The following is a 288,358-nucleotide window of genomic DNA, read 5'->3' as shown; positions in this document are numbered from 1 at the left end:
TGGAACCGAATTTTTCAAAAATTCAAAATACAATCTGCCAAAGAATGTCCCTAATGTCTTCCAGAGAGAAACTGCTGGCTGTGGACCAGCCCTTCTGAATTGATCCTAAACTGTATCGAACAAACCTGGAGTCACAATTTTCTTGCCCCCTTTGTGCTCCTATCCTCTAAGTAAATATTTAAGTATTCTATAAATGTGTGTTCATTCAAAACTAGAAGCATAAGTGGAAGGCTCATCATCCCTACCATACATATATTTTTAATTTAACAGTTTAAAACAGGAGAGGCATTCAAACAACAAAAGCTTATCTTCTGGCATTTCCATCATTCTTTCTTTCCAGATGGATCCCCAAATATTTGCCAGGAACACTGCCTTATTCATAACCCAGAAAAGAAATACATAGACAACCATAACAATTGGCCCCACTAAAACTATTTTCTGCAATTACCAACAGAAATAACAGAAATGCTAACTAAGAAAACACATATTCATCAGAATAGCAGATTTTTTGTGTGTGAGCTGTAATTAGTTTCTGTGCCAATTTCCATTCTCTGCATTGCATACTCAATGATAGGCATTTTTATTTATTTATCTTTTTTGGTGAGAAAAATGAATGTATTAGCTCATAAGCACATCCTGAGAAGATTACAAATTAGTTTCTCTGGAATGCATAAGTAAATTTTTAAAAAGTCTTTCTGAAAGAGAATCTTTTTTCCACCCAGGAATTATGATTTAGGAACATTAATTTTTACTCTTCAAATACTTTTATATTTTTGGTTTACGTTAGCCCCTGCAAAGTCATGGGAATAAGGGGACCCTTTCTAAATACAATACATATGCATTGCATGTTAACAGAAGTCATTCCAGAATAAAATAAGAATTATTTCATTGCAGTAGTCCTTTCCTACCCCATTTCCCTTATCCTTTTCATGCCAGTAAGCTCAAGTTAATAACTAACATGGGAATCTTGGTTACCTTTTAATATAAAAATTATTGAGCACTTACTATCTACTAGATACTATCCTAGAGATTTAAAAAGAAACATCATAACCCTGGCCAATATACTCAGTGGTTAGAGCACTGTCTCATGCACTGAGGGGCCCTTGGCTTGATTTCTGGTCAAGGGTCAAGGATCTAGGGCACATACCTGGGTTGCAGGTTCAATCCCTTTGTGGAAAGCAACTAATCGATGTACCTCTCTCACATTGATGGGTGTGTGTTTTTTCTCTCTCCTTCACTCCCTCCGACTCTCTCTAAAAATCAATGGGAAAAATATTCTTGGGTGAGGATTAACAAAAAGGAAAAAAAAACAGTCCACACACCATAAAATTCCTTCCTCAAGAGCCCCTCGTTTAGGAGGTGCCTGTGAGCAATGGGAACCGCATGCCCTGTCTGAAGGGGACAGGGATGCCCACCACCTCCAGTTCATGGTGCTCTATGGGAACGTTGTTCCAGTGCTGCTAGACTTTCTAGTGTTTGTTTTTTTAAATATAAAAACGTAGCATTTTTATATATAGCTATTAATTTTCAAACATTGACAGTGAATTAAAAAAAATTAAAAACGTGTGTGGGACAAACAATTTATATCTGTCTGAAAGACTAGTTCCAGATCTGCCTTTTAAATTTTTAAAAAAATAGTTAATACATGAATATAACTCAAAATCCAAAGGGAACAGATGATTATATAGCGAAAATAAGTGTCCCTTTCATCCCTTCTCGCGTCCCTCACAGGCTGTTCTCTCAGAGGAGCCTCAATTTACCAGTTTCTTCTAGCCATATTTGCTCACATACAAACATGCGTGCACGTAACCTGTATGTGTACACAAACAGTGATGTTCTATTCACACTTCTTACAGCTTGCCTCTTTCACTAAAAATACTGTAGCCCGAGTGGTGTGGCTCAGTGATTAAGTGTCGACCTATGAACCAGGAGGTCACAGTTCAAGTCCCGGTCAGAGTGCATACCTGGGTGTGGGCTCAATCCCTGGTAAGATGTGTGCAGGAAGCAATCAATCAACGATTCTCTCTCATTGTTGATGTTTCTATCTCTCTCTCTCCCTGACTCTTCCTCTCTGAAATCAATATGTATTTTAACTGTACATATAGGTGATTGCTCCAAGTCAAAGTATATAGAATTGCCATCTGCATAGTTTTCCATTATGGGGAGGCACCTGGGATCATGTAGTGGGTCCCCACTGCTGTTTACTGTGTTGTGTTGCCTGTCCCTGCTACTGAAAACCACTCTTCCAAAACAGTCCTTTTGGTGTATTATTTTCTATGTGTGAGTATGTCTGCAGAGCCCAGACTCTGATGGAGACTCCCTTGTGCTTGAAGGAGGAGAGACATGGATCTCTACAAGTAAGTTTCCACTTCCATCTGGGGCTAAGTGTGGTCTGCATGACTCCCATAGCAGTGACAGGGGCACATATAAAAAACCTCCTTTTTGGCTTGAGAAACCAAAGTAAAGCCAGGAAACTGAATGCTGGAGAGGGTGGGATTATCCTGGAAGGGAAAGAGGCACGAAAGGGATCCCCAACCTCTGTCCACAATATCTCTGACTGACCCTAAGTACATATGTGCATGGAATAGGCTCAAACCAGCTGAGCTGGAGACAAAAGACCTAAACTGAAACTGAACTGCTATCCAAAAACAATTTGCAATTCAAAAGAAGCCAAGAAAATTACCTGCTAAAACCAAGAAAACAACACAATCAGAGAAAATAACAGTATATAGGAGCTGTTAGCATTCATAACATCTACGATACAATCCCAAATTATTCAACATACCAAAATCCAAGAAAATGGAACGCATTCTTAAGAGAAAAGAAAATGAATTGTGTCTGATCTGGAAATGAACCAGATATTGGAACTAACAGATAAAGACATTAAAGCAGTTATTATAACAATAGCCAGTGAAGTCAAACAGAACATGTTTTCAGTGAGTGAGAATCTCATCAGAGAAATAGGAAATCTCAGCAGAGAAATAAAAACAATAAAATAAGAAGCAAATGGAAGTTACATAACTGATCATTAGAATTGTGTTGTTTTTTTCCCCAAAAAACATTAGAACAAACTAATCAAATGGACATAACTGAAGAAAGAGTAAGCGAACTTAAAGATAGAGCATTAGAAAGATCAAAGGTGAAGAACAGAAAAAAATAGACTTGAAAAATGAGCAATGTCCTGTTACATTGGATAAAATGATCAAACATACTTATAGTAGGAATATCAGAAGGAGAAAAGACAGTAAATTGGGCAGAAAAAAATATTTCAAGAAGTAATAGCTGAATGTTTTCTAAATTTGATGAAAGGAATGTTTAGATATAAGATGCTATACAAACAACAACTACAATGAACAAGAAAACCCAGGGCTAAGGCGCATCATGGTAAATTGTTAAAAGCCAAAAGTAAAGAACAAATCTTGAAAATTGACACAATGCATATAGAGAAACAATGATGATTAACAGCTACCTTCTCATCAGGAGCCGTGAAACACAGAAAATAATGGAATAACCTTTTGAAAACACTGAAAGAAGAACAATTGTCAAACCAGAAATCTATGTCCATTGAAAATACCATTTAGGAGTGAAGCCAATAGCTCAGAGCAGTGGTGTATTCTCCCAGACCTCTTCATTTTGCCTTTTGCCTACGGCAAGAGCAAGGCATTGTTTCAGGGCTAATGGACGTGTTCTGGAACTCTCTTGATGACTTTTCAATTCCATTGGACATTCTGTTCATTGGGATTGTCATTGCAAATATACTATCTAGTACTAACTATTTAAAAGAACTAAAGAGGTAGAATCATATATATAAATATAAGAAAGGTAAAAGAATGCAACATATCTGCAATCAAAGACCTTATAGTGACAGCAATGGGAAATCACATGAAAAATTCATTAGTGGAGGTCACATAATTGGATCAATAAACAAAAGATAACCAGTTGTATGCTGAAATTCTATGTGGAGAGTAAATGGAATTGAATATAAAAAGAAATGTTCAGATAAGATATGCTGTCACTTAAGACATCCTCACCGTCTGTGATTGCGTTTTGCTCTTTTCCTGTTTAAGATTTAATATCCTATATAATAAAAGGGTAATATGCAAATTGACCAAACGGCAGAACAACTGGTCGCTATGACATGCACTGACCACCAGGGGGCAGACGCTCAATGCAGGAGCTGCCCCCTGTGGTCAGTGCGCTCCCACAGCAGGAGCACCACTCAGCTGACCGAGGGGTGCTAGATGCCGAGCTCACGGCTGGCGAGTGCAACTGTGGCGGGGCGAGCCTCACCCAGGGACATTCCCCTGTGTGCCCCCACCCCCATCTGGACTGGGACCAGGATCGGGACTGGCATCCAGACTGACTGGGCACGAGTCTGCGGCAGCTTCTTGGTCATGGGCACACAGGTATTGCCCTAGGATGCTTCACACACTATTACATCCCTCGGGGGATGTTGGACTGCTGGTTTTGGCCCGATCCCCACAGGCTATGCCGAGGGACCCCACTCGTGCATGAATCTGTGCACCAGGCCTCTAGTATATAATAAATATAATGACTAAGAAAATATAACTTCTCTGGCTCGCACAGTGAGCAGAACAGCAGGCTCTTCTTAAGGTAATAAAGGAAGACTTCATAGAAGAGATAATATTTGAATGGCATGTTAAATATTCAGGATAAAATTTCCACTCAAAGGACTGGTTGGTAGAGGAAAAAGGACTTACTGTTAAAAAAAAAAGGGATATGCAAAATACAATGTAATTTCAGGTAAGCAATCTACCTCATAAAGAAGTTTAGAAAGATAAGATTTAATGTGTTTACTTAATCTGTATTCCTCACACACAATATTTTTCAAAAACAAGAACAAAAAAGACACTTTCTGATAAAGAAAAATGAAAATAATTTGTCACCAGAAGACCTGAATTATAATAAATGCTAAAGGGCATTCTTCAGGCTGAAGGAAAATGATGGCAGATGGAAATTTGGATTCTTGGGACAAAAAAAGGAAAAAAAAAAAGAGCATTGAAAATGATGAATATCTGAGTGATGCAAAATAATATCCTTTGACCCCTTTCCTCCAAATTTCTCTGTGAACACTTGAACTATTTAAAGAAAAATATAATCTTGTCTTGTAGAGTTTATAATTTATATTGCTGTGGCACAGATAGCAACTATTACCTGAATTAGCACATTTTTACTATTAGTAGACAATGAAAATTTAAAGGGGTATATTATAATTCTTAGGGCAAATACTGAAAAATTGCAAAGAGCACAATAAAGAGTCAGCAGAAATATTAAGGTATGATTTTTAAAATATTCAAATAATCCCAAAAAGGCAGGAAAGGGAATATAGGAGAACAAAAATCAGAAGAGACAAATAGAATGTTTAAAAAAATAGACCAAACCAAACTATTAATAATTATATTAAATGATAACAGAGTAACATTAAAAAAGATTGTTAGAGATTGTCAGAATGGGTTACAAAACAAGCAAACAAAACCAACCAAGACACACCTACAGGGTTTCTACCAGGATTACATCCTATATAATAAAGGGCTAATATCCTAATTCGACTGAACAGCAGAACGACCGTCTGGATGACCTTCCGGATGAAGCCAGGGCTGCAAGGGCCGGCCGAGGCTGGGCATGGCTGTGAGGGCCAAGGCAGCTGGGTCTGCGAGGGCCAAGCCCCTTGCACAAATTTCGTGCATTGGGCCTCTAGTTTAAATATAAAGGTATAGAATGGTTGATAGTAAATGGAAGGGAAAAGATGTGCAATGAAAATAATCAGCATAAGAAAGCATAAGTGTTTATGTTACGACAAAAAGAATTTCAAAGATATTGTATTACCAGAGATAAAGAGAGACAATGAAAGTAAAGGGTTAAATTAATAAGCAATACATAACAGTTATAACTATGTGTGCACCCAATAACAGAGTATCAAAATGCATGAACCAACTTTGACAAAATTAAAGGAAGAAATGGTCAATTCCATACTTGGAGAATTTAATACCCATCAGCTAGCAATTGATAGAACAACTAGAGCAAAAATAAAAAAACACATCAGAATATAGAGTATGTGAATGTTATCAATCACCTTGATTTAATTGAACTCATAAAACATTCCACCACTACCAGCAGAATAAATACTTCACATTCCTTTCCCCCCATTGCTTTTTAGAGAGAGAGAATCATTGATGTGAGAGAGACACATCGACTGGTTTCCTCCCGCATGTGCCCAGGGAAGAGAACCCACAACCAAGGCATATGCCCTTGACCAAGAATAGAACCTGCGACCCTTCAGTGCACTGGCCAACACTCTAACCAATGAGCAACACAGGCCAGGGCTTCACATTCTTTTTAAATTCAGATAGAGATTTACCCAGATAGACTATATTTTGGTTCATAAAACAAGCCTCAATGAATTTAAATAGATTGAAATCATACCAAGTACATTCACTTAGCACAATAAAATTAAACTAGAAATAATAACAATAAGGCAACAAGGAAAACCCAAAATACCTGTAAATTAAATAACTCACTTCTAATAAACATCGGATCAAAGAAAAAAGTCACAAGGACAATTAAGAAGTACTTTGAACCAGATAATGAAAATCCAACATATAAAAATGTATACAGCTAAAGCAGAACATGGATGAAAACAAGGTTTAAATGCCTATTTTAAAAATAAAGGTCTCAAATAAATGATCTAACCTTCCACCGTGAAAAGAGTAAATTAAATCCAGAACAAGTAAAAAGAAGAAAGTGATAAGAATTGAAATCAATAAAATAAAAATTAGGAAAACAATAGATAAAAATGTTTACACCAATAGATAATATTTGAAAAGACTAATGTTAATAAACATTAACCCCTGCCAGACTGCTTAGGAAGAAAGAAATAACTGTATTATTTATAATAACATCAAAACCCAAAATATTTAGGCATACATCTTAACAATTAAAATATTGAAACTACAAAGCTAATGAAAGAAAGAAGAGAAAATCTAAAGAAATGAAAGTTCTAACATATTAATGCTTTAGAAGAAACAATATTGTCAGCATGCCAATCCTCCCCAGAATAGATTCAATGTAATCCCAGTCAAAATCCCAAAAGGATTTCTTGGACATAATTACAAGTTGATTCTAAAGTTTATACAGAGAGCTAAAAGTATTAGAAAAGCCAAAACAATTTTGAAAAAGAACAATCAAATTGGAGGGCTCACTCTACCTTATTTCAAGACTTATTCTAAAGCTACAGCAATCAAAACAGTGTGGTTCAATGAAAGGCTAGATACATAGGTCAATAGAACAAAATAAGGAGTCTAGAAATCTAGCCACACATGGTCACGTGATTTCTGACACGGTTAAAGGGGCATTTCACTATGACAAGTTGTGCCAAGACAATTGGATCTTCACTTGCATAGAAGTAACCCTGCAATTATGCCTTGGCACTTACATAAAAATTAACTTAAAATGGATCATGGACTTAAATGCAACATGTAAAACTAAAACACTTTTAGAAGACAATAGAGGGGGAAATTTTTGTAACCGCAAAGTGTTCTCAGATAAGATGCCAAAAGCAAGATCCATAGAAGAAAAACTAGACAAACTGGACACCATCCAAGTGAAAATATTTTACCTTGTGAAAGATGCTCTTAGGAGGATGAAAGGACAAGTCTTCCAAGATTGGGAGAAAAAAATGTATGTAAATTACAAATATGACAAGGTATATGTATCGAGAATATATAAAGCACTTTTAAAACTCACCCAATATGCAAAAAAACAACAACACCCAAGCCCATTTAAAAAATGAGCAATCAATTTGAAAAGACATTCACTAAATAAAATATATGGTAGGTAAATAAGCCCATTAAAATATTCTCAACATAATTGAGTTCTCAGGAACATGGAAATTAAAACCCCAAAGATGGAGCACCACTCACATCCATCAGAATGACCACAGTAATAAACAGTGACAACACACAATGCTGGCGAGCGTGCAGGGCAGCTGGAAGGCCCGGACACGTCTGCTGGACGAGCAGAATGATGCAGCCCCTTTGGAAAACAGAATGGCTGTTTCTTATACAAGCAAACATGCACTTATCATGTGAGTCAGCACACCTACTCCTAGGTATTTACCCAAGAGAAATGAAAACATTCACATAAAAGCCTGCATGTGGAAGTTTATAACAGTGGTTTTGTTTGTTTGTTTTTCAATTGACCAGAATCAGAAAATCTTTTCTTTTAAAAATATATTCTATTCTGCCTGTCAGCATAACTATTATTGCTCGTCTCACATTCAGTTCTCATAAGTATATATCTAGTGACATATGATCTCGCTCATCTAGGGGAAATGATGAACAACATAGACTGAGGAACAAGAACAGAACCAGAAGCAAGGAGGCATCGATCGGACTATCGGGCCACAGAGGGAGGATAGGGGAGGGTGGGGGGAGGGGGAGAGTTCAACCAAAGGACTTGTGTGCATGCATATGAGCCTATCCAACGGTTAAGTTCAACAGGGGGTTGGGGCATGCATGGGGAGGGGGGGGGATGGGAATGGGGGGATGAGGACAAATATGTGACACCTTAATCAATAAAGAAATTAAAAATATATATATATATTCTATTGATTTTTACAGAGAGGGATAGAGTTACATGGATAAGAGAAACATTGATCAGCTGCCTCCTGCACGCCCCTTACTAGGGATGGAGCCGGCAACCAAGGTACATGCCCTAGACTGGAATCGAACCCAGGACGCTTCAGTCGCGGGCTGACGCTTTATCCACTGAGCCAAACCAGTGAGGGCTATAACTGCTTTCTTTATAACCCACCAAACTGGAAACAACCCAAATGTCTTTCAGCTGGTTCACCAATAAACAAGTTGTGATATACCGTATTTTCTGGCATATAAGACGACTTTTTAACCCAGGAAAATCTTCTATACGTCCAGTCGTCTTATATGTAGGAAAATACGATACCTAAGCAGTGGGATACTACTCATGATTCTATGACGTGCTGGGAAAGGCAAAAACAGAGAATAGCTCAGCAGCTACTGGAGAGAGACAGTCACCATAATGGGGTGGCAAGTGGGATTTTTTTTTTTTTTTTAGTGATGAAATTGTATCTTATGGTGATGATTATACAAATTTATGCATTCATCAAAACTCATAGAATTTGTACACCAAAAAGTTAATTTTACTATAAATCCTATAAATTAAATAATTTTTTTTAAAAAGGCATTCAAGAGATGTAACAATCAAATGTAACACATGGTCCCTGGTTTGATTGTGACTTGAACAAACCAACTGGAAAAAGACATTTTTGAGATTTCTGGAGAAACTTAAGTCTGGCGTCTATATTAAATGACAGCAAGGAATTATTTTTGCTTTTATTAGAGGTGGTATTGACATTGTGATCGAGTGAAAAAATGTCCATATGTTTAAGAGATGCTTACGGTGGTATGGCACACAGGCATTCGTCAAACCATTCTATTTTAGGTATGTCTAACATTTTTCAAAAGTTAAAAAAAATAATCAAATAGAAAAAACTTGCGTGTCAAAAATAAGCAAAGATGATTTTTTAAAAGTGATGGATCTAAGATTTATATTCATTTCTGAATTTTGCTGAAGTCTGTACAATTTACCACTATGCTATACAGCTACTCTGTGTATTCTGTCTTATTTGTTGCAATTTTTCTCTTTTCGTATTTGAAATACCAAGTAGATAACAATCTAAGACTGACTATTGTCATTAATAAGACCATACCTGGCCTCATGGATTGCTTTCATATGCAGTTCTCCACATTGAAAAATCCCCTCCCCACCCAGGGAATGTCACTGAAATGACATTTTTATGTTTCTAAATAATAAAAAATTGTCAGGCATTTAAAACTCATTTCTTATAAAAACCTCAGACACTTCATTATATTTCCCCTCTGTGGGTGTACCTTACTTAAAAACAATCAATTCAAAAATATTTCAGTGGAGTCAAATAGGTGGTAGATAGTTTGAAACGTATGAGAAGGAACCTAGTTGTTCACCTGGGGGTGGCGCACCAGGATGTGGAGGGCAGGGAGGCACTCCATCCTGCACTCTTCTCGTGGTCTCCCACCAACATGCCCCTGGCTAACCTGAGCGTGGCTCTGCAGACTAGACCAGCCAGGCTGCTGCACTGCCAAGAGAAGGAACCTGCTGCACACTCTTCAAGGTGAACCCGGAAGCTTCCCAAGGTAGGATACAGAGAAGCCATCTGCACCCACAGCACAACCACCATCTGTATGCACCTTTAGGTCCCATTTGCTGCTGCTTAGCCATCAACATGAAATGTGACCTGGGAAATACTGTAGTAATACAAGCACAAAATCATCTCATAATAGACTTTCTCCTTTGTGAGAGGACAATTTTTTACCCCCATGTATGTAAATATGCATGAACTATGCATGTATGTATCTGTGTGTATTTTTATATATACACTAGAGGCCTGGTGCACGAAATTCGTGCATGGGTGTGTGTATGTGTGTGTGTGTGTGTGTGTGTGTGTGTCCCTCAGCCCAGCCTGCACCCTCTCCAATCTGGGATGCCTTGAGGGATGTCTGACTGCCCCTTGAGGGATGGCCTAAACTGCCAGCCTGATCACCCCCTAACCACTCCCCTGCCAGCCTGATCGACGCCTAACTTCTCCCCTGCTGGCCCAATTGCCCCCAATTACCCTCCCCTGCAGGCCTGATCACCCCCAACTGCCCTCCCTTGCAAGCCTTGTTCCTCCTAACTGCCCTCCCCTGCTGGCCTGATTTCCCACAACTGCCCTCTCCTGCTGGCCATCTTGTGGTGGCCATCTTGTGTCCACATGGGGGTGGCCATCTTTGACCACATGGGGGTGGCCATCTTGTGTGTTGGAGTGATGGTCAATTTGCATATTACTCTTTTATTAGATAGGATATGTCACATATGTATGTATGTTTATGTATAGCTATACAAACATATTTCAACTATACATGAGTCTAGACCAATTGAAAAATAGTTAATACTTACTGAGCATTTGCTATGTACAAAGTACTGTTGTAGCACTTCGTATGTATTAACTCATTTCATTCTCACAAAATCATATGACAGGCCGGGTACTACCTTCATGCCCATTTTAGAGATGAGGATGTAGGTGGATAAGAGTGTAAACAACTTGGATGAGTCCACATAGATGATAACTGGTTATGTCTGAACTTGAAACCAGGCAGTCTTGTTCCAAACCTTCACTCGTCACCACTCTTAGGTTCAACATAGATTTTAGCTTGGAAACTTTCTCCCTCCCTCTTTTCTTACCTTCTTTCAAACATGAATAGAAGAGTGAAAGGAGACTGAGAAACATAGGGAGCAGTAGACCATCAGAAAGGTGCTGGAGCCTGAGACAAGAGCCTGGAAAAACAGGGTTTCCAAGGCAAGGGTCATGGCCAAGAGCAGGACAGACCTGAATCCTGAACAGATTTGCTGCAGCAGAAGCAAGGCCCTATTCTGGTATCCCCTAAGGCTTCCTTTTAGAATGAGGCCAGGTATAAAAGTCTAGACAAAGCAAAAGAAAGACTGATGGGAGAGGAATATTTGTGGTCCTAAAAATTACAGTTGGGACTGGAATACAGGATGCAAGATGGAAGGCAGGGCTTTGCTGGCAAGGGGAGGAGAGAATGAGTCTCCAAAGATAGTTGATGCAAGAATGCTAATTAACTTTGACTTGATTCTAGAGGAAGTGAGAGGCCAGCAAGTTTTAGTAACTAACCCATGGTAACCTAGCAAGTTAGCAACAAGCCAGATTCTCTCCTGAATCTCCTTCCTTACTGTCCATCCGGGATCCTTCCCAGGACGCCAGGCTGCTTCTCAGCTAGGTACAACAGGCTCCAATGGCCATTCAGAATTGTATATGGAAGTTTAAACGTGTATTACTGAGAATTGTCCTGTGGAACTCTTGTGAGACGTAAAAAAAAATGCATTTAAATATATAAAGCAAAATACTACCAGTTCTAGAAATAATTTCTGACCCTTGAATATGTACTTGTACTATGGCCTGGCATGGTAAACACTTGTGTGGACACTGTACCAGCCATCTGCATCATGTGCTCCCATGAAAAACGACTCCGGCTTGGACTGGTAGTGATGGGACATCTGATCTGGGTTGTTCACATAGAAATCTGTTTTAATCATGGTTCTCCTCTCGGACTTTATAACCAGAAGTGGCGAAGAGAGGGAGTCACATCCTGCTGGGGAAAGCCACAGAATGTAAGACTCAGGATCCAGAAGCAGGTATGTTTTCTGCTATGAGATTAATTCAATCTTTGGGGGGAGATGAAGCCAACACCTACAGATGTGAAACAAATACAGAGTTCTAGTTGTGCAAGACTGTTTCCCACTATTCTTAAAGCCCAACTATGTGTCTACTCTGTAATTTACTTGTTCATCCCTTTATTTGTTTATATGGGATACCCCAACATGGTCACTTTTAGCAAATTCCCCCTTTTTTGCCAAACTACATTAAGCTGTTTTTGTCATTTGGCACCTACAATAAATTTTGCTATTGTCACAAAGCTTCACTCTTCCCTTGAATAAAATGTTTACCCATAGATACCCTTTCCTATGTGATGTTCCTTCCTCTTAGTGGTGATGGTGGTGGTGGTGGGGTATAGATCCCTGTCCCATTGACTTTGGGCTTGGCCATGTGACCCACTTGGGTCAGATATAGTGTGAGAAGCAACAGGGTGGCAGTTGGAGCATGATCTTATTTAAGAGGTGGTGTGCATTTCCACCACTACCCTTGAGTTTCTGACCCCTACCATGTGAACAACATATTTAATAGGGCCATTCTCTAGCCTGGCTCCTAGCAGAAGCAGACATATGGAGCCAATCCATTGTCCATCTGCTACCCACAGCAGAGCCTCAGACCCACAGAGTTCCTGATGTGTAACCTGAGTGACAAATAAACCTCTGATTTAGAAGTTGTTACACAGCATATCTCAGCAAGAACTGACTAATATAGTACCATTCCAGTCTTGGTCAGTTTGCCCTAGGGGATGTGCCTTTATATGCCATACATCTTTCAGGATGGGGCTATTGATATCCCTAATTTTTTAGCTGATGAAATGGAGTCTTAGACTCCACAAGCAACTTTCCCAAGGCTACTGAAAGAGGTGGAATCAAATATAGCTGATTCTAGAACACATCTTCTTAAAGATTTTATACTGCTTCAAGTTCTATCACACTTCTACAACCCACAGACAAAGCATTTTAATTGCTATGTGTGGGGAAATATGACCCAAATTGAAATATATCTAAATTGGTGTAGTTTCTTAGGAATTCTAAGTGACTTATATTATACTAGAGGCTTGGTGCATGAAAATTTGTGTACTTGGTGGCGGGGGGGGGGGGGGGGGGGGGGGGTCAGAGTTTCTTCAGTCCGGTCTGTATCCTCTCACAGTCCAGGACCCCTTGGGAGAGGTCCACCTGCCAGCTTAGGCCCGCTCCCCAGGGGATCAGGCCTAAGCTGGCAGTCAGACATTCCTCTGGCAGCCCGGGAGCCATCAGGGAATGTCCGATTGATGGCTTAGGCCCACTCCACAGGGCAGTGGTCAGCAAACTCATTAGTCAACAGAGCCAAATATCAACAGTACAATAATTGAAATTTCTTTTGAGAGCCAAATTTTTAAAACTTAAACTTCTTCTAACACCACTTCTTCAAAATAGACTCTCCCAGGCCATGGTATTTTGTGGAAGAGCCACACTCAAGGGGCCAAAGAGCCACATGTGGCTCACGAGCCATGGTTTGCCAACCACTGCCCCAGGGCATCAGGCCTAAGCTGGCAGTCAGACATCCCTCTGGCAGCCCATGAGCCCTCGGGGGATGTCCAACTGATGGCTTAGGCCCGTTCCCTGTGGGGAGCGGGCCTAAACCGTCAGTCAGACATCCTTAGCACTGCTGAGGAGGCGGGAGAGGCTCCCGCCACTGCTGCTGCATTTGCAGCCCTCAGCCCAGCTTGTGGCTGAGTGGAGCTCCCCCTGTGGGAGCGCACTGACCATCAAGGGGCAGCTTCTGTATTGAGTGTCTGCTTCTAGTGGTCAGTGTGTGTCATAGCGACTAGTCGTTCCCAGCCCTTAGTGTCAATTTGCATATTACCCTTTTATTATATACGATGATATGCAATATATGCATACATCTTTGTAAGGCTATACTATTTTATATAAAGGAAATTCAAAAGAGTAAGATAAAAATACTGAGATCAAGTAGGCAAATTTTATCTGTAATATTATATTCTTGCTCCCCCTTTCAAATGGATTCAGTATGGTCTTTTTTATTCCAGATAGAAAGTTCTCTAAGCATATTTAAAATGTTAAGCAATTTACAAAATTAGATTGCTATGCCTTTCCCCCCCAAAATTATGTAAAACTTGTTTCACCTGTAATAGACTGAATAACTCTGCAACAAATTATGTCAAAGAGAAGGTTTTATGGCATTTAACAGGTGGCTTAAAAATTTGATAATTCAATAGCATTCCTAACTGTTATTTTTGAAAGAGTTTTAGACATTTTAACAAGCAGCATCAGGGGTAATTTTTACTGTTATTTTTAGAAACATGGCAGAGTCTAAGTACCAATTTGTTCTGCTATCTACATATTTATTTGCTCAATGTCTACAAGTGATGCAATTTACCTGTCCTCATAGGAGCTGTCCTTTGGCTGCAGGTTGGAATTTAGGGCATAAGGAGGAGAGAAAGGGGCCAATTTACACAGGCTGACACCAGGTTCTCACCACACCCCTTAGTCTATGTGCTTTTTGGAATGAAAATGCATTGTGTCAAACAGTTTTATATTGTATTGATTGAAAGACAGAATTCTAAAAACATATTTAGAATCCTCTACTCTTAAAAATCTAGCCCTCAAAGTATAAATTCATTTCAGATATATTTTGTAAGACTTCCAGAAGCTGTTCATTCAAACATCTCTTCCCATAGGTCAGGAAGAGGTTGACTCAAGAACACCAGAACAGTACTTTCTTGTGTTCATCTTTTACTTCTCATTGGTTGGGTTGATAACTTTTGACTGGCCTATCAATTCTTTGATCCACTGGGGATAAAATTTTTTACTATCTATAATAATCTAATCTAATAATAGACAAATATGCAAATTGACCATACCTCCGACACACCCACAAGCCACGCCCACAAGCCACGCCCACAATCCAATCAGAGAGAGTATGCAAATTAACCCAAACCAAGATGGCTACAGCCACAGAGAGCAAGGTTTCCTAGGTAACAGAGGAAGCCAAGCTTTCCGCCTGCCATTTCCAGACCTAAGCCTCCACTCAAGCTACAAAGTTTCAATTATAGAAGGTAAACAAATTCAAACAAATGGCGGCAGAATGGAGCTTGAGAGAGCAGGCCAGGGTTGCCGCCGGCAACAGGGGAAGCAAAGCTTTCCATACACTCTGGCTGGGCTCACCTGCTTAAGGCAACATAGTTTCAATTATAATCCCAACACAATGGCTGCGGCCTCGGAGGGAGCCCCAGGCTTGGCTCTGGCTCCAGGCTACAAAGTTACAATTGTAGAAGGAAAATAAATTCCAGATACCAGGGCCTCCTCTTGGGTTACCAGGGGGCGTGGCCGGCCTGCAAACCACCACAGGCCCCTCACTCAGGCCGCCCTACACCCCAAGGGAAACCCCACCTGATCCGGGACACCCTTCAGGGCAAACCAGCTGGTCCCCACCTCTGTACCAGGCCTCTATTCTATCTAATAAAAGAATAACATGCAGATTGATCATCACTGCAACACACAATATAGCTGCCCCCATGTGGTCAAAGATCCTGCCCCCATGTGGACACAAGATGGCCAGCAGGAGAGGGCAGTTGGGAGGCACCCGGCCTGCAAGGGAGGGCAGTTGTGAGGGACCAGGCCTGCAAGAAAGGGCAGTTGGAGGTGATCAACCCTCCAGGAGAGGGCAGTTAGGGGTGACCAGGCCGGCAGAGGAGGGAAGTTGGGGGCAAACAGGCTGGCAGGGGAGCTGTTAGGCATCAATCAGGCTGGCAGCGGAGTGGTTAGGGGGTGATCAGGCTGGCAGGCAGAAGCGGTTAGGGGCAATCAGGAAGGCAGGCAGGCAAGCAGTTGGGAGCCAGCAGTCCTGGATTGTGAGAGGGATGTCCGACTGCCCGTTCCTCCTAAACGGGCAGTCGGACATCCCTCTAGGGGTCTCATATTGGAGAGGGTACAGGCTGGGCTGAGGGAGAACCCCCCTCCGTGCACGAATTTCGTGCACCGGGCCTCTAGTCTATAATAATAAAAGGGTAATATGCTAATTAGGCTGGAGAGCCAAACGACCTTCCAGATGACCTTCTAGACAAAGTCAGGGCTGCAAGGGCCGAGGCAGCCACCGCAGCTGCGAGGGCCAAGCCCCTTGCACGAGCCTCTAGTCTATAATAATAAAAGGGTAATATGCTAAGTAGACCAGACATCCTTCTGGACGTCTTTCCAGACAAAGCCAGGGCCAGAGGAAAGCCAGCCTGGGTCCCAGGTGCCAGAGAGAAGCTGGTGCTGGCAGCTGGGGGAAGAAAGACCTACTATTGCACGAATTTTGTGCATCAGGCCTCTAGTAGTAAGAAAAGAGTTAGGACTTGATGATAAAAATGTAACAAACAAGTGAAAGTCTTGAGGCAAGAATGAGAAGGACCTACATGTGGGTAGGAGGCAGGCAATGTTGGGCTTGAGAGTTCTGACTCTATCTATCCTATCTATCATCTATCTATCTATCTATCTATCTATCTATCTATCTATCTATCTATCTATCTATCTATCTATCTATCATCTAATTTACCTACCTACCTATTTTTCCATCCATCTATCTCCATAGCTGGTGGATCTGAGGCATCTGGGAAAGGCATTTTCAGATGGGTCTCTGTGTAATCCCTGTAAATTGCTGTTGTCTGTGACCAAACTTTAGGCAAACATTAGACAATGGAAATGAGTGCAGACGTAATTGCATGATCTCTGTGTGTTATAGAAACAGAACGAGGCTGCTAGTTGATTAGGGATGGGAGAAATCTAGTTGCAACCACACATGCAAGCAGTAGCAGGTGGAAGATATTAGCAAAGCATGCATGACTTTGAAGGAAATATAGTTGGGAGATAGAATTTAACTTGAGCATTAACACAAAGCCTTCCTTATTCTTCCTGACGTCTCCATTTGGGTCACTTTAGGACTGTGCCAATTTTTCTCAATGGAGCTATTTAGGACGACACAAAATTTTCGTTCAAACAACAGAATAAGCACTTGTAATTTTTCATTTTCAAGATCACCTATAGAATGTATTTGGATTCTTTTTTCAGTTGACGTGAGCTCTGTATCTCAACTATCTGTTTAACAAGATTTGAAACATTTAATTAGTATTTAGAGTTGGGTTTTGGAAAAAGAATAAAAACTTCTTGAAACTATTCCTTTCATTATTAGTAATATATTAGAAATATATTGAAAAATATATTGAACATACATATTTTAAGTGGCAATTTTTTTTATAGATTTAGTCATAAGCTTATTTTCCCAAAACAGGGGGAAATATTATTATCATAGTGAAGCCCTGGCATTACATCTTAAAAGAAACTTAAACAATTTTGTGTCTATTCCTTTAGTCTGAAACCCATTAAATTCTATTGTGATGTTTTCTATAGGGCTTTTCTTGAATCCATGTTTATATCTAACTAAGCTGTGGTCTCACATATTATTAGTCTCTTATTGACAGTATCAGGCTCCAGAAAAAGCCATCGCTCATCAAATACACAATACAACAGGTTAACTGGAACTGACATAGAAAATATGCAAGGAAACTAGTTAGAGTACAGACAGGCTCATGCCTGTTCTAGAAATGGGTGATGTCTTAAACAATAGTGCTGTCAGACCCTACTGCAAATAAAGGGACTTAATCATATCAGGAATTAGTGCACATGACAGGTGATTGCTTGCTGGAAACCTGCCAGGACAGCTGTGATGCTGCACATTATTTGTAATCTCAGTAATTGCAGCTTTGGGGGAAAATTATTGGAGATAAGAAAACCTAGAGTTGGGGGGAGAAGTGAACAAAAACCACATACAACCCATTTATTTCCACAATAGAGGTCTCTATACATGGGATAATTTCAACCCATATTATAAGTCCATCCCTTTCTTTCCAATTCAACATCATAGCAATAAAGTCCAATTATAGTGTCTCCTTGCAAATGAAATAAGCCTGCTATTACATACTTACCCATTTGAGATGAAAATTCCTCCTAAAATTGTTTAGGCTATAATATCAGGAAAACACGGGACCCAGCTGAAAAGGCATTTTTCCATGTTCTGCTCTTCAGCTCTGGATAAATATTTGATTACCTGCTGTCGGGGTTTATAAAAAGAGGTAATTCTTTAACTCTGAAACAATTTGTGGAGGACAATCCAGTTGAAACCAGTGATTTGGTGCATTCCAGACATGAGAAACTGGAAAGCAAAGAGAAGCTGAAAAGCAAGTAACAAAGTTCTACAGTCAGGAAACAGACTTCTAGTCTCATTCTAAACCAAAGGCCACAAGGCGGAATATAAAAACCAGCTTTGTTTCAGCTCTTGATTTCTAGTCTTATTTATCAACTGCTTTCAATGGAAATAAAACTTAAGAACTTCCTATCTCTTTACCCAAATTCACCAATTGTTTACTTTTCTCCCATTTGAATTATCATTTTCTCACTATACATTTTTATTATGCTTATTTTTTCTGAACCTTTTGAGAGTAATGTGGAGACCTTGAGCCCTTTGCTCCTAAAAACGTCAGAATATATGTCCCAAGAAGGATATTCTATATAATTGCAGTACAATTACCAAAATAGGGGAATTTAACACTGATACACTACTATTATCTGATTCACAGACAAAAATGCAAATTATCCCAATAATGTTTTTACAGCTAATTGTATTTTCTCATGCAGAATTTAATCCAGGATTACAAATGATCCTTTGTTGTCATGCTAATATAGTCTCTTTTATCCCCAAATACCAGCTTTTAAAAAAATCTTTCTGAGCATTGCCATTTTAAAGGAGAAAATGCACTCATCTTCCTCACTTTGGGCTATTTCCTCGTGATTAGATTCTAGTTATGTATATTGTCAGGCATACAAAGAAGTGATGATGTGGCTGTGGCACAGATCAGGAGGCCTGAGTTTGGTTTGTCCCACTATTGATGGTGTTAACTTTAATCTTTTAATTAAGATGATGTGATCCAGGGTCCTCCACTGTAAAATTACTATTTTTCTCTCTAATTAATTATCTGTGAGAAAACACTTGGAGACTGTGTAAATATCCTGGTCCTCACTAACCTTTATAGAGTTTTACACTCCACTGATGACTTTCTAACTATTCGATTCCTTCTACATTTATAAACTGGCATTCTACTGTAAGGAAGAGCTTTCCCATCTTCTCACTCTATCTATCTATCTATCTATCTATCTATCTATCTATCTATCTATCTATCATCTATTTATCATCTATCTATTCACATATATATGTATTAGAGGCCCAGAGCATGAAATTCGTGCACAGAGGGGGGTTGTCCCTCAGCCCAGCCTGTACCCTCTCCAATCTGGGATCCCTCTCACAATCCAGGAATGCTGGCTCCCAACTGCTTGCCTGCCTCCCTTCCTGATTGCCCCTAACCGCTTCTGCCTGCTAGCCTGATCACCCCCTGACCACTCTGCTGCCAGCCTGTTTGCCTCCAACTTCCCTCCTCAGCCGGCCTGGTTACCCCTAACTGCCCTCTCCTGCAGGGTTGATCACCTCCAACTGCCCTCCCTTGCAGGCCGGTGCCTCCCAACTGCCCTCTCCTGCTGGCCATCTTGTGGTGGCCATCTTGTGTCCACATGGGGGCAGGATCTTTGACACATGGGGGCAGCTATATTGTGTGTTGCAGTGATGATCAATCTGCATAGTACTCTTTTATTAGATAGGATAGAGGCCTGGTACAGGGGTGGGGGCCAGCTGGTTTGCCCTGAAGGGTGTCCCTGATCAGGGTGGGGTTCCCTTGGGGCGTGGGGCGGCCTGAGCGAGGGGCCTGTGGTGGTTTGCAGGCGGGCCATGCTCCCTGGCAACGCAAGTGGAGGCCCTGGTCTCTGGAATTTATTTTCCTTCTACAATTGAAACTTTGTAGCCTGGAGTGGAGCCAAGCCTGGGGCTCCCTCTGAGGCCCGCAGCCATTTGTGTTGGGGTTATAATTGAAACTTTGTTGCCTTAAGCAGGTGGGCCCAGCCAGGGTGTGTGGAAAGCTTTGCTTCCCCTGTTGCCGGCGGCAACCCTGGCCTGCTCTCTCAAGCTCCATTCTGCCGCCATTTGTTTGAATTTGTTTACCTTCTATAATTGAAACTTTGTAGCTTGAGTGGAGGCTTAGGCCTGGAAATGGGAGGCGGAAAGCTTGGCTTCCTCTGTTACCTAAGAAACCTTGCTCTCTGTGGCTGTAGCCATCTTGGTTTGGGTTAATTTGCATAAACGGTCTGATTGGATGGTGGGCGTGGTTTGTGGGTGTGTCAGAGGTATGGTCAATTTGCATGTTTGTCTATTATTAGATAGGATGTCCATATAGAAAGATAGATTCTTACTTTTTTCAATGAGTTATAACTCATTCTTTATTTTGATGCCCCAAATTCCCATATTGGGTAGGTTTGGAACCTCTTCAGGCTATGTGCTATATCTATTTCATTGGTTATCATCATTCTGAACTCCCTTACTATATCAATTAGGGTTATACCAAAGAAACAGAACCAGTAGGAGATAGATGATAGATCGAGAGGGATAGATAGATGAATAGATAGATTACAGATAGAAGTTTATTGCAGACAATTTACTTATATAATTGTGGATCTGCCAGGGCAACTCTGAAACATGGAGGGCACTCCAGAAGACTGGAGACTCAAGTAGGAGCTGAAGCTGCAGTCTACTGGTAAATTTCTTCCTTTTCTGGAAAATATCATTTCAACCTCTTAAGGCCTTCTAACTGATTGGATTAGGCCCATGCAGAGTATCCTGGATAATCTCTTTTACTCAAAGTCAATTGATTATAGATGTTAATCACATCCACAAAATACCTTCTCCACAACACTAGTGTTTGATTAACTGGGTCCAGCCACGTTGATACATGAAACTGACCATTATACATATTTTCTGACACAAGACCTTCCAGTTTCATCTTGTTTCTCTGTCAATCCTGGAAATCAGCCCTTTCTAGCTTCTTTAAGAAGACAATGGTATTTTTAAAAACCAAGATATAGGTGTCAGATGTGCTTATTGCTTTGGGGTTACAATTGTTTATAGACCCGAGCAGACAGAGCTAAGAAATACATGTGTGTTGAGTTGTGTGTGTGTGTGTCCCTCCTTTTCTGCCTTCTTTTGATTTATTGGATACCTTTTAGAGTTTCATTATACAGTAACTTCTCTATTTGCTTTGTAGCTATGCCTCTTTGCAATGTGTGTGTGTGTGTGTGTGTGTACACCCTAGAGATCACAACATAGTTACATATCATAATGTACTTAGTGTAAATATTGTACCCCTTTAGGTCAATGTAAGAACCACACATTGAATTTGTTGCCCCATCCTTTGTGTTTTTGTTTTTGTGTATCTTATATTAAAAACATTTTAAATTTCACAGTACATATATGGTACACTATTATTCTGCTTTAAACTTCATATGGCTTTAAAATCCTATATAATAAAAGGCTAATATGCAAATCAACCGAAAGGGTGGAACAACTGGTTGCTATGATGCATACTGACCACCAGGGGGCAGACGCTCAACGTAGGAGCTGCTCCCTGGTGGTCAGTGTGCTCTCACAGGGGGAGTGCTGCTCAGCCAGAAGCTGGGCTCACGGCTGGCAAGTGCAGCAGCAGGTGGCAGGAGCCTCTCCCACCTCTGCGGCAGCACTAAGGATGTCCAGCGTGGGGAGTGGGCCTAAGTCAAACATCCCTGAGGACTCCTGGACTATGAGAGGGCACAGGCTGGGTTGAGGAAACACCCCCCGCCCCCCTGAATGCACCAATTTCGTGCACGGAGCCTCTAGTATATTAAGAAAAGCAAATATACATACTTTATACATGCATACATACATACTACAAAAAGGGGGGAAAAGTATCCAAATAATTAGCATGTCAAACAGTCTATTTACTTATATAACACTAATTATATCTGGCAGCATTTCCCTTCCAAGTAAAGAATTTCTGTTAGTATTTATTTATAGTGCAGGCTTGCTGATAAAATTTCTTTCTTTTTTTCTGAAAATGCTTTGATTCCAATGTAACTTTTTATATTTTTGCCAATTATAATATTCTCCACGTTATTGTTTCTGATGAGAGAGAAACTGGCCATTATTAATGTCATTGCTCCCTTATATATAACATTTTTCTCTGTTTTCTAGATCTTCTATTTATTTTTTAGTGTTCAGAGGTTTAACCATTATGTGTTGCATATTTACTTCCTCCCTCCCTTCCTTCCTCCTTTTTTCTTCATGCTCACTGTTTTCAGAGCTTCTCGGGATCTTCATTTTGTTGTTTTCACTATAGCTGAAAATTTAATCATCATTATTTTTTTCAAATTTTGTTTTGCCTCATTTTTTTCTGCCTCTTTTTCTGGGCTCCAATTACACATATGTTAATCCATTTGCTATTGTACCACTAGCCTCAGTTCAAATTATTTTCCATTGTTCTTCTTCCTTATTTTCCATTTGATTTATCTTCATATTCACTGTCATTTTCTTCTGCCATCAATATTTTTAATTCTATACACTGTACTTCCTATCTTCTAGAGTTTCCATTTGGTTATCTTTTAATTGAATTTCCATTACTCTGCAGGTTTTTCCTTTCTGTGCATTTATAATGACCATGGCTTTCTTAAAGTTATTGATATATTTATTATACCAACTCTAAAATCCTTGCCTTCCAATTCAAATATTTGTGCTATGGAATCTGTCACTATATACTACCTTTTATAAAACTCTTGTTCTCATTTTCCTACTCTTGTCTAGTAATTTTTTTATTGTGTATTGGGCATTTTAAATGATACATTCATTTGCAGAGACAGAGGCTTTATACCCTTTCATCTTATAACTATAGATTTTGTTCTAGTAGGAAGTTAACTTTATTAGAATCAAATCTCAATCTCTATCTTCTCTAGAATGGATAGCAGCTGAAAATGTTCAGTTATTCCAACTTTCCAGCTATTGCTTTTCACTGGGAATCTTGGTGGTATTTTTTTTCCAGTGCATAGCCAAGGAATTGGGCCAAGGTTATATGCAGTTCTAAAGATTCCCCTTCTGTGGTTCCCTAATTTATGAAATTTCTTATTTATTCCCTAAGTTTCCTAGCATCTCCCAATTCAATATTCTGACTCCATCAGCCAGTAGGACATGTTACCTGTTTTAGTGTTTTTGCCTCATGACACACAGTCTAGACTGTTCCCTTAAGTGAAAAGTCATAAAAATACAAATTTTTATTCAGCAAAGTTCTTTTATTTTAAGGATAGATTTCTCTCCATATTCTGGTCACTATCCACTACCTACATATAGTTGTTTGTTTATTTTTTCAAAAGATTTTTCTAGCTTATCATTATTGTCTGTAGGAAGGTCAGTCCAATAACAAGTACTTTGCCATTACCAGAAGTGGATTTTCCATTATATAATTTTTAAAGATGATACTTTTGGAGGTTATCTAATGTATTCAACTAAACATATTGATAAAAATTATGTTATCTTTTAATGAGTGTGTTTCACCTGTTCCATTATATTACAAGTCCAGTGAGGGTTGACTTTCTGTCTTCTAACTCTTTGTCATCTTATTCTGTGATACTGGTACTCAGCAAAGATTTTATGATAATGAAGAATGCCAAGTGCAAACTTTTAGTCTTATTATCTTTATATCCCCCCAAAAGAGATCTCAGTTCTGAAATGTACGTCAAGTTTTACTAATGGCATTAGGGATTCCATAGCTCTAGTTTACAAGTAAGCAAACTATAGCCTGCAGGCCAAATTTAGCTTACTGCCTACTTTTGTGTAGCAATATTTATGGAACACAGCCAAGCTCTTTCATTTATGTGTTGTCAATGGTTGCTTTCACACTGCAATGGCAGAATTGAGTAGTTGTAACAGAAAGTGTATGGTTGGCCAAGCCAAATATATGTAGGGTCTGGCCCTTTACAGCAAAAGTTTGCTGATCTTTGCTTTAGATCAATGCGAAATAGTCATTAGTACATAAAAGAAGCAGTTCAAACTCATGCTTCATTGCACGTCAATATTTTGAGAAGCATCATCTTATTTTGTTAATATGCTAGACAATAGACTCATTGTGGTAGGCAGAATAATAGCCCTTTAAAGATGTCCATGGCCTATTTCCTGGAACAGGTAAATATGTTACCTTACAGGGCCAAAAGGACTTTACAGATGTGATGAAGGACATGACCTCAAAATGGACAGTTTATTTTGGGTTGTCCAGATGAGCCCAAGATAATAAAAATAGCCTTTAAAAGAAAGAATCTTTACTGGCTGTGAGGTGATGATGGAGGAAGGACCAGAAAGATATGATGTTGCTAGCTTTGAAAAAGAAGGGAGCCATGAGCCAAAGAATGCAGCTGTCTTTTAAAAAATGAAAAAGGAAATGAAATAAATTCTGCCTTAGAGCCCCAGAGAGGAACATCACCCTGCTGACACCTTGATTTTAGTCCAGTGAGATCTGTCAGACTTCTAACCTACAGAACTGTAAGATGATAAATTTTTGTTATTTTAAGCCACTAAATTTGTGGTGATTTATTATGGCAGTAATAGAAAACTAATGTATTCATATGCTCTAATGCACAAAGGAATGAATTCATTTCATAATTATTGAAAAATTATACTACAAATTAGAAATATATTAGCTAACCACAGAACAGAGCAGAGTATCTCTCACTGAGTCAGCTTTATTTTCCCAGCAACATATTTGAAGCATGTGTGAAAGGAAGGCAGTTCTTAGGGCTTTCATTGGGTTATGGTTGCCAGGGAAACCATTTTACTTGGCAATCAATATGTTCGGTATGTCTCTGTTGCTTTGTGCTTAACTTCTAGACATACTATTGCAGAATGGTCCATGGAAATCACTGGAAAGAATAAAAGGAAAACCCTAAAATATTAATATCAATAAATAGTCTGAATAACTTATTCCTATTCTTATGAAGCTGAAAAAAATTAAGAAAGATGAGTGGATTTGTTTTATTTTTGTGCAAACTGAATAGACAGAGAATTATTTTTCAATAGTAATTTAGCAGGGCTAAATAAGGTCCCTGAAATTCTCTTGCAATGACATAAAAGCAAAGGTACAGCTCAACCATCAGCAAGACAAGGTTTTCTCTTTTAAATTCCTCTTTCTCAGTATCTATCTATCTATCTATCTATCTATCATCTATCTATCTATCATCTATCATCTATCATCTATCTATCATCTGTCATCTATCTTATCTATACCCCCCTCCATCTTTCTCTCTCTCTCTCCAACATTTTTCCTCTTAACTATCTTTCAATTAAGAAACATGAAAATATAAAATAGACTTGTATGTTAAGGACTCTGATCAACGCAGACTGTTAAATTCTATTCACAGTCACAAAGACTCATGGGCTGCTTTAATAATTCCCTTGAGAGACAGAGGAACGTGCTATTATGTGCCCTAGAGAAAATAAAAGAAATGCTTATGGAGAGACTTGGAGCACCAAGGGACTATTGCTCGTGCTATGTCTTTAGGTCATTAAAGTACTATTACTATTTCTTAAACAATGTAAAGTTGACTCTTGTCTGCTTGATCACAGCCACACAATTTCAGGTTGGTAGATAGCAATTTGAGAAGAGAGTCAAAGCATGATAGTGACACAATTACTCTTTCCAAATTAGCAAAGGCTAGTTCTGGAGACACATTCTAAGTGTAGAAACCTGAGGGATGTAACATTTTCACATCAGTGCAGTTGCTTTTACTTTTTGCATATGAACCATTTTGAAATACATTGTTGTGAGAGCATATAAATTTGAAATCATCTTGGTCAGAGATAAGCAGGCAAAAAGAAAAGACACAGAATGACAAAACAATAGAAAAGCAAACATAAAAGAGACTTTTAAAATCCCTCTAAGGAAAGTGGAGAATTACAAGTGGATAAATGCATATTGTATCTATGTTTATTAAATTCAATATAAATTTTACTTCTGCATTACTTTTTCTTGAACACAATAAAACTCTGGAACTGTGCTGTTATGAAAGATGAAGTCTTTCAAAAGGTAATAGCTAATAAATGTGTAAGACTAAATTCAAATTTGTACCTAGTCCTAAAAGGGTTCAAAAAGGATGCCAGAAACAGGTTAAATGGAAACAATTAACAATAAGATTTTTGCACTGTTTAAAATAAGGAGAATAAAAATTGCTTTAAAAATATTTAAGAGATTTATAGTTATTTAAAAGATAAATAGTTTTAATAGTTTCCACATATTTGTTCCCTGGCATTCTTATTTTTTAATCTACAACATTTATTGTTTAATTTGTGTATTTAAACTATTCATATATGAAATGATTCTTTATTCTGATGATAAGACTGCATGGGATGATACTCGAATCAACTGAGCCTCACTGGCCAGGGCCAAACTGTGCTTTTTTGGGGGCATTTCTAGCATGTCTTGTAACTTTTCATTGAAAGCCATATGTTCTGTATCAGGTAATAAGAACTGAGGTAAAATGGGGCTTTAGTATGAGGTTTTACGTTAATCTAGGTACGAGTTGGGATATGCTTAATGGTTGTTACTGCATATAGAGAACCCCAAAGATTCCACCAAAATCTATTAGAACTGATAAAGGAATTCAGTAAAGTAGCAGGATACAAAACAAATATCTAGAAGTCAGTTGTAATTTTATATACCAATAATGTACTATCAGAAAAGGAAACTAACCCCATCTACAATCGCACAAAAAAATACACCTAGGTATAAATTTAACCAAGGATGTAAAAGACCTGTAATCAGAAAATTATAAGGCACTGAAAAAAGAAGTGGAAGCATATTTTGTGTTCATGAATAGGAAGAATTAACATCATTAAAATGTCCATACAACCCAAGACAATCTATAGATTCAATGCAATTCCTATTAAGATAGCAATGGCATATTTCACAGAAGTAGAAAAAATATTCCAAAACTTTATATGACCACAAAAGACACTGAATATCCACAGCAATCTCAAGAAAGAAGAACAAAGTTGGAGGAATCATGCTACCTGATATCAAACTATACTACAAGGCCTAGTAATCAATAAAGCATGGTACTGGCATGAAAACAGTATACAGAACAATGAAATAGAATAAAGAGCCCAGAAATAAACCCACATTCTTATGGTCAATTAATATTTGACAAAGGAGGCAAAAACATACAATGGGGTGAAGATAGTCTATTCAATAAATTGTGTTTGGAAAATTGAATAGATATGTGCAAAAAAAGGAACTAGACCACCTTCTTACACCATCCATAAGAATAAACTCAAAATGGATTAAAGACTTTAATGTTAGCCTCAAAACCATAAAACTCCTAGAAGAAAACATAGGCAGTAAAATCTTGGACATTTCTCATAGCAATATTATTTTTCTGCTGTATCTCCCGAGGCATGGGAAACAAGCATACAGAAATAAACAAATGGGACTAAATCAAAATAAAAAGCTTTTGCACAGCAAGGGAAACCATCAACAAAATGAAAAGACAAACTACTGATTAGAAGATCATATTTGCCAATGATACATCTGATAAGGGGTTAGTATCCAAAATTTATTTTAAAAAACTTACAAATGTCAACACCAAGAAAACAAACAATCCAATTAAAAAATGGGTAAAGGACCTGGATAGACACTTTTCCAAAGAGGACATAGAGATTGGCCAATAGACATTTGAAAAGATGCTCAACATCACTCATCACCAGAGATGCTAATTAAAATCACAATGAGGTATCACCTCAGACCTGTCAGAATGGATATCACCAATAAATCAACAACCAACAAGTGTTGGAGGGTGTGGAGAGAAGGGAACATGGGAGCACTGTTATTGGCAATGCAGACGGGTACAGCCACTGTGGAAAGCAGTATGGAGTTACTTCAAAAATTAAAAATGGAGCTGCCAATGACCCAGTGATTCCACTTCCGGTAATATATTAGAAGAAACCCAAAACACTAATTCGAAAGAATATATGCACCCCTATGTTCATTGCAGCATTATTTACAATAACTAACATTTGGAAACAGCCCACGTGCCTATCAGCAGATGAGTGGATAAAATAGCTGTGGTACTTTCACACAATGGAATACTTCTCAGATGTAAAAAAGAAGAAAATCTTACCTTTTTTGACGGCACGGATGGACCTGGGGAGTATAATGCTAAGTGAAATAAGCCAGTCAGAGAAAGACAAGTACCATATGATCTCACTTACATGTGGAATCTAATAAACAACATAAACTAACAAACTCAAATACAGACTGTCAGCTGACAGAGGGGAGGAGGTTGGGGGGCTGTGAAAAAGGTAAAGGGATTAAGCAAAATAAACCCAAAAAAAACCCTCATAGGCAGAGACAACAGTATGGTGATTACCAGAGGAAAAGGGGGTTAGGTGGAGGTAGAAGAGGGTAAAGAGGGGGATAAATGGTGTTGAAAGGAGACTTGACTTGTGGTGGTGAACACACAGTACAATATATAGTTGGTGTATTATAGAATTGTACACCTGAAACCTATGTCATTTTATTAACCAATGTCACCTCAATAAATTCTATTAAAAATAAATAGATAGAAAATTGACATTTTACTAGATTTCTTTCTAGTGTTCATAGATTACCAAAGGAAACCAAGAGGAAGTCACCACTCATACCTTCAGACTCTAACTCCCCTTGGAGAAAAACCCTCTTTTGCTGTCGCTGGCCCAATCACCCACCCCAGCTGGAGTTCAGAGAACGTGGTTTTCAGCGGTCCTCTGTCCGTTCTCCTTCTGTCACTGTTACACGTTTTCCTCTTACCTTTGGATGGAACATTGTGAATAGCGAACTAGTTAAAGGCAGCGTGTGCTGCGTTGAGAGCCAAGACCTCTCTCTTCACTCTCGTAATGACATTTCCTTTGTGAGATGAAGTTTCCACTTTTCCACAAAAGCCCCAATTTTTCACTCAAAAAAAAAAAGTCTAAAGAAATGTCACAGCTGAGGGGAAAAGCCTCAGTCTGACACAGCTTTCCTTTATGTGATGTAGGGTCACTAAAAGCTTCAAGCCATTTCGTATCTCACATAAACAATACCTACTCTCTCCATGTTCTCTCTCTCTGTTCAGCCCGGCCCAGCCCTCTGATACCACGTTAGAGAATCTGGCTGATCGTGTACAAAATGCATCAAAAGAAAACTGCTGATGGTGGGATTTGCCTCCGCCTTGGCAGAAACGTGGACGGGGACAGGCTGTAATAAAGTTAATTTTTATACACATTGCTAAGAAAGTTGACGCTGAAGGGCTTATTATTAGAAAATTTTTAAAAAATCACATACCTAAGAGGAAAGGGGATTTCCTTTAAACAGCATTAAATATCATTCGATTCCCATGAACTTCCTGAAGCTGCCAAAAGCGTTAAACAATGACTGTTCCTGTCTTGCACCTGAACTCCGTATTTTTTAAAAGGCTCCTCTCTGCAGGGAGACTTTACAATATAACCCGGCTAGAGGAACACTTTGTGAAAAGGTTAAAGAGATTTAAAAATTTCAAAGATGATGAAAAGGGAGAGGGGTAAATAAAAACTGACTAATAATCTGTTGGGATTATTCATAAAGAAAACTTAAAAGAGGATGAGTCTTTCTAGGGAAAAAGAACATAAAAGGTAAATACGACGATATTAAGTAAAAGTAACCAGGCCCCTGACTTACATGGGACCTTCCTTTCTCCCCACTGTCTGATCTGAGGCTCACAGCCATTACCGGGGGCATCTCCCCAGGGCTCCCACCAGGGGGATGGGGAGGGTCTACCCCCTGCTCACAGCTGGAGAAATGAAATTCTCCCTAAGGTTTGCCTACTAACTTGTGGTTTGGCTCTCACAGTTAAATTTGTTACAGTCCCATATTTCCTAATCACTGGCTTGCAGGCAGCACTGGTTTGAGATAAAGTTTCCACAAGTCCTTGAAAAATAAAATAAAATAAATGAGTTTTCATAAAGCCAAACTCATTCAGTTTGAAAGGCTGACCTCTGCATTGCAATTATGTCCTTCTTACCTTTCCTAGGAAACTTGACGATTTTTCTCATTTAGAAAAAAAAAAATGGGGGCTCTAAATTCTTTTTATTGGTCCTTAATCCCCAAATTGGAATATCAATACTGCCTTGCCTCACAATCAGAAGTAACAAAACACATAGAAAAAACCGCCTCCGTATATCAATAAAGGTAATACTTTTCCTGTTGAGGTTTCTAAGGGCCGGGCTATTATTTATCGTGCTATTCCGCTGCTTCTGGCTACTGCATACTGAACACTTACCTTCTGCTGGGCACTGGGGTAATTGCTGGACATGGATTATCGCATTTAGTCTGAACCTAGGAGGGAAATACAACAATTATTCTCAATTCACAGATAACGGAACTAAGCCACGTGAAGTGTGGCTTCCTGTCATACAGCTAAGAGAAACAGAATTCAAAAGCGGGCCAAATTCAGAGCATTCCATCTTACCTACAACGTAGTTCTAACTAGTTGACATGTTTATGTGGGAAATATTCAGAAGGTAATATAACCATTAAACAGATTCAACTAAAAAATCAATTGGCTACATAACCTATTGTACATATTTTCTTGTTTTTATGGTTCTGTCAAATTCTGGTCATGGGCGGAGTCAGGGTAGTAATAATAAACATATGTCAATATTTACATGCTCTTCTATCTGCCAGGCACTGTGACGATCATCACAAACAGATTATCTGACTTAATTCTTCCAGCAAGGCCATGGGTGAGAAACCTTTATTACCCCAGGTGCAGATAAAGAAACTGAGGCTGCCAGAGAATAACTTGACCAAGATCCCAGTTAATAAAATGAGTGCATGACACATTTCTTTTGTTTTAAGTCACCCAGTTTGCGGTGACTTGCTACAGCAGCCACAGGAGACTGGCACAGCTTCTAAACTTACTGTTATTTCTACCGTCATTCAAACAAAGCAAACAAAACGGAAAAACTCTCTTAAAAAGTGGCCCCCTCCAGCTGCCACTTTTTCTTTACAGTAACATTCCTCAAGACGGTTATCTATACTTGTAGGCTTTAATTTGTCTCTTCTCATTTTCTCTTGAATCTATACCAACCAGGATTTTGCATCTCTCATGGTACTGAAATTGCTCAATATTGCCAATGTCTTCTTCATTCCTGAAGGCAAAGGTCAATCATCCTGACCATCCCCCCCCTTCCCCCCCCCCCAGTGACAGTGCCTCAGTGGGTCCCTCTCTTCCCTGAAATATATTCTTCATTTGACCCCCAGGACAGGGCACAGGCCTGGATTTTCCACCTACTCTTTCTTGGTCTTCTGTGCTTGTTCCACTTCCTCTTCTTAAGGACGGAGTCCTCCGTGGCCTTTCTCTATTCTCACGTATTCCCTCTGAGACCTCATCTGGTCTAATGGCTTAAACATCATCTGTTTCCAATGACACCCAGTGTTATATCTGTAGCCGGGATCTCTCCCTTGCATTCCAGACTTACGGAATTCAACTGCTTATTCAACTTGTCCACTCAAATGGCTCATTGGCATCCCTAAGGACCATGACCAGAGCTGATCTGAATTTCACCCCAACTCCATTACCAACTGACAAGGGAGAAACCTCAGTCCTCCTCCTGTCTTTATCCTTTGCTCTCACACTACTCACAACTCACAACACTTCTGACGCCAGATGTTTTCTCCCCCACCAACTCAGTCTCTGTGACACCAGCTGAGTGTCCTTCAGTTTAGCTCGATTCTCACACTATCTCCAGACAGCATCAGATCCCATAGGTTAAGGGCTCAGTCCCAAAAGGCTGTGCCCATCCCCGCTTCCGATGCCAATCATGAGTCCATCTGTGCTTCTGACCTGATTGGCTGCAAATTGGAAATTACCATAACTCCTCCCCCCCCACCCCACCTCCATTCCAGTTTGAATTTGCTGGAGTAACTCACAGAAGCCAGGAAAACACAAATGCTTACGGGTCTATTAAAGGATATGAAAAAGAATACAGATGAACTTCCAGATGGAAGAGATGAATAGGACAAGGTATGTGGAAAGGGGTGTGGAGCCCTCAGCCCAGTCTGGGCTTGACACTCTCCCAGCACCTCCATCTGTTTCCCACCAACTTTATTGCTAACGCCTGGGGCCATTGCCACCTTTCTTTTCCACCCAGGAGCTCTCCAAATCCCGAACTTTGGGGATTTTTTATGGAGGCTTCCTCACGTAGAAAGGATTGATCACTAACTGCATTTTTTGCTCTTCTCCCTTTTCAAGTGAATGGGAAGCAGGGTTGGAAATTCCAAACGTCTAATCATGTCTTGGTCTTGGTGACCACTGGGAGCCCATCCAGAGTCACCTCATTAGAACAAAAGACACTGCTGTGACCCAGGACGTGTCAAGTGACTTAGGAGCTCTGTGTCAGGAAACGGTGGGCAGGGACCAGTAGATATAAATTCTAGCCTCTCCCACCTGCCCTGCAGTTGCTCCTGTCAAACCTTTGGGGTCCTCTTTGCCTCCTTCCCTTCACATTTCACGTCCAACCACCAACCAATCCTGTCAGCTCCTCTGTCAAAATACACTTGGAATCCAATCATTTCCCACCGAGTGTACTGGTAACAGGCGGGGCCATGGCACCTCCATTTCCACCTGGGTCACTGCAGTAATGCCCTCAATGGTCTCCCTGCTCTTGCCCTTTTTACACCACTCACAACTGGCAGCCAGAGTAGTGCGCCAGCTACCTGCTCAAGTGCTCTAGCACTTCCTGTCTCACTTCAGCTTTCCACGACCTCGTTTGACCTTGTCTCCTGTCACTCTGCCCGCCTCTGCACATGGACTCAGCACTGCAGCCCCTCCTGGCATGATCCTCCCTCAGCTTCTGGTCCTTCCTCAGGAAGCCTCTCTCCAGACAGCTTCGTGGCTTCCTCTCCATTCCTGCACGTCTTCACTCGAACATCACATTCCTGATGAGGCCCTCCTGACTCTCCCGTCAGAAATCCTCACTCCCCTCCCAACACCTCCAAGGCACTCTCCTTGCTTTAGTTTTCTCCTTGGCATTCATCATGATGTGATATGCTTACCGTTTCCCTATTTCTTGTTCTAACACCCCACTGGAATGTAAGCTCCCTGAGGGAATTGGGTTTTACTAGTGCACTGCCTGGGGCATAGTAGCACTTATCACATATCTGTTAAATAAAAAAGTATATGAACTGCGAGCTGTATGGAATATTAGAAATAGCACAAAACATGGGCAAAGTAAATGCACTGTGAATAGACATTAAGAACAGTTATTACAAAGTCCAATGGAGTTAAGGTGTAATTATCATGCAAACAATGGGATGATTATATATAGACACAATAAATTGGGCTTGCACTTCATCTAAACACCCATCTCCTAGGTGATGTAAGGGCTTCACATTATTATCTCAAGAGTCCCCGGGAGGTGGGCCAGCGGTGTTATTTCTATTTCCGTTGCTTGTCAGAGCTTCTTCAAATGCGATCTGTATCTTTCAGATGGAGGCCTTAATTGTTCCCTTTGTTTTAGTTGTGGAGACAAGGCCAGTTGGCTCTTAGTTAACTGAAACAAAGCCTCATCAGGGATGCAGAGAATCTTTATAACCTCTTGAACAGAAACTTGGATTCCTGTCTCATTGTTTAAAGACGGATTTCCCCTGCTGGGGGGCTTCCCCATCACAACACTGCACCCTCAGAAATCAAGCTGCTCCTCTCCACTGGATGGGACGTTAGTGGAAATACCTTTGTTGACAGAAACTAGCTTCGGTTTCAGTTTAACAAAGGCCAAAGTCAGAGTGATATGGTACAATCAATAGTATCTGAGCCGAAACCGGTTTGGCTCAGTGGATAGAGCGTCGGTCTGCAGGCTGAAAGGTCCCAGGTTCGATTCCGGTCAAGGGCATGTACATTGGTTGCGGGCACATCCCCAGTAGGGGGATGTGCAGGAGGCAGCTGATCGATGTATCTCTCTCATCGATGTTTCTAGCTTTCTATCCCTCTCCCTTTCTCTCTGTGAAAAACCAATAAAATATATTTTTTTAAAAAAGTATCTGAATGAAAATATTGAGAGAAATACACAACTGCCCGCTTCTCCTGAATAGAGGATACAAATAAGACTAAAACAAGGTGCGGATAAGCCACTAGGGGACACGTCCATGTGTTGATTGCACCATGTGCTCATAGTCAGAGAGGGGTAGACAGAGTGTGAGAACACTGGGCACATGACTGGGCACATGACTGGGCACACGAGGGCCACAAAGTCTCCAGCCAGAAAAACAGTCTCAGATTTCATTCAGACTGTTAGGCAGCTTTGCTTTCTTGAGCATCTGTTCTGAGGGCTATATTTTAAAATGCCTAAATGAGACTAAAGTGAAATACAAATTATTTTAGGTCAACTACATTTTCCCAGTCTGGCACACATTTTATTTTGTTTGTTGTTTCTTACATTTGGGTTGTGGGGACTAAACGGTTCATACCATGCTACAGGTGCATCACAACGTAGACTGGGCAGTTTTACATTTGGACCCATTTGCTCACATTTGGTGGGTTTGCAAGCAACTTAAAAAAAAAAATTTACAACACACTGTTGGTTATTCTGTATTAGAATACATAGCCTTGATTGACTGTAAGTGATTTGAGGTTTGCAGACAATTATGACATGTGACAAAGAAAGCAGGTTTATATGATGTGGATTTTAAGCTCTTTAAAGGGGAGAAATGTATTCAATGCAAGTATATCATCTTCAACGAGGAAGAGCAGGTGAGGGGGAACAAAACTCTTATCAGTATTTTTAAAATCTATAAATGTTGCTGTGAAGCATAGTAGCATTCATCTCGGGTAAAAACTGCTGTTTAAACTTTAACCCTGCTATTCTGGCTTCTGTAATCGTTTGCTTGCTAAAATAGAGAAGTTATTTTGATCCCCATTCAGTTGTGTACCCCATTGATTGGGATCTTTACCTGGGAACCAGAACAGCAAAAATTTGCTTTAATTGCTTCAAGGGCTCCAGGAATGTTTTTCGTTGACTCAGTGGCTCCAAGAACTAAAACTATAATTAATCTTTAGAGATAACTAACTTGCTTAATTTAGCTTCTGTACAAAACTGCTTTTGCAAAACAGTTCCTCATTCCAACACTAGGGACGTAATTGCTACCTTTGTGATTTTTGCCTTTATAAGCCTGATGTTACTGCCATTCCGCGCTGCGAGACTTGGAATGCTATTGCCCCCTTGTAGCCGCTGGCTTTTGAAACAAATGTGGCTCCTTAATTTGACTTCTTGAGGCATCCTTGTGTGATGCGTGGTGTACACTACAACAGCTGTTCCTGTGCCATTATTTATAGCTATTTACCAAGGTACCTCCCCCTTTCTCTTTCTCTCTCTCTCTCTCTCTCTCTCTCTCTCTCTCTCTCTCTCTCTCTCTCTCCTCTCTCTCCTCTCTCTCCTTTGCTATACCATCCTCATTCCCATTGACTTTTTTACTTTTTAAAACATTTCAAAGCTTTGTAAACCATGTAGTCTTAGCAATCATTTATTTAGCCAATATGCAGAGTCCAGAACAACACATTTCTGTTTCTTTCCATTTGGATAATTTCAGTGCACTTTTTTCCTTTTTTTATTGAATATTGGGGTGACATTGGTTAATAAAATTATATAGGTTTCAGCCCTGGTTGGTGTGGCTCAGTTGATTGGAGTATCATCCCATACACCAAAAGGTGGTGGGTTCAATTCCTGGTCAGGGCACATACCCAGGTTTTGGGGTCAATTCCTGGTGGGGTTGCATGTAGGAGGCAGCCAATTGATGTTTCTCTCTCTCTCCCCCTTCCTCTCTAAAAAAATCAATAAAATTTTTAAAAATCACATGTTACAGGTGTACAATACTATAATACATCATCTGTATACTGTATTGTATGTTCACCACCCTAAGTCAACTTCCACTCTTATTCATGTAATATACTATATTAATTAATTTCAGGGATGTAAGTAATAATCTTACTTAAATCATTATTCTAAATGTAAATTTGAGAATTATTTGTAAAACCAGAACTAATTAAAATTGGAACTGTTTAAAATTTGTCTGTTTAAAAGTTTAACAGACAAAAATTTTTGGAACAGGAATATAGAATCCATTGTTTTGCTTTTTCTAACAAAATTATTTTGCTGTTTCAGTACTGGTTTATTTAGCCTGATAACATTTCCAGAGGAATAATGCTCCTAAAGAAAATGGTAGCTTTGGTCTTTATATTTATTATTCCTTGGGATTTCCTATATTTCCTAGAAAAATTAAAATTGTTTTATAGGAAAACCGAAAGAGTAGTTAAATATTTTCAATAACTACAAAAATGTTAGATGATTTTTTGAGGAGTCTGGTGGGTTTTGCATAACCAACTAAATAACTTCTATTTGCATACCTGGATAATGATAAATTGGTATTTTGAATACTGTTAAAAAAAAGAATAGCCAATATGTTAATTCTTTCTAAAGAAGACACTCATACTTTACCACATTTAAGAGGTAAATTTGCAGCTAATATTCTGTGTAAAGAATTGCTTTGGCTTATTTAAGTATTGATGCACAAGAAAAATGCTTATTTTCTTCTCTTTAGAGATACCCCAAGTAAATTACTCTATAAATATGGAATTGTCCAATTCTGTATTATCCCTTTTTGTGAATTTACTTAACACACAAATATTACTTATCGGAGGCTGTAGAGTTGGCCTGTATATATAATGTGAAGCTCATTCTCTAAAACGTTCAGAGGTGGCAGACTTAATCAGCATTCTGCTATAACATTTTCTGTGGAGATGTGTAATCAGAGGTACCATAAAAAGCATTATATATTTCTTGAAGCTAGGCAGAGTAAGAAAAACTTAAATTGGAATTGTCATGTCTTTAGTAGAAATATGGTTTCAGAGTCTAATTAGTATCATTAAAATATGAGGTTCTGATAAGCACTACAACCACTGTCTTATTGTTATTACCTGGATTTGTTTTCCAGGTAATATATTCCTTTGATTCATTCTCTTTCTTGCCTGTAAAGGGAGCCAGCCTAGGGGCTGATTTTACTATCTATTTTCAATTATCACAATCACACAACCATAAAAACGAAGATAAGAAACATTTCAAGTTTAATAGCGTCTCAAAAATGAGCTACTAAATTGCCATGTTCATTTATCACCTAGTATGAGACATTCAAATTACTATCCTTTCAAATCAGCAAGGATTGTGTTGTAGGAAAAACACACACAGTATTATAGATTTTGTTTACCCCTTTGTTAAAAGAATAAATATCAGCTGCTTGTGTCGGTTGGGAAAGAGATGATTAAGTGTATGTGGGGTCTCCAGGAAACAAGAGGAGCCTTCACCTGAACTCGAAGACTGATGGCTGTCCCCTCTCATCTGTGAGCTGCCTCATCCACAGGCCCTTAGTCATCACTTTCCCGCTCTTTGCTGTCAGCTTGGGCTCAAGTTGTAGTCTGATGGGTATTTGTAAGGACAGATTTAAAATCATGAATGAAGTTAGGGTCTAATATGAGGCACTACAAAACCTGCTAGCACTTACTAAAAGAAATCTGAAGGACTTCTGGGATAGAATGAATGTTTTCCTTCAAATTGTTAGGGAAAGCCTACATTTTTCATTAGAGAAAAAACAGCACTCTTCTTCGACAATACTGTCTTTCTTGGTAACACTCTTTCTAAATAGAGCATTTTCCTTTAGAACAGCTCAGAGGACTGACTTTTATACTTTCTTAGAGGATTTAATAGAAAAAGAAGGACTAATTAAGGATAGAGTGTTTTGTTTGTTCTTGTTCCTCTCTGGGGTTTTGGTTTGGAAGAAGTAAGGCTTTGAGGAGGTAGAGACTTTCAGGTGAATTGGGATGGTACATACCCCAACATACATCAGATGTACTCGTTTGTGCAAGTAGGAATATAAGGACAATAGTTGCAGAGTGTCTGGCAGCACAGCTTTCCCTGTGATATCACATTAGATCAAGGGCCCATGGGAATCACTGGTACTCACATACAGACTGCCGGATGGCACAGCTGAAGTGCCAGCTCAGTGGTGACAATTTATGAGACGGGTGCAGTATGCACTATGCATTAAAGATCTTAATGTGGTCTGTGTCACCAATAGGAAGACTACACGAGTCCGGGAACCAAGGATGGACTTCAAGTTGGCCCTGCTGACCATCACTTCCAGTGATCCACTCAGGCAACTGGTGCTTCCGGTTCCCATGACTCTTGGTTATGGTTGTTTAGAAGGCCCGGTTCTGAAAGACAGACTATTTCCACTGGAGGATACAGCAAGTTTCCCATTGAATTATAAGCTGCTACTGCCTCCTGGACACTCAGACTCCTTGTGCTCCAAGAAGATGAGTCACCTTCCTGGAAGGGGTCATGGGCCTTGGTCATCAGGAGGAGGTGGACTGCTGTCACACCACAGAAGAGAGAGGATACATATGGTGTCCAGGTGGTCCCTTGCTCAACTTTGATGGTAAATGGACAAGTGCGGCAGCCATGGCCTGAGAAGCGCAGGTTCCCCAGGGGCTTTGGCCTCTCGGGGATGAGAGTCTTGGTCATGCCATCAAGTAAGCCACCAAGAGCAGCGGAAGTGCTACTTGAAGGTAAGGGGAGTCTAGAATGGAGAGTGACAGAGGGAAGATGAGTAATCAGCTGCAGCCCTGAGACCAGCAGTAGCGACAAGCATTATAGTTTATGCAGCTGACCTCTTCTTCCTCTTCCCCGAAGAAGAAAGGCCCTCTAAAATCCCGAAAGAGCTGCTTCCCGGCTGACAGGAAGCAGTGGGACTAAGTGGTACAAGGCACGGGCTGCAGTGAACATGCAGGGACACTGCCTAGATGACTCTTGGGGAAAGGACGGTGCCCAGTTATCGCAGACCGTCTCCAGATGTCAGCTCCTAAAGGGTTTGCCTCAGCTGCAGAGTCGCCTCTCCCAAAGGCATGCCCATCCAACGACTGCATGAGGCAGGGGCATAAAGGCCCAGCCATTTCCTCCCAATACCAAACCACTCAGCTAGTCTGTATATGCTGTGCAGCTTCTTGCTGGATTAGCTGAGGCTTTGCTGTGCCCTCACCGTGCTGGACTTCTCCATCTGCCCAATTCTGCTGCCTGTCCCTCCTGCCCACAGGCGTTGATCTTGGGTAAGTATCCTTCATGCCAAACTCTATCTCAGCATCTGTCTCTGGATAATCTGACTTGCAACAGCTGATGTCACCAGTGGCATTTAGCATGTTGAAAAGTGGTGTTTAAAATCTCTAGTGAGGATTTTGATTTCAAAAGGCACCTAATTATCATGCCCTTAATATGAACTCTCCAAACTTCCCTTAAAATAACTGTGTAGCCCCGGTTGATGTGGCTCAGTTGGTTAGAGCATCACCAGTACACCAGAAGATCAACACTTCAATTCCAGGTCAGGGCACATACCCAGGCCGTGAGTTTTTATGGGAGGCAACCGATAAATGTATCTCTCTCACATCAATGTTTCTCTCCCCGTCTTCCTTCCCTCTTTCTAAAAATCAATAAAAAAGAACACACACACAACTGTGCAGATGTAACAAAGAATAAAAACACACAGCATTGATGATCAAACTCTTGTGGAATTTTACTGTGAGGCCAATGAAATTGGGTTAAAATATTAGGCTGGTATAATTCAAAACCTAGCACCATTTTTCTTGGTTACAAGAATGGCAAATTGCTCATGCTACTGATGTAACTAGTATATTCATGCCAGTTGTATAGCTCACTGACATTTCAGCCAATTTTTCATGTGCACTCGATCAGGTAAGTTACGAAAACAAGTACCTTTCTCAGCCTTACCTTGATAAACGTGATGGCTAGTCCTATTGCAGAAATTAGGGGAGGAACATGGTGTGGGTGGTTGGGTCCTAATAGAGGTTTGTTACTGGGGGAGAGGGATATTGTCTCCATTCCCTTTGAAGATGTAGTAAATGTTCTCGACCTTGGCCATAGACAAATGCCCAGACTCATCTACATTCACATGAAATTGAAGTTCATCGATGACTGCCAGGTATCCGTAGATCCTTGCTTAAAGAATGCTTGCAATGGGAATTTAATAAATTTAAGTGTAATTTCCCACTAACCAGATATTTATTAAAAAACAATACTGAATCAAGCAATTATGTATTAGATGCTATTTTCCTTTTGATTGTTTCTACCCAATTTTCCTGGATTACAATCTGACTCTGTTATTTACTTATGGCATGACCTTGGGCCAGTTACTAAACCTATTGGTGCCTCAGTTTCCTCATCTGTAATATAGTGGTAAATATAATTCCAATTTCAAGGGATATTGTAAGAATAAATAAGCAATTCATATAAAGACCTTAAAACGTCTTTGGTGCATAAGCTCTCCAAGGGTGTTAGCCACTGTTGTGGCTGGGGGTATGGTTAAGTTGTCTGCTGTTACTCCCTCTTTGTCCCTGTGAAGAGTAAAATTCACTTTTTATGTCTTATCTATGACTATTTGTAGGGAAAAGGCAATTTTAAATTCCAGACTTCACTGCAATGTTTTTTTATTCACTTGCTGCTCACAGACACTGTAAAAGCAGATTCTGAGAGATGGCACATGCAATACCGTAATTATCAGAAAGTCCAGATTTATTAGACTCCACTTTCCATGATGCAAGTTCAATGATTTTGCATGGTGACCTTGTAGGTCTCATGAAATCAAAATGAAGGGAGGGATTAGCCACTTACTAAGTCCTCAAAGATAACATGAAGCCATATAAGAAGGGATTTAGGTGGTGGCTTGTCTATTTAATACAACCTCTAAGGAGAAGAATCCCTTACTTAAACTTGTCCTTGGTATACTGTGGAATGTAGCTATTAATATATAGTTCATTTGATTGAAGAAAATCAGCCAGAATCCAGTTGGTAAATGGAAAGAAATGGAGATTAGTCATAATATAAATTAATATAATATAGTATAAATTTAATTATTTATTTCTCTTCCCCCCTGAAATGGTTTACATGGGCCAATTTAGGAAAATTTAACAAAATAAAGGTTTCCACGGTCTTCAGGATTTCCCCAGAGAAAGAAATGGCCAAAATACTATATCCACGTTTACCTCCAGAGGGAAATGGGGGAGACAAAATTGCTATACCGTATTTGCTGGTGTATAAGACGACTTTTTAACCCAGGAAAATCTTCTATACACTGGAAAATATGGTAATTGGATTTTCTCCAAAACATATCAATGTACTCGCTTTTGCAAAATTGTTCATGGGTCATTAATCATAACTTAAGAACTGCATCTCACCTGAAAACCAAAAAATCCTCCTTTGGCCACAGTTCAAATGAATTCCAAATGGCATAGAATATTTAGTTTTCAATTTTCCACAAACTTATTATTGACCCACCTCTGAACATGTCCAGAAATAAATTCAATTTCCCCAAATGGTGAGAATGATTGAACTCTAGACCATTTTTTTCTCTTGGTGTCCATAGCACAACCATGCTCTCTTCAAATGTTCCCAATGGATTCCCTGGCACATGAAGCATCAGAAGCAGAACAAATCCTTCCAGAATGTTCTGACACTAAAGAGCCTGCATGCCCAGAGCTGTGGCAGGATCACAGCCAGAGGACATCACATTCCTACCTTTCAAGGTCAAAGAGAGGCCCCAATGCTTTCTGAAAAGTTGTGTCTGCTCATGAGTTTCTCTTCAGGATGTTCATCGAATTCTAGAGACAAAATCAATATCTAGGTTCTGGAGAATTTGGCTACTACCTTTATTCCATACCTCTCACAGGGACAGGAGCTGGGTAGAGGGGAATATTTTAACCTTCCATTTACAAGCTGTGTGTCCTGTAGAGCAGTAGCTTTTTTCCAGGCATGATTTTTGCATTTTTTAAAGCCACATACTTTAAGCTCCCTCCCAATTTTTTTTGTCTGACAATATGCCTATACTCTTAGGATGTATAATAACTTACATGGAACATTAAGGTATCTATTTTTGAGAAACCTAATACATATATACTAGAGGCCCAGTGCACAAAATTCGTTCACGGGGGGAGGGGGGGAGGTGTCCCTCAGCCCAGTCTGCACCCTCTCCAATCTGGGATATCCCTCTCATAATCCAGGACTACTGGCTCCCAACTGCTCACCTGCCTGTCTGCCTGATTGCCTCTAACCGCTTCTGCATGCCAGCCTGATCACCCCCTAACCACTCCCGTGCAAGCCTGATTGACGCCTAACTGCTCCCCTGCTGGCCCGATTGCCCCTAACTGCCCTCCCCTGCCAGCCTGGTTCCCCCTAACTGTCCTCCTCTGCAGGCCTGGTCGCCCCCAACTGCCCTCCCCTGCTGGCCTGGTAACCCCTAACTGCCCTCCCCTGCCAGCCTGGTAGCCCCTAACTGTCCTCCCCTGCAGGCCTGGTTGCCCCCAACTGCCCTCCCCTGCAGGCCTGGTCACCCCTAACTGCCCTCCCCGTTAGGCCTGGTCCCCCACAACTGCCCTCCCTTGCAGGCCTGGTCACCCCCAACTGCCCTCACCTGCAGGCCTGGTCCCTCCCCAAACTGCCCTCCCCTGCAGGCCTGGTGCCCCCAACTGCCCTCACCTGCAGGCCTGATCGCCCACAACTGCCCTTCCCAGCTGGCCATCTTGTGTCCACATTGGGGCAGCCATCTTTGACCACACATCTTGTGTGTTGGAGTGATGGTCAATTTGCATATTACTCTTTTGTTAGATTAGTTATTAAAAATGTGTTTTTATTGATTTCTGAAAGAGGAAGAGAGAGGGAGAGAGATATAAAAACATCGATGAGTGGAAACATTGATTGGCTTCCTCCTACATACCCCCTACTGGGGATTAAGCCCACAACCCGGCATGTGGCTTGACCAGGAATCACTGAACTGGCCATCTCCAGGTGCATAGATAGATACTCAACCAATTAAGCCACACCAGCTGGGTGAGACCTACTATATTTTATAGTAAGAACATAGTTTTGTATTATTCTCTTAGAACTTGTAGCACTTTCTATAGCTTATTTTATAACCCCAAAATATTTAATAATTTGATAAATCACATATCATATGCATTTTGTACTTGTGCAAACGGCATGTAGAACCAAAAATAGAAATGTGCCTTTGAGCTTTCTCCTTGAAGTTTATTCCACAATGCAGGGATATCTCAGAGTGTCACATTTTCCTACAGATCATCTCAAAACTCCTCCTCCAGATCCATCAGGGAGGCAGTGATGAGAGAAAATGTCAATATTGTACATTTATGCTTAAATATCATCTTCACCAGAGCCCGGGGTTTCTGGCTGTTCTGAGTGTATTGCCAGCAGTTGGAATTTGCACAATGCTTTGGTTCAGGTCTCTTGATAAAAAAGAACTAGGTACGTGGGGCAGCTTTGCCACTCTGGTTTATAAGGAGGCAGTGTGTCTTGTAAGAGCAGAAAGCACCTAGCCCTGCATGGAGGTGGAGAAGTGATGAAATGCTCTTACTCCAGATAAGATCGTGGATTTATGGATTATGCTCTCTGTGCTCAGCATAGTTTCCCAGAATGTGCAAACAGCAAAGAAGATTTCTTCTGTCGGGCCCCGAAGGAACGAAGTGATTTCTTCTGTCTAGTTTGTGACCTAACTACTCTATGTCAGACCAGAGTTCAGTCTGGGATGTTTCACAACCCATGTCCCTTTGGTGTGAGGATGGCAAACAGTACTTATTTCCTGTCCCAAGTAAATGTCAATCACCCCCACGCCCATCAAGTGAGGCCTTGCACTTTTGTGCCCAGTCTTATTCAAATGAGCCTTAAAATCCTCAGCTGTGTTGCTAATATGGCTGAAGATATTGATTCCCTAGGTTTGGGCTGTGAGTGGCTTTTTATGGAAAGCATCGACTCAGCTGTTCAACCTCGGCTGAACTACTTTACATGCTCAGAATGTGTTGCTTTTGCTGCTGAGTAGTGAAAATCAAAGAGGATCTTTTAGTCATTGGAAGTCTATTCAGATAACTGTGGAGGTTTTAGTTCTTCCTTGCAGAGCTGGGAAAAGAAAAGGAAAAATGACTGCTTTCACCGTCAGGGGGTCCTGCCCCATGCTTCCCTCCACACGGAGGCATGAGATATCTTGTGAAGACACTTGTGATGTTATTATAAGCTTTCAGAGACAGTGTTCATAAAACTTTGCTGGAGTCACTGACCACCACGCTTGTCTGTCAATAGCCAGCTTAGCCCTGCAGACGAACGGTTGTGACTTCCTTTGATTTTCTTTTTAATAATCCAAACATTGCTGATTAATCAGGGTGCAGAGATCTTGATAGACAGGACTTCACAATGTAAATAAATAAACAAAAACCCCCCACCACACACACCATTTACTTCTGGAATGCAGATTGCAAATTTCCTCTGGCCAGAGATGGCTGGGGTTAATGAGAGTCAGTAATAATCGGAGCGTACCGGGGGGGCTCAATAAGCATCTTGATCATCAACATCATGATCAAGCACTTAAGTCCTACTCTTGAGACCCAAAGTATCCTCTGAGGCGTCAGTGACCATTAACCTTCTTTGGGAACCAAGCAAGGGCAATAAATTCCTTCTAAAACATTAAGTGACAGAGTAATAGACTATATGACATCAGAGACTCTAGGCATTCATTGACCCCACACGGCCGAGCACTGGCTTTAGGTCCTCAGTGACTTACCAATAATGTGAATAGTCCTAAAGTGCTGGAGAGGATTGTTTGCTATTCCTTATTACGGGGGTGGTGTGCTTCAGTGCCAAAAGTTTTCCCACTCATAGTTCTCAACATGAAGTGCAGACAAGTCCAATCTCAGTAATGCATATATGTTTCCAAACCTGAACAAAGAAAGTGATGTGTTTCAATCTTCATAGAGCTGGATGGCACCTCCTGGCATAGACGTGTGCACACCTTCTCTATGTCTGGAACGAAGAAGAGTCTCCAACATTAGAATAATTGTTTTTAACTAATTTAAAAATAGTAGCTGCACTATAGTAATCTACTCCGCTGTACTTCAGAGTAGGACCTACAGAGTATGAGGTACGGTCACAGGCCAGGCCCAGTGAAGAGTTTTACATACAGCATTTATTTTAATTCTCACAAAACTCTAGCAGTTAGATGTTATTCTCTCCATCTGATAGAGAGACAGAACTCTTAATCTTTATGCTAAACCTGTGCTGTCTGGTGTGGGAGCTATATGACCAACAGTTACATATGGCTACCGAGCACGTGGAATGAGAAATATGGCTAGTCCAAGTTCATATGTGCTGTACACACTGGATTCAAAGACCGAGTATAAAAACACGTAAAATGTGCCAATGATTTTGCATATTGATTAGATGTCAAAATGATATCTTTATACAGTGGGTTAAATAAAACATAATATTAAATTTTACATTTTTCTTTTTAAAATGTGGCTACTTAAAAAATCCAAAGGGCATCTGTGCCTCTCATTATCTTTCTAAAGGACAGAGCTGTGCTAAGCTGTATTCCTTTTTGAAGCATCTTCACTCTTACAAATAAACAGTATTTTGGACCTGAGAAATTATTTTCTTACCTTTAAAACAAAACAAAACAAAACATCCTATGATTTAAAATAAAAGGAAGAGTGATAGTCTACTTTTACAAATTCAAATTATATTATTTACAAATTATAAATACATTTATAAGACAAGGATGAAAAATAATTTTCCTTATAACTTTCCTCTTTTAAGACATTAGTATAATTACTTCATAATGTAATTTTCTTAATTTGCCTTAATTTTCTTCAAGTGTCCACAGTTTGTTTGTTTGGTAGACTAAGTCCAGGAGTATGGGAAAAAGTCTTTTACCTTAGTACAATGTTTTTCTCTTTCAAGGTGTCTTTTGTAATCCATTCATTCATTTGAAAAACATGCACAGTCATATGAAGCCTTTCTGAATTGCTGGCAAAACAAGACAGGAGACACATAGCAGGAGTCACCACAGCAAGTATTTGAAGTCTGCATGTCTCAACTTTAGGAGTATGACATTCAGAATATTACATTTTTTTAATACATTGCATAGTAGCATTTCTCTGGTGACTATCAATCATTGTGTGTGCTGGCTGAAAACCGAGTTCTGATATTAAATTACATGACAACCTCAGGTGTTCTACGCTTTTCTGTCCTCTCTCCAATGTCCCTTTATTGCAGTCAACAGAGGTTCTGCACCTCAGGACTGAATGGGAACCACCATTTCCAGGTATCTGAGAATGGCATATTCAAAAACTGCTGCAAATTTTTCAGACCAGAAGTCCCACTAGGTTAAAAATACACACATAATCCTAAACGCTTGCTGGTACCACTGGGAGACAGGCAATAAAAATCAGTGTCCACATTCACTTATTTCTGAGTTGGGCATTCTGTCTTCAGAGACAGCTTTAACCTGATTCTTAGAGAAAAAGACACCCCCCACCTCCCCAAGTAAGGCACACCAAAAAAGCATTGCTCTCCACATCCAGGCCAGTCATGTACCTCTCTTCCAATCATCACTTTTTAAAAAATATGTATTTTTTATTGTTTTTAGAGAGGAAGAGAGAGGGATATATAGAGAGAAACATCAATGATGAGAGAGAATCACTGATCAGCTGCCTCCTGCACGACCCCTACTGGGGATGAGCCCACAACCCAGGTATGTGCCCTTGACTGGAATCAAACCTGGGACCCTTTAGTCCGCAGGCTGACGCTCTATCCACTGAGCCAAACCAGCCGAGGATCAATCATCATTTTTAATGTGTGAGGAATTTGGGTTTCTTTATTCTCATGATGCATTTTTTTTTGTATACTGCTTATTATTGTTGATCAAATGATTTAATCTTTTTCTAAATTCAGCTACAGAATCTGAACCCAAGACCTCAATGGCAATGAATTTTCCAAGTTCTACAAAATAGAGTATATGCTCCTTACCAAGAAGAAATGTGGTGAGGCAACCAAGTCTGTCTTATGACAAACCAACAAAAACAGAGACCCACCATCATGGGTCAGTACAAAAGACTAAATTGCTAAGTGACTTTCTAAGTCTATTCTCTTTGCTACATAGGAAAAGCCATATATAATAAGTCATTCTGTTTTGTTTGTTAATCCTCACCTGAGGATATTTTTCCATTGGTTTTTAGAGAGAGTGGAAGAGAGGGGGGAGACAGAGTGAGAGAAACATGGATGTGAGAGAGACACATCGATTGATTGCCACCTGCACTGGAATCAAACCTGGGACCGACCATTCAGTCTGCAGGCTGACACTCTATCCACTGAGCCAAACCGGCTAGGGCAAGTCATTCTTTAAGATACCAAAATGGATAATTTCTCTCTTATATACTGCCCTTTTATCACAGGAGAGGGTGAGATAATGGTGCCACTGGTGCAGAAATGACTTTCACAAACAACCTGGAGTTTGCATTGATTCTTTGTTTTTGTGACGTTTGATAGATCCTCCCTTCCCCCAACTGATGGACCGAGTATGACGTAAACTCCACCTGCAGCCCGAACATTCCTGAACACCTTATATGGACTGTACAATGAACCACCAATCAGCACCTGCCAAATACCCTAAGCCCCCGATTCCTAAGTCCCTAGGTCCCTAATCATGTGTCTTACATGAAACCACCAATCAGCGTGTGCTGAGTGCCCTAAGCCCTGTCCCCTCCTTTCCTCCCCTCAAAAGGCGCTCTCACCCCGGCACGCCCTCTCTTTTCCCTCTGGAAGGCAGCCGGCAGGGTCTTCTCCTCCAATAAAGCCTGTATCCTGGTCCCTGGTCTCCGGCCCTCTGTTTGATCTTTCAACTTTCATTAATTATTTCCTAGGGAATGATAAAGACCTCATATCTTCCTATGGGAAGCACATTATAATCACACTCTTTGCTTTCCATGTGTGTTCCAGGAGCCCTGCACTCTGTTTTCCTTCTCAAATAATCTGAGGACACAAAACACCCTTAGACGAGCTTTTTTGTCTTGGTATTTGGTAGGATGCTTTTGTATTCCACCTAAGAAAATGTGCCTTTTACTACTGGAGCTGGTTCTGAATATTTGAGTCTTTATAGTGGCTTCATTCTTTACCTGTTTACCTGGTGTGTGTGTGTGTGTGTGTGTGTGTGTGTGTGTGTGTGTTTAATCAAGCAGTGAAGCAAAATTCATCACTGCAATATACTAGGGCACATATCCCATGAATAAATTCACAACAATTTTATGAGAATGCTGACATCCAAGAAACATGGCAACACAGTGTTAGAATGAATGATAGTTATAGTGTAGGTGTGAAGTGGGACTTCTGGTCTGAAAAATTTGCAGTTTTTGAAGATGCCTGGGAGAGATATAGAGTTGAAAAGACACCCGAATCAGGAGCAACTTTTAGTTTCTGCTGCTCATGTGAACTAGAGAAAGCTGGGAAACATGACTGCAGAGTTTCTAGCCTCACATATGTAAGAGCCAAGATCTTCAATCTATGCAGATCTGCTCCTCTTGCTTATCTCTCTCTAAGATCCCAAGAGAAAGCACCAATTTTAAATATTCGCCAGAATGGCTTTAATTGTGCCCTCAACCTAGGGAATCAGTGAGCCCTCTTGGACAAGATGCTAGACATTTCTCTATTCACATCTTTTTCTTCTCTCCTCTCAACCGCTACTAAAACAACTTGCGATAAGAATGGAGTTAGAGAAAGGGAGTTTTTACCAGGTGTATGCTAGTTGCATCCTACCTAATAATAGACAAATATGCAAATTAACCGTGCATTCGCTACGCCCAAACCACGCCCACCAGCCAATCAGGACGAGTATGCAAATTACCCCAACAAAGATGGCGGCTAATTTGCATATCAAGACAGCTTAGAAAGAAGCCAAGAGCTGCAGAAGGGAGCAAAGCTGCGGAGAAGCAAGCAAGCCGTGGGGAGGAGAAGGGAGGAGCGGAGGCAGGGCCAGGGGAGAAGGAAGAAGAGCGGGCGGGCTGGCAGAGAAGGGAGAAAAGCAGGGGGGCTGGCGGAGAAGGCGGGGCGGGGGACAAGGGAGGAGAGCAGGCAGGGCGGGGTAGAGTGTAGCAGGAAACCCTATTGCAGGATTTTTCCTGCAACGGGAATGCTAGTTATGATATAAAGAACTTTTATAATCTTTGCAGCAATAGAATGTATTGCAGTAAATAAATTAGGATAATTAAATTATAAGCCCTTACTTCAAAAGGAGCACATATTAAAGTAATTCCATGCAAGTGTACCAGCTGTAACACTTTCTTAATTCCTTCCCAAATATTAGCATTAATAAATATATTTTTAAGTTTGAAAGCAAAATAAAAATTATTTTTGAGACTTTTAGAACTGTCATTATTAATTCACAGTTTATATCTTAATAACTTTATAAAGACTGAATTAATCTCTTCCTATAGAGATAGTATTAGGCTATCCAAAAGGTGAATTTAAAAAAAGATGAATGATAACCTCAAAATTACTTTCAGCATCCTTCTAAATAGTAAAGCACTAATACATTTAGAGGGCATGTAGTTAAAGCATGGGGGATGGTCCTGATTATTGAGGTTCAAATCCTCATTCTGAGATTCAGTTGCAGGGTCTGTAACCTCTCTGTGCTCACTTTCCTCATTTGTTGAGTGGGGGTCATAGCAGTATGTGATTCATACAAGTTGTTGTGAAGAAAATGTTAATACATTTTCTGAGCTTAGAACAGAATGTAGAAGATGTAATCATGCTCAGAATATATTAGCTGTCGCTATTTGTAAAGCTGGTAGTAAAGTGAAAACAGTTGGAAACGTCTTCAAACTCGGTGTCAACCCATCTGATAAAATGGAAAACGAATATATCTGCAGTGTCACTTGCTCCTTTGTTCCTACTGAAACTAGTAATGTTCTAGTGCTAACCAAATACCTATCAGCATATATACAAAGTAGAGGAGGCAGATAGATATTTGGAAAATATGAAAAAAGTGGGAGCATAAGTTACCCTGTAATATAGTATTCTTCATCATTTAAACATTGAGCATATTGATTATTAAATTGGGGACCCAATGAATATCAATGTTCTAGAACATTTAGAAAATATAATTGGAATATTTTATTTCTGAAAATTCTTTTTTCTTGCTCTATCTCTGATCAGACACAAAGCAAGTAATTTTGCTTGAGATATGATAATAATAAATGGAAGGCAAAAACTTTCACTGATTGATTTAGACAACAAATAAAAATCTGAAGTTAATTAAAGTAAAATGGTAAAAGCTTTCCACTCTGCAATATGAGTCTCTAAATCCCAGTTTAATTTTTCCTGTCATGTAAAATACCCAACTTCAATAAAAAGAAGAAATGTTCTAGTCTCTGTTTTTGTTTATAAATTTTATACTCTCTTTTCTTCACTAAAATGTCATCAGATAAAAAAAAATCACTGGTCAATTAAATCACTATTCCCAAAACAAATACCTATTTGCCTTAAATTCAACAGAGCTTAAAGTTTAAAATAATGAGCTGCATTTTTAATAATTAAATAAAAATGGTAATTTATCATATTTTATTAACAAGATGGCCAGAAATGACTTCTTATGAAAGAAATTTTTCAATAATGGTAAAAGTAATGTAGAAAATGCTCTGTATACTGAGAAAAATTTTAATAGTAAGTGGTTAAGCATTTCATAGTTTAGTATTGTTTATGAGAAACGATACTTTAGATTCTTCAGGATTTGGGATGATTGAAAAAATTTTAAATAGAATGGGAATGCAAAGTGCAGCATAAGAAATACAGTAATTAATCCTATCTAATAAAAGGGTAATATACAAATTTACCATCACTCTGTCACAAAGATGGTGGCGCCCATAGCCACAAGATAGTGGTGCCCAGTCCTCTCAGCCCCGCCAGAGCCCCCCAGTCCCAGGGGGGCGGTTGCTGAGAGCAAGCAGCGTGAGCAGCCTGGCGGAATGCTTGCTTCCTCGCCGCAGTGACCAGGCAAGCGTTCGCGCCCGGCTGCGGATGGGCCTCTGGGCCGCAGAGAGCCTCTGGGCAGCAGGTGCGGAGTGGCCAGGCCCCGCAGAGAGCTACTGGCACACGGATTCGTGCGCAGGGCTGCTAGTATTATAATAACTAAGTATGGTGCCAATTGGGTGCTGGAAATCAGGGGGAACCCTTTGTAAAACATATGATTGTTTAAAAACTGTGCTGTACACCGGAAACTAGTACAAAATAATATTGAATGTAAACTTTAATTGAAAAAAATTTAAAAACTGGAATTGTCCCTGTATGTCCATATTGGAGGAGGAGGAAATCAACCTAAGAGCACAAACCGATTGATTGTTGATGCTACTTAACTAGCCATTGTTGTCCATGGGCAAAGGCTGTTTGTACCAGTGAACTCCAAGTCAGATCGAATAAAGGGAACCTTGAGAGGTACCACAAGGATATGACAAGGAAATGGCACACAGTTCAAATAATGACAACTCTCTGGGAACAGGTCTTGAAGGCGCTTCACTAGCCTCATTCTGCCTCCAGACCCTGCCAGGTTGCTGCCTTTCACCAAGATCTCTGACTGTTCGTTTTTAAGGCTCCCACAGAACTCAAGGGAGAGAATGAGGATCGAGTAAGTGAAAATGCCAAAAAGCTCACTGTTCTAAGATTCAGCGTGTTCCTCAGACTGCTGCAAGCTTTGTTTAATTTCCAGAGTGTAGAAAAAAGAAGTTGATTTCCCCCCGCTTTTGCCAGTGTTTTCATTACTTTTATGGAGGAGAGACGTCTTGGCTCCACTATTTCTGTAGGTGTCCTCCACTTCTTTGGTCTGATTGAAACAATACTAAATCTGGTCTTTCCTAGCAAATGCGTAAGAAAAATCTCTCCTATGTCTTCCTTGCTTCCTTTTTGTTTAAGTTAAATTATAGTACCCTTTAAAAAAGACTCCTTTTAGCCAAAACCAATTTGGCTCGGTGGATAGAGTGTCGGCCTGCAGACTGAAAGGTCCTGGATTCGATTCCAGTCAAGGGCATGTACCTTGGTTGTGGGCACATCCCCAGTGGGGGGTGTGCAGGAGGCAGCTGGTCGATGTTTCTCTCTCATCGATGTTTCTGGCTCTCTATCCCTTTCCCTTCCTCTCTGTAAAAAAATCAATAAAATATATTTTTTAAAAAAGACTCCTTTTAAATCTCAACCATATTTAGAAAATATTCTCCTTCCCCCACTCTTTCTTTTATTTTCTCCTATGTTATTTGAATCCAAGGACAGAGTAACTATCACATCATACACATTTGCTCCCTCCTGTTATTTTTTTTTCTCATGATACCCATTTATCTCTAGCCCCAATTTTTGTAGCTATCTCTTCACAGGCCCTGCCCTTCAAGGTTCCTGCCTGTGCTGTTTGCGGGAACTCGCCATGCCAAGGCAGGAAATACTTCCAGATTGTGTCCCTCTCACATCCCGCTGGCCTGCAGCTGCTCCTGCAGTTCAGAACTTTATTTTCATTCTCCCTCTGTCTGATTCATCTTTTTCTTTTTTTCTCAAGGGCAAAGGCTTTCAAACGCAAGGCTGCTGAACTTGGGATGTGGGGATGGGGGAGTCTGGGAAAGGCCATGGGGGCAAAGCTTCAAGCCCCAGTCACGCTGATCAGATTGGCTCAGCTTTTATCTGTTTCGTTTGCTTAAATCTCCCTGTAGCACTTCTTAACAAAGTGCTCCTTGGCAAAAGAAAAAAATATTTGAAAATTACTTCTCGAAGGAAAACAACCCCATTGTTGCCACAGATGAGATTGATAGACCACAGAACCTAATAACATTAAAGGAGAGCCCACTATTAAACAATCCTTATTTCAAAGACCAACTTAAAACTGCTGGATTCTCTAGACCTCTACACAGTAAAGTTAAGCCTTTTATTTTATAGATAAGAATATGAATGCCCAGAGAAGGTAAGTGACTTATCCAGGGCCAAATAATGGTGTAGCTGGAGGTAGAAGTGAAATCAACAGTCTATTGGCAGGCGTGGGTCTTTCTCAGGGTTCTTAGTCCATAACATGCTTCTCGGCCTTCCTAGTTCTGAGCCTGTGAATGTGTGACTCTCCTTCTCCCAGTCTAAAGCCCTTCTCACTTTGCTCTCCTCTCCTTTACGCTTTACTCTCCCCTTCCCGTGCCTTCTTTGGTTAGCCTCCTGTGGGTTTAACCTTTTGCACTCGGATGTCGAGTGTGACTTGACAAGGTTAGCATTAGAATAAAGGAATCGAGAAAAAAGCAAGCGAGTGCAAAGGGCTAAAAGATGGCAGCAAATTTTCTGATTATTTCAATGTCTCTTAGTTCAAATCCTTAAGATCTTAGATTCAAATCCTTAAATGCCTATTTGGTTCAATCTAGTCAATGGATTAGCTACCCTCCAGATCCCTAGTCCATTATCCACTCCTGTTGCAGTAAATTGTAGCCCTGGGAGTTGGCTTACCTAGTATAATCATGGCCATCCAGACCTGCTCCTTCACTGGGTGGCAAGTATGCCAAAAAGTGATTGTGGAGCTAATTTTCTAGAACAGTCATCTTTAGTGTGGTCTTAGAGATCAGTAAGTTTCTTAATGAACAACTGGTGTAATTGGTCTGTTGATGAATACTGTCCTATCTTAGTCCAGACTTTCTCTCTTTCCCTCTTCCCCCCCCCCCCCCCCCCCGTCTCTCTCTCAATTTATAAGGAATTCAACAACGTGGTTAAGGAAACAGGAAAATCTAAATCCGCAGTGTGAGCCAGTAGGCTCAGACCCAGGAGAGCTAATGAGAAGTTCCAGTTGTAGGCCCAGCAGCCTGGCACTTGGGAGAGCCCATGGGGCCCATTCAATCCAAAGGCAGTCATCGGGAGAACCCCTCTTACCCAGGGAGGCTCGTCTTTTTGTTCTATTCAGGCCTTCAACAGATTAGATGAGGCCCATCCATATGATGGAGAGCAATCTGATTTCCTCAAGTTCATTGATTTAAATATTAACCTCACCCCAAACACCCTCCAAGTTTACACCTAAAATTAACCATCATACCTGAAATACCTGAAACTAATACAAATAAATATTGAATGTAAACTGTAATTGAAAACTAAAATTAAATATACATATAATCAGCCAGTGGGGGGCGGGGGGGGAGGGATTAACCATCAGTCTACTTTCTAGGATTAAATCCAAAACAGCCCAGGTTCCACAGAGTGAAAGTGATCTGACAGTCTTCCTCAGTAACTCACTTCAATTCACTTTTTATTTACCTCAAATCATTCTTCCTTTTCCTTACCTACATTTCTTGAAATTTCACATGCATAGAACTGTCTGGAAGAGCAAAGGGACTGCCACCACGAAGAACAAAAAGAGACTTAAGGGGGTCCTTATACAGAGGGAAGTGGTTGTGTAATTTTCATAGACTCTTCTTGCTGAAAGGCCCACTAAGGTTCCTGGCAGGTAAACAGAGTCACATTTTGGCCAGTGCATAAGTGAGTGTTTCAGAATGATTCAGTATATTCTGGAGGGCTGGAAATTCCTTGATTATTCACTAACTTTTACATGAACTTCAATAATAAACAGACTTCCAACTAACATGACCACATGGTGAGATTCCTTACTAAAAAATGCCTTGTTCTACTCCAAGCATGTCAAACTCCTGGCCCGTGGGCCACATGCCCCTCATTTATTTGGCCAGTGTTAGCCTTTGAGTTTGACATGCTTGTTCTACTCTCTCTCCTCTTTCCCTTGCAAATTAGAGCGACCTGTTTACCATCAGTGCTATATGAGCTATAAAAATTAAATAAGGCCATAAGACCTAATTCATAGAAACCTGGTAGTGATTAACTGATTCATGATTAATAAATCTTTTTAAGGTATGTGAGTCTGTTATACAAGTGCTAAGTATTACTATTGTCACTGTGAAGAGATTATGAGTCTGACAGTCGGGGTCTTCATTGCTCAGAGGAAGAAAAATCCTATCAAAAAACGCACCTTTGTAGATATGTGGGCTGTAAAGGTAGGAGTAAATGTCATGCACTGTAAACTTGGAAAGGACATAACCATTCTTAATATCATAACCAGAGATATTAAACCAGTAATGTTTAGGCATATTACCCGTTACATTCCTGGGGTAACCTGAGGATCATTTTCTTTTTTGGCATGTAAATAAATTATTTGTCAGGGCTTAAAAAAAATAACACAACTTTTAAGATACTGCCTTCATCTCAGAACTTCTAGACCAGGGGTCCTCAAACTTTTTAAACAGGGGGCCAGTCCCTCAGACCGTTGGAGGGCCGGACTATAGTTTAAAAAAAAAAAAACTATGAACAAATTCCTATGCACACTGCACGTATCTTATTTTGAAGTAAAAAAAACAAAATGGCAAAAACACCCGCATGTGGCCTGCGGGCCGTAGTTTGAGGACACCTGTTCTAGACAGAGCAGTGTTTTATCTACTCCATTGTGCTGAAGGGTATGACAATATTTTAAATTATACTAAAAAGAATACAATGTGGAATTCTTTTTTTATGTCATGACTTATTCAATGGCTAATCTGCTACTGAAACAGTGCCACTACTATCAAGTTGTGTTAAGCAATGTATAGGGGGAAATGAAAAATTAAAATCTGTTAAAACAGCTATTCTGTTTGTACAATGGAACAGCATGGCTTCAATTTAAGCAGGTGACTATGATAAAACTACAGAGATTACAATGCCTGAAGCACCATAGACCAATAGAGACACGAACCGCTGATTATCTGTGGACACCATAATTTTCAAGCTCTGCTTTTGGCAATCCTTTTAAGTTAGACCCTAACTTCAGTGTTTTCTAATATTGCCTTGAAATTGCTTTTATGTCATGTTTATACATTGTGTTATGAGGCAGCATCTTGGGAAATAAATTCTTAAAAATTTACTTTGAAGATGTTAAAATTGTAGTAAATCCAGTAGAGCTCCCATCTTTGTTCTTTTAGGTTATTCAATTTTGCAATATCAGCTAAACGATGCTTTAGAAGTTTGAGCATGTGGCCTCCTTCCATTGCTAGATATGGCTTCAAGTTACCAGGAATACTTCTAGGTGACTTATTTCCCCTCCCAACGCCAATTCTATAATAGCTACTGAACATGAAGCAGTAAGTTTTTCGCTTGGTTCAGTAGTGTTTGTTGAGATTGTACAATGGGACCTCAGGCAGATGTATACTAAAGTAAGTACGTTGTGCTCCTTATCTTCAAGAAACTCCCAGCCTGGTGTCCGAGAAAGACCCAAACATGAATATTTACTGTATAACCTGGTACGTGCACTGATTGGGTATATGCAATGTTGGATATAAGCTCAGATAACTGCGTGCAGATGATGGGGCCTCAACCAGCATAGATTAGAATTATAAAGCACCTAATAAAGCATGCAATTCTGATTTTTTTGTGTTTCATAAGTCAGCCCAGTAGTAGCCGTGATATCAACTTAATTAATCACAACCCCCATTTTTATTAAAGAAAAATAAACTAGAAAACTTTTGCTTCCAGTCTTACCTTCCTCCAATCCATTATCCACCATCTCTCTGAGATGCAAATTTGATGTTAGTTTTTCTGATCAAAACCCTTCTGAGTCTCCTACAGCCTGACTGATAAGGTCTAAATTCCCCTATCTGGTCTCCTTCCCTTCCCTGGCTCTCCTAACCTTCCAACCTCATTGCCTGTTACTCACCTTTCTTGTCCCAATTCTTCGGCCATACTCAGACTCTACATATTTTTGTCAATTCCCTCCCCTTAGAATGTCCGTTTGCTCTAGATGATTTCTGAACAACTGTGTAAGATACAGCTCAGGAGTCTTCCCCTCTGGGAAGCCTTTCCTTTCCTCCCAAGCAAAGTGATCTCTGCCTCCTTTGTGCTATCACTGTAGCTAATTTGTACCTCTGTAGTATAGCAGTAAGTGCAGTGTCTTTCAGTTATTTGTTTATATATCCACCTTCACACCTGGCCTCTAAGCACCTTGACAGCAAAGAAAATATTTTGTTTTTATCTGCTTGACATCTAAAAAGTACTAAAATAGAAACTTGTAATGAATAACACATTACTCTCTTTGCTTTGTCATAGCAATTCAGTGTCTTGTGAGTATTTATTTACACAATCCATTCCACTTCTAGTCTAAATATCTTGAGGGCAGAGATTAGGCCTTAAATATTTTTATCTGCCAACCATATGAATAAAGAAACAGATGAGTTAATTTGAGAAACTGACTATCAATAATAATTCTTCACATCTGCAATCACCATTACATTTTCCTCATAGAATTACTGCATTACTTGAGAAAGGTATATCAGGAATGTTGCTCTGTGAACATTATCCAGGAAGGTGATTTGGAAAGGATAATAATAACCCTGTCATTTTCCTCACCCACTCCTCTCTCTCCCCCCCCCCCCGCCCCCAGCTACCTGCCTATAGATAATGATCTGGAAGAGATGTGGTACTAGATACCCTCAAAATAATCAATAAATGGATTAAAGTAAGACTTTAGTGACATGAAAAACAACTTTTATTTGGCCATGCCATCACTCGTAGGGCTTGGGAGAGATCTGAGTCCTGGAAAGTCTGCCCATCTTGATTCTTATGGCAATCTACAAAAGGGACTTACAAATTACCAGGTGCCCAGATTTAACCTTTTGCACTCGGATGTTGAGTGTGACTCGACACGGTTATCATCAGTAGCAGGAATCGAGAAAAAAGCAAGTGAGTGCAAAGGGTTAAGAAAAGATTCAAGTCAAGAGCAGCACCTGCCCTTGGTAAGACCTTTCTTCCCTCACCAAGTCTCAGCCCCAGAACATTAAAGGATCCCACAAAGCTGCAGGATTCCTAGCTTCCTGTTCTCACAATGGGTCCTATCCAAGGAGGGCATCACCTCTAACAGCTAGATGCCAAGCAGCAAACACTATAAGTATTAACTTCTCTCTTTTTAGTTCATTTTCATTAGTATCTCTATTCCAATAGTTCACTATTGGGCCCCATCAAGACCTCCAAGCCATTGACAAGCCGTCACATCCTCATGTGTCTACTTCATACATTACCCAGCTTTGAGTTACCCATGCATTTCCCACTATAATAGGTCTCTTGGATATACTCTCAATTCCCTAGACCCGTGGTCAGCAAACTGTGGCTCGCAAGCCACATGCGGCTCTTTGGCCCCTTGAGTGTGGCTCTTCCACAAAATACCATGGCCTGGGCGAGTCTATTTTGAAGAAGTGGCGTTAGAAGAAGTTTAAGTTTAAAAAATTTGGCTCTCAAAAGAAATTTCAATCGTTGTACTGTTGATATTTGGCTCTGTTGACTAATGAGTTTGCCGACCACTGCCCTAGACAATGGGTCAGTAAACTAAGGCCCTCAGGAAAAATCAACCCACTGATTGTTTTTACAAGCAATGTTTAACTGGAACACAGATAACCCCCACTAGTTTATGTATCATATATGACTACTTTTGCACTATAATGGCAAGCTAACAAGTTGGGATAGAAACTGTACAGCCCACAAAACAATCCTAAAATATATACTGTCCAAGACTCTTTCTCCATCATATTCACTTGGAAGAACTCCAATTCTCCATTTACTCCTAATCTGCTCATGAGTAGCAGAATAAGCTGAACAAAAACCCACATGTAAGCAGAGTAAGCTCCATTTAAATGTATGACCACGATTTTCAAGTCAGCCTTCAACACTGTCCAAAAATTCAACTTTAGTTCTCTCATCAATTAATCCTTCCATTCTCTGAAATTACTATTTCATATCTTCTGTTCCCTCCAAAACTCTACCCTTTTTCTCTTCTCTTAGAGGATGACTTTACTTCTCATTTTACTTACTAGTAAACAAATAATAACTATTTGGAAAAGAACTACCCTGTCTATCCCCAACCAATTCTACCAACCTGTTGACATCTCTGGCCATTTTTTCTGTGTACCCCTTTCTCGCAATGCTTAAACTATGTCTACTCCTGAGGTTAACCACTTGGCATGTGTGTTGAATCTTGTCTACTCAAGGACTTAGATCTGGTAATTAATCCCTCTCTTTCCCATTTTATCAATTCATCTTTCTCTACCAGATCATGACTATCAACAACATAATAATTCCCATAAAAAATGCTCTTCCAAGAATCCCCATTCCCTTCAGCCTCAGCCCTGCCTTGTACCCATCTATCTAGAACGCATTATCTCTATAGACTCTGTCTACGCTTCATCTTGAATTATCCCTTCAATCCACTCCATTTCAACTTTGCTCATGCCTCACAGACTGAAAACAAAGTCACAAGTTCATTGTGCTGAACCTCTCGGGAACATATAAGGATTATTCTCTCTCCGCCCCCCGCCCCCCAAACACTTTCTTTTATTGATTTTTAGAGCACTGTAACTTTCTGGTGTTTTTCCTTTCTCCCTGTGTCTCCTCCATCTTTGTTGCTGCCTCCTCTGTTCCTCAATTGCTAAATTGTGGGAGGTCTCAGAGCTTCGTGCTCAGTCCTCAAACCTCTTCTTTATTTATACTCATTTTCTAGAGGGTTTCAACCCATTCCATGGATTCAAATATCATCTATATTCTGATGCTTACCAAATTTTTATCTCCAGCCAGACAACTTTTATGAACTCTATGCCAACTTCTCTAATAGGCATCTCAGATTTAACAAGGCCATGCAAAGCTCCTGTCATGCTTCTTCCCCATTCTTCTCTGTTTCCATAAATAACTTTATTCTACCAGTTATAATCCCACAAATATCCTAGACCTACTATTAATCTCTCCCTTATCATCCTGTCCATCAGCAATTCTTATCAACTTTTCCTTTGAAATATATCTAAGTCTCCACCATTATCTCCTATCTGACTTTCTTTGCTTCTACTCTTTTTCCTTCCTCTCCCCCTACATTCAACTCTTTCCGTAGCAGAGGGATTTTATTATAAATATAAATCTGTGAATGTCATTTCTGTGCTGCACACTTTTCTGTGGCTTTCCATGATGCAGAGAGGAGAATGCAAACTCCTCCACATAATACAGAAAGCCCTTCATGAACTGACTTTGGTCAGTGTCTCTGACTTCATCTTAAAGAGGGTCTCGCTTGCTCCATCTTAGCTTTGTTAGTGATTTTACTAGCCCTTTGATGTCAATGTTCTTTCCTCTCAAGGCTTTTACACTTGCTGTTCCCTTGGCTTGGGCTACCCTTCCTGAGACCTTCTTCATGTGGCTTATCATTGTCCATATAATTCTGTTCAAGTGTCGCTTCCTCAGACAAATCATCTCTGACCACCAATCTATCTTCTGCCAGGTCATCCTTCACCCACCTACTTTGTTTTTAGAGCATTTATCACCAGGGCCATGGCATTACATATTTCTTATTTTCTGGATCTGCCTGTAGAGTGTAAACTTTATGAAGACAGACAATGACTGTCTAATCACTACTGCATCCTGGGGCCAGGAATAGTGCCAAACATGTGGTAAGCTTACAGTAACTATTTTTTAAATAAATAAATAAATAAACTTGTTTATATATGATTCTGTGTCTTTGAAATCATTATAAGGGGAAGAATGAATTTCTGCAAACTAAAAATCAACAGGGGAAGAAATGATTGCTTTCTGTAAAACATTGAAATATAGTTTTAGAATGACTTGATATTCTATTGAAGGCCCATTAAATCTCCACAATTTACTTTTGTTAAGGCCCTTATGATGTGCCAGAGATCCCTTTCTCGGTTAAGTTTGTAGGTATCAGAGGATTTGATCAGGACTTATATTAGGAACGAGAAAAGAAGGGTTGTTAAAGAGTAAATGAAATGACCTTCTCAACATCAAGGAGTAAAGGGACCATTCTGGATGTGTTTGGCTGCCATAGGAGATATTTAATTTTGTTAATTATTACTTGCCAACAGTTTGTGACTTATACAAGAATGCATTTTCCTCTCAAATATCCATTGAGGCAGTAAAAGATTCTGTGCAACAGCTAACTTCTATCAACTTCTAATTCATGGGGGTAGGTTTTCCTTCAGAAGAAGCCTCCATAGGTCAGACCTTGCCAGATATACAGCAGACATTCAAAATACTCCTCATCTACTATTTCTGATAAACGGAATTGCATTTAACAGAAAACATAAACCCATAGTTCCAATAAAATGAGCCTTTTGTAAATACTCACATAAAAAAATGACATATTCAGAGAAGAAAATTTACCCATCTGAAGAAAAGCACATGCAAATTATTCACATTCAAGAATTTAGTCACAAAATACAGTTTTAAGAACCAACATATGCATTAGATTATCTCATATTCCTACAATTAGAATGTCCTTTACATTCTTTTCCAGCACAGACATTTTTCATGATTATAATTCTGATATACAAACAATCTCACTATTCTACATTAACAGTGTCACCAAGCAGCCAGTATAAGGCCAACAGGAAATGAACTACAGTTCTGACTTTATCCCAATAGGAAAGAGATATGTTTATAATTTCCCAGCAGGAAATCAGATCTAGTTCTCTGAGTAGCTTGACAAGATGATGGTATGTCTCTTTTTTCTGTATTAATATCAAAATAATGGTAACTCAGAGTTAAACAAATAAGAATATATTTCAATCAAATGTACTTCTACTGTCAGTTGCATGAAAATCAAGTTAATTACTGAAACTATTTGTAATTTTCTTTCCTCGTTTTCTAAATCAGAGAGAAAAAGACCAGGCTACAACTTTATCATATCATTTGAAAAATTATTTGAAAAACAATTTTCTCCCACCTGTCCTCAAACAACTGACCTGCCAACCCATTTTTAGCTGGAAGGTGACATAAGAAATAGGTGATATGCTGCTTATATAGTTACTTGTAAAAGTGAGCATAAATCAATTTATGCAAGAATGATTCCTTAAATCAAATTTCCAGACTCAGAAAACTCCGGTTTAATTTGCAGAGGCAGACTCAGATTAATTTTCCTCAGAGATACATTCTGTTGCTTTCCAAGCTGAAAAATGTATTCTAGATGACTAATGTTTCAGCGCTATTTTTCCCTAAGCAACATAAAATGGACTTTACATTGGAAGGAGCCTGATTTACGGACACAGCTGTCTCTCAGAGGGGGGTATTGCCAAGTGCCTCCATATGTGCTGCATTTAATATGCAGCTTCTAGGAGGCTTTCATCAAAACAATGTGTGAAGCAGTGACACTCCTGGGGGAGTTACTGGATAAGGAAACAATGAATAGGTGCCCAAGGCTGGCCTGAGCTCCTATTAGAACATCTATTAATTCCTCAGCTAAAAGTTGTCTTTCTCCTGGATAGGTGATCATGTGGTTTGTGCTAAGTATGGGGTTGAAATTTAACAATGGAGAGGAGAAAGACTCAACTTGGACTCAATATTGAACATTTACTCAGTGGACACAGAAAGAAAAAACTGACAGACCCTGTGTTGCTGGATTCCATAGGGAGTAGGCAAAGGGTAAAGGAATAGAAATGGGATTGGTTATATGTCTTCATATAAAGGTGCCTATCCCTATATCTACTTATCTATCATCATCATCATCTATTTATCTATCTATTCAAGGGAGTGTACACTGATAAGATTTATTTATTACAGAAATATCTTTGGAGAATACACACCTAGGAAAAATTTCTCCACTCAGTGCTCACACTTCTTAAATATATTACTGTGTGATTAGCTAGGTAATGATTTTATAGCTTGAATGATAGCCAAACTCTTTTCAGCTCTACTGCTAAAAATATTTTTGGAAGAAAAAAATTAAAATTGAATTGTTTTCTACATCCAAATTGTTCTCCTGTATTTATTATGTTCTTGCGTAAGACCCTTGATATGTTCTCTGACTTTACACCCTTCTGTAAGCCTGATGAAAGCTAAGAGGAACTCTAAAGTTGGCCCAGTCCACTGTGAATGCTGCCCCCATTAGCGGTAGCTAGGCCTTAAATTAAATGAGGCTGTAAGATCTTCTAGAATCTCATATGCGATCTCTTCATATGGGTAGCTCCTTGAAAGGGGCTCACACAGTTAACACAATGTTTTGGAAGAGTCATTAGAATCATGACTTCTTTTTTAATTTTAAATATAATAAAAGTAATCTATACTAATAAAAGAGAAACATGCAAATTGACCGTCACTTTGTGATGCCCATCAGCCAATCAGGAGTGAGTATGCAAATCAACCCAACAAAGCTGGCGTCGGCCCTGTCCCCCAACCACTCCAGGCCTCTGGGCAGTAGACATGCAGGTGCAGAGTGGCTGGGCGGGATGGGATGCCTGCTATGAGGGGGAGAGCGGGGGGGCGGAGGGAGCTATAGGAGCGGCGCTCTGGCTGGAGCAAAGACTGAAGGCTCCGGCCCGAGTGAAGACGGAGGAAGGCGGTGGCCAGAGCGAAGGCCTGGGTCCCAGGTGCCAGAGGAAAACCGGTGCCGGCAGCTACAGGAAGGAAGGCCTATTGCACAAATATTCCTGCAACAAGTCTCTAATTAAAATGTATTTTCAAACTTGTAATGTGGTGATACGTTCTTTTTTTTCTCTCTCTCTCTCTTTTAAAACATATTTTTATTGTCGACAGTGTTACAGATATCTCTCATCCCTCTCCCCTTTTCCAACTGCACTGTGTGCTCCTCCCTCCCCGCTGCCAGCACATGGCTGGCACTCTGCCTGCTGATGGTAAACCAAGGCAGGCTCTCCACAGAGCTGCTGTCAGAACCACCGGCAGTGAGGGATCGCTTCAGTTTTCTTGTCTTCGTGTGTTGCTGTTGTTTCCATTTCCAGTCTGTTGCAGACCAGTGTTTTTTGTTTTGTCTTTACTCTGTTCAATGAGACATATCCCTGGATCATATGCTTGAATGTCCCAGCCATGTCAAATTGCCATAAATGTTTCTAAACGTCCCTCATAACTTCCACACTTAGCTGTTTGCGAACTAGTAACCATCATTCTGAAGACCAGCACCAGTCCCCAGGTCCCCCTCTGAATAGTGCTGCTGTATCTTTTATGAGTTTCCTCAGTATAGAGTCCCAAGGAGAATCTTGGCCAAAGAAAGCATGCAGATAAGCAGGTGCGCTTTCCTGAGAGCCTTCCAGCCACTGAGAGCCACGGGGCAAAACCATCGTTTTCCTTGTCAGTGGTTTTCTCTCAGATCATTTGTCCCTGCTTTTTCTGCACAGCCTGGTTTTCTTATAAAATCACTACAGAAATGGCTACAAATGCAGGTACATGAGTCTAGTGTTGGGCCAACTCCAACAAATTCTCCATTGTGCAGCTCAGGGGCCTCTGAGAATGCTTCAAGCCCTGACACCTTTCCAGCGAGGGACTGTCACCACCCGGGGAAGAGCGTGGCCTGTGCCAGACATGTGCGAGCACTTTCTCAGAAGCTCCTGGACTGTCAATAAAAATTCGCTGAGAAGCCAGACAAGTGCTGCAGCCTGAGCATAAAGTATTTATAGGCTGTTTCACTACTGTCTACTTCTGGATGCTCCAATAGCTCACCACATAACCTAAGTGGATCTCCCAACGGCAGCTTTAGCTTCAGCTCTTTCTAACTAACGTAGGCCTGGGGTGGGATCCAAGCCTGGAGCAGGTGTCCAAGTCTCCGCATCCCTCCCTTCTCCACCTTGCTTGCTGTCCATCACCGTGGCTCTCACAGGCCTGGCCTGCCTGCACTGGAGATGCTCTTATATGGGGGGAGAAGGGTGGCACAGCAGCTTGGCCCCCCTACAACCTCCAGGAGCTAGGGGAAGGGTGTGTGGCAGGGTCACATCCCCTTCCTCTTGTCCTCTGCCCCAGGGGGAGGGTAGCCTCTCTCCTTCCTCATCCCTCTAATGCCCCAGTCCCTCTCTGAACACCCCCATTCTCCACCAGTTGGGGCAGGGTGCTCCTTGACCCGTCTAGATTTGACATCTCAGGTGGGTGCCCCTGCTATCCCTCCTCCCATCCTGTACCTCCCATTTCTAGGGCCTTGTCACGATGGGTGATGGGGATGGGGGAGGGGGCTACTAGTGGGTGGGAGGAATGGGAAAGGTTTGGAGTAGAACAGGTGTGTTTATGAAGGTGGTGACAACATCCGAGGGAGGGGTGACCAACCTTGTCTGGTGGATGAGAAGGTGTGTTTATTTTTCACCCTGTAGCGCCATCATGTGCCACATAACGTTTTTGTCAGTGGTGGACTGCATATATGATGGTGGTCCTATCTATACTAATAAAAGGGTAATATGCTAATTAGACCAGATAGACCAGACATCTTCCAGATGTCCTTCCGGACAAAGCCATGGTGGTGGGGGCCGAGCAGAGGTGGTTAGGAGCGATCAGGCAGGCAGGCAGAGCAGTTAGGGGTGATCAGGCGGGCAGTGGAGAGTGGTTAGGGGTGATTAGGCTGGCAGGGAAGCACGGTTAGGGGCATCAGGCAGGCAGGCAGAGGTGGTTAGGGGCAATCAGGCAGGCAGGCAGAGGGGTTAGGGGTGATTAGGCAGGCAGACCTAGGCAGTTAGGGGTGACCAGGCAGGCAGGCAGAGGTGGTTAGGGGTGATCAGGCAGGCAGGCAAGTGAGTGGATAGGAGCCAGCAGTCCCAGATTGCAAGAGGGATGTCCAACTACCGGTTTAGGCCTGATACCAGGGATTGGGCCTAAACTGGCAGTTGGACATCCCCCGAGGGGTCCCAGATTGGAGAGGGTACAGTCCAGACTGAGGGACCCCCACACTGTGCACAAATTTCGTACACCAGGCCTCTAGTGAGATTATAATGGATCTGACTTTCCTGTAAGAAATGGAAGAATGTACTTCCAGAGGAATTTTTTTCTATGATGGGAGCAGTATCTGTAAGGCATGGCAATAGATTCCCTTTCACTCCAGCAACTCAGTTTTGAGCACACAGATTACTTCCCCATCAGCCAGCCACTGACCTGTTTCAGCATGTAGCCTCACCAGAGCTACACATTCAGAGGGCACTACAGCCCTCCCAGATCTCACTGGAGGGTCCTCAGAATACATTGCTGCAAATTCTTTGTTGAGGACCCGAGATCCATACAAGGACACAGGTCCCCAGGAGCTACCTTAACCAGCATTAAGTGCCACTGCAATTTGTTAGTAAAAAGCTTCCCGTGGTAGTTGAGCCAGCCTGTTCCTGCACTTGAGAAATATTTTCAGGTTGTAATGACGTAAGGAATAGATAAGTTTTATTTCTTTCATCAATTCAATGCCAAAGAGAATCCTTTGTGCCAGATAGGGTCAATGGGACCAAAAGAAAATGTCCGAAGTCGAAATATTCAGTCCTCAGCCATGCAGAGGAGTGAATCATACTCTTCTCTGTCAAGGCTGCTGTGAGGCTAGAGTGTGCTGATGCCTGAAAAACCCTTAGCTCAATGTCTGCTCCTAACTAATAAGACACATGTGTTAAAGACTGGCTCCTGTCATTATTAGTATTATCCTCACTTAGAGATAGGTGTATGTTGGTGATTGCTATTAATAAGGCATAACATGCCAACAATTAATATATTTATAGGATAGTTAATACACAGTGACACTAATGGCATCACATAATATTTTTTATTTCAATGTAGCATTTATGAAAATAGTTTTTAATATAATTTTACATCAGTTAAAAAGGAAACTTAACATGGTCTTTAAACTCTGCTTTATTTCCAAAAATAAATTTGAAAAGTCAGAGCTGCTTGAATTTAGGTTCAGATAATGCTATTTCAGGTAACAAATATAAAAATTAAAGAATAAACTTGCCCCTCATTGCTAATGATTCTAGTTAGGATTTTCCTGAAAGCAAACATCTAAAAATTGTTCCTTGTAGTCTCTTCCACACCTGGGACTAGGTGAGGCTGAGCAGAGCCACTAGGCTCTGTTTGGGTGAGGGGCAAGACAAAGCATGTGTTTATTGGCTTTGTACCACCAATGCTCTTTCAGATAATAAGTCAGTGTGACAGTGAGAGGGACTCGACCCAAAACAAACAACACTTTACCTGTTCCCAAGCTAATATGATGGGGTATTTCTGAAAAGGTTGGAGTTGTATGATCTATATATATATAAAAGCCTAATATGCAAATTGTCCCCTCAGGAGTTTGAGAGACCAGGAGTTAGATCGCTCACTATGACATGTGCTGACCACCAGGGGACGGCATGGAATGAAGGAAGGCCCTGCCGGCAGCTGGAAGGCCCCCATCGGCCCTGATCACCGGCCAGGCCTAAGGACCCTACCCGTGCATGAATTTCGTGCACCGGGCCTCTAGTATTACTAGAAGGACATATACTTTCCAGTAAACTGGCTGGAACTCAGACATCTAAATATGGCTTACCCTTCAGAGTATTTACTATGGGAGATGAAATACACATTCTCACTGAGGTGCCAGTTCCTAAAATATTCTGGAGCTGTTTTTGGAATGGTTCTCAAGATACATTTTGAAAAACTGCATAAGAATTATCAATGTGTCATTTACTCTATAGTTATATCTTATTCTAAACTAAAAATAAAATTTGCTGACTCACATTATTCTCTTCTGGTTGTCTCCCAAAATGGATCCAATTTCTAAACATGAGCCTGATCCATGCAAAGTGAAAGGTATCCTATTTCAGGTCTGTGGTCCAAGGTCATACAAGGAGGACAGTCCCTTTCCTGGGATGAGGGCTAATGGAAGCCACTGAGCAACAGAACTTTGATCCTTAGCGTAGAAAGAAGAATCACGGTTCGGTTGGGCATCCTGGGGGAAGAGAACCCAGTGCATGCGATCACTGCATCTAACACTGAGTGAAACTCAAAAGCCTAGTAAAGTCTCTGAGCCAAGACTGAAGGCAGGTCTGCTTTAAAACCAATGGCTATTCAGAACCCCACCTGAGCTCCCCCAAATTCTATTCTGCGGGCAGCTCAGTGGGGCTTGGGATCTTTTGTTCTTGTCTCTCGCTGCAAAGAGCCTCATTTATCCCTGTGTGTCTTGCAAATATGACTTCTCACTGGGGCTTGGAAGAACTGCATTGTGCTGAACATCATTCCATTCATTCATTTGCTCACTATTTTCATTGACTATTATGCTTATTAAGAGGCAGGCATCTTGGAGCTGTCTGTGTGCTTAAAGTACAATGGAGGGATAGACAAGAATTAGCAACCTCTTCATCTGTGTGAATAGAGAGACTTATGGAGAAAGGATTATTTTTTCTTTTTATCTGATCAGGTTTTTCCCCAGTTTTCCTATAATTATTATGTACTAGGAGCCCAGCGCACGATTCGAAATCGCACGGCACTGCCCACCATTGAGTTGCCGGTGCAGCTCTGCCTCCCTCTCCAGCCCTTGAAGCAGCCGCAGCTGCTGCTGATCAGGCCCTTCCCCAGTGCAGGCACGTGGAGGCCCCTGCCGTCCTGCCCCTGATGCTGTGCGTGAAACCTCCTCCTGTCAGGTCGACCTGTTATGGCGTCCTGGTTAATTAGCATATTTCTCTATTATATATATATATATATATATATATATATATATATATTGCTTGCATAATGAGAACAAACAAGTTTATGTTTTAAAGTGCCCATGATTTCAGAGGGAGCCCTGATTTGGAGTGTCTGAGGGGCCATTCTTTTTTTTTTTTTTTAATTTCAGAGAGGAAGAGGGAGGGAGAGAGAGGTAGAAACATCAATGATGAGAGAGAATCACTGATTGGCTGCCTCAAGCCTGCAATCTGGGCATGTGCCCTGACTGGGAATCAAACCAGGTTCAAAGGTCAATGCTCAACCACTGAGCCAAGCCAGCCAGGCTCTGAGGGACCATTCTTAATACAGTAGCCCACCGATGGTTTCTGCTGGTTCTACTCTATGTGCTCTTCATGTGAACCAATTTCCAAGGACAGCATGAGTCTAAGAAACTGGCTGAAGCCCGATGCGATTACCCAGTGTCTTTAAACTGACAGACTCTCAAAGACACCATACAGAGGGCATTCGTTCAGCTCCAGCTAATGCATGAAGGTGGGGGGAAGCTGAAGGTCAGACGGGCTGACTTAGTTGGGCCTCACTGTAGGTGGTAGCCACCAGGAGCTCCAGGGTCCCCACGGGCTTGCTCTAGCAGAGCCTCTCTCCATTTCTAAGTGGCCAGGAGATGGGACACTCGAGAATTGTCCCTGCATAGTCATAGGCAAACCCTGAGTTGACAGAGAGCTTGCTGGGGTGAGTGGAAGTGGTGGGGGTGGGAGGGTAGCCTTGGCATCTTAAGGAAATTAGGGGTGGGTGTTGTTTGGGGAAGATGGGACTGCACAGACAGAACCAATAACGTCCACAGCATGATCTCTGAGGATGGTAGCACACAAAGGAGTAACTAAAACTAATGTGGTTTACAAGAGACCACTTATACCTCCCTCATCTATAATAATAAAAGCATAATATGCTAATTAGATCAGACATCCTTCTGGATGAAGCCGGGGCTGTGAGGGAAGCCTGGGTCCCGGGTGCCAGAGGGAAGCCAGTGCCGGTAGCTGGGGGAAGGAAGGCCTACTCTTGCACGAATTTCGTGCATCGGGCCTCTAGTAGTAAATGAAACAGAAACAGTGCATGAGAGAAGGACATCAGTGTGCAGGCCTGGAGTGCACCTCCCTGTCAGTGGCCATGTGGCCAGAGCTCCAGGGCTAGGCGCCAGGGAGCCTGGTCATCTCCACAGGCTGGCTGTCCTCGTTCTGTTGAGAATCCATTCAGTGCTTTCTCACTGTAGCAATCAAATCTAAGCAGTGACATTGTTGCTTGACAAAATATTTAGTTATTCATTTTGAAAGAGAAGAATGGTTGTTAGAGGCTAACATACTCTGAACACTTACAAATCAAAACAACAACAAACTCTAGGCTAGCGTCACTGTTTAAACTGGTTAGGCTGTTAGTCCTAGGAGTGTCCTCGGCTTGCCTTCCGCACCCATTCCTGCCCCTGAAGTCCTTGGGTGGATGTCCCTGAACCATTCCCTTTGTTCTGTGGAGAGCCCTGGTGTCCCATCATTAGCTGTGCATCCTTAGGAACATCCTCTCTTCTACCCAATGACACACTACTGTCATTTACAAGAAATGCCACCGCAGTATGCAGGAGTCAGTGTTGGAGTTTTAAGAAGCTGTGCTGTTCACTGTGTGCTGTTTGAAAAGACAGAGCCATCATTGTTGTTGGTCTGGAACTGACTGGCGTACAGGGACCAGTCCTGGTGAGGACTTCTTTGCATTTGCCCCAGGCTACTGAGCAGCCTATATTCCAAACTTGTGTATTATCGGCAGGAGCATCGATTTCATCTGCAAGGGCTCCAGTGGAAATAAGATCAGCATGCTTAAAATATTGGCTCCGATGGAGTAAGAATCAGCAAACATAAACCACCTGTCAGAGTCCTGTCCCCTCTATTCACACCTTCAAAAAGCTCTAACTTACAGAGCACCACTTCTCTAATAAAGTATGATTACACACGCATAAACATGCTCACGCACCCACACGTCTGTATAAAAGCATCCCCACAGAAAATCCCATGGGTTTAACACTTCTAAAGTGTTCTAACGTGTTCACTGCCAAGAGCATCTGAGCACCATTGGATCCTGTGCCGCGGTCTTGCAGCTCCTCCGGCTTCCTGGGCTGGCAGCCGGGGATGTAGACATGCGTGATCTCAGGCAACGTCTGCAAATGTGCTTGTTATCCCTGAGCTGCTGCTCTTGGTCTGTTTCCCAGCAAACTGCCTCTCTCTGTTTCAAGTTCGGGGCCATAATGTAATTCTGCACAACGGAGACTTGCATTACTGGGCAGCAGTGTAAATTTCTAACCGATGGGAAGTTGTAACAGGAGGAGTTCTACAAAAAACTTTATTTCAATAAGCCAAGTTCACAACAGTATACAGCACTTCGCAAAATTCTTTCCCTCTCCTTACCCCACCCCCAAGTCACTAAAGTTCCTATTACTTTGTCCTAGCTCCGTGGTCGGCAAACTGTGGCTCGAGAGCCACATGCAGCTCTTTGGCCCCTTGAGTGTGGCTCTTCCACAAAATACCACGGCCTGGGCGAGTCCTATTTTGAAGAAGTGGCGTTAGAAGAAGTTTAAGTTGAAAAAATTTGGCTCTCAAAAGAAATTTCGATCGTTGTACTGTTGACATTTGGCTCTGCTGACTAATGAGTTTGCCAACCACTGCCCTAGCTGGTTTGGCTCAGTAGATAGAGCGTCGGCCTGTGGACCGAAGGGTTCAATTCTGGTCAAGGGCACATGCCCGAGTTGTGGGCTCGATCCCCAGTGGGGGACTTGCAAGAGGCAGCCAATCCATGATTCTCTCTCATTGTGGATGTTTCTATCTCTCTCTCCCTCTCCCTTCCTCTCTGAAATCAATAACAATACATTTTAAAAAACAAAGTCCCCATTACTGTAAGAATGCAGCACAATGGAAAACCTAATAGATTCAAGTGATGCAATTCGACCGCAGGTGGTCACAATAAAAGGAGTCGCAGTGTTCAATTCAGAGTATAGATCGTGGAGCTACGTTTTAATTAACTGCACATGTCTACGTGTCTCTACACTCCATTTGAGCCCAAGCGATTTTTAGGACTCCAGTTAATTTTGTAGGTAGAAAAAAACCAGCAAGTTTTCTGAAGTGAATGGGAGTTAGTGTTAATGCCCTAATGCCCTGCAGCATGCATCCAAAGTGGGTTTTCCCGGAGCAAGCCACAGTGGGAGCCTTTACCTGGGTGCTTTTCCCATGGCCTTCTCAGCGGGAAAAGCTAATAGACAAAGGTAAGGTTTAAAGAACAATTTAAAAAATGGAAGACTCACTGGGCCATACAAGATTTAACGCCAAATGTTTTCTACAATATACAAGTGTTATAAACATATGCAAAGAGAGGTGTTTTGTGCTGGGAAGGCTGGGGGGGAGGTCTGGGGTGTGGTTTTGTGGCAGGAACACAAAGACTGGAAAGGAGGTAGTTGGATTTGTGTTTCAGAGGATTTGAGCTGCAAAGGGGCCAGAGGATCTTTGGGACAGGGAGCTGCAGGTGGCTGGGTGTCTCCAGGCTTGTGTCCTCTCTCCCACTAACCTGTTTGACTTCTCTTTGTGTTTTAAAAAAAAAACCACCACACTGGAATCTGCAGGCCAGCAGTGGTAATTCTTATTTAAATGAATGAAAGGTGTTTTCCCTTGGCTAATAATTTCCTAAAGCTCAGGCCCCCATTCTGATGACAACACTTTCTGTTTTTCATGGAAGGGTACAGCAAAGAGGCGGGGAGATACCAGGCCCCACTGTGAGCTACTATGTACACAAATGTAACCCTCACAAAAGGCCTACTGTGTACACACATTTAACCTTCACAAAAGGATTGCTGGTACCCAGTGTGGACTGTAGACCTGTAAAATGTCTCCATTTTACAGATGATGAAACTGAGGCTCAGAAAATAAGTGGCTGGAAGACCATAGCAGGAAGAGCAGGAACGCACCTCAGATCCCCACATGGGTTTCACCCTCTCTGCTGCCTTCTGGCAGGAGTGGGGAGATGGGAGGGGCCTGGCCCTTTCCAGGAGCCAACAGGGGAGTGTCAGATGTTGCCACTGGCTGCACTGCCAAGGACTGGAGTTTCAAGTTTTCAGATGCCTCAGCCTCTGTGGTTGGCTCCAGTCTAGGTTCCAGATGTTTCTGGATCTAGCAGACTCCACCCTGCAAGCTTCTGCTCGTCTTCATTGTTTGGTTGGTGTCTGATGTCTATTCTCCAAGTGGGGTTGGTGTGAACACTTTCTCCAGCTCACCACTGGAAAAGAACTCTGAGCTCAAGTAGGGTGGCCAGCTCTCCATATATATATGAAAATAGGGTTTATGTATGTTTTATATATATATATATATATATATATATATATATATATATATATGATATGTATTATGGTATCTGTGTGTATCTATAGTTATATATGTATGTTATATATGTGAATATATGCTAAGTGTATTATTTTATGTATGTGTGCATTGTATGTGTATATATGGTATATGTAGAAGGTAAATGTATACTCACTACATACACTGAGTGGCCAGATTATTATGATCTCTGAATGCATATTAGAGGCCCGGTGCATGAATTCATGCATGGGTGGGGTCCGGCCAGCCTGGCCAGGGGGAGGGGACATGAGCAGTTGGCCAGCTTGCCTGCTGGTCCAACTCCTGGTCGAGGGGACAATTTGCATATTAGCCTTTTATTATATAGGATATACACTGAGTGGACAGATTATTATGCATTCAGAGATCATAATAATCTGGCCACTCAGTGTAGATATATATATATAAATATACACAGGTGCTATTACTTTATTATAAAGATATGAAAATTGGTGTTTGTTTATTCTGTATTATTTTCTTTTCCGTTTCATAAGTACTGCCAATTAAACAAATAAACTAGGACTCTCTAACAGTGGCAACTGTAACAGTAGAGTACAGTAGCTAACAGTAGTAATTAATAATAGGACTAGGTAAACAAATATATATGTAAGGAAAACATAATATTTTTATGATGTTTCTTTTGTCATCGACACGGCAGTTCACTTTAGCTTGGATATCCTTCTGGGATAGTTGACTGTCCTAGGCTCGGTGAGGATGCATGAGGGACAGCAGTCAATGAGGGTAGGCCACAGCATCCTCCCCTGCCAACCCCCTCCCAGCCCCTCAGCGTACTTCTGCGATCTTTGGAGAACCGAGTTCCCCCAAAAAGGATTCCTGACTCAAGTGCACTTAGGAATCAGTTTGTGCTCACGGTGCCTCTGAGAGAGTCAAGGCTCAGACCAAGACCAGAGAATCAGCTTGTTTGTTTAGCCCGGAGTCTCCCCAGGATGGCATTGGATTTATAGAACTGTTTTGCCCCTTAGGCACTTATTACTAAATAGCTAACAGGCCCGACCTGATCCCCCTTTTTCCTCTTCAGCCCTACTGGCCTCTGGCAGTTTATGTGTTGGGTCTACTGCCTAGATTGCTTTCCCCAGTATCTGCAAGGATCTACCCTCACTTCCGTCTTTACTCAAATGCCATCCCACGTCAGCCCTCTTTTATCACTCACCCCTTTTCTAGTCCTAAGCGTGTGTCTTCGCCCAACATACTATGTATCTGACTTGGTGAGCTATTTCTTATCTGTCTGGAGAGGAGACCAGAGCTCTTTGTGGGTGGGCGTTCTGTCTGGTGAGCTCACTGCTGCATCCCTAGGCCTAGCACAGTGCCCGGTACAGAGTGGTGACTCCTGGAAGGGAAACAGATGGAGAAGGCCGTGTGCCTGGGGAGCTCTGGGAAGGGACAGGACACAGCAGATGGGAGGCCTCTCATTAAGCCTTTCTGGTCTCTCCCCTAAAGTGACCTTGGGTTCTCTCTGCCCCACATTCACTCAACAAACATTAAGCACTGACACCCAAGAACACCAGACCGTGAACTGGGCAGCAGCAAGACACTGGTGGGAGCAAGAGTGTCTGTCTTCAGGGAGGTACCTCCTGGCGGGCACATGTAAGGGGGCAGCGAGAGGAGCGTGGAGCAGCAGGACCTCACGGATCAGCTGCAGCCTTGCCACTTGGCAAAAGGTTTGCTCAGCTTTGTTTTCTTCCCCCCTAAACATGAATGTGCGAAAAAGCCACTCAATCGCCAGAAGAGGGTTCAGAGCAGATAAATGCTAAAGAAAAGAAGATGCTTTACATTTCCTTTTCCGCTGCAAACCAGCCTTACTATCAGCTGCTCAGCATAGATTCAAATCCCCTGAACGGCCCCCCAAAATCACCAGGATCTTAATTTTTAAAATAACCGGAGTGTCATTTGACCCTCAGCACATTTGTCTGGAATAAATTCTTCAAGAAACCCAACATGTGCATGCGTCTGAGCACATAATCATGGAAGTGCAGAAAGCACAAACAGCCATTTCAACGGTTATACGGGGTTTAAACGGCATCAGGTGGTGCATTAAATGCTGAAAACAAAACCTTGGGAACCCGGGATGCGGCGCAGCTCCCAATTCACGGATTCCTTCAACCAAAGAATTCTCAGCAGACGGAAGCAAACCCACAAACTCTGAGCAAGGGGTCTTTCGGGGCGCGGGTTCGTTTTATGTCAGGTGCCGGACACTGAGATGCTCTGAGACATTTGAAACCTGCACAAAACACATCGAGCCTTTGTCCAGACCAACCGGAGTCCTCTCCTGTGGCCACAGACATGGCCCCGCTTCCCTCAACCCGGTGCAGCTGTCAGTTCATTGGGAAAAACAGGAAAAGCCTTTCGTGAAATACCCCCAGGCCCATGAAGTTACAAATGAAATATTTCACCATTTTCCATTAAAAAAAAAATAAAGCTCAGTAGCTCAAGTCCTTCGCATGGTCTAGAGCTCAACAGAGGAAAGCGATGCGACTGAACAGAAGCCGAGCTGGCGATGCACAAAAATAACTCACCTGGCTGCTGTCCTCCTTCCTTAGGAAAAGGGAGAACCACCGGGAGCGATGACGTACGCCTAGAAATCCTGGAAAGCTCCAACTTATTTACACTCATGAGGCAAAGCATGCGGCTCAGCACTCAGGGAGGTGGTGCCATGTGAGTTCTCCCCCCCTCGGGTCTCCTTCTCCCACTGGAGCTTCCATATGTTATCAATTAGGAGCCACCAAGTTTAATTCAGCGGAGGGAGCAATTGCATTCACACGCGCCTTGCCTTTCTCTTTCCTCCCTCGTTAGCAGACTTTTCAGAGAGCAGGGTGGTGAACCCGTGGCTGGGAGGTCAGTGTGCACACAGTGAAAGGCTCAAATGGGAGCTGTTTCTGCAGCAGATCTCCCTTTGGAGACAGTCAGGTGGAAGGGGGGACGCCTCAATGGTTAGTATCCAGTCGTGTAACCTTGAGTATGCATTTTCACATAAAGGGGAAACATTTGTATTTTGGCAAAGAAAAGACGTGTGTTACTCCTTGGCTTTTAGGACAAATATGAGGGAGTCAAGATCAAAATCATGTCTGCAGTCTTGGATTGTCCCCTTCCTCCACCCCCCCACACACACATACACACACACACACACACACACACACACACACACTCGCACAGCTGCACATCTCCCTGCTTGGACTACAGAGTACCTGGTGAACAGAAGACTTCTCTTCCTTCCTAGGTACATGTACAGTGAGTGAAAAATACTCCTTATAAATCCTGTTATAGGAAAGGTCCATACCATGGGCTCCATTGCCTTAAACAGGCTGTCTCTTCAGTTTCCAGGAAGAAGCTTTTAGTTGGCAACCCCAGTGCCCATTCATGGAATGATGGAGCCACTGATGGAGACAGGAGGGGGATGAAGAGAAGCTGATGGGAGCTTCCGCTGCCATGAGGCGGGATTAGATGCGAAATTTGGTTTGTGCTCATTCATTCATTCCAAAGATCCATTTTATTCACCAACCCTGTGCCAGGCACCGAACTAGTAAAGGGGGTGAAAGAAAGCCCAAGAAAGACAATAACTTCCTGAATAAGAGAACGTCGGGCTGTGGCAAGTGCCAGGAAGGAAATAGGCAGGGGACAGGTTAACACAAGGGGCCTAGTTTACAGAGGGGCAGGCAGGGTCCTCTGAGGAATCACAACTGAACTTTTAAGACTCTCAGATGAGAAGTTAGCCCCTTAAAGGTGGAATGTCAAGGGGGAAATGGTCTATGAAGAAGAGGCAGCATGATCCTGGACCCTGGGAGCAGGGTGAGAAGAGCTTGTATGTTCTACAACAGAGTGAGAGTAGAGAGAATGGGGAGCCCCAGGGTCAGGAGGCAGGGCGGGGAGGAGACACATCTATGGGCCAAGATATAGCATGTTTTAGTTTGTTATAACTGCAATGGAAGATCACTGGAAAAGTTTAAGCAGTGGAATGACACTGAGTATATCCATTTTTCAAAGATCACTTTCTTAAAAAAATGGGAATAACATGAAGGAAGTGAGAGCACGTGGGCAGCCACTGTGAATCTATGGGAGTGGTCCAGATGAAGGGCCCGGGAGGTGGGGTGCATGGACAGACTCCATTGTGATTCCAAACTGGCCGGTCTTTCTCTTCCCTCCTTGACCTCCTGCTTCTCATGGAGCATCTACCCTCTGGAACTCAGACAGCTGGCAAGCAGTCTCCAATGCATTTTTTCATTTTTGAAAATAAAAACTCCAAAAGGTTAGTGCTTGCAATTCTGATTCTGAAACGTATCAAAAGTCTTTTCAAATATCTGGCCAACCATAGCTTTTCTTACCTGTTTTCCAGTTAGTAACACTGAAAGTTACCTGTGAAAGTAGAGACTCTGGAATTTAACATATCTAAGAATTTCTGGAGGGCATTTGTTGAAAAGGCAGGCCCCTGGGCCCACTCCCTAGATTCAGTCTCAGGTGGTCTGCAGTGGAGTTCAGGAATTTGCTTTGTATGGAGAACCTCAAGAAATGGAAATATGGCGTTTGGGGCATTCTTGGAGAAACTGTGTTAAAGCTGGCCGCTGATCCTGCCTCCGGCCTCCTGCTAGACTAACATGGCACTCTTTTATGTGCCTGCTTCTACACCTGGATAGATTGCTTTTCAACTGAGGCAATGTCAGGATAGCTTAGGTGGTGCTACAGTAAAAAGAATCCCCCAAATTTTAGGGAGATTACAAGGACAGGGTTCACACCTAGGGGTTTACCTATCCATTCTGGGTTGGGGGTGGAGGGCTCTGTTCCACGCTGTCCTAGGTCAGGATCCTGATGGTGCTCTACCCTCTCTGGAACTCAGCGCTGCAGTGTTAGGGAAGGAGAAATGCAGAATCTGGGATTGGCTGCGCCTCCTCCCAGCTGTTTCATGAGTCACTTCCATTCATGGTTCATTGTCCAACCTAACGCTATGGGGTGTGAAAATACAATCGTCTGGTGAATCAGGAAGGAGAGGGAAATGGATGCTGGAACCATCCCCAACGTCTGCTCCAGGGGACACAAGAGGGGAAGAAATCAGGCCTAGAAAACAAGGTTCCTAAGCTCTTGAGGAGTTCTGAGCATCTCTGAACTGTGGAGGTACTAAAATCATATTAAAACAGTGGTAATCATTTCCAAACTTCCCAAACACTTCTTTAGAGAAATTTCTTAATCTTTGCTAAGTGTTTTATTATCTGCTATGGCTAATTGAATAATAATTAATGTATATTAACAGAAAATCTCCGAGTTGAAGTTTCTTTAAATAACTAACAGTTTATGAGACTAGGAACACTGCATAGGAATAACAGAGCATATGTTGACCAAGTTGCTCCCACTTCTCATGTTGGAAGGTTAAGGTACTCAGTTCCACAGTTTCCTGACCAGGTACTTAGTGAGGGCCTTGGAGCATCCGTCTCCTCTTCTCCCGCCCCATCCGCAATCAACCTGCTCTACTGCCCTGGCTGACTCCCGCCACCTCATTCATTTCCCTGCATCTGTTTCCGCCTCTGTACAATTCCATGGAGAGGGACAGTTGATCACTAATGCCCCTCTCAGAAGAACCTGGAAGCTTCAGTCCTGATGTGATCAAATAGAATGGAGAGTCACTCGCTGAATAGAAGGATCACAATACAGTACACACACTAGTGTGTTAAGTTTCTGAGAAATAGTCTGCAATACAACTTACTGCGGAGGAGCAAGCATGGCCCACACCACACTAGGTGCTAAAATTTCATGATGGAACGAGTCTGAAGAGGTGCTTTACTACCTTTTCCACTTAATAGATGTGTGCCTGTGAGAAGCTGCTTAATCCTCAGATCCCTCATGGGCAAATGGGTTCTAATTTACTTCTAAGGCTCTAATGAGAATAACATGAGATAATGTGACAACTTAGCATCACATCTAAGACATGCTGGTAGTTGTTTCATGAACGTGAAATGAATGAGATGCTCAATGAGCGAAAGATTCTACCATTATTACTATTCGCATAACTTTGTACATTGGTGTGTACTTGGCCACGTTCAATTCTGCCTGCTTCTGACAACTTAAAAAAAGTTTTTGGAGATTCCTTCCATTTAGAGAAGAATCCTTTGACAGATTTCATTTCTTCCCCCAACGAAAACTCTCAAGCAGCTGACACATGAAACGTTAATTCAGTGAGCTGCTTGGGCCCATCAGGCCTTGCCTGCCATCCCACCTGCCATGACACTGTGAACCCAGTCTCCTCATTTTCATATCCTCACACCTCAAACTGCTGCTCCAAAACCCAGCTCTCAGCGCTGTCCCAAAGCCCCGAGGCCAAGGGAACACGTGCAGCAAATGGCTTGGCTCCCATTTTACACATGAGAGAGTGGAGGCAAACTCTTATGCAGATGGGTCTCAGGTATTGGACGAAGGGGTTCCAAAAGGCTGCGGGGGCCCTTGTCTGTCTGGTTTTTCCTTCTCCCGGGTTTCTGCCAAAGCTAGGGGGCATGAGCTAAGCACATGAGAGAAACCCTCTCGTTCAGAACCGAACGTGCAGGCTCTGAGCCTGTGGTCCTCACAGTTCTGCTCGTGTATAGCCCTGCAGAAGCCCATGGAACTCTGTCATTGCATAGGACAAAGGGGAAATGTGACATTTTCAACATGGCAGTGCCCTCCCTGAGTTAAGAATCTATTCAGTTCCTCTGGAGCACGCTTAACTTTTTTATTCCTTCCCCGGTGCATCTTCTGGTCTGACCACACCATGAAACTCCTCAAGGATGGGGGAATGGAGTGATGCCGAGTCACCAAATTGTCCAAATGTGTTTCCTGATTATTGAATTGTGGCCAGGCATTTTTCTCTACCGCTTGCCCTTCTAAAAGTCCTTGATCAAAATAGGCAGGATGTGGCTTCAAAACATAGCACTTTCAAAACGGAAAGAATGCAATTCCAACAGCCTTGTCTCTTTGAACTCAATGGGCTGTGTGCTACTTCTAATAGAACAGCTGAAGTCTTTTTTTCTAACTTTTATTGGTTACCGTTTAGGTAAGAGTGAAATTGCTGTGTCTAACTGAGACATGTTTATATATGCAGGCAGCAGATAAAAGCATGAAGATGAAGATGAACTTGAGGACACTTCTGTTCTTAAGTACAACACTCAGTCTGCTTCTCCTTGTGAGCTGGGCTGCAAGAGGGCAGAGGTGGACTCTGAGACTTTAGTTCAAGTGCCATTCTGTCACTTACTTTCTCTGGGGTCTTAGTTAAAGGGCTTAATCTCCTTGCAAATCGTAACCTCTAAAATGGGACAACTACCCCCTTAGGTTCATTGTGATAACATTTAAAGAGTAAGTAGCACAGGATTTGAATGTGATAGGTTAGAAAAAATTTACTCAACACTTAAGTATTGACCATATACTCTGGGCTGCGTGTTATGCACTGCCCAACCCTGGGGCCATAGTTTACATCATAATTCTCTGGTATTTGTAAATTTACTAGGACAGGTGTGTTCTTTTCTTGGCAGAAAATAAACCTTTTTGAGAAAGGCATACCATTTAAAAATTCTCACAAAGGCACCATTTGGCTACCTAGCCTAAAGGGCAAAGGCAACATAGAAACTTAAAATAATCTCACTGGTTGATAGTTATATCGGATCTTGAAAGAGCAAGGATCTGAAGGTCAAGGAGGGAAGAGAAAGCATTCCTCACAGAATGAAAAGCTACTGAACCTCAGCAGCAGTGGCGATTTCAAAACATGTCCACACCTTCTTGAATATTTCTTCCTTTAAAAGATGAGGTCTAACTCCCCTCCACGAGTGCAGGCTGATTTGGTGACACACTTCTCAATGAACTGAATGTGGTAGGTGGGTGTGCTTCAGCATACTGGATCACAACAGGCATCGTGACTTCCTCCTTGCTTCCTTGTGGATTACTCTCTCTGGGGGAAGCCAGATGCCACGTTGTAAGGATTCTTGCCAACACCAAATGAACCATCTTGAAATGAGATTCTCCAGCCCCAGCCGAGCCTTCAGATGATAAAGCTTTGGCTGATGTCATGTCTGCAGCCTAATGAGACACCCTGAGCCAGAACCATATGGCTAAGCCACTCCAGGGTTCCTGAACCACAGAAACGGAGATAATAAATATTTATTGTTGTATATTGTTGTTGAGGAAATTTGCTACATAGCAATAAGTCATTAACACAGTGCTAACATGTTTCCAATGGAAACTTCCTTTGCTTGGAGCCTGGCACCTCAGATGGGTGGCTGAAGGGGACAGAGAAGATGAGGTCTGAAAGGTAAGTGCCCAACATTCTCTGTTAAGAAGTTAGGATTTATACTTATCAGCAAAATACTCCAGCTGGAGGATATTTTTACATAGAGGACATTTTTACATAATTGGAGTTGATTTTGATATCTCTGGCATGAAACGGGCTGTGAAGAGCCTGGCTGAGGGGGAGGGAGACTTCCAGTTAGGAAGTTCTAGGAACAATAGTTCAGGTAAGAGAAGATGAGAGTTAGAACGAAGACAATGGCAGAGGAGGTGCATATGGGAGAATTGTCTTAAAAATTGCTGTTTTTCAGAAAGAAACTACAGTTTCCAGGGCCATCTAGTGCAATCACTTCTCTCTACATTGTAGAGGAGGAAAAAGTGTGCTGAACTGTATGACAATCCTATATTCATACCAACATCATCATCATCATCACACACACACACACACACACACACACACACACACACACACACACACACGATACTTACTTCCATCACTAATAGAATGAGCATTTTGCTTAAAAGACTTCACCATTAGGAAACATCTCCCTCTTAGGATTTACTATTAAGCATTTGAATTAGTCCTTTATAGAAACTCTAATTTCAAGAACAAAAAGAAAATGAGTGCCTGCCTTCCATAAAGGGAACCAAAAATAAGGCCACAGAATATTAGACTGAATTATAGTGGGATGATTTATAGCCCCGTTGGAATACAATTTAATGTGGTTTCAAAATGTTGAGGGATTCAATAGAATTTATTATTAAAACAGCATAGGCATAGATATCAAATTAGCAAAGAGGTGCTCATCTCCCAGACAAACTGGTTTTCTTAGAAAAAGAATATCTATTTTTGGTATTTCAATAGCCCCAGAAAAAGATGGATATATAAATGCTAATAAGGCTTGAATATTTTAAATGGCCACATTTCTATCCCAATGGTGAAGGAAGTGTGTGTATGTGTGTGTGTGTGTATTTTCATCCCATTATCTTAATTGCACTGTATAATCACCACTCATAGATGAATTTCAAAATGTTTCTTTTGGGAAGTACAGTTCTAGTTGAACTGAAAGTTAATCAGAGAAGCAGAAAGAATTCAAAACCAGTAGAGAGAGAGAGAGTCAAGGAACCAAATTTGATTTTCAGAAGAAAAATGTTTATGTACAGTAATAGCTGGGAATCACATAATTTGTTTCTGAAAATGACGTCTTAAATAATACTTTCTTTTACATTTACATATTATATGGAATTTTGAAGAAATGTTAACCTTCAAATAATCTGATTCAATAAATACTCATTGAATACTCAATGTCCTAACAGGAGATAAGACATTTCCACTATGAGGAATATTTCTCTTAAAATAAATGTGAAAATCTAAGTTCCTTGAGGCAGAGACTCTGTTGTTGACCACAATAGTCACGTGTCCATTGTGAGGCCTGAAAAAGGGACTTACTGGATAAGTGACCTGTTGAAAGAAGAATGAATGAATGAGTGACAAATGTATGAACACGTGTCATGTTAAATGATGTTGGGCCTGTATAAAAATAAGAACTAGGCTATAAATTTCCAAGGTATGTCTCCACTGGAAGAATTCATACATAGTTACAACTCCAGAGTCTAGTGGAAGATTTAAAAGGTTTTGTTGTTTAAGCAAAGATAAAAATAACTGAAGTGTGAGCTAAGTAACAAAGAGGCCGCATATTTTAGGAGCCTTGATGCAACTATTTAGGCAAAAGCACACTGCTGGAGCTACAATTAAGAAAACTGATGTTCAAAATAACTGTGATATGGGGAAAACAACTTAATAAAACAATGTTTCTTGAAGACGATAAAAAATCTGCTTCTGGCTCACATGCCAGAGCTAAACTTCCAGGAAAGTACAAAGAGAAACCACCACCATTAGTGCCTGCACCAGAGCTATTTATTAGCATAAGTTTTCCTTCATTTTCTTCAAGTTTTCATAACAACTGAAGTATGTACAAAGTCTTACAGCATTTACACCATAAAAAGTTTCTTGTTAGCTGACGAAGTCTAAGGTAGGGCTCCTGAATTTCAGAGCGTAACTACAAGAGCAATGAAGCAGACCACTGCATGTGTACCTCTTGCTACCACACCACAACTGTCCGCTGGTTGACAGCTAACTGGAAGACAGGTTATTGGGGGAGAAAGGGAACGAGTTGATATGTAGCACTAGAGACCATGGGGGCGGGGGGAGCTATACAGTGTGTGTTTCTAGTTTCCTAGAGCTGTAACAAAGGCCCAGAGCCTGAGGGAATAACATAGGCAAGACAATACCATCACACTGCTCAGATATGATTCAGCTACCGAAGGCGTTCACTGTTGAATAGGAGGCTCTATACTAATATGGCTGGTATTTCCATGTGTGTTCATGTCTTCAGACAGCACAGACCTGCACAAGCCCCACTCCCTTGTCCTCTCTCCCAAATAAAACAACCACAAAGGAAGGGAAGGAAGGAGGGAAGAGAATCAGCATGGAATTAGTTATTGACCAAAAATGACCAAAAAATAACCCCCCCCCCAAATTTAAAGACATTGAGTAACAACTTCAGAGTGGCCATTCCTGTCAAAAGATTAATAGTAGAAACTTCTGAATCAACCCAAATCAGAAGAATATCAACAGAACCCCGGACATTCAACCTCCTAGATATAATCGCCTTCATTGTATCTGATTGTCTTTTCTTGGGGGGTCAGTATCACACAGAGCCACCAATATTTATTTACACACTAAATAGGACACAGAACGTAGCACTGTTGCCCCAACCATTACTTTAGCAAGGGCCACGAGAATTGCAGTATGTAAGGAGTTAACCTCAGGCTCCCCACTTCCTTTCCTCAGAAAACCCAGCCTGGTTCTATCTTAGGTCAGCTGCCCTATCCGTTTGGTGAGCAGGTTCCATTTATTTCCCTCCTGTTGGGGTGTCACACGTAGGCAAATTGGCTTTTTATTTCAAAAAGATGCTCCTCTCAACTTCAAAGCCAGTTGATAAAACTTTTAATTAAGACACAATAGCGCGGGATATAAAACACAGGAACCACATAAATATATTGAAGAAGTTGTATACCGTTTTCATGTGTAAACAGTTTTGCTTGAGATCAAAGCCCTAAATCCGATTCTGGCCCGAAACTTTTTTTGGCAGGTGACGCGTGTTCAGCCAGGCTCTGCAGCGATGGTTGACCGGGGCGCCAGGTCAGTCCCCCTTGTGGACAGGCATGCAACTTGAAGACATTGCACAACAAGCAACACAAAGAGAGTGGAGAAGCTCACAACACTTCAAGGAGACCTCACGACCTTCACAACTGCGGATGCACAGACAAAGAGACCCACCCCTCTCCCTCCTTCGCACACGCGCGCGGTCTCTTACACGTGGGAGACCTTCTGTGACTCTCTAGCTTGTTTGATGCTATATAACCACTTGATGATCCTAGCGTTTCTTTCGATCGCAGAAATGCCATACGGCACCCGGTCATTGGCACTGTCATCGTTTCTAAGGTCACTGTTACTGTCCTGAGACTGTTCGCAGTCTGAGCTGATCATGCTCGCACTGCGGAAGTTGAGGGAGATGATGTCCGAATTAGCCCTGGCAAAGTTTTCCATCCCAAGGTTTTCCAGCTCTTCGGGGTCCAGTCCGCAGTAGTTGAAGAACCTCTCCACGTCCGCGTCCACGCGGAAATACCTGTCACTCAAGTCCGACTTGGACCGCTGGAGGGAGGGTCTCCGGCTGACTCCGCAGGCTGGTTCCACGGGGTCGCCTTCGGGGGACTTGATGGGGGCGATGGCCGCAACCTTGGGCTTGGGAGGCAGGGGAGGGGCGGAACTACTGCAGGGGATCGCTTTCAAGGGCTTCCCACTGGTCACTTTGCGGATGTCCGAGGAGCTGTGGGAGACGTGCAGGAAGGACTCGGCGGTCTGCTCCAGCAGCCTCCTGCCCACGTGGGAGCTGCTCTCCTGCGGGCTGCCGCGGCCCTGCGTGGGGTAGACCTTCAGGGACTCGGCGAAGGAGTGCCGGTGCAGGTCGGTGGCGTCGGGCCGGTGCGGAGGCCAGTTTCGGGAGCTGTGCTTGTGCCCGGAGCCTGCGCTGGAGCCCTCCGAGCTGTTGATGATGTTCTTCAGGATCTCGAGCTTCAGGGTCTCCCGGTGCACGCCGCCCTCGGTCTTGGCGCTGGGCCCGAACACTCGGAGCGTGGGGCTGCCCAGCGCGCGCTTGGCGCCGGGGCACACGGGGGGCTTGGCCAGCACGGCGGGCTTCACCGGCTCCTGCTTGGCGTTGATGACCTCCTGGCTCTTGACATACTTGGCCTTGTCGGCCTCCAGCCTCTCCACGGCGCTGAGTCTTTTGGGGTTCGGCTCCGCCTGCCGGCGGAAGTAGTCGGGCCCTTTGTTGAGGATGCGCAGGGGCACCGCCGAGGTGAAGGTGCCCGCGGGGCTGACCGGCTTCACCATGCTACCTGTCTGTAGGGTCTCCGTGGGCATGGCGGGTGGTCTCTCCCCGGCGGCCGTGTTGGATTCTCTGCTGGGCGCCTCCGGCTGCGCTGGGTAGACTCATGTACACGAAGCACAAAGGGCAGCGGACGGACCCTGGAACCTGAGTGTCAGCGGCAGCGGCAGCGGCAGCAGCAGCGGCGGCAGCGCCTCATCTCACAGCCCATTCACCGCCACTGTGGCTTGCCACTCACTTTCCCCCGCCGTCCAGGCAGCCCTGGTACAAAAAAGGCCACGAGCCACGAGTGCCTTTAATCTGCTTCGCCGCCTCCTTTCTCCTCCTCGAGGATGTGGGAGTTTCCTCCAGGTCTTTGTGTTCCACTGCAGGCAGAGCTGAAACACAAAACAACCAACCGCGGGTTAGGATGGGCGAGTGACATCACGGCTGTAGCAACCGGGAGCCCCGCGGCGGGGGCCCCGCCTCCGCCTGCCCACCGCCTGCCCCGGCGCCCGCCAGCTCGGGGAGGCGATTCCCCCCGGTCCACGGAGCGCACCGCGGGCCTGGGGGCGAGCCTGCTCCCCCGGCCCGGCGTCTGGGAGAAAGCTGCTGACTTTTCCCACGCGTGAACGCTTCCAGCCGCCTCCCCATTGGTGGGAGCCGCCTCGGATCACGCCGGGTTGGTATTGCTTAGGTCAAAACCCAGGAAATGCTAGATGAATGTAGAAATGCTGGTTTAGCAAAGCCCAGTTCCCAGTGCATTAAACGCTGCTGGGTTCCTAAGGATCCCTATAGGGTTTACCCTGCAGCGTCTGCGAGTTTTGTCTCCTTCGCAAGGAAGCAAAACTTGTGACTTCGTGCTCCCCATCTCTCAATTAACACCTGAAACAGGCACTTCTTAACTCTTCCTAAACTAAAACGATGGGCAGAAATGGGATTGGCAGTGAAGATGAAAAATCTTTTAGAAATCAACGTTTCTGTTATGTCTTATTTTTGCCAATCGATATATCTGAAAATGCTTTCTCCTGGAAACCAAGAACGCTTATGAAGTTCAAGCTTATTTTTTAATAATAATAAAAAAACTAGAAACACTTCTAGATTAACTATAGAAGTTGTTTGATTTTAAATGCTCCATCATTTTTTTTCACACGTAATGAGCAGAAATCAAGTTTCTTTGTGGAATGTATTCCTCCCCCCGCCCCTCCCGCCCCAGGAAACGAAGAACAAGCTCTTAAGATGTCAACCATACCTAAAATGTTACTGTATAGCGAACTTGTATAATAGCTAAGCATTCCTGGAACTAATTCATGGTTTTCTGAACCTGACTACACCCTCTGCACTCCCCCCCCCCCCCCAAATCCCCCCCCCCCCCAACCAACCAATATGTATCTATAGGGAGTTTTTCTACTTGCATTTACCTCTGCAGTCCTGGGAACAACTCCCTTTGCCTGCTACTGCTGGCAGAGAACACTTAGGAATGCATCAGCATTTGAAAGTAACTGGCTAAAGACCTTTTTAGCTTCTCTGGTTATAATAAGGACTATGAAGAGGGTACTGTATTCATCTAATATATCAAAAAACTAATGTACAAAATAAGTAAAGTGATATTAACTATAAAACATCTGCTGTCATGGTAAGAAAATGAAGTGTCTATTAATAACAGGGGGGCGGGAGGGCTGATATTTCTCCTTATCATCTTTTGAAACTCTTAATCTCTAAATACACCCATTGTCATGTTTCATTAGAGCCGGTTTTTGTAATCTGCAAAAGGATTTGTTCTAGCAAAAATATTTTCCTGTGCAAGATTTGAGAAGCCCCAAGGCAATTCCCACATAATGATTTTCTTTGATGGTGTGGTTCTGTTACAATACTTTAATTTAGTTTAAAAAACCACCTCCTCTTATGAAGATGAAGTGAAATTGTTTCTTTGAACGTATTTGGAATGACACGCCAGAAGAGGAGCCGTGACCTCTCTGTACATCCTCTGGGTCTGCCATCCGCCACCCTGGGCCCGCCTCACTGGGAAAATGACCTGGGACCCCTCCACTAATGGGGTCACAGCCTGGGCTCGCAGACAAAACCCTCTGGATCACCCCCAGGGCACTTGAGAGAGGTTTGTCCCCAGGACAGGCCATGTTTCTCTTGCACCTTCACTGATTACCTCTGCAGCTTCCAAAATTCATCCAGGGAAGGGACAGCACCAGAAGGCTCAGGGGCAGAGCGAGGGACAGGACTGGCATCTGCACTCAGCACCTTGCTGCCTGCGGACCTCAGTGAACCCCCTGCAAGCAGGAAGAAGGCCCAGCGGGCGACAGGAGACAGAGCTCAGACCTCTTCTTCTGCAGCCTTGTCCCCTCACCTATGAATGACAAGAGGTGCTTGGACGAGATTCTGATCCCCTCTCCATCTAAAATCATGTGGTTCTGGGGAGCTAACAAGAAGTGAGTAATTTCCAATTTCAAAAATGGCCCTGGGATTGAACTTGTGTATGGTTCCTGCACTTGCCGTTCTTAGGAAAATGTTCTTTGAATGCTGAGCTATAGTTAACATAGAACACCCACTGGCATTAAAGTGCGAAATGGCCTGTTTTCTAATTCCATCATATTAGGACCAGAAGTCCAAAATGTCCACCACTCCTGACCCGACTTGCCATCTGGCCGTGATGTTAGGGCAGGCTTTGGTACCATTTGGAACACTAAATAACAATCATTACTCTCAACTCACAAGACTGAGAAACACCTATTTTGAACACAACCCTAGCTTCACCCATAGAAGTGAAAACTGGTCATTGCTCATGTGTGTTATGACAGAGGAAAGGTGGTATATTGTTTGAAAGAGGGTGTCTGACTAATTCAATTCTAAGTCAACTAACAGCTCAGTGTCTTGATCTTAACTGTGAAAAGAAATGTGCTGAACCAGTGAACTTGAAAATGTCTTCAGATTAAACATTCTTGGAGGCAAAGAAGCAATTTCAAGAATTCTCAAAGAAGTGATTTTCCAGTTTCCTAACATGTCCGATCACAAAACATTTACAATATGAATAAAATTGTCCCGTGTTGCCTTTTGATTTTGGCGAATAGTATTTGTGCTTACTGACTTCAGTCTTAAGAGTCCAGCTTGACTGGGGTCACTCTCATGCTTTTTTCTTTTTTTTTAAATATATTTTTTTATTGATTTTTTTACAGAGAGGAAGGGAGAGGGACAGAGAGTCAGAAACACTGATGAGAGAGAAACAACCATCAGCTGCCTCCTGCACACCCCTGCTGGGGATGTGCCCGCAACCAACGTACATGCCCTTGACCGGAATCAAACCTGGGACCCTTCAGTCCGCAGGCCGACGCTCTATCCACTGAGCCAAACCAGTCAGGGCTTGTTTTTCTTTTCCCATTTAAAAGCAGAGAAACAGCCTGGCCATTGAAGTAAAAATGCAGTTTACTGGGACAATGTTAACTTGAATTCTTTACAAATGTAATAGAAATGCACTAAAAATGTAAGATTGCTTACTGAAGTATGGACTGTGTTCAATCAATTAATTGACTAGTACTTACTAACTGAGCAATTATGTGTAAGTAACTCAAAAAGTTTTTTAGTAGAAGATTCATAATACATCTGATGACTATTAATTTAATAATGTTGATGAAAAATGTGGCAGGATTGTCACAAAGGACTTCCTGTAAACAACTTCTCAGTAGTTAGATGAAAAAAACAATGCTGAGGGGAAGAACTGGAGTTAAAGGCATGGGAGACAGGGCACCTGTTATCAGAGCAGCTCTCGTTGGAGTTCATGGTACATCCAGGACAGTTGAAGGGCACTGACGATGGCTGGCATAGAGTGTTAGGGGACGTCAGTGAGAAACCGACTGAGGGCGAGGAAAGGGGAAGGTGGGCTTGGATTCTATGTTGAGTAAAGGGAGAGCACTACAGGGGAATGAAGCACCGGCAATATCCTCCAGGCAGCACTGTGAATTGAACAAGTCTGGAGCGAGGAGTGGAGGGGGACAAGTTCTTATTCCCCCCCCCCCGCCCCCCTAGTTTTCACTGATGTCAGGTGGGCCAAAAAAGATAGCAATGGGTACCGGGGACAACCACGCTTCAGCTGAGTAGGATCAGCGCAGTCTTAAGCTCTTCGCTCAGGGCTGTGTAAAGGGCTGTGGCCAAGGGGGCCTGCCCTCATCTCAGGCAGGCGGAGGTTGGACTCAGGGCCCTCTGAAAGCTGAGGAACCTGGAGACTGGCTGATAGCTCAGGCCTGAGAGGTTCAAAGGCAGAGCCTGCCATGGACTCTCCAAACACAGGATGCAGGCGAGGGGAAGCTGCGTTTCCATGAGTGCGGGGTGAGGGTGTTCTGGGACCACGCGTGTACCTGGGGGAAGGAGTCGATGGTTATCTTAAAAGGAACTCTCACCAAAGATTTTCCCACCCAAGCCAACAGCCCTACCCCGAGGAAAAGGCAGTGAGCTTCCCCTAGCGGTGGGAGGCGTGGTTGCCCCCAGGGAATCCGAAAGTCCCCCAAAAGAAAGCTGTCTGAAGAACCCCCATGCCCAGGGGACACCAGATTACAGGAGTCAGAGGTATGGAGAGGTATGCCATCTTCCCTCACCAAGCTGCCCGCCCCTCACATTCGTACTCCCACGCGGGGCCCCGAGAGGTTAGAAATGACGCCCAATGCGTGGGAGAAGAGCTGGAGCAGGGAGAGCAGGGAAAAAACAACCTTTCTTGAGTTCCCCATCCCCTCCTCCAGAGGTTTCCAAGCCAACACAGGCCTGCGCTGGGAGAGGGAGGAGGTCATTTAAACCGAAGAGGCTGGAGTTTTGATCATGATGTTGCACTGGGCTCTTTGCATGCCTGAAACTGATCTGAGGACTTTGAATAATTCACAACTAGCTGAAGAGGCTCTGGGTTCTGTCTGAGATTTCAACCCAGGGTAGAAAGGAGAACTCAGCCGAGTGGATTCCTGGGGCACTGGGAAAAGAGGACACTCCCTTCTTCTTTATCCTAATGAATCCAGGCCAGACAATAAAGCGGGCCCCGTAGTATTCCCTTCAGGTTTTCTGTTTGTTTCTCTGTTGACTCAGCCCCCCCCCCCCTCCCGTTCACAGCCAGGTCACAGGGTCAAATGGGTTTCTGTGCCCGGCCACTTACAGCCCTGAGACCCTGAGCAAGCAACTCAAGCTCGGTGCACCCCAGTTTCCTCATTTATGGAAGGCTGACCGCAATGGTCCCTACATTTCCAGGGGCTGATGTGAGAATTCCGCGAGGTACCACGTGGCAAGTGCTCAGTGTGGGACTCGGCACCAAGTTTGCTCAGTGGACGGGAAGCTGTTATTAAATTTCGTCCCCGGTGTCCACAAGTTGGCACTGATAATCACCGTCATTAGATTTCAAGCTTTAGGGTAACTGAATGATCTTTTGTCCTAAAACGATTCCATTACTCTCCAGTGACAGTGTGTGCACTATTTCTGTCAAAGTGGGTTGACTGTGCAGTTTCTGTCTCAAAGGTCACTCGCGTGATCCCATTTTTATTTGAGTTACAAAGAAAATATGCGGTTGCAAATTTCAAAGCTAACACTTATGTGAGTGTAACAGGCTACAGTAAATAATAAAGCCATTATTGGAAATGAAATCAAACCTAAAGTTGCTCGGAGAAAAATAGCAGGTCAAATCTCAATCCATGATGGTGTCTCTAAAGTCATTTAAGAAAACTCGTTTCCTGTGCTTTGTAAGTAAACCCATTATTTAAAAAAGGTTATGGTTTCTCTTAAACTGTCTTCCTCCCATTTAAGACACTCAAAATGAAGTAGAGAATAAGACCAAAAAATAAAAATAAAAAATCACGCTCTGGTTGAACACCTTCCCTTGGCCGAAGGTAAAGAAAGTGTTGCTGTGAGAGGGCTGACTTGAATGAATGTGAGGGAGTCCCACCTTTCACCTGAGATTACAAAAATGGATGCTGTGCACAGCCAGTGCCCAAATCATTTGGAAGTGGAATGATTTGCTTGATGAAAATAACTAAAAGTAATTAAAGAGCAGGGCCACTAGAATTTGTAATGAAAATCCAATAGGACTGCTTGCCTTACCCAAACAAACATAAATTGACCTCACTTTGGGCCACTTTTGCCCCCTCTCAGAGGCAGCTGTACATGGCTCAGTTCAGTGGTGAGAATGTGTGAGGCAATGGCCAAACTTTAAATCAACATGGAATTCAAGAGACCATCGTCTTTGTCATAAGCCAATACACTTAAATCACAGGTTTTATTTATTTTTAAAAAAATATATTTTGTTGATTTTTTACAGAGAGGAAGGGAGAGGGATAGAGAGTCAGAAACATCGATAAGAGGGAAACATCGATAAGCTGCCTCCTGCACAGCCCCCAATGGGGATGTGCCCGCAACCAAGGTACATGCCCTTGACCGGAATCGAACCTGGGAACCTTCAGTCTGCAGGCCGATGTTCTATCCACTGAGCCAAACGGGTTAGGGCTAAATCACAGGTTTTAGAAGACTCATTAGGTGCCTGAGTCCAAGTGTTAACTGGTTCCCCCAGTTAGAGGGACCAGGAGTACCTTCCTAGTGGCAGTAATTACATCACAAGGAACGCAAGGATTATGAACTCTAGAAGCAATTCATGGAGTTTATGGAAATGTGTGCTGGGAGCTCACACTCACCAGCCCATCCATCCTCACAATTACCCCTTTAGGGAGTGGTCTGATCCACCTTATCAAAGTAAGAGGGTAAGTACTTGTGAGTGGCACCCGCACAGCCCTGCCCAGAACCCAGGGCTGTGCAGATCTGGGGACCCTGCATCCAGTTCTCCCACCAACACTGACTTTGAGCATCTGCACTTTGCATACTGCTTTCTCCTTTAACTGTGTGAATGTATCCTCTACGGCAACTGCATAGCACATACAATAAAAAAGGTTAGGATGGCAATAGAGACAGAACATTCAGTTCTGCAAATATTTTTAACTTCTAGTGGACAGCCTTGGGGCAAAGAATAAAATAGGCTCTAAAATAAATATTAAAGTATACTAAAGTAAAATTGTGAAATACTTAAACTTGACAAGAAGGAAAAGTAAAGAGCATTGTTTTGGAGAATGAACCATGTTCATTGTGTATATAGTAGGTAAATTGATATATGAAATTGTTTACAAATTACCTGTTAATATGACCATTTCTTATTAAGCATCTATGATGCCCCCAGAACCATACTAATGCATGTCAGAGGTTTTTAAATTCAATCCCACCAATATCTCTAAAGCAGGTATTATTATCCAAACTTCGCAGGTGAGGAAATTGATGTCAAAGACACTAAGAAAGTTGTCTAAGATATTCAGCTCCTATGCAATGGGCTTTATATTTAAATATTATGGCTCAGGAATCCACACTAATTATACTTTAGTTCCTAAAATCTACTCTTTTGGCCATTCACTGCTTAGTACCAGGTTCTCCCATAAGGAAGAGGAGGAAAAGAAATCATTTAGCTTGTTACAGCAAATAACCATGCTCCTTGCTAACAGCGTGAATGCACAAGCATTCACGGAAGATGTTTACAAATTGGGTTCTATTCATTCAGTTTTCTTTCTTGATAATACTGGCTGCAGATGTACCAAAGTTAGCTGAACTTTGACGAAAATAATGATTATTAAAATGAGCAATCAGACAACATAAGACTATGGTTTCAATCTGTCTTACTCCACAGGACATTTGGAGAGCAGGGAATCACATGTTTTTTAATGGCTATAAGCACTAAAGCCTCCAGCCATGCACATCACAGACCCTCACTAACATGTGCATGGAGTTAAGTAAAATGCTAAGCACTCAGAAGATCTAGCACATCATTTTATATTGTAAAGGCTCGATAAAGATGCCAGAAAACAAGCTTTGGATTTGCAATAGCATTGCAAGTACCTCCTGTTGATTGGAGAGCATGGAGTAAACGAATGCACAGAAACTGCTTATTCTCAACTTGACGAACATATCGGCACTGAATTGTACTTAGAACACAAATCTGGTGCAAAGAGAAATCAATGCAAGATAGAATTTTAAAGCAGAACCAGTAGGTTCACTAAAAAATAAATAAATACTGTTGGTCTCATTTGCCAGGAACACCTGGAATTATTTTCCATCCCTTGAATAGCTCTTAGCACATCAATTGTTAGAACGATTAGTTCTTTGCCTCAAGTGTGCTCAGAAAAGACAAACAGTCTATTTTCATTTTTCAGGACTCAAACTGAATGGTGGGACAAATAATAAAGTTTCAAAATAAGACATGGAGTCGACAGACACCTTTGTCTGCAGCACATATTTTAATCTTTAGCACTTAACACATCTGACGTGAATCATTTTCAAGCTGAGAGAGGTACAGGTAAGGCTTCACCACAATTTGCACCTGAAATACTATTTTTGGGGCCAAGTGACAAGGAGCTGGGAATGACTCATAAGTGCACTCCACCTTGTCTGTGAGCTCGCTGAAACTTAAAGCAGCAGGCGGTGTGTCCAGTTGTGTCTGGAGGCAGGCAGAGGGGTTGGAGGGACAGGGAGACACTGGTGATCGAGGGAGGCATCCGGGTCTCCATTCACAGGTCCTCTCCATTCTCTGCCTCCATCTTCTGCTCCCTGCCCTGGAACCCCTGCCCTCCTGGGCCAGACCCTGACCAGAGTCTTCACAGCTGGAGGAACTCCCCAAACACACTGGGATGCTTTTTCTGATTTCTCGGTTGATGTCCACTCCTTCCTGGCCTTCCTCCCTGGCACTTCTCTTACGTTCTTTATTATGAGAGCGGTGGTGACCCCTGCCCCCTCCTGGCTCTCTCCCACCCCAGCCCAGTAGGGGATGCTGATGGACAGAAGAGTTCAGACTCTCTTGTAGGAACCCTTGTCGGACATCTGTCCAGTTCAGGATGTGTCTTTGCCTCAGCTTAAAAGAATAAAAAGTTTAAACTACCAAAAGGCTGTGCTTACTTCCCCACCTTCCTACTCCTGCTGCCCAAACAAACAAAGCTGGCTCACCTCCTAGGCTCTCTAAGGGTTATGACCACTGAAAATCTACAGTCAAAAAGCAATCTGATAAATGCTTGGAATAAAAAACTACAGACATTGTGACATTGCTAGATGGACACAACAAGTCTTTCATTGGATCTGCACCCTCTGCCTGCAGTATCCATCCTAATACAATGTACTTTTCTACTCTGTTCCTTGATGCTTTCACTTTAAAATGATACTATCTGCTCATCTTGACTCATGTTTAAGCTTCTCATTCCTGTTTACTAAAGAAAAATGACTCATCCAAAGTGCAAAAAGGGACTTAGCTTTTAGAAATAGTTTCCCGCCCCCCTCAGTCTTGAGTATTTCTTCTGTTTGTTTAGTGAGAAATGGCACATTTTTTTTCTATTATTTTTTAACATAAAAGAGAATAACTTTGCTTGTGGATATTTTGTGCTTCGTGATCCCTCCAGATTCTGTGCACAATCTCGTAGGTCTGAGAATACAGAAGCACCGGTTACCGCGTGCCTTCCCCTGCCAGACCTCATGCCAGACGGGACGGGCACCGTGTGAATATCAGCCTCGCCAACAGGGACCATTTACCCCACTTAGCAGAGGGGGAAAGTAGGGCTCGAAAGGTTTAAGAGACTTCCCTGCAGCGAGTGAGTGGAGGGAGCTTGCTGTCAACCTCAGGCCTGTCTGCCTCCCACAGCCGTGCCCTTGGACTGCTGCAGCCGCCATGGACATCTCCGTGGCTGGGAAGGGGGGCCGATCTGGACGTGAGCCAGAAAGGAAGGGAGGAAAGAACACCCGCTCGTGCCCTCCTCACCACCTCTCGCCCATAGGATGCCAGGTCCCCAGGCTGCTTTCATAACAAAACCTCCTTCCTGCTGCCAGGGCAGAACCTGTGTGCCCACTGTGGGGGGAAACGGTATCAGCAGTACGTGCTGTGCCGGAGGACAAAACGGTGAGGGGGAGTAAGAGGCAGGAAGATGTTCTGAAAACTCTGTGAGAAGCAGGCATTCGTGAAACATAAAATAACAGGCCCCATAAATCCAACCTGTGGCGGTGACAATGAAAGCTCTTTGTTTGGTTAAGATTCTGTGAGGGGCTGTCCACATTTGACTACACCCTCCTTAGTGAAAAACAGTTATTCTACAGTCTTCCTAAGGAAATGAGGCTGCAGAAAAATAACAACCCGGGCATCACCCGATTCTATAAAAATCAGACTGTCTTGAAGAAGCCTGAGCCCACCTCTGGGCTTGCCTACAGAAGGGCACGGATCCTTCAGACCACGAAGACCCCCTGAATGCGACACAGACAACTTCCTACAATCCCCACCCTCAAGGGAAGGGACCCCTATCGGGACACGCTTAAACATGTTTATACAGACATGGGACCTCGATGCAGGAAGCGCCACTAGTGTTTACTGAGCATCTACTATGTACCGGGCAGTGACCAAAATGAACTATATGTGGAGCTCACATAATATGGCAATGAATAAGTTAAATAAAAAAATATCTAGTATGATAAGTACAGGTGCTAAAAGGAAAAGGAGAGCAAGGATTTAGAATGGTGGAATTTACTATTGACTTCAAAAAGAAGAGTTTTGGTAAAGTGATTGGCAGGGTTCAGGACAGAATGAGAAGACACTGGAGACAATGTTGACGGCTTATTTCGGGAGTTTTAAGATGCGGTGATAGCTGGAGGGGTGAGCAGGATTGAGAGAGAGCTTTTTTTTTAAGATAGAAGAAATCACAATATATGTGTATGTTGTTAAGAATAATACACTAGAAAGAGAAAAATGCATATGATGCAGGAAAGACTTCACACTAATAGGAATAAAAAACAAGAACTAAAAGCTTTAACACGGGTGGTAAACAATGGCTTCAGGTGTCAGAAGACGTGGGACTTTTCATAGCTGCCTCGTGACATCGGAAGAGACATGTGTAGATGATACCAGCTCTGCAGGAATGTCCAGGGAGAGTGCTGCCGTGGGTCAAGGCAGCACCTGTACGGGACCCCTTTGGAGCCTGAGGGCGGGCACAGGACAGAGAGCATCTGGCTGATGCTGAAAGATGAAAAGAAAAACAGTGATGTGACCCTGGCCGGAGTGGCTCAGTTGGCTGGGCATCATCCAGTGCACCAAAAGGTTGCTGGTTTGATTCCTGGTCAGGGCGCATGCCCGGGTTGCCAGCTCCATCCCCAGAGGGAGGGGAGGGTTGTCATGCAAGAGACAATGCTTCTCACACATCAATGTTTCTCTCTCTCCCTCTCCTTTCCTCTCTCTAAAAATCAATTTAAAAAATCTTAAAAGAAAGAAAAAGAATGATGTTGTTGTGGGAATGTGTACGAGACCCAGTGAGTCAGTAATTACCTTCTAGTAGATTCTAAACTGTCACTGAGGCAAAACCTAACAGTGACAGGAAGCAGCAACTCTCCATTTCCTTCTCCTTCTGCCAAAAGCAAATCATCTGGTGAATTATAAGTTTATCTCCTACAAGACAGAGGAAGAATGTATTGCTTCTGTGAATTTAAAGTTTACCAACAGGGAATCAGAGACCCTAGAGAAAAATCGCCTAGAATTTGTAGAGTATGTAATAGCTAAGGGAGGAAATTCAATCATTCGACAAGTAGCAGTCAAGTGCCTCCCATGTGCCGGGCACTGTTGTGGGCACTGGAGATAGGGATGTGAAGGAAACAGACGCAATGTGGCATTCACAACATTCCATCAAGTACACAGCAGATTCCGAGTGACGGTGGTGAGATTCTGTGGCTGGATTCTAAGGAACAAAGGCAAGGAGCACCCCAGTAGGAAGTGGGAGAATACTCACAACCTTTTCAATGGAGAGACAGAGGGCAAGGTGTCTGAGAGAAGCAGATTATAGAGGGCCTAGTGGGGTAAGTTAACAACGTGGAAAGGAGAGAGATAGGTCCCTGGAGGAGAGACCATAAGGAAGGGGCGAGTGTGGCTGCAGCCTCCAGGTTGTGGGCTCAGACAGTCCGATTCCCCACCCTGGCTTGTTCCACCTTTTACTACTTGAAGGTCTCTCTGACCTTCAGGTTCCTTACCTGTGCCATGAGAATGACACTGGGACCTGTCTTAGCACAGGGGACCATACATAGTAGCCACTGTTCCTTCCAATGAGCTGGAGAAAGTACTTTTGCAGACCGATTTAAGGAAGAATTTTTGAACAATTGAAAGTGTCCCTATTGGAATTAACCCCTTTGTCAAGAGTGAGCTTTTTATCTCAGGAAAGGTTTGTGTAGACACAGGCCTACCATCTGCCCAAGAAATGCTAGCGGGGATTCCTAATGGGTGGGAGGGTGTGGCAGATAAATGTCAAGTTCCTTTCCAAAAAGTTCTGTGTATCTTTGGAACTTTTCTCACTGCCCAGGTTCAAAGCAAGAAGAAAGGAACAGGAGGACGGGAAAGACATGAAGACAGAATGTGAAGACAAGAAAGATGAAGATAAAATGTAATAAGCTATTACGCACAGAAAGCATAGGATATTATAAGAAAGTGGCAAGAAGGTTTTTGATAAGTGGATCAAGTCTCCCAAGAAATAGACAGCAGAGAGGAAGCACGAGCAAAGTGGGCTAGATGGATGTGAAAGAGAAAGGAAGAGGGAGCAGGACATCTCCTCAGTGAGGTCCACGGACACCCAGCTGTAGCCAGTAGGCTGCCCACCTTCCTTCCCACACTGCTCCAGCAGTCCCGGGTCTGTGCCACGGTTGATCCCTTACATTCTATTTGCCCTGAAATTCTTGTGCTTCTCATACAGCATGTTTCTATGTATAGAATCTGTAGAGTTCTTCAAGCAGCGCACAGACTCTTAAAGTGTCCAATGAGTTTAAGGGTTGACTCAGGAAATCATCACACAGCAGCCATTCATTGATCTACGGGGCAACAAAGGGGTGGTTGATTCCTGGAGGTCAGAGGCAGCTGGAAGGTTAATACAGTAAATGTGTTAAGTTTTATACCTGCATATAATGTGTCAGCCTTTTTTGAGATCATGTCAACTTCAATTCTTTTTTAAAAAATATATTTTTATTGATTTCAGAGAGGAAGGGAGAGGGGAGAGAGACAGAAACATCAATGATGAGAGAATCATTGATTGGCTGCCTCCTGCATGCCCCCCCCGCCCCCCCCACTGGGGATCGAGCCCACAACCCAGGTATGTGCTCTTGAGCAGAATCGAACCCAGGACCCTTCAGTCCACAGGCTGATGCTCTATCCACTGAGCCAAACCAGCTAAGGCCCCAATTCTTTAGGAAACATTTGTCCAACAACTGCAGTGCAGTAATAGTTATTAACCTGCAGTCAGGACCTCATATGCTCACGACAGGAGGCTGCTGGCTCCAAACTGAGAGATGTTGCCAGAAGCCACTTCAGATGCAATGCCTGCATCTCCAAATGAATGTTTTGATTCATGTAATTTCCTCCTCCATTAGCTTAGAGGGACTCTAATTCTTCTGTGACATTCTTTTTTCTTTATTGATTTCTAGAGGAAAGAGATTGGATATTTCTCTTTTGTTTAATAGCTTTAAAGATAGACAGAGGCTTTTAAACCTTCATCTGTTTTACTTACTAAGGCACCCCAGGATGACTCCAATCGTTTCTAAAACTCAAGGAGGTTAGAGCCTTCCTGTGTTTACAAGAATAGCTAGAAAAACATTTCAATAAGTGAAGCCAATATATATATATATATATGAAGTCTAAATTACCCCTTTTATCAAGCCACAATTGACCATTAAAATAAAATTTATCTTAAGGAGACATTGGAAAAAAAGAAGCTATATTTAAAAAGCTATTGTCCCTCTCAGAAAACAGTTCAGTAATCCACTGCTAGCCTTTGGACAAAGAAGTACTCAATATTCAACTTCTCATTTTTCAATGCCAGCTTTTTCAAACATTATGATAAACACTCTAAAGTGACCTACTTCTCCTGACACCTAAGAAAAGTGATGTGTCATTCCAGACCCATTCTTCCCACTTGCAGGGAGGAGAGAATACTTCCAGAATCATCCTTCTCTGACAGGTGGGAAAGGCTCTTTTACATGAAAATTCCAAAAAAAAAAAAAAAATCTGAAAAGTATCTATGACATGTTCCCTCACAGCTGGACAATGTAATATCACCTATGGATTCAGTTCGCTCCCTGGAACTGGAATGTTCTGGTAGTCTGGGAATACTCAAATCAAAGCCTTACAGGGAACTAGGTAGTGAAGTGATATAAGGATTGCAGTGATTTTTCAAAAAGCATCATTATCTGAGGGAGGACATGGTGTGAGTCTCCGCTGAAACCAATGAAGATCCCAAGACCTCTAAGAAGCGCGGGGGCACTGAATGCACGCAGGGCTCAAGGTGGTCTATGTTTCCTTCCTGCTTCCATATCTTCTAGGTCAGTGATGTTGGGCAGGTAAATTCCCTCATATGCTTCCAGTTTCCCACCTGTTAAATGGGAATAATAACAGCACTTTCCTCACAGGCTGGCGTGAAGCTTACATGTCACTGGATGGAAGGCACTGAGCATGGGGTCTGGCATACAGAGGCACCACTAAATGTTTTACAGAAAAAGGGTTTTCTCTAGTCAAAAGTACTGAAAGTATTTGGTATTGTTGGAAAATCATTTCCCTGGTCAATTCATCATTTTCAAAGCACATGGAAATTCTAGATGTTCTTGTGGAAAAGAAATTCATCAAAAACAGAACTGAATCTATAAAGTTCTTTCTTGGGTTTTGAGAGACATTTCATTAAATTCGGGGAGAGCTGCCATCTTTGCTAGGTTGAGTTTTCAGAGCATTGATTTCTCTATTTAATTTAAAGTCTGACTTTTTTCATCAAAGTTTTATAGTTTTCAGCACACAAGTCTAATAGTGTTTTGTTAGCTTTACCCTTAGTTATTTTATTTTTTGAGCCATTGTAAATAGTATTATTTTTATAATGTTGGTTTCCATGTGCTCATTGCTAGTATATAGAAACACAATACCTTTTTATGTTGACCTCACATTCTACAACCTTATTGAATCACTTTTTTAGTTCTAGGGTTTTGATATTTCCAATTAGACAATCATGTCAGACAAGATAGACAACAAAGAAAAAGTAGGTATGAGCAAAGTGGGGAAAACAATAGAAAGGAAAGAAGACTGATTACCAAGCAAAACTTCCCAACAGTTATATGCAAACACAGATTATTTTTAAAATTTAGTGGAAAGGCAAAGGAACTATAATAGCTAAAACAATTTTGAAAAAGAAGAATAAAGTGTGAGGAATCACTCTGCTCAATTTCAAGACTTATTAGATGGCTATAATGATCAAGACTGTGTGGTACTGTGGAGATCAATGGAACAGAGTAGAGAATCCAAATATAGACCCACACAATACAGTTAATTTATTTTGACAAAGGTACAAAAGCAATTTATTGGAGGAAGAATAGTTTTTCAGTAAATAGTGCTGGAGCAATTGAAAATCAATAGGTAAAAATACAAAACTCATACCTATGCAAAAATTAACTCAGGGTCATAGACTGACTTGTAAAACATTCTGGTACTATCTAATTTTTATGAGAAAATGTGGGAGACAATATCTTTGGGAGCTGGGGCTGAATGAAAGATTCTTAGATATGCTATCAAAAGCATGATTCAGAAAAGAAAAATATTGATAAACTATTTTTTAGACTACCAGATTGAATCATGCACGTGTAGGGTCCCCTACACGCTTTCGCTTTCGATCGCGGGGGAGCTGGGTGCCTGTCCGCTGGTGCACTAGGCCTTTCGGAAGCCTCCGGCGCAGCGGAGGCTTCCGAAAGGCCTGGTGCTGGAGCAGACAGGCACCCAGCTCCCCCGCTTTTGATGGTCCGTGGTGGGACGTGAGCTCGCTGCCCCAGAGGCCCTTTCTGTTCCGCAGCACAGCCATGGCGCAGACGCTGAGCTCTTGAGCAGAATCATTTTGTCCAACAACTGCAGGGTCGCTGCATCCTGCTGGCCCAATCGGCTACCCCAGCCACCCCAAGTCCCGCCCCCTGTGCCTCCCGCTGGCCCAATCGTGGGCGTAGCGGAGTGATGGTAATTTACATATTACCATTTTATTAGGTAGGATTTGATTTATCAAAAGGTAAACACTCTTGCTCTGTGAAAGACCCTGTTGCAAGGATGAAGACACAAGCTATAGATTGGGAGAAAATATTTGCAAAACACATACCTGAAAAAGGTCTAGAATATATAAATAACTCTCAAAATACAACTTGAAAAGACCAAATGATCCAAATAGTAAAAGCAACTAGAAACAGCCAAAATGTCCTTTAATAGGTGAATGGTTAAATAGACTGTGGTATATAGATACCATGGAATGCTACTCAGCAATAAAAAGAAACTACTGAAACATGCATCAAGTTGGATATATGAGATACATATGATTCCAGTTATATAATATTAATGAATTGTACAATTATAGAGATGGCAAACAGATATAGTTGTCAGGGGTTAGAGATGGGTATGTGTATCCTATATAATAAAAGGGTAATATACAAATAGACCGAACGGCAGAACAATCAAACAACCAATCAAAGCGTAATATACTAATGATATGCTAAGGCTGCTCAACCATTTGCTATGACATGCACTGACCACCAGTGGGGAGACAGTCGACTAGTCTCTATGACGTGCACTGACCACCAGGGGGCAGATGCCCTGACCAGTAGGTTAGCTTGCTGCTGGGGTCTGGCCAATCGGGACTGAGCAAGATGGGCTAGACATACACTGTAGCCCTCCCATGGTCCTCCCTGGACCAATTGTGCACCGGTGGGGTCCCACAGCCTGGCCTGCACCGTCTAGCAATCCAGGACCCCTTGGGGGATGTGGGAGAGCCAGTTTCAGCCCAATCCCACAGGCCACTCCTCTTGGGAGGGCGCCAGATGCAGGGCTCATGGCTGGCGAGCACTGCTGTGGCAGTGCGAGCCTCTCCTGATTGGAACTGATTAGGCGCGAGCCCACGACAGGCACAGTGGGGCCGGGATAAGTGGGAGCGGCAGGTAGGAGCTGCAGGCAGCATTAGACTGCGGGTTTTGGCCCGATCCTTGCAGGCCACCCAGAGGGACACCACCCATGCACAAATTCGTGCACTGGGCCTCTAGTGTATATATAAAGGGGCAGGGAAAGGGAGATCGTATTTTGGAATAATGTCTTGATTGTGGTGGTGGTTACATGAACCTCTATGTGTGACAAAATGACTAAAACTATACACACACATTGTACCAATGTCAATTTCCTGGCTTTGAACCTGTGTTATATAAGATGCTAGAGGCCTGGTGCATGAAAATTCATGCACTGGAGGGGTGGTCCCTCAGCCCGGCCTGCCCCCTCTCACAGTCCAGGAGCCCTCAGGGGTGGGAGGCGACCTGGCAATCAGGGGAAGGCGACGCCCTCATCACACCTCTGCTGCTGCTGGCAGCTCAAGCCTTGGCCAGCCCTGGTTACCTGAGCCTCGGCCAGCCCTGGGTGGCTGGGCAGCCACCATCTGAGGCTTGCCTGTGCCTCGGGCATCAGCTGGGCAGCCGCCATCCGAGGCTTGCCTGCGCCTCGGGCTGGCCCTGGGCGGCTGGAGGCTGAAGGCGGGTCCGGCCGCACTGTGTGCCTGCCGCCCACTCTGGCTGGGCTGAAAGAACTGGGAGACTCTGGTGGGGCTGAGGGGTCTGGGTGCCGCCATCTTGGTGATGGCATGACAGTCAATTTGCATATTCCCTCTTTACTAGACAGGATAACCATGGTGAGTGGGGGAGATACTGAGTGATGGTACATAGTTTCTCTCTGCTATCTTTCTACATTCCTATGAATTTTTAATTTCAAAAGAAAAAAAAGCCTGGGGGAGAATGACATTTGCTACCCAAATAAATGAACATTTATGATTTACAAAATAACACAGGAGTTCATTACAAATGAACATGTTTGTGGAGAAATGGGCTTTAACATTTCTCTTATCTTACTATTGAGAAAACAATCTAAGGCTCAAACTTTAGCCTCAAAATGAGAAATGGAACTGTTTCCTAAATTGCTCCAAAATTCTAAAATGAAATTTTACTTTGAAAAAAAAGAAAAGTTTCCCCCTTATTATGGTTCAGAATATGGCCCGGATTGGAAAGTTATTTAAATAGTGCTGGAGGCAACATGGCACTATCAAATGAACTTCCTCCTTCATGACTATGAAGATACCAAGCTGAGAGTCTATGAAATGAGATTAGAAACACAAGAAATTTAATACATTCATCGTATTATTTGAAATTGTTTCTCAAAAATATTTTTCATGTATAAATTCCATATAATTCATACATAACAATTCCAAACTTAAATGATTTCCTACTCCAAAACGAAGTGCTTTAAACTTATTTTGACAAGAGATGTTAAGAATCACCATTCAAGAAAAAGGATTTGGGGCAGAACTGACTTCTTGGTCTCCCAACTTTAAAAAATTGAACCATTTTTCTTTTTAAATTCCCCAGTTTCCCTGTAATCTACTTAGAACAAGATTCAGAAATAGCATATTTGACATTTCCTAAGTCTTTCTCATAATTCTATATTTTAGATGACCATACTAATAGAGATGTGCGTAAAGTATTGGGAAAAATTTTAAAAACACAAACTTCACAAATTTAAGTCCTATCTACTTATGGAACTCTTTTTCTAGAATTTATGATTAAAAGGGGGGTTTTCCTATCCTCTGGGGCATTACTTAAAACATCCCCAGGCCAGTTCAGGATACATCCTTCTGGTCCCAAGGCTATTACTGCTTTTCCAGGACTTAAAAAAAAAAAAAAAAGTATAAGCAAAAGATAATAAAAATGTGTAATGAGAAAAGTTACATGTGCAGTGTGATATGAAATCCTAACCTCTATTTAACTAGCCTGTTATCTCTGTTGGGCTTTGAGGATGAAATTTTTCTGCTAGACAGGGCAACCCCAAGATGAATCCATCAGAGCTTTTCTTAGCGATGGTCCTCTGTGTCTTGCTATCAGGAAGCGGAGGATCTCAGTCAGATCTTACTGTCAGAAGGACCCATCCAGTCCAATTCATTTTACTGTGGGGTGACTGAGTATCCTAATTAGTTCAATACTAAAGGTTCTGCCAGGACATGTGGTCTCTAATCTGTATGCAGAATAAGACCAATCCTAATTATTAGCCCTACTGGCCATGAAGATGTCACTCGGGATGGTCTTCCCTTTTACGGCTGAATGATCTCTACTTCCATTATCACTTTTTCTAGTTGACATTTTTACTAATTACCCAGGCACACCCCCACCTGCATAAGAGCTTGAAATAGATAAGAGCCAACTTACCAGAGATGCAAAAGAGAACAGAAAATTAAAAAAGCCTTTTTTTCTGTATGGATATCATATCTTCCTCATTTGTAAAGAATCGGCAAAACACATTTTCTATATAAATAGAACAAAATTGAATCCCTGTCACAAACACTATTAATTAACTTAGAAATCTGCTTTTATTCTGTCTTCCAAAGGAAGTCTGAATAGGAGGAAACTGTATCTCAGAATCAACAATCAGGACAGCTACAAAAATGTCTGGCAACTGACAAGTTCTTTCTCAAGGAATCCATATAAAGCACAAGTCATGTTAATCAAATAAGTTATAATTGCTAACAGCATATAAAATCTTTACCATATCATGTTCACATTTAGCATTTTCTAAATTATGCACAATGGTTTCCAAAGTGGAAGCTTCGTGTGGAGAACGTTAGCTAATGGTACTGACTGTTATAAGTGGAAAATAAGTGAAATACATAAAGAAAGTAAAAAAGAAAAAAATCCCAAATGATACTTTTCATTCAGAATGGTAGCATGACTTCTTTTATCTCCTTTCAGTCTCAAAAAAAAAAAAAAAAAGCCTGTGAAAATGAGAATAAAGTCATAAAAGGGACAAGAAAAGCACAAGAGAGACACAAAGCAGACAGATGAGCAGTGACTACCCTAAGGGGACAGCCTGTGGAAGTTAGACTCTGGGAGTCTGCTAGAAGATCCCAGGAAAAAGCCAGTGGGTTTTCCCTCACCTGAAAAAAGAAAAATGTTTTTACTGGTTTCAGAGAAAGGAAGAGAGAGGGAGAGACAGAAACATCAATGATGAGAGAGAATCATTGATCAGCTGCCTCCTACATGTCTCCTACCGCAGATCGAGCTAGCAACCTGGGCATGTGCCCTGACCAGAAATCTAACTGTGACCTCCTAGTTCATAGCTTAACCACTGAGCAACACCGGCCAGGCCTCAAGAAGTCTTTCAAGTGTCAATAAGCAGCCATACCTCTAACACGAAAGCCAGAGACCCAGATCGCCCAACAGAAAAAAAGGAACCTGGAGAACCACGGAATATTCAAAGGACATTTGAAGAAAACTTCAAAAGGCCTATGAAATTATTTAAAGACATAAATGAAGCCACTGTAGCCTTACAATAAAAACCAAATGCTCTTTTTGAAAAAGGCAAAATAAGCATTGGAAATTAACTACTTAACAAAAATAAAGGTTCCACTGAAGGGTCTGAAGGAAAATAGGAAAACTGCCTGAAAAATAGAGCAAAAACCAAAAGTTAGAAAAATAGAAACAAAATGATAAAAAATGAGAGTATCCCCACCCCCAGAAGTTTCAATATTTAGGTAATAAAAATTCTGGGCAAAGAGAACAGAATATGAATGGGGTAATTTAAAACAATAATATTAAAAAGTCAGTCAAGTGGAGGTATACAGGCATCCAGAGCCAGAAATAGCAGCCCAAAGAATAAAGAAACAAATGAAAAAACTCCACACTAAACCATGTCCCTGTTAACTTTCAGAACATCAGGTGAAAGAGAGGATCTTTAAAAGCTTCGAGAGGAAAACAGGCCACAGGCAGGAACCAGGATGGTATTGTTCTTTTAAAAAGCAGCGCTAGATTCCAAAAAACTTATGGTGCAATGTCTTCAAAACTGAGGGCAAATAGCTTTTTAACCTACAGTGTTATGCCCGGGTGATCCTTCCTCAAACACAAGGATGGAATAAAGAAACCTTTCAGACATGCGGGCATTTAAAAATATACTTCCCTGGCACGTAGGTGGCTTACAGAGGATGTGTTTCGTAAGGTGGAAGACTAAACCTAGAAAGAAAAGATACAGGAACCCAAGGAAAGAGATCCCCACCCCAAAGCCAGGTGCGGTCAAGGGCGATTCCAGGGTTCTGGTGACCGGAAGTCCCAGCCCAGCAGCTCCTGAGCAGCTTAGAGAGCAACTGGCCCAGAGATGGCCTTGCGGGTAAAGAGCTCCGGGAAGCAGGCATGGATGAGTATTTTGAGGAATTACCAGAGGCACACAGCAGAAAGGATGGCACATTTGGGGGAAATGGATTCTGGGTATGTTAGAAAATAAGGCCAAGGACAAAAAGGGGCCTTGAATACCTCTATGACCACCGGAAATTTTTCTAAAAGAGAGGAGCTGTGCTTGCAGTATGTGGAACGTGTAGCTATATTATATTACCCATAATAAAATCAACTTAAAAATAAAGAAGTTATAAAGATTTTAAACTGTATATAATTTTTGCTGCTTGGCACATTCCCTGGGCTATTTCAGGGGGAAAAACAATACAACATGGGTTTAACACATCACTATGTCATATCTGCATATAGGACAAAGTAAACTTTTTAATTCAAAATGTTACATACAGAGCATGCTCAGGTGGTTGTTTGGAATCTGGGCACCTCCTACTGACTAAAATTCAAATAACTTTCCCTTAATTTTGATGAACTCTTCTAGACTCTCAGACCCACATCAGAATTAACCAAAGGTGTTATCATGCTGTCCTGTCAGGGAGAGGATTTAAGCTACACAGTGGGGGGTGCATATGGACAACAGAGATCAGTGACAGTCTTACCTCATTTGACCTCTCCTCAGATGTCACTTCCACAGACCAGCAGCCACACAGCCTCTGGACTCCCATCATGCCCCATCCTATCACCAAGTTTATTTTTCTGCATGAACTTGCCATGTACTGACACCTTATTCATTCATTATCTGTCTCCTGCACCATAATATAAGCTCCATGAAGACATTATGGTGTCTGTTATTCACCTTTTATCTCCAGCACCATTGATATTCAAATGACTGAGTGAACAATGGGTAAGTGGAAAGGAGAGAGAGGTGTCTGATTTGCCTCCAAAGCAGTGTCCATTGAGCATCCCCTACACTTCTCATGGCGGGCACTCCCCATCACGAACCTTCAAACCACACCCCATGCGGCTGTTGTCTGGATGGGGAAGGCATGGGTGTACTGAACAGCTGCCTCAGCTGATTCAGATTCTAGTCACTCCCCCAGGGTTTTAAATAACCATCACCTACACTTAGAGCCCAGTTACTTCCATTCTTGTTTGCTCACCTTGGATATCTCATGGATCCCAGAGTCGTGTACTTACTATATTGCTAGGGTCTCTATAACTCAACTTTTGGGTAGACAAGTCAAAACTTCAACAATGTGGGCTGGTATCCCTCCCTTTGAGTTCTCCAGCACTTATCCTCATCTACAGCAAAGGGGCAGCCACTTCAGGGATGGGGTCCAGCAGTATGTAAGGGCATATTCTGACACAACTATTACTTAGTGAAAGAAGTTCACCCGTTGAAATACCAGCAGTGTTCTTGAGGTGCCCTGTCTGGATTTCTCTGGGTAGATAATGGGTATATCTGTGCAGTTATTCACATTTTTACATTCTCCATCATTTTTCACTATTCAACAACTTACAGGATAATTCAGGCAAGAAAAGATCAGAAAGATCAAAAGGAATGCACCCAAAGGTACAAACTTCCAGTTACAGAATAAATAAGTCATGAGGATGTAATGTGCACATGCTGACCATAGTTAATACTGTATTACATATTAAAAAGTTGCTGAGAGATCTTAAAAGCTTTCATCACAAGAAAACATTTTTTAACTATGTGTGATGATGTTAACTGGACTTACAGTGGTCATCGTTTTGCAATATATACAAATATCAAATCATTATGTTGTACACCTGAAAACTAGTATAATGTTATATGTCGATGATAACTTAATAAAAAAGGGAAGCATCCGGAAAAAGTGACCCATAAAGATTTCCTAAAGCAATCTCAATAAGAAAGCAGCATATTATGCACAGGGTATATATTTTTAAAAAATATTTTTATTGATTTCAGAGAGGAAGGAAGAGGGAGAGATAGAAATATCAATGATGAGAGAGAATCATGGGTTGGCTGCTTCCTGCATGCTCCCTACTGGGGACCGAGCCTGCAAGCCGGGCATGTGCCCTTGACCAAAATGGAACCCAGGACCCTTCAGTCTGCAGGTCGACGCTCTATCCATTGAGCAAAAACGGCTAGGGCTGCACAGCGTATCTTAAATAATGATAAAATATTTATGTGTAAATGTAGTGTGGTTATTTTCTTTATATCTAACCAAAGGGATGTGTCTTTCCTCAGTCCTCATTCTATTAGAAACCACATGCCCTTGCGGAAGTTGTCCTTGCAGTCACAGAGTCAAGGACACAAGTCTGGGCGGCAGGATGCTTTGCCCACTTGTTCAGTGACAGTACAAAAGTTGACTCAAAGTATGAGCTTGGAAGTCAGAATGACCTTGGCTTAACCTTGGGCTCCATAGTTTACTGGCTGCATGTCCCAAAGCAGATTATTTACCCACAGCTGAGTCTTGGCTTTCTTGGCAATGGAAGGATGCATAACCTCCCTTACCAGATGGAGGCAGACTTAAAACCAGACTTAAAACAAAGCACTAGGCATCATGCCAGGCCCAGAGAGGGCCAAAGGGCTGCATCACCTACCCTCCTTTGGTACATGTCAGCCTGGGAAGCAGTACAGACCTGAAGAATGTCTGCCTCAGGCCAGGAGGGGGAACTACAAGAAGACCTCAAGGACCCATGGAAAAAAGTAAGGAACATATTTCAACCAACTTCTCAAAACCGTGCAATGAGAAACAAGCTATCTGGAGTGTTAGATCTTCTTTTACAATGACAAATTTCTCTGCCCCTATTTCCTCCAAATTCAAATGAAGAGAAAACAAATTAAGAGAAGGGAGAGGGTGCACACTGACTTGCTTCAGCAATGCTGCCTGATTTTTGCTCGCTCCATCTTGGGCTCCCGAGCAGCCTTCCTGAGATACAGGGCGTGTGGATGGGCATGTAACACACTGTGTTTTCTGGCTCCTAAAAACAGACCGTGATCCCACTTGTTCAGAAAAATCATGAATACTATTAATTCAGAATGTTCAAAGTAATCTATAGGAATGCTGTCTGTAGGCAGTGTTGAAATGAGAATCTAAAAATGAGACTGGACGGCTAGAAGCACAAATGCGGTTGAGAGGTTTTACCATTTGTCATTGTTACTGTTGTTCCTTGTTTCAGAGTAGCAAAGGGAAAGTTTTCCCCAGGCTGCATCAAACTAATGTCTGAAGTTATATCCGTGAAAAAAAAAAAAAAAAAAAGAGGTACTTTTCAACCCATACTTTTAATGTTCAAAGAGGAACTTTTGGAGTTTTTAATCTATAAGTGGCCTGGAAAGTGTCCACACGGAAGCTTCTGTGGAGCCTGCTGTTTTGCAGTTGAATAAAAAGCATACACCTTGGTGCAGCCTTTCCAGAAACATCTTGGTTCCTTATGCCATGGCTGTGCCCCCCTAACCCCTGCTTCATGAGGAGTCTCTGTTTAGAAGTATCGACCTGTGATAAAGCTTCCCACTAAGCTAGCCACTTGGCTGAACTGCCCTCCACCATTATGCCAAGATGACGCCCTGACATGCCCCTTGGTTCCCCCAAATCCTGCACAAAAGACTCAATTTCAGGATGGGAAGAGTTTAAAATCTGAAATCCCTGGACTATGTGGCTAGTATCCCCTCTTATCAGTAGCTCTCCAGAGTTCTTTGGCTTTTGAGGATCGACTAATGCTTCTTGGCTGTATCTGCCCTTACTAGAGGTACCTGCATTTTCAGGACAGAACGCTCTCATTCATCAAATGTGTGGAAAATGATGTCACAGGACAAGGTTGATGGGGAGGGGAGGAAAGAGAAAAATAATACACTGTATTAAGCCCCTTGGGATAAGGGAAATGGCATTGTTATCAATACAATGAATAGATAGATGACAACTGGATAAACTTTTTAGAAACTTAATGACATTTGCCCAGCCAGTGTGGTTCTGTGGTTTAATGTCAACTTATGAACCAGGAGGTCAGGGCATATGCCAGTCAGGGCATATGCCAGGGAGTTTTGGGCTCGATCCCTAGTAGGGCGTGTGCAGGAGGCAGCCGATCAATGATTCTCCCTCTCCCTTCCTCTCTGAAATCAATAAAAATATATTAAAAAAAAACCCAAAATAATTAATGCCATTTGTACACATTAGATATATCTTTTTCATAGCTAAGAATCTTATTCTAGAATCCTGATACAGTACTCATATTTTGGAGGCCAAAATATTTCATAGCATTACATAATTTTTTATTAAAAAGAGATATTTTGATTTAAATTTTAAAAATGTTGTGCTGTATTTAATCTCTTTTTGTTTTCCAACAAAACAGAGAACCTAAGTCTCTATTAAGTTTAATGTAGATTAAATCAGGGAATTCCAAAAATGCCTTGAGTTATAAAGACAGACTATGCTTATTAATGTACTCATTAGGTATGTACTACATAATAATAACGATTATAGCAAGAAATCCTAGATGGTGCTTACTATGTGACAGATCTGTTCTAAGTTGTTTTACAAATATTAACATACTAGAGGCCCGATGCACGAAATTCGTGCACGGGGTGTGTGTGTCCCTCAGCCCAGTCTGCACCCTCTGCAATCTGGGACCCCTCATGGGATGTCTGACTGCCCAGTAGGATCGGGCCTAAACAGGCAGTCAGACATCCCTCTCATAATCCAGGACTGCTGGCTCCCAACTGCTCGCCTGCCTGCCTTCCTGATTGCCCCTAACCACTTCTGCCTGCTGGCCTGATCACCCCCCAATTGCCCTCCCCTGCACTCCTGGTCACCCCTAAGTGCCCTCCCCTGCAGGCCTGGTCCCCCCCAACTGCTCTCCCCTGCAGGCCTGGGTCCCCCCCAACTGCCCTCCCCTGCTGGCCATCTTGTGGCGGCTATCTTGTGTCCACATGGGGGCAGCCATCTTTGACCACATGGGGGCAGCCATCTTGTGTGTTGGAGTGATGGTCAATTTGCATATTACTCCTTTATTAGATAGGATTAACTCCTACAATAACTCTATTAAGTAGGGGCTATTCCTCTCCTGCATTTTACAAATGAAGAAACTAAGGCCCCGATATGTTAAGACAGTCAATAATTTGCCACGAAAATGCTGGCTCTACGAGAGCTAGGAAGAGGTGGAGCTAGAATTTGAACAAGGCAACGCGGCTCCAAGCTAGATGCCTCTGCTGATCACCGTTTGGCCAAGGAAGAAACCGAGTTGTTGAGGGGTGAAGGGTGCCCCCATGGCCACCCCGGCTTTGGCATGGTCGGTGGCTCTGTGTTCAGACACAAACACTGAGGGCTCTGCGCTTTCCCCTTCCTTCGTTTTCTCTGGCTCGTCTCCTGAGTGTTAGTTCATGGATCGTTGAACTGGGGAGTAAACTTGAACAAACTACTCTTTGTTCCCATATCCATGTCCAGCTGCCACCGAAAAAGAATCACAGAATCATGTCAAGTCTTCCCGTGGAGCTCAGCGCGCCTTCTGCTTTATTAGGCTCAGAGAAACTGCTTCACTTAGATGCCCTAATTGGTTTACCTACTATCGATTTTTCTTTTTCCTGCTTAAGGGATTCTGGACAGAACTGCATAAAAATGCGATACAATAAACCTGCCACAAAAGAAGCTCTTTGCTCTAAGCCATCCCATGGGGTCCCGAGACATGTACTTCCCGGCCTTCTCACTGCTTTTCTTTAGGTCTTGAGGGAGCTGCTTGGATTAGAGTCCTGGAGACGGCCCCCAAATGCTGTGTGCATCAAGTTAAGGAGAAGCTTGAAGTGGTTTTGGGTTAGCAAACCGTTCCTGATCCTCTACAATCTGTTATATCCTCCTGTTGCTGGAATCCAGAATTACAAGCCTGAAGTGGAATAAATTCTGGACAAGTGTGACAAGTGAGGTAATTTACATGCTTGTCTTTTCCTAAGAAGCTACATGTTCATTCATTCATGTTATCTGGTTTATTATCATGATGCATCCAAATGTCAGTGTCCGATTGGAAGAGAGAACTCCCAAATCTTGAAAGGCTAATTTACTCCACTCCTGAGTTACTGAACTAGTAAAGTATTAAGGAACCTATCTGGTCTGGATTTTAGGGTTGGCATTTTGTATAGTCAATAGATATGTGAGCTCTCCCACATTCAGGATGGTTCTGTCTGTCAAGCAGAAGGGGCTTCACTGGAATGTCTGAACCAAGTTTTGAAGGAGGTGAGGGAGTGATCACAAAGATGATGGACAAAGACAAGTGCAGAGGGCTGCAGGCACACGTGCAGCCGGCATGGGCGGAAGGAGGCAGGCAAGCTAACAGCATACCGGGTGCATGCCGTGGGCCACTCTAAGGACCATGACCAACTCCACGTCCAACGGGCACCACAGTGGCATTTTGAGCCCAGGAGTGAGGGCATGGGCTCATGAGTTAAAGGGGCCCCTCTGGATGCTCTGCTGAGAAGAGGTAGAAGAGGTAGCAGGGGGCCAGGATGGAAGCAAGGACCAGTCAACAGGCTATTGCAATGATCCCAGGGGGTTGTATACTGGTTACAGTAGTGGGGCATTTTCTGGACAAATATTAAAAGTGGAGCCAGCAAGATTAACATGTATTTATTTATTTACTGTCTGTATTCCACACTAGCATTAAATTCCACTGGAGCAACGTTGGTCTGTTGTTGTTTTGTGTGTGTGTGTGTGTTTTTTTTCTTCTTTGCAGCGCAAGAGCCTAGAGCAGTACCTTGCACATACGAGTCCTCAAATATCTGTTGAATAAGTAAATGAACCTGCCAAAGTTCAAAGCCCTAGCCAGTGGCTAAGCCAGGATTCCAATCCAGGCCTTTCTCACTTTCAAATCCCAGTTTGTAACCGTTGCAATTCTGCTTCTAACATGACTATTTATCAAGAATAAAAATCCCCCCGCCCTCTAAGTTATACTTTGTGTAATGTGTTTCTCAATGTCTGAATGAAGCCCCTGCATCATCGTCGATCTGCGAACAGCACTGACATGGGGAAGGTAAGGGCCAGAGACGGGGAAATTCCCAAGAAGCTCCTACACAAAACCTGAGTCTAGCCCAGCTCTGGCTTCAGTCTGTGTGAGTCCAGAATGTATTTCTAGTAAAGATACCATATGAGTAACATTCTGCAGTTACACAGAGTGCACGCAAGGGGAATTCCTTTCTGTAGTTCTAAAGAACATGGAAAATGATCCAGGAAAGCGGTCTTTAAGACACTCGATGGGGGTGGTGCACAATGGAATATGTTAGAAAATAGTGTTAATCCAGATGAGTCACAGATTCTGAGGAAGGTGGATTTTCCCAGCATTTACAGAGACCCAACTACTAATTGGAACAACCACCACCAACAGGTAGCCCCAGAGCCCCGGCTCCTCCAGAGGTCTGGTGCCCATTGAGACCGGCTCTCACGCTGCCGTTAATCAGAGGACCGCTCAGCGTGAAGTCCAGAGAGGAACCTGCTGGGCTTAGACACTGCCCCTCCCTGGCCAGCTAACTGTCCTTCAGCAAGATACTTAAATTCTCAGTGTCTCAATCTCCTCACCTGTAAAAAGAGATAAACTATTATCCATCTCCTAGGATTATTAAGTCAGGATGAAGTAAATTAACACATGCCCAACATTTAGAACGGTGCTGGGCTCATACTGATAGCTAAGCCTTACTGAGCCCTGGTTATATTACCCAGTGTGTGGGTCTCTCACCTCAAATTCGTCTAAAGTCTCCCAACCTTTCCAGGTAACTGAGGAGGGAAGTCTCCTTCTGGTGTCTGAGTCCAGAAGGGAAAGCTTGCGTCCTATGCCTGGGGTTGAAGAGAGAGATGAATGTGGAGTCTCACATCAAGAACGTAGAGTCACCGGGGCCAGTGGGAGGCTGGCCGTGAGGACAGAGGCCATGGGATGAGTGCACTCGGAGAGAAGGCCAATACCTCTTTCTGAGTGTTACACACTCCAAGTCCTGAGAATCCATGGAGCTATGGATTCTTGTATCATCAGTGGAATACATAATTACTCGCTGTACATCTATGGGACTCCTGAGGAGCTGCGGCTGTGGCTTCCAGGAGAAATGCTCTCAGACCAACACAAGCCCTTCTCCTGGAAAGGGGACCATCACGGACAGGCTCTGTCAGGACTGCTGATTCTGCCTCCTGTCACAGCCATCATTTAGGAGTAGAATCTCCCTGTGCAAATATTAGCCTTGAGTTGTTAGTATTTCCCTTCTGAAGGGACAGGGCATGCTCATGGATGTCCCAGAGGGCAGGCTAGAGCAAACTTGTTGAGTTTGCAGATGACATTAAGGGCAGGGCCAAGTGTGAGTTACTTTAAAACACAAATACCAAAATAAAGGGACAGGAGGCTGTGAGGGAGCACGAACCTTTTCAACAATGATGGGGAGGTCACCGACACTCTCCTCTGACATTTATCTTCTTTGTTTGCTAAGTTGTAGCCAAGGCATGAAGCAAAGCAGTTTGCAGATATGGACGCCAATGAAATGCCATGAAGATCCGTGCCCGGAGGCCCTTCTGTATGAATGAATCACTCCTAGAGATTTGTTCCCTTCTTTCGCAGGAATCTTAAAACGATCCCTTAAAACCATAAAGCCAGATGATATTTTCTACGGGTCCGTTCTTGGGAACACACTGCTAGAAACTGCTCCCAGGTTTAATGGGAACCAGTGCCCACCTGGAATGAGGCCGGATTAGGCCAGGCTATCACCACGAGGCAGGGCCACACGCCTACCTGAGAGCCCTGGGACCGGGCTCAGTGGGCTCTCAGCACCACCTTGCACTGTGCAAAACAGAAATCGCAGCCATGTGAAACTGAGCCACGGGATGAGTGGGAGTCATTACTAATGCCACAAACCAATGCTCATGGTACAGACTGGATACTCAGACTGGAAGTTTAGCTATAGACAAGGTGATATTCATGATTTTAATCCTCAATTACTCCCTACATTAGGGAACAAGAGACTTGTGTACACGTGGGGGTTGGGGAGAATGGGAAATGGAAGCTTATGTCCTTCACTCACTCACTAATCTTGTTTAAGAATCGAAACAGCTTTTTAAGGAAGCATTTGTGATGGAATCTTTGAAAAGTAGTTTGCATGCTTGCACGTCTTTCGTGGGTAATTCGTGGCTATTGCATTAGTACAGAACACACAAGCGCTGCCCACAGATGTTTACTTTCTTAGATTTCTGGTGTTCCACATGGAACTATTTTGTTAGTTACTCATTGTCTTGTTATTCTTGTGTCCAAATGTCTCCCAATCCATTCGTAATTCTTGCTTCTAATCTACTAAGTCCAAAAATGAGATAATGAAAAATTTTAAATTCACATTAAATATAAGCCCAAAGGCATAGAATGAACAGTTTAGGAGTGAAGAGCATTATTTTTGTGCCATTATATTGAGAGAGCCATTTTATGAGCACAGAATTATTTTTTAAACAACAAGTAGATGAGGGTTGGGTCTGGTACAAAATTAATGTATATATTTAGAATGTTTATGTTTTCAAAAAGAGATATACAGGATTGTAAATACATATAAAACATGAAATTATTTTCATAAAGATTAATTCACATTATTCAAACATCCAATATTTTTTCTAACATAAAACTTATGAATTGCTATAATAATACCCAATCAAATCAGTTTTATAGAATTAGAAATAATGCTACCTTCAGAAAAGAGAACTTCCAAAGTGACATTTAGAAGATTATATTTGGCCTATTATAATTTGGACTCTATTTTCCTATAAGCATCTGTGTCACTCCTTAAAGTGTTTGGCACAATTTCACAGCAGTGTGCCAGGGACACACATTTGAATACCTAGTGTCTAATTGGCTTTCTGTGGAAAATGCCTCAAAAAATTAAAAAGAACTGTCCCTATTTTAATCTCATTTTCTACCCCGTTTGTTTGCATTTGAAAGAGAAAAGGAAGTGTAATACTTGGCTTAACAACACAATCCAAGTCAACTTTTGAAGTAAGTTTTCCAGAATAAAAAGAATCCTTGGTCAGAGGCTCTGGTTTGTGGTAAAGAAGGAAATGATAAATAAAAATAATGCTACCAGGCAAAATGTATTTAAAACACTGTTCCCTTTCCATAAAACGGAATTAAATTTTCATTATACATGCATCAGTGTAACATTTCCGACTGTATTCACCTTCTGAGCCATTTTGAGTTATTCATTCTCCAAAGAAATTTAAATTTTAATCATCCTAAACACTGCCTTCCCTTTTTCTCCTCTGCAAATTAAAATGCATAATAATGGCATAAATTTCATAAATAAATAAACACAGATTTCTTTCTTTCTAACCATAGCATTTAGTAACACTTTCTGGCTTGAGGCATATTAGACTTGTAAGTACATTTCCCCCTCCAAACAAATGAGTCTGATAATATAATCATTTGCCTCGAAGAATTTCTTGGATAAATAATTCTAAACAGTGCAAATGTAAAAGAAGTGGATATGAAGTAGATAGCAGGTTTACTTCTTGCCAGCCCCAAATTACGGATGACTTCTTTCGGATGGAAGCTTCAGGCCTTCGTGGCCCTATCTCAGTTTCTCAGGGAATTCTGTGCACCTATGCTTGTTAGCAGATAGTAATGGAAGACACATCGGAGTAAACACAGAGGCACAGTGTTCCGAATGTTCAATCTGGCCGTGACTCTCGCTACAGCCTCTGAATCCGTAAATAAGTAAGTTACAACAAGCTGTTTCCTCCAGGCCCGCCCCCCGAGCCCATAACAAACTAGGTGCACGGAAGGGCAGATCCATGACTGCAGGGTGGTGGCGTGTTATTTAGTCTAAGGCAGTGGTTCTCAACCTTCCTAATGCCATGACGCTTTAATACAGTTCCTCATGTAGTGGTGACCCCCAACCATAAAATTATTTTCGTTGCTACTTCATAATTGTAATTTTGCTACTGTTATGAATTGTAATGTAAATATCTGTGTTTTCCGATGGTCTTAGGCGACCCCTGTGAAAGGGTCATTCGACCCCCAAAGGGGTCGCGACCCACAGGTTGAGAACCGCTGGTCTAAGGGTTAGCAACCACCGCAGGCTGGGATGACGCTGGCTCAAGTGGCCACTCTGATGTCAGTGGGAATGCCTGCTGGCCCTGCTGGCCCTCCATCAGTATCCTGGGCACCTTGCCACTGTCCAGGATTGTTGACCCAGTTCCCCTGTGTGTCCTTCAACTGTGGCATGGGAGCACACAGCTGGGGAGGAGTATAAGCCACCTGGGCAGCAACAAGCCCTCTTCCCCAGACTGCCCGCATGTCCGCCTGGCCAGTCACCAAAAGAGATGCCTACCCAGGACTAGTGCTGCAGAAAATGAAATCATCGTTCTCCAAAGCCCTTAACAGAAACAGCTCCTGTGCCTTTCTTGGAGGCCAGCAAGTAAATCACGCCCTGGAGTCTTTAAGAATTCTATTTACAGAGACTCTCGCCATAGCCAAATGTGTATAGCAGGAAATATGTTAATTTTGTAAAATTGGATTTTAGTCTTTTACTCTGTAGCTACTTGGGAATGGATTCAAACTTCCATTCGCTCGCTCATCTGGTCCTCTAATAAACGTTCTTTATGGGAACAGGGGCTGTGGGCCAAGCGTGGGGCTGGATGCTCAGGGTCGAGGTGGAAGTGATAAGCAGATAAGACAGAGGACTGTGTAGTCTAGTGGGGAAGATGAAAATGAAGCAGGCAGACAATCATCATGTGATGGGTCAGTGGTCGGCAAACTCATTAGTCAACAGAGCCAAATATCAACAGTACAACGATTGAAATTTCTTTTGAGAGCCAAATTTTTTAAACTTAAACTTCTTCTAACGCCACTTCTTCAAAATAGACTCACCCAGGCCGTGGTAGTTTGTGGAAGAGTCACACTCAAGGGGCCAAAGAGCCGCAGTTTGCTGACCTCTGTGATGGGTGATGGTATGGATCCTCTCTGTACTAGTGACATCCTGGGCAAGGTAGCTCTTTCCTCATCTGTTGGCGTCTGTGATGGGGTTGAGCAGGGTGGTTGGGTGAACTGAGATCATGCATGCCAGGTGACTGCCCCAAGTGACACTCGGGCTGCCTCTGTCCTACATGACTCTGACGGTCTTTCCAGAGCCACTGCTGGCTCAGGTTCTATATTCCCCATATTTTTATTCCTGAAATTGCCCTTGTTTATGGATGTTGTTAAAAACAACAACAATAATAACCAGAATCTGAGAATTAGCGAAGGATGTTCAGAGTCCCCATTTCTGACCCCTGTCTTTACTGTTACCGGTATCTTCTTGGTCCTCATGGTAATCTTCACTTCCGGTTCAGGCAAAACTATTTTGGAATCAAAAAGCTAATTTTTTAAAATATATTTTATTTATTTTTTTACAGAGAGGAAGGGAGAGGGAGAGGGATAGAGAGAAACATCAATGAGAGAGAAACACAGATACGCTGCCTCCTGCACACTCCTTACTGGGGATGTGCCTGCAACCAAGGTACATGCCCTTGACCGGAATTGAACCCGGGACCCTTCAGTCCACAGGCCGACGCTCTATCCCCTGAGCCAAACTGGTCAGGGCTAATTTTTTTTTTTCTTTATAAAGCTGATGAGTATGATGAAACAAGTCACATGGAAAACTATAAAATAGCGGGCAGATCCCGCAAAGAACAAAATCATTCCTTGCTGTATGACGGCTAAAGAGGTTACTTGAGTAAAAAGTTGGAAAGGGCAGGAGGAAAGCCAATCTTTCCCATCTCGGAGGTTCTCTGAGCTATGATTAAACCAGCTTCATTCCCTGAATGTGATTAAACCAACCTTTGAGAGCACAAACATTCCCCCCACAAGGCTTTTCATTACTGTATGTGACCAAGCATGCTGCCAGTGTGAGGCCGGGCAGGGGACAGCAGGACCCGGTGGGCATGCTGGGGGCACAGGGGGCATCCTCCCATGCTGTCATCAGGTTCCTTTCTCTGACATAGGCCATAGCACAGGGCTGAATGCATGAAAAATAACTCAGAGGCTCTAATATCAGTCATTATACTAACGTCTTTCAAAACCAACCAACTTGGAGGTTTCAAATTCAACCAATTATAGTATTTCTTATGAGGGTGAATGATACAAGACCGTTTTAATTATTTCAGAGGTTTTAAAATCAAAACATTCTGCATGCCTACTACAAAACACACAGTGCAACCCACAGCTTGTTGACTCCATGCTCACCCCCAAGAGACCGCGGATATGAATGCTAACGCTCCAATCGCCACAGAACTGTCACTAAAACTTGCCATGTTTAATGCAGGGACTTGGCTGTTTGCCTTCTTTTGCAGTGAAAACAAACAGAAAGGAAACGTTTATGCTGCAGAAATAGTTCACGAAAAGCACTGCAAAAATATGAGTCTCTGAATATTTAATGTCTGAACTTTTTGAAAATTAAAAGTAAATATTAGAAAGTCAGAGAAGTTTTATAATCAGCAAGGCATCTGTCACTATATAAATTGCCTTTAAAGAGCTAGGAAAGTACCTGAAAACGCAATATGAAAGAAGATGTATGAACACATTTTTCAGTAAAAGGAAGTCCAAAAAGCAACAGAATTTGTTTGACTATTTTGCACTACAGATGAAAACCCCTTACTTTTCGCCGAAACCAGTTTGGCTCAGTGGATAGAGCGTCGGCCTGAGGACTCAAGGGTCCCAGGTTCGATTCTGGTCAAGGGCATGTATCTTGGTTGCGGGCACATCCCCAGTAGGGGGTGTGCAAGAGGCAGCTGATCGACGTTTCTCTCTCTTCGATGTTTCTAACTCTCTATCCCTCTCTCTTCCTCTCTGTAAAAAAATCAATAAAATATATAGAAAAAAAAAAAAAAAAGAAAACCCCTTACTTTTCAAGGTTCTGACTGTGAAAAGAACCATATAAGCCGAACCCATGCACCATGTACTCCATTATCAATGGTAAGAATTATGAAGGTTCTGGAACCTTAAAAAATTGTGTTAAAACTCTGCATGGTCAGTTACAAATGTACAGAGAAATGAACACGATAATGTAAAATACTATAATTGACAACATAAACACACTGAGAGTTTATTTCTCTGGAAAAAGTTATCAGGAACAGTGTGACTGATCAATGCTTACCTTCCTCGTCTCATCCTATAACACACGAGCGAGGCAGGCACCTTTCCTATGCCTTGCTGAATTGTCACAATCCTCTCTGGATCAGTTTCCACAATATTTTATTTTTTAAATTTTATTTTATTATTTTATTTTATTAGCTTCTGCTATTTAATCCTCTGTGCTTTCAATGTCGTAAATATCTCTGAGAATTCCTTTCCTGTGGAGCTTTCCATGGCATCACTTCCTCTGGGACAATTTTATTCCCTTTTTCATAACCACATTCCTCCTTTACGCTGGTAAGTTCCCTTCCCTCAGCTCCTGTCTGCATACTAGTCTTCCCAACGCAATGGCAGTGCCAGCATTCACACAGTGAGCTGAGCCTTCTATCTGCCTTTGATTCGAATTTTACTTCCTGCACCATCATTTTCGTTGCTTTGCTGCCCTTCTACCTTGGTTGGCCAATTCCCTTTATATATATATATATATATATATATATATATATATATATATATATATATAAAGGGAATTGGCCAAGAAATATATATATATATCTTTATTGATTTCAGAGAGGAAGGAAGAGAGAGAGAGATAGAAGCATCAACGATGAGGGAGAATCATTGATCGGCTGCCTCCTGCACTCCCCCTACTAGGGATTGAGCCCACAACCCAGGCATATGCCCTTGGCCAGAATCGAACCTGGAACCCTTCAGTCCACAGGTCAACTGAGCCAAACTGGCTAGGGCGGCCAATTCCCTTTTGAAGTATCCATTTTATATCTCAGGTTATCACGTTGCAACAAGGAAGCAACATGAAGCAACATGACTACATGTTTTCCCCTCTGTGGATGAACTGAATAACAGATGTGCAGTGACCCATCCCTGATGGACCCTGAATGAAGTGACCTGATTGGCTGTCGATCATGACAAGCATCTGCTATTTACGGAGTGATCTGTGGATGGGAGAGCTAGCGACGCAGTGTGCACTCTATGCAATTGCAGTTAATGTACTATGGGAACTGAAATTTAAACTGCGGTGTTGACAACTGGTTTTGTTTAGCTAACAACATGTAATCAAAATTCATGCCGACTGGAACCATGTAAAAGCAAAGAGAAATAATTGGGCAGAATTCAAATCTGCTAGAAACTTTTGTTCTAACTCTGTGGGCTGCAATGGAGTATTTCACATTTTTTCATGCTGCGCCAACAACCAGATTCCCAAGCTTTACCCAAACATTCAAAGTTGGAAAAGACATCTGAATATAGGAAAAATGAGACCTTCTGAAAAAGAACTCAGCCATCCTTTTTTTGTTGCTGTTAATCCTCATCTGAGGATATTTTCCCATTGATTTTTAGAGAGAGTAGAAGGGAGAGAGAGAGAGAGAGAAAGAGAGAGAGAGAGAGAGAGACATCAATGTGAGAAAGACACATTGATTGGTTGCCAGGGACGGAGCCTGCAACCCAACTATGTACCCTTGACCAGGAATGGAATCCGAGACCCTTCAGTCTGTGGGCTGACACTCTATCCACTGAGCCAAACCAGCTAGGGCTCAACCATCCTTTTTAATGCAATAAAAACTGGACCATCAAAACAACAACAAAATAACACTATATACTGACTGCGTTATATCTATTGTCTCAGTTAATGCACACAACCCCAGTGAAACAGGCTCCGAAGTTACCTAGCTCGCCAGCGTCACCACACTAGCAGAGCTGTGATGAAACCCAGGTGTATCCAGCTCCAGGACTTGTCCTCCAACCTTAGGTTCATGGAGCCCAAAGCAATTTTAGGAAAATGGCAAAAATCTTTGCAAGTGTCCCTCCCCTCTAGAAAGGGCAATGCCACCCAGAGCACCTGGTTCTACTGCTGGTTACAGCTCTCCTCTGCAGCCTTGATAGTTACCCATCGGAGGGCCCGCTCATCTCCCAGGAAAGGCAAAGGAAGACATCTGTAGAGACTGCTGGGGTAGAATCCACCACCTACTATGTGCCAATAATATCATGTGGCTGGTGCAAATTACTCAGTTAAAACTCAACCTGTAGTCCCAAGGGAAGAGAGACTGTGGTTTTCTCCATTAATAAAGTGTTTTTTTCCCCCTTAAAAAATCACTGAGCCGTGTCATTTGAGAATCTTTTTTGGAATATTATTTCATACAATGTAATTTTATTTTGATGGGTTGTATTTGCATATAAAAACTCAATTTCAAATATTAAAAGAGCATTAAAAAGTAATAAAGTATGATGAATTTTTAAAAATACATAACTATAATATAAAAATAAGGGATTTTAGTATAAAAACTGTGGGGAGTAATTATTTTAAAAAGCAGATAAATATTGTCTTACAACACAGAAGGCTGCAAGCAAATCATTGCAGTTCAATTTTAACACGTATGGTCAATTGTATATGATATAAAAAATGTCTATAGTCATTCTTTAATTTAGTTTCATTCTACCCTCTAGCATTCCCCTTCCTGGGTACAAAGAAAATCGTCCTTATGTAAAAAGACATATTTACATTTCATTTTTTATTTGAAGTTTCAGTAGATGAGTTCCTACTTTGTCCAGGACCCAGCTCAAACTCAGGTGTCTGTCATCTTCTCTATTAGACTTACTTACAATCCACTGCACACACTTCACATTGTGAAGGCTCCGCTGCAATTCTTGGCAACAGAACACTTGGAACTAAGTGCTCCTTTCTGACCATGTGATTCTGCATTACACTTTAAGAAGCATCTTCTCTAACCAATGTGCTTCTTAGGTTGAAAGGTAAACCTTGAAATTGAAGTCTTAGGAAAACATCAAAGCATGAAACATAAGTATGCCGAGAAGCAAAGGTTGATGAGCTGGACATAGAGTCAAGCCCTCTCTGTCTTAGTCTTTCATTCATTCATTTTGCAAATATGAATTACTGAGTGGGTTGAGTCCTAAGCACGGTGCCAGGTGCTGAGAAGGCAAAACAACGGCACAGTTCCAGCCTCTAACACACTGCACTGTAGCTGCGCAGGCAACCAGGCAATTAAAGGGGAAGTGTGATACATCATCTGTTAGAATCATGATCAGAGCAGTAGGGCAACTTCGAATAAAGGCACTAAATGAACAGTGTGGGGCTGTGGGAGGTGAAGAGAGGGATTTTTCTAGAAATGGATTTCAAAGGACAAGAAGTTCATTTGAATCCTGATTCACATTCACATTCTATGGGGTGCCAGGTGAGGAAACAGGATGTGCTGGACAAATAAAACTACTATGACTCATTTTTGTACCTTTGTATTTCCTGGAAGGGGCCAAAGTAGTGAAGAGGGTGGGATCTGGGGCATTGTATCTGTACACTTTATAACGAAGGCTGGCTGATGTCTGAGAAGTGACATGGGTACTTGCTTATAGAAATATATGCCATAATTTATGTATAGCATTAATTGAATCAACTGTATGAACTTCCTGCCATACCCTCCTCCCCTCTTGCAAAGTTTCACAATTTTGCGGAGTGAAACTTGTCAAGAGAATGTAAGTGTCCTAGCAGTGGTTGCTTGGCTTATATGAAGTATCATTATTAGTAATATCAAATGTGACACTTTTCAGATGAGGAATCTATTTGCAACTTAAATGAGTGCTTTTCTTGCAATAATTTTAGCTATTCAAAAGCTATATATTAATCTCAGATTTATTTTTTTAATACTAGCACAGAGTTAATGTTCCTGAAACTAGCCGGAGGGATTAGAAGCTAGTGAGCGTGTTTCCATGGAAACAGACTGCCTTGCCTTGGAGAGATCATTTCATACATATCCTATAACCCAGCAACCACATGGGGGAGAAGAGAGATCTGCATTTCAGGTTTTTAGGTTCACTATCAATTATGATTTTTGGTAGGATTTTTATTTTTATGAGAATGCATATGGCATTAATGTTAGGAAGTTACCAAAGCTTAGTTTAAAAAAAATATTGACTTTATTGGGGTGACATTGGTTAATTAAATTATATAGGTTTCAGGGGTACAATTCTATAATATAGCATCTATATATTGCATTGTGCGTTCACCACCCCAAATCAAGTCTCCTTCCATCACCATTTCTCTCCCTTTCCTCTTTTCTATCTCCCCCACCCCCCTTCCCTCTGGTAACCACCATACTGTCCTGTGTCTAGCAGTTGTAACCATTTCCACCCAGCCCCCTTAAATTTTTTCTTCACTCTTTGGCTGTCAACGACCATCAGGCATGTGCTCTGATGGACACATGATGGTGACCAAGTCATCCGCAGCTTTCACTTTAATTCGTGCTATAAATCACGGAACACCCAATTATAAAGTCTCTGGATCCTGAGAGGAGGGGCTGAGCCAAAGGCTGGACATCTGCATCACCCTTCAAGTCGGTGAAATTCAACAAGTGGCTATTTTCCAGCTGGGGCTTCACGAACACCAGCTGGACAACCGAGTAGTGACAGCTGACCAAGTGACCACGAGAAGGACCAAGCAGAAAGCGGGGACCAGAGAGGCTTACCCCCCAACTAGAAACAAGTGCAGTAGATGCCCCAAACCTGAAGCTGGGCGGTCGCAAATCCCTGAATTAGGACGCCATCCCTGGGGCTGGTTTTTTTATTTGTGTGTGTGTTTTTTAAAGAAAATGTTTTCATTCTGCTGTGCCTCAAATATAAGTCTGGCTGGAGAGATGAGCATGTTCACCTTTTGGAGTGGCACTTACTTTTGGCCACTCCAGAGCTGAGTGATCACCTAAAGGGCAGGATTTACCAGGAGGGCCCTTGAAGAGGAGGGCGCAGGCCCAGCCAAACCCGCAGTGCACACGGATCCCAAGTAGCAAGCAGCCCCACAGGGCTGGGACCCAGGGGCTTCGGTTTCCCCATCTGTACCAAGAGCAAGTGAGAATTAAGTGAGAAAAGCCAGGTAAATGCTCAAAACGGGAAAAAGCGCACAGCATCGCAAGCATCCAATGAATGTCAGCTGCTGTAATTATTCTGGTTCATGTTATTAGTATAGTTAATATTGAAAACTAGGCAGTGTCCTCTGGTGGGCCTTCTGGGGTAAAACTCAAATCAATCTTTAGCAAGGATGACAGAAAAACACTGAGATCCTGAAAGAAACTCTCACAAGAGTGCACAGATACTTTAGCTCGATTTTGAATAAAACTAGTGAACTGGAGATACGCTACAGAATCTTGCTCATGTAGGACCCGTTTGGGGACGAGGGCACAAATCATACTTCAGATGCATAATGAATAGCATTTTTTAAAAGATGCCATTAATGGCAAAAATATTTTTAAGGTAAAAATTGGTTTCAGTGGTATTTTATTTCTATGAAATGTTTTCTTCTAAAAGATGACCTCGTGACCTGAAAATAATCAGGGGCTGTGTGAACTCTTACGATGAATAACTTTAACTTAGAAGTAAAACTTCTCATTGATGCCTCCGTGTAACATCTGTCCCTCAAATTTTCCGTATCGTATCATTACAACGTTAGGATGTTTATGCTTTTTTCTGCCAGTGAGTTTCTTTTCAAATTGTCGTAATTATTTTGGCCGTGATCCATTTGTCACACCAAGTAGAATAACCTCAAAGTAAAAAATCATGGGCGCCAATCAGAAACAATTACTAGGGAAAGACATGTACTTTGGATAGTAGAAGTAATGGCTTTAAGCTCAGATTCGATTTTTGTGTGTAAAGCAATAAAATAAAACAAAACATGAAGTAAATTAAACCACAAAACTAAACTACTGTGAATCTAAGGCCTGATGCTTTAAGCTCTACAACAGAGGAAAGCAATAGTCAAGTATAAGCACTAGACATCAAAATACATCCTGAATGCAAAGGATAAGTTTGATAGCGCTCTCTAATTTTCTCAGAACTGTAGAAATTATAGCTTAGCCACAGATGACCTTGAAATGATGACTCTATGATCCTCGTACACTGAAGGTGACCCATTGACGCAAATGCACAAAGGCAGAATCTGATGGGCAGTATTAAGGCCACGTAGTTGATATGAAATAAAACCACTCATCTGCGAAGGTTTTTAGTTTAGCTTCTCCCTGCCCTTTGCTGGGCGATTTAATCCTCATCCTAAACTTGAAAGCTTCATTGCAGAGTTTCCACCACTATTAAAGGAATATTCATGGCATAGGCTCTGATCCTGTCAAAGGCAGTATTTATGTACATGAGGCCATAAAACTGTTGTAACAGGAAAAATGCTGCAGATTTACAAGAGAAGACATTTACAAGGCAGCGAGTTGATGTGCATGGGTTTCACCTTGTGAGACCTCGGAGCAAAAAGTTATAAAAAGCAGAAACCTCTGTCCTTGATGGTTTTTGGACAAACGAGTGCTTCCTCTGGGAATGTGGTCATAACTCCGCACCCTCTTCCTCTTCCTCTAGGATGGGTTGCACCCAGGATGAGGACAGGACTCTGACACGGTGCTCAGTGCTCCTGGAATTTCCACCCACATTCTAGTGCACACATTTAAGTGACCTTTCTGAAGTTTGGGAAATGAGGGCGGAGGTGGATGAGGGCATAGAGGGGATAACTGGTGATGGGGAAAAAATAAAAATAAATAAGATTTAAAAAATAAAGTTTGGGCGATGAGAGAAATATTATTTGGTTTATTAAACTGAGTGTTCATATTCATAACATCCCATAAACAGAAGCATATACAATCCCTTTACTCAAATCTCTTCTAAGAATAAAGACACTGTGTTATGGAAAGACATATTTCACTGAACTCAGAATTTAACCACGAAAGAGGAGCCATTCTGTCAGGAATGTCATTTTGTTGTAGGAGTTCTAAACTAGATACGTGACTTGAAAATACTATTTGGGCCCTGGTGGAACTGGGAATTCAAGTCAGTAAAATAATGACATCTATGGAGAGACTGGGCAAGTGGGAAAATTGTTTTATACAGACTCCCTCAATATATGTGTGCACGTCATAAAATGAGATTTGATGAAAAAAATTAAAAGTTGTGATTATGTCTCCTTTAAAACTGTGAAATTATTTGTAATCCCCGTATAACAGGTATAAAATAAGTACATTTTTTATGTCTTGTGCATTGATTAAAATAGATACCGTAATAAAATGTACTTTTCCATTTAATTTCATTTTAGCCAACATTTACGGGGCCCCAACTATGAGCCTGGTGCTATTCCACCATGAGGGATACAACAGTGACTGGCAGCTGTGCTCTGCCCTGGGAATCAGACTAGAGAGGAAGAGATACTACCTGAATTGAAAGGGCCTGTTTCAGTGCAGGGATGATGGGACCTGAGGGGCTATGGCACCACCACAGAGCGGCAGGTGGGGCTACTGTCAAGAGCCCCAGGGTTAAATGAAGCCACTGGGCAGGCCCAGGAACAGTACAAGCCCGAGCCCAACGGCACAGAGGGCCTGGTATTCACAGAGACTGTGCGTCCGTTCACCATCCTAGAGGGAAACCCTGTGAGGGAGGGAAGACGGATCAGGAGAGGTAGACAGACTGTTGTGGGCAATCTTTTATCCAAGTGAAGGGGCCTGAAACTGACCTCCTAAGTGACGGGAGCCACTCAATGGTGGGGAACAGGGAGCAACTGGATACTGTCCATTGCTAGTGGGCTTTGGAATGTGCAGAAAAGATCTGAGGGGCCAAACCCCAGAGGAAGCGGGACTAGGGTCTTAACTGGGTATTTGGTACTGAGCAAAGGAACAGGGACTTTTACTTCTAGGGACGTCTCTTGGCCTTCCCCAACAAGTCTATTTCTGGGAAGCTGCAAATTAATTTTGTAACCCAAATCATATTTTCTCATTGACGATGTACTCATGTTTATATTAATTTCATTGATTTTTTTTTAATTGGCACAGGCCCCTAAAGGCTAGAGCTCAGAATGCAATAAGAACCTTGACGTTCAGTAGTCTTCAAAGTATTTTTAGCTTCAGAAGCTTCCCCGAAGTAAAGATTTTGTGGAATATCATCAGCGCCGAAAATAGACAGATGCTGAGTGGTTTTGGCTAGAGCAGGGCCTCCCATCTCAAGACTCCATCAGCCTTGAAACCCCCTAGCCAAGTACTCCAGGGAACAGAGTTTGAAAGCCACTGCTGAAGTTGAATTCCTTCCTTCTACTGATGAGCAAGTGAGGGGCTGGTCCCTGGCAGAGGTCTCGTTTTCGAGTTGTGATGTAGAAGGAGCCAGAGGGGCTTGTGGTCTGGCTTTTCCAGTTGGGAACCATGGAATTTTGAGAAGGCATGCTTCTCCTCTGCTTCTGTTACCTCATCTATAAAACCCAGACAATAGTTCCTCTTACCCATCAAGGCTGTTCAAGTGCAAGATCTTTGTAAAATGTGTTAGTCTTATTAAAAAACAAAAAACAACCCCCCCCGCCCCCAGCAAATTGCTGCTGCTGTATCAGTGCCTCAAATCAGAGAAGTGGGAGCGAACCAGAGACCTGGGTCCCAGATGCCCGGGGAGCCATCCAAGGCCCCGGGATGAGGACCGCGGCGATGCACAGCACTGGTCTCTCTGCAGCCACGATGATCAACAAACATGAAGTGATCGCTTGGTTGGCACCTGCAGCAAATTATTTCGTTCTGAGAAACCTTTTGTACTTCTGATCTGCCAAGAGACTATGGTTCCTAAATAAAGAGAAAAATATTATCTCCAGAGTCTGAGAAACACCTGGCACACAAAACCATCACACTCGACACACTCTGGCAACTTGTGTGAGGAAGCTGGATCCGCAGCCAAACACGGGCTCGAATCTCGCCCCAGGATTACCTGCTTTGTGCTGACAACGACCCGTCCTGAGAACTGCGGGAGATGATCCACATGAAGGACTCAGCATCACAGCTGGTCCCCGGATGTGCCCAATAAAGGCTAAGCACAACACCAGCAACCAGTCTTCTGCTTGAGCGACCTGTCATGTAAGTCATCACATCCCGGAGCTACCTGCCCACTGACATCCCCCTGTCTCCACTGGGAAACACGCCGGACTGAAATGCACTCAGAGCATCAGCACCCACTGCTGACCAGTGAGGGGGCTGGAGACTGCAGAAGGCAATTTGTGAAGGATTCTGCACATTGCAGCAAGAATGCACAGGTTTCAAACAGAAGTGGCACTTTCTACAAAATACCCTAAGAATCACACAGCGGTCTCACTTCCGAAGGAGGCGACGTGCCAACAAAGTGGCCAATAAAGTAATAAAAACTGCTTATTACTTTAAAAGTGTAACAACACTTCAGATAGCACTTCAAAACCGGGTCTCAATAAAAGTCTTAAAAGTAAGAGATCTTAAAAGTAAGAGATCAATTGGGTGCAAATGTCTAATATATAAAGTGCTATGAAACACAGTTGTATTTAAGATTAGTAAGGTACACTGCAAACATGTACAATGTCAGGTACCATTAATAAGATCCCATGAGAAACCCTAAAATGCTGCAGATCTGGCTTAAAATGTCTTCAAGGGATCTCTCAATTTCCTGTTTCTGAATGGGAAATTTTTAAAAATATATATATTTTGTTGATTTTTTTACAGAGAGGATAGGAGAGGGATAGAGAGTTAGAAACATCGATGAGAGAGAAACATCGATTCAGCTGCCTCTCGCACACTCCCTACTGGGGATGTGCCTGCAACCAAGGTACATGCCCTTGACCAGAAATGAACCTGGGACCCTTCAGTCTGCAGGCCGATGCTCTATCCACTGAGCCAAACTGGTTAGGGCTGAATGGGAATTTTAAAGTCACAACATACCATATCACTTTTCTTAATCTCTCAATCGATTGCTTAGTGAGCAAAGGATGTTAACAGTAAGAGAGAGATGCTCTCAAAGGCTCCAAATCCTGTAATTTACTCAGACCTCCCAGTCCTGGAGACCCCGCCCCTCAGAAGGGCTGAAGGTCCAGTTAGGACAATTATCACTGCACATAGCCGATGGACACCAGTGCAGTGTGCAATGCCACATGGGCAGACAGGCAGGCAGCACTCAAGGCAGGCAGTGAGGAGTAACAGCTATAGGAAAGCAGAATGCAGCACATTACATAATGGGGACAAGTCCTTGGCGGGTTCAAAGCAGAGAAAAAATATATATCTCGTGTATACTTCTGGGGAGAAAGTGAGCGTAAGTCTTAAAATGCTTTCTAAATTCATGTGCCAGGTACACTTCAGGGCAATGCATTATCCTCTCTAAAAGGTGCCAGTTTCCTAAAGTGAAACTTTTTCAGGCTCAGGTTCAAGAAACGTATGCATCATCCTGGTTTACGACAAGCCAATGGTCAAATGTGTAAATTAAATCTATAAAGGAATTAGCTTTCCAACATTTTCTTGTACTCAATGGAGGGGCATGACCAAGAGATGAAAGAGGGGGCTGTCTTTTCCTTACAAGTACAAGATAAAATGTTGAGCCACAAATAAAAGAGGAGAATGAGAGAAAACGAAGCCCTGCTTTTTCTCCTAATTTTGCCATCTGCTGCCAGGTTTAGAGCAAGGATGAAGAGCCTGAGAAGCAGAGATGGCAGTGGGCTGGGGAAGAGAGTCATGTATCCGTCTGCCCGGCCCCTGCATGCCTCCTATGACCAGGGACGACCATGCTGACCTACCCTATAAGGCAGTGTCCTTACCCTGGGAGGGGGTCCTGGGAGAACAAAAGGTGAGCGCTACTCCATGGGCTCTGCTTAGAATCTAATGCTACTGGGTGGGAATATTTACCATATTTCTCCTAGCAATGGTGCTATGAAAACTCCACTGGCGCCTGAGAGGAACCTCTTTTTAAGTAATCCACACGAACCGGTGAAGAGTGGAGCTTCCTTACCCCCTCTTCACCTGGGAGAGGGAGACTGGTAGGTATTCAGGGTGTTAAGCTTACCAGCAAGAAGTCATGATTGAAAAAAATTGAGATTCCATTTTTTCCTTCTAAACTGGATAGAAGGAAAACATGAGAATCTTATATCACTTAAAACTCTGATACTATTTATAGGCTAATTGTCATTTTAGTGATGCTTCAAAATAGTTTTTTCATCTCTTTTTAAAAAAATATATTTTGATTGATTTCAGAGAGGAAGGAAGAGGGAGATAGAAACATCAATGATGAGAGAGAATCATTGATGGGCTGCCTCCTGCACACCCCCCACTGGGGATCGAGTCCACAACCCAGGCATGTGCCCTTGACCAGAATCGAACCTGGGGCCCTTCAGTCCGCAAGCCAATGCTCTATCCACCGAGCCAAACCAGCTAGGGCAGTTTTTCTATCTCTTAAGTGAGGTGCATATCAGCAATACATTCCACTACCTTTTTTTCTCCTCCATAGGACATGGGAAGGTCAGCCAACAAGGTCTTGGTCACAAGCATGCCTCCAGAGGAGTCTTGACCCTCAGGAAAAATGGGCTGCAGACTTCTCAAAATACATAGAACAGACCCCTGGCATTCACTGACCCTCCTATGGTCTATTAGAATAGACCAAAGCTTTGACTGCAGAGTTCAGTAGTGGAATATTTCCTATGTCGTAGAATGAACTATTACTGAATTAGCCACACTACTCTTTTGCAAAATCAGGCTTCAGTTCTGCCTAAAACCCTTCTCTTTCTTGGACCTCACATTTTCTTCACTTCCAACTCCAGGACAAATAGTCATCACTCTAAAGTTGTTATCCCTTCACAGGCATGACTGAGAATGTGACTCCGGGGCAGGAAACATTTCTTATCCCCACTGGACCCCAGGTGCCTGAGGCACCAAATCCACATTTGTTATAGAAACAATGAATGGTTTACATGTAGAACATGACACCTGTAAGTGTGCACAGTGGACGGCTGCACTAACTCCCTATTCTGCATCAGCTCTGATGTGTGGTCCTGTGAGATGGTACCTCCTCCAAATTAAAGGATATGGCAATTACTGAATTTGGGCCAATCACAACTAATTGAGTTGTTGAATGTTGAATGCATGAATCTCTAGGGAACACTCAGTTTGAGCTAAAAAAACAGAACTGTATCTAAGCAGGATTTTGTAAACAAATCCGTATTTTAAGTCTGGATAGAAGGAAAACATGAGAATCTTATATCACTTAAAACTCTGATACTATTTATAGGCTAATTGTCATTTTAGTGATGCTTCAAAATAGTTTTTTCATCTCTTTTTAAAAAATATATATTTTGATTGATTTCAGAAGTCCAGACTTAAAGGGCCTTTGATAAAGCTAATTATGCCTTGATTACTCCCTACTTTGATTAGTTTAACGTTTAGGATAGAGAGAGAAACATCAATGTGAGAGAGAAACATTGATCGGTTGCCCCTCATACATGCCCCAACCTGGCATCAAACCCTCAATCCAGGTATGTGCCCTGACCGGGAATTGAACCACAACATTTTGGTGCATGGGCCGATGTTCCACCCAATCGAGCCATCCTAGAGGCAGGCTGACCAGCATAAGGCTTAGTCATGAGTGGTTGATTAAGGGACAGCAATGTAAATGCATGATGCATGAGGAAAAGTCAGCAAGGCTTGATGCCTGAATGGGCCTATGTGGTCCAGCACCAGGAGTTACTCACCAGGGCTCCCTTCCAGAGGAAGGGCCTTCTCGCTGACTATTATGATGAAAACTGTCTCTCTTTGACCAGAGATAATGCTTAGCAGTTCTGTTTTAAATGTGTCTTATCGAGAATTAGACCCATAACACTCAAGTACAAGGAAGACATACATTTCAGCCTAAGGATAGACCAAGAAAGATATGTGAAGCTATGAGAGGAGGTATGTCCAAACACTACCCCAAAATAGAAACCACTTTCAACCTAGGTGTCTTCATGTGTTTGGGTGGCTATAACAAAATACCACAGACTGCGTGGCTCATAAACATGAACATTTATTTCTCACAATTCTGGAGGCTGGCAGTCCAAGGTCAAGGTGCCAGCACGGTGTGTTCTGGTGGTGGCCTTCTTCTGGGTTGTTGACTTCTCTCTGTGTCCTCATTGGGCAGACAGGGCTACAGAGCCTCTCTGATAAAGGCACTAACCACTTCCCAAAGGTCCCACCTCTTAATGCCATCACATTGACAGTAGGATTTCAACAGATGAATTGGTAGGGGACATGAATATTCCGCCCACAGTACTGTGGAAGAGTGCTATAACTGCACAGGCTGTTAAAGAGACAGACCGATGAGGAGAGGAGAGGATACTGATGCTCACTAATCACACAGTCCTGATGGACTTCACATCTCTCTGAACTTCTCTGAGGAGCCAGAACACAGGAACACTTTCTCAATCCACACCTACTAATAAGAGCAGACACTTAACAGGTTGGAGAATAATGTATGGAAGTCTTGACAGTCTAGCTTTTCTCCTGGCATAACTGCAATCACTCTGTATCTCTAGTGAGTGTGCTGTTACGGTCTCCATCTCTCATTCCTTGACTTTTTGTTCTCTTCCCTTCTTTAATTAATTGAAGACTTTCTGTGGTTTCTAGAATATTCCACCAGAGATTCATGTTTCCTTGTCATTTTCTCCTTCTACCTTCTCCACTGCACAGCTTCCTCAACCAACTTTCCCATTCCATTTGTGACCCATCATCACACAGAAGTAAGTTGGTCTGAAAGGTCTGGTAAGGGTTTGATAGAAGAGCCTCGGGAGACTTGGGTTTTATACCCAGCACATGTGTTATCACTGGCTCCCTTTTGGTATGAGGTTTAACTCTTCAATTCTGGCATCCTCATCTACTCAATGAAGATTCCAATACCTGCTCTGGCGGGCAAGCAAAGACTGTGATGAAGCACATGGTGCCTCCAGCACCTTCTCTGAGAACAGACTTTCCACAGATAATGTTTCTGCTGATCTTTGTAGGAAAGCTATGATGACACTGACAATGGACTGATTTATATTGCAATAGTCATGCATAACTTAAAAAATTAGGCACACACAGTAATTTACAGAATTTGTCTTTCACTTGATTAAAAATGTAGCATTTTAAATATGCCAAATAAATTGGTAATTTAACAATTTAATTGTAATCAATAGTGGCCTCTTGAACTTCATAATAAATATATGTTAAATCTTCAAAAACAGAACTATACTTTCCATGTGAGTATAAGAGTATTTTATTTTAGAGAGGGGAACAGCCCTGTGTCTATGCTTTCAGCAGCCTACTGAATTCTTGTAAATAGTAGTAAGCAGGATAAAACAACTAAAATCCTAGTTACTTTTTCTGGAGAATGTCCCCTCCTCTTCCATATATATATATATATATTTAAGCAGCGAACACAAGGTCAAGAGTTTGGCTCTGTTCGACTGTCTGCATGGGTCTCATTACTGTGGCCGGCTCTCCCTGGCTCCCAAGGACACCTTGCTCAAGGTCAGCTGAGACGGCTTTGGAGGAGCCACACCTGACTGTCCTGGTGGAACCTGAGCTCTGAGTCATTCACTTGGCAAAGAGCTGATCTAGGAAAAGGCAAAAGTCAGAGAGATGCTGGCGTGAAAGACAGATGAGTCATGGACAAGGAACAAATCACTCTCGATGGAGGACCAACTTTAGGGAACACTGAAATGGAGAAAAACGGTGTTTGGGGAAAACTAGCACTTATTTTGGTCAGGACCATTTAACACACACAAAAAACATCTGCAAAGGTTTGTTTTGCTCCCAGCAATTTTTCAAGTACCTACCACTTATTCTATAAAAGAACAAAAAGCCCTCCCAGGGAAGTTGTGAAAAAGGAAATTTTCCAAGAGGAACTATCAGTTACTTAAGTTTGATGAAGATAAGAAGAAACTAAAACCAAAGGGAACATTATAACCTGAAATTCCAGTCACATGAATAATGCATAGAAATCGGTGTCTGTATTCCTTTAAAGATGACTTACACATACATACCTTACACAGGAGGTTTTATATTATAATTTGAAAAAACTCAAAAAGTTTGACTGAAAGACTATTACAAGGTCATTTTATGCCTTCATTTTCTTTTTAGTTTCTTTCTTTCTTTTTTTTAAAAAAATATATTTTATTGATTTTTTTACAGAGAGGAAGGGAGAGGGATAAAGAGCTAGAAACATCGATGAGAGAGAAACATCCATCAGCTGCCTCCTGCACACCTCCCACTGGGGATGTGCCCGCAACCAATGTATGTGCCATTGACCGTATTCGAACCTGGGACCCTTCAGTCCGCAGGCTGACGCTCTATCCACTGAGCCAAACCGGTTTCGGCTCTTTTTAGTTTCTTTAACATGGTACGGTACCACTTTTAAGAAGGATCCATTTTGTATTCTAAGAACCAATCTTAAGAACATGAGTTGAGGAGTAGTGAAAAAAGTTGACAATATAATACACATGTCTTCATAAGACCCCAGAAAAGAAGCAGTTTTAATGAACTTTAAGTGCAAAAATGGCCCAAAATAGTAGAAAACATTTGGCCAATAAGACAAAAACTATTCTTTACACAATTTTTAAAGCACTACATGTTCCTACCTTATTTATGGGAAAACTGATATCAAACCAACTTCAAGTAACTTGTACACAGAGATCTACTTGAGAATTAGATGTAGGGGCCAGGATTTAGTGTTGACAACCCAGGTGACATTGTGTTAATGAATCACATGATTAAACCCTTTTTAATCTTCCTGAAGCAGGACCCAGCTAAATAATGATACTGACAAAGCTCAAGATGGCTATGCCTGCAAAGGGAACTGACCGTCTTCTCCAGATAGGTCCCCTGGGAGGGAGGAAGGAGGGGCCTCCACTTCTCGAATGTCTATGTGTGCCAGGCACTTCCAGAACTATGCCATATAACCTTCCCCAAACCCCGACTAGCTTGCTGGCATATGGGAAACTGAGGCGTAGAAAAGTCCATTAGCCGTGGTGAGCAGGAAGGAAAGGTTATATCCATGTTTACTCAACCCTCCCCTCCCCACCCCCCAATCCTTTCCTGGCCACTAGGAGCAGCAAAATGACCTGCTGTCAGAAGCTGGTTCGGTGAGCATTAACATCACGTGGCTGGGTATGAGAAGAGAGGTGCTGAGAACCACGAGAGGGGCAAGGCTTTGTGTTCTCATGAGGGCTGCCCTTTACCACTCTATTCAAGTCATTGCAGACATGACTTAGCCAGAGAGCTGTCTCTCTATTTCAGAAACCTTCCCGATCTCCTCACTTGGTGATTTTGAGCTCCCAGGCCCTGTGAAGAGGAGGGACATCGGGACCTTGAAGTTCGTCCACGTCCTCAGCTCCTTCATGGGTCTGGTCAGAGGAAGCCTCAGACTCTCCATCACCGGGAGCGGCGTGGACGTGGGGCAAAGTACCCAGCAGTGTCTCCCATGGTGCACACGCACCTCCAGCACCTGCCCCACCCTCAGGCTGTCCCTCGGCTGGCTCATAGGCCCCCCCCTTTCCACATGGCCTCCTTTGAGAGGCCATCCTGTGAAGATCTCCCTCCCCAAACTCCCAGGGCACTTGGTGCTGGTCCCACACTATTTGGTGTGTCAGAAAGCACCACCTCATTTCCCCAGCCACGGTGTACTGCTCATTGCAGGGTAAAGATACCCATGTTTTACAGTCTTCACATCCATACATGGCTACCCACCTGGTTACTGGTAAATATAACACAGCTCTGAAAACTGTAAACTGTAGAAGACATCATGGAAAGCAAATCACCATTACTACTATTTGATGCCAGCAGGGACCTCAAAGGAGTGGACTCTTTTTTTTTTTTTTTTGTCAGACAGCAAACTATCTGAAACCTTGCCTCATTGTCTTAATGTAATAATGACACAGGTTTTCAGAGAAAATCAATAACTTCTGCTGAGAATGGGTCAAAGCAAAGCAATATACTTACTTGAAAGGAATGAGTACTTCAGGGCTGGCAGGCAGAAGTCACGGGAATCCTTCCTTTCTTAAAGTACTCGCTGCAGCAGGAAGTATCTGAAATTAGAGAAAGAAAAGACTGCTATTGTTGTTTTATTTGGCAGAAATAGGCAGTCTATTAAATATATATAGCAACAGAAAATGATAATTGTTTTAAAAGTAAGTTTTAAAATACAAATAACAAACATGAAGGTAAACCAAAATGGGTTAGTTTTTATAAACTTCATTTAAAGCCAAGTGTTTTGCTTCCTTCGACTGTGTTTTTAAAAAACTCTCATTGAAGGATATGGTTTTCATTGATTCCAGAGAGAGAGGAAGGGAGAGGGAGAGAGAAAAACATCAGTGTGAGAGAGCAACATTGATTGGTTGCATCATGGACATGCCCCGACTGGGGATCGAACCTGAGACCCTTCAGTACACAGGACAACACTCAACCACTGCGCACACCAGCCAGGACTCAGCTGTATTTTTTAAGGAAACATTCAACCTTAGACAGCAATTATACAGAAAGGAGAATATAAACATCCAGGTGTGAGAAGTCACATAAATAAAGGTTTCCAGGACTTCATCTCATTTCTGGAACCGAGTCAGTCCACCCAAGGTTGATAGATAGGGTGTTAAGAGTTTCAAAGGGCCTTAGAGCCCATGTAGTACACAACCCCCACTTCAGACCAGGAACCAGAGGCCCACTCAGGAACCAAGTTCTGTTCTAGGCTCTGGGGGTTAAGACCAAAATCTCTGACCTCTGAGTCTATATTCCAGAAAGAGGAGACTAAATATAATAGATACCATCTCAGAATGTTCCACTGGGCTGGAAGGTGGAGACATCTGAGCAAAATCCTGAAGGCAGTGAGGACATGAGCCATGGGCCTATTGAGGGAAGCAATTTCTTGGCAGAGGAGGGCAGCCAGGGCCTGAAGCGGGGACACAAGAGTGGCAGCTAAGTCTTTGGCAATGGATGAATCAACCAATGGATAGCAGGTGACAGGAAGCAAATGAAGGAAAGAACCTTGGGGAATATCTACTTAAAAGGTGGGTAGGAGCCCTAGCGAGTTGGGCTCATGGATAGAGGGTCGGCCTGCAGACTGAAGGGTCCCAGCTTTGATTCTGGTCAAAGGCATGTACCTGGATTGCAGGCTCGATCCCTGGCCCTGGTCAGGGCATGTGCGGGAGGCAACCAATCGATGTGTCTCTCTCACATCAATGTTTCTCTATGTCTCTCCCCTTCCCTTCCACTCTCTCTGAATATCAATGGAAAAATATCCCCGGGTGAGGATTAACACACACACAAAATAGGTGGGTAAGACAGGAGACTGGGAAGGAGCAGTCAGAGAGAGGGGGACAGAGGAGGAAGGCCATCAGGGGTGGAGAGCTGCTGCCTTTGACAATCAGCTCTGAGGACACTTCCCACTCAGAGAGTAATGGCTGGGGAAGGATGGCTTGTGAAAAAGGAAGTGTGGAAGCCTGACCAGGGCAAAACACTACAGAAGTAGGAGGGATCTCTGACTGCATGCCCTGCAGCATTGAAAATCGATTTTCATGTACACATTTTACCTGTGACCCTGATAGTGGACTTGCCTTCCAAATTTGGCAAGATTTAAAATATGTCTAAATTCAATTAAGTGTATAAGAAAAGCAAAAGGCCTTAATCATAGTAATATTAAATGCAAGTGTTATAACCAAAGCCCACATTTTACAAGCTTGTCTTTAATAAGCACGTACAAAACAAATGACTTTAATAAATAAAAGATTCTGGTTAAATAAATAAAAGAGTCAACAGGCATCCAACAACAAATGATAATCCCTGGCAATGCCAACAGTTTCAGAAATTATCACTAAATTACTTAAGAGTACAAGAGTAATGAAAGTATTTTGTAAGTCCTTTGAGATGTATTTTTAAACTTTTACATACATTTAAAAATTTTTCAAATCCCATGTGATGTAAATCTATTAAAACAAATAAAAAGACTTCCATGCAATAATCCAATGTGTATTCTTAGAAGAGTTAGAAGAAAAAAATTACAATTTTTACCGTTGACCACTGATCATTGTTTTGAACTGTGCAGGTCCACACTTACACATGGATTTTTTTTTCAATAAATATCTGTACTGTTTTCTATCCTCACTTGGGAGTCCGTGGATGCAAAGGGCTGACTGTATGCATTAATCTAGGCCATTTTATATCAGAGACTTGAGCATCCTCGGATAGTGGTATCTTGGGGGGAGTCCTAGAGACAATTCCCTGCGGATAATGAGGGTAGTTAAGCTTTTAGGTAGTCAAAAGCTATATTTGGATTTTGGACTGTGTGGGATTCAGTGTTCCTAACCCCCACATTGTTCAGGGATCAATTTATTACATTTAATACAGGTCACAAATAAGACACATGGTGAAACTGAAAGTCAATTTAATATATATATGAACAGATCTGTGGCCCACACCGACCCCCACTTAACATTAACGGTAGTGGATGTGGTACAAGATGGATGGGAAACAGTTCATTCTGGATCAGGCACTACTAGCTCTCTCCTCCTGAAGCCTTCTGGCTCCCCCCAGTCCCCTTTGTAGAGAACTGGTCACCCTGCATGCACTCACCAAGCTAAGTGCCCTGTTCTGCTCTTTACACTCCCTATTAGTGTTTGCTGTCTCCCCTAAGTAGGCTGTTGCCTGTGTCTTCCATCTTTCTCAGGCTAAGGCTTAGCACAGAACCTAGCACAGGGTAGGTGCCTCTAATTATTGAACAAAATAATGAAAGAAAAAAATAAATACACTTAGATGACAGGCCTAAGGTCTCTTGGAATGTTTTTTCAATCCAGGAAACTTTAGGAGGGTCAACCCTGAAATATTTGTTGATTGCTAACGACAGATCTCCCTCAGTTCTTTTCCTATCACAGATGGCCAGGGGCCAGCCACACAGCCACGCATACTGCTCCATCCAATAGCAGGTACGACCCAGTGCTCCTTCCTTGTCACAATCAGTTCAGGCCTTGTTCAGCCCAGCTGCTTTGTGGCACATCATATTCTACAGGAAGTGACTTTTCATTTTCAAACTGATGACCACTTTTACAGCTGTGCTTATAAGCCACTAGGAGAAAAACTTCGAAAGTCTTACTTATAACCGACACTGTTTTAATTTAAAAATACTATATGTTTCGTACTCTAGTTCATGCTAATAGACCTATTTGATGGGTCAGAAATGTTATTCTCTCATCAGTAAAGAGCTATGAGAGAGCAAAATTTTAAAGTGCCCAAGAAATGTACTTTTTACTTTCTTATCTCAGAAGTATATGAAGATTCTTTTTAATGTAGTTTTAAAAAGGTAAGATGTGATTCAGCTGAGGTTAAAAGTGCAGATTTTGCAAAAAATGTAAGCAACATTTTATTTGGTGCTATTAGAAAAATGCCCCTTTAGTATACGGTGGAAGGCCCTGTAGGCCATCACAGTGCATTACCCAATATACACGTACCATTTATGTTACATTTTGAAGAAGTTCCTTCCAGGCACCAAGAGTCTTTTAAGACCCAGCCCTTGGGAGTCAACAGCACTTAGAATACCCCCCACAGCTTCGGTGGCACACAGCTTAACACAGGGCTAAGTTCAGAAAAGGAGGTTTACTAGAACCATGTTTATGCCTGACAATAATTTATTTTTAAAAATTATTTTGAGAGAGAGAGAGAGAGAGAGAGAGAGAGAGAGAGAGAGGAAGAGGAAAGTTAAACATCCATCAGCATCAGCTGCCCCCTGCACGCCCCCAAATGGGGTCGAGCCTGCAACCTGGGCATGTGCCCTGACTGGGAATCCAACCAGCAACCTTTCCAAGCACAGGAGGGTGCCCAATAAACAGCCACATTGGCCAGGGAAACACCAGTTTATTTTTAAGGCACTCTACTTCTTAGAAATTCTTGAAGACCAAGGTAATTTAGGAAGCAGTTTAGGAGATGAAGAGGGGGAGACGATTATAGAATGACATCAATTTATTCTCCCCCAAACGAGTGTCCAGGACTTACCGTGGACACAGAGAATGAGGGAGTGAACCGGAGAGCAGGGTCTGCACACGTGAACAAGGGCAACATCGTTGCGCTTTCCACCACTGCTCTGCCACCTTCTGGAATCGGAAGGAGGTGGGGTTTGTTCCAAGGAAGTCCCAAGAAGAAGTGCTCAGTAGAGCACCCCTTCTCACGCTCATTTCAGCACACATGGTGCCTTAAAACTAAGCACTGCCGATCGCTTAAAGTCATAGAGAGCCTGTACCACAATGGATGACTATCAACCTTTCTTATTATAGATGACACTGTATTACAATAAATGACAAACTTTCATAATATTCCTTATTTTTTCCTTAAGACTGATAATTGGAATGAAATATTACGTTGGATGAGTTATTACCTTAAGAATGGACTAGGGAGGGGGTGTGGGGAGGGGCAGTGGAGCAGAGTTAGTGATCTGAAGTTTTCCTCTACCAAACAATACATGGAACCCCTGTAACCCGACTACGGTTTTAAATCAAAGCAGTTTTTTTGTTTTTTTTAAACCAAGTACTTAAATGGCCACGTTTGGCTTTTCAGGAGCAGGGGAATAATTCCTGCTGGCTCTCAGATATCACCGGGCTCTCCACGGAGAGCAGACGCATGGTGGCAGCCGGCCAGCCGTGTGACTGGTGACTCAATACACAAGTTTCTGTGGTCTCCACAATCGGATACGGTGAGCATATCCATGTGTAAGTGTGAGGACTAAATGGTAGCAGGGGGCTCTTCTGAAATAAAAGAGACCTCGATGCAGAAGGTACACAGAGAAGCAAAATCAGTGCACTTGTCTGGGTTTCTTTAAGCTCAGCCTTGGCCACTTAAATGGGTTTCCTTCAGAATGTACCTTCTTTATTACAGAATTTTAAGGTTACTTATTACCTGAGGTGGAAAACAATCCAGGCAACCATTAACAGAAGATTCAAAACATTGCCAAACGTCAGTCTGAGTGGTAAGAACCCCACCTTCCGGCGATTAATTTCAACTCCACAAGCGACATCCCTGTTAAACAAAGCCCCGAATCAAAAATTCTCTCCGGCACAGGTGAATACACACCTATACCTATTTTTGGCAGAATGAGATATGCTATCACCCTTCGTGGTCTGAAGGCTTCATGCAAACTACCAACGGCGAAACAAAGAAAACCATCCAAAATGAAGGCGGCACTCAGCTTTGAAGAAACAATAGCACTTGCTTCCCCCAGGACCCGGCACTGGCCTCAGGAGAACTGCCGCCCTGTCCTAATTCACGTGTGTTTCCCTGAACTCTCCCGGACGGCTCCCTGTTCCGGAGAGCCTGGGCTCCGTGCACACAAAGTCAGCCGGGCACTGAAACGCACCTCCCAGGACACCTCAATCGATGCAACCTCGGGCTTTCCAAAACAGAAGAGAACCAATAAGAACCACTCCCCGGCACATGCACGCTTGGATCCAGGTAAAAACAATCTTCCTTCATGAACCGAGTAGCTAGCTGCTCGCCAGCCAAGCCTTCCCCCGGAGAACCTATTTCGGGACGGAACGCCGGACTAGGCATGCTGTTAACAAAAAAAGCAGGATCAAATGAAACAGAGGACAGGATGAACGCGCTTCGTTTCATGCATGCCTGGGTTTCTCCTGCGAGAGAAAGACTCAGAGTAATTACCGTGAACTGAAACTTCCTCACTGATCTCCTTTGGCAGCTGGCAGTGGCTGACTGCCGATGCTCTACAACAAAGAAGAACGCCTTCTCTTCAGTGCCTTCCTCCTCCCGTAACGTTACCAGCTAAGCACCTCCACCGCCGTTGCCAGAACACGGTGGAGTATCTCTGTATCTATGTCTCCAATGCATAAGGAGTACAGTGGAAACCTATCAAGCTGGCGAGCAGCGACGCTAGCAGCCAATGAGGAGAGGCTCAGGCGGAATCCAGCACATGCTCTCTGAGGCGCAGGCTGTCACCAGCGTTTAGCAGGCTGCTAATCTAATTATAGCTAGTTTGCTAGCACAAGAGCTACTGGAGCAAAGCACGTGAGCAAATTAAATTTTAATAAATTAAACCCCAAAGACAACATCATTTTGATTTCCTGTCATTCTGAGGATTAATGTGCCACCTTATAAACTGTAAGTGATTTTTAAAGTGCATTCTTGTTTTTCCTCCAATCTAGAGAAACAAAGAGTGGTTACCCCTCACGTCCAGTCCAGCTGACTTGCACTGCAGATTCCGGCACGGAGAATAAATGACAAAATCAATACCGCGAAGGTATTAGTGCTAGTGCTGTAAAATCTGAGTCTTACTTTATTTACCCTGATTAGCAATTTGCCACCTATTTGTCCTAAAGTGCTAATTAGTCTCCAATAGACTTTGAAATCCCATGTAATTTCCATGCATAGTGGAAAAGTGCTCATCAAGGTGCCAAAAATCATACTCCTGAGAAGAGTAATCAATAATAATTTAGAGCTACAAGAGATGGAAAGGATACCAGAAATCACTGTAAAAAAATTTTTAAAGAAATTTGCCTACTTTTGAATCCAGGTAAAATGATTATGGAGTTAAAATTATTGTGGAGTTTTTGGGTGATCTTCAATAAAGTATTAAATACTTTGCCTAGATTAAGCCTAAAATGATGACCAGCTATCAAATAAAGTATCTTATTTTGAATCTGTTCGGAGAATAAAGTTGAGTAGAACTCATACTAAGAAAAAAAATGCATATCCAATTTTCAAAGTAAATTCTGTTAACTTCTATGATTTCTAATAATCAAACAGCACTTGATGATACAGTCGGTCTAATAATATATTGGGGTCACATTGAAAAGCTTACACGACCACATTGTGTATGTTAAAATTTATCTCTTAAGGAAATGGTCTGTGTACTTCTTGCTTGTATGCCCCTTGACCTCCTTGAGTTTTCACAAGCCCTTCCATATCATATTTACAGCATATATTTTCCACAACAGAAAAGTTTGCCCACTGCACAATTTAATGGTAAAATTAGTTCTAGGAGCCAAATCCTGTGAGAGGCAGTTTGAAGCCTGGGTGAAGAGCGTACATTCTAACAGCCATACCACCTGTGTTTACATTCTGGATCCGCTACTTCCTACTTGTGTGACTCGGGACTAGTGACTGGATGCCTCTGGGTCTCAGAGGCAAAAATGGGAGACATCTTGCAGGATTGACAATGAGCTAGTAGGATTCGGACAGGGCCTGGCACAGAGTGAGTTCTAAATTAAGCTGTTATTAATAGCAGCAATCTTTTCACCACATCATATTATCTATCTATCTTCTTTCCCAGTAACACACAACTCAAAAAAAGAAGTGTCTAAACACTTCTCTATTGTACAGTTTTGTCAGAAACACCATTTAGAAGTAATTCATAGTGACAAGCTGGTGGCAGCCTTGATTAATCATACAGAGCTGTTATGGGGATTCACTGTGATAACCAAAATTATTTCCCCAACTTCTTTTTGGCTAAGCAACACTCTCTAGTTTCACTTAATTCTATATGAACCAATCTTAAAGGAATTTTCAGGAAATTAAGGGCTTACAATTATATTTCACTAATGACTTGCAATATAGATTAAATGATATTATATATTTGAAAAGTGTTTTCTATGAAATATAAACCAAGGAAAGTTTGTAATGAGGTGTTTGGTTAAATTTAAAATGACAGATTTATGTGAAAAGGAGAGAGAAGTTAGCCAGACAAATGCAACTTCTGTCCCTGCAGCCTATATATTTATTGGTTCTCCCTTTCTTGTAACTACGTTCTACAAATTTAATAGTCCTGGGGTGATATTAACCAAATCTGTTAATATGTTAAACTTATTTTCCGGCCCTGGATCGGTGGCTCAATAGGTTGGAGGGTCGTCCCGTATACCAAAAGGCTGAGGATTCAATTCCCGGTCTGGGCATGTACAGGAGGTGGCCAATTGATGTCTCTCTCTCTCTCTCTCTCTCTCTCTCTCGCTCTTGCTCTCTCTCTGAAAGTCAAATAAAAACACAGGGTATCCCCCAAAAATGTATATAGATTTTAACAGCTATAGCTCAATTTTGAAAATGAAATGTATTTTAATAAACAATGCTTTTATAATTATTCAAAGTGGGTGATGATTAAAATTTTTTTTAAATTTATTTTCCATAATTCCCAGAAATTGGTATGTTCTACCAGTCAAGCTCCAATCCAGTGATAATATGCCAACTTCTCATTTCTCTAGTCTTGTTTTGCTTTGATTTTTACTTGAAAACCTTTACAAAATGCTAACATTCTCAACAACCATTATGATCTGCTCTAAGAAACCAAATATTCCCAGGGATTAATTAGTAGCCATGGAAAAGGAAGACTGACTCAGAGGCATTTTTCAATCTTTGTATACCATAGACTGGGAAATAAACCAGAGAAAGGAATGGTATGGCTCATAAACTTTAAGGGGAAGACAGCAAAGAAACTCACGGTCCATAAATTCAAGAGTGAAAAATGGTGTACAAATGTAGACACAAACACAAACTTGCAAAACAAGATGGAGACACGCCTCTAAAGAAACTGCTGTGTGAGCCACCTCGAAGCATGTCCACATGAACTAACAAAGCGCAATCACCATTATCAGGAGCTCCAACTCCAAGAGGAATTGGCTTCCGTGATTTGGCCTAAGGCACAGCTCCCTGGAGGCTGCCAGAATACAGACTAGTAACACTTCTAGGCATTTATTTAGGAAACAGCCAACAGCTCTGCCTTCCTCTTCATTTAACAGACTGCGAGCTCAAAAAAGGGCACTGTTTTAAAAAGCTGTTTAATTTGTCTCAGGCCTGTTTTGTATAAGACATTAAGCAGACGCATCCTAAGAAAAGGTCACTGTCCTTTCTTAAGTCTTATCTTTCGGCGTATTTACTAAATATTCGTCTGAGATTGAGTATTAGCTTATTGGTAAACTTTCTTACTACCATTCGACTAGGTGACCCTATATATTTTTTAATCTTGGGAATAGCACTTTTATCTTTGAACTTCAATCAACTCTTCCTTGAATCTGAAAAAGCATTCATGGACTCAATAGCTTTAGGCACCTACTATGTGCAAGGACGGTGCTGGACATTGGGGACACTGAAGGCAGGGAGACAGTATTCTGATTCCCACTGGACCATCCATTCTCATTGGGAAGATAAACATTAAGTGACTCATTAACAACTCAGTGGTTCTGGTGGGGAAACTGCTGGGACGTGCAGGCTGCTATGAGAGCACGTTAGTGGGCATAGAGAGGGGGGTCTGTGACTGAAGGAGGCTTCTGGCTGGAGTGTGCGTGAAAGGCAAGGTCCTGGAGAGCCCAAGACCCAAGGACACAGGACGGAGTGCAGACAGCTGGGAACAGCTCCCACAAGAGGAGGAAAAGCGTTAGTCAAAGCCCTCTGGAAATCTGATGGCTGACTCATTCCCCCAAGTGCTTTCTAGTAATAGGTTCCCGTTATCTTCCAAGTCAAAACCCTTGCTCACCCTTCATTGCACAAAGAAGAAAAGCGTGTATATTTCACATGTGCTACACTGGGCTAAAGTAGGAGCAGGCGGTCACCAGAGAAATGGTTGGCCTCACTGAAGGGGTTTGTTTCTTCAAGGTCTGTTGGGATTCTCTAACCTGGGAGAATGAGGAGAGTAGGCCTGTGTATTGAGAAGTTCCAACAGAACGTTCAGCTTTCTCCCCTTGCAAATGAAATGGTTCGTGGCTCCCACACAACTTTAGACTGGTCAGAATATTCTGACCAGAAGTGTCTCAATTTCGGTTGTTTGTGAAACGCCATCTCACTGGAAGGGGCCCAGGGCAGTGGTTTCTGCTCTGAGGAACAGGGACCTGGGCGTGGGGAGGCCCGATCACAAGCTGGGCCACCAAGGCTGACATTTCTCCCATTTGCTGCGGTGCCCCCAGCTCAGGTCTATGCCCCAGCGCTGCCAGGAGTGGGGGGAGGGACCAGCAGTCCTGGGCGGCCCCCGTATAGAGTGATGGGCCAGTGAGTAATGGAATAGACAGCTTGTATGGAGCATTTCCACGGTGGCATTTCAGGCCACCAACACGAACTCACTGCTGGTGGAACTGGGCAGACATGCTAGCAAGCGGCTCCCCCAAGCCTACGTGCGAGGGGTTCTAGCACACCACCCACCCCCAACTACGAGGAAGAAGAATGAATGCCCAAGCTGTGGAAGTCTCCTCTGGCTACCAGGAGCTGTAGGACAACTGCTGGGCAAGCAAATGGGTAACTGGTGCCCCTTCCTTCTCTGTTCAGAACACGCACACATCGACTTTTTTAAAGAATGTGGCATCTGGGGTACTCAATGCAGTTATAAGGTGGCTAGGCTGAGAAAAACTGAATCAGGCTGCAGGAAATTACTCCAGTGGCTCCAAAGGGCATGCGCGGCCCTCGACTCCTCCCTCTTTTCAGATTCTTAGCATCAGACCTGATTACCATGAAGTGACCCCCCTGCCTGAATAGGGCCTCGGAAGTTCCTTTGTATGTTGTGCAGTTAGCTCTGGGGGCCCTCTGCAAAGCCTCCTGCTGAGAAAGATGCTTATGTTTGGATAAGTGTCTTACCAGGCTACATACATACGTAGACTGCGTGAATCCTCTCTGCGTGCAGTTTATAATCCAGTTGGGCATCTTTTAGCATCTCCTCAAAGCCTTTTTTCCCTTCTAGTGATTCACATTTTATAGTACTGGTGAAGGGCAATGGAAGGGTAGGAAACAATGAGACAACTAAGGAGTTTTGAATTCGAGGGGAGGCTTGCTTCCAATGGCTAGCTGTTGCTTGTTGGAAGCTACTCATTGTCTTCACTATCAGAGAAGTGTAAACAAGGAGCCCGGAATGCTGGTGAACCTTGAGCCCTGGCAAGGGCCAGAGTTATGCACCGATTGTTTAGTCGAGACAATGGTGGCTCAAGCAATTTCCTGACCAAATAGTCTCAGAGTAAATCTTTACTAATATTTACTGCCCTTTAAGACAGTCTGTCTGTTACCGGAATTGCCTGCCTGACTAAGGGCAATATTGTGTATCCAAAATTGAATAAAAGGTTGGCAAGGCCTGGGCACCAGCGAAGTCCTTCCCCTAGAGGTGGATTCTCCGCCTGGCCCCCAATGTCCAAATTATTATTTCTTGTCTCGTCTCTGTCATTTGCGCGCAGCCCTTCTCCAGATCTCCAACCCTGAACCACGTGGGATGTGGTTCACACAGTTGCTACCAAATTAAGAACAGAAGCTCTGGCCACCTTGGCTATCTGACTACTTCACAAATTGTATCCTTGTGTAGGCTGACGATCCAGCGCAGCTCACACACCCTGGTGGGGGGACTTCCCAGGACCCACCCAGCCTTGCATGGCTGGACAGCATGTCACTGGTACTTGACCACAGTGCTTGGCTGGATGGTCTCCCAAGGCCCCTTTTCCCCATTTCCTTGTCCACTTTCCCGCTGTAGCCTCTATAATAAACCAATGAGGCCTTATGTGAGCTCAGCCTCTCTTGCCAAGGATATAACTGGTTTCTTAGATCTAGAAGCAAGAAGTCACACAATAGAAGAGAAAAAATATTTTCTTAAGTATGGCACTAACCCTAAGAAAGATTTATACAAACAAAATTTACACCTGCTATGTTTCATACCTTTCATACCTCCTAACATGCAGCACCCCAATCCCAGAAGGCACAAGTACCATGTGCGTATAAAGGTAGCAGGCCACATAGGTCTGCCCAGCCCCCCCCCAGACCTTCTCACGTCCTAAAACTACCCAGCCAACCCCTATCCCCCTCAAAAACATGACCCCTGCTCATACTGAGTTAGTCTCTATATATAAAAGCCTAAACGACTATTACGACCGGACGATCAGACTACTGGCCAGTATCTATGATGCGCACTGACCACCAGGGGACAGATGTTCAATGCAGGAGCTGCCCCTGGTGGTCAGTGCACTCCCACAACCAACCTCCCGCAGCCAGCCAACCTCCCATGTTCCCTCCCTCCAGCTGGCTGGCCCCAATTGGCCCCGATTGCCAGCCAGGCTGAGGGACCCCACCTGTGCACAAATTTGTGCACCAGGCCTCTAGTTTTTTTATAAGAAGCACACACACTCTCCCGCCTGCTAAAGCAATGGTAACCACTACGTTCCATAATTAAGAAGAGCCCACAGAGGGCTTTTGTGCAGGTGGACACGATTGAGAAGAGAGCTGGAATGTGGTAGTCCTGCAAAAAAGGCATTTTCCCCACAAAGTTGAGAAAACTAAAGGGTTAGGGTAACACAAGAAAGTTTTAAAATTTTTATGCAAGAAGCACTCACATTAAGAAAAGTCTTCAGTATGATGGTTATAGTCTGCATTTCAGGGTTCTAGTTCACAAACATTCTTCTTAGGAAAGCATCTTTTTTATTCACCTGCCTTCTAGAGCAGCTCATTTTTATCTAAGTGACTATTTCTTAATTACAAAGTCAAATAATCAATTATAGGGAATTTTTAAAAAATCTCTCACTGCACACAAATTTAAGCATTGCATAATAAAATGACTTTTACATCCTCTAGAAATAAAAACTCCCACCTTCCTTTCATTTACATTTATATGAATCTTTAAGTCAAACATGGGTTCATTCATGACCTGATGAGGTAGGATGCACGTGGACATTTCATATAAGTGCAAGTACCTGTTGGTATCAGAACACACATGTCCAAATGAACGGGCATTCTGGCAGTTAAAAATTAATGTTGCTGCTCTGCAAGGTTATATCCTGAATGACAGTCCTTGGGAAAATTAATGTTGCTGCTCTGGCTCAGTGGGTTGGAGCGTTGTCCCATATATGGGGTGGCCTCAGGTTTGACTCCAAGTCAGAGCACATACCTAGGTTGCGGGTACAATTCCCAGTGGGGGCGAGTATGCGAGGCAACCAATCGATGTTTCTCTCATATATCAATGTTTCTCTCTCTTTCCCTTCCCCTCTCTCTAAAATCAGTAAAACATATTCTCAGGTGAGGATTAAAAAGAAAATTAATGTTGCTAACAAAAGCCATCTTAACATCTACAAACAAAAAATTACCCCTTGAGCATACTAATTGTGTTATTATTAAATAATTTTATCTATAATAATGTAATTATTACACCGAGTAGCCAGATTATTATGATCTCTGAACACATAATAATCTGGCCACTCAATGTATATCCTATATAATAAAAGCCTAATATGCAAATTGTCCCCTCGACCAGAAGTTCTATTAGCAGGCAGACCGGCCAATCGCCCATGTCCTCTCCCCCGGGCCAGGCTGGCCAGACCTCACCCATGCACGAATTCATGCACCAGGCCTCTAATATATATAACACACACACACACACACACACACACACACACACACACACACTGAGTGGCCAGATTATTATGCGTTCAGAATCATAATAATCTGGCCACTCAGTGTAGATATAATAACCTAATAATAATTAGGTATAATAACAATTAGATATAACAATTAATAAGACCTATGAATTAGGTTGCAGAAGTAGTTCTGAGCTTATTAGCTTCCCTTCTGATCTCAAATCATACCATGTTTTTTCGGACACTGATAGGAATCTTCTAGGATGTGAGCCTGTTTACCTCATCAATAATCTCTGTACTATGAAAAGGACCCAGGACGAGACCCTCTCTCCACTGACCATCGGATCATTTCTACAAAACTTTAAATTACAATAAGTGGATGGATGTCCTAAATTTCAGCTTTGTCTTTCAAAGTGGAATGCCTTCAAATTTCAGTTAAGTAAATTTTCCTATAATTTCAATAGTTCTGTATCTCATCAGCACTAGTTCTTGAGTGCATCTCTACACTGTTGTCCAACATAAAGGCATATAATCTCCCATGAGTAATGCATGCTGCTATTTTAAGCAAAAGCTTCATGGAAGAACTACAAGTATGCATGGCATGAACATTCATCACTGTGTTTTAACGTTACAAACTTTGAAAGATTAGACTTTTATCTAAACAAATATGCAACTACAAGAACATAATTTGTTATGAAATGCAACTTGGGCCTTTCTGACGCTTTCAATGTCTTGAAAATAGGTCATATAGAAACTTCCAAGGTTATATCCTGAATGATAGTCCTTGGAAGAAATTATGTTGCTAGAACAATACTTCTCATCTTCTACCCCTTTATATTTTATCCTAATCTAGCTACTTTCCAGCTGCTAACTTTGGGTACATTACTTAACTTCTCTTCGCTTGAATTTTCTCATCTGTAACATGAGGACGAAGAAATGATTTACTATATAAAGAAAGCATTTAGGGAGTGCCCAGCATTTTGCAGACATTATCTAAGTTCTTCCTGCTTGGCTGATGACAAAATTAAAACATCCCGGCCAAATGATATTCATGCTATTAGAAAAACGATCCTCTTTTCTGACCTTTTTCTGACCCAGAAAAAGAAATTATATAGTATAAACACAACCATCATGCCCTGAGCATAACCCAGATGGGACATGTTATACTGGTAAGAGTTTGTTAATAACATCCAGAAATTCTGGGACTTAAACAAGCACAACTTCCTTGCTGGGGCAATTTGCGAAACGTTCTTGAAAATCTTACAGATGTGCATACCTTTAACCCTGGCCATTCACTTTGGGAAACTATCCTAAGGATCTAGTTGGAATTACATACAAATATTAATTCGAATAGTAGAGGATATGCGCAAAAAATATGGAAGCCAGGTACTTATCACAGCATACTTTCTAGAGCAAAAACAGAAAATGAAAAACTTTTTCAACAATAGCCAACATGATTACATAAACGATGCTGTATACATAAAAATTAATGTTATATTGTGCAGTTCTTCAAAAGTGGTATTATGTATTATGAAAGAATATTTATTAAATGGAAATGTAGCTGACTATTAAGTGAAAGTCATAAATCAATGTATGATGCCATTGCTGTTAACATGATCTCTCTGTGTACATATACATAAGTCTCTGTGTATACATGTGGAGAAAATATTTAGGGGCAAGGCCAAAAGGTGAATAGTTCTTGTCTCTGCATGGTTGGCTTGTCTGAATTGTTTAATTTTTCTCCTCACATTGAACATAAATTGCTTGTTAAAACTCTGTATTTTCCCCACCCATGGGAAAAACTTCGGGTGGTAAGTTTTTCATGAGTAGCCCCTCTAAAGTCTCCGGCTTGGAGGTTCAGGCTGCCTGACATGCCCTGGTCATGGGATCTGTCCTACAGCCAGCCTACATGGTACAGCTTAGCTTTGTTAACTTGCTAGTATGTGCAAACTTACAAATGCGATGCTGATATGCTAATCATTCCCGGCCATAAATCAAACCATTAGGGTGGGAACCTGGATTATCAGTCAATTTGCTGATTATTATTATACATTAGAGCAAGCCTCTGTTGGCAATAGGGCAAGTGCGCACTGCTAAGTACGGCTTAGATATTCTTTCCCATCATTATTTGGATAATTTTCTCCTTTTATCTAAAGGCATTCCTGTACACATGGAAGATATGGCCAGGTTCAAATGCCTGGAAAAAAGCCAGGGAGTTTCAGTGATGGAGAAAATGGAAAATAATTTCTTTGGATATGAAGTTAGAAACATTAGCATGATTCAAAATTGACTGGAACCTTGGCAAGTTTCTGAAGCTTTATGGATTGTTACTACTATAGCGGGAATCGAGTTGAAATAAAGTAAAGCCATCACCTTTCGCCGTGTCTGCCTATATGAGCTCTATTTTTACTTTCACAGTTTAAAAAACCTTTAATGATAGCTTCGTGTCATTAATAGATAATGATTTGATGGTTTTGTCAGAAAGATATTTCCATTTCTATGTGTAGATTTTAAAGGTAATTTTATGATATATCTAGGGATCAATTTTTAAGTTCCACAATAGAAACTAATATGCAAATGGATTGTTAACAGAAATTTGCCTTGAAGCGAACTGTGCTCAAGTCCACCTATACAGTTGAGTGTAAAGCCAAGATTTTTTTTTTCCTACTGAAAATAATCACATACACACACCCTTTCTTTTTTGACTGCTGTTTTCCATAAATGGTGACTACTGCTCTGTACTTGATTCCCTGTTTCTATTTTCATGTAGAGAGAGAGAGAGATCCTTTTCCCTGTTTTCTTTTACAACAAAGAAATGTTTTTTCATTATGTAACCCCATTTAAGGCAGTGACGACAATTATGGGACCTTCTTTTGTTTAACAAGTGCTATCCTCTTGGAAACATGTACCACTCACCGACTTTAACAGAAAAAGGATTGCGTCCTTCAAGGATGAGAAAGAAGCTATTTGAAGGGAAAGAATCCTTTGTAAATCTGAACATCTGAATCGTTTCTAAATAAAGAAGAAAATCTGTGTCACTTATTTAAGGTAGTTTCTTGGCTTAACAATTTATGCTTTATGGACACAATAAAGAAAAAAGCTATTCCTCCAAACGTTACTGGCCCAGTTTGTAAATCGGGTGTTTGAAAGACATTTCTGCAGAGGTGGGTTTTCTCTATGTAGGGCACCTTTTCGAAGCAGTAAGCATCAAGAGTATCAGGGGGGGAAAGCTCATGGCAAAGATCAGCTCCATTACATACTGCTTTTATCGTGTGTATGTTATTAGCCCTGAAAGTGGAAGTGATCTGAAGGACATGAGTTCACCTTAAAGGAAACTTTCTTGGGTTTCTCTTTTACTTTGTTTTCCAAGTCAGATTACAAAGGAATTTAAATTTCAAGTGTTCGATTACATTCCTCCTGAATGACTGCTCCTATCTTTGCCAAGTCAATGCTCCCATTCAGGGAGAAGCTATTTTAATTCCACTGCAGGCAGGTCCTCTAATGAAGAGGAGACTGAAATTCCTCTTACATGGAATAGCACATGATGAATGCTTTTTATCATATACTCTGAGCCAAGCTCACATAAGCGGTTTGCGCACTAAATTATATAGGAGGCTTTTGAATTAATATTGCAGGAATGTCCTCTAATGGGAATAAGTAGCGTAAGGTACCTGACAGGCTAGTGGCAAAGGGCTACAGGAGTCCAGAAGGCAGCAAGAGAAACTGCCCACCTGATTTCTTGGTGGCATTTGCCTATTTTATAGACGAAATAAGTTTTTACAGTTTACCCTTCCTATCAAGGGTAAACACAATTTTCACATTTTGTTCTTAAACAAGAACAAAAACACAGTCTGAATATGGGATATGAGTCAGTGTCAGGCTTTAAAAAGATGGTACCTGGTGTTCCCTTATCCTGAGTGTGGGGTGGGGTGGTGTAGGAGGGATAAGTCTTAGTTAATTTTATTTTGTCTACAATAAGCACAGCTCATTCACACATAGGAGTGGATCCTGCCGCCTTCTCTGGGTGAAGTAAGTAGAAAATCATACAGGCCTGGCTCTCCACTGGCAGTGACGGGTGGTCAAGTTGATGAGAATTAACCTCCAACTCCCTGAGATGCTCCACAAGCTCCTGTCTCAAAACCCCAGCCTGGGACAGGCCAAGGGCGGAAGGACAGCGAAGGAAAATTTTTCTTGACTTGTAATTACTACTTCTCTAAAAAGTCCCTTGTTTTCAGCAATGCACAGAATTTTTTCTATGTCTTTTTTTCTCTTTTTACAAAATAACTTAATTTCTGTCCTCCCCAGATATGCTGTGTGTTGTGTACCATTTGGGAGAATGTATTTTGCAGGGGAAACAAAAACTCCACTGGCAGCCAAGAAGAAGCAATACTAAAGCATTTCTATCAAACGTTGGTTGGTCTCTGTTGTGTGAAATTAAGCGGAATTTCAGTTAACTTATCCTTTTGGACTTACTAGTTTGGGGCTGCTCTTAGTTTGTGCTCAATCATGCCTTCAGACATACTTCTTTTCAGCATTATTCCGGGCCCTAAATTGCAGTGAAATGACATAGTTCTTTTCAGCATTATTCCGGGACCTAAATTGCAGTGAAATGACATTTTTCTTTTCAGCATTATTCCTAGACCTAAATTGGAGTGAAATGACATGAATTACACCAAACTTTTTAGATCTGAACATACTGAAGTCACCCAAATGCAAGACACATTTCACTTGCAAAATTCCATGTCAGAGATGTGCATTAGCGATGTTTCACGCTCCGTGGAAATGTGAGCCACTGCGGGGAACCTGGATGGTGGCTATTCCGTGTTCCCAGTGGGAAGAGAGTGTCCTTCACCCACACAAGGATGGAGGCTCTTTCAGAAGACAAATGAAATTCCAACACAGTGGCGTGAATAAGAATAAACAGGTCAGCGAAGCAGAAGACAGAGTTCAGAAACACACAACTCATTTTTGACAAAGGGACTCAGACAATTCAATGGAGAATGAAAAGTATTTTCAACAAATAATGATGGGACAACTGGATATCCATTTGAAAAAAACAGTAAACCGTGACCACTATTTCACACCAAAAGTATCAACCGGAGGTGGGTCGTAGACCTAAAGGGTAAAACCTTAAACTATAAAGCTAGAAAAACACAAAGGAGAATTTTGCAATCTTGTAGAAGGTATAAATTTCCTAGAATCAGAAGAAAGACTAACAGTAAAGGAAAAAAATGGCGAACTGTCCTCTAAAAGTATTTAAAACTTCTGCTCAGCAAATGACACTGTTAAGACTAAACGAAAAAAAAAAAAAAACTATATCCAATACATACATCTGGAAAAAGGTCTTTTAGCCAGAAAAATAAAGAACTCAATATAAACAAGATGAACAATCCTATATAATAAAGAGGCAATATGCAAATTGACCGTCACACCCTTGCACAAGATGGCCACCCACATGTGGTCACAAGATGGCCACCACAAGATGGCATACAGGGGAGGGCAGTTGGGGGCGACCAGGCCTGCAGGGGAGGGCAGTTGGGGGTAATTGGGCTGGCAGGGGAGGTAATCAGGCAGGCAGGCAGGCGAGTGGTTGGGAGCCAGCAGCCCTGGATTGTGAGGGGGATGTCCGACTGCCAGTTTAGGCCAGGTGGGATTGGGCTTGAACCAGCAGTATGACATCCCTCGAGGGGTCCCAGATTGGAGAGGGTGCAGGTTGGGCTGAGAGATATCCCTTCCCCCAATGCACGAATTTCATGCACCAGGCCTCTAGTCTATTATAAAAAGGGCAAAAACGTGGACATTTCACAAAAGAAGATATACAAAAGACGTATAAAAATAGAAAAGGCACTTCATGTCATTAGTCATGAGGAAATACTAATTAAAACCACAAGACGACACTATTTCATAGTCACTCAAATCACTAAAAATAAAAAGACAATACCAAATGCTGGCAAGGCTGTAGAACAACTGGAATTCTCACACACCACGAATGGGAAAGTCTGAAGTCAGTCAAACATTTACCCAGGACCCAGCAATTCCACGCAAGGTAAAGGAAAACATATGTCCCCCAAAAAAGACTTGTTCGACAATGTTTATAGTGACTTTATTCCAATTGCCCACCTGGAAGCAAGCCAAACATCCATTAACAGAAGAACAGATAAATAAAACTGAGGTGTATGCACACATGGGATGCTACTCAGCAACAGGAAGGAGCTACTGAGACTAAGGATGAATCTCAACGACATGATACTAAATGAAAGGAAAAAGCACAAAGCATATCCACTACTGTACACTCCACTGAGGTAAAGTTAAAAACAGACAAAACTACTTTATGGTGCTAAAAATCAGAACAATGATTTCTTCTGGGGTGTAAAACGGGGAAGTGGCTAGAAAGTGGACAAAGAGAATTTGCTGGAGTGATGGAATGCTTTGTATCTTTAAGAGGTGGTTATGTGAGTGCACATATAGGGTGCCCTCAAAATGCATGCACTCTTTGAATAATTATAAAGGCAGGGTTTGTATTTCAACTGCGTTTTCAAACTTCCAGTAGCATTTTAGGATGAATTTCCTTTGTTCAAAGCTTAATCTGGCTGAAAAGAAACACCAATTGAGTTATCAGCTGTTAAAAAGTGTATACATGTTTTTTGGGGACACCCTGTATTTGGTAGAGTTTATTAAAGTGTATGCTTAAGATCTGCAAATTTTACCTAAAAAAAAACCACTCCATATTATATAAAAAATAATATTATAAATATAGTCTTACTATAAGTCTTTAAAATTTTATTACTAATTTGATATCCTAATATTTTTTTTTAATTCTTCTGAACCTTTGAGCTCTTACATGTAGTACGTTATATAATACAAAGAAAAAATAATGACTTAATTCTATATGAATTTACAACAGTTATAGTTTACTTATTTGAAAATTGGATTGTGTGTCCTTTTTATTCTGATTATTTTATCAGGAACTAAGAATATGTTTTCTATTTGTAAACCCTTGGAAAGCTTATTTCAAACAGTCAACCACTGGTATCACCTACTTAAAGCACCTTTTCTTCAGTTATTTTTGTCTCTTTAGCTTTTACCTAACCAATTTTTCTTTTATTTGTCTCATGTTTATAATAAAGCAGTTTTCTGGAAGAAAGTATAGCATATGGAATATAATGAATAATCTATCTATAATAATAAAAGTGCAATATGCTAATTAGACCCAATGTCCTTCCGGACGACCTTCCGGATGAAGCTGGGGCTTGAGGGAAGCCGGTGCCAGCAGCCGGGGGAAGGAAGGCCTACTCTTGGATGAATTTTGTGCATCAGGCCTCTAGTACTGTAATAAGTATGTATGGTGTCAGGTGGGTACGGGACTTATTGGGGGATCACTTCATAAATTACATAAATATCTAACCACTATGCTAAACACTCAAAACTAATATAAAATACAATTAAAAGTCAATTGCAATTGAAATTTTTTTTTTCAAAAACATTTAAAAAACCCAAACATATTAAAAACCCAAATAAATTAAAAAACCTAGATGCTAATGAGCATATTGAATTATAGAAGGCGTTAAGATAGTCTGGAGGTTGAATATCTGTTTTATTCCTTATTAGTTATATGAATTTAGATCAAATTACTTAATTTCATTAAGACTCAGTTTCTTGAATGAAGTACTTGTGTCAACAGCTATTTCATAGCTTCAAAATGGGAAGCAGGTGGGATCTGCCACACACCCCCCGTAACTAATTAGAGAGGGACTGACTGTACACCACATCCAGACGGTTCTAGAACATAACAGTGATAAAATTCCTGTCCCCATGGGGCAAACTGTTCCCATTAAGACCACTTATGACAAGTCAAAGCAATACAGTCTAAGAATGAGGTCAGTCTTTCACTCAGCAATGGCCCAGGACTGCTAACCATGACTGAATACCTTCCATGTGCCTGGTCCCACACGAAAACGCATTCATCATTTAACCCTTGCAGCTTTCCATGATGCAGATACTATTATCACCACTTTACAGTGGAGGAAATGGACTGAGAGGTCATAACCTCCTGGAGGCACCAGCCAGTGAGTGGAGGAATCAGGGGCACACCTGCAGTCAACTCCAACATGCCTTGGAAGCATGAAGCCGCACTGTTGTTCCTGAGCTTCAGAGCCTTCCCAGGGCGCATTTGAAGGGTGATTGAGGAGGGAGTAGGAGGGTCAGAAATGGAGAACTCTCCATATAAAACAGTGTGTTTTAGAGAATTTGGGTCCTCAAGCTTGATTCATGCAGTAGAAAAAATAAGAACAATTAAAAGGGCAGGGCCTCCAGCTTTATTGCTTAGGAAAGTAAACTACAATCTAATTTCCCAATCTATAGGAAATTTGGAAGAGCAGACTTGCTGAAACTGTGTATTTAGCTGCGCGCGCGCACGCGTGCATATGTGTGCGTGTGTGTGTGTGTGTGTGTGTGTGTGTGTGTGTCTCCAGCTCCTCTCAGGAACTCTACACTCAAGCCCAGGATTTCCTCAGCCATGCCAGCATCCTGCACTCTAGGACCCCTCACCAGGCTGCCTAGGGCTGTGGACCTGTGAGCTGCTGACCTGTGAGCTGCCCAGGTGCTCTCACCAAGGAGAGCAGCAACCAACTGCTGGGGCCAGCAGAGAGGAGCAGAGCCCTCCAGGCAGCCCAAGACCAGCCTTTGAACCATGAAGCTGGTGTGTGTTCATGGCCATGAACTCAGTGCTCAGCCATGGTGTGTGCAGCAGTAATTAGATTTTGCAGTATTTGACACAACTCTGCTGCCCTCATTTACCAGCTCTGGACAGGAAGGAAGAGCAGACCGCTCCCACTGAAAAGGTAGGCTTCTTCACTTTGAGCCCTGTGTTCTGCCTTAACCCCCAAAGCACAAAATAGCCAAGGAGAGAAGGTCCTCTCAGGGTCAAGGTGGCATGGCCATACCCGGCAATTACCCTAGGAATGGGGAGGAGAGATCGCTGGGACAGAGGGGATTCATCCTTGTCACATTGGGACACACGTTACAAGCAAAGGCCTATGGAAATGAAAGGCAGTTCAAATAAACGATACCTCAGTATGGAGATTTAATTAACCTATCAGAAAAGCATCGAAATATCACAAACGCATGCACACACAGGAATCTACACAAACTAAGTTCTCATTTGATGTTAGTTAAAGTAAATTCACCCTTCACTTTAGGCTATAAACATGTCATCTTGGGGGATTTATTAGGGAGATTTTGGGAGACATATGAATTATGCCTCCAAGAAGATTTTAGTTTTAAATGTTATCAAGCCCTATGAAAATGCAACCTAATACTTAGGTCTACATAGAAATGTCGGTCCTCTCATTTAGAGTGATTTGAGGCTTTTAACTTTACATTCCCATACATTATACTTCTTAAGTTAAATAGATTTTTATAACTAGAAGAAATTGAAATGGTACTAAAAAGCTAAACAACATTTAAATTTTATTTATTAAAATAACCATTGCCTATTTTCTTGATGGACATGCCCTGACCACTTTTAAAATCTAGAGATATGAATTATTCCAATATTATTTTATGACTGAAAATTTTCAGTTTAACAAAAGTTATATATTTGCGACAAGAGGTTGATAGACTTTTTCTGTAAAAGGCCAGAGTGGATATTTTAAGCTTTGCAGGCCACAATCCCAGCTCTGCCACTGCAGCGTGAAACAAGGCAGTCAACAAACACATAAACAGATGAGCATGGCTGTGTTCCAATAAAACTTTATTTACAAAAACCGATAGTGGGCTGGTTTTGGCCCATGAGCCACAGTTTTCCAACTTCTGATGCAGACTAGACTAAAACAGTGTAGAATCTTATCTTTAATATATACTGGAAACCTTTACTTCAGAGCGCAAAAAACAACAACCAACCTATACGAAGCAACTCCTTGTATCCAATGTTAGATGTGGCAAATGTTTCTTAACTTTCCGGAAGTTGCTAATTTTTATCATGAAACAAGATTTGAAGGTGTTTATCCTTCTTTGCACACAGCACGTTAACAGGTGTTCATGCTGATCACAGCTGGAAACAGACAGAGCATGTGCCATGTGTGACTCCAGAAGGCTAAGGAGAGTGTCCTACTTACATGGCATGGCTTCATCTGACCAGGATTGGATCTCAACAGGCCCAAGGCACCTCAAAAAGAAAAAAGCCACTTCTGTCACTTAAGAGCACAATTGCTTCACTCAACTTCAAAAGGGCACTCAAAATGCCATGCTTTGAAAACACACAAGACACTGAGGGGAGCAGAGAAAAGCCGGTGTAGCCTGCTCAAATGACACAAAAGAATTGTGTGTCCACAAGTTTAAGGACAATGAATTAAAGTGTAATCTTCAGATCAGGAACGGTAACTATTTAAAATGCCAAAAAGAAATACAATCCCAAATGAAAGGAACAAAAAGACAAACAGGTGCTGTAGTGCGGTGAGAGAAGAATGACTGTATTCAAATCCAGCTGCTGATCCCAGATCCTCAGCAGAGCACCCGGGCCCCGGATCTGAGCAAATGCTCCTGCAGATAGGGGGCAGGTAGGGGGCACAGTTATGCTGGACTTCTAACACTGTCAGTCAGGGTGCGTGCGGGAAAGCGTTGTTGCTCTTTGACCCCGCTGCTCACTGTCCCGGGTGATAAGCCAGCAGGACTGCCGTGGGCTGGCATCTTCATTACAGAGGGCAAACCACTCAAAACCCAAATGCCCACGGGTGGGCACTCAAGTCCTTTCTGGAAAAAGAGAAGCTGCAATGTCTCAGTTCCCAAAGATGTAATATCACCATCCCTGTGATTCTTTTTAAAAAGGGTACTACCTGGAGAATGTAGCTATTCAATATTAAAGAAACCATCTCATCATATGGTGTAGAAAAATGGAGAACCACTCTGAGGGAAAAAAAAAAAAGGACTGACAAAGGGCTATGAAATAATTGTGAATTTTGAAGACATATGAATAAATATGTAACTAGTCTGAGAAAGAAGTTTACGAAGTAAAGCGAGTACTTACATAAAAACATGTATCCGCAGCAGCAGAGTGTTTTGCTTTTGAGGGACATGATTCCCTCCACTCTCACAAGCCTCTAGTTACAAATACATACTGGTCCCAGGGTCTGGGTAAATGTAGATTTCAAAAGGGTCCACACGGGACTTTCACCAACTCTCAACTGCTCTGTAATTTGCAGTTCCATCCTCTCCTCTCTACCGAGTCCTGAGGGCACCTTCCTCTCCTTGTGTATCCATCTAGTTGTGTTTAACTGAAGGAATACAGTAAACTGAACCCAGCTAGCAATGGGCCCGCTGTAAAAGCCATTTTGAAAAAGCCACCTTGGTGGTTTACAGATTCTGCAGTAATGAAGGTGAGAACAAGGAGGAGGTAGATAAATAAATACTTTGCTGGCTCTACATCTATTTGCCTCCAGGATGAAGACATACGGCCTTCTGGGTGTTGACTGCTCCTAATCTTCCAATCAGGAGGTGGGTGGGGGATTTCATATCCAGATTTACTCTCCCACCTACCAGGGTCCAATATATAATTCTGTATATTGAAAAAAATTTTTAAGTGAGCTGAAGTTTTGGAGAGGAAAAGAAAAACATTTTTTAAAATATATTTTTTTTATTTATCTCCGAGAGGAAGAGAGAGGGAGAGAGAGATAGAAACATCAATGATGAGAATCATTGATCAGCTGCCTCCTGTGTGCCCCCCACTGGGGATCAAGCCCAAAACTCAGACATGTGCCCTGACCAGAAATTGAACTGTGACTCGACCACTGTACCATACTGGCCAGGAAGAAAATCATTTTAAGTCAGGCCAAATCAAAGGCATATAATAAAACATAAATATAATTGAAATATTTTACTGGAGCACCAAAGTTTGAGTCTTAACCCCTTTTCTTGCCTATCTGTGGTGATCCTTTTAGGGACCTCATGGTCCTGGATCCCATAATGTACTACTGACTTCCAGATGTATGCCTCCTGTCCACCTTCTCCCCTGACCTCTAGACTTGCATGTCATCAGCAGCTCAAACTTAAGGATCCAAAACTGAGCTGCTGAACTCCCTCCCAAACTTGTCCCCACCACACCCTTTTCTGCCAGTTAATGGCAGCGTCTTCTTTCCAGGTGCTCCGGCCTGAAACCCTGGCATCATTCTTTATGTTTCACTTTCTATCACCCCATACCCACTAGCTGTCATGAAATCCTATACACTGAACTTTCAAAATTGTTCCTGAACCTGACCATCACCCTCCACCTATACAGCTGGACCCTGGCCCAAGCCTCTATCACCTGTGCTCTGAATTATTGCACCTGTCTTACTGGTCTTGTCCAGGCTTAGCTCATCGGCCACAGAGACCCTGCGAAAATGAAGGTCAGACCATGTCACTCCTCAGTCCAAAACCCTCTACTGACTTCTCATTCCCTTAAGGCCAAAGTCAAAACCCAAATAACAGCCAGTGTCCTTCCCACTCTGGTTCCACGCAAACTCTCTGACCTCACTTCCAAGGGCATGACTGCCCCTCCCCCCCCTTCAGGTCTCCTCTGCCTCAGGGGCTGCTCCCTCTGCCTGGTTTCCATTCTCCCCTGTGTTCTTGACCCAAACATCCCCTTCTAGTAACACCTTCCCTACACACACACACACACACACCCTGCCCCGCATCTGTATCAGTGTTCTGTTGCTGTGCAACAAACTGCCACAAACTGCAGCTTCAAGTCACACCCATCACCATCTCTCAGCTCCCATCAAGGGCCAGGCCTGGCTTAGCTGGGTCCTGGGCTCAAGGTCTCTCAAGGCTGCAGTCAAGGTGTTGTCTGGGCAGCCTTCCTTTAGGAAACACGGGGCTCTCCTCTGAGAGCAGAATGTGGTCCCTTGAGGCTGGAGGGCTGAGTCCCAGGGTTCCTGCTGGCTGTGAGAGGGGCCACTGTCATCTCCTAGAGGCAGCTGGCAGTCCTGCTGTGGCCCTCTCATGGCTCCTTCCTCAAGGCCAGCAGGAGGACCTGCTGAGATGAAGCTAAATGTCTCAAGTAATGGAACCTAATAATCACAGCAGTGATGTCATCGCGGGCACATGTTCTGAGAGACCCCTCACCCAGGACAGGGACATCGGAGAACACTATATGCCACCACGTCACTCCAGACACACATACATCTGTCCCCCATCCCTGCAGTCTTTTCCTCCTAGGACTTGTTATCACTTGAAACAGCAACCGTGTTTATCTTCCGTAGTTCTGCTTCATCTCACTGAAACATAAGCCTCGCCAGAGCAGAACTTTTCCAGGTTTTGTTTACAGCTCTCTCCCCAGCCAGTAGAAAAGCAGTTCCTGGCTCAGAGCCGTTTACCAATAAATATTTATTGGATGAATACACGACTCACTAAGTAGGTTTGCTTCCAGCCCGCCAGCCTCTCCACATCCCCAGTCCTGTGACCTCTTTCTTCTGTCGCTGTGTTGCAGCAGAACTGTTTAGTCACAAAAGAGGAAGCTAAAGGCTCTCTTTCCCATGGTAACAAAGCTATAGAGTTTTCGTTTATTTATAGTTTTATCAGCCAACTGTGTGGTGAGAACTCCACATGGAGAATTTGTAAAACCAGCATTTTACCCTGACGTGAGAACAGATACGGTCACTGTCCACTTCCCAGGCTCACAGAAGACTTCTAATGTTGGTTTGTTGGTTTAATCTTAAAAATTCTTCAAACAGTGAAGGCAATAAGAAATAAAAGTCAAACTTCCTTGAAGATGGACTCCAAGGAAACGAAGAATAGGTGACCGGGTCGGTGATTTAAGCAAAGAGAGAAGTATGGTATTCAAAGCAATGAACATCCTATCACTAAAGTAATAAATGTTACAGATCCATAATCCACATCATTTAAAGGAATGTTGCTTCTTGCAAGAGGCAGTGGGACAGGCAAGGCCAAATGCTATCAATGTGAAATACAACTCCATGTAAAACACACCTTGGGTATCCATTTTACCCCATGTGCCTCTGGTAGCAACGTTTTTAGGTGATAAAATAAAAATGTACAGTGCATGCACTTCAAACAACATTCATCAACCCAGCTGCAAATGCAAGTTCCATAAACACATGGCTGGTTTGCCTGCACGGGACCTGAAACTGCTCGTACACGGTTTCCTCTCATGGGAACCGAATGCTACTCAGGTGATCACAGGTCACTAAAGGCAGCCTGTTTTTCTCTTTCACCCAGTTTCCCCTCTCTTATTTATTTTGCTAGCTCTGCCACTATCAATATAATTCAAGGAACATAATCAATTTCTAATAAATGAGCATTCACTTCTGAATGCCTGGCTGGTTTCTGTCTTCTCCTCTAACCATATATACAGTTTCTAGGTTAATCTGCCAAAAACAGTGATGCTGGCAAGTCACTCCTCCGGTCATGAACCCAGGGAGGCTCCCTATGGCCTGGTTTGTCAAGTTCATAGCTCTCCCTCTGTCAAGTTCGTACCCTGGATTAAGCCCTTGACGCGGGTCAGTTTGGTTTCCCTGTTAATTGCAAGACTGCACACTTGACTCCAGTCCTCATCGGGCCAGGCCCCGAGGTGATTGGCTGAAAGAATACAGATCAATGAATGAAAACCACAAACTCCAAACCTTAAGCCCTACTGACTGTGAAAACATATCTACACGAAGAACAGACTGCTTCTCTTTCCCTCAGAAACCAGTATAATTAAGAGAGAACAAAGTCCATAAAGCATGGTCTTTAGCTTCTCAAAGTCTAAGTACTGTACGCCTGGAGGTAGATGTGGCATTTCCCCATCACCCTGACTGAGCTCTCTGTGGAAACAGAATTCTAACAGGGTCCCCAGGAATTCCCAACCCCCTCGTGTGCACCCTTCCTAATCCCAGGACAGTAAATATAACAGACTTCAGTCATGTGATTAAGTACGTTATATGGTGCATTAATCTTAAAATAGGGAGATTACCCCGAGGGGCCTGGTTTAATCTCCCGGATCCTTTAAAAGCAGAGACTTTTCTCTGGCTGGTCACAGAAGAGAAACCAAAGAAATGAGAAGTGCGGGGAATTGGGTGAGGGATCCTGCTGTGTGATACTGTGAGAAAGCCTGTGAGAAGGCCCAGGGCAAGGGCTTCTAGAAACATCTAGAAACTGATGCCAGCCCTTGGGCCATATCCAGGAAACAGGGACCTCGGTCTTGCCAAAAACCTCAATGAGTTTAGAAACAGATGTTCCCCAAAGCTCAAGGGAGATACATAGTCTGGCCGACACCTTGAGTGTGAGACCTGGAGCTGAGCATCCTGGCCACCTGTCACCTCCAGGACTGTGAGCTAAGAAACGGCTGTGGAATTCTGTGGAAGTTTGTCATGCAGCAATAGAAAACCAATATGCTTCCTTCTAAACCCAGCCTCAGTCCATTCACATAAAAATAGCATTATCCCAACAGGCCCTTACGGCATTATCTACTGTGCTCATGGGCATGAATGGGCAACTAACAAGTGAAAAAGGAAGAAAAGCGCAGGAGGCCTCCCAGGAAGTCTCTAGCCTCCCTATAAACTCGTGAGATCTGCGAACAAGCAGAACATAAATATCTTTAATGACGGGGACCATTCTAAAGACCATCATGTGTAAGCAAGCAGTATTTCTCAGAAATGTTAAAAATAGGAACCAGCCTTTCCAGGATAGTGTGCTAATGTTGACATCGATAACAGCAACATCAATATTATAATTTATTTAGGTTTCTATGCCACGTATTAGGAAAAGTGTTCATCTTTTATTCATCAAAATAGTAATTGGTTATCTATTGCATTGAGTATCCTTTGTATCTGCTTGTTGAGTAACCCCAGGGGGTGCTAAGAAAAACATGCCATCCACATATTATTACAAGGAAAGTAAATATTAGAGGATACTTGCCTACTGCTTTTCTTTTCTTTTTTTTTTTAAATTTCTTTATTGATTAAGGTATCACATATTTGTCCTCGTCCCCCTATTTCCATCCCACCCCCCTCCCCACACATGCCCCCACCCCCCTGTTGTCCTTCACCACTGGTTGGGCTCATATGTCTGCACACAAGTCCTTGGTTGATCTCTCCCTTTATCCCCACCCTTCCCTACCCTCCCCCCCGAGGCCCGACAGTCTGATCCATGCCTCCTTGTTTCTGGGTCTGTTCTTGTTCATCAGTCTATGTTGTTCATTATTTCCCCTAGATGAGTGAGATCATGTGCTCTTAGAAATACACTTATAAGAACCGAAAATGAGACAAGCAATAATGGTTATGGTGACAGGCAAATGAATCAGTCTGTAGTGAGTTTCTTTCTGGGCCAACAGTTCTTTTGAGACCCAATTTCAATGTCCAACAGTTCCTTATGTGTACATGTCAGCACTGACATTTCAGTTCTGGATGGTGGACAACTGGTGGTAATGCAAGTCCGACTCTGTCTGGTTTGGTCCTGGGCAATCTGCAGTGATGCACAGCTGCTAACTGCTATTATGGGAAGGCCACGCCTACTGCTTTTCTTAAGAGCAGACACTAATTGCTAAAATACAAATATTCTGCATCTCACTTTGCTTTTATAAGCAATCCTGCTATTATTTCAATTTATAGACATGTATTTCATTTCTACTCCATGCCAGGCCCTCTGCTAGGCACTAAAAACAGAAACACAAGTCATTCCTGATTCCCAGCCCACAGGCTATTGAGTGGAACATGCCAATTAAGAATTGAAATAAGCAATTTCAATCACTACAGTATTAGTGGTATGTGTAATGCATAAGATGCAGTGTAGCCTAGGAATTATAACATGTTTGGTGTGATGGTGCTGAGCAATCAATTAAGAAAGTGTTTCTCTCCATCCATCTGTCTGTCCATCCATCCATACATTCATCCAAGATTATTACAAGTTAAACAGAAACATCTGACCTAATTAAGGGCAATTCTGACATTTATCGTGTCCCTAAGGACCATGATCAACTATATTCTTTTATTAAAGAAAACTAATTTTCTTATGATATACTTCTATCCATAGTCTATTTAAATATGGAAGGTGGTTGATAATCTTAATCTGTCACAATTAAGTTTAAACATCTCTGATAGCCTCAGTACAACCAAAATTTGATCATCGAGGAATACATTATAGCCTCAGTACAACCAAAATTTGATCATCGAGGAATACATTATAGTGTTCCCTAACTTCTAAAATTCCCCAAATAGAAAGCTATATTAAAACCAGGCTAATTCCCACAAACAGAATAGAGTATATGAGAGTTTGGGACCTAAATCAAACAATATAAAATGACAAAAATTATATTCTTGGGGAGATTCTTGGTTAAAATAGAAAATACTGAATCTTACAGTTTAAGTGTGTGCACGTGCACACACACACACACACACACACACACACACACACACACAGTATCTATCATATCAATCCTACTGGGAGGGAGTGAAAATCTTAATCCCTATCACCCTACAATGGCTTTTTCTTAAGTGAGAAAATTCTCCATGATAAAGCTTATTTGGAATTTATTTTAAAAGAATTAACTGTGGTTTCTCACATAAGTCATTTAAAGATTCCACCACTATTTTATTTGTTCCTAATAAAAATTTCCTAAAGTTAGTCATCAAAGGTTTGAGGTTTGCTGTGTGCTAGACGAAGTCAGGGATGCAAGACATGGTACTTGGCACATAACGAACATATTGATTGAATGCAGTGAAACGGACAAGACCTGGCCCAAGCCCTTAAGTAGTTTACAGATCAGCTGTAGAGCTATGGCTCATAAACACAAAAAATTAAAAAGCAATAATATGAAACAATAACAAAACACCACTGAGAATTGTACACTTAGAAATTATTAAGATAGTAAATTTTATATTACAGGGTTGTTGTTTTTTTTACCACCGTTAAGAATGAAACAATAAAAATAATCCTCATTCATAATTTAAAACTGTGAGATCTTAAAACAACACTGTATATTCGAGTTAGAGCTTTGCTTTTAAGAGACACGAGATGACACTTCTGTTTTCCCGACTATGGTCCATTTTCTTCTTCTTTTTTAAAATATACTTTTATTGATTTCAGAGAGAGGAAGGGTGAGGGAGAGACAGATAGAAACATCAAAGATGAGAGAGAATCATTGATCAGCTGCCTCCTGCATGCCCGCTTCTGGGGATCGAGCCTGCTTCCTGGACATGTGCCCCGACCTAGAATCGAACTGTGCCCTCTTGGTTCATAGGTCGACGCTCAACCACTGAGCCACGCCGGATGGGCAGTGGTCCATTTGTAAGAGAGAGGAGGACAGCCTCCCTCCTTCACACTGAACAGAGAGCAGGAGAGCTTCACAATGTGCAAACCCTGCACGGCGGCAACCCTTCTGCAAAGCCATGAAGCCACACAAGGTGGGCCGTAGCCGAACACATCCAGTAGGTGATGCCCGCCGAGGGCTTTGCCCACCTGGCAACAGGGTCGGTCCCCCAGGGCTGCGCTGCTGGACATTGCACAGGGGACTCAGGAGAGCCGAGTGGAGCACCCCCTTTAATTGGTAACGGGGTCTTTTCAGTTCATGAAGATCACATTTTACAACTTTAACTTAGTTACTAATGAGTAACCGCTTATTCCCACATACAAACAAAAGTCTAAAGACCAAGCAGCCCCTTTGCTGGCACTGGTCTAAGGCTTGTTAGGAATCATCTCATTTAATTCTCACTAGAACCTCACGAAGCGGGTACCAGGAGACCATCAATAGAAGAATGATAAGAGAATGAGGCCAACAGAACAGTATAGGGTCGAGGTGAGGATTAAGTGATAGGAATATGCTAATGCTCATTAGCATTTTGCCAGGCACAGAGCACCCAGTTGTTAATCAGTGGCGGGTATTACCATTACGTGGCTAAGTGAAGACAAGGGGGTAGGGACTTTAAGTAATGGTGTGAGCAAAGGAAATGAACGGGGTTTTCAGAAGGCATCCAAGATCTCAAGTAGATCAAGATAGCTGAGAAGAGGGGTTCCAAGGAGAGCAGTAATGGCTGGAAAGGTCATTCGAACTTGACTGTGGAAGGTGAGTACCTTCCACATCTGGGCCCTTTACCTACCCCCCACCACCAATCTCGGGAGTAGGTAAAAGGATTTTAAGAGTCAAGGGAGCATGAAGAGAATATTTCATCAACATTCACTGATAGGCAACATTCAGGGTGGACTGAAAAGGGAATACCCGAGGGACAGAGTAACCAATCAGAGGTGGCTTCCGCAACACTCTGTGATGAAAGAAGATGGGGAGGTCACTTGGAATGCAGGAAGGGCAGGAAAGGGCAAATATGAGAGTCAAAGAACAAACATACATAATGGGTGCATGCCCAGGACTTCAGGTGATTCTCCAAGGCTTTCCGAAGATGGTTCCTCGGCAATGGAAGCTCAGTGGTACTCCAGGAGGAAGGCCAGGAGAGAGGCTGCTTTAGCAGGAACATCCGGAGACCCATTTGTGACACTGTGGGTTTGAGTTTGGAGCGGAATATCAGTTCAGTGGACCTAGCAAGCAGCGTAAATGTTGAGATAATCGATGGTGAAGCACAGCTGGCACCTGGTGTGAGGACGAGGTTGAGGGTAATGTTCCCTGGTGAAGGATGACCAAATGGCCAAGCCTGAGACTAGTGGATACTCAGACCGAGCTCATAGGAAGTGGGTCAACAAGGAGGGCAGGGAGGGGAGATGACAGGCTCTGACCTAGGAGGACAACAGAAAACAGAGCGAGTCACAAGGTGCTGAGGTCAGGGAAGAAGGAATGAAAGTGTCCCTGATACATAAACCAGGACCAAGATCCCAGAGAAAGTAGAGCAAAGAGAGAGAGCCCAGGGAGGGCAGAGGGGAATGGAAGGACAAGGATGACCATGGACAGGATAGCGGAACACATCCATGGGAAGTGGGAGGCAAGGAAGGAAAAAACCCACTAGGGGAGCGAAAGTGTCAGGGCTCAGCCAAGTAAGGAGAATAATGGTGAATCAATATTGATATTCCTTTGAAAATACAAAATATGTAGCAGCACCAAAATATCTCCCACCAAACCTGAACATTCAAATGCCTCTATTTTTATCCTCAAAATATGAACAGATAATTTTCCTAAAAAGAACTTGCAGGTGCTTCGGAAAGGGACCAAGGTAGAGAAAAACCACTGCAAAATATGTTTGCTAAGCACTTCACTGCTGAGAGACTGTAATAATGAACTATGCTTAAGCCTTCTAGAGTTCCAGGCTGGGTTTAAGGATTATTAAGCAAGTATTTAAAATCAACACTGAATTTCAACAGTGTGTGTGTGTGTGTGTGTGTGTATGTGTGTGTGTGTGTGTGTGTATGTATCCCCTAGAGAATGTGAATCCATTAAGCTTTTATGCTAATAACCATTCTGGAGAAGTTGAGAGTTAAAAGAAAGAAACTGAAGTTTAAATTAAGTCCTAATTTGACATTAAGCTATTTCCCCCCAAAATTCTCAAGTTGGTCACCAAGCACACTAACCTCTTACATGAAGAAGCTATTTTTAAATACACTAAAATCTCCATAATCATTATACACATTAAATAGCCTCTCAAGTTTTACAAGAGAGCAGTCATTTACCAAAACAAGTATAAACTGTACAAAGAAAAATCCCTCTATTACTGTTTGATAGGAAATTACCCCTTCAAACACTTACAAGTACCACTGCTTGATTAATATCGGTTTAAAAGGAAGAAAGAGAGAGAAAGCAGAAGATGCCAACGATGAATTATAATCTCATGAGTTGTCCTTGCCCCTGGTCAACTGCTGGGCCTCAGTGCCCAGAACCACAGCTCAGGCTCAGTGGCCTCTGGGGGTGACACGGAGGAGATGGGAGGAGGAAACAATAATGACAGCTTCCAGGGACACCCAGATACAGCTACAGTTAATGAACACACTCCTAGTCCTCAAACCTCACTCCAGGCTTCCTACCCAAACACAGCCATGATGCCAGCCGCCTTCCCAACAGGTAGGCTGGGACTCTTGGACTAAGGTGTAAGAATCATTTTACCATTAGAAGTCCTGCAGATTGCTCTAGTCACTGCTTCCAAAACAACTGGAGTATCTCGTTCTTCTTGAATAGTCATCACTGTTTTCATAAGAAAGAAATCTACTGAGTTTCCATTTTCCACCTAATTAGGTTCACACCTGGAGTACCATTTCAGTATGGTTTGTAAATGCTCCCTACCATCACTGATATTTTCTCTTTATAACTCTTCCATGCAACTTCTTCTGCAATGGTTTGCATAGGTGGCCACTGAAGTTTAATCACTAGATAAAACTTGAATGACTGTGATCACCTAATGGACATGGCCATCAGATGGAAGGAACTTGGGCTGAGTGGCAGAGCGGCACAGTACAAAATGGGCCCGATGCATTACAAGTAAAGCTGTTCATGGAGACATGCAAGACCCAGGCCTCCTGAGTAAAGAGTGTGCACAGTCAGAGCAGTCAACAGTTCAATTCTTTCACGTAGCGTCTATGGAGCACGCACTGGGACTCACCCTGCTCCGGGCCCTGGGGCTAGAGCAGTCAACAGACAGACCCAACTTCCTGGCCTCAGAGAGCCCACTGCATCGCTCTACTAGTCAACCTTCCAACTGAAGAGCAGCACAGCAGCAAGGGAAAGTGTGACTACGCTGTCAGGGACAGGGGGCGCCACTGTGCAGCGGCATCACTGTGCAGCAGTTAAGAGAATGCCATGCGGGCAGGCTCTGAGGCCCACAACGTGAGGACCCAGGGCTCCGCCTGCTCCTATCACCAACGTGGCAGCGGCCATGCCAATGGCACAGACCTTCCTCATACCCACTTACTGTCAGATTGCAATGAATTTCACTTCACTCATTTTTAAAATAACTCTTTAACAGACTATTAAGCTTCCCTTCTAAATAATTAAAGCTGCTTTAAAAAAACAGCTTTTTATTTTAGCCAATTAACTCATTATTTCTTAAAACTAAGTAGTATAAATGTTATATAATCTACTTTGTGTTGGACATATTTAATTGATAAAGCAGTTTGAGGGCTTTGCTTCAATTCATCCACACAGTATTTTGTCCTTGTCTCATGAGAACTTCCAAGCGCTACCTGATTTTAACTACAACTGTATCCAGGCATCCCTAAAATCAGATGGGTGAGTTTTGTTGGCCTGAAGCTAAGTGACAGGTGAAATATTTAACATTGTCTTTCATTTTATTGGGTGATGTCCATCATTTGCAAAATTGCTAACCTGATTATTTTTGTAAGTTAGAACCCTAATAGTTTCTTTATGTGCCTGGTATCTGCTGCTTTCAAATGGACAGTTTTAGCACATGAAGTTACTGAAAGGTTGCTCTAATGTACTAGGTGAGCTCATAAAGAAAGCATGAACCGTTATCAGAGGTACAGTATATGAATTGCCCATATGTTCATGGAAGTTTTCTACATAAGGCTGCCCGTCAGCTTATGAAGGGCCTGGCACACAATTGTCCAGGCTGCATGCTACACAATCTTGGAGATGTCATCATCGCCATGGTGGTCTATGTGAGTGGCCACGGTGCCTCTGAGCATTCAGGTGTGTGGGTATGAGCCCACGCTGCTATAGCAAGTAATGCCCAAATAACACAGACAAGTGTTTCGTGCAGGCCCCCCAAACCATGCAAGTACCAGAGAGACAGCAGCCAGAGCCACTGATTCAAACAGCTTCCATAAAAGGGTCCATGCACATTCACACATCAAACCAAATACAAAGGAATCAGGAAACGTGATATGAATTTCTCAGAGAGGCAGGACAGCACAGCAGTTAAGAGAATGGCATTCTATGCCCTAGCTGGTTTGGCTCAGTGGGTAGAGCATTGGCCTGAGGACTGAATAGTCTGGGTTCAATTCTGGTCAAGGGCACATGCCGGGGTTGCGGGCTCAATCCCCAGTAGGGGGTGTGCAGGAGGCAGCCAGTCAATGATTCTCTCTCATCATTGATGTTTCTATCTCTCTCCCTTTCCCTTCCTCTCTGAAATTATAGATAGATAGATAGATAGATAGATATATAGATAGATATATAGATATATATATATATATAGAGGCATTCTAGAGCTGGTCTCATTGGGTTCAAATCCTAGTGTGACTCTGGACAAGCTATTTCACTTCTCTATGCCTCAGTTTCTTCATCTGTAAACGGGGGATAACAGCAGAACCTAACCCAGAGCTGTCATGAGGCTGAAATGATGTAATGTAGTTAGAACAGTGCCTACAACAGTAACCACCATGGAAGTGTTCAGATTTGGAATTAGTGTTTGGGGTAAGAAAATCAAAGAGATCAAATAACTCCTCGTGGGTTTAAGAATTAGCCAGTGATTCATTTCAGAATGAAAATGAAAGTTTTTGACTTACAAGAAAGTCTTCGTTAGGCCACACTGCTTTGCATGGCAACTTTCTGACAAAAGTAAAACCCATGACTTGCAGTAATACTCCTAAAAAGCAAACACCCCGGCATCCGAGTGCTTTGACTATTGACACAGGCCGTCCCTAACGGGCCAGCTGGGTTGATGCACGTGGCACTCTGCACCCATGTGCTGCCAGGACCTGGGCTGACATTTACTAGCTGCCTTTCCTCCTGGGGGAGGCACGCACCCCGTGGACAAACAACTCCAGTTGACATAACCGGCCGTCAATAAGACTTCAAAATTCTAGGAGGAAATCAATGTCAATGTCTCCTGGGTTTCGCCCTGGTGAGGTATCTACTGCTTTTCTTCATGTTCTTTAAATATCAGCCAACCCCTGGTGCATTACACCTGCACCTTGGAAAACCATCTCATTCATTTCAGCACAAACAGCGCCGGTTCCTGGTGCCCGAGGGAGAAGTATGTGTGATGAAGATGAACATGTCATGCAAAGTCTCCGGGGCGGAAAGGAACCAGGCCTCTTTCTCAGCGAGAAGTCAGAAACAGTCCTGGCATGTTAACGAGCGACGCTTTTTATCTATTTCAATTCTCATACAAGAATCCAGGGAGGGGAGATTTGATAACTGGTTTTCACAAAGATTCTAGCCTTTAGGTAGCGGCAAACAAAATACATACACACAGCCGAAGCTGGTTTGGCTCAGTGGATAGAGCGTCAGTCTGCGGATTGAAGGGTCCCGGATTCGATTCCGGTCAAGGGCATGTACCTTGGTTGCGGGCACATCCCCAGTATAGGGGGTGTGCAGGAGGCAGCTGATCGGTGTTTCTTTCTCATCGATGTTTCTATCTCTCTCTCTTCCTCTCTGTAAAAAAATCAATAAAATATATTTAAAAAAAAAATACACACACAGGAAACAAGTCCTCTGTTGGCACCTTTGTCTGATGTCTGAGGAAAGCACGCAGCCCTGCCCCAGCAAACCCTGGCTCACAGGGCACACCTTATCCAGCTGACCCAGAAGAGTCCAGAGGAGCCCTAACAGGTCCTTCAGGGGCTGTGTTAGCGTCGCCTCACTAGTTCCTCTGCCTCGAGATGGGAGATGGGGAGACCCTACAGGGCAAAATTAAATCTGTATTGCAAAAATTCCAGGTAAACTAGAAATCGGAATAAACTAGGAATATACTGTGCAATACAATCCGCATAAAAAGCAGCCAAAAACCCAATGGGTCACACAATGTCATCTCTGAATAACATGAACATTTTACCCACGATCCTCATTACTATTGAATTTAACCAGAAAAATCAGGAAAAAGCACCCAAACCTTGTTCCTCAACAGCTTAATGAAAATGCATATGTTCTATTTTTAAATCAATTAGCATCTGTGATTTCTAAATGTCTTCATCATAAATGCAATTAGTGTAACATCCTGGATCAACTATAGAAAATGGTGTCTAAAAAGAAAGAGTAGCATTAATTTTGGTCCAAGGTTACTTGTTTTAACTTACTGGCTTGATTGTAGTAGTCAAACCAAACACTGTATGTCTTATGGAACAGAAAAATCAGAAACTATTTCTTTTCGTGGTAAACAAGAGGAAAACTATAGTTTGGAGAGTTTATACAGCTTATCTGAAGCCAAATCTGACTTGGTACTAAAGCTAGACCCCTGCTTATTTCACACAAAAAAAGACCTGGGTACTAGGAAACAAGTTCTATTCCTCATGCTGCTTCCTGAATTAAAGCCAAAATTCACTCCAGGATTACCGAGTCCTAGAGCCGAATGTGGGAGAGTGGTGATACGCACACTCCTCAGGGAACTCCTCACTTACCAGATGGTTCACGCCAGGAAGTGTTGTTGACCCGAAGTTCTTCCTTCACCAATCACTGTAGCACAAAACCTCAGTGCCACATGTTTGTGACAGTTGGTGATCACTATGGTGGGTGAATTTCACCTTCCAAAGTGATGCGCTCACTTTCCCTACCTGGCAACAAGACCCCCGAGCTTAAGATACACCTGCTGTGATTCCCTCTGGCTGTGTCTTCCTCCAAATATGCAGAAGCTATAGAATAATAACAAATCAAGATGAAAGAATATCTGCTAATGTGTTGGCTGAAATATCACAACCAATTATGAGATGGGGCCCATCAAAAATACAGTTAAATGATGTAGATAATCACAGTATACATAAAGTATGTACATGAAAATATATAATCATGATAGGATGGTTTAAGTTTTGGTAAAAAGAGTAAACTAGAAGAGTGGTAAACAACATCACGCTTTAAATTAAAAGGGTGGGCGTAGTTCTTGCCAGAATGAACATTCCCACTTAATGTTTATTCACATGGTTAAGTTTCAGTGATGCACCCTAGCAATTAAGATTTTCCCATTTCTAAACCCGTGCTTAATAGCACACACACACACACACACACACACACACACACACACATGTCCTTGTTACTAAATTTTTTTTCACCAATGACTGTCATATGCCAACAAGGTTGCTGAAATGATAGCAGAGAAAGAAAAACTATAAGTGAAAATTTCAGGGCTTATTAAAACGAGGACAGCCTTGGCCAGGGTGTCTCAGTTGGTTGGAGTATCGACCTGTACATCAAAAGGTTGCTGGTTTGATTCCTGGTCAGGGCACACACCTAGGTTGTGGATTCAATCCCCAGTTGGGGCATATAGGGAAGGCAACCGATTGATGTTTCTCTCTTACATCAATGTGTGTGTGTCTCTCTCTCTATTTCTCTTTCTCTGTCTGTCTCTCTCCCTCCTTCTCTAGAATCAATGAACATATATCCTCAGGTGAGGACAGAAAAGCCAAGTATAAACAAAGTGGTTCTGACAAAGGAAAAGACCATCCGGGAGCTCAAAGGTCTCTACGTAAGTGAACGTCAGTGTCTCTTTGTGCGCATTATTTCAGGTGTGGTCAAATGAAATGCTCAGAGAACAGCAAACTGCTTTTGCTTTGCTTTGTTCTGCTCAATAAATACACTGTCACTGAACACAGCAGAATTCGCTTTTTGGAAAGAACAATTCATGCCCTAATTGAAAGGTAAATGTTTTGCAGGGGGAAAAAGGAGATCACCCAAAGAGAGCTGAGGCGGGTACAGTGAGTCCAAGAAGAGGTGAGCTTCAGGCAAGGAGGCTGACTTCCCTCTCGCAGAGCGGGCACTGAACTCTGAAATTCCTACTGCATGTCCCACTGTCCTACACACCGACGGACTCCTAACACAGCCTATTACGGCGACAACTTAGGAAATTACTATGACCATGTCGATTCAATGTGATCCCATGTGAATGAGACTCTACAGGGGTGGCTAGCAGGTGCAAGGGGACAAAGAGAAAATGGAGCTGGTGACAAAGGCCCTGCTCCCTGGAACGTGGCCTGTGCTTCTGCAGGGTTGCCGGTCCCCCCTCTGCCCACCAGCGAAGAGCACATCGCATTACTCTTCCAGCCCAATCAATGGTGACCTAAACGCTCTGCATTTCTAGCATGGCCCACACAGGAGGCTCTCCCAGGGAGCCGGTCCCCCCACATTCTCAGAGTGAGGCTGACTCAGGCTTTGTCTCCTGTCCCCAAGCAGGGCCAGTGGGGCGGGGCCCTGGGACTGCCAGCAGAGCCAGGTTAACTGTCACGTAATCCCGGGCACCGCAGGCACTGGGCAGAATTACCTCCACAGGACATGGGGGAAGCACCCTTTCCTGAACCCAGACTGGGCTTCTCCGAGGCAGGAGCCTGGCCTTTCCAGGAGGTGCTGAGAATGCCCAGGGCATGTATGGCAAGTGAACTATTAAATGAGCAAATGCAAACACGTGGCTGCTTAGGAATGCCCGCTCTGCTCTTACAGGTCTCAGATGAAGCACATCTGTCCCTTCCTGGGGTGGGTACTGCAGGCAGATCACTTTCAATGTGATTTAAGGTGCTAGCTACTTCCCTTAAATATTTTCATTACACAAAGAATGCCTATATTAAGAATAGCAATAGAAAAAGATGTCTTTGCTACATTCTTATAAATATATGAAATGAAGGTAACTGTAAAATCGTTTCACTTTTCTCTTCTGTCAAATCAAGGAGATAAAGTTAAATCTGCTACATCTCTATCTTAGACACTCCATGTTTCTCATACACAAAAGACGCCACAGTTCTGAGCAAGAACAACAGTCATCAACAATGTTCCCGGGGTTGAGGGGGAGTCGTGGCAGCTTTGCCACCTGATCCAGGGTGACGAACACCTGAGATGTAGAATTTCAGCGAAGAGAGGCTACAGTCCATTTATATGCCATTAGCAGTCATTCAGAGAGGCAAAGATGACACGCTTTCCAATAGGTACATTTACCCTCCTTTTGAAGATTAAGAAACACAAATTGGGAGAGTTACTAGGTCAGAACAATCTAGAATTCACGTGGTCCCATTCACCCAGCTCTTCAGATCCAGACAATCCCTGCTTGTGTCCCACTGGGCGATGCCTATCTGTTCAGGTGCCAGAGACCAAAGACAGAGAAAGGCCTCAGAGATGAAATGCTACCTGCAGTGGGTGGAGCGACAGAAGAAAAAACAAATAAGAGGATGAGGCTTGGCCGCCTGAACAACAATGAGAAAGAGAGAAAAGAAACGTTTTCCAATTCTGATTAACTTAGGAAACCAGTCAGAAAACATGGCCAAGCACGGTACTCACTGAAAAGAGAGGCTACTAAACTTTGCTAAAACACAAATTCAGCTTCATGACTGAAGTGTGTGACTTACATTGTAATTCAATAAAATAAACAAATTTCCTTTTAGAGGAGGGAAGCCAAATTACACATTTGTATACAAAAATCCTGAAATAGGGCTAATTATTTTTTTTAAAGAATCGTGTGTAACAATTAGAACAGGCTTTATAGAAGATTAATCAGAGCCTAGGATTATAGACTAAGTTGGAAAAAAAAGTTAATATAGTTGTACCTTAATGTGGTTAATACACAAAGGGTCTATCAATAACTTAATGGTCTCAAAAAGCCTTGAAAAAACCAAAACATGCCATCAGATGTTTTTCTTCTTCAACATTACAATAAGGTAAAAATAAGTAAATAAAAGTATGACTGGACATCAGTAGGGAAAGTCAGTCTAGAAAAATCTAAGTTTACATTACATACATTTTAAAAAACAGACATTCATGACTTGGAGAAGAAAAATTCAAATTTGGGGGCATTGAAGGGTTTGAAGAACTGTATATTACTGCATATTGAAACACACCCCCACTTAAATGGTTTACTCTTTGATGGTACTCAGGTCAGATCAATACTAAAAGCAAGTAAGGAGGCAAACTCAGTGAGAGTTTAAATCAAAGGTCATGTCTGGTGGGGGAATGTGGGGGAGAATGAGGGGATGAGACCACTCATTTATCCCATGCATAGCAGCAACTAAACTGGTTTTCAGAAACTTTCGCTTGGCACTCCTACCAATTTTAAGAAGTAGCTGTACTATTTTTACTTAGTTTGACCTCAAGACACATCATAACCTATTGCAACCACATAACAAAGTCAAAATTTTAAAGTTATGCAAATTTCACACACACACACAAATCAATGAAAAGAGGCTAAATCCCAGCTGGTTTGGCTCAGGGGATAGAGTGTTGGCCTGCGGACTGAGGGGGTCCCAGGTTCAATTCCAGTCAAGGGTACATGTCTGGGTTGTGGGCTCCATGCCCAGTGGGGGGTGTGCAGGAGGCAGCCAATCAATGGTTCTCTCTTATCATTGATGTTTTCATCTCTCTCTCTCTCTCTCTCTCTCTCTCTCTCTCTCTCTCTCTCTCTCCCCCCGTCCTCTCTGAAATAAATAAAAAATATATTTTTACAAAGAGGCTAATGTCTACCATTGAGAAGAACACTAAGCACGTCGAGGAGTCCGCTAGATTTCTACCATGACGAACGAGCCTTGGCAGATGGAAGAATATTAAAACTGCCTGAGACAGGATCTTTCCTGTGAAACAAAACAATAATACTGTTCTGGGCCAGAATATAGAGATGATGTTAATAGAGGCAGAAATTTTCACCCCGCAAATTAGCTGAGAAACAAGGTAGAAAGAGCATTGACAAAACCATCTCAGCGGTGGATTTAAGTCATGATTGGAGATGCACCACCAGGGATTCCAACAGACAGGCCGGCGGCCCCCTCCCCGGGGTGTGCACTAGGAATGCATGAATGGGGTCTACCAGAACACAAGCCACAGCAGCAGGAAGGGCAGAAGTACTGCATCATTGCTCAATGCTGGCTGCTGCTGTTAGCTCGAATTCTCATCAGGGCCTCCGAAGAAGTAGTCCAGCCCCTGCACAGGAAGGCTGTGAGAGCAGGGACAGACCGTGACTTGCTCAAGGTCCACCTCAAAAGGAGGCAGGAGGTGGGGGGAGGGCGGGACAGGGAGTGGGGACAGAGGCAAGAAGAGGGAGACTCCAGGCCATCAGCATCCTAAACTGAGCATAGAAAGAAAAAGAACTGCATTCAAACACACACAAAAGATCCCCCCCCCAACTCAAATGTCTTTATTTGTAGTTTAAACTGTGTTGCAGTAATACTGGAGGCACATTTGAAAAGTCATCATATTCTCAGCATTCTAACAAAGGCGTGTTCAGTTCTCCAATTCTCTTGCTGCATTTTTAATTTAGTTTCCATCTTCACTGAGCGTTCCCAATGCCAGACACGGGTGCAAAGATAACAAGACAGGCTCTATTGCCAGAAGGGCTCAAAGACATCCACTTTCTAAGGTGACTCACAGTCACTTCAAGTATATACTCTTTTCTTTAAAAGATTTTCTTAAGCAAGTAATGTCATTTGTTTCAAGTGTATAAAACAACAACAAATGTGTAAAACAAATGATAAGAAATTTTCTAAAGCACCAAAAATTCAAATGCGCTCTTCGTTCAAAGTAGAGGGAAAAGAATGACAAAGTTGTTGTGTAAGCCTTATTTAATTTAGATATAATAGAATCAAGTGTTACTAAATTTCAGCTTTATAGTTTTAGAACAGCCATATAGCATGGGTGATAATACTTTGGTATACTTCACAGTTAAGAATGATGAAAGGAAGGCATTATCCAATGAGAGAGACCAAAATAATTACACATATATATTGTGATCATGTAGGGCTAATAGAGTCTAGTGCTAATTATCCTTATTCTTAAGTTAGTTTTAAAATTTCACAAAAAGCCAAGAAAAAACTGCCTTTTTATTAAAAAAGTGGACACAGAAAAGAATAAAAGAACTATAAAAGAACTACATACTCATCTATTCGCTCCAACAGTCAATCATAACCAACACTTTTATGAATTAGCACGGTCAGTGTGGATTAGCAGTTGAGTGTCAACCCAGGAGCGAAGAGGTCCCTGGTTCAATTCCCAGTCAGGGCACATGCCTGGGTTGTGGATCCCCAGTGGGGGCTGTGCAGGAGGCAGCTGATCAATGATGTGCCTCTCTTATTGATGTTTCTATCTCCCTATCCCTCTCCCTTCCTCTCTCTCTAAAATTCAATAAAAATATTTTTCTAAAAAACTTTTATGAACTAATTTTTGTGACCAAAGTGTAGAAATGATTTAATAAACCAGTGATGAGATTTTTAAGTAACATAAGCTGTCAGTAAATAGTACTATCTGGTTGACAAGCTAAACTTGCAGCCGTTCTTGGCAAAGCCTGTTTGACATTAGCCAGCATTCAGGGTCACAGTCTGAACACACTTGCTGATAATGCTATTGTCATTTTACCATTATCACTGAGGGCTCCCACTTGTTGGGTACACTGTGTGCCTGGCACAATGTATTTTATATACGCCACCTCATTTATTGTTTACAGTAACGAGGAGACGTAGATGTTATTATCTCCATCTGTAGATGATGATAGCAACAAAAGCTACTAACGTGGATTAAACATTTCCATTGTGCCAGTCTACGTAGCAACTCGCTCATTTAATGCTTACAGGGGTCCTATGCTATGGGTACTATTATTATCCTGATTTGCTAGGTAAAGAGACTGGGACATACAGAGTAAACAGCTATCCCAAGGTCCCTTATGTCATATGTGACAGAGTCCCGATGTTGACCCCAGGTCCTCCTAATGCCAAAGCCACATTCTTACCCACCAACCCCAAGGAGTCCGTCTCTCCAGCCTTCGGTCCCACCTGTGAGAAGAGCTACAGTAACAGACAGGAAAGGAGCCAGGTCTGGTTTGACCAGAGCTGCACCACACAATCCACAAGACAACTCATAAATATAGGCGGAACTCTCCCCCCAACTTTCTCTGAAGAACCTCACAATACGGGAACTAACGTCCTGCCTCAGAGCTGGCCCAGCTCAATGGCCCCAGGAGCACGTGACCCAAAGGCCAGGGTCTCTAACTGACCAGAGCACAAGGCATCTCAGAAGAAAGAGCCTCGGTCTGGACAGATGCCCCATGTCCATTCAAAGGTCATCAGCCGCTTAGTTACGCTGACCCACTATGTGCCTGACCACACTAGGCTCTCGGTTCTGAGCTAAACAATCCAGAGCCTGCCTCAGCAGCTGAAAGTGGGAAGAAACAAACAGCTGGGTACATGGTGGGATAAGGGCTGTTGGAATCATGGCACATGGTTTTTGGATAGAGTGGGGAGTACCACGTGGGGGCAGGGGGTCAACTCGGAGGATGTGTGAAGAGGTTAACAAAGGCTACAGGAAAAGGCAGTAGGGAGGCCACAACCATGGTAAGAAGCTGTCCCGTTAGGAGGAAGACCACTGAGCAAGCTATCCACCGACTCACAGCTGTCAACTCAAGGAGAGACGGAGACACTACAGAACCATGAAACTGATGTCTCAAGAGCCATCTGGAGCGGATGCACTACACAAGAGGTTCCACTGAGGGAGACATTCCCCACTCCCACAAAGCACCAGGATAAAGGTGCTGGCGGACTGGGCAACATCAGAGTCCAGCTCTCTACGGAATACTGGGAAGACGAATGCACTAGTCACGCCACAGCAGGGAAGCAGCAGCTCAACTACAAAGTGACTACAAAACACCAGCAACATGAACCAGGCACGTGAGAATGCCAGTGGTCCCCAACTCACAGAAATGGCCATTTCAGTTAGCCAAGAAGAACAGGAAAGAAATAAGGTGCAATAGTTAGCAGGAATTACAAAACCACCTTTACCGCAGATGTTTTTGCCCATTGAGTTAAGGCACTTATTACAGACTGAACGCCTTTATTGACAACATTAGCATATGCATAGAGAGGAAAATAATTAACATGTGTAGTCCAATTTAATCAGTTTTACCTCAGGGCAGTGGTTTTAATGTCAATAGTCACATGCTATGGTACAGATCGGTACCATTTCATTGTTTTGCAACATATGCATTATGTCAGTGATTGGAAAAAAAATATACCAGGTCTCACACCACATGAGAATATTGACAATTTCACAGGCCAGCAGACAGTAGACTGCTCCTGCTTTACTCATCCCATGAGTGATCCCGATTCTAACGGTCCAAACTGGGGAGGTCACATATCCACAGAATTCGAAGGAAAAGCCACTGCCAGCAAACACCCAGGCAACCTCAGAGAGGGGCAGGAGAAGTGCACGGGTCTCAGGGCCATGAGGACAGTGGAGCAGTGACCAGCTCGGGACAGACTCCATAAATGGCTGAGAATGAATACACGGGAGGAAGGAAAAGAGGGGAGGGAGGGGGAAGGAGAGAAGAGTAAGCTGACAGAGAGGAGGGAGGAGCAGGAGAAGAAGGGGCAGGAGGGAGGGAATGGAAAGGAAATAAGAAATGGTGGGGGAAGTGGGAGAGGGAACACCTAAATTCTGCCCAACTAATAGAAGGTTGTGTTTATGATTATCAGAGTTATACATGGATTTAACAATATATTTTGAACATGTAATTACCATTTGTTTTCCTCTCAGGCCTCAGAGAGTGTTGCTAACTTCCAATTCAAGACGGGAAACGAACAGGATAGGTGTCCAATTGGGGATTTCTAAAAGAAAAGGATACGGAACACAAGTTACCCTGGAGAATAAAAGTGATTCGTGTTTAAAGTATCATTAAAAAGAAACTGCCGAAACCGGTTTGGCTCAGTGGATGGAGCGTTGGTCTGCGGACTGGGGGGTCCCAGGTTCAATTCCGGTCAAGGGCATGTACATTGGGTGCGGGCACATCCCCGGTGGGGGGTGTGCAGGAGGCAGCTGGTCTATGTTTCTCTCTCATCGATGTTTCTAACTCTCTATCCCTCTCCCTTCCTCTCTTTAAAAAATCAATAAAATATATTAAAAAAAAAGAAACTGATCTGCGCTGGCCAGGTGGCTCAGCTGGTTGGAGCGTTGTCCCTGTGCCCCAAAAGGTTGCAGTTCAATTCCCAGTCAGGGCATATACCTAGGTTGCGGGTTTGAATCTCGGTTGGGATACACACCAGAGGGAACCGATAGATGTTCTCTCTCTCTCTCCCTTCCTTTCTCTCTAAAAAATCAATAAGAACATATCCTTTGGTGAAAATTTAAAAAGAAAATGAAGAAACATTTTCACTGACTAACAAAGAGTACATTTCCTCATATACCTGGAAAAAGATTGTGGGAAATGATTGGGTTCAAATCTTCCAACATAGCTGCTCTTGCAAACTCTAAATTGATTCTAGAAAAAAAAAAAATCAACTACAGGATAGGCTGTGCCTTTAATGGAAAACAAACCAAAGGAGGCTGTGCAGTGCCATTAGCCCGAGCCCCCCCACGGGGCTGCCCACCAGGCCCGACACCACATCCCTAACACAACTTGTCACACATCCTGCAGGAAATGATCTAGCCTTCTCTCAAACAACTGCAAACTGGGGAGGAAAACAGATATCTTACATTTCAGAAACTTTGTTCATGTTTGCAAGGGAGTAAAATATGACAAAGCAGCATTTTATCTTGTCCTCCAAACGCAGTTCCAGTCCCCACGTGAGCTCACAAACACACGCTTCTTTCTCCTGGAGCGGGGGCAGCCCTGGGAGGCAGCGCTGCACCCCATTTTGGAGTAGAGAGTATTCCATTGTTAGGAAAGGAACAAGTAACATGGACTGGGCACGTACTCAGACCCAGAAATAACATGACTCCGTAGTACAAAGGGGGAAAGTCATGTCCCTAAGGTCTTCTGACACCTAAATGTTTTTTTCCTTTCATTTTCATCTGCATTGGGATATACTTCGATGACCCATGAAAGCGATTGTTATTGGTACATCTGGCCTCGCAAATGAAAGTAGTGTGGCGGAAAACGGAACCGTCTTCTCCACTAGCATCTGCTTTCGGTACGCCATCAGTCCAACATCTACATCTTTGTCTACAGAAAAGTGGGGGCTCACAGACAGGGACTGAAAATGCTCTGAGTATAATAGATATATTTTTTAAATGAGATTTACTCTATTTTGTATGATTATAGGAGTGATCCATAGTAAAATATTTTAAGAAGGCACTTGGGACTTCAACAGATGATGGTGAAGAACACTTCATCAAGGTGGCCGCCAGCTTCCCAACCTCCTCTTATTTCTGGAGCGATGTGTAATGAACGATTTGCCAGACGTTTATTAGTGAGTCTGCAAACCTTGACCTAGATTTTGTTTAGCTCCAAAAATAAATAAATAAATAAACAAACAAACAAACAAATAAATAAAAATAAATAAATAAATGCCTGGAAATGTCTATTGAAATAACAACTAAGATGGATACTTCCCCCTCTCACATTTAAAACTTTCAAAACAATCTATTTTTCTCTGTCCCATTACCTAGCAATGTTCAACAAGAACAAAAAGTAAAATGAATACTGGATTAAAAAAGAACATAGACTCCAAGTTTATGGCTCTTTTTGATTGCTTACTACCTACAATTGAAGATTTTATTTTCTTTGTCTGCTGAAATGTATGGGATCCCAGGACTTCAAAAGAATAAAGTTGTATACATTTAATAAAATGTTAGAGAAATTTTAACCGAAAATATCTTTGGGCCCAATTGAAATTGATTGTGACCCATAATAACAAAGTAAAACCATTTTATATTTTACTACGTTGCAACCAATATTGTTTGTTTTGCCCTAATATTGTATAAAAAAATCCTTTTCAAATTTATCATTATTTTTGCCTTTTCCTTCTCACATTTTTGAAGGGAGAAAATACCAGCTGAACTCCTACTCTAATGAGTCAGAGATAGAAGACTCACACAAGCATGACTGGGATGGGGAAAATACCACCGGTGAAGAACGTCAAAGTTGGCATATGACATCAAAACCGTCCTAATAAAACCAACTGTGAAGCTAAGGGATGGCACAGTCATCTGCTCCTGTCCACTCATTTCACAGCAGAGGAAATGAAAGATCAGAGTGGTCAAGTGACCTCTCCAAGTTACACAGCAAAAGTGGTCCTAGATCTCAGATTTCCAAGGTGCCAATCCAGAGCTCCATTAGATCATAACAATTTTTTGTTCCCATAAATAAGTTAAGAGCTTATAATTTAATCTATTTGTCTATACATCTATTATTCTACACAGCATGAACACAAGTCAATTTAACTTTATGTTAATCAAAACACGACTAATGTCCAAGAACATACTCTGCCTTTCATTCCACTGATAAAGCCAGATTAAACAATGAATGAAAAATCTGAAATAAATTTGAAATACACTTAAGGTTGTTTAACCTAGACACATCTGTTCTCAAAACAGAATTTCCCTTTCTTATTCATAGTCAAATCATAATCATAGCTTTGTTACAATACAGTTTCAAGTAGATTTCATAGATATAGCTATCAAGTAAAATGTAGATATTCTACAGTCAAAGCTTAGATAAGCAGTTTTTAGTAAGAATTTCAAGATAATATACTATTAGATCCATCAGTTCAGACAGAACTCTTACACTCTACAACTCTGGAATCATTCAAGAGCACTTAAGTTGCCTAGGTTAGCAGCTTATTATCAATAGTCATTTTTTTATTCCCCAGTTATTTGCTTTAGAGTGCTAGTTGCAAGGGAACCAATAAATGTGTGATCACTTGCCTGCCTACTGTGGATTGATGACGTAAGATAATTAAGGAGGCTTTCATGAATCAAGGTTTGCAAGCCATCAGTATACATGTTCAAATGTGTGTTAGAAAGGTAGTGAGTGAATTCACATGTGGTTTTCCCAGAGAATAAGAGTTGACAGACTTAGTAAAGAGTATATGTTGGGAAGCAGGGTAAGGTAAATTAAAATTGGCCAACAGATGACAAAAGAACCCTTCTACGCCTGCCCCAAAGAACAAAAATATCCATTGAAAGGGATTCCTTTCTTGAAAATATGTCAGCAACAAAATACCTTCTTTATATTTCTTCATATAAACAGAGTACTGGTATTAAAATTCAGTGCCAAACAACCCCATTGGGGAGGGAAAAAAAGACAAGCTTTAAACACACTTTCAACAAAGAAAATGAACAAATGTCAAGTAAGCACAAGAAGAGATCTTCAATGTAATTAGTCAGTAGGGAAATGCAAAATAATGCCTTGATGAGACATCATGATACACTCACTAGAATGGCTACATTTAAAAGGCAAATATACCAAGCGTTTACAAGGATATGGAGCAACTGGGATTCTTATACAATGCTGGTGGAAAATTCAACATGGTACAGGCACTATGACAAATAATGTGGCAGTTCCTTATCAGATTAAACACCTACCACGTGACCAGCAATTCCACTCTTAGGCGTTTACCCTCCATGATACATTCAGTGTGGGACTACAGGACTCTTAGTATCACTTCAGCTGTTTGAAGATACACATGGTCCTTATGCTCACCAAGCCCATGGGAACAGCTTCCCAACACTGTGTTTTGGTTTTCAAGAGATGAATCTGTTTAGCAATGCTGAGGTTTGGGGTTGTCCTACAAGGTGAGAAGTATAATTGGAGTTCCCTTCAAGTGCTTTCCAGAGCAGGTGGCAATGATTTCAGGCCAACGAATCTCTACTTCATCTTTCTCTTTAAAAAGGTATTCAACTCATTAATAATCCAGTGTACCAACATCAACACTGGTATTTTCTGCTATCCTACAAAACCTAAGCATAAAGTTAATAAAATGTAATACAATCTACTGGGCACTTTTTTTAAAAAAACAGGTAAACATAGGCTTTATGAAGACATCATATTATTGCATTTTCTATTGTGGTAAAATACATAAGGCATAAAATTGACCATTTTAGCCATTCTTTTAAGTGCACAGTTCAGTGGCATTAAGCATTTCACTGTTGTCCAATCATCATCACCAGACACATCCAGAACTCTTTTCACCTTGCAAAACTGAAATTCTGGACCCATAAACATACCTCCCTATTCCCTTCCCCCTTCAGCCCCTAGCAACCAACATTCTACTTTCTGTCTCTGAATCTGACTACTTTAAGTGCATCATTTGAAGGGGATTATACAGTATTTGTCCTTCTGTGACGGGCTCGTTTCACCCAGCATTATGTCCTCAGGGTTCATCCATGTGTAGCATGTGTCTTCTTACTTCTCATGTCACAGGAAAATGAAATGTAGAGCCAGGGGCATCTCCCCAGTGAGGCCTGCTGAACAGACAGGCTGAATGTAAATCACTGTGTTCATGAAAGCAGGATCCAGAGGGACCAGCATCAACAGCACCGCAGAGCGCTGCTCAGGGCTCCCTTCTTTCTGAGGAGCACCCCTGAAACCTTCAACGCTGGCCCCCAGCAAGTAAGCAAGTAGAGTCTGTGCGCCAGGCCTCCCCACCCCCCATGTCTGTAAAATAAGATAGGATAAGGTTTCACTGAGAACTGAACTTTTCAGAGTTAATGTCTGCTGTATGCTATCTTTAGGGCTTCAGGGAAATTAATGTCAATATAAATGACTGGCCAGGAATGATTTACACTATGAGTAAACATCAAATTAATGGTTCCATTACATGTAAGGCAATTTTGCTATCTTAATGGTGATACTAACTTGCATGATTAAAAAAACACAACGTACTCCCTAAAATATAATATTTATTATGTAATCTTTTACACCAATTTTTGGCTGTTTGCCTGGTTTATGTAAGCCTTACTTCCCCAATGAAGTTATATGTTTCACAAATACAGTCTTTGAATTATTTTATGTCCATCCCAAATTGATGTCCACGAAAAAGCAGGTATTGGATAGAATACTGCTAGTTGATCTAACACATAAAAAAATAAATTGATTAATCTTTTTAAAAATTTGGTGAAGCAAGGTATTATTTATAGCTTAGTGGTTATAGGTGTATGCTTTGCAGTCAAATATGTAATCCCAAATTTGAATCTCAGCTCTACCCAGGGTTGTTCTGTAATAAATGACAATATATTTAATACCATTGGCTTAGAACTAAAAGAGTAAATAATCAATTATATTTCAACCATTAGTAATAGTGATGTTATTGCAAAGGACTGAATGTTTGTGTTCCTTCCAAATTAATATGCGGAAATCCTAAACCCCAACGTTATGGTATTAGAAGATGTGGAGTTGGGTAGCAAGCCAGTCTGGAACATTATTAAAGATCATCCTTCAGGAAACTTCCCTGGCCAAGAATTTGACCTATAACCAAACAGTTCAAAGAGCACCAGGAAAGGGCCCAGTGGGATTAAATGAGTGCCTCCCACCCACCCACCCACTGCCAGCACCAGCTCACCAGCCACCTGGCTGAGCCACCTTAGGTGAAGCTCTCCCAGGCCCCAACTGCCTCCGGTAACTACAGTCCATTGGACACATTGACTGTGGCCTCCTGAGACACCCGGAATTCCCACAGAAATGCAAAGATGGGAAGGTTTTATCATTTTGACCTCCTCACAGTGACTTGGTTTATGTTTCCTCCCGTCACTGAGGGAGCAAGCTCTATGGGAAGCCAAGAGAGTCCCCCAGCCTGTTCTGGACACAGCAATCAATACAAGATGTCCTGAGAACTGAGTCCAACCAGTTGCAGACATAGCCATGCTATCCACCATAACTCTGTGTTCTCTAAATTGTCCGGAAGCTTATCAGAGGAGACGTTTCAAATATATTCAGAAATCCAAATATAAGTCTGTAGAATTGTTCTGATCATCTCGCCCAGTAACTTTATAAAGAAAGAGGCGAGGCATAATCTGTTCCTAGTGAGACTATTCTTGCTTCTAGTTACTACTCCTTCCTTTTCTACAAGTACACAGCCATCTGCTTACCACTATGGTTTAGTATGCTGCCAAGGATAGGGAGTAACACCAAGGAATTGTAAAGAGTCTGGAACATCTTCCCATGGAAATATAATGCAAGTCAAAATGTGAACCAAATATGTTATTTCAAATATTTTTGGAACTGTATTAAAAATTAAGAAAAATTTGGTGAAATTGTTATAATAACTATACTTTATTTAGCCCCAAATTTCCAAAATATTATTTCCACATGTAACATAAAAATATTAGTGAGTTGTTTTATATCCTGTTTTCAAACTAAATCATCAAAACCTGGTGTATATTTCACACTCACAGGACATCTCAATTCAGGGCTGCTACATACCCTTGGCTCCGTAACCACAATGGGCAGGGCCACCATACTGGACAGCACGGGCCTGAGATTTCTTGGTGCTTTCTGAAAATAAGCTTCTTTATCTTGATTCTGGCACCTCTTGTCTTTGACACAATCTTTCAGGATATGATCATGAGTGATACCTTGATCCCATCTGCTCAATCTGGAGCTGCAAATGACTCTCTGAGCAACGGAGCAGTTTCAGACTGATGCAGATTTCATTAGCTGCTGGCTGGGATATGATTTACGCCCCTCTATCAAGTCTTACAGAAACGATAAGGCAGAGATAGACTTTTACGCCTTTGCATTCAGGTTACTTGAATATCATAGAAGATGTAATTGCTTCTTCTGTTCTTTTTATTCGGACCATAGAAGGTCAAGGAAAATTTGAGAGGAGACAAGACAGAAGCCTCTTAGGATAATCAAGACCGCATGAAGCAGAGAGGCGGTGAACAAGCACTTTGGGCAGAGGAAACAGCAGGTGCAAGGGCAGGAGTATGCCCAGGAAAGGGGCTGGAAGTGCATGGAGGCCAAGTCCGGGAGGACCTGGACCAGCGTGGACTTTGTTCTGCACACACAGTTAGGGCTTGGAGCAACTGAACATGGCCAACTGAAATCAGCTAATTCTGGAAGGCAGCACAGCAGACAGGAAAGGGAAGAAGGTTGAGGCAGAGAGATCAGACAGGAAGGAAAAGATGACAAAATCCTGAACTAAGGTGGAAGGTGCACCAGGAGAAGGGCCAGGCAGGAGAGACATTTCAGGGTCAGACAGAGGGGAAGGCCCAGGATGTGGGGATATGAACGGGAATTAGGGTCCTAATTTCAGGATCATGGTGATAGGAGCTGCTAAGCATCCGCTGGCAGGAGCGCTGGAGAATACGGGCCTGTCTTCTGCATTACTGGTGTTAGTCTCAGCTCAGATGCGGGGGAAAGAATTCATCCCTTTCCAAATGCAAGCTGTTCATGATTCCTACGCTGTCACTTCATTAGACCACAAGCATCAACTAATCTATTAAAAATCTATGAGCACACACTAAACTTGTTACTATGTTTGCTATTTTAGGTTTGAGGGATTTACCTTGTTTTTGGTCGAAGCAAGTCTCTTATAGTTTTGTTACTTTACATGTCAAAAATGCAAGAAAAAATGCCTTCTGATGTAATAATCCCTTTGTATTACTTTTTGTTCAAAGGGGAGGTAGAGGGACCCAAAAGTGACAGTAAAAAAAAAAAAAAAATGACAAAGCCTTGTTTTTACCCTATAATAAAAAGATGAATCTTTGCTCCATTGACACTGCACCCCCCAGGTCAAGTAGGCAACATGCATGCACATGACCCCATTCACAAGGCGCTCTGACAATTTCAACAAGGCCAACAGCACACTTGAGAGGATGGATGAGGTCAGAGGTACCCCTGAGGGCAGTAACTTGGGGCTAGAACTAGAGAAGTGAAGTTCTAACTAAGAGAAGGCTGAAGATAAAGATGAAGTTCTAAGGGAGGTGTCCCGTAGGTCTTAGAACCCCAGAGTTTCCGCATGAATGAAGAATCGACTTCCACCCAACCAGGCAGCAGCATGGTCCCTGGCACACAGCCTGCGCTAGAGTACTTACTGACTAGGAAATGGAAATGTTGCCAGTGATTAGGAAAAACATCATTCACTATATCATCTGACCAAAATCTGGTTTTGGAAAACAGTTCAATTAGGCAAGGCATCCATGTCCTAATGATGCACCATGTTTTAGCTCACCATACCCTTGGCCCCAACCAGAGTCATCTTAAGTTGGGTTTTTGGATAAAACTCTCCCCTGGGGTTTAATAAAGACCCACAAGTCAGCCTATTGGAATCTGCAAAGGCCACATTATCTGGTCAGGAGGCCACCCACCACGGTCACGGTCATCTGGGCCTTGTACCAAACTACTGCCTGTGGTTGATTCTAGTCTGAAACCAACTCTTGACCCAAACAGAAATAAAGAGGAGACTTAGGAAAGACCAGAGCATTCTAAACAAGTAAGTATAAAACAAACTCTTGGAGACATTAATCATTTTAATTACATGCAACTAATTCGTTCTTTCTATCTTGAAGCCAAAGGTCTCATAAAACAAAGATAAAATTGGATATAAACAAAAGTACATCTATTTCAGCTAGAAGATGAGGGCACCATCATGCAAACACAAAGAATACCAGTAATGTGCTGAGCACAGTGCCAGGAACATAGTATCATTACCGCTAGTATTACGATTGATTGAATGTGCTAATGGAGGAAAAATCAGATGTGTGAGTAATCTAAGTGTTCTTCAAATATAATATAGCACTCAATTCCTTCCTATATTCACTACGATAGGCAATAAGTGGTATCTACCATCAAAATGTATGTTTTTAAGATACAAAACGTTTCCTTACCTGATTGAAATCTGAAGACCAAACATGAGTACAGACTGTAAATCAGACATAATTATACAAAGTAACTACTATCACTTTAAACTTGAAGGTAAACTGTGTTGGAGAGACACCAAGAAATGGAGACTTAGCCCATCATGGCCACGGCCAAGAACGCCGCCTCCATGTGCCCTATGCAAAGACCACAGGGTAGGGAGGAGACAACACTGTTTCCCTTGCACAGGGAGTACTTCTGTGGGGGATCACAGGCACTGTCAGCACCCCTGATGAGCACACGGCTCACTAAAGAGACAGTCACAAAACCAAGCACACACCATAAAATGCAGCAGTCAGCTGACTCAATGAAGGGAGTATCAGTCAGGAAGGTAAAGGTGTAACATTGCTAGCACTTCTGAGAAAAGCCTTGGGGAATAAGAGCAGGACTTAGAGACGGGTACCTGGTCCACTGTTCTAGGAGTCAGATCATTTCAACCGGCTTGGGAAAGAGTACTCTTACAGAATGTTTTCAGAACAGCTTCTCTAATCCCTGAAACGCTTTGATTATTCTACAAGGGTGTGGTGGTTAATGTTATGCATAAACTTGACTGGGCCACAGGGGTGCTCGGATATTTAGTTAAACATTATTCGGGGTGTGAGGATGTTTCTGGATGAGAACATTGAATGGGAAGACTGAGTAAAGCAGGTGGCCCTAGCTAATGTGCATGGGCCTCGTCTAGTCTGTTGAGGGCCTGCGCATAACAAAATGGTGAGAGAAGGGAGAATTCAACCTCTGCCTGATGGGTCTTCTCCTGCCCTCAGACTGACACTTATACCATCGCTTCTCCTGAGTCCCCAGTTTGCAGATAATAGATTGTGGGACTTCTCAGCCTCCTTAATTGCATTAGTCATTACCTTATAATACATTTCCTAGATAGAGATAGAGATAGAGATAGAGATAGAGATAGAGATACAGATACAGATACAGATACAGATACAGATACAGTTAGAGATACACATAGAGATAGAGAGGTAAAGAGAGAGATAGAGATAGAGGAGAGAGAGAGAGAAAGGAAGAGAGAGAGGAAAGAGAGGTTAAGATTGAAATCCTATTGGTTCTGTTTCTCTCTCTATATGAATAATAAAAACAATCTTGTAAAATAAAAAAATCCAAATTAAAGTGAAGATCTTTAAGTATTTCAGACACAAAATGTATAAAGTATTTGATAATGCCTTGGTGCTGAATTAAAGGCTTCGGTCTCTTTATCACTAACTCACAGTGCCTAAACACCTTTTGGGAAAGGTCCAAAGACGGGACAGAGCTTTTCAACAGCTGAATGGTTCACTCTGAAATTACTCTGGAAGTGGCATGTGCAAATAGCAATGGAGAATTAACAACCAAAGCAGTTTAGTGCTGTGCTAGTGAATTTTCAAAGGAACAATACCTGTAGGAGAAACCAAGCGAATCAGGCCACAGGAGCTGGAACTGGCTGCCCTGGGGCGAGGGCAGAGCCGCTTCTGACTGGGGAACATGGGCCCTATGAAGCTCATACTCAACACTGAGCCTTAACCCACATACACATTCTCACACACACTTACACACATTCTCATACACACCACACTCACACAAACTCATTCACACACAACACACACACTCATGCACACAAACTCACTCACATACTCATATACACCACACTCACACAAACTCACACATACACACACACGTGTACCCTACACACATACACTTACCCTCTCATTCATACACTCACTCACACTAACACCTACACATACAAAGTCATACGCACTCACACACACACACACACACACACACACATATGCACGCACTAATACATGATATGTGTGGGACTCCCATCACTTCTAAGGAAAATACACTTAAAACCAATTTCCCAACAGGCAGTGCACAAATCTCCTCTGGCATTACATAAAATATGATTTCAACTTCCCACAAAATATACATTTCTATGACAGTAATACTCGCCCTCTATAAGAACTATAAGTATAAATTCACTAACAAGAATTAGAAAAAAATATAATCTTCATTAAATTAAAGAACTAAGTTACTGGGCAGCTAGTCTATTCCTTCAAAGATGGTGACCACTCTGGCCAAAACATTATAAAAAGCATCACAGCCACATACCTGATTCATGTTGCAGGTTAGAACAAAGCCTACAGAAGCTATGAAGAGCACCTGTGACTAATCGTATTTAAAACCAACACAATGACTTTTCTTCTTTTCTCCTGGTCACTAAACAAGAACAAAACATACTGGGAAGAAAAACATCTTATTCTTAAAAATCGCAACATTCCAATGAATGGTCGTTCACGTGAACACAGGCCAAGGATAGAGGAAAAGGATTTTACAAACCCCAAAATCACAGCCCAGTGTACAACGAGCCTCCCAGTCCACCTTGTTCGAACCATGTAGTCAAAACACTGGTGTGCTGTCAGGATTCACTGGTATTTCCCAACACTGCTGAGTTCCCAGTTTCCAAGTGTCTCTTTTTTTACCACAAGTGGAAATGGTAGCCGGGGAAAGGAAGATGACCAATAGATTACACGTGTGTGTGTGTGTGTGTGTGTGTGTGTGTGTGTGTGTAAATAAATATGTACACACTTATGATTGTGGAGTATCTGCACAAGGATTTGAAAATAAGTCTTCACATTTTATTCACTAACCTGCACCTAAAGACTATAGTCAACAAGCAAGCAATGTTAAAGATGAAAAAGCTGGAGAAGAATCTATAAATATTCTTTCTAAAATGGGTATGATTTCCTTTTGAAGAACACAAATAGCATCAAAATCAAGGCATCAACCAAAGTCCTTATAACGAGATGTGGTATTACAAGTAAACCAATACAACTCGGAAACCAGATGGTTAACCCGCAGTGCAGAGTGCTGAGCGAGCAGATCTATTAGGCTTCCAGCTACACGCCCCGATTTCAGCGCTGGCTTCTGCAGTGCCGGGCAGTCTGGTAAGCATTGGTTATTTTTGCGGTGGGTATGCTGCCCCGCCATGTTTACTCTGTGGCTTTTAGAGAAGGAGGTAAGTGGCTGTAAACTGGCATCTCGGGCACTGGGCAGGCCTCAGGTAACATTTAGCTTGAAGATAAAGCAAGTGACCCCTCTGAAATGCCAGGGCAAAACATAAGCATATCCAACCACCCCACGAAACCCATGTTTTCAAATATAAACTCTCCCTCTCCTCCGTTCCACTCCACCCCCACACCAAAACTGCTCAGAACCTGCCCACCGGACCTCAGGTGCACACACACACACACACACACACACACACACACACACACACAGTCGGGAGAAGATCCCTGCTTGCTTTTGCTGTGCCTTCAAGGTCCTCCTGATCAGCAGTGTCACCCCTGCATTCCATTGAGTAAATACGTATTAAGCCCCAGGATGAGGCCTGACACTGTCCTGACATTGTGGATACAGCAGCTTACATCATAGAGTCCCTTTCAACTTGGAGAAATGTACTTCCAACATGTAGTCAAATTACACAATCTCAGTTAGGAAGGAAGGCTTTGAACAAAATCAAATAGAATAATGGAAAAAAGAGTGGCTGGAGAAGGGGCTATATTAAGCTTCGGTGGTCAGGGTGAGTCTTCTGAAAAAGGGACTTTCACCCTGCGACCAGTATGATGAGAATATACAAGCCAGGTGGAGCAATGTAGGAAATCCATGAGATACAATTGCAAGCATCATCTTATCTCTTAAAACAACCCTGTAGAGTAGGCACTGCAATCCCCATTTTACAGATTAGGAAACTGAGGTTCTATAGCCTCAATAACTGAACTTCACACAGTGCCAATGTTTGCACCCAGACACAGCCAGAAAACTCTCCCAGTCTCTCAGTAACCAGCGTACCGATTTGCTGGCCTACTAGGAAGTGTTTGGCCTGGAATCCCCAGGGCCGTGACCCAGCCCTCACCCTGCTCCAGTATAACAGAGGGAAACAAAGCTTGGAACCCCCAAGCAATCTGCCACCCATTCTGAGGGTGGACACATTGTCTCTGACTTCCCTTGAACCTGACAAATCTGGGCTGTCCCAATTTTTCTGATCTCTGAGACCAGTAGTCTGTAGGGCACTTGTTGGCAAATAACCTGTAAATGCCTCCTCTCCATTTGGTTAAAGGATCAGAAAGACTGCTAACACCGGAGCAATCCAGAGGCAGGTGATTCCACCGTGCATGACTACCAGGTCCTCCTAAATACAGCAGTTCCCCCTTGTCTGTTTCGTTTTCTGCAGTTCCAGTTACCTGAAGTCAAACATGGTCTGAAAATATGACATGGAAAATTCTAGAAATAAGCAATTCCTAAGTGTTAAACTGGACGCCTCTCTGAATAACATGGTAAAATCTCGTGGTGTCCCACTCCATCCCGCTCAGGATGTGAATCGCCTCTTTGTGCAGCGTCTCCCCAGTAAGAACGAATCTTCTATCTATGAAATTATCTAATGTGTGAATTAAACTTTATCACAGGTATGTCTGCATAAGGAAAAAAAGTATACACAGAGTACAGAATTACCCACAATTTCAGGCATCCACTGAGGGTCTTGGAATGTATCCCCTGGGATAAGGAGACTGCTGTAACAGGATTCAACTTGTATCCTTCAGATAAAAACAGAAATGCAATACAAGCCGGCAAGCCCTCTCCGCTTGATCTCCAGAATATACCATATTTCACTGATTCGAAGACACATCTATTTGCCTGTTTTAATACCTGAAATCAGAACCCACATCACAACGGGTGGTGTGTCAGAGCTTACCTGGCAGTATGTTTTCTGTGGACTCCAGAAAAGAAGATACCTACCGAGAAGGGCTCCTGGAGACGAACAGGGCTCGAATTTAAAAACAGAGCCCAGCACCCATTTCTAAACAGGGGATTCTCATGCAAGCCACGCCTTAGGGAGAAGCCTGCGCTAAACTGCCTGCCACCTGCACTGACCCGCCTGCCCCCATCCCTGCATGGAAGTGCCTGCCTGCACTGTGTTCCTACACGCCGAGGCCATCCTTATAAAGGAGTTCCTGGAATCATATTTCAACCAATAGGACTGAGACTTTACTGTCCATTCTGAGCTGTGCAGCTATATCTCTAATTAGCATCTTCCTCACACAATCAGAGATGCACCATTCCAACCAATCGGGACAGTGTTTTTTTGGAACAAACTGTGAGGATTGTAAATCCCCATTTGCATGAGGATGAGCCAGTCAGGGATCAGAAGCAGGGACTTCTCTCTATATAAGCCAGAGCCCCTCTGGCTGGGAGAGTGCACTTTTACTTTCCACCAAAGGCTGAAGACCACATTTCCCTAACTGGAGCTGAAATACCAAAGATGTCCTGCCAAGCTGGAGAGGGGCCTCACCTGAAAGCCAAGACACCTGAGGGCCAACTCACAGCTGTGCTGTATCCTAATTGAGCTGTAGCACCGCTGAGCGGTCCCGCAGCCATGCTGTTCTGCAGCTGTGCTATATCACAACTGAGCTACTTGCACTGAATCGAGTTACCTTCTTCACCGCACTCCAAATTGCAGACTCCTGTTGAATTGGCACCAATGACCATCGGTTGACATTTCTTTCTTAGTGGTGTATATAATAATGATGCAGCTTACGACCAATGTTGTGAGAGGTTAGGAGAAATTCAGACTCCTGCAAACATTGGATTCCCTCCATCTCCTCTGCTTCCCTTCCAGCCCACATGGCACAGGTCACCACAACAGCCTCCTCACCAGCTCCCTGCTTCCACTCTTCCCAGTAATCCATTCTCTACAAAGCAGAGAGAGTGGAGTGAGCTGCCAGTTCTGAAGATTAGAGCCTTGCCCTGCTTGTATTAGAGCCCCCAGCAGCTCCCACTACATTTAAAATAAAGAGACACTCTTCCCATGGCCGACAAGGCCCTTCTGGCCTGATTCCTCTGCTGCTGACTCCTGCTCATCAGGGAAGGTTCCACCCACCTTGGGGCCTCTACACAAGCTGTCCTCTCTGCCCAGAGAACTTCCAGTGCTTGCCTCTTTTTTCACTTAAATCTCATCTTAAACATTCTCCGTAAGGCCCTCCCAAACCACCCAGCCAGTTCCCAAATGCCACCCTCATCCTTGATTAGACTTATGGCTGCTTTAAATTAGCTTATAATGCCCTAGCCCCGTGGTCGGCAAACTCATTAGTCAACAGAGCCAAATATCAACAGTACAACGATCAAAATTTCTTTTGAGAGCCAATTTTTCAAACTTAAACTTCTTCTAATGCCACTTCTTCAAAATAGACTCGCCCGAGGCCGTGGTATTTTGTGGAAGAGCCACACTCAAGGGGCCAAAGAGCTGCACGTGGCTTGCGAGCCGCAGTTTGCCGACCACGGCCCTAGCCGGTTTGGCTCAGTGGATAGAGCATCGGCCTGTGGAATGAAGAGTCCCAGGTGCGATTCTGGTCAAGGGCACATGCCCGGGTTGCGGGCTCGATCCCCAGTACGGGTGTGCAGGAGGCAGCCAATCAATGATTCTCTCTCATCATTGATGTTTCTATCTCTCTCTCCCTCTCCCTTTCTCTCTGAAATCAATAAAAATATATTTTTAAAAAATTAGCTTGTAATTTATTTATTTACTTTATTATCACACCCCCACTTCATATAGCAAATAAATCCTCAACGAGGCAAGGACCTTGTCTTTCCTGGCTGCTGTGTATCCTCACCTGACACACAATGAAACCTCTATAAATATCTGTTTAATATAATCATAACAGAAGTTACTAAACAACAGTCCTACACATAATTTCTTTCGTTTCATTAAGTTCCAGTCAATGGGACCCAAAAAAAAAAAACTTTTGTTGGCAAGAATGATCATTCTGAAGTCTAGCTGTGATTCCTCCTATAAAAGACACAGAGATAAAGCAAATGTCTAATGGGGCTCTGAGGGAAAAAATGCTTTGCATTACAACATAGCCACTCAAAAATTTCCCATATGCTTCTGAATTACATTTTTAAAAGCTCTATCTGGAACTGGACAATCTCAAAACCCATTGATCTCACTCAGACAAACAAAACACACCACAGAATTCTTATAATTCTTCTAGAAACCTGCCTGCCAAATGACATATTGCTTCCTTTTGCTTAGGATTCGCTTTTGAACATCTCTCTAAATTTTTACAATCTTAAAATCCCAGCTTTAACAGCAGTTTAAAATTGTTGAATCATCCACATGTTCACTATTTTTATCACCAAACATGCTGAAAGAAGAAAAGTAATTTGCTGCATCTACTCAAGTTTCCTGGAAACAAAACAAATAAAAAAACAAAACAAGGCTCATGTCTTTGAATGCTGTGTTTTAGGTGATTCTCTTTATGAGACTCAAATGGCAAAATGTTAAAAATGTAAAAAAAAAAAAAAAATCACACGCAGTCCCTTATTACAAGGGGGAAAAACACCTAATGTGTCAAAATAGGAATATGCATGATTTAAGTTTATTAATTTCGTATACCAAAAGATCATCCAAAAAAAAACCCAGGTTTGAGAAGAGATGAAAATGTATTCTGCAACAGTGTTGAACCTTCCTGATATCTTAATTATCTTTGTTAACTGTTTGGATGATGACATCTAAGAACATTGAAAAACTAAATTTTTTAATACTACTCTCCAAAATCTTCCATGCAAATTATCCCATAACTTCTGTCAAGATTCCGAATCACTGCTACCTTTAGCTTCTTTGATAAACATTTTGGGCATAATTTGTGTTCTCTTCTGAACAATTCTCAAATATATATATATATATATATATATATATATATATATATATAATTTCTATAATGCCTTTAATACCAAAAAAAATAAATCAGGTTCTGGCTAAAGTATAAAATGTTTAAAAACAACAATAAATATACAGAATGGGGATTGGAGTCAATGTTTCATTAACCAACATAATCCCCTCTGATACTTTTAAGTGATCCAAATGAACAAACCTCCTTTAACCCAAGGGAAAGAAATTCATGGAGGTACAGGAGGAGCCTTAGGCCTCTTGCCAGATTACCTGAGCTCCATGGATTACGATTTCTTCATCATCTTCTTCTAAGCCCTTTGTACTGGCCTTTACATAGTTCAAAGAAGTTAAGCCTGCCATCCTTCCCAACCCCCCTAAAGCAAGCAATTTTAACACGGTATTGTGAAATCTTAGGTTTCCTCTGAAAACTAAAAAAAAAAAACAGCTCCAGTTCTCGTGTTTTGAACTCCTCAATGACTAAATGCTACCCAGGAATTTCAAAGATCCTCACTGGGTTATGAAGAAAAGATCTGTTGGTATCAAACCCCAAAAGAATCCAGTGAACTTTTCCTGAAGGCACACACCATAGGTTATTCCTCGTGACATGGTGGAAAGGTCCATGGGCTGCAGGGGAACATACATATCCGGGTTAAAATTGCAGCTTTGCTACTTATTGGCTGCATGACTTAGCCACGTCACTTCACCTCACCTGCAGAAAGGAGACCAGAGCAAGCATCCTGTGCTGGAGGAGTGAAGAGAATGCTGTGTCCACTGCCCAGGACAAGGTGGGTCCCTGCGCTGGCCCCCACGGGTAACTGATTACAATCCAGAGAACCCACGTTCTGAGTGTATTCCCTTTCTACCCTCAATGCTGTACTACACAGAAGGAATATACTTTTCTTGGATGAGTCATAGCTTTGTAGAGGTTCCGTCTTCATCCTGAAAATCTATCTTCTCTGCATCATACTGGGAGTCAGAAAAGTGATATAAATCAGAATGAATGAGAATTCCCCCTACAAAAGTTATTTTCTTTAAATCAGTCAGGATGCAAGTAGGTTTCTTATCATTTATTTCTCCCTTTTAGAACTATTGGATGTGTGGGGGGGTGTCCACATTAGTTGGGGATCCTCTAGGCTCAGAATGGTTACTCTCACTCTATTGTGGGAAAATAAGAGTAAGGGTACAGTTGACTATATAATATTTTTACAAGCAGTGTTTGTCTGAATACCTAGAATACTATGGTTTCAGAGAGAAAAATCTGGCCGAGTCTTACAAAGTGAAAAACACAAAGGACAAACTTTTAAGTTTATTCCTAAAAAGACTATTAGATGGTATCTTTGGGTGAGAGTATATGTTGGGAAGAGGGCAAGTGATTGGGTTGCTAAATGAATCCCTCCAATTCTTGAGCTCACACGAGCCATGTGCCTCCTCCAGCATTATCCACAGCACCATCTACTGCCACACGGTGCCTACAGCAGCTTTGTGTCTGCATCATGCCTTTGGGTAACTAACTAACTGTTTAGGGATAAAAAGGATGCCACTTCATAGTAAAATGGGGGTGGGGGGGTGGGAGGGGGATTGTCTCAAAATGGAAGTATACTCCTGACAATCTTTTAAAATATCTAGGCAGCAAACTCATGGCAAGTGAGTAGTTCTAATTTTTCTTATCTTAGCTTGTTAGGCTATAAATCCTGCTCTAAAGATTTTAAAGCATGAATAAGAATTACATGCTCTGGTTGATGTATATATCATGTATTACCCTTTAGCACAGTGGGAGTTACCTCACTGCTGTGCCAACACGGTTCTTTCAACTAAGAACTGCAAGCATTATTCAAAACTCAGAGAACCAGAGAGTCTGGTTCCTAAAGTCTAGGCTTCTCCTTAGCCAATCAGGCTCCTAAGGAATCGGTCTCCTTATATTGAAATGTGTCTGCAGACTGGGTTCAGGGCTGTGTTCTGGCCCTTGCAGATCCCTAGGGAAGATTTACTAAAGCAGCTCTTACCATGCATAAGAATAACAGAACAGCTTGTCAGTCCTAAGAAAAACAATCCAACCTCAGTTCCGATCTAAAATTAAACCACAAGCTTAAAAGAGACTATGACTTAAAAGATCCGAGATTTTAAAAAAGAAAAAACACCAAAACATCCATTTTCCAAACAGAAAAACACACATAGGGTTGATAATAAAAATTTAAAATAAAATTAGCTGACACTTACTTAGTACTGAATTCCGGGGACTGTTCTAAGCCCTTTACAGATGATCAGGTTGACAAAGCATGGCCACTTCCCTGCTCAAATTGTGACTTTACTGCTGTTTGATCTACAGTAACACCACAGATTAAATCCTATGGGGTGATCAACGGGAGGTTTCCTATGGACAAGGAATTTTGGCTTACCATTAACTCACCCTTATGTTAAATAACCTTGCTTAAGATCAGGGGTTGTGGGGGTCACAAAATAAGTACAACGAGTGAATGCAGGTATTTTCCATGAAATGACTCTTAAGTATAAATTTGGGGGGAAGGGGAGCTAGTGCTAACTAAATATCTTCAAAGCCAAGAGGGGAAAATGAAAATGGAAGCCATACTACTTTATATTGCAAAAAATGCTTATTCTACTATCCTATTCCCCTTCTCAAAAATAGATCCGTGCGTAGTGCTTACAACGCCAGCCGTGCAATGTTGTCACAGATGTGTGCCAGATTTTGCACAGGACAGGGCTGGGAGGAAAAACTCCCGCGTTTGCCTTATCTTAGGCAGGAAAGAAAGCCTGCTTATTTTGGTGGCTGCGAATCCGAGTAGCAACTTGAAAGGGTTAAAGAGTCGGGCACCAGGTGTTTTCTTGCCACTTTCCAGAATGCAGAGTAATTTAAGCACACGGCAAAGTTCTCTCCGCCTCCCGCTCCCCACGAGGGAGAACTGTCACAGCCAGTCGCACTGTGCAGCTCCTGTTCTAATGACAACCCCAGGGCACTAGGCTGGGCAGCAGGCAGCAGGGCTTCCCCCAGCCTGCGCGCGCTTTGTTGCCAAGTTATGAGCTCCGCGGGGTGATGGGGGCACGCGCAAGCCAAGAATAATTAAATTCTATTTCAAATCCGTGTGCTTTCAAAGAAAGTAGAGACAATTGACACCAAGGCTGGAGATGGTGGGGGGTGAACCAAACACAAACTTTCAGAGCCTCTGAATCTGCATTCTTACAAGAACTCCCAGCCAGCGATTAGGAGATACTGACCCCCCCCCCCCCCAAAGTACTTAGCGCCTGAGGTTAGAGACCTTCCCAGGAGACGTGGCCCAGCAGAGACCCATTCGTCGCCGACCCCACTCCTCCTGCAGCAACCTGGGGGCGCGCTTTCGGAGCCCCCCGCTCCGCCCCGCAAGCCCGGCCCCGATCCTCGGCGCGGCCAGCTGGTCCCGGCGCGGTTCCCGGGGCCCCTGCCCGGCCTCCTCCCCACTGAGCCCGGGACGCGCAGCGAAGCGCGCAGGCAGAGCAGCGGCACCGCGCCTCTCTCTCGGCCCAGAAAGCCGGCCGGGGTCCGTTCAGGGCCAGCACAGCCCCGAGGCCGGCTAGGACGGAGACCCAGGCCGGGTGGGTCGGTTGCAGGGGCGGACCCGGCTACTCTCCAGCAGCTTGCGGCTTCGGCATTGTCCGCAATCGGGGCGCAGCGCGGCCCCCCGACCGGGCAGCCGGCCCAGCCTTACCTCGGCCGCGCTCCCCGGTCCCGGGCGGTGCAGCCCGAGCCGGGAGCCAGGTTCCCAGGGATGGCGGGGAGGGAGAGTCGGGGCCCGCGAGGGCTGGGATCCGGGCCGCCGGCGCTTCTGGAGGGCCGATCGCGGGCTGCAAGGGTCGCCCAGTCCTCGCAGCCGCCTCCGCGGGGCCACGGGCAGAGAGTGGACCGGGCCGGCCGAGCGGGCCCAGGACGCGCGGCCGTGGAGGGCCCCGGCTAGCGGCGGCCGCGATGGTTCGGTCTGCACCGAGTGGGAGGACTCAGGCCGGCTTCGCCAGGGAGCGAGGGAGGGAACTTAAACGAGTTGCTGTGGCCCAAAGCGCGTGTCCCCGTGCAGAGTGCACGCCCCCCTGGAGCGCCCCGCCCATCCTGCATCCCGCCCCCGCCCCCTCCCACTTCCCACTGCCCACGCCTCCTGGCTTCTGACCCTGCGCCTTCCCCGATTTACATCCCCTCCCCTCACTCCCATACCCAAATCCCTCCTTTCCACTTCCACTTCCAAACCCCTCCCCCGACTCCCACCCCGCCCCACTCCCAAAGCCCTTCTGTACCCCCAGCCCCACTCCCACCCTCTGAAGAATCCCCTGGATCTCAGCTGCCAGGAAGCCCCAGATCAAACCACGTAGCACTGAGAGACTGAGAGCACGTTTTGTGGCTGTGATAACCACACCAGGCAGCCATCCCATCCAGATCTTTGGTCCCTGACAACGTTTTCTGCTGACTAACTTTTCATATACTCCAATGGGCCATCTCAGTATTTGTAGGCTTAATTTCGGAAGGCATTTTTAACACTCTAGTGAAGAATATGGGGACAAATCTCAAGCACCATGGAGGTACTGCCCCTAGAGTATGGGCCAGCTGATGTTTCAAAATTAAATAAAAGTTGGGAGTGCATCAGTATTCATCTCCTAATGAATGGGTTGGAAATGCGTTTTCTTTAGATGCGCTTAATAACGAGGTTGGTTTTTAGAGGGTTTTGCTATTTTAGGAAGACGAAACACATTCTATTACAGTTTTTGCTATCTGAAAGATGAACTCCATATTTATCAGAATGACTGAATGAGAGGAACTCACAACATAATTACTCCTCTTACACATTTAGCAAAGATCTCTTTTATACCTTTAGTACATTTGAAATGCAATTGCATTCATCCCATTCTCCCAGCACGTTCATCTATATTCAAATTGTCTGACTGTTGTTTCATTCTGGTTCAGAAATTATCAAAGAAATAAAATCAGCCTTTCATAATAAATTTTTGGCCACTTACAAGATAATCATTTTAAGAAAGTGACAAGATACAGGTTTTAAAGGGAACTTTCCTCTGGCATACTAATGCATTCCATGTGATCACAGATTATGCTGTGGTCTCCATTAACCCCAAAAGTCCTGTAACAGTAGAACGAAGTTATTTTCTATCATTCCCATAGCTTCTTACTCCCATAGCACCTGCTCTTACTCCAAAGTAGGCTATTTAGTTTCAAAATTCTTTGCCCCAATGTCTTCCTTTTGGGAACTGCTCTCTCCTATTGGGTGAGATAAACCTCCCGGGCCATTGCAGGGGCATGTGGGTCAGGCCTGCCAATTACAATGCCTCTCATGTCCTGGGCAAAATGGGAGTGAGGGGAGGCCTGACCTAATCAGGGAAAATGTGCTTTTTCCGAACTGATAAGGCAGCATCTGAGACCATGCCATGTCAGCCTGCAGCAGCTGGAGGCAGCCTACTAGACAAGAAAGGCAACCGAGCAATAGAGACAGAAAGAGCCCTGACAACATGAATGAGCCCCTCCAGGCAGCCATCTCTGAAACCAGTCAAACCCTTGGACTTCTGAGGAATGTACCAATGAATTGTCTTTCTAGCTCATGCTATTTTGAGTTAGGTTTCTTTCCAAAATACTCCCTTGTAAAATCAGAAAAGGTTCCCACATGAGCCACGCTCTGAAAATTAGAAATGACTTCTAGCTTTTTTATCATTAAATTACTTCTTCATGATAAAGTATGTGCAAAGGAGGTCACTTAGTAGAAAGCCTTAAGTTTTAATAGGATTACAGTTCTCGTTTAGGGTTTTACTATTACGCAGTGTAGAGTTAACATTTTCACATTGCCTTTGCCAAAACCCCAAATTAATAAAAGATGTGGTTAGAGAACCAGAGAGAGAACAACAAAATGCCTAAACTAGAACATCCTAGTAATTTTTTTTATCTTATCAATTACTCCAGTCCCCAATATTTGCTGATACAGGACATTTCCTCTTCTCTGAACTAAAAATTGTATGTCCAGACTTACAGGAATTGTTGAAATTGGTTTGTTATGTTGGAATTTCATTTTGTTGAGTATTGTTCAGAAGTAGGCCATTGGCCTATGCTTGAAATTATTTTGTTTCACAGAGATTTTTGTCTCTAACAGTATCCTATATAATAAAAGGCTAATATGCAAATTGACCGAACAGCGAAACAACTGGTCACAATGACGCGCACTGACCGCCAGGAGGCAGATGCTCAACGCAGGAGCTGCCCCCTGGTGGTCAGTGCACTCCCACAGGTGGAGCACCGCTCAGCCAGAAGCCGGGCTCATGGCTGGTGAGCACAGTGGTGGTGGCAGGAGCCTCTCCCCTCTCCGCAACAGCACCAAGGATGTCTGACTGCTGGCTTAGGCCCGCTCCCTCTGGGCCTAAGCTAGCCTAAACCATTGGTTGGACATCCCCCGAGGGCTCCCGGACTGTGAGAAGGTGCAGGTCGGGCTGAGTGCACGAATTTTGTGCACCACGCCTCTAGTGTAACAATATTTGATTAGTTACCTAACAAGCATTCATACACTACTCAGTATGTTGCTTAATCACACTCACAGGTCACTGTGAATGGTGGGTGTGTTGGTGTCACAGGAGTGGGCCTGACAGATGGGCATGAAGGCATTGCTCTGAGCCTTGGATTGCAGGTGTGGTTTCTTATCGGAAAGTAGGATACCAGTTCAGTTTTCACTAGTCTTATTTCAGGCTAGAAATCTGTGCATGGGTAGGGTCCCTAGGCCTGGCCGGAGGTCAGGGCCGATCGGGGCCTTCCAGCTGCTGGCCGGGGCCTTCCTTCATTCCGCACCAGCCCTTGGTGGTCAGCGCACATCATAGCAAGCGATCAAACCCCTGGTCTCCTGGTCGAACTCCCAAGGAGACACTTTGCATACTAGCCTTTTATATATAGAGATAGGTATGCACCTAGTTGTGTCAACAACTAGTGAAATTTCATGTATAAAAAAGCCCATGAGCTCTGGCTGTCTGGCTCAGTTGGTTGGAGGATCAAAAAGGTTTTGGATTCCATTCCTGGTCAGGGCATATGCCTAAATTGAATTTGATGCCCATTCTGGGTGTGTACAGGAGGCAACAGATTGATGTTTCTCATATCAATGTTTCTCTCTCTCCCTTCCTCTCTCTCTGAAAATCGGTAGAAACATATCCTCCATGAGGATTTTTTTTTTAAAGGCCATGAGCTGACAGCTGATTGATGTTTTGCTCTCACACTGATGATTTTCTCCCATCCTCTAAAACATTCAATAAAAATATCTTTAAAAAAAAAGACCATGAGCTGAATAATAATATATCATAAAAATTTTGAGCCTCACCAAGAATAGTATAATAATAGAGAACCATCTCCAGAAACATGACAGGGTAGCCTAGGAGGACAAGAAAAGAAAAATTAGTTCTGGACTCTAAGCCCAGCTCTGAGTGCCACTTGTTCCAATGACTGCCTATGATTCCCCAGGGAAAATGCTAGTCACATATCCAGAGTTCCCCAACATCCGTGTGCTGGATCCCTGTGATATCTGTATCATTGCCTTACCCAAGCATGGTACAGCAGCAGACTTTCGGTTGACCCAGGCTCAGACTCCACCTACCTAGAACTCACCCTGGGAACATGGCATTCACCAGTGGTTCTCAAGCCATGAAATGGAATTGCCTGGAGTGCTCTTAACGCCAGGTCTCCAGGGTGAGGGGAGAAAGGACACACTTGTATTTTTTTTAAAGCTCCACCCATATATTGTGATCATCAACCAGGGTTAAGGTGAATAAAGTTTGTGCTTTTATTTCCACAGGAAAAGGCTTGAGAAACCCTCCCAACAGACTCCATTGGACTTAGAAGGGCACGTGAAAGTACAGTTAGTGATTGAACAAGCGCAATGTGTCATTTCTCTGAACAGCCTTCTTTTCTTCCGAGGTTATAGAAAAAGCTTTGCAGAATGCTCCTTAAGGGGAGGGGGAGGATTTGCCAGAAACAATTACACCGAGAAAGGACAGCGCACAGCAAGGCCAAGATAAGAGAATCACTAACTAGAAAAACATTGTAAGTTACTAGGGGAAGCCACCCAGAAGCTACTGCATCGGAGGCTACAGCCCCCCAAGGGTTATCTCTTCTTGCATATTTCATAATTTATTACATATTCATGGTGATGATTAGAGGAATCAAAACAATTGAATTATGTTCATGAATACTGACCTACATCATATAATATTAAGTAATAGCTATCATTTACTGGTCTGTGTTAGGCAATTTATTCGCCCAATTTTTAGTCATCGCAATGACTCTAAACATAAATATTATGACCCTCATTTTATGAACAAGAAGCTCAGGTCTAGGGAAGGTGAGTGACAATCTAAGGTCATAGACTTAGTAATTAGAGGATTAAAGGCTGATCCATGTAACCCCAAAGGCTATATATCTTTTATTCGAAACCAAACTTGCCTGTGAGTCATAGGAATCATCTATCCCCGTGGTCGGCAAACCGCGGTTCTCGAGCCACATGTGGCTCTTTGGCCCCTTGAGTGTGGCTCTTCCACAAAATACCACGGCCTGGGCAAGTCTATTTTGAAGAAGTGGCATTAGAAGAAGTTTAAGTTTAAAATATTTGGCTCTCAAAAGAAATTTCAATCATTGTACTGTTGATATTTGGCTCTGTGGACTAATGCGTTTGCCGACCACTGGTCTATCCAATAAGATAGTCCCTAGCCACATGCGGCTAATCCCTGTTAGATGGCGCAAATAGGAAACCACTTCCATCACAGCAGAAAGTCCTGTTAGATGACATGCATGCCTCACAATATTGTCTGTATTGTCAAGGAAGGCAGTGTCCTCTGTGACTAAAGTTTTCAAATAAATTACTCCAACTCCTTTATGTTAACTGTTTTGATATAATTCTTTCTAAAACATGTAATACATTTATGTACCTGTGTCTTAGTTTGAGCGATGATAATAAAAATACCACAGGCCAGGTGGCTTACAAGCAACATATATTTGATGGCTTGGAAGTCCAAGATCAAGGTGCCGGCAGATTCCATGTCTGCTGAGAGCCTGTTTCTTGGTTGATCATAGACAGCCATCTTCTCACTGCGTGTTTACATGGAAGAAAGCGGAAGGGAGCAGGGAGCTCCCTGAGAATCCCTTTTATGTGTGCACTAATCCTATTCATGAGGGCTCCACCCTCATACCTAATCCCCTCCAAAGTGTTAACCTACTAATAACATCACTTTAAGGGTAGGATTTCAATGCATGATTTTGGGACACACAAACATTTAGTCAGTTGCAGCCTGCCTAAATCAGCAGAGTGTTCTGAGTGCCTCTTTAAGGCATGCAGGGCAAGGTGCCCACCTCAATGGACCCAAATTCGGAGCTTATGCTGCTCTCTCCTCCTCTGGCCTCTATGTTTTCTACCTTCACTTACTGTTTCTCTCAGACTGTCTGCTCGCTATTAGCCACAGTACAGTGCTCGCTAACATTCTGCCCTCAGCCTGCTTCCATTTCTGCCCATGCACTCTCTCTGTAAGCTTTTCTCTAATTCCATGTCTCCAGCTGCCACAGATATGCAAGGGCCTCTAGAAGTTGGATCTCTAACTCCCACCTTCTATTGCAAAGAAGTTTTTTTTGTTTTTCTTTCTAGCCCTCAACTAGACTAGTGCTATTTGAAGGGCTCTCTGTGGACCAGCAATGGTATGTGAATTGTTTGTTACTGCTCTAGGACATGAGTCTAGAAAGTGAAAACCTATGTATAGAAATGTTTATAGCAATTTGACATTGCTGGGACATTATGTTGTACAGTATAGTATGTATGTAATTAACAGACTGCAAGGGATTGGAAATGAAAAACAAAAAAATATATTTTATCTACTTGACTCTACTTGGCTATCTCCTAGGCCCCTAGTTCTCATGACCACCACCCATGGTTAACTGATGGTATTGCTATCCCCCCTCACACATCTGTCAGGATCCGGGCAGGGAACAGGACAAGAATACAGGGAACTGTATAAACGTGCTAGAGAAGCTAAAAAGACAAACAAAGAGAGGTGAGTACACCCAGACTTTAGCAGGAGCAGGAAATGCTACCATAGAGCACAGATAAAGGAGTTGGAAACAGTGAGGGGAACTGATGAATTACAAGGAATAACAAGGACTGCTCCCCAAGACCTGAGACCCTGGAGGGTACACAGGTGCTATTTGTTTAATTGAACTAAGCCGAGCTGAATTGATTTCCTATTCTGTTATTGACACTGAACACAATGTAAAATTTCCTGAGGCCCTAGATTGCCAAATATTGCCTATAACAAGTTAATTGTGCAGCGGGGGGAAGAACTGTCCAGGTCCTTGCCACCTATAAAACTGATCTCTGATTCAGAACTGAGATGCTGTGTCTGCTGTTATAAAATAAACACAGGAGCTCTCCCTTTTATTTTGGCTCAGAACTTTCAGTTACTTCCAGATTTTCAACTCTTCCAAAAGGATTAAGTTGTCAGAATTTGCTTGCATAGTATGTGGAATATTAAGTGACTATATATGCCTTCGGAATTCACAGAGACAGTGAAATAATGTACGAAATATGTGGAGCCTTGTTAAACTATTTATGACAAGGTAAACCTAAGCTACTTACTAAGAGAAATATAATCCATCTACTTTGTGCAGAGCTCACTAATTCTCATTTTTTCCTGGACTCAACAATCAGAGGTTGCATGAATAACCGAAATCTCGAATTTCATTAAAACCTCTTCCTAATCAACTATTAAGCCAGATCATAATAGCTAGAAAAGTGAACTAATTTGAACTTTTGTCCTCCTTCCTATCATGACAGACTAGAGATACTAATGAACAAAATAGATAATAAGCAGGAGAGAACAAGGATAAGAGGAAGAGTCAGGGAATAGTGGGTTTCTGAGCCACAGAGGGTACTGGTCCATAGTAACCATTTTCCTATATTTAAAGCACATTTAAGGTGGGTTCACAGATTTATGAGCTTTTAGGGTTCAAGGTGGGTTGTTGTTTTTTCTGAATCCTTTTTCAAGTGTATATCACAGTTTCTAAATGTCTGGTAAAGATATATTCAGAATTGCATGTAGACATTCTATTTTGTCAGTCACTTGTTATTAATCTAAAAGATGAGCAATGGTTATTTTTAACATTTGTAGAAATCACCTGCAGATTATTGGAAATTTTAACAAAATGTCACAGTGATTTTGGTATAGACGTGAATTTTAGCTCCTTCACCCACTCATTCCTCCCTCATTCATTCTGTCACCAAATCTCTCATGGTCAGTGTTTTCACTCCTGCATCTAGTCATTCCCATCCTACCTGCACTTAGGACAAAAGCTTTCCCAGTTCGTTGTGTGATCACACAGCCAGTCAAATGTATTCTTTATTACCTCTCCTATGAGTAAAAAAAAAATAAACTTTTGAGCAGTAGTTTAATGACTCTCACTTGTTTTATTTACTCACTAGAGGCCCGGTGCATGAAATTCTTGCACGGGTAGGGTCTCTAGACCTGGCTGGTGATCAGGGCCAATGGGGGCCTTCCAGCTGCTGGCCAGGGCCTTCCTTCATTCCATGCCACCCCCTGGTGGTCAGCGCATGTCATAGTGAGTGATCAAACTCCCAGTCTCCCAGTTGAACTCCTAAGGGGACACTTTGCATATTAGCCTTTGTATATATAGATAAATCACACATAGCCTTAATTTTCTACTAGTGAGTCTAACCACCAACAGCCAAGACTTTGCAGTAGATATCCTTTGAGAACATCCACATTTGCAGAATCCCAGCCAGTTTGTCATAGAAGACAAATGAGTGAGAGAAACTGAGGGAGGGAGGTTGAAAAAACTGAATGGGGCGAGGGAGAGAGTGTCGCTACGCCCCAGCTCACCATTCTACCCAACCCAAAAAGCTTCCTTCAAACTCTGCTGAGAAAATACAGGAAGACTAACTCACAGCTGAAATCTTTGGGGGAGAAAAGATCAGCATATGTTGCCATTTTGGCGTTTCTGATGGAACAGAAGTATGGCTGCATACATCATCAGCACGGGCTACAAAAATGTCATTGTGTAATTATGGCGTTTTTGCAAATGCACATCTTCCTCCGACAGCCTCTACTTCCTAATTGTTAGTTGAGAGTTCTATCCAAAGTAGTAAGTAGAGCATTTAAACACTGGCACAGTTTTCTCATAATCATAAAGCATAATAATCTCTTGTGAATTTTGGGTTGGCTGGGTTCCCAAACACTTAGCAAACATCTTAATTATGCTGTTCTTAGAAGGTCTTCCCATGTTACATTTGATTGGATCTCATATTTCTCAGAACACAAACCTCACTGCACTAATAAATTGTCCTGCTCAATTAATGGTATTTGGGTGGTTCCTCCTTAATGTCCCTAGACAGTAAGCTATATGGGAACAAGGGAAGTAGCTAACCCTTTTGAAATTTCCCACATTACTTAGCGAACTCAGAGCAGCTGACAAAATTTCATCAGATGCTCACTGAGATAAATACAAGTTGTGCTAGTGGCTTAATTATGATGTCACTTTATATTCACTGACCTCGCACCCCTAGCAACTGGCATAATATCTCCACACTGCAGCATTTCCTGTGTGACCCAGTCCTGAGTGCCAGGAAGTGCTATCATCCTGAAAAAGCCCAGAATCTGAACACAGCTACCAACAGCCACCAAATCACCTTCCCACCTGCAAATACACAGCAGAACCCAGGAGAGAATGAGAAGGGGGATTACAGGAGGATCTCACTTTTCCTTGGATTCAAAAAGATTTATAAACTCATATAACCGCCTATGAATAAGGTGTTATTTTTCTCTAAAGGCAATTATTGTATTTGAGAAAATAGAGTTGTGATGGTAATTCTTTTACCAAACAAGATGGGAATCACTCAGGCAGGGCTGTGGAGGAGGTGGGGGAACCATAGGAAAATGGGCCTTGCAGAATACTGGAAACCTAGAGGGGAAAGATGTTCTTTGGGCAAGTCTGACAGCTGACTCTACTTTCTCCCCCAGGAGCATATGGCATTGCCTGTATTTTCTCCCCCGGACTATTTTATTTTAATGTAATCTGTAATAATAAAATTGTAATATGCTAATTAGACCAGATAGCCCAACAACCTTCTGGACGAAGCCACGGTGGCAGGAGCCGAGGCAGAGGTGGTTAGGGGTGATCAGGCAGGCAGGTGAGCAGTTAGGGGCAGTCAGGCAGGCAGGCAGAGGGGTTAGGAGCCAACGGTCCCAGATTGTAAGAGTGATGTACGACTGCCAATTTAGGCCCAATCACAGGGATAGGGCCTAAACTGGCAGTCGGACATCCCCCAAAAGGTCTTGGATTGAGAGAGTTGCAGGGCGGGCTGAGGGACCCCTCCCCCCTGTGCAGAATTTCGTGCATCAGGCCTCTAGTTGATATATGACATTGTATAAATCTAAGGGGTACAACACAATTTGATATATGTATAGACTGTAAATGATTACTACATTTAATTAACATCCATCACCTCCATACTTACAGGTTTTTTTTTGTTGTGATGAGAACTCTTAAGATCCTCTCCTAACACCTTTTAAATATAAAACATTGTTAACTACAGTTAACATGATGTGCATTATAATGTACCCTATAATTTATTTATCTTCTAACTAGAATTCTGACCTTTTACCCTATTCACCTAACCCCCACAATCATCAATCTGTTCTCTGTTACTATGAGTTTTTGTTTTTGTTTTAGATTCCACATGTAAGTGAGATCATACAGTATTTGTTTTTCTCTGTCTGACATACTTAAAAATGTCTTTTCAGATGCCTTGCCCATGTTTTAATTGGATTATTTGTAGGGGTTTTGTGGTTGTTGTTGAATTGTGTGAATTTCTTATACATTCTAGATATTAACCTCTTATTTGTCATGTGGTTTGAAAATATTTTCTCCTATGCATAGGTTGCCTTTTCATTTTGTTGATCATTTCTTTTGCTCTAAAGAAGATTTTAGTTTTATGTGATTTCACTTATTTTTATCTTATTGCTTGTGTTTTAGGTGACACATCCAAAAAAATAATTGCCAAGACCAATGTCAAGGAACTTTTTCTTATGTTTTCTTATAGGAGTTTATAGTTTTAGGCCTTGCATTTAAGTTTTTAGTTCATTTTGAGTGAGTGGGGATTGTGTGTGTGTGTGTGTGTGTGTGTGTGTGTGTGTGTGTGTGTGTGAATATGTAATATTCCAAGCACCATTTATTGAAGAGACAGTGTTTTCTACAGTATCTTAAAATTCATTTGGAACCACAAAATACTCAGAATAACCAAAGCAATCCTAAGAAAAACAAAGTTAGAGACACCATGCTTTCTTGTTTTAAATTATATATAAAGCTATAGTAATCCAAACACTATGGTACTGGCATAAAAACAGACATATAGATAAGGGAGCAGAACTGAGAGTACAGAAATAAACTCATGCTGATATAATCCACTAATATTCAACAAGGGATCCAAGAATAGTCACGTGATAAAAAATTGTTTCTACAGTATTTTCTTAAATCATAATTTTATTTCTTTCAGAATGAAGATGTGAGCCCCAAATATAATAGAGCATAGGTAGAAGAAGTACTGTCTTTTAAAATCCTGAGAGATGTTTTCCTATATGGCCTAGGCTATCTGTAGCTTCATCTAGGTGGTTATACATACAGTATATATTTTATCTTCTTAGTTAATTAAATTGGGATAATTAAAGTGCATATGCACCCATACACACATTTTTCCCCACCAGTCTATAGCCCAACTGACATGTTGCATTTCCATGTGGGTTTATAAATATAGAAAAGTCATCTTATAGACATACAACCTACTCCTTAACATGCATTTAACTGAGTAATATGTTGATAAAACAGATATTATGTTTGTTTTCCTGTGCCTCAATTTCTAAAAAAATATTTGTTAGAAAGAATATATATTTTTTTCTATATATGCAGTTGTTCATATGAAAAATAATGTAATGATTAATAAATAATAATTCAAGAATAAACTGTGTTTCACATACTCACAACTATAAACCTACTTTTGCTCCACCCTGTATGTATATTTGTGATATGTTAGGTAACAAATTTTGATTTTCATTGTTTCATATGGTTAATAATGTCTAAATGATACTGTAATGTGACTGAGAAATAATCCAGAATATATAGTTAATATGCTATTATGAAAGCTCTTATATTATTAATTTGGCATAAAGTAATCAATTTTAGCTTTCCTAAATGATGGCTTTTTTTTTGGAAACAGAGATGTCACCACAAAATCTTTCCATATTTTGAAACATAATACTTATTTGAAAGCAATACACATTTTTAATGCTTGCAGACAATGTAGACTGTGAAAAGTACTTAATTTTAGATGCCAGTTATATCACATTTTGTTTTTATCTTTTAATTATATTTCATTCACATGTATCTTCGATAGACAGTTTACTTTTTACTGTTTTATCGTAGTTTCCTTGTTCACTAAATGAAGTGATTGGTAAGGACCATGTACATTTGGACATCATGAGTCATAACAGATTGACTCGAAAAACGTAAGAGTTTCAAGGCTACTTAAGAAAGGAGTGGAACTGAAGCTTAAAATTTTATCATATTCTTCTCTGCACTCTGGTTTCTGCTTGGCTGCCATACAAAACCACACAGCCTCCATTGCCAGGCTCCACAGCCCATGCTGCAGATGGTGCCCCCTGTGGAAGTGCACACACCACCCCTGATGCTAAACCATTGTTTCTTAAAGTTTTCTGTCTTTTTACCCCACACACTCTGATTTCCTGTCTCATACAATAGACCTAATGTTGTAACTGTCAGTGTACTGTGAAACATTTTGCTAAATGTTTTCTGACTTATAGAGACACTAGAGGCCCAGTGCATGAAATTCATGCATGGGGGGGGGTCCCCTCTGCCCAACCTGTACCTTCTCCAATCCGGGACCCCTCAGGGGATGTCTGACTGCCGGTTTAGGCCCACACAATCCTGGACCGCTGGCTCCTAATTGCTCACCTGCCTGCCTGCCTGGTCACCCCTAACTGGCCCCCCTGCCAGCTCGATCGCCCCTCACTGCCCCTACGTGCCAGCCTCATTGCCCCTAACTGCCCCTCCTGCTGGCCTGGTTGCCCCTAACTTCCCCCTGCTGCCAGCCAAGTCACCCCCAACTGCTCCCTCTTTACCGGCCTGGTCACTCCTAACTGCCCCCCCTGCTGCTGGCCTGGTCACCCCGTACTGCCCCCTGCTGGCCTGGTCACTCCCAACTGTCCCCCTCTGCCAGCCTGGTTGCCCCATGCAGCCTGCTGTTCAGTTGTTTGGTTGTCCCTCACTAACCCCCCTGCCGTCCTGGTCGTAGACAGCCATCTTGTGAGGGCATGATGGTCAATTTGCATATTACCTCTTTATTACATAGAATTAGTAAATAACTCTATTATTTATAAGCTTCTAAGTGTAGACTAGCATCTATCTGCCTATCTTTTATATGCACATATATTAATAATTTCATTGAGAAAGCCTTTGTTATCCTTAAGATAGAATGTTTTAAGCAAGGACAAATCTATTTAAATGCTGAAGCTTATTATATTTTAAAAGGACATTTTGATAAACCATTTATGAATAATAGATTGGTACATGTAGGTTGCAATCTTCTGCTCTTATTGTCACAACAAAATAAAGCAATTACATAATTTATGGCAATGCACCCTGCTCAAAACTTGTCCTGTCATAATGAGAGATTTTTCTAGTGATCTACTCACTAAATTGTAGAACATTCATTCTGCATAGGATGTAGAGGGCTGGGTGAAGTCATAAATAAATGACAAAATGTGATTTCTATCCATGAGTGATTTTCTATTTATTTTAGAAACAGAATACACCCATTAAAAAAACTGAACAGATGAACAAGGTCAAATAAATATATTGCAAAATCAATTTCAAATAAGTAGCAAACAGATGCCATATAGCGACATCAGATGGAAAACGATTATGAAAGTTTCCTTAAGGAAATTAAGTTTTAATAGGACCTTATGTAATGGGAAGATTAAACAGGAGAGGGTAAGGTTTTTCTGATTGAAAAATTACAATTGTAAATAAAATAAGGCCAACTTCAGAAAAATATAACTACTTGTAAGAGTAAATGGCAGACAAATATTTTAGAGAGGAAGACAAGTTCAGAAATGACAAAAGTAAGAAACATCAATGAATGGCCAATAGCAAACCAGCCTGATGGATGATTGCATCTAAACAGTGTTTCAAAAATTCTAGATGGTACTAAGAGAGTCACTGGTCATTTATTTCTAACTTTAATATAGAATACTATTGTTGAATAGTGTTGATGGGCATAGTTAAATAATAAAATAAGACTTTAATATACAAATTAGGATGGGGATAATTGAGGTATACAGTAATATAAAGCATAGTTATATGACTTAATGTTCAACATATTTTTAGATAAAACAGATGTTTGAAATTGTACATAAATGTGAGTATATTTTTGAAATCATCTTAATTTCTGAATATTACAGATATAGCAAAATAATGTGTCCCTATGAATTCTCAAGATTCCAAAGAAAAATAAAGCAGCAGATACTTACAACCCTCAAAACTAAATACAAAAAGAAGTATTTCTTTTTCTTATTAGTGAAATTGATGAGACCAGCAACAAAAGCAACATAAACAAAATCAAATACACTGAATGGCCAGATTATTATTATCTCTGAGCGCATAATAATCTGGCCACTCAGTGTATATCCTATATAATAAAAGGCTAATATGCAAATTGTCCCCTCGACCAGTTTGACCAGCAGGCAGGCCGGCCAACCACCCATGTCCCCTCCCCCTGGCCATTCTGGCCAGACCCCACCCATGCACAAATTCATGCACCGGGCCTCTATTATATATATATACTGAGTGGCCAGATTATTATGTGTTCAGAGATCGTAATAATCTGGCCACTCAGTGTAGTTTAATGATTTCTGGGAAATAGTTGTTAAAAAGGAACTTCATTTGTGGGGCATAAACTCTGATGCAGTGCACATATTAATTTAACCCACCCTCAATAGGAGTAGAAGAATTGTGTCATGTAGGAAAGTTGTAAATTTTTTTGTCATAAGCAAATCTGATACACTAATAACTCAGAATTCCTCCTCTTTGTCTTTCCTGATTGGCAGGTCTGACTTATTTCATATAATCCCATGAATAAATGACTTCAATAAACTTAAAGGCATTTTCCACATTTGTTGGGTTGGAACGTTTTTAGTAGAATGTAGAAATATAAGTTCTTTAAGAGAGCTTTTATAAATAAAAACCTCTTGAAGCAGATAGACATTAATTATTCAGGAAATATTTCAGCATATTGTGTATTTATGATAAAATATTTGCAAAAAAATCAACCATGTAAGTTACACGATACCATAACTACACCCTGTATGATGAAGGACTTACTGTATTTTTCCACACATTGAGGCCAACCACATAATGTACAAGTAGTGGAATCACTCCAGCCACAAATATGCCTGCAAGTTTCCAGCTTCTGTTCCTTTGAATTTAGTTGGATTTCTTTATTCTGCAGTGATAAGAAAAGTTTCAAAACTCTCAAAAGAGAATCCAAGAAAAATATTTTCTATAAGAGAATTTCCAGGTATTTATAAGCTTGCTTGGATGGCAGTAATAGTATGAAGTATCATTGATGCTTCACCAAATAACAGCCAAAGCCTTCCAGTCATTTACAATCAATGTGATGTATCAGAGAATCTAAAACATCTGTATGCTAAAGATAACATTTGTGTGACTGTATGTAAATAGACTCATAGAATTCACAAAGCAAGTTGAGACATTAGAAGTTATTTACTCAAATAACTATAAGCATAAGTTCTAAGTTCCGTGTAATGTTGCTTTTATAAAAGGATGTCAATATTAGAAGGAAGACATTTTCAAGAAAGCAAAGATGATTTTTAAGGGAGTTGGAAATAGGTCGTGTGAGAACTGAGAAGAGATAAAACTCTTAAACTTTATGAGAGTTTTGTGATGGGGCAGACAGCAGTCTGATTGATTGTTCTGCATTTCTGTAAAGGACTAGGCATAACAATATCATCAATTAGAAATAGAAAATATTCTATTTTACTATCAGGAAGAAGTTCATGGATTTAAGAAGAAAATACTTCAAAACCAAGTTAGGAAACAATTAGTTCTGGGTAATTAAGACCATCTATTAAAAGCAGAGGGCCATAATATTCTCTAATGTTAAAACAGTGTGCTATGTCTACTAAGTGAGTTAAAACTCTCTCAAATGCCTGATGTAATTGATTATAGGCCAAAGTATAACAGAAATGCTGTTGATCCTATTTTGGGGTCAGCAAAGATTCCAATTTAATTAACAGAAGAGAACAGAGGAAGAAGTGAAATTTTCAAAATTTGTATATCATTTTCCTACTAAAAAATGTTGATCCTTGGATTCTGGAGGCTAGAAGAGAAAACTCATGCACCTCGCACTCAACACATTGCTGACCCCAAAAGGAAGAGACATAACATTGCATATCTGACAGGATGTGATACTATGTCACCGCCTAAGCAGGAGGAAGAAAAGATTCCTCCCAGCTCAGCCCAGGGAGACTGTCATGACTCAGCCAATGAAAAGTTACTATACTTCGAACTTCCAGTTTCCTCCAATGGCCTCTTTGTTTACAACAGCCCGTCCTAAATCTATAAAAGGGTGTACCTTTCCTTTGTTTCTCCGGACTTGGCAGGTGGTTTGCCATTAGACTGCATGTCTCAAATTTAAATTATTTGTTCTTCCTGCATAGGCCCATTTTGCTGGAAAATATCTGGCTATTTGTTCAAGGTCAACAGTCACTTAAAAACTATTGGATAAAATATGCATAAAGGAAACAAATAACATTTCAACAATTTTATTCAACTACCTTGAAAAATAATAATAAAGTTGGAGGAATTTTACTACTGTGTTATGCCAGGGCTTGTTATAAAGCTACAGTAATTAAAACATAAAGTAAATGATTGACAAAATGGACTACATGAAATTAGGAAATTCTGTTCATTAAAAGAAAAACCACAAAGCGGAATACTTTCCAATACAGATGATTGACAAAAAGCGCCTATGTGAAATATGTGAAGAATTCACAGACAACAAAGAAAAATCTTGAACAGGATTCACAAAAGAAGATAATTAAATGCGCAGGAAGCATTAAACATATAAAAATATGTTCATCCTCATTCATAATCAGGAAAATGGAAACTTGTTAGACTCTGAAGGCAATGACACTTGCTGCTGGTTAGGAGGATGGTGCTAAGATGGGGTGCTCAAGGAAGCCTTTAGAAAAAGGTGATTCTTGAGTTGAGATCTGCAGGACACAGTGGAGCCAGCCAAGTGAGTGGAACATTTCTGGCAAGGAAGAAACTAGTGCAATGGCCTTAATGCAAGAATTAACTTGGCATCTTTGAAGAACAGGAAGAAAGTTCATGTAAGTTTATTCATTGACGTTCCCCCCCTAATTTGCTAATTGTGCCTGATGGCCTAACCTGCCACCATTTGCTTTCTTTTTGAATTTTAATTGGCTTCAAATATACTTTTGCTCTCAGCTTGATGTCATTTTGTAAATTTAATAAAAATGTATTCTATTTTTCATGGAAACTATTGCTAACATTTTGAATAAGACCAAGCAAAGCAAGAATAAGCTCAAAGTAGAATCTACTCAAAATCCTAATTCAGGGTAATATTCATTAAGTACCAGTTTTGGGGGAGAGATTCACAAATTTACATAACTATACAATTCTTCCAGTTGCTATTATGAATAATTATTATAATAATAAGTGCCATTTGTGAGTTATTAATATGAGAGGGCATGGAATTCAATTTTACATAGTCCTCTAAACAACCTTGAAAGTGCTGTTCATAGGAGGAACATGGGCTGAGAGAGTGAAATGAATTAATTGTCTGAGGACAACAACTAGGAACTATAGAACAGTTAGTACCAGAATATAGGTTTCTCTCCTTACCTGAAAGTAGAGTGTTCCTCTGAAACCCTTCTTAAGCAGCAATGGTGTAAAGAGAAGAAGCGATTACCTTAGGACACATCTTGCTAACAGCTGCACAAACTAAATCAAGATAAAGCACAGCTGCTCACAGCTACGGTTCCAAGCCCTGGCGGCTCGGTGCTGAGATGCTGAGTGGAGTTTTCAGGAAGGGGCCTGGCGGGCCTCTCGCTGTCCAGGTGGGCGCTGCCTCTTTTGCTCACTGCAAAAGAAATACAACGTGATTTTTCCATTTTGCGTTGTTGTTGTTTTTTGTAAAAGTGAATATTCTCTTCAAATTTATTTTGGTTAGCAAACACTTGCCACTGGTTAGGAGGTGTACAAAGTTAGGTTAGGTACCAAGTAATGTAGGTCTTTCGTAAAAGCAAACTTTCAAAGAGCAGAGGCTGCTTGTATACGTGAGCCCCAGTGCGTGCACTAGAATCTCCCAGGGTTTGATGAAAAAAGCTATTTCTTCCGTAGGGGCTGAGCTTTCCTGAGATGACCTTGTCCTGGGCCTTATTCACCACGCTGATGGTTTCAGCCATCGTACATACTCTCATATTTCTTAAACTAGATACCTATCATCCTATTGCTCCTTGCCTAGAATGTGCCTCCCCCATTTTCTCATCTCTTAATTCTCTACATATTTTTCTAAGACTCTTTATCATCTCATTTTTTAAACTTTTCTTTTGGTCCCACTCCAATAATAACCCTTCCCCGAGCCCCAGCTAGGCTAGTTTGAGAAGAATGATCATTACCTCTTTCCTTTTAAGCTTTGCTGATGGCGGGGAGAACGGCACCACATGTTAGATCTTTGGGGTCAGACCTTTGGTTCAGCAATCTTGGTACTTGAGTTCTGGTAGGAAAAAATTCAGAGCCAAGACTCAAACTATAAGAGAACATTTATTTAGAAAATCGCAGAAGTGGAAGAAGTGAGTGGGAGAAGAAATGGGCTCAGGAAACAGGTTACAGAGGCAAAAGAAGGGCCCGTGGAGATTAGGTGAAAGAGAGGTAAGGAGAATGCACCCAGGAGGAAAAGAGGGGGGAGGGGAGGGGAAAGGCTAGGGGGTCCTTAGTCCTAAGGGCTTTTAAGGGTGGAGACCTTAGCGGATGGTCCCAGGGGAGGGTTTTAATAGAATATTCATCCGTTTTCTTGGTGGGGCCTTTCAGGGTTGTGGTCTCCGCTGATTGGTCAGCAAGAGGGGAGGAGGTCATTAGTTCATGCAGCTGGCCTGGCATCACCCATCCGGCTTTGCTGCTTTTCTGAGCCTGGAGCTGAAATACTATCAAGGCCTGGATGTTAGCTTTAGGAAGGAAAGGTAAGAGGGTCTAACTGCATGACCAGTGATATGAAAGGTCAGATTTCTAAACCGCAAGACCGGCTATGGCACCATTCTCCAAAGTGATCAGTCAGTTACCTGGTGGCAGGGTGACTACTTTGAACTACTTCTAACATGGAAGGGGTAGTGTTTTGTTTTCACATCAACAGTTTATTACTCTGGATGTGGATTTGTCTTCCCTGTACACAGTGCTTCTGTCAAAACCATGATCCATGGACCTATAGAATGTCTTATTCACCATCATGGTATTCCATACATCATTGCTTTTGAACAAGGGACTCACTCCCTAGAAAATGCAGGGTAGCAACTGTTACCAGATGGAACTGGGTCCAATTACTCACTAGTTGCCAGCCTAATGGTAACTCCGAGGAGATTTTATGAGAAGGAACTTTACTGCAAGCCAGCAAGCAAGGAACACACTGGGGATCTCTCTCAGAGCAGTGCATCTCCAAACAAAGGGAGATCATGCAGAAACTTCCAGGTGAGCTTCATCATCACATGTATAGGTGGGGACATCCCCGTGCCTGCACAGTTAGCAAACACGCCTACACATACATTGCATGTTCAAAAATGGTGGTAAATGTCTGCCTGTGGGTGGCGAATTTAGTACTATATTGAGGGTATAATGAGAATATTCATGGGGAGGTCAGTAAAGGGGCCTCCAGGCTACTTCATCCAGCCCCGGCTGGCATGAGTTGGATTAATCCCCTGGTTCTGCAGATCATCCCGGGCTTTTCCTTGAAAAGACAGGTCTGGCAATTGTCAAAGTCAAGGTTGGCATAGGTATGGAAGAAAGTTTAACTAGTTAAGCCTCAGCCTTTCTGTTAAACTGCTCGTAAACCTTATAACATTTAGGGTGATCTAAGTGGGTCTAGAGGTTAATCTAAACGAAGTGATAAATTAGAAATAAAAATTTGTCTATGCCAGGCTATACCTAGTATATATATATATATATATATATATATATATATATATATATATATATATATAGAAATGGGCCCAGGCTCATGGAATTTACTGGTCTTCCCATGTTCCCCACTATCCTGAGCCAACTGGTAGAGGGACCTTTTGAAGACTCATAGCATCAGTTAGGTGGCAGCACGCTGGGGAGCTGGCCGCTTTCTGCAGGCACAGCATACACTCTAAATCAGTTTCTCCCACACCCAGGAATCAGGAATGGGGAAGGTCCGCTGACTTCTGTTGATCCATGAGAAAAATTCGTGCTTTCCGTTTCTGCAACTTTAGTCTTTGTTTACCTGGAGATCTTAATTCCAAAGGGAGGAATCTTTTCACCAGGGGAAACAACAATGACCATTAAGATGGAAGTTGAGACTGTCACCTGGCCACTTTGGGATCCTCTAGCCCAGCCAAATATCAACAGTACAACGATTGAAGTTTCTTTTGAGAGCCAAATTTTTTAAACTTAAACTTCTTCTAACACCACTTCTTCAAAATAGACTCGCCCAGGCCGTGGTATTTTGTGGAAGAGCCACACTCAAGGGGCCAAAGAGTCGCACGTGGCTCGAGAGCCGCAGTTTGCCGACCACGGCTCTAGCCAGTGAACCAACAGACAAGAAGGTGGTTAGTATATTGGCTGGGATGATTGATCATGCCCATTAAGGAACAATTGAGTTGCTTCTCCACAGTGGGTGTAGGGAGCAGTATGTCTGGAATGCAGGAGTTCCCTTGGGTCACTTCTTAGCACTTTCATGTCCTGAGATTAAAGTAAATGCAAACTATAAAACTTCAATTCAGGCAGGACTGCTAATGACCACACCAGTTAGGAATGAAGGTTTGCGTCACCCAAGAGTGCCCAACCAGCACCACCTGAGGCATTTCCTGAAGGCGAAGGGAATTTTGAATGGGCAGTGGAAGTATTTAGTTCAAGATACCTGCTATGACATGTGACCATTTGGAGAACCCAGTACTGTAATAGTACTATAAGAGCATTTCTTCTTTTTTTGATATGCACGTTTGTATGAGCCAGTACTGTGTTTTCTTCCCCTTTCCCAAAATCCTCCTATCTTACAGAAGATGCGTTAATAGTAACTTCTGTATATCTCGGTATTTAGTAACACGCTATCAAATCAGGAGAGTGTGAGTCATCCGAAAGAAGAATGAACCTCAACTTTAAACAAAGAAAGGTCTTTGCTTCTACATGAGGGGAAAGGTTCCCCTCCTTGAATCCTCTCCTTCAGCTTCTACTGCTGAGCCAGGGGTGTGCTAATTTCCACAATTCAGGGTGTCAGCTTCTCCTACGGGGCACGCACTTCATCGTGGTGATGGCAGTGAAAACTGACAGGGCACGGCATGTCCTCATGAGTTCCGGGCAGCTCAGGCTCCTAAGTTCCAGTTTATGCTCATGGATTCCAGCTTGCCTTTGCTCTTCTTCACTTTACATCTACCTTACGTTCAGAATTGCCTGCCCGTGTCTTCAAGCTCCAACATTAAACACAAAGAAAACAGGGAAACAGCCTCAGAGATTCCCACTATATATACTAGTATATATGTTGTACGAAATCATCTATACCTGAAGGGAAGGTTAATGCTGACTCAGTAAAAGTTTGGATGCTTTGCAGGCATTTGTAGGAAACACGTTATGTTTCCACCCTTTCTTCTCAAGCAGTTCCACCTTTCTTAAGGAGGCTCCTTTCCTTTTACTCCAACCCTGGTGACAGGGATATAGGATACAGACTGTGCTGGTCATATTACTCTGTCCCCTGCCACGGAGACGGCCATGTAACCCAAGACAAGTCTCTCACAATCAAGATTAAAAGGGAGCTGGCTTCTCTGTCACCTTTTCTTTCTGCATTTAGAGCCTTTGGGATGTGACTACGGGGCTGCTGGAAGCCTTGTTCCCCTACTGCACTTAGACTAAAGCTAACATGAAGAAATGTTAAGATGAAGGGAGGGCCAGAGGGAAGAAGGTATGGAGAAAAAGAGAGATGCAGGAAAAGAAGCAGAGAGGGAGGAAAGATGGGGGAAAGAGGAAGGAAGAGAGGAAGGGAGGGAGGGAGAGAGGAAAGAGATATTGCCCCTGCAGCCAGCTTCACCTCTGCCCTAGCTGCAGTGCAGTTTTCTGAGCCAATACACTTCCCTCTTTGGCTTAAGATGGTTTAGGTTTCTGTCATTTCCCATAGACAGAGTCTTGACTGGTACAATATTCATTTAGTACTTTCTTTTAGACTGCGGAGAGAGGTGAGACCTGTATTATTCTCTTTGACCTGCTGCATTCTCATTGCTTAGGAAGTAGTTCTTTTTGGTCCAGGTTAGATACATAAAAGACAAGATCCCTTAGCATGCATTTATTTCTTTGAGGACTTTTCTCTCTTTTCTTGCATGGAGTGTTTTTTCTTAAAGTTTCTTTGCCTTTTAAGATGTGGGCTATGTTTTTGACTGGATGTTTCAGTCACTGTTGGGTAGTAGGGATGGACAGTTCAAATGAATAAGTTACAGAAGTCAAAATATTTTTCCTACTTCCTCTTCCTAACCATACTGTACTGGTTTGAGTGTGGGGTGAGCCATGATTTTTTTTTTTCTCAGTTGAGCCCTCTCATTGCAGCAATTAGTAAAAATTTGCCCTTGACTCCTGGCACATCATTTTCTGTCCTTTCTCATTTACCATGCAGATATAAATGTGTTTTTATCTATTTTTTGTGTGTATTATCTCCGGATACTAATGGGAACTTTATAAAAGTTGTACCAAATGATGCTTGCCCTCTTCCTTGTTAAAATGGGAAGCCTGGGAACTCAGTCTTCTAAACATACAAATTATTCCCTGTGTCCATCAGACTAGTAAGTCTGGAGACAATTAGCCTTCCATTGGTGTTTCTCGGTTATGGAAACACAAAGGTGTGAAGATTTACTTGATATCAAAATGTCAGTTGTTGTAAGGGGGTAAAGAAGAGACACTTCTGTACAGATAGCCAGCCCACCATCCCCTAATGGGGCTGCTAATAAGATCTGCTGACTGTGTAAAATTAGTCCTGTTACCAAAAGTTCATAGAGCAGATGAAGAATATCATTTGAGGAAGTGCTGGAACAAAGAGAACACATCTGAGCAATAAAAAACCTGCCGAAAGCACCCCCAAATGTGACTCAGAGGGCTCCTCCATGTTGGCTTCTCAGGTGCTTTTTCCAAGTTGCTGACCTCCAATGACAGATGCTAATTGGGAAGGTAAGTTATGGCCAGAAGGGCTAAGGGGTTGGGAGAAAAGTCATGGAAGAAATCACTTGTTCTTGGGATAATTTCCATTTAGGGGCTTAACGTTTTTTTTCTGGAAGTTCCAGGATTTATCATTTGACCCTTGCTGTAAAAGAATATTCTTATTTGAATTTAGAATTGTTGGGGGAATCTTGCCTAAGATTTATACCATACTTCTGTAAATGCCTTCTATATAGGGGATGTCCCCAAAAATGTATACATACACTTTGAATAATTATAAAGGCAGTGCTTACTAAAATACATTTCTTTTTCAAAATTGAGCTATCAGCTGTAAAAGTGGTATACATTTCTTTGGGACAATCTGTACTTACCTAAAAGGAGCAAATGAACTTAAGGGTAAAAGAGCCTGGAGAGTGTGTTTACAGACCTCCGCAGGGCAGAAGGCACAGGGAAACCCAACTCTGAAAGACTTGCTTCTGACCCCACACCAACCACAGGGCTCTGAGAATTCCATCCATATTCTTAACACACATGCAGAAGGGAATAATATCATAAAATTTGAGGTCAGAATATTTGTTATAAATCCTGAAATGTTCTTCCATTTTATTCTGTCAGAAAATCTGCTTCCCATAATGAACATCTACTTAAATATCCCACAGCTGGCTGGCTAGCTTTGTCTTTACACATTATGAATCTCTTTTATTTATGCTCAGAGAAATTATTCTTGAAGAATGGATTTGTAAGTGAACAAATATTTACACTCTGTTAAATTTAGGATGTGAAAGAATGCATAGCCAACGGTTTACTCTTTGTTATGTTTCTTCATTTTTATATGCCTTTCAACTAGACTGAGGGAATATGGCACACTGATTAATAATCTATGTAAAACTTAAAAAATGTTTTTGAACATATGTGCATAAAACACATTAAATAGTAATTAAATTCAGGTCAGCAGGATGGAAACCTTCACAGACCTCTAAAATAATTATAGATAAATTTACTAGGGAATTTTGAATATAAATTTTAATTGGTTTAGTAATAGTTCTAGACACTATTTATTATGTAACTTAAAAATTATACTGTGCCTCACTGACATTTCATAAATTTATTATTAGTATAATTTATTTATTAAAGAAAGTGAGAAAACTGTACTGTTAATCTTCATGATTCAGTCATAAATCTTTACTGTTTTGCAATAAAACACATTTCCAATAATGCTGAATATACTTTCCCCTGAAATTTATCCTCTCGGGCTTTAGCCATTCCACATTCTTAAGATTATGATATATGTCCCCAAATGAATCACGTGCTTTTTTAGATTCTCAAATAGACGGTCTCATTGAAATGTAAGCGTCTGTGTGTGTGTGCCAATATCTCTTGAGAGATTTATTTTTATCTTTTCAAATAGTATAAATGCCAAAGACTTTCAATTATTTATTTACTTATTTGCTTAATCAGAGAAGAGCTCCAAGAAGAGTTATTCCTGAGCAAAATGACTGAGAAAGTTAGATTGGTAGTGACTATGCCAACAGTGTCCATATAAGGTGCTTCCTTTCTCTTGTCCTTATGGGCTTCCAAACATTCAGCAACTTATATTATGGCCTTTCTTTATCTCTTTGATAAAACTTGTGGAAATGACACAAAGATAATAAAGGTACACTTATTCTCTGCACTCAGGGTTAATAATTGAGCATCACAAAAAGTACAAGATATGGGAAAAAATAAGAATATATTTAAAGAGAGCACATGTGCAAAATAATTCAAGGGACTTCCCAAAGATTAATTTTATCAGAAATTATTTTTATATAGAAAAATACATAGAATTTTCAGCATTACTCACTGAGTTAGCTTCTCATGGATATTTGATACATATGCCGAGGTGAATAGCAATAATCCACAGGCTGGACTAAAAACACAGGCCAGTAGAAAACATGTTTGTATATACTTAGTTCCTTTATAGGGTACTTATCATTTAATTACTTCAGATTCATACTGGATCCCCAGCACTCCAAAGAGGTGAAATCCTAATTAGAAATATGTTAATGAGGAAAATCTTCTTCAGTTGTCCAGAATGTATTGATTTCTACAGCAATTAATCAACGTGTATTGATAAATACATATGGATAATGCCCAAACTTAAAGGAATAGATTCTTTCCTTCACTCACAAATATTTATTGGCCACTTATTATGTGCCAGGTACACTTCTGGTGCTGGTGACACACAAGTGAACAAAACAAACATCCTTGCCTCTGCGGCACCAACATTCAAGTATCAGGAAGAGTTAGGAAGCCAAATAGAAAGTGACATGCCATTTGAAGGCACAGGTGCTCGGGGAAGATGTAGAGCAGGGGAGAAGGACTAGGAGGTCTAGGGGGAAGGCCGTGAAGACCTGAAGCTGACCATGTGGCTATCCAGCCTAAGAACTTCTGGGCCACAGGGCACAGCAAGAGCCATTGCCATATGGCAGGAGTGGCATGTTTAAGGCCCACTAAAAGGCCCACTATAAATCACAGGATCATGTGATCTGAGGACAGGAAAGCAGGCCAGGCAGGTAAGGAGGGGGCAGCCCAGGGGCATGGGGCCTTATAGCTCATTTGCTGGGCAAGAAAGAGCTGCATTTGGAAATACACTCTCACCAGTGTATGAGTTCCTGTTCCATGCATCATGTTGGGGAAATGAACAGAGTTTTGACTAGTTCTAATAGAAGTGGGAAGATTATGTCTGGCTCTATCAGAAAAAAAAAAAAAAAAAAGAATTCCGTTGCACCCAGGCTGAAGTGGGGCTGTGTTATCTGCTCAGCCTTCTGGTTTATCCCAGTGCACATCTTATTTATTCTGCACTTGTAGTTGCTGATATGGTTTTGACCACAAAGTTCTCAAGGTCTGTGATTTTAAAGTATGAGTCCTTTCAATACCATGTCCTTGATGCTGATATAATTGAACAGAACAAGGTTTATTATTTGCTACCCTTAAAGCTTATTAACCAGAGAAGCTTTAGCAGATTTACACAGCATACACATGTGCCTACACAATCTTGCCATTAAGTGCAGTAACTTTATCAAATATTAAGGAACCACTAAGTAGGCTATTAAAGAATGGATATCAAGCCATAATGACCCACAAAAATCAGTTACATTTTGCTTCTTAGTTTGTAAATGAGAAGAATTGATGTGTACAAATGATGCTTGTATAAATATTCTTTGATTTAACCTAGCAATTTTGGATCTGAATGGTGGTGGAGTTGTAATAGTAAACTATTTGGAAAACTTTCTACAACTGTATCTGAATTCTGAATATGGTGAGCCCCATATTGGAGGTCAGTCAGCCCACTTAGAGGTCACTCATCATTTCCCTGTTTCCTGGAGACAACTTGGAAATGGAGCATTTTAAAAGGACTGTTTCTGAACTGAACTTGAACCATCAGTCAGGGAACCACAGAAGCTCCAGAATTACACTGAGCTACCCAGTGTTTCCTGGGAAGCATTGTCAGTTCACGTTGACATCTGCAGAGCATGTTTACTGTATCCCTGTTATAGATCAGATTTAGGACCCATCCTTGTATTTCAATTTCAAAATTTCCCCAGACATTATAAATGACACTTTAGACTGAAAATGTTATTTGGCTAGAGATTTGTCAGGCTGTGTTGTTGGCCTCCATTTAAAAAATTGCATCATTTTGAAATGCATCAAATTCAAGACTTGTGAGAAGTAAGCCTGCAGAGGAATTTAAAACTGAACCTCACCGCAATATGCACAGTTTGCAAAAGGAAGTCTCATGACTAACTTACTTTGTCATTATCTACTTGAAGTGGGTTTGGAAATGGCATTCATCTATGAAAACAGAGATTAAGTCTTAAGAATGCAGTATAACTCAAGGACACTTCTTTCTTCTTCAAGTAGAAATATTGATTTGAAGATCAGTGCAGTAACGATCATATAAATGAAATTAAGCACTGTAATATAATACTTTGGTTTTACACAAGAGTATTTTGAATTTAATGATGTTTCGCAGACCACTAAAATATTTTCATAAGTGGATTCTTCTTAGCTAAGAACCAGTGTATCAACATTTGTTCTAAGGAATCCTTGAAAGTATTTTTTTTCCTGTTACTTGAGTGTAACTCAAGATCTCTCAACTGATTTTTCTTTCCTACTAAACCTTTGAAATGAAAACAGGAGAGGAACAGTTGTTTAACCTATTGATATTTCTAGTTAATAGCAATTATTAGCATAACGAAGCAAACTGGCATAAACTTTATAGCAAATTAAGTTATTATCTAGTCTATCTAATTAATAAATCCAAATTATTTTTAAATGGCATGACTTGAGACAAGAGAATTTGTCACTTCTGTAAGTGAAAATCTATGAGTTTGATTCCATGAGATTTTGGAGACTTCAGCTTAGAGTAAGAGATTTTTGATTTGAAAACTTTCCAAGTTCCACTGTGTCTGACTTGCTTCCTTGGGGTGAGAAAGTTATTACTAGAAGCATTCCTGAGGACGGAGTGTAGATGATACTCCCTCAGAACCTTCCAAATCTTAAACTAAGAGTCCAAGTTCCGGTGGGGGCTTGGCCAGGGTTGTATGTGTGGAGTGGGTGAGTCTGAGTGCAGAGAAACTTCCACAGTAGCTACCAGTTCTGCTTGGTGACAAGATTTAGTTATCTCTTCCACCTTTAACTGACAAAGAAAATTTCTTGCCAATTTGTCATAGCGAGCTTAAGAAGCAGCCTCATGTTCTGGAGAATGGATGGGGCAATTCTCTCCTGTCCATGAGGTGGGTGAGAGAGGAAGACTCTAGTATCCTTCTGTGGTGACTGAGTCTGGAGCAAGCTTGGTGAGCACCTCCAGTATTTATAAGGAAGAGACTTGTAGGCACTAAGAAAACATTATAATGACAAAGTAATTTAGGAACTAAATAGCTTAACCTTGGGTTGCAGTTGGTCAGAGGAGGAACCAAAGGACAAGAAGAGAGAAAAGATAGAGGAAAGAAATGGAGAAGAAAACCAGGCATGACCATTTCAGCATATGCCCCTTGTAAACTAAGATCTAACTCAAAATGGTAATTTCCCTTTAAGCAAGGAAATAAGAGGAAAAAGAGGTTCAGAGAATCGGGGAGAACAATTTGAATCAAGTTTCTAATGTATGTGCCCTCCCCATTGTTTTTTTTTTAACATTTCTCTTAAATTAAATGGGATGAGACATCTTTGATTATTTTTTTTCCAAAATTAAGTTCTTTTTTAAATGATAGATCAAAGAGAGTTGCTAAGGTCTGGGCTCCATCAATTGGAGATCCAGAAAAGTGGGTTTTTGTTTTGTTTTCCATTGTTTTCAAGTTTCTATAAACAACTCTTTCACTTTTTGAGTTTGTATTACACTCTAAGAAGTACAAAACATTATAGTAAGAATTCTTCCAGTAATCCTTCTATCTCAGTGGAAAATAGGAAGTTGGGAATTTATGAGGCAAAAAGAGCAGATTTAAGCTCTCTCCAATACTTAGCTACTGCTTTTACAGACAGAGTTTTAAGAAGATATTTGGAAAAGGGAGTCTAGGAAAGGGCCAGTCTGGGCATTTTTTTATAGTTCCAAAATAAGTGAATAACCTGGGGAAAAGGTAGTTAACTTTCTTCCCTGTCTTACAAATTGCACCATGAACAGTAGCAAAGACTTCCAGAGCAGGATTTCTGACCCCCTAGAAGGTATTATGAACTCGAGGTGGACCCCAGCTCAGCCAGCTGTGTCCACTCCATGTCCAGCACTTACAATTCAAGGGCAAATTCAATGCCACCAGCATTCACCCAGGTTCCTACTAGGAAAAGTGATCAACTGGATTGACTGGCACAAAACCAGAGTTCAGAATTTCTCAGTGAGCAGGGTCACTGGATATTTCAAAAAGCTAGGCCATGAGATTGGGGGTGTTTGTAGAAATAGGAGCAGTGTCAGGTGTATTACGGTAGCAGTGAAGGTGGGATTGTAGCCTAGCACAGTAAAGGGAATCTCCAAGCTATCAGAACATATAAAATATCTCCCTGCTCCTCCTGAGACATGACATCTTAGACATGTTTCTATATGGGAAAGTGGTCCAGGTTGAAGTATTTACGACAAAGAAGGTGTTTTAGGAGAGCCTGCTGTGCTGGGACTATGATCTGCCCATCATCTGTGCCAGGGACTGTGATGAGCAGACTTTACTTTTGGGGCCCCAGATCTTCTGGAAGGTCTAGTGAAAGCCAGGAACCCTCTCCCAAGAAAAGTGCACCTGTATTCAACCACTTTTAAAGGATTCCCAGTTTCTTAGTCTGTTTGGGGTGCTATAATAAAAATGCCATAGACTAGGAGGCTTATAAACAACAGACATTTATTTCTCACAATTCTGGGGGCAGAAAGTCTTATATCAAGGGTCCCAGCGTGGTCACATTCTGGCGAGAGCCCTCTTCCTGCTTCATGGCTGGTGCCGTTCTGCTGTGTCCCCACATGATGGAAGTGACTTAGGGAACTCTGTGGAGTCTTTTCTATGTAAACATCAATCCCATTCATGATCCCACCCTCATGATCTAATCATCTCCAAAGTCCCACCTCATCATGCCATCACAGTGGGGGTTAGGATTTCAACATATGAATTTTGAGGGGACATAAACATTAAGACTGAAGCACACAAGTTACTTGATTCCTAACTGTGCTCTCTACCTTGTAAGAGCTGGAAGGTTCTGCAGAGGTTGCTTAATCTGTTTTATGGGAGAGGAGACAGATCCCATGTTGACTGGCACAGAACAGTCACGCAAGGAATATGCAAGGAAGCCCTGGAGTAGAAGCAGAGACAATGGGACTCCTTCGTCTTTTTGAGTCGTGGAGCAATATAATAAAAACACTTTTGGGGGAGCAAACACAAGAGCAGGATTTGGAACCCAGATTATACAGCTTTCTCTCATTTCCTCAGATGGTTCCTGATGTCACAGAGCCCCATTCATAGGGCCGAGGGGTAATGATGGGAGATTGGTGGCACAGACTCAGTCACTCATCTCCCCATCCCTCTCTCAGGCAGGTATTACTAATCCATCGCAATATTCTTTACCACAGAGGACATGCGCTTCTTCCCCATCCTGACCAACTAGGGTCTAGGAAGACTGTGGTAGAATTTAGGTATACGATGCAGGACAAAACCGCTTCCTTTCTTGGATTAGACAATCAAAATGATACAGTCTCAGACCCACAAACCTTGATATAGGGCACACCTTTCTACAGTTTTCCCAAGGTCACTATTCGAAGATGAATCTATCCCGATGTTTCCTTCCATTTGGAAAAAAAAAATCAATCTGTCTCTGTGTCTCTTATCATTCCACCCCTAGAGAGAAAGAGTGAGTCATCTGGTGATTTTAGGAGGAAAATCTGACATGTGAGCCCAGCCATGTTCATTTAGGATTGTCGCCTATAAGGTATAAGCATTCTCCTTGACTGTCCCTCCAGAGGTAGGCTCTGTAGGGGAGAGAAGAACAGGGAGAAGTGTAGGGACAGGATCACCTGGGTCCCAACTGTTCTCAGTCCCAAACTTCCCTGGATGAATTCTTAGGTTCAGAGCTAAGAACTCCATTTACCTGAGGATATGAATCACGTTCTCCAATCGTGCCCTCACCTTCATCTGCTAATTCCATTGTCTTATTTCTCAATTGTTCCATCCCTGGTCCCAGTTGGGGCGCATGCAAAAGGCAACCAATTGATGTTACTCTTGCTCTCTCTCCCTTTCTCTCTTCCCCTTTACTGAAATACGGTAGAAATCAGAGTGAGGCTGATTATCTTACCATCTTAAAAATCCCAACAGGCAGAGAGTAGGGAACTGTAGAGAACAACACAGTGATTTCAGGGTTTAATCCCATGAGTAAGTAAAATTTAATGGAATTGTAAAATTATAAAATCCTAGAGCTGGACAGGTCCTTCTAGATAATATTTGTGAGACTTAGACCATGATGGCACCTTTTTCTGGGCATAAGTAATAGATTGTCACCATCGTCCTGAGGCTCTGGCCACATCTTACCTTCCTCATGCTAATAATGAGGGCCAATCAGTCCTAGAAATAGCTACTTATTATGAACTCAGAATGAAGACTCATAAATGTAATTAAAATTACATAGCACTGGCTTGTGTTGTTCAGTGGTTAGAGTGTTGGCCCATGCACCAAAGGGTTGCAAGTTCCATCCCTGGTCCCAGTTGGGGTGCATGCAGGAGGCAACCAATTGATGTTACTCTTGCTCTCTCTCCCTTTCTCTCTTCCCCTTCAACCCTCCCTTCAACTCTCTCTAAAAATCAATAGAAAAAATATCCTCAGGTGAGGATTAAAACAAAAACAGAAAATTACATATTTAAATTGTCAACATATGGAACCTATTTATCTCATTAGTTTAATGGACAAATTCAAATATTCTTCAGTAATTTCAGAAATACTCTAAGTACAATATTTCAAAAGATCAGCTTTTTATTTCTTGGTCAAGGCCGCTGAAGGGCACATACTGTATTTTTTACTTTCTGTCACAAATAAATAGGTTCAGACCAAAATAGAAAAGTTGGTAAAGTATACATATATTTGATCTTGATTTATTTTACATAATGCCATGCTAATCCATTTTGTCACTAACTTTATTGTGAGTCTGCTTTACTGAAATACTAAGAAAACGTTTTGGTATACAAAATACATTAAAATTGATATAATTCTATATTTCTCTTCTTTTTAGAATAAGTGACTTTCCTGTTCTCATGCAACTGAAGATCATGACTCAAAAATATAATAATTAAAAAAGCCACATGTTGCGGGAAAATGGCACTTTTCGTAAGAATTAATGCATCCTTCAATCTTGTACCTAATTAAGTACTTACAAAGGGCAGCCTCCCGGATCACACTTAATTAGAGCGCCTGCGCTCTTCTCTCCTGCAGACAAAAGAGCATTGAGCTGAGAGGGGATGAGCTCTCACAATCAAGTCTCAAAGAGTGGTAGTTAGCAACTTGTTTGAGATGAATGCTCCTAGTATTGCAAGTTACACGGACAATAGACAGGGCATGTTAAAAAGCCTTCCCTTTAAGTGAAACGGGAAACACAAAGTCTGTATTTTTCCAAGCCTTTGGATTAGAATTTGGCACAACAGGTTGCTTGTGCTGTAGCTCTCTCGTGAACCCTCTGTTCAGCACGGCACACCCACTCTGGAGAATACACACTGCAGGACTAAAGGGTTTGTTTCCCCACCATCTGAGACCCAGGTCATCAGTCACCGATGCGCTTCTCAAACACTCAATATGACAGTGACCTTGCTAGACTTGCAGCATTTCAAACACCACAAATTTTCCATTAGCATTAAATTCAATTGCATCCTTTTCGATATGACTAAAGTCATTGAGAATTCTTCAGGAACCCATTTATATGCAACTATAGGGAATCCTACAGAGATGGCTATCTATCCTTGTTGGAGGAGGCACAGAGTCAATAGCGCTATACTCGTGCAGTTACCATATATTTGGGAAACTTCTCAGACATTGGACTAGAGTGTCTTTAGCCCTGAACTCAGCTCCCTGCCACCAGGACTTGTCCCCTCTCTGGTGCCCCCCCTCCCCAATACTGGGAGCAGAAGCACAGCTAGGCAGGGGTGTGTCTCCCCACCACATTCTCTGCAAGTGGCACGCTTTCAACAATTCTTTGAGGTGACTTGTTGGCAGGATGGTTAAAGACTATGAGGAAGGAGTAACATTAGAGGAGGCATTGTGAAGCAAGGTGGTAAGACTTGGGGAAGCTTTGCCAGCCTGCTGCCTTGTGTCTGGCTGGCTTCCCGGGGTGTTCAAAGCTTACTTCCTCTGCCTGTCCTCCTGGTCCAGAGGAGCCTCCTGTACTGCACAGGACAGACCAGATATATATATATATATATATATATATATATATATATATTTTTAAGTCCGCACCTGAGGATATTTTTTTCCATTGCTTTTTAGAGAAAGTGTGAGGGCAGATGGGAGGGGGGGGGAAGAGAGAGAAAGAAACATGGATGTGAGAGAGACACATTAATTAGTTGCCCACCTCTCGAGAGCCCCGACCACTGGGGATTGAACCTGCAACTCAGGTACATGCCCTTGACTGGGAATCGAACTCGTTACCCTTTCGGGGCATGGACCGCCACTCTAACTACTGAGCCACACTGGCCAGGGCTAGATACTTTCTTTCTCTTTTCTTGGAGGAGGCACGCATCAAAGGCCTTTGATGCAAATGAAAACTGTTGTGCTGGACAGAGGAATGAGGAAGTGAAAAAAGGTAAATAATACTTGTGTCTCACCTAACTTTCTAGGCAGGGGAAGGAATGCCTCTTAGCATCAAAGAACAATGGCAGAAGCTCGCCAAAGGAGAGAGATTTCCAGGAGTAAAGGGAATAGGAGGAGGAAAGGGCAGAAATGGCACTCCCCCACACCCGCATTTGCAGCTCTTTTCAGGTCTTCTCATGACCATCTGAAAGAGGAGCTCTCTCATCCCCAAGGAACAGGCAGAGCAGGAGCCCTGCTCTGGGAGAAGCCGTTGCCATAGTAGCAGGTGGTCTGTTGCCTGCCTGGGTGTCACAGGGCTGGCACCTGAAATTTGAAGTGGGAGAGAAAAGGCACTTGACAAAGATCAAACTTGAGATGAGCTACTCTAGGTCCTTTGTTGACTTGGGCCTGTCCTTGAGTCTCATCCTCAAGAGTCAGAATCCTGCTACGTCAGTTTACTGAGAATCCCCTACCCTCAGTATCTGACCACCCTTGATAGCTCATCAAATTCCTCATCCCCCCACCTATCTGATCACCCTGGCCTGCCTTCAGCCAGGTCCTGTCAAGTTGATTTAGCCAGAATCCTCCTTACCCCTGCTGCTTCCTCTTAAGATTACTAAACCAGTTCATTATTAGCCAGTTCCTTGGCTATGTATCCCCACCGTTTCTTATTCTATCTGGAGTTGAGCTTAGTTCTATACTGAAATTTATTTCCCTCTATTGCAATAGTTCCAGAGTAAATCTGTTTTTACTGCTTTAACTTCTTAATGATTCTAAAGAGGCAGCAGGCTACACAGTCTAGGTGTGGATGATAACCAAAGTGAATCTAACTTTTGAGTTCAATTCACCAGGTATTACTGGGATACAGGGATCAGTAGCTGATTAACAGATTAAATAAACCTGTCCTTGTTCTTATGCGAAGATAAGAAAATTACTACAGGGGATGAGAAGAGCGCCTATATGGCTTTTTTCTTCTTTAATGAATAGATATTTTTATTTAATCTTTTTTATCACTACATTATATAAAATAATGAAAATACTAAGTTACACAAAAGAGCAAATTAAGGAAGTAAAAAAATCACCCATAATTTTACCACGTGGGCATAACACTGCTGATATATGCACTTCTGGATTTTTTTCTAGTTCTGTGCATACTCTTAAGCAGGGGTCCTCAAACTTTTTAAACAGGGGGCCAGTTCACTGTCTCTCAGACCGTTGGAGGGCCGGACTATAGTTAAAACAAAACAAAACTATGAACAAATTCCTATGCACATTGCTAAGTCGGCTGCTAAGCAGGGCAGGCAGCGGCTGCAAAAACACCCGGTGGGCCGGATAAATGTCCTCGGCGGGCCGCATGTGGCCCGCGGGCCGTAGTTTGAGGACCCCTGCTCTTAAGAAATCAACTTTTTTGAGGTATAATTTACATACAATAAAATACATCCATTTTAACTGTGCAGTTTGATGAGTTATGACAAGTATATACAACGTAATTTCCACTGTTATTAAGATACAGAACATTTCATCATCCCAAAAATTCCCCCTGGCCCATATAAAGTCTGTACTACAAATCTGAGGCATAAATTAATAATACTTTCTATAGCTCTACATTGTTTTTGCTTTCCTAGATTTCACAAAATGAGATTGTACAGCATTCACCCTTTTGTGTCTGACTGCTTTTGTTCAGCATAATTATTTTAGCTTCAGCCATGTTGTTACATGTATCAGTACATCATTTGTTTCCATTGCCAAATAACATTCCATTATGTAAATACACCATAATTTGTTGATCCATCCATCCAACTGTTATTGAACAGTTTGGGGCTATTATGAATAAACTGCTGCACATTCAAGTACAAATCTTTGTGGGAATATCCATTTTCATTTCTTTGGAATTAAGAAACTGCCAAACTGTTTTCCAACGCATTTGTACTGTCACCTGTGAAGGAGTTCTTGTCCCCCTCCCCCAAGATAGAAATCAAGAGAGGAGGCAAAAACAGAGGCAAAAGAAAGGGTTTGCTGAAAAAGAACTGGAGGGAAAAGGGAGAGGGAAGGAGCTTGATGCAGCAAGGGAGCATCTATAATAATAAAAGCGTAATATGCTAATTAGACCAGACAGCCTAACGACCTTCCAGATGTCCTTCCAGACGACCTTCCGGACAAAGCTAGGGCTGTGAGGGCCAAGCCCCTTGCATGGATTTCATGCATCGGGCCGCTAGTGCACTAATAAGAGAATATGACTCCCTGAACTGCTGCAGGGGTCTGGCTTATATAGGACTTCATTCTTCGTGCAGGCACAGAGTTGATTTTTTTGCTTTGCTGGTTTCCTCTGTGAGCTGGTATCCAGGGCACAGGTACAGAGGTGCCGAGCGGCTCCCTGCTTTCCAGGAACTCTGCTTTCACTGACAGGGACAGGTGTGGACCAGCACATGCGCAGAGTGGAGCTCTTTGGCAAGTGCTTAAAGAGAAATTTCATTATTAGGAGAATGAAAAAGTAATAATAATAATAATAATAATAATAATAATTAAAGAGCCACCCCACCTATTAAAAAGAGGCTCAGCTTGCCTCAGTACCATTTTTTTAGACCTGACAGAAATGTATGCCAATTCCAGTGGCACCACATCTTTGTCAGCACATATTTGAGAGTGAATATTTTTAATTGCAGTGGGTAGGTATCTCTATGTGGCTTTAATGTTAATTACTCTGATGACTAATGAATGATGCATCCTTTAAATGAACTGACTAGCACCATTATATTTTCTTTTGTGATGGAACTATTCAAATCTTTTGTCCATTTTTATTAGTTTATGTTTTTTGTTTTCTTATTAAATTAGCAGATTTTTTAATATATTCTGGATACAGATTTTTTGGTGAGATTAATGTATTGTCTCTACGTTCTTCTGGTCTGTGGCTTGCCTTTCATTTTCTTAATATTATCTTCTGAAAAGCAGACATTTTTTATTTTGACAAAGTCCAATGTATCAATTTTTTATTTCATGATTTATTCTTTTTGTATTCTATCTACAAAATATTTTCCTACCCTTACTCCATAACTATATCTTATAATATTTTTCTTTTGGAAGTTTGATAGTTTAAATTTTAGTATATAATTCATTTCAAATTAATGTTTATATTTAGTGTAAGACAAAGGTCAAGGTTCATTCCTATTTTATTTTAATTTTGCATATAGAAACACATCATTTATTGAAAATACTTTCATTTCATCACAAATTACCTTGGCACTTGTTGAAAACTACTTGTTGAAAATCTATTGCTCATATATAAGTATAGATTTATTTATGTTATTTCTGTTCTCTCTTTTTCCCCATTAATCTACCTGCCTACCCTTCTAATACTTCACTATTTTGATTATTGTAGCTTTATAGTAACTCTTGAAATCAGAAAGTTTATGTACTACAACTTTGTTTTTTTCAAAAATTTTTTTTGTCTTTCTAGGTCTTTTGTACTTCCATATACATTTTAGAATTTAGCTTTTCAATTTCTATGATAAAGCTTGCTGGGGTTTGATTAAGATTACATTGATTACAGTGCTGTCCAGTAGAAATAGAATGTGAGCCACAGATAATTTTACTTGTAGTTTTATTTATTTATTATTTTATTGATTTTTTTAGAGAGAGAGGAAGGGAGAGAGAGAAACATCAATATGAGAGAGAAACATCGATAGGTTGTCTCTCGTACCTGACGCCACAGGATTGAACTCAAAACCTAGGCATGTGCCCTGACTAGGGGTTGAACTGGAAACCTTTTGGTATACCAGATGATAATCCAACCAACTGAGCCACCCAGCCAGGGCTAGTTTATTTTATTTATTTATTTTCAATAGACTTACTAGGCTAATAAAATTGCAGAATGAGAAAAATGAAGAGTATTTGAACAGGCAGCATAGTTTGTTAGAAAGATCATGGAATTTGTTGATAACATATTTAAGTATTTAATCCTGGCTCTATTTTGAGACATTTGGCAAGTTCTTTAATCAGTCTGAGCTTTGGTTTATTTATCTGCAAAATGGGAATGATACCATAACTTTCTTTTTGAATGAGATAATATATCAGGAAGTAAATCATTAAAATTAATGGAAGGAGAGAAAATCCTAATTCATTGGAATCTTTTCCATTTCATTCTTTGTGGGAAAAGAAATGACTTGTAAGAATGGCTCTTACGGAGTGTAGACCCAATGTGTAGTGAGCAGAAGTGTTAGATTTATACTACTTTATCATTACTTTTATAAGCCAAGGACTAAGATAGTGTTCAAATATATTATTTTTACTAATAACTAGATTCACCTTTGACAGGCAGGGGAAAGGGTGAATAATATGCTGGCATAACAGAGAGGATTTCATAGGATAGAGAGAAGACAGAACAGAAATCTGTCAATGGCCAACAGATCTATACCAATCTATACATATTAAAGCTAAGCAACTGGACTGATGGAATGACCAGAACAACTGGTCACTATGACATGCACTGTGGCAGCCAATTGTCCCCCCCAACCTCCCGTGGTCCCTTCCCTCAGCCAGCCCCGCCCCCGGTCAGCTAACCCCACCCCAATTGGTGGCAGGGCCCCTCACCCCGGCCAGCCCGGCCTCAATCCGCCCCCATCGGGGCAGGCTGGCCAGACCCCACCCATGCACGAATTTGTGCACTAGGCTTCTAGTTAGAGCATAAAAGCAGTGGTCAGTACTGTCCAAGATTAGACAAACTCCACCGTAAACTTGCTGAGGGGTTCCTGGTATCTGCTCCACTGGTTGCTGAGTGCAGAACAGTCCAGTTGCTTCCAGCAGTGGGGAGTGATCTCATCTGTCTCAGGCTAAATTGTTACTGCTTTTATCTTCTTATTCCTTGCTGTTGGGCTCAGAATAAGGGAGAGTGAGGAAGTGAATGATAAACACCATTTATCTTAGTGCTCTGCCTCTGTCTGGCCAACTGTCAGTTTCCTCTGGACTAGCTTCCAGGTAAAACACAGCTACAATAGAGAAGCAGAAAATTGATAGAGTTCTTGAAAACCATGAAATCTATCATGAATCATTTCGGTTAGCAAAAGCATTTGATGTCAGCAAAGCATTTGCCAATGTGTCCTGTAATCTAAATGCAGATAAAGTCACAGCGTTTCAGAATGGAAAGAAGTAATTCCCAGTGGGTAACATTTGCATAAACAGAGTTGTTCAGATTCCTTTTTTTGGCAGGAATTCTCAAAATCTTCCCTGTGCTAACATATTGTAAATCTCCAAGAAGAAAGTAGTAAACAGTATTTCACAAACTTGTAGCATTCATACCCCCACCCCCTCACAGGTTTAATGTTTTTTAGGACCCATTTTGGGAATTTTTAGAATCCTTTAGGACTCTGTGTTCCATAGAATTCCATGTGTAGGATTCAGGATTCCTATATGTAAACATAACCTACCGCGATTCTTTTTCTGGTTGAATGTTATTACTGTTTAAATAGAAAGAGATAGGGGATTTCTTACCTTTTAAGGCAACTCATTCAATTCAAAGCATTAATTTTTGTATGTTTTAACTTATGTACTTGATATGTACAATCTAAAAATCATGTAGGTTAATCGATGTATTCCAGCTGTCTCACTGTACTGGTTAATGAATGCGTGTCAACCTCAGCCTTCCAGATTTGGTGCCTCATCAATGGGATTAGATTTAGTCTTGTCATATTTAATATGTTTTATCAATCACTTAGAGCTGGGGTTGGTGAACTTTATCTTTAGAAGGCCAAAGAGTAAACATCTTAAGCTTTGCAGTTCACATGGTCTCTGTTGCACCTACTCATCTCTGCTAAAGGAGCCGTGGACAATGCTCCAAGGAAACATCTACTAAAGCAGGCAACAGGTGCACTTTGCCACCTTGTGACTTAAATGAAGACAAAGGACATGGTTATCAGATGTGCAGATAACACAGAGCTGTGAGGGATACATATTGCTTTGACCTAGCACAGTGCCGGATACAGCTAAAACAGTAGCTCTCTTTATTGTTATTGTCATTCCCACCACATGATTGAGTTTCCAAATTACCTTAAAAGGGTGAAAAATGGGCAACCCTCCCAAGATTCAAATTTGAAAGGATATATGCCCCCCCTCCCCATAGATTGAACAGATAAAATATGAAAAATATTGTCATGAGAAAGGAATAACCAGGACATGTAAGAGGTCCTGAGGGAGCAACTAGGTCTGATTTGAGTCAATCAGAAACTCTGAAAAATATTTCTTTAAAAAATTGTTAACCTGATCAATACTCGATTTCATGAACTGGATGAATTGAGAGGAGGTTTACTACAGGGGGAGAGTTTGGGGTTTATACGAGGGTGGGTGGAGGGAGATAAGAACATTGAAAACCCAGACAAAACAAAGAACGTGTTCAGGGACCATGAATAGGATAAGGCTTGACTCAGCTGTGATGATTGCATTAGGATACCACGTGACTCAGCTGCGATGCCTGCATTCCCTGTCATGATGACGTATACACTAGATATCTATAACCAAAACTGTGATTTGATAAGTAATGTGGGCAGGATGACTTAGTGAAAAAGAGATAAAAATCTTCACCTTCTTTAGCATGAATTCAACAGATGATGCTTAAAGCTACAGAATGAAACACTATAAATGTGTTTAGCAGAGGAAGGCATATACTAAAGGAGTCCCTTGAAATTGTTGCCTCTGGGAGGCAGGGAATGGGAAAAGGGGGGCGGGACATGATATTGTTGCTTTTTTCTAACAAGGCTTTGACACAACAACTTGCCTCCCAGACCTTTTGAATAACTCTGATTAAAAGAAAACTGCATTAGAAAAGATATGGGTTGAACAAAGAACTTGTATGCATCTATGCATAACCCATGGATACAAACAATAGTGTGGTGAAGGCCTGGGGCAGGGGAGGGGGGGGGAGAGGAGGGGTGGGCTAGAAAGGGGTCAATGGAGGAAAAAAGGAGCATATGTAATACTTTAAACAATAAAAAGAAAAAGATATGGGTTCAATTCAGTTGATCTCAAAGTATATTCCAGGTTTAGGCAGCAATGAAGAGCCGAGTCTGTGTAAGATGCAAGTGGTTGTGATCCCGACGCATTTAGAGTATTATGCCCTCTAGGTCCATTTATTTTTAATAATCCTGCTATTACAAATAGTACAATGCTCATATCTTTACAGAGCAATCTGAAAGCAGAGATGAAAACAGGAAGAAAATAAAAATAAACCATAATAAGCCTCTGATAAATGCTTTTACTATTTCATTGAAATCCTTTTCAGGCTTTTTTTCAGAAATGGAATCATGCAGAGTTGTAGCTTATTTAATTCTTTTTATATTCTGAGAAAAATCATGAATATATTTTTATATCAATACATACATATGTCATAAATAACTCAGTCTAATTTTGAATATTTAATTTACTGTGTGTGTTCTTGGCTTTTTTTGCCCATTACAATCCTTATTGCATTAAACATACACTGAACTAAATTTTGTATATATCCTTATTTGCTTGGGACAGTTTTCTAGAAAGTAAATTGTTCATTCAAAATGTACATATGGACATTTTTACACTAAAATACTAACTGGGCACAGTTATGAAATATACATTCAGAAAAGTGATATATATGTACAGTTAATGAATCTATACGGTTAATATCATGAAATCACCACTAAGGTCAGAAATAGAACATGACTCACACTCCAAAACATTCCCCAAACTAGCCAGACTGTCCGTCCTTCCCTAAGGCACATCTATTGTTTCTCAAGAGGCAAACACTACCCTGGATTTTCTGATAATGACTAACGAGAATAAAGCATTTGAGGGAACAGGAGGGGTCTCTTCATAGAGGTAAACTACTTCTGTTACGGGAATTTTTGGACTGGAACCCGCTCCAGGTTCCCCTGGGCAGGATGGTTCCCGGGCTCTTGTCCGGTGGAGTCAAAGAATGAGACCACGGATGGAAGGTGGTATAGCAAAGGTGAAAATGTATTGAAGAACAAGTACAGACTCCCACGTGGGGAAGGGGAAAGAATCTCACAGCACAGACTCCCACGTGGGGAAGGGGAAAGAATCTCACAGCACAGACTCCCACGTGGGGAGGGGGAAAGAGTCCCACTGAGTCCCTTTTCCCTACGGTTTATAAAGGCTGCAGATCTGTGTGCCTTGATATCCCCTCTGATTGGTCACCATCCCCTTCTGATTTGGTCGCTATAGCAACTCCTGAGCTCAGAGGTGGAACCTCAGGTGGGACACACAGGGCTCTCCTCCCTCATTGTTCTCCTTTTCCCTCTGGGCTTTCTTCCTCCTTCCCTTTGTTCTGTAAATGTGTACCTTTGCTACCCCCAGCTCCCTTATCCTTTGGAAATGTATCCTCTTGCAGCTCTGTAGCCCTGTGTTTTTTCCATGGACCCCTTAATTTTTAAAATTTCCTAAACCTGCCTATTTCACCCCCCAAAATTCCCATTTTACCCCAAAAAACTCCTTTCACTTCTACAAAGAAAATGTGTGAATTCCTTCTATCTGGTTCTAGATAACAGAGCAAGTTTCTATAGAAACTACAGACAGGTTCCAATTAAATAGGAAAATAATATTTCTAACAATTCAAGTGATCTAAGCGAGACATGTGCTGCTTTGGGGGTCAGGAGTCCCCAGCGCTGGAAGTGTGCGTGCACAAAGGATGACCGGTGGGGGGAAATTACAAGATGGGGCTCCTGCTGTGGGTGAAAGTTGGATTATTCAGGCCCAATTCAACTTCAAAGTTCTCCTCTGTGACCTGCTCAGGTGCTGAAGGTGACCTGAACCACCCGGTGACAAGATGTGCACAGAGCACCTATTTTCCAAAGGGGGGCTGAGCAGCTGTTTTCCATTTCCACTGTTGACAGACCAGAAGGAAATGGCCTTTGGTTGTAGCAGCAGGAGAGAGGAGAGGAAACGTGAACAGCGTCTGACGCAGGAGAGTAACTGCTGGGGATTTGGAAAAAGGTTGACGCTTGCCTTTCTCTTTTGATCGGCACAGAACACCATTCAACATGTACAGGCCATGTACCGCCAACTTGCGCCTGCCATCTGTGACAACATGGATAGAATTTGAGCATGTTATGCTAAGCGAGATAAGTCAGACAGAGAAAGACGAATACTGTACAGTATCATTCAGAGGTGGAATTTTAAAAAGTGATGGTGTTTAATGGTACAAACTACTAACAAGTAGTAAATAAGCCATAGAGATCTAATGCACAGTATAATGAACATAATGAATATCGTGCTATCATGATGCAATGTGATAAGTATTGCTTCAATGGCAATCATAGTATAACATATAACTGAATCAAAAAAGCAGGCTGTACACCTTAAATTTAAAGAGAGTACTCCTTGTGTGTTTTTTTCTGGTCGCCTGGTATATTCTGTAACATACACCTTAAATTTAAAGGATGTAACATGTCAAATTTATTAAATACAAAAAGAAATTGAAAGAAAAATATTGATGGTTGTCTTTCTCTAATGACCTAGGCCAGTGTTCGGCAAACTCATTAGTCAACAGAGCCAAATATCAACAGTACAACAATTGAAATTTCTTTTGAGAGCCAAATTTTTTAAACTTAAACTTCTTCTAATGCCACTTCTTCAAAATAGACTCACTCAGGCCATGGTATTTTGTGGAAGAGCCACACTCAAGGGGCCAAAGAGCCGCATGTGGCTTGCGAGCACCAGTTTGTTGACCACGGACCTGGGCACACCTTGTCATTCAACATGAGGAGGCTGCGTACCATCACATTTCAACAATATATAATAAAAATAATTATATATATACTAGGGGCCCAGTGCACAAATTTGTGCACCTTGAAAGGAACTGTGGGCCGTGAGGTTGCGGTGGGCACAGGGGCGGGTCTTGGCCCATCCTCCATGCCCCTACCCAGCCCCTCCCACTGCGGCAGCCCCTGGTCCCCTGTCTGCTGGCAGCTCCACTCCTGCCATCGCTGCTCTGCTCGCACTCGCTGACAGTGCTGGCCCCACTTGCACCCTCTGATGGCACGGAGTGATTGGGGCCGGCACCATCAGTGTGTGTGAGTGGCAGCTGCTGCTGCAATTGTCCCTCAGGAGCAGGGGGAGGTGAGGAAGCCCTCAGGAGCTATTGGGGCTGGCAGCTGCTACTCGCACCCACTGATGGTGCCAAGCAATCAAGGCCGGTGCTGGCAGCGGGTGCGAGTGGAGACTCTGGTGCTGGCAGCGGGTGGGAGTGGTGCCATCGCCAGCAGTGGGTATGAGCGGGGCCGGCACTGGCAGCAGGTGTGAGTGCCAGGCGGAACCAGGGCGCGCAGGAGCAAAGAATTTTCAGTAACCACCAGAGGGCTTGCCCCGATGACAGCAAGTGGCCCCAGCTCACCTGCTCCACCATTTCGCCTCTGCCGACACCCGCCATATTCTACGCTCACCCCCTGGTGGTCAGTGCACATCATAGCGACCAGTTGTTTGGTTGTTCGATTGTTCTGCCATTCAGTCTATTTGCATATTAGGGTTTTATATAGATAGATAGATATTTGTAAATATTAAGAGCTAGTCCCCGTGACAACTCCAAACAACTTGGTGTAGACTAAGGCTCCAGTCATTGAAAATCGTCTCGTACCCTGGTTGAATGAGATTGATTATTTAGATGAAATGTTCTTTCATTTAGGGAGCCCTGTCTCTTATACAGATGAAGAAAGTAGAGCCAGTAAAGTTAAATGCTTTGCCTAAAGTCACACATTGAATAAACTACTAGAAAGGCCATACCCCTTTTTCTCGTCACACAACTTCTGTCTCTCCATTTAGGGCTATTGACTAGTATCTTGAGAATTAACAGATTTTGGACAGGTAATTGTTACTGAAAGCAAGTTACATCTCTCATGCTTTTAATAAAATCTTAAGGGACAAACCATTTTAATTGCCTTTTAAAGTTTCCTTATGAAAAAGTCTATTTACATTTTTACTCTGTTTGAAAATTTGTGACTATTTTGAATGGAACAAAAAGTGAGAATGAAAATTTTTGTAAATCTGATTATAGACAAAGGTAGGAGGGATCTTAGACAGCATCTAATTATAACCTTCTTCCATGGATGAGAAAACAAAGATTAATTATTGGATCATTTCTTTGAGCAAATTAGTGAACTTCCTACTATAAGCACCATCATCATTCATCATCATAAACTGAGCACAACAACTATGTGCTTCATGGTATAAAAAATGGTTTTGAGGGCACTTGATTTCTCCTTCAGAATACATAAAATTATCATAAATTCTTGAACTATATTCATTAGAGTGATGTAACTGTGACCAATTTTATATTTTCCTTAATTTAGCTTACCTTTAGAAAATATATTTTCATTTGATCAATTTTTTTTATCTGTGCAAGCTTGTATCATTATATTGCATGTAAAATCTGAAGTAAAATTTAGTCATTGATGCTGAATTAGTTTCATAGACAATTTTATTGATGGTCAAAGAAAAAACATTCAGCAATTACTATATCCACATACTAGTACATTTCATATCATTAATTCAATAAGTATATTTAGAAATCATAAAAGGGATGTCATATAATACACTCACTGATTAAAGCAGCTTTTAATTAGAATTATAACTAAATTTCTAGTTTCAATGTATTGTTATTAATAAGTAATAATGTAGCTATTAAGTTGGGAAATACAGAATGAGGAGCAATAAAATTAAAAACACAAAAGCTCTTCTGGGTAAGAAAACATTTTTGCATTTATGTTTTAAGGATCAACCTTGTGTGGTAGGCAGAATTCTAAAGATGGTCTCAGGATTCCTGTCCTCCAGCTATTCAAACACTAATCTAGATACCATTGTGAAGGGACTTTTCAGATGGAATTAGGGCTACTAATCCACTGACTAGCCTTAAAATAGGGAGATTATACTGGATTATTGGGATGGGCCCAGTATAATCCCAGGGGATTTTAAATGCAAAGAGGAAGATAAATGGTTAGAGTGATGAGACACAGGACAGGTCAGAGGTTCCAAGTGGGAGATGGACTGGACCTCATTGCTGCCTTTAGGATGGCGGAAGGGGGCTGTGAGCTAAGGAGTGTGGAAGCCTCTAGACTAGAGGCTGAGGAGGGCCCCTGGCTGAAGGCCAGCAAGCAAACAAGGACCTCAGAGCTACAGCTGCAAGGAAGTGAAGTCAGCCAGCACCTGACTGAGCCGGCAAGCAGATTCATCCCTAGAGGCTCCTCAAAGTGACCAAGCCCCTCTGACACCCTGACTCCCGCTTTATGGAACCTGGAGCAGAGACACCAGCTGAGCCCAGTGGGACTTCTGACCTACCAACTAGGAGGTAATCTATTTGTGTTGTTTAATTTGTGGTCCTTGTGATGACAGGAATAGAAAACTGGTACAAAATGCACAAAAATAGAACTATTTTCCTGTCATGTAACTGAAAGGAACTGATATACTAAAGGAAAAGTGATGAGGAAAGAGAAAAGACAATAAGAGTGTCACTTGTTTTCTGACAGTACATATGCTTAGCCCCACCGAGTGGCAGCTTTTCCACTGGAACTGGAGTAAACAAGTCCTCTCTGTTAGTCAGAGCACTGTATTGTATGTAGCGCTAGGTTTGAGCAGGTCTTCCAAGCCGTGGGAAACTGTGTCAGAACTTAATCAGTATGGTACTAAAAAATGTCAGCAATTACCACTTATATTTCATATCATGCAATTCAGTTCGTATATTTAGAAGTCACAAAGGGATATCATATAAAGTAATACACTCAGTCTCAACACTCTGAGGATAAACTTGCATTTTATGAGGCTAAACAGGTTTAAATTTCCTACACATGGAACGTGCGTGTGCGTGCGTGTACACACACACACACACACACACACACACACACACACATATCCAACAAAAATAAATAGTTAAATGTGCAGGGACCTTAGTACACTCTTCATGGCTAATTTTGGTTGATTGGTCAAATATAAAATGTAGGCGCATTCATAGATCTGATTGTCTAGTGTGTGACAGGTAGGAGGGAGGTTACTATGTGCCAACTCTGTGACCTGGAACAACTTACCTAACGTTACTGTGTTTCAGTTTCCTCACTTGAAAAATGGGGATCAAAGTACTCGCTACCCGAGGGATGATATGAGAAAGACGTGTGTTAATGTGCACACAATGCCACCCTGGCCAGTCTGGCTCAGTTGGTTGAAGCATCATCCCACACAGGTGGCAGGTTTGATTCCGGACAGGGCACATGCCCAGATTTCTGGTTCAATCCTGGTCAGGGCACATATGGGAGGCAATAGGTAGATCTTTCTCTTACATCGATGTCTGTCTGTCTAGCTGTCTCTCTCTCTTCCTTTCTCTAAAATCAACAGAAAACATATCCTCAGGTGAGAATTAAAATATATGAACACACACACACAACACACACACAAACACACACACACACACACACACACACACGCATGCAGTGACTAGAGCGGTGCCTGACACATGGTAGCAATTAGCTATTGATATTTTTAATTTCCTACTGGTGTGAGAATGCAAATATAAAGAGTTGGTCTTTTTTCTGTATGGACAAGGCTGCTAGGATATGTGCCTCAAAGTATAGGAACCAGAGAGAACTTTCAGGTAGGGAATGCTCAGGGAGTTTTCCCAGAGGAAGTGGCATTTTAGCTGGACATTCACATAAGCAAGATTCGCTGAGAGAAATGGGGTCAGGTGAGAGGGCAGTCAGTCAGCATAATAGACAGAACTCTTGGCTTCTTAGAATCTGGTGGACAGCCCACTTCACTTGGAGCAAGCAATTAACAACAAAGCATGCTGTCTCAATAACATACATCAGGCCACCAACCCTCATTTTGACTCATTATGGCTTTAGAATTCAATGATCACATTAGAGCTTTAGGAGATCATTTAACATTTTCAGTAGTTTTTACAGCAAATTTGATTAGTCTAGGGAATTGCTTGCACCTGTTTCAAAAGTCAAATTTGTATTTTTCTTCACTAGATTCTGAATAAAACATTAACAATGCATATATTTTAAGAGGCACGTAGCAAAATTTGGTATGTATCTTCTGTACTATAGAAGCCATCATGGACACGTGTGTGGGTATGTAGTTAAAAATGCCCTAAATGTGTTATTTCCTCTCCCAAATCTTCCTGCTCAGCATCATGGATCTGGGTGACAGGTCACTGTTGTAGTCCTCTTGTTCTCTACGCTGTTACAGACTGTGTCATTGTTTAATTCCTAATTTATTAAAGCTTTTTATGGTTGTTATTTGGAGCATTTTCCTTCAACCACAGCATCTTAGATGTCTTAATGGCTAATTTGTTTTTAATTATCCATGTCCTATTTATTGATTTTTACAGAGAGAGGAAGGGAGAAGGAGGGAGAGAGAAACATCAATGTGAGAGAGAAACATCTATCTGCTGCTTTCTGCTCACCCCACACTGGGGATTCAGTCCAAAACCAGGCATGTGCCCTGACTGAGAATCAAACCTGCAACCTTTTGGTGCACAGGATAACACACTGGCCAGGACCATGCCCTCTTTAGAAACCTAAAATCATATTTAATTGGGTTTAGCAGGCAATCTGTTGACATAGACCGTCTCAAAGTGAATTACACTTCAATTCCTTAATCCTCAATATTCATATGATATCGATAATAATAAAAGCATAATATGCTAATTAGACCAGATGTCCTTCTGGATGAAGCCAGGGCTACAAGGGAAGCCCAGTCCCGGTGCCGGAGGGAAGCCGGTGTCAGCAGCTGGGGGAAGGAAAGCCTACTCTTGCATGATTTTTGTGCATCAGGCCTCTAGTTAATAAAAAGATAAATGAAATTTATGATGCTAATGAATGTCAATATTTTTAAACAAATACATATTAGAAATATATTTGAACACAAGTGCCCTTGGTCTAGAACTTGTGTGGAGATGTTTGAATGCCCCCTTTTTTTCTTTTTTCTTTTGTAATGATAAAAGATTCTAAAAAAGAATGACTTTTTATTACCAAGTGGAATTAATGCTGTCAAATTATTATATTGATGACCGAAACTCAACGCTTCCAAGTGGTTCCTAAATCAAGTGTTAGCAGCAAGATACTAAGCTCACACTTAGGATCTGTGTTAGAAAATACTGTGAGCAGTTCAGAGAGCAGTGTTTTCCATGTTCCCTTCACTAAAATGTGCTACAGCGGACAGCATGGCGCTAGGCTCAAAGTCAGATTTTGGAAACATTGCAGGAAAACGGCACTACCATTAAAATTGTGTGCAGAAAGTTTAAATTCATTGCTGTATCTTCAAAAGGCATTTTAAACAATTACTGGCTTGGTTAATTTTGGATTTTTTCCCTTTTAGTTTTTAAGGCTGGTGAAAATGTAATTGACCACCAAAAGAACCCGGTTTTCTAATTCTCATTCTATTTCTGTGCCAGAATTAATTTCTATTACTCTCTCTCTTAATCTGGATTGATGTGGACATAATGAGCATGTCTCAATTCATATGGGTTTTCATTTTATATTTCAATGTATAGCAGTAGTGTTGGGAAGAGCAAGGTTGGCAGGTAAGCCTGAAAAGCATGAAAGCTATGTTCTTCCTTCCTCCTTCCTTCCTTCCTTCCTTTCTTCCTTCCTTCCTTCCTTCCTTCCTTCCTTCCTGCCTTCCTTCCTTCCTTCCTTCCTTCCTTCTCCCTCCCTCCTTCCCTCCCTCCCTCCCTCCCTCCCTCCCTTCCTTCCTTCCTTCCTTCCTTCCTTCCTTCCTTCCTTCCTTCCTTTCTTCCTTCCTTCCTTTCTTCCTTCTTTCCTTCCCCTCTCCCTCCATTTTTCCCTCACTCCCTCCTTTCCTTTCTATTCTTTAACTGCATTTCATGAACATCTTTATTTTAACATTGAGGTTAAAGAGAAAGTGGTTAAATATTTACAACTACTCCTGAAATCATTTCTTTATACTTAAAATATCTTTCACCTAATGATTTAGTCTTCTTTCCAAAGTAAACCTTTTTTTTTTTCTCTTGCCACTAGTGCAACCAAGAATGAATGTTTCACTTTAATTGGGAAAACATAAATTGACTTCTAACTACCAGACTGGGCATTCAAAGAGATACCATTATCTCTAATATTTTTAAAGTGGGATTTACTTTTCCAAACAGTCTTGTTATCAGGGCATGGCTTCACTCTAGTCACGCATCATTAGTTATTCACAATCAGCCTTAAACAGATGGGCCTGTCCTATCCGAGAGACAGGCTCATTCTAGTTCAGTCCATCATCAGAACACAGCTCTCATGCAGCTGTCAGGGGCACTTATCTTATTCCCCAAATGCTTGTAAACTGGAGGTGTCGGACTCAGTGCTCTTTGAAGATCACACACTAACTGCACTGTGCTCACAGCCAAGCACACGGGAGAGTGTTAGAACAGCCTTGCTGGTTCCATACGTGAAGGAAATAAAGCAGTTGCCCAACTAGAAGTAATTCCACTGTGGCTTCCAAGAAGCCAAATTCTAAAGACTTTCAAGTTGAAGGTTAGATATTGCCAAGGAGAAGAAAGTGATGTAGGTGGGTTACGCAGTGGAGGAATCTCAGCCCCCTGACTAGTCTCCCTGGGATTTCCCTGTGGGGTAAAGAAGAAGTTCACTGTCTGTTATGGGGAAGGCAGGGGAGTAAAGGAATGATTGCAGTGGTTTTGGGATGATAAAGCCTTTCTCTTTGCCTAGAAAGAGTTGCCTGGGGCCTCAAATAAAGCTTTCTCCTTCTCTCCCAGGACTGACCTTAAACCCATATGAATTAGTTGATAGCAGAAACTAAAAGAAGCCCACGGAGACAGAATTTCAAATTATACCTGAACCATACCAGTCACCATTCAACTGGATTAAAAAGTGAACATTCTTGCAAAAGTTAAGGTGTGTGTGTGTGTGTTAATCTTACCTAATTTACTGTTGCCTTCCTAACACCATACATAGAGGAATTTCTTATTTATATATATTTCATGGCAGCAGAAGAAAGGAAGAGGGAAATAAGTGCTTTGGAGGAACTTTTGGAGAGAGTATTTTCTAAGGCACAATATTCTATGTGGCAGCTGGGCTGAGGTAGTGCTGCATTCTGAGCAAACTTCCATTCTATTGCTCCAGTTGGGAACTGAATTAGGCGCATTCTATATAATAAAAGGGTAATATGCAAATTGACTGAACTGCAGAACGACCAGTCGGTGGGGGGGTGCAGCTAGTGAGAGGGTGGCTCCAAGCCAGCCAAGGCAGGTGCCAGCAGGCAGAGGAGGGCATGGTGATCAGGGATTGGCAACAGGCCAGCTAGGCAGCAGCCAGAGGGAGGGAACAGTGATGGGGAGGGCAGGAATAGTAATATTAAAATATTTCTTCTAATTAATTCACTTTCAATGTGCATGAATTCATGCACTGGGTGACCAGTAGTTTGATAGTGGCAGATCTTACAGCATGGAAGTTAAAGTCAAGTTAACTAGAAGTGGTCACGTGAGTTATGCTCATCTACGATGTGTGACTGTATTTTAAATACTCTGCAATGTATATTATTATCGTCAATGTTTCTGCTAATTGAGGATTTGGCTATAGATTGGCCTCCTTCCAGAAAGCCTTAACCATTAGTGCCTCTCCCAGCACCCCCACATGTATTTGACCCCTGCTTCCCGTAGGTTGCATTTCCCTGTCTGTACTGGCTTCCTGGACTGCAGTTTAGGTGTGCTCACTTAGGTCTGTAGTATTGGACTAGATCAAAGCTTCTTGAAAGCCAGGTCAACTTCCATCTCCTGTGGTGTACACAAAGCATTGTGTGCTAATTAATCTTCATTTTTAAGAATCCTAATTTTTAAAATGAATCCTAAGTTTGCCTTTTTCCTGAAAACATTGCTTATTTTCTGGATGGAATAAGTTAACCATTCCCTTATTTTCGAGTAACAGTAGTATTTTATTCTCTTGGACCCAGGACTAAACCTTTAAAAAACAACAGCTGGGATTGCCAACTTGATGGAATCAGCATGAAGAAGATTGCAGTACATTTAATTTACAGTAAGGAGGAGAAGTTGGCTTGGTGATTCAGTAAAATGAGAATACAGAAAGTATTTCAGAGATTAACATTCCTAAATCCCTGGCTTTGACAAAACTAGTTGGCACAAATTAAAATAAGTTAGTTGTAGAGTTGCTATCAGGGAAAATAAAAGCTTTATACCTTATAGATTTTTTAAAGACATTTTTAAAGCAGTTTTAGGCTTATAACAAAACTGAGAGGAAGGTACAGAGATTTCCATATACTGTCTGCCCCTACCACATGCATTCTTTAACTTAGAGGGTTTTTGCCTTTTATATTTTGGGTACTCTCTGAAACAAGTTAGGCAGCACTTTGCAAAAGTGGGGAAAAGAACCCAAGAACTTTGTAAATGTCAAAACCTTGAGAGATTTAAGATAGCATCGAGTGTAGTTAAGGGAGAAGGTTCACTATAGTATATGTATATTGAAATCAGGCCAATGTCTTTATTTATAATCTGTGTTTGCTGAAATAACATTCTTTGTTAGTGCTAGAATTTCACTGAATTTTTATGTAGGAAAGTGATATTTGTAGTCATCTAGTCATATCTCTCTTTTTTTCATTTTTTTTTTTTTTTTTAGAGAGAGAAATACATCAAGGTGAAGAGAAACATTAATCAGTTGCATCCTGAGCACAACCTGGACTGGGGATCAAACCTGCAACCCAGGCATGTGCCCTGACAGGGACTCAAACCTGCAACCTTTCGGGGTACTGGACAACACTCCAACCAACTGAGTCACCCGGCCAGGTTTTAGTCATCTTATAATTTAATTGCTGCTTCATACTTTTTATTTTTTGGGGGGGTGGGGGTGGTGGTTATTTTTTAAGAAATGAGGAGCCTTCATTGAAAACTGCATTTTCTAAAGAAAGCAATTTATTAATCCACTAAAATCTTTGGAAATAAATTAAGTTGGATTTCTTTTTGTTAAAATATAGAAGCAGCTTTCCAAATGCCTGCAAAATGTAAATTAGGGTCAAAGGTGGCTTATAGTTAAGCATGAGAGACAAATATACCAACAGACAATGGCTAGATCACATAGGACAACAGAACTCTGTCCTACAACCTCTGCAGCAATTAGCCCAGAACCATCAGGGCTTGGTCAGTGACTGCCAACTTCCTTATTTTTTGCTGCTCCCACTCCAGTTTCAACTCAGGCCAACCAGAGAAAGACAAATAAGTTCCCCAAACCAATCACATAAGATATCTTGCTCTAGCTTTCCTGCCTCCAGATCCCCTAGGTCAGTGGTCGGCAAACTCATTAGTCAACAGAGCCAAATATCAACAGTACGACGATTGAAATTTCTTTTGAGAGCCAAATTTTTTAAACTTAAACTCCTTCTAACGCCACTTCTTCAAAATAGATTCGCCCAGGCCGTGGTATTTTGTGGAAGAGCCACACTCAAGGGGCCTAAGAGCCGCATGTGGCTCGCGAGCCTCTGTTTGCCGACCACGGCCCTAGGCCAATAGCCTCCAAGGAGGGCATTCCTAAAGCATTCCCTTTCCGCCACCATAAAGCTTTCCCACTCTGCTGCCTGCCTTGAGCCTCTGCCAAACGCGAGTGACGCTGGTGGCTGACTCCCTTGCTATAACAAGCTCTGAAAAAATAGCCTTCGTTTGTTCTCATTTGGGTAGTCTTTGATTACTTCCCCAAGGGGAAAATATGTAGTAGAACACCAAGTTTTAGAAAATAAGCTGAAAACATTCTCATTCTTAAACAAATAAATGCACACATCTTATTTATGAATCTTATATAATAAAAGGCTAATATGCAAATTGACCGAATGGTGGAACAACCGCTCACTATGACACGCACTGAACACCAGGGGCAGATGCTCAACACAGGAGCTGTCCCCCGGTGGTCAGTGTGCTCCCACAGGGGGAGTGCTGCTCAGCCAGAAGCCGGTCTCATGGCTGGCAAGCGCAGCGGCGGTGGTGGGAGCCTCTCCCATCTCTGTGGCAGTGCTAAGGACCACTTGGGGGATGTCCGCCTGCTGCGGGGTCCCAGACTGTGAGAGGGTGCAGGCTGGGCTGAGGGAACCCCCCTCCCCAGTGCACGAATGTCATGCACTGGGCCTCTGTATTAAATAATATTAAGCTTTAAAAATGAACTAGTAGGTTACTACTACATAGTCTTTAGTCAAATGTGAAATTAAAAATATTATTGAAGTGGACATTACATTACCCTGAGAGCCAAGGAAAGAATTATACTTTTGAGGCCTTTCACTGCTCACTAGTGGGCCCTTCACAACTGGCCAGTTGCCCTCACACATCCTTAGTTGAGAAGTCTACTCTGGGTAACGTTATCATTTCTTCTCGCAGCTTGGTTGACGGACTTGAATGTAGCAGATAGAAACCAAGATGTTTTCTTCTTAGTGACCATTTAATTGAATGCGTTCTTTGAAATAGGTTGCATTGTTCTGTGGCAGCTTGTTGGTGTAATTTCAAATTGACTTACTAATTTCATGGCTTGGCTGAAAAGAAGCAGGCAAAGTTTTCAAGAGCTCCTCTTCTCTATTTTTAACACTAAGAACCTAAAGACTTTGAACTCTTAATATGCATCAGGCCCTCTGTTTGATGTTCTGTGTGCTTCATCTCATTTAATCCTCGCATTCATGCTGCAAGGATGGCCTTATGATCCCTATATTACAGATGAGTAAACTGAGGCTCAAGTTGGTTAAAATAATTTAGTCAGTGAAACAGAACCAATAAGGGGTGGAGTCAGGATCTGAACAGGATTTCTCTGACTATTCCCTCAGCAGTCTACTTCCTCTTAAAGAAGATATAAATTAGAGATGACTCCAAGTTCAATATGGGAATGGTCAAGCCTGGGAGAAGTAAGCCAGGACAGAGAAATCGATTGAGGCCAAATAAGAGGGAGGGGGCTGGGTAAATTTGGTTTAGAATATGACAAGTTTGGGAAGACCACTAAACATCTAGATAGAAAGCTACTCTGGAATATTACTTCCATACACCAATTTTCAAATAACATATATCAAGACAATGGCAATATTCATTGGCAGTTACTATCCAGAGATGTTATATAACCTGTGCTAAGATCCTAATGGGAAAAATATGTATCAGGAAGGGTTCTCTTTTCTTGTCAGACAGACTTCACGTGTAATTAACCACAAAGAATATCTGCCTCCTTTTCCCTCTTTCCCTTTAGCGCTGGCAGCTCTCTCTACCTTTACCTCTTTCACCTACATTTGAGGTATTTCCTACTATGCTGAGTCGTACAGGCTTCGGAGGTTTTATTCAAATCCAAGAATGATATCGAACTGATTAGATGAGCTATTCTCATCTGCAAAGAATCAAAACAGTCAGAAGAGAGATTCAGTTAAATACTTGCTATAAGAACACAAGCCAGCTGGAGAAGTTCTCAGATTAAATCTAATTCAACGTGATTTAGACAAAAAAGTCCCACTGGGGACATAACTCACCAGCAAGGCTCACACTAGAATGCCTTGCCATGCCAAATGAATGCAAGATACACTACCACTTTGAAAAGCAAGAGCTGCTTCCAAGGCTGGCGCAGAGTCACACTGAGCAGGACTACTTTTATACGGGTGGGGGGAGACCTTATCGTGCTCAACACTCTTAGCTGAGTCCATTAAGACAGGATTTATGAAAATTCCTTTTGTGAGAAGAGAGTTTCATGGGAGGATGGGGCTCATTATTTAATTGTAAAGATAAAGACTCATCATGAAGATGCAAAGAATGTGAAGCAAGCATTGGAACTAGAAAAACAAGTACAAATTATCTTCTCCACCTGACTGTAAACTGTAACAGGGAGAAGTATTGTATTAGCTGATAGATGGTGACAATAGGATCATCATGGGTTTAAATGTTAGAAAAATCTTGGCTCAACCCTATTTTGTCACTTAGCTGTGTGACTGTGAGAAGCTTACCTAAACTCACTGAGTGAAAGTATTCTAATCCGTAAAGGGGGGATAAATCCACTTTCCTTTTGGGATTGATTATGCTGAGGAGAACAGGAAACTAGTAGGGTTTCTGGACCGTGTGTGGTCCATTTTATTCCAGGATCTAGAATCTATGCTTCAGCAAAGTACGAGTAAGGTTTAGACACCTTTTGCCTTCTGATTCCATACATGTTGCCAGTATCAGAACAGGACATTGGCACCACTGACCTGTGGCACAATCCTATGTACCCAGAAATCAGGCAAATATTTTTGGGTTCTCCAAAGACCTTGATGGCTTTCTCTCACATTGCCTCGTGGTCAAATGCATTTTTTTGGAGGAGAGCATGGCTTGGAAGTCATAGGTAGTCTGAATTCAATGTAGCTGCTCATCTAACAGGACTTTGATGGGAGAGGCAAAAGAGAAGTAAGGAAAGATGTAACCTAAATATTAATTGGGGCTCCTGATATATAATATAGAGTAGGGCTCAAGATAAGACTGTCTTTGTGGTTCCCAGAGACACTTGTGGATTTTTGAAAATCTACTGGTGTCTGAGTTAGGGGTACATTCCAAATATACTGAACTGGAATTGGAGTTTGAGGAAGATATTAGGGATAGGAAACTTATTTTTTAATGCATTTTTTTCTGTTTTCCTTATGGAAAGTTATGTTTGTTTCACTACTCTTTTCCAATAACGAATTTTAGCTTTGTTGATTCTTCATATGGTGTTTTGTTTTTTGATACATCTTGAGATAAATTTAGACTTGTGGAAGAGTAGCAAAAATAGAACAACTCAAGCAACAAATGAATAATACTTCTGGATTATAGACCAAACTATTTATTTATATCACTATAAACTCATGGATATATATTTTACTCTTTGGTCTAGAATCCAAAAGTTTTGTTTTTTTATTTGCTGCTCAAGTTTTTCTAAGGCCATTGGAAAATTTTTTAGGCTGGCTTTTGTGCTTTTTGCTATGCCTCATATTTCCTTTTCCTTTTCCCACCTTCCCCTTCTCCTTTTCACCCTTCCTTCTTTCCATCCCTCCTTCCCCCTGCCCTTTCCTAATTTTTTTTATTTTCCAGCTCTTTCTTACATTTTATAACCACAAGATCCTCCAGGCGTACTTTTCTAGCCTCATTCCAGGAATCAACCATTTCTCTAAGAATCCCTGGTTTCTTTAATTGGAGAATGTATTTTTTCTTCCTTAAATATTTGTAATAACTCAGCAATGAAATCATCTGGGACTGGCAGGAATTTAGTTACTTTAATAGGTATAAAGCTATTGAATTTATCTATTTATTTTGGTAATTTGTATTTTTCAAGGATTGATCCACTTCATCTGAGATGTCAATTTTATGTACATAGTATTTTGCAATAGTTTTGTATTTTTCCTCTAATATCTCTGGGATTTGTAATGATATCCTGTCTTCTTGATATTGGTTATTTGTATCATCTATGTGTCTTTTCTTTCTTAGTCAATATGGCTAGAGATTTTCTTGATGTTTTCAAAGTATTAACTTTGGATTAATAGATTTTTTCTACTGATTCTTTGTTTTTATTTCATTGGTTTGTGTATTTATCTTTATTTCCTGCCTTCTACTTGCTTTAGGTTTAGTTTCTTTCTTTATCTAATTTCTTACAGTGAAAGTGTAGATTATTGATTGTGATCTTCTCTAATATAAGCATTAATTTCTGCAAATTTCCCTTTAAGCGCAACTTTACTGGCATGCCACAAATTTTGATATTTTTATTTTGAATTTAAAGTATTTATTAATTTTTTGAGACTTCTTTTGTGACCCATGGATTATTTAGAACTAAGTTTTTTATATATTCACCCATTTGGAGACTTTCCATATATCCTGTTACTGATTTTCCATTTAATTCCATTAGGATCTGAGAAGATATTTTGTATAATTTCTATTTTTTTAAAATTTGGCTGAGGTTTGTTTTATGGCCCGGTATAAGATTGCCTGGGTTTGAACTTTGTTGTTGCTATGGAAACTGTCAGTATGTAGTTATACTGTAAGAGATACTTTTCTTTTAAGGTGGGAGTCTGCTGAATTTTTGAGTTTTAGGTCTTCCCTATGCACTGTGCCTCAAAGAAGATTTCTTTGAATGTTCTTATTCTTTTCTTGATCTCTCCCATCAATATTCTGCTGGCATTTATTATTTAAAGCTTTTGTTTTTATTAATCTTTTGGTTTAGGCATGCATTATTTATCTGAGTCTTGGGGGTGTGAGCTACCTCTTGCCCTCCCCTGACTGTAGTTATGAGATCTTGCTCCTTCCTAAGTGTCAAACTAACTCAAAAAGAGTCTGGAGGCTTTGACTGGAAATAAATGATAAAGATGTATTCAATGGTCTCAGAGTGTGCAACTTTGAAAGTTGCAAAAACCCTGAAGGGTTCCAAAGAAGAAAGAAACATTAACAGTTCTTACAGTAAGAAGCGTATTCTCAAGAATAATGAGTCCTGCCTTCTTAGCCCTATGATTGATCCAGGATGGATATCAGTCAGATGTCAGGCAGTCTGGATGACGATGCTAGGTGGTCCAGAGAATGGGTGTTGGGGAATCTGGTCATGTCCAGTGATCTGGGTAATGGATGCCAGTGGCCTGGATGTCTGAGTCCTTCAGGGGGTAATAAGAGGCTTATCTGGAGGTTTGGTGTATATTCAGGCATTGATGCAGGACTGGAAAGTTCAAAAAGTTTAAGTTCCCAGGCTAGTTAGAACAAGAATAGAATTATTTCCTCATGCCTACTTGATTTTAGTAATTTAGCAGCTTAACTATAGTGACTACATTTTGTGTCTTCACTCTACTCCTCAGCAGGCTTAGGTCGTCTTCTGATCCCTTCCTCTAAGTGCCAGGAGTTTTAAAAGGTGCCTTAAGGGCAGCAGTAGTGACTTGCCTCTCCTGAACTTCTGCTCTTCGCCTTCATGTCTGCACCATGGCTGATGCTTCTTGGGGCTCTTTCTGATCTTTTCTGTGAACAGCCAATGGGCATTTGTGGAGAAAGCATCTGTAAGTGGGTGCAAACTCAATTTCGGCAGCCCTTAGGGGTTTTGCACTGTCTCGCTAGGCCACACCTGGCAGTCACCAGCTTTTCAACTACTCTAGCCTAAGACTTTAACTGGTGTCTGGCTGGCTCTGCCACATCCAACTAAGTGTTCCCGTCTTCTCTCTCCTGGCATGTGCCCTCTCTCCTTAGATTCAGGACCAGTTATTGCACTGCAACTTCGACAATGGGCTCAAAAAGTCATGACTTTGAAACAAGCATGGCTGATTTTGTTATAAGGGTGAGAACAAGGGTGTTTCAGCTCTTTGTATCCTTGGGCAGGTACAGGAACTCTTTGCATTTTAATTCATGACTTTTTGTACTTATCTTTATGCCTTGTATCTTTTACTCTTTGGGTTTATTTCACTGTGCTTTATTCTCTCCCATATTTCATAAGTGATATGCTTAATTCACTGCAAAAACAATAACAACAACAAAAACAGGTCTACTAGTACACGGTGAACTAGCACATGCTGTGCCTCTGTAAATTATTAACCCAAAGCTAAGGATGGCAACCTTACTTTGTGACTATGAACAATTTTTCTGTGATAGTATTTTAGTTTTTAAAATATTTTAAATTGATTTTAAGAGAGAGAGGAAGGGAGAGGGTGAGAGAGAAACATCAATTGGCTGCCTCCTATAGGCCTCCTAGCAGAGATCAAGCCCACAACCCCAGCATATGCCCTGACTGGGAATTAAACCAGCAACCTTAGGTACACTGGATGCTGCCTAGCTAACTGAGCCACACTGGCCAGGGCCTGTGATAGTATTTCATCATAAGGGGATTACTGTAAGGAAAAATGTGTGCTTCCATGCAAAACTATGCATTGTCTACATATAACACACCCTTCGGAGTTATCTGATTCTACTATTGCCTTTGTTTTTGAGCTATTTTATAACACTGCAAGTAGCTAAGAGGCTCACAAAATAATTCTTGTCTATAGACATGCAGATTCTGTCCTGCATGTTAGATAGAAATTCATCTGTTTTTCCTTTTCCCCTGTGGAAAACCCAGTTTTACTTCTATTTGTACATTCTTTTCAGTATTCCTGACCTATGAATATGTTGATTATTTGGATTCCCTTTTAAGCAGTTATAACATCTGCTTGATTTCCTCACTGATTAATGAATAGAACGAAATCTTTAACATGTGTTCAGTTTCATATCTCTATGAGAGTCCTGATTTTACTAGTATCTTTTCAATGAAACTTTTCCTTTAGTTGGCATTTGCTTGATTTATTGTTTGGGATACAGGCTGAATAACAGTAACAAAGATCTCCACCGAACCACGGCGTAAGTAAAAGAGAAGTCCGTTTCCACCTAATCTTCAGTGATGGGGAGGTGGGCAGTCCAGGGGTTACCAGATACTTCTGTTCCTGTAAGTTGTCTAGGGACTCAGGCTTCTGAATCACTCCTCTGCTGGCCTGGAGGTGAAGACCTCACCTACATAGTCAAAGATGGCTCACTCCATCCCTGGCTCCCTTTTCTCTTTTTCCATAGGAAGAAGGAAAAGTCGTGTGGGAGGCATATGTATTCTTTATAAAGACTTGACCTGGAAGTTGTATAAGTCATTGCAGTTCACTTCCTGCTGGCCTTCCCTAACCACAAGGTGGTCAATAAATGTGGCAAGGTGTGCAGGTGTCCATAATATCTGGATAGGGGGGGGAAACTCTGTCCTAAACCTGCCTCCAGTAAATCTGCCTCCACCCTATCTCTACTTTGGATCTTATGATTTTTGTTTTTAAAGCAGGGGTTAGCAAATTTTTTTCTGCAAAGAGCCAGAGACTAAATAGCTTAGCCTTTGCAGGTCAAATGTGGTCTCTGTTATAGCATATCATCTAAAACTGTAAAAACCATTCTGAGTCTAAAACCATAAATAAAGAGGCTGGGGGCTGCTAAGGGCCTGTGGGCTATTGTTTGACAACTCTCTCTTGTTCTTACTTATAAACAACATGCAGTTTTGCAAAAAAAAACACCAACAAACCACTTTGATTAATTTTTGTCTTTTAGCTCTGTGGTTTAATCCATTAGCTTTTATTGTGATTTCTGATACATTTCCATTTATTTCCTTTTATTATATATATATATATATATTTTTTATTAGAGAGAGAGAGTGGAAGGGAGAGAGAGAGGGAGGAGGAGAGAGAAACGTCGATGTGAAAGAGACCATCAATTGGTTGCCTCTCACATGCACCTGAAGGGCCAGGGATCGAACCTGCAACCCAGGTATGTGCCTTTGACTAAGAATCGAATCCCAGACCCTCAGTTCTCAGGGCAGACTCTCTAACCACTGAGTCACACAGGCCAGGGGTTAACTTTTACTTTTTAAATCAACACCTGTTTGGGAAATTACCTGCTTTAATTCAATTTAATCTAGTTATTTTTCAGATGCAATCTTTTATTCTATCACATATTACATAGCCTCTGGAAAACTCCATTGTATACTTACAGAGAAAATAAGAGTAAAAAGGCAAATAACATCTTAACATTACTATAAGAATAGTTTTGATCTGGTAGCCCTTTGATAATGTCTCAGGGATCCCAAGGGATATGAAGAACACACTTTGGGAACGTGAAGTTTCAGGAACTAGTATTTATTTTTTTTAAGCAAATTATCCTTCTGGGCATATTTGGCTGAGACCCAGTGTGGGATCTTCAGCAGCTAAAAAGCATTAGGTGTTTCAAAAGGTGAGGGAGGACCTGGAGTAGGAAACAGCTCAACTTTGCTTTCTTCACTATTTCTCTTGGGATTGGTATTTCTGATCTGCTTCTCTCTTCAATCTCACCCTCTTTTCCTACCAAACTCTCAGAACTGCTTTGCTAGGCCCTTTATAACATTTCAGCTTAGGATCCCAGATAGTGTGTATTTTAGAAAATTGGTAAAAAAAAAAATTGGTTATTTAAGAGAAATAACAGGCTCACACAAAATCATGCTAGTAAGAATGAGTCTGTCTGTGTTCTAGTTTCAAAATTCTGATTTGTTTACATAAAAATTCAGCTTTCACTATGCATAAGTTATGAGTGAATTTTGACTTAAATCAGTAAAAGTCAATTTCTTCAAAAAATGATCTATAATTACCAAAGCTAAGTTTAAGTTATGAAATGTATCGGAAGCCACTTTATCTTTTATTTTTATTATTATTGTTATTAATCTTCACCCAAGGGTGTGTTTATTAATGAGAGAGAGAGAGAGAAGAGAGAAGAGAAGAGAAGAGAAGAGAAGAGAAGAGAAGAGAAGAGAAGAGAAGAGAAAAAAATCCATCGATTGCCTCCAGTATGTGCTCTGACTGGGGATTGAACCTGAAGTCTAGATATGGGCCTTGACAGGGAATCGAACCCTCAACCTTTTTGCTCCAACCAACTGAGCCATCCAACTGTGGAGTTTATCTTTTAAAAATATGGGCAATTGATATCTGAAAACATTTATATATTGGATATTTATGTATAAGGCAGGCTCTTGGCTGAAATATTTACATTAAGTGGTCCTTTAAACTAACATATATCCTAGCTAAAGCACTTGGTTTTCTCACAATAAGTCTTAGTACTCAAAATTATAGTGTTATCATCTCTGAAAAACATAAAGCCTTGATTTTTATGGTTGATTAACTAGGTTATTGCAAATCACGTCAACTTTGAGTTTGGCATGTCTCCCAGAAAGCAAACTTCCCAGGCTAAATTCAAAGTTCCTTTTTCCATAACAAAGATCTAAATTCATAAAATCCCTTGAGGTTTTTTGCATCCAAAACAGACATTTCCCAGGGTTTCATATGGTTTTTCTGGAAAGCTCTTGACCCAACAAGTAGTTCCATATGGAGGCAACTGAGCTAATAAAGCCTCATTTCCTGTGAATTCATCTTACTTCAGATATTCTATTCAAATCATTCTTTCAGTCATTGGTGTCCCAGCCTGTTTTGTTGAGGGAAGCTACAGTCATCATCAGTGACCTGACAAAGTATCTTACTTATTTTTTTAGCAATCAAGTTAGCAGGGTATGTTATTTGGAGATTTATTAGGTGACTTTGGTAGCTTTGTAATAGAATCTGCCCAGAGTAAGCGGCAATTAGGTCTTAGGTATATGCCATAGCAGGAATATCAGGAACGTTCCAGAAAAGTGTGGTTTTTGGGCAATGGGAAACTCAATGCGATAGTGATATTTTAAGTTTGAAGACCTATATTTATTTCAGATTTGCCTGGAAAAATCATTCGGTCTCTTTGTAGTAGATGCTGTCTGTCAATGTTACACCCCAATCTTCTGGAATCCCTTTGACCTTATCTTTGCACCCATCCCGTAGCTTTTATGTGCTTTTGCTTCTAATGATTGGCACATGTGGATGTCTTTGTAGAATTGTTCTTGGTTCTTGGACACAACTTGTACCCGTGCCAGAGAGCCCAAAGTGCCTGGCAGCTTGCATCCCTCACCTCCCATTGCCCAGAGGCAGCTCACCCCTAACTACCAATGACGGGGACTACCAGTGCAGGTTGGGGAAGGACATAAAGGTCCCCCCACCCCCCCTTGCAGAGCTCTCCTGCTGAATCAGGCTGAGACTGGGACTTTGCCTGAAATCACACCTGGGTTCTACTCCTTCTAAGCTGGGGTACTCATTCTCACTGCACAGGACTACTATAAAAATAAGATGACATAGCATTTTTGGGAGGATTGGTAAATAGTTAAATGGCCTGACCAAAAGGACTTCTTTTGGCCCCAAAGCAGGGAAGTCACATTGATAGGACTACCTGAAGCACTAAGTTGATATTTTAAGCCCTCCTTGTGCCTAGCAAATTCAAATAGAAGGCTCTCCCCTCCTCAGCCCTGCTTCCCTACCTGCTCCGCCATGTCACATGAGGCTAAGGCAGATTTCTGTAGCAATTTACTTATATCATCAATGCTGACATGTACTATTTTGTTTCTCTTCCTTCTTATTGCTTTCTGGTATTTTACAATAGAAGAGGGCAGACAAGTCTTCCCTTTTAATTTCAGTGCAGAAGTTGCCATTTCACAGCTGTGGCCAAGCCCTGAGTGACTCTAAGGTGGCATTGTTATGCCAGAGAAGGAAGCTCGCTGATGCAGAAGTGCTTCTGGAAAACTGGGTTATTGGTTATTCAGGGCATACTCCTCACCTTGACGGGCAGGGCCTGCCTCCTTTACAATAGATCTCAGGCTGCTTACAATATGCCATCCCTTGACCTACAAAGAACCCCAAATACAAAAGTCTGACAGGTGAATCCCAACCCTGACCTGATTGCCTATCAGGAATAACCACTGTTGGGTTCTTAATTAAACCCTTTGGATTCTGATTGGCTTAGCTGCCTTCCTTTATGAAGTGGCAAAGAGAGTTGTAAGTTACTTTTGCCTGAGAAATGTGTCCTTCATCCTCTATGGAGTTCCTAACCGGGGTGCTAATTCTTACTGCACAGGACTACTGTAAAAATAAGATGACATAGCATGTGTGGAAGGATTGGTAAATAGTTAAATGGCCTGACCAAATTGACTTGTTCTGACCCCAAAGCAAGGATGTCATCCCCCGTATAACCTCCTCAGAAAACACATATCCCTGAGGATCTCATTTGGATGTCAGACTACATTTTTCTGAATGCAAAGTTGAAAATGGGCTCTCAAATCATTGAAACTATGCATTAGTGGGTTCATTTTGGTTCATTATGGACTAGTCTTTGTGGTCTTGTCTTAAAACCTAACTACCATATGTGACACTGTTTCCATGGTGAAATATATTCCAGATCCAAAGTACTGCTTTAACACATGAACTTGCTAACTACATAACCTGTCCCTAAACTGCACTTTGCCTGCATGCGAGAGCGTGCTCATGCATTAGAACATGTCAGCTCCACCTCAGCTGGCAAAGTGACAGGCATGGGAAGTCTCTCCAATGCAGCAGAGTGAAGATGACAGAATCTGAGGAGCCCCCCTCTAGTGGAGTTTCAATGGCTCCCTTATTAGGTGCTTGTCCACATGGAAGATTTAAAAGTCATTTTCTCATTAGTGAGGGACTGTGCTTAAGCAATATAATGAAAAGATTTGCCTCTTTCTATGTCATGAGGGGGAGATGAGAACTTTGGACCAAACACTTAAGTTCTTGCCCTTCATTATTTCCATCTGCAAATTGGAGATTAAAAGGAAGTGCTATCATATTATTAATTTAGAAAACATTTTAAAATTTTTATTTATCTTTATTGTTGAAAATATTACAGATGTCCCCTCTCCCACCCCCTCCCCAGGCCTTTACTGCACTATTGTCTGTGTTAAGTGCAATAAACCAGTCAGAGAAAGACAAATACCATATGATCTCACTTATACATGGAATCTAATGAACAAAATAAACTGACAAAGAAAATAGATCCAGAGACATGGAAGGCCAGGATGATAGGTATGTGATATTATATCAATCATAAAATTTTAAGTTAGAAAAGATATCACTTAACTCTCATGCTTACTTATACTACCCCCCCCCCCCCCCCACCACACACACACACACACATGCTTTAATTATTTATCTTATTCACACAGGTTTTAACTTCTGAAGCCACTACAACTTTAGTCCATTCATATCTGTACAATTTCTACTTCTGGCCGTTTAATGTCACAGTGGTTTTCTTGAGCTCTCAATTAAATATTCACACTCTGACTTTGCAGACTCCCTGTTTGATGGGCTCTCAAAAGGTGGAAATGGATTATTAATAGTTTATTTTCAGCTGAAAAAGTGGCAAACAGAATGACAATATTTTCATGAATATTTAAACATCGCTGCTGTAAGTGCTCTTTATCAATTGCATCCTGAGGCCTTATTAAATATAAAGAATTCCTATCTCAAGTGCAAATAAGTTTAGAACATATATAAGTCTTAGTAAAAATAATTACATTCTTATTAAGAGGCACACATGCTCTAGTCAGTGTATCTTCTTGAGAAAAGGGTGAGATTCAACATTCTGCGCCTGAGGTGCTTGATGAACTAAAGTACCGTCTTCAGTTTCCCTGTGAAATCTCACAGTACGCTTCAGGTCAGCTGCTCGAAAATAAGAGCGTGTAAACTACTGGAATTGCTGTGGTTAAGAGCAGATTGTTTTCAGAACACAATGCACAGAAGCCCAGCTCAGCAGGCAGCAGCTGGGAGAGGCCAGTGGACATCCTGGGACTCGGAAGGTCGTGGAGGAGTGGTGGGGCTGACCAGCAGCCCCTGAAAGACTGATGAACAGATTACCCACACACAGTTTCACTGCGGGGGAGAGCGCTAAGGGGCTTGCCCTGGCAATAGAGCCAGGCAGCCTCTATTGCCTGCCTCCTTAGGCCTTTATTGGAATTTTTATCTTTAGATACAACCAGTAGGGTGAGTAGTCTTGGGAGGGCACATGTGTTTACATTGTCCTCTAGGCAAGGGCATCCAGGGATTAAGCATAAGGATTCCAGTAAACACCCGGGGGTCTGCACATGCACAGGCTTGTTTGGAAAGGTCAAGGAATAATTAGGGGCGCCGCCTTCGACACTCCCCTAAGCCTCCCCTAAGTCGGAATTCTGATAAACAGGTGGCCTTCCACACACTTCCCCTTTATCAGAATGTCCTCCTTACAGACTCTCCAACCAAGTCTCTTGTGCTCCCCAACAGAGAAGTGCCTTCGAGGTCACCTTTGGGGAGGAAGAGCAGCATTCTGGGCTTTTGCACCCTTGGTTGGGCCAATGTGGCTTCTTTTTAACCTGTTTTCTACATCTTAAATATTTGTGTGTGTGTGTATATTTGTGTGTGTGTGTGTGTGTGTGTGTGTGTGTGTGTGTGTGTGTGAAAGAAGAGTTTTAATGCCCCCCCCATACCCCCCCCCTGCAAAAAGTTTAAATGGGAACCACTCAACCCAGCTTTTCAACAGTGGGGTTTTAGCTCTTTCCCCCAATAACATGTCCTCTGGGGTCTAAGCAGAGATTGTGATTTGGAGTTTGGGCTCTAGTAGAATCTCTTCCTAACAGTGTTTTATTTATCAATTAATCCATTTATTGAGATCTACCATGGGTCATCTAGTGTTCTAGGCACGAGGGCTCTAGCAGTGAACAAAAAGGATACACTTCTTGTCCTATGGAGTTAACCTTCCAGTGGTAGAAAGTAAAAATGCACATAAGTACATAATATGTTATGAGATAGTGATACTTGAGGAAAGAAATAAAGAGGAAAGGGATAGGAGGTGCAGTCAAAAGAATGAACACATTCAAAGGCCCATGGGCAGGATTGGGTTTAACTTCTAAGAAACCCTGCATGAAGGTCAATGGCTGGTTGAAGTGAGGGAGAGGCAGAGTGGGAGAAGGGCAGAGAAGTGATCAGGAGCCAGGTCATGTAGAATAGGCAATCATGGTCAGAACTTCCTTACAAGTGAGATGGAAAGTCTCAGGTTTGTGCAATAGGGTCACCGCTTTAAATTCTGATTTATGGCACTGCAGAAAGTGAAGATATTATAAGTTAATTTTAGACTATTATAATAAAAGCATTTATTTGAATAAAAAGAACTGCCTCCCAGGAGACACAGATTCAAGTAGCAACCTAAATGGTACTCTTCCAAGATAGAGGAGGGGGTCACCTTTTATAGCGAACTTTCCTGCCCACAGTTCCTATTTTGATTGTTTCATGTGCAATTTTGATTAGTCTAAATCATGCAGTTCTGATTGGTTGGTATAGATGCAAATGAAGATGTGGTTTGTGTAGTTGAGCTTGGACATGGCAGGTCTCAGTCCATTGGTAGAAAGAGGAAATCAGAGTTTTCCTGCAGTGATTGACTAAAACGCATAAGTAAATGGGGTCCAGTGTGGGAACCTCAATCTAAGGTTCTTCCTGGTACACAGAGTATGTGAGGTGCCCCTGTTGGCAAATAACCATTAGACTCTTATTTATAAAATTTTGGACCTTGGTTGATCATGGGGAGTCCATCTCAGCAGATAACTTCTTTCTTGGACTTCACATCAAGTGAATTTTTCTTCCTAGGGTCCTTGAAATGAATAGGCATTATGTCTGCCCTTGTGTGTGATAATCCAGTATTGTGGATGTAGAAAGAATTACTTAGAAAAGGTTATATCCATGTGGTTTATGGAATATATTTTATAGTCTTTGGTTCTTAGGGGGAGGACATCTTAATATGGCCAAATCACAAACATTAAATCAGTTTTGAGTAAAGCAAAACATTATAAATGCTTATTTGACAAAGTAAATCTCTATTCAAAATAGGCTGTCAGGTCATTAGATGCCATACAACTAAGAAGGGAGAAAAATTAATTTGGAGAAAGCACTATTTAAAGTAAATGCTACAGAGCCTGAGGCAGGTGCCCAGTAATTAAAGAGGTATAATTAGTCTACCATTATCTGCCTTTATTTTTCAATAAAAAGAAGCTTCATTTCCAATCAATGCTGTGCTCAAATATTTAGGTTAGTTCGAGAATTGAACTTAAAAAGAAAATTTTTTAAGTTTGATTCTTTCAAGTTTGATAACTTAAAGAGGTCTTAAGCTATTGTTTCACAGTCTTATTACTAAGTCAAAAGCATGTTAAAAGAATCTATTTGAATATGAGACTATATTGAATTTAAAAGATAAATCACACAGCTGTGCTCTCTAACCTGAAGAGTCTAAATGAGTCTTGCCAAAATGCTTCTAGCATAAGGATCCCTTCTCATCTCTTTCCCTATACTCTGCCTTTGTTTATGTATCTGGCCTATTGACAGCTGGGTAGTTAAGCTTAACAAAATCAATGTCCTGAAACTCTCTGTTCTAAATTTCATTTTGAAAAATAAGAAAATGTTCCCTTCCAGAGCCTACCTATTTCTTGTTCTAAAAGATTTTTTATTTTTACATAAAACATTAAAACAGTGATTGACATGATACATTTTTCATTGCTGCTTCAGTTTTCTAATTTGCAAGTGGAAATACCAAAGTGTCAAAGTTTATCAGCTGATTATTTCTTCTTTCCTTTTTCTTTAAATAATAAAGCCAGTTGGGGGTTGAGGGAAGGCAGGTGCTGACCTAAGTAACTTCAGAAATGATGGAATCTATAAGACTCAGGCACAAGAAACTGTACATAAGTACTGCATTCTAGTTGATATAGGTGTTTCCTATGGGATTATGGGTTAACAGTTATGATTTTGCTATACATTTGTACTAGAATTGAGTAATCGAATAAGTGGATGACAGATAGTTCTCTGATTGTTTGAGTGGGAGGTTACTGTCTGTAAGAAGGGAAGGCTAGAATTATCAATGGTGTAATGGATAAAAGTTGGAGACATCAATAGGAACTCATGGTTTGCTTAATACAGATATAGATGGTTATATAGATGTAGGTGGCATATAAGACATACTGATAATTGTATAAACCCAATTAGTATATATATAGTTTATACTGTATATATCCTTGTTCTGTTAGCTGAGGAGCCCTAAAAGAAATTATACCCCAGTAGCAACAAGCATTCCTAGAACCCAGATCTTGGTCTATAATACCATCCTCCAATAAAAGGAATTAGGGCTGTGTGGAGAAATGGGTGATTCTAGGACTGAGGCAGGACATAAACAAGATGATCCTGGAGCATCTTAGAGTGCCAGAAAATAAGACAGTGCTAAAAACAAACAAACAAACAAACAAACCCAAACAAAAATACACTCATAATGACAGTTGTATGTCAAAGGAACATGAGTCAAATGAAAGAGCTCTGATTGCTTAAAACAGAAACAATTTGAACAATAAAATAAATAAAGTAATATTGCATTATAACTCAAAGTTTAAAATAAATATCCACGCCCTGGCCTCTTAGGTTTTGGGTTCAGTCCCCAGTTGGGGTGTGTATGGGAAGCAATCCATCTCTCTCTCTCTCTCTCTCTCTCTCTCTCTCTCTCTCCATCTCTCTCTTCCTCTTTCTCTAAAATAAATAAAAAAAATGTCAAAGTAAATATCCATGATTCCATTTAATATAAGTAAAAGAATAAATAAATAGATGGGGGAGAATAAACAAATTGCCTACGCAGATGCTTTGCTCTCAGGGAGGTAAAGTATTACTCCCTACTCCTGAAATGTGGGCTACACTTCGCATGACATATTTCTGAAGAGTACAGTATGGAAAGGGGAGAAACTAGAATAACTTGACAGTGATGAACCTGATAAACTACCTCAGTCACATGGTCAAGTTCACCATCATGTGATGAAATCATGTTGATGGTATGTACCCTTGACATGATGTGATAAAAATGGTACTTTATTGCTGTGATTTTCCTCCCCCAAATATATAACCCAGTCTAATAATGAGATAAACCTCGATAAAAATCAAAATTGAGGAACATTCTGCAAAATATCTGACCGGTACACTTCAAAACCATCAAAAACAAGGAAAGTCTGAGACACTATCATGGCCAAGAGTAGCCTAAGAAGACAGGATGACTAAATATAATGTGGTATCCGGGATGGGATGCTAGACAAGAAAAAGATCCTTAGGTAAAAACTAAGAAAATCCAAACAAAGTATGAATTTCAGCATCATAATAGTTTACCATATTGGTTGATTAATTGTAACAAATGTCCCATACTAACATAAGATGTTAATAACAGGGAAAATGAAGTGGGAGGTATATGGGACCTCTGTAATATCTCTGCAATTTTTCTGTGAATTTAAAATTGTTCTAAAATAAAAGTATTTTAAAAGATGAATATAATTAAAGCTTACAAAAGTGATTCAAGTGCCTTATTAAGCTAAGATGGATATGATTCTTCCTAACTCTTTCTGTGTGCTTTGTTTTAGTGTAATTAGGAAAGTACGAGAAATTGAAAGAGAACAGAACCCTTAATTACCTACTGAAAGCTATGTCTGGCTGCCTTTTCTGTGTCCTCAGTAAGTAATAAGAACACTTTAAAGAAAGGTCCGCTCTGGAGGGAACATTGTACATGAAAAAAAAAAAAAAAGACAAACGCTTTCTCCAGTGTTTTTATACTGCCGCTGTAAAAATGTTGCCCCTGCACATAAAAACATATTACCTACTGTAATCCCCAAAGAATATTCTTTATACAGTCAGTAAATAAATGTATGGTAGGTTTGAGTTATTCCTATTACTACAGAGCTTAAATTGGCAAAGCGCATGTTTACAAATGCTAGAAGTAAAATGTTTAAATGCTTAATAATGCCTTGTACAACTGTTGAAACAAATGATCTTTTTAAAATTAAGTGGAGAGAAAAAAATAAATTTTTAGTACATATGTAAGGACAGTCAGAAGGTTCATTGCTCTTTGCTAGATTTTGTAACAAATACAGGTTTCTTTAAACACAATATTGATGGTTTTATTATCAAATGCATAAACCAGATCTCAGTATTTTTTTCTCACACCTATTACTCTGGAACATTTTGAAAGATGATTTTTTATGTGTGTCTGGAAATATAAAGGACTGTAATTTAAAGCATATCATACAGTTTACCTAATAGATTTTGACAGTGGTACTCCATCAATATTTTACTGAGAATGAAAAATGAACATCAGACCATTTTATTTATTCTCTCTAGAGCCTAGTAACCCTACTGCTTTGCTTCAAGGGAAGTCCCAGTTCTTCTAAAGAATATGGCCTTTGGAAACCTCTCAGGAAAACTTCACTGCCATCTGTCTACCTTTTATTTATGTTTTCATTAAAGCCTTTTAGTCAATCCAAGACTGGTGACACTTTGCTATGGGGAAAGCTTGGTAAATAAGGGTTTATTTCAATGTACTCCATTTTGGTTTCCACTGAAGAGACTAGACTGTTTGACATCTGACCTGTCGAGAGGAATGAAGGTTACTTTCTAAGAGCAGCCTACTGGGGCCTTCTCATCAAGGCCTGGCTAAGTCCTCAGGTACCACAGAGCCCTGGACTAGAGGTCTCAGCTCTGACAAGAACTCCCATCAACAGTGGGATCTGCTCCTACCCAGTTACTGCATTTGGGTAAATCCTTCCAGCACTTTAAAGCTGAGTTTTCTCACAGAAAATGTGAGAGGCTATTTCCCCCCCACTACGTCTATTAGTTTTGTTCTTTCTCAGCTTCTTAGAACCTCATCGTACAAATTTAGACGAAGAAATCAGAAACCATTCTTCCTTGTGATACATTAGGGAAAGAGGCAAGAGAAAAACTGACATGAGTACAAGTGATGTGTGCAGCCAACAGATGGGGAAGTGCATCACAATGCTGTTGTATAGTATGTGAAATCAAGAGAAAAAAATGGCAGATTTCTTTTCCCTGTCTATCTACTACAAAATGTGAACCCCAAACCTTGAGAAGTACTTCGGCAGTCCTGCCAAGACCTTACTTATAAGTGAAGGACAAGAACTGAATGAACAGTTAGTTGGCATTTCTAAGGATACCACCAGATATTTTTTTAATGTAATCTACTATTTCTATAACCATAGCAATAGTTTTCAAGGCAATAAAATTGGTACTATTTTATATCATCTTAGACCCTGTACCTTTGGGAAGGACACAATAAATCTGTAAAGATATGTCCCATCAATTTTTAATTTTTTCTTACAGACTGATTTTGTCTGTTTTATATATAGAGATCTATAGTTCTCAATATATCTCTCCATATAAAATTTACCATTGAAAATTAGATTGTAAGTATGGATGCTATAGAGATTATTACCAAATCTGACTAATTTATTAGTGTAATTTACTCTATTAAGTGATTAAAGAAAAAAAATTATAGTCAACTCAGCAGGTTATAGACATTTTGCAAAGCAGGAGTGGAAGAGGACTTTTAAAATCTGATGGAGATTTATACAAAACCTATAGTAACTTCATTTCAGTGATGAGATTTTAAAATCAGCAAAAAGTTGAGGACAGCTCCTATCACTCTGTAAATTAGTCACTGCTCTGACACTTTTATTCATTGTAATAAGACAAGAAAAATAGGTATGAATAGAAGGAAAGGTACAAATTGTCATTGTTTACAGATGACATGATTATCTACATAAAAATACTGATTAATCTATAAAAAATTATTAGTATGAGGGAGTTTCACAATGTTCCCAGGTGGAAGAACAATATACAAAAGTCAGTTGCATTTTAACAAACTGGCAACAAACACAACTTTAAAAAACTACCATTTATAATAGCAACCAAAAAAAAAAAGGTACATAAAAGCAAATTAACAAAAGGTATGCAAACATTTAGTTGAGGACATTATAAAAAATAAAAAAGATATTAGAGAATAGCCCTTTTATATTTTTGAAATACATCATATACACAAAAGAATATATATAACAAATGTGTATATAAAGAATATTAAAAACAAACAAACAGAATACCCGCTTCCCAGCTCAAGAAGTACAATACCAGTAGTCTGTCTCTTTGAGGTTCTTCCTTGCCCTGCCTGCTCCAGATCCACTGTTCTGAAGCTTACACTACCCATTTCCTTGCTTTCATTTATTTTTCAACACATAGTTATGTAGTCCTATTTATGTAGCTTTGTCTGCTCCAAACTTTATCTAAATGGAATCTTGTATGTGTCTTTCCACAGCCAGCTGTTTTGGATATGCAACTAGAATGATTCACCTAACTCGAGTGCACATATTTCCTCTGCTGTATGGTTTCCCACTTTACAAACCTATCACATCACTTCTCTTCAATCGACTCTCAGTGGGGATTTGGGATGTTCTCAGTAATTTAGCATTACAAATAGTGCTGCTGTAAAGTTCATGTCATGTGTATTCGTGGTGTACCTGTGCAGGATTTTCTTTGGAATACATTGTAGAGAGATCATTGTTGGGTTGGAGGGTATATGGAGACTTTCACTTTACTAGCTAATGGCAAATTCTTTCCCAAAGTGGTTGCACCCTTTTGCACTTCTCTGGTCAGTGTTTGAGAATTCTCATTGTGTCATACTCCTGGCCACACAAGCACTGTCATTCTATTTAATTTTTGCCCATCTGGTTGGTATGCAATGACCTTTCACTGTGATTGTACTAGTTTCCTATTGCTGTTGTAACAACTTCTCACAAACATAGTGGCTTAAAGCATCACAAATTTATTATGTTATAGTTCTTGAGAAGTCCAAAATCATTCTCCCTGGGCTGAAATTAAGATGTTGGCAGAGCTGGTATCTTCTGGAATCTTCGAGAGCAGAATCTGTTCCTTGCCTTTTTCAGCTTCTATGGTCACATCTTCTATTCCTCCTTTTGGCCTTCTTGTCTACCTTTTATAAGAATTCTTATGATTACACTAAAGGCCCGATGCACAAAATTTGTGGAAGGGGCTCAGCCCTCACAGCCACGGTGGCTGCCTTGGCCCTCGCAGCCCTGGCTTTGTCTGGAAGGTCTTCCGGAAAGTCGTTTGGCTGTCTGGTCTAATTAGCATATTACGCTTTTATTATTATAGATTGGGCCCTTGTGGATAATCCATGACAATTTTATCTCAAAACCCTAATTTAATCACATTAACAAGGATCCTTTTGCCATGTAAAGTAACATATTCAAAGTTCTGAGGATTCATAGATATTGTTGGGAAGCCATTATTCTGTCTACAGGAGTAGTTTTACTTTGTTTTATTTTTATATTGAGATATAATTGACATCTAACATTATATTAGTTTCAGGTGTACAAGATAATGTATATACTGTGAAATTATCACCATAATAAGTCTAGTTAACATCCATCACCACATATAGTTACAATTTTTTTCTTGTGATGAGAACTTTTAAGATCTATTCTCTTAGCAACTTTCAGTATTATTAAGTATAGTCACCATGTTGTACATTACATTTCCAGGACTTAATTATTTTATAACTGCAAATTTATACCTTTTGATCCTCTTCACCCATTTTGCCCACTCCCATTCCCCATCTCTGGAAAACAAACACAGTCTGTTTTCTGTATCTGATTAATCTCTTTCTGACTTATTTCAGTTAGCATCATGTTCTCAGGTCCATCAGTATTGTTGTAAGTGGCATAATTTCCTTCTTTTTATGGCTGAATAATATTCCACTGTGTATGTATATCACAATTTTTTTTTTACTCTTTCATCACTGATGGACACTTAAGTTATTCCCATGTCTTGGCGATTGTAAAGAATGCTGCAATGGATATGGGAGTGGTGCAGGTATTTTTTTGCGTTAGTATCTTCATTTCCTCTGGATAAATTCCCAAAAGTGGAATTGCTGGATCATATGATAGTTCTACTTTTAACTTTTGAAGAAAACTCCATACTGTTTTACGCAATGGCTGCACTAATTTACATTCCAACCAGCAGTGCACAAGTTTCCGTTTCTCCACATCCTCACCAACATGTTATTTCTTGTCTTTTTGATAATAAGCATTCTAACAAGTGTGAGGTGATATCTCATTGAGGTTTTAATTTGCATTTCCCTGAGGATTAGTGACCTTGAATGCCTTTTCATGTTCCTGTTGTCCATTTGTATGTCTTCTTTGGAAGAAGTATATTTAGATCTTCTGCCCATTTTTAAAAAAATATATATATTTTATTGATTTTTTACAGAGAGGAAGGGAGAGGGATAAAGAGTTAGAAACATCGATGAGAGAGAAACATTGATCAGCTGCCTCCTGCACACCCCACTGGGTATGTGCCCGCAACCAAGGTACATGCCCTTGACCAGAATCGAACCTGGGACCCTTAAGTCTGCAGGCCGACGCTCTATCCACTGAGCCAAACCGGTTAGGGCAATATTCTGCCCATTTTTAAATTGGGTTGTGGAGAGGTTATTTATTTACTTATTTATTTGTTGCTATTGAGTTGTATGAGTTCTTTATATATTTTGGATACTAACCCTTATCAGATATATGATTTGCAAATATTTCCTCCCATTCCATCAGTTTTGTTTTTTGTTTTTTCATTTTGATGATGGTTTCCTTTACTGTGCAGACCCTTTTAGTTTAATATGTTTGCTTTTACTCTTGTTGCCTTTGGTTTTGCTGTTAAAAAAAAAAAGTCATGGCACTAACCAATGTCAAGGAGTTTACTGCCTTTCTTCTAGTAGTTTTATGGTCTTAGGTCTTTTGTTCACATCTTTAATTCATTTTAAGTTGTTTTCATATAGGGTGAAAGAGTGGTCCAATTTCATTTTGTGTGTGTAGCTGTCCAGTTTTTCCAATATGTTTATTGATGAGACTGTCTTTTCTCCATTGTATATTCATCATAGGTTAATTGGTGATATACACAGGGTTTATTTTTGGGTTCTCTATTCTGTCTATTGATCTATGTGTAAGAGTAGTTTTAGTATGCATTTCACTGAAATGTCTTCTCATTACTTCTCCCTTTAAATTTCCACCTTACTCAGCAAAACACATTTTCCCAGTTAAAGAATGCATTTTTTGCTGGGAGGGCACATTCCATTTTGAGTAATGGCTCATTTCTATTGCTTCATTAAACACATTTTTTTAGCACTTCTTAAAAAAAAACACCACAGACATTGCTAGGAGTTCAAGACAAATAGGTAGACAAGACTAACACAGTCCTTATTTACCTAAGTCTCAATCCTGCTCAGCTACAAGCCAAGCACTGCCAGTAGGGTCTACCACCCCATCTCTGACAGGGGTCAATCTACATCCATAAAACTATATTTGTACCCATATTTTCTCAGCTATACTTGGGATTTTCCCCTATGTTCACTTTATCTTTCCTTGGACATTTATGTTTTAACTGAAAAATAATTGGCTCTCTTTTCCTTAAAAACCATACTCCTTCTTCCAAAGAACTGAGTGTGGAAATTATATTTTGGATGAATTTTCTAGAAGGCAAAAGGCATTAGCTTTCATTTTTCCTAAACTGGATATTTTTCATGTATCCAGTCATATAGGTTATAAAAATACATAAGCTCTAAAATCTGAAAAATAGGATTTGTTAAAATTAAGAATTTGTGTTCATTAAAAGACACTTGGAAATGAGTGAAAAGGCAAGTTAAAGTCTTGGAGAAGATGCTTGTAGTAAATTTACATAATACTCATACTTCAATGCATAAAGAATGCTTATAGCCCTAGCTGGTTTGACTTCATGGATAGAGTGTTTACCTGCAGATTCAAGGGTCCCGGGTTCGATTCTGGTTAAGGGCACATACCTCGGTTGCAGGCTTCTCCCCAGCCCAGGCCCTGGTCAGGGTGCGAGCAGGAGGCAACCAATAGATGTGTTTCTCTCACATGAATGTTTCTCTCTTTCTTTCACTCTCTCTTCCACTCTCTCTAAAATCAATGGAAAAATATCCTCGGGTAAGGATTAACAACAACAACAACAACAAAAAAAATAAAAAAGAATACTTATAAATTAATGTGAGGAAGGCATTACAGTGAAAACAAATTGGCAAATGATAGGAACAGACACTTTACAAAAGAAGATCTCCAAATGGCTTCTACACATATGAAATGGTACTTAATGTATAATCAGAGAAATGCAAATTAAAAGCATGCTTACTCACCAGCAAGATTAAAATCTTAGGAATAGACAACACCAAGTATTAACCAGGATATAAACAACTGTAATTTTCACTCACTGCTAGTGGGAGTGAAAATTGGTATAGATATTTTGGAAACCTCTCATTATCTACTAAAGCTGAACATAAACCTGTATTATGTTCCAACAATTCTCATCTTATTATTTACCAAATAGAAATTAGTGCATTTGTCCACCAAATGACATGAAAAAGAACATTCATAGAAGAGAATAAGTAAAGAACCCAAATATCCATCAAAAGTGGAATAGACATATAAAGTTGTGTTGTGTTTTTAAAATAGAATGCAACAGAACAATGAAAAAGAATAAACTACACCCACAGAAATAACATGGATCAATTTCATAGATAATTTTCAGTGAAAGAAGACAGGCACCAAAAAATATATGCTGTATGATTTCATTTATCTGAATTTTAAGATTCAGCAAAACTAATTTATGATGACAGATGTCAGATAACAGTAGTTAAAAATAGTAGTCATTAAAAGGTAAAATTATAGTTAAAAATAGTACTTTTCTTTTTTTTTTTTTTTTTTTAGTCTCCTGTGCAGGGAATGTTCCACACTTTGATCCATGTGCTATGTATGTGTACATACATTCATTGAGCTGTTTACTTAAGATATGTTCCCCGTACTGAAATGATGCATACCTCAATACAGCAATAATAGGTTAAGACAAATTTTCTGGGTAGTGGTTTTAAATACTATTATGTCCACAAATTCTTAAATATGTAGCCTCCTTTCAAAAGATGAATCCCACTTCCTCACCCTTGGAGGACTTTGAGAGGCACACCTAGTGAGCCGAATGTGGCCGAAGTGAAGGTGTGTCCCCTTAGAGACTAGGCCTTAAAGAGCCCTGGGCCTTTCCCCTTGTTCACTCTGGTGGATCGCTCACTCTGTGCGGGTGGGAGGAGAGCTAGTCAGCCACATCCACTCAGTAAGACACTCCTGAATTCCTGACCCTCAAAAATTGTGAGGTAATACATTTCTGTTGCTTCAAACTAAATTTTAAGGTAATTTGTTATGGAGCAGTAGATAACTAATACACCCCTCCACTCATGAATCAGGCGATTTAGACGGGAAATGATGCTTCACATTTTTCACCTGTACAGTGGGGGTGAGAAAAGAACTTATCTTCTGTACACCATGTAAATATGATCCTCTTGGAGCAACAAGGACAGCAGTAGCCAAAACAGCCATTCACCAGGAAGCCCTTCCAATAAGCTGCATGTGTAAGAAAATAGAAGCTTGTTCGCTCCATTTTAAACCTCTCTCTAGTTTCTTAAAAACTATTATGACTTAATTACATCTTGATTTCAGATTCTCAAGTCATGACATTTATCTGGAAAACAAAACAAAAACACAACCCAATACTATAGTATTAAAATCCCAGGCAATAGTGATCTTGGAGGGGTGGTGGTTGGGTGGGAGGGTGAGGGGGCAGACAAGAAACCCTTTCCAGACCAGATCTCACCTATAAAACATGAACTCATTCTTGTTCAAAGATAAAATCTTTATTAATGTAATTAAAAGATATTATTCTCTCAGATGTTTAATTTTATCTGCCTTCTGAAGTCCATCCATTAAGTTATGGTGGCCTTTATTCCCCTTTCCCTAGAGCTGAATGTTATACTTACATGGCAAAGAGTAAATGGTACTTTAATGAAGATTTCCATCACAATTCTTTTTTTAATTCTCACCCAAAGATATGTTTATTAATTTCAAAGTGAGAGGAAAGGAGTGAGAAAGAGAGAGAGAGAGAGAGAGATATGTGAGAGAGAAACATCTATTAGCTGCCTCCCATACACACCCTGACTGAGGATCGAACCCTCAACCTAGGTATATGCCCTGATGGGGAATTGAACCCGCAACCTTTTGGTTTAAAGGATGACACTCTAACCAGGTCATCTGGCCAGAGTTCAGTCACAATTCTTAATGATAGGAAAGTGAGTCATAGCTCTCTTACATTAGATGAATTTGGATAAAATATAAAAGGAAAATACTGCTTGATACAATTAATACGAGATGATTCCGATTTTCCTCTTAAATCAAACAGATCATCTAAAATAAAGAATACATGAAAAAAAATCTAGGTAAAAACACACGCTCGCCCAAACATGTTAATATGGATAGTGTATTTAAATTATGCTTCAATTTTTTCCAACTAGAATATTTCTTTAGTTCTATAGAGATTTAAAGTTTTTACATTCACTTAAAGCAGAATAATGTTTTCAAATTTTTGAGTTAAGACTTTTTTCATGTACTTTTTAATGTGGGCAAAGCAAATGATCCTTTTGGAGTATGAAATTGTTAAAACTAGGTATCTGAGAACTGTCTGGCGGGTGCAGATTTGTTCACATTCCATTCTGTCTACTATTTTTGCCTGAGCTCAAGTTTGAAATACAAGCCATTAAAAAGGAGGTCAGCATCACGGAGATATGAGAACAGCTCTGATTATAGTTATTTCTGTGAAAGATAAAGATGATTTATCTTGTGCTGATTATAGGTTTACTTTCCTCTCAGGGCAACTTTTAAAATCATTTCCAATTTTATCAGTAGTGTTAAATGAAATCATGCTTGCATTTATTCTTCCTGATAAAATTTGACTGAAATAGAATTATTATATATATACTAGAGGCCTGATGCATGAAATTCGTGCAAGGGGATCGGCCCTTGCAGACCCAGCTTCATCCGGAAGGTCGTCCGGAAGGTCATTCGGCTGTCCGGTCTAATGAGCTATAATAGAAAGAGAATGCAGTTTGAAGTTGCACTTTCAGGTAAAATCTGCTTGTGTCATTTACTGCATTACTCTCTAAGCCTCCATTTCCCCATCTGTTAAATGGAGCTCATGAGAATCACTTTGTTAGGTTCTGAGGATGAAAAGTGAAACAGTGCTTGTAAATCTTACAGTGCAGTGTTTGACTAATAGCATATGCTCAGTATTTTATTCTATTACTAGAGGCCCAGTGCACGACATTCATGCACTTGGAGAGGGGGAGGAGCCCTCAGCCCGGCCTGCACCCTCTCGCAGTTCAGGAGCCCTTGGGGGATGTCCAACTGACAGCTTAGGGGAGCGGGCCTAAGCCGGCAGTCGGACATCCTTAGCACTGCCTCGGAGGCAGGAGAGGCTCCTGCCACCATGGCTGCGCTCGCCAGCCAGCCATGAGCCCAGCTCAGGGCTTCTGGCTGAGCGGCGGTCCCCCTGTGGGAGCGCACTGACCACCAGCGGGCAGCTCCTGCATTGAGTGTCTTCCCGCTGGTGGTCAGTGTGCGTCATAGCGACTGGTTGTTCTGCTGTTTGGTTGATTTGCATATTAGCCCTTTTATTATATAGGATTGTTAATATTTTCAACTACAGTATTATTATTATTGCTACTATTTATTTCATATTAGTTTCCCTAAAATGCATATGATAGTGATCATTTACTCATTGGAAGTGATTTTTAAGTAGATTGGCTTTTCCTTGATAAATATGTTTTATGTACATGTGTGGATAAAAGAAAGTGAATGCATAAACTGTCCTGTGGGGGTAGCACCATGTCCAGGTTCACCCAACCACAACAAGCACAGTTTTCCTGTCATCTGCTTCTGTATTGGTCTGCTAGTGCCGCAGTAACAAGGTACCAAAGGCTGGGTGCCTAAAACTGGGTCTGAGAGGACAGACATCTGAGATCAAGGTGTTAGCAGGGTTGGTTTCTTCTGGGACCTCTCTTTTTGGCTTATAGATTGGCTACTTTCTCTCTGTGCCTTCAGAGGATCTTCCCTCTTGTGTATGTCTATGTCCTTACTTTCCTTCTTTTATAAGGATACTTACTAGTCATATTGGATTAGGGCTTACCCTAATGACCTCATTTTAACTTAATTACCTCTTTAAAGACCCTGTCTTCAAAGATAGTCACGTTTTGAATGACTGGGGATTAGGACCTCAACATATATATTTTGGGAGGACACAATTCTGCCTATGACAATTTACAAGAATTGATTGTGTATGAACTTTAGGAACGTTCATGACTGTGGCCCACAGGGATTTGGGACATCACAAAAGGAAGCTTGCTTCTCAATAGAATTCTGTTCACTGGTGGGGTTGGGGGTGGGGAACAGTGAAGGTTAAGGATATTTGGAGAAGCCTTTGCAGGCTGGATTTGACTGCAGAGGATGGTAATGCAGGGCTGCTGGGCTGTTCATGGCAGCCTTGTCCAAGTAGCATAGACGTAACCTAGGTCATCAGTGGTAGCAGACAGATTCCAATCATTTTCACTGAAATAGTAAGTAACCAATGGTTTAATGATTCAATAGCAGAAAAATTACCAGAATAATGTCTACACTGGTAGACTAAAGGAGAAGACACGTATGATTATTTCAAATGATGCAGAAGAAATATTTGATAACTGTAATACCTGTTTATTATTGTTAAACCATTCAGAAAAGTAGCCATAGAAGATTTATCAGCCCTGGAAATGCTCTAACTTTTAACCAACTTCCTGAGGGTCTAACCAGAAAAACAGAAAAGGAACTTGAGTATTTACAGAAAAGGAAATTTAATGCAGGGAATACAGAAATAATAGGTGGAATGCCAAGCATGGACAGTGAAGAGATCTGCAGTAGAAAGTCACTAGCGCCTCAACATTTGGAGCCACATCGAGGAGATGACATTGTTACTCCAACACTAGGGATCACAGGGAAAAGATGGTACTAGTACCCCAACACTAGGGTCACAGGGAGGACATGGTGTTACCAGAGCCCATAAGCTGAAGCCACCTGGCGGAATAGGAATCACAGCAGGACTGTAGGGTCGGAGCCAAAGGAGACAATCAATCTCTTGAAGTCATGAGCAAAGTGAGGAAATGCCTGGCTCCCTCTTTCCCTTGTGTTCTATCTCCTGCCAGTACCTTTGACCTAGTTGGGAACAATCTGATATGGGCACAAGGATATACAACCATAGAGGTTCTTTTATTGGTAATAAATGGCTCACTTAGCAGGAAAAGAGCAAAGAGTAGGTTCTAGGGCCAATGAGTTCCTGCCTGGTAGAGGGCTGTGCCCCTAGACAAGCAGCATCAGACTGTGGCAAAGCTAGAGAGACAGCTTCATTAAGCTTAGGATATGACAATGATGTTTAATGTTCCTGGACTGATAAACGTGCTTGAGGTGATGCTAATGCTGTATGACAGGAAAACCATACCAGATGTGTAAGACTTGGAAATGTCATAATGTGATCAATTTGATCAAATGCCACCATTAGCAGATTATGTGATTATCTACACTAAAAAGCGATGGAATTAACAAACAAATAATGAAATTAATAAAAATTCAATAAGCTGCTATACTCAAGATAAATGTATCAAATCAACAGTATTTTTCTACACTGTAAAAACTACTTAAGTAATATCATAGAAAATAAGATATTATTTACAAGATCAACTAATAATATAATGTCTTTAAAACTTTAACAGGTGATGAATAAGCACTTTACAGGACATATTTAAAACAATATTAAAGGATACAAACATTTGATTATATTAAATTCTACTTTGTTCATGGATAGGACAACTCAGCAGTATTTGAGTAAATTTTCAATGTTAATATACAAATTCAATGCAATTTCAATAAGACTTCTGGCAAGATTTGTTACAGAACTTGACAGATATGTCCTGGAATGTGTATGGGATATTAAATATGCACGAACAGCTCAGATTGCTATGAACAAGAAGAGCAAAAAGGTGAAACACACAAGATAAACCAGCAATATACACTATAAAACTGTGACAATAAAACCCTCAAGGGAAGATGCAAAAACATAACAAAAAACCCAGGGAACATGATGGAGAGCTTAGAAATGTATCTATGGGGAATTTGATATATGACAAAAGCGGACCCTCAAAACACTGGGGAAGTGGTGAATTTTTCAGTAGGTGGTATTGGGAATAGTCCCTAGAGCAAATAAAGATAAACCTCTTTCTGACTTTATTTAAAAAGGATAAGTCTAGATCGATTAAAGATCTTAATAAGAAAGACAAAATTAAGAGTCAATAGTTTTCCCTACTAATTATTTGTATCACGAATTGTTTGACTACTCCAAGAAGGTCATCTGGCTTGTTTCTAGTTTTGCTTTTCTTTAAAATATATTTTTATTGATTTCAGAGAGGGAGGAAGGGGGAAAGATAGAAACATCAATGATGAGAGAGAGCCATTGATTGGCTGCCTCCAGCAACTCCCTCCTTCCCCCACTGGGGATCGAACCCACAACCTGGGCATGCTCCCTGACTGGGAATCGAACCGTGACCTCCTGATTCGTAGGTTGATACTCAACCACTGAGCCATGCTGGTGGGGCTTGTTTCTAGTTTTTGACTATCACGATAAAGCTGCTGAGAACATTTGTGTACGGGTTTCTGTGTGAACATAAGTATTCATTTCTCTGGGATAGATGCCCACAAGTGAAATTACTGGGTCACATAGTAATTACGTGTTTAGTTTTATAAGAAACTGTCAGACTGTTTTCCAGAGTGGCTGTACTGTTTTATATTCCCACCGAAAACATGTGAGTGATTCAGTTTCTCTGCACCCGTGCCAGCGTTGGGTGTTGTCAGGATTCTTCATTTCAGCCATACTGACGAGTGTGCAGTAATTTCTCCTTGTGCTTTAATTGGCATTTCCCTGAATGCTAATGATGTTGAACATCTTTCAATGTCTTTATTTGCCTTAAGATGTACTTTTGGGGTTAGGAAAATAGTTCATTTGAAGAATCTTGAAGCAATAAATACTGGAATGGGAAAAAGAGTACAATATACTTATTTGACTGGGGAATTGGAAGCATTTAGAGAGAAGCCAGAGAAGAAAAGCTTGCTTAAAAAGCCAAAGAAAGAGGATAGTGAAAAATAGATTCTTGAAGCCAAAGACATCCTTCTCTTTTCTTCTTTACGTCTGTTTTTTTTTGTTTGTTTGT

The 288,358-nt window shown here is 41.6% G+C and overlaps 1 protein-coding gene across 1 annotated transcript; it reads right to left on the bottom strand.

The window, feature by feature from the left end:
* Window positions 1–84,276: 84,276 nt before the first annotated feature.
* On the bottom strand, window positions 84,277–205,142 carry FAM110B (family with sequence similarity 110 member B). The gene is made up of 4 exons (XM_054708694.1): window positions 204,861–205,142; window positions 184,385–184,473; window positions 137,783–137,868; window positions 84,277–86,113 (listed from the first exon to the last, which is right to left on the bottom strand). Exon 4 carries the CDS (start codon window positions 85,769–85,771, stop codon window positions 84,659–84,661), a length of 1,113 nt encoding a protein of 370 aa, XP_054564669.1. The 5' UTR covers window positions 85,772–86,113; window positions 137,783–137,868; window positions 184,385–184,473; window positions 204,861–205,142; the 3' UTR covers window positions 84,277–84,658.
* Between the last annotated feature and the right edge of the window lie 83,216 nt (window positions 205,143–288,358).

Source organism: Eptesicus fuscus, chromosome 19, assembly GCF_027574615.1.
Source record: "Eptesicus fuscus isolate TK198812 chromosome 19, DD_ASM_mEF_20220401, whole genome shotgun sequence".
NCBI lineage: Eukaryota > Metazoa > Chordata > Mammalia > Chiroptera > Vespertilionidae > Eptesicus > Eptesicus fuscus.
This window is presented reverse-complemented; position numbering and strand designations above follow the sequence as displayed.

What these genes read in the sequence shown, in the direction of transcription:
- FAM110B (XM_054708694.1), bottom strand. Translation starts at nt 85,771, where the DNA reads ATGCCCACGGAGACCCTACAGACAGGTAGCATGGTGAAGCCGGTCAGC.